This window comes from Pelodiscus sinensis, chromosome 5 (assembly GCF_052426305.1).
Source record: "Pelodiscus sinensis isolate ZL-2025 chromosome 5, ASM5242630v1, whole genome shotgun sequence".
NCBI lineage: Eukaryota > Metazoa > Chordata > Testudines > Trionychidae > Pelodiscus > Pelodiscus sinensis.
This window is the reverse complement of record NC_143056.1, coordinates 112,977,617-113,265,974: the sequence shown is the minus strand read 5'-3', so window position 1 is coordinate 113,265,974 and position 288,358 is coordinate 112,977,617. Positions and strand designations below refer to the sequence as shown.

The 288,358-nt window shown below is 43.1% G+C and overlaps 1 protein-coding gene across 1 annotated transcript; it reads right to left on the bottom strand.

The window, feature by feature from the left end:
- Positions 1–97,389: 97,389 nt before the first annotated feature.
- OTOG (otogelin) lies at positions 97,390–275,206 on the bottom strand. The gene is made up of 56 exons (XM_075928087.2): positions 274,975–275,206; positions 274,686–274,746; positions 273,916–273,970; positions 266,207–266,297; positions 251,673–251,765; positions 251,157–251,311; positions 246,421–246,539; positions 245,776–245,981; positions 244,227–244,357; positions 242,398–242,504; positions 241,340–241,449; positions 240,671–240,796; positions 239,072–239,180; positions 237,786–237,832; positions 236,212–236,357; positions 225,371–225,503; positions 224,254–224,431; positions 216,991–217,115; positions 214,733–214,945; positions 208,676–208,841; positions 205,140–205,214; positions 201,131–201,171; positions 199,273–199,426; positions 178,530–178,637; positions 177,848–177,986; positions 175,929–176,063; positions 173,352–173,498; positions 172,992–173,111; positions 171,979–172,095; positions 169,714–169,870; positions 169,153–169,179; positions 165,598–165,765; positions 162,164–162,442; positions 148,377–148,494; positions 147,627–147,706; positions 143,431–147,137; positions 142,580–142,748; positions 141,694–141,839; positions 139,744–139,833; positions 136,571–136,754; positions 131,833–132,053; positions 130,074–130,212; positions 127,215–127,409; positions 126,454–126,666; positions 125,977–126,081; positions 123,434–123,544; positions 119,033–119,134; positions 118,436–118,534; positions 117,918–117,958; positions 116,611–116,686; positions 114,343–114,521; positions 112,955–113,059; positions 112,511–112,630; positions 110,274–110,319; positions 100,194–100,273; positions 97,390–98,999 (listed from the first exon to the last, which is right to left on the bottom strand). The coding sequence occupies exons 1-56, from the start codon at positions 275,039–275,041 to the stop codon at positions 98,799–98,801; spliced, it is 10,632 nt and encodes a 3,543-aa protein (XP_075784202.2). The 5' UTR covers positions 275,042–275,206; the 3' UTR covers positions 97,390–98,798.
- Between the last annotated feature and the right edge of the window lie 13,152 nt (positions 275,207–288,358).

Sequence of the window (288,358 nt, the reverse complement as noted above, 5' to 3'; positions counted from 1 at the left end):
GTAATTTTGAATTGTTGAACGCCTGCAGAACTGGAGTGCTGAAGAATTCCAGTGGACTTGTACCAGCACAAGATTCCAAATGACTCGTAACAAGGATTTTTACTGTCATTTTCATTTTGAAAAGCCTTCCTTTTATGGACTAAACATCAGCCATGTCAAGTTGAGATAAGTGAAGGACACAAACAAAGCTTCATGTATCTTTAAAATACATTTGTGCATGTGTTCAATTGTAATGACCTCAGTTTGTGGTCTGTATTTCATAAATTGTATAGGCACCATGGTTCAGTGGCTACGTGACTAGTAGAAAGCAAGACAGTTTCACAAATTAGATCTTTCTTCATAGTGTTCTTTCCCTGATATTATAACCCAGAGATGCCTGACACAGTCAAGACCAGTGCGGGTCAACTTCAAAGGGGCTCGCTATTGACACACAAATTCCATATCACCTCAGAGATTCTATGTGCCAATTTCTTCAATAATTAGGTTCTACAAGCAGAGATGTGAAATTATTATTTTAATATTAGGCTTCCTTTTATCTTTGAATGAGACCATTTGTTTTGGCACTGGCAAGGCAAACCTTAATAAACTGATTGGCAAACAGTATGTTTAGCAATGAAAATGATACCCGGGCAGGGATTATAACATAAGCAATAAAAGGGAATCGAGAGATTTAGGAAAGGATATGATTTATAATGACTTTAAGGAGGATAAGCTTCTACATCTGTGATTGTCTGATTGTATAATATTTTTAATTGATTATCAGAGCTAATAGGTTTATTGTTTCATGTGAATAAAAGCTTTTATTTTGATTTTCATTTGCTTTTATTTTACAGTCTGTATTGGCATGGATACTTTTTGTAAGTTTTGGCTTTATCATGTTGTATTCATTCCATGATCTGGGACACCTAAATTAGGTTAGGAGGCAGGCAGGGAAAGAAGGAGAATCTGAAGATACACCTGTTATTCTCCACTCTAGTGTTGTTTCTTTCCCTCTTCTTTCCCCCCTTGAGTTTTAGGAGGAAAACAGTATAATTGTTAAGAGTGAATTTCCTTAATGTTTGCTGACCAAGTCCCCCTGTAATTGGCCACCCCTTAATTCCGCTGTCTTCCCTTTCCTATCCTTTTTCCAGCTGGGCTTTGCTACAGCTTCTCTTCAAAATTAATGTATGGTCCTCCTCTTCTGAGCTTTCAACCCAGGAATCAGTTATTTGAGGATGATGAAAGCAGAGCCCAAGGTAACATCAAGGGGTACATGGGAAAAGTATCCTTTGACCCACCAAAAGACAAGCATGTACCTCTGTGGCAGGCCTGAACTTTTAGCAGAATTGGCCAAATACATTGCAGAGAATATCCGTTGCAAAGTTAGGCTGCATTTCAGGAAAATACTTAAGTATGAGGTTAAATCTCATGTATATTGTGAAAGTCTCCTAAAAGTCAGTGAGTCTTAAGTGAATATGAATGGATTTAAGCAAATACTAAAGGGCTTTGGTGAAGCCCCTTTGAACTTTTTTCCATATATTAATCATTTACAAACCAACCCTAATTTCAGTTTATGTATTCATTATCTGTAGGGCTGGTCAAAAAATGAAATCTCAATTCTGGAGGAAATTTTGACATTTTAGGAAGATGATCAACTTAAAGAAAGGACAAAATGTCCCACAAAACAAACATTTTGAAAAATTTGATTCGGGATCAAGAAAACATCTTAGTTAAATAAGGTAAAAATGTGCTGTTTTATTAATTTTATCTGGATGTTTATATTTCATTAAATATTAAATATGTATTAGATGCATATTACATTTCTTTTAATATAATTATATTTATATACTTTAAAAGTTTAATATTTTAATTCAGTATAAATCCAAATGAAATTAGTCAAAATGATTAAAATTTAAATTAAACTTTCTTACCAAATGTCTATTTCAATATGATTTATGTTTCCACAAACTATTTCAATTTTGACAAAATGACATTGTTCAATAGAACATTTTTTCCACTGAAAGTTTCCCAACCAGCTCTAATTACTCATCATTTGTTAGAAATACTTACATTTTCATTAGATCAGAGAGAGAGAGAGAGTGAAAAAGAGGTTAGGGCATTTCCCGAGGTTGAAGTGCCTGCTCTAAATCAGCCAGAATGGGGATGTGAAGCTGAGTTTCTCATACCTGCTGTGAGTACTCCAACCACTGGGCCGTATGAGGAGGCTTTTAGGATGTGGGGGGAGGGGGGTGAAAGGCTGATCTAGCTAAGCCACCCAGTTCAGGGCTGTGAATCCTGAGTGAAGGGAAGTACCCCCCTTGGGCTCAGTTAGGCACCTAACTCCCTTTGAAAGGAAGGGCTTAAGTCATACCCCAAGCTGAAAGTAAGCCAGTGCACCCTGGTGTGGCACACCTGTAAGAGACTGGCCACCAAGGACAAGGGCCCTGGGTGCTGCTGCTCAGCCCTGGTGCTTGCGTTCATGGGCAGCATGGTTCTTGCTGCCCCAGACACACCCAGGGATCCGGCAGCCGGGCAGCGTGGTAGCCATACGCCCTCTGAGCTACACACACACACAATCCTCTCCCCTCAGCCTCTCCCCCCCCCCGCAAATCCCCTGACTTGAGGCCCCTCCCACACCCCACAACCCTCTGCTCTGACTCCTGCACCCCTATATCTGCCAAACCCTCCATGCTCATGCCCTAACACCTCCCCCCAACCTCCTACACTGACTCCTGCACCCTGCCGCATCCCTCCCCTGAGTCCCAAGCACTCCATCCCATACTTACATTTCTTACAGGTACTGTCCTATCAAAATACACTGCCCACCCCATCCACTGCCCCGACTCCCTCCAAGAGGCGGGGAGGTTGCAATGCAACAATACCTGAAAGAAATGTAAGTTACATTCACCCCAGCATACTCCTCTCCTATTGGCTAGTTTAGGCAGCTCCCCCTGCTCTGCTGTCTGATTTTTGTGAATCCCATTCTCTCTCTGGTGCCTAACTCCCCTTCACACACTGTTTTGGGAGCTTGGGCACTTAACTTGGGGACGAAGACTCAATTAGACAGTAAGGCACCTAAACGTTAGGCCTTGCAATGCTCTGTCTACATACAAGTGTTACAGCAGTACAGGCGATAGGACTGCAGCTACACTGCTATAGCATAGCCCAGTGGTCCCCAACCATTAGAGGCTGTCGGGCACCAGGGGGCGTGGCCGTTCGCCTGCCAGGCACCAGAGGGCAGGGACACTTGCGCGCCTGGGGGCGGGGGCAGGGCCCCCCTATAGCTGAGGGGCGGGGGGCGTCCCCCCCCCCCATGTGCCGCGCGCCCAGAGCGTGGGCAGCCAATCTGCGGCACTCCCGGGGCCAGCACTCACCGTGCGCCACGCGCCCAGGGCCGGCTCCGGCACCATGCATGTGCCACGTGCCCGGGGCCAGGCCAGCCCCGAGCACTTGGCGGGCGCACACAAATGACCCCACGGGCGCCATGGCACCGTGTTGGGGACCACTGGCATAGCCCTGGACACTAAAGCCATACAGGCCAATGTGGGAGGGGCAAAGGGGGAGGGCAAACGCACAAGGGCCCAGAAGCTCAGACCCCATCCTTTTAAATAGCACTGTTGTAGCAACATGGCAGCAGCTGCCCAGAGCCCCAGAGCTGGGCTCCACAGAACAGCAGGATGGGAGGGACCCCCTGAGCTCAGATAGCAGAGCAGGGAATGGGGGGGACTGGCAGAGGTGCAGCTGGGGGAAGAAGCTCCCTGCCCCTTGATGTGTTGTCCTGGGGCTGGAATTCCTGTTGGTAGGCCTGACTACAGTAAAAGAAGGGGTTTCTCCATCACTTTAGTAAATTCCACCCCTCCCCCCCCGCTTTCCCTTTGAGATGAAGTCCATCACGCAAGCTGCATCTACAGCGCAGTGGGGGAGGGGGGAGATCAACCTATGTCCAGGGAGCTGACATCCTCCATGGATCCCGGGACAGAGCCCTGAGCAGAAGGGGCAAGGCCTGGGCAGCCAGCCCTCAGCACTGTCAGAGCACATTGAACTGTGCTCCGATAGTGTTTTTAAAAAGCCCAGGGCTCCTGCACTAGCAGCCAGAGCACCAGGTTCTGGGGCAACTGCCCCTTTTGCCACCTCCTCTCCTACCCACTCACCACCCCCAGTCAGCAGGCCTGCCTATATCTCATAGCGTGTGAAATGTTTTGCAGGAGTGGGTGCAGGCTCTGGGGGAGTCTGGGTTCAGGAGAGGGTTCTGACCTAGCACAGCAGTGCAAGAGGGGGAGATTGGGTGTGGGGGGGGAGTATGGTTGTGACCTGGGACAGGGGTGCAGAGGGGTAAGATGAAGGAGTGGGTAGTGACATGGGGCACAGGGTTGGGAGGAGTGCCAGGTGCAGGCTCTCGCCAAGTGAGACTCACTGTAGGTAGCTCCCAGATGGCAGCCCAGTGGGAGTCTCAGGCAGGCTCCCTGGCTGCACACGCATCTCAAAGCAGCTGGATGCTGGGGCCAGCACATGTGCCTGTGTGTTGCGCACCCTTTTGGGCAAAGGCAGTGTTCGTGGGTGTGCACTGTACAGAGACACACATGCTGGTCCCAGCAACCAGTTGTTTTGAGCAGCGTGTGTGGCCATGGCAGTCAGGGAGCCTGCCTGAGGGGGTGCCTACACCGCACCTCTGGCTCGAAATACGCTACACAATTTGAGCTAAGCAAATTGCGTAGCTTATTTTGAGTCAATTTTGAAATAGCTTATTTTGAAATTTGGCCCTGTCTACACAGCAGTTATTTCAAAATAAATAACTATTCCGAAACGTCCCTTACTCCCCGTGGAATGAGGTTTACAGGGACGTCGGAATAGCGAGCCTGTTATATTTCAAAATAACGGGCATGCTAAAAAGATGTAAACTAGCTCTTTTGGGACACCTCCGGTATCCTGAAATAGCACTGCAGTGTAGGTGTAGCCTGAAAGTCCCACTGGGCGGTGGCGGGCCACATCCAAATGTTTGGTGGGCTGGATTCAGCCTGCAGGACGTATTCCCCCCCCCCCCCCCGCGCGTTCTAGGGGATTTAAGCACATGCCTAAAGAGGAATGTTTGTGTGTTTTCCAGAACAGTAGCTTTACTTTGGTTTAGTAGCATCATACTCTATGAGAAATTCCACTGACTGCAGTAGTATTGCACATGAAGTGAAGTACCAATGAATTTGAATGAGGATATAAGAAACTGGACCCTAATAACTTGCCTGGTTTTACCCAGGAAAGCTCTGCCAGCAGCAAGAGCAGAACTGACATCACCTGTTATTTTAGCATGAGCAACTGCAGATTAATAATTTAAGAACTGGAAAAGAGGCTCTGTACTGCTTAATCTGATTTCAATTCAGCTCAGCATGTAAACACACACTTACGTTCCATTGACTTCAACAGGACAAAGGTCTTTGCTGAATTGGAGCTATACATGTGTTATTATAATAATCCATGGATTAACCTATGCTCTACTAGTTGAAAATCTAAAGTTAGATCAAGCATCTGTATATTTTATAAGCAGCATCACTGATGCTCAGCCAGTCAGACTCATAATTAGAGCACCTGACTGGCAAAGTCATCAATTTTAGTATCAGTAATACACAGCCAGCTAAAATAGCACAAGTCAAAAAGTTCACTGTGTACTCCCCATGGACTGACAGAGGCCTTATGTTATACAATTCGGCTCTGACCCAAGTCGATGACTTAACGGAAATTTTTCCACAGAATCTGATGGACTTTGGATCAGGCCCTGAGTGAGCATACACCAGGGCTTCTCCATATGCGGCCCACGGTGCAGTTTGGGTTTACACAAGGCTCAACATGCGGCCCGGAGGTGGAAGCCAAAACAAAAAAGTAGTCAATAGAATGGTCTTCTGTTGATACATGTTTTAGTGGTCAAATTCCTGGAGTTTCGCTGCTCATTAAAAGTGCTGTCATATGTGTAGAAATTGGGTGAATATTATATTTCATTAATACCAGCAGAACTGACTGAAACAGGGCCTTTGTGTTGTGTAGTCTTGCCTTAATCTCTGACAATGGTCAGCATGAAAAGCTATTTGCATATATTTGTATATATATTTGAATGTATATGCAACCACACTTAAGTTGCAGCTCTCAGCATGTGCTGTGAGTATCATTGTGGCCCAAAGTGGAGTACCCCTGGCATATACTTTGTCTCTCTGGAGCTATCATGGGAAGACTGCAAATACTAAAGTAATGTTATCTGAGACAACTGAAAAGTTTAAGGGCAACCACAGTTTCCCTTTTTAAACAAAAATGGCCTAAACTGTTCTTGATGCTAAGGATCACTTTATTTATTTATTGTTGCTATTCAGTTTAAGGTTCCCTTATTTAAGCCCCAAGAGGAAGTGGTGATTTTGATCTGACTGTATAAGTTCAGAGAACTATTCTGTTCCAGCCACTAAATGGTGGCAGATATGCAGCTCCAAGAGTAGGCACTTGTCAGAAAGGCTTAACAGAAAATTTAGCATTTCCCACTTTTCAACAGACTTTAGTATTGGGGAGGAAAAGGCAGAAACTTCAATACTGCCTCAGTTCTACTAATGAAATAAAGAGCTACATGAAATTAGAACCCAGGTTGGCTCTTGTGAAGTTGCTGTACATAAAGACAAAAACTGTTTGATGGCTTCTGCTTGTAATTTGCAATCAAACATTGTTTATCTAAGGGTTAAAGATTCAGGATTTTATTCAAAGCTCACTGACATCAATGGGAATCAGCTGAGGAACTTCAGTCAACAATGGATCATGACACATTGTGCTTATTCAGTAGAAATGAAGAATTCACTTTCCTTTCCCATTTTTCTCACCCTATTTCCCTTCCAACCCAACACACTCCTTCATAGAAATGTGCTTGTTATTATTTCTACAAAATGTCTAACCCGAAGAGATCCTTCAGGGAAGAAAGTATTTGATCTGAGGAAGTGGGTCTGGCCCACGAAAGCTCATCATCTAATAAACCATCTTGTTAGTCTTTAAAGTGCTACATTGTCCTGCATTTTGGAAGAAAGTATATCCAGGTAAAATGGAAAAAGTTCTCCACCTCAAATCTTGAAATGCTTAGCTAGAGAAACACAGTAGAGGATCTGCTCCTGCTCCCATTGACTTCAGAGAGAGCACAGAAGTAAGCAGACTGAAGTAACAGCTGGCATAAAAAATATTTTGATTGATATTCATAAATCTCACAGATAAACCTAGTTGTCAAGAAGCAGTTCACCTGTTTTCCTTTATATCAGTTTAACAGATATTCAAACCTATACAGTTACTATTGTCATCCTTTAGGTATGTGATACTGTGTTGATCTTTTTTAACTTTGTTAGTATTGGTAAAATACTCCCAAGCCAAACTCATCCTGGAATTCTTGTACAGAGTCTCCAGCCATGGTGATGAAAATGGAGGTCATCACAGAATGGAAAAGACTCTGTATAGCACCTCCATACAGTCCCTCATCTCAGATATGCGCAGGATTTGGTGGTGATGGGGACTTCAACTGTCCAGATATACAGGGCTCAACAAATCATGTAATCTACTCGCCTATGGCGAGTAGATTACAAGCCAGCACAGCTGGCGCTGCGCGATCTGCGCATGCGCAGCTCACAGAACCACACAGCTGGCGATCAAGGATCACCGCTGCTTGGCAAGCCCTGCATATATATGTTGGGAAACTAACACAGCAGGGCACAGACTATCCAACAAGTTCTTGGACTGCATTGAAGACAAATTTTTATTTCAGAAAGTTATAAAAGCTACTGGGAGGAAGCTGTTCTAGATTTGATTTTAACAAATAGGGAGGAACTGGTTGAGAATTTGAAAGTGGAAGGCAGCTTGGGTGAAAGTGATCATGAAATCATAGAGTTCATGATTCTAAGGAATGGTAGAAGGGAGAACAGCAAAATAGAGACAATGGATTTCAAGAAGGCAGATTTTGGTAAGCTCAGAGAGCTGGTAGGTAAGGTCCCATGGGAAGCAAGACTAAGGGGAAAAACAACTGAAGAGAGTTGGCAGTTTTTCAAAGGGACATTGTTAAGGGGCCAAAAGCAAGCTACTCCACTGCATAGGAAAGCTAGAAAGTATTGCAAAAGACTGCCTTGGCTTAACCAGGAGATCTTGCATGATCTAAAAATAAAAAAGGAGTCATATAAAATGTGGAAACTAGGACAAATTACAAAGGATGAATATAAGCAAATAATACAGATATGCAGGGGCAAGATTAGAAAGGCAAAGGCACAAAATGAGCTCAAACTAGCTACAGACATAAAAGGAAACAAAAAGACATTCTATAAATATATTAGAAGGAAGAGGAAGACCAAGGTCAGGGTAGGCCCACTGCTTAGTGAAGAGGGAGAAACAGAACCAGGAAACTTGGAAATGGCAGAAATGCTAACTGACTTCTTTGTTTCGGTCTTCACCAATAAGTCTGATGAAGGAATGCCTAACATAGTGAATGCTAGTGGGAAGGGAGTAGGTTTAGAAGATAAAATAAAAAAAGAACAAATTAAAAATCACTTAGAAAGGTTTGATGTCTGCAAGCCACCAGGGCCTGATGAAATGCATCATAGAATACTCAAGGAGCTGATAGAGGAGGTAACTGAGCCTTTAGCTATCAACTTTGAAAAATCATGGAAGATGGGAGAGATTCCAGAAGATTGGAAAAGGGCAAATATAGTGACCATCTATAAAAAGGGAAATAAGAACAACCCAGGAAACTACAGTCAGTTTAACTTCTGTGCCAGGAAAGATAATGGAGCAAATAATTAAGGAATTCATCTGCAAACAGCTGGAAATAATAACGTGATAGGTAACAGCCAGCATGCATTTGTAAAGAACAAATCATGTCAAACCAATCTGATAGCTTTCTTTTATAGGATAATGAGTCTTGTGGATAAGGGAGAAGCGGTGGACGTGGTATACCTAGACTTTAGTAAGGCATTTGATATGGTCTTGCATGATATTCTTATCAATAAACTAGGCAAATACAACTTAGATGGGACTACTACAAGGTGGGTGCATAACTGGCTGGATAACCATTCTCAGAGAGTAGTTATTAATGGTTTACAATCCTGCTGGAAAGGCATAACAAGTGAGGTTCCACAGGGGTCTGTTTTGGCATCGGTTCTGTTCAATGTCTTCATCAACAATTTAGATATTGGCATAGAGAATAAGATTATTAGGTTTGCAGATGATACAAAGCTGGGAGGGGTTGCAACTGCTTTGAAGGGTAGGGTCATAATTCAAAATGATCTGGACAAACTGGAGAAATGGTCTGAGGTAAATAGGGTGACGTTTAATAAGGACAAATGAATGCAAAGTGCTCCACTTAGGAAGGAACAATCAGTCTCACACATACAAAATGGGAAGTGACTATCTAGGGAGGAGTACCACAGAAAGGGATCTAGGGGTCATAGTGGACCACAAGCTAAATAACCTAAACTCATAAGCTAATTTCCCCCTCTCTTGAATAATTAAGGTGATTACTGAGCAATATGAAAATTATACAGACAGATCAATGATACTCATTCTTTATTTTTATATTACATTCAGTTTAATATGTTCTGTCCCCAAATGGTCATTTTCATTGTACCACAGATATTTGTCCAGCCTCTACGTAGTTAGAGTGTAGAAGACAATTCTTCAAGAAGATGGAAGTTTTGGTACGGGCAGGCAGCTAATGACCATGAACTACATAAGCTCTGATTCAGGAAAGTAGCCCTATTCAGGATAGTGTTTGAGCAGTTGCTTAACATTAAACATGTGTTTAACTGAAACAGGACATACATTTCAAAGTTAATATCCCATCAGGAGGAATGGAATAGCTTGCACCACTCAGAACAGTTGTTTTGGGTGGTTTTCAAACTCAGGCACAAATCACTACATGCTATATACTCAGAACTGTCCACGGCTGAACTATCTGCAGCTATAAAAAGGTAGACATTTTTAACAAATGTTTAGATTCTGGAGGACAATTTCAGGGCAAGATGACTATTCTGTATCATATTCTGAAGCCTAGGAGCCATTAATCTATAGAATAAAATTAAATGGCAAGTCAGCCTTTAAAGATTATTTTTAAAACAGCAAATATATTCTGAAGAAATTATGTGGGTTTTAAGAGTTCAAAAAAAAAAAGATGCTACAGGGATGTTTTGCAAAAATGTGGTTACTGGTGGCATGGTATTTTGATAACTTGTCTCATGTTTAGCTGTAGGTTCCCTTTTAGCAGAATGAGTGACTTCACAGGCCAGATTTTCAAAAGTGCTAATTTGCTATTTAGGTAACTTTTCCTACTGGAAATTGAGCACTACTGAAATCCAGAATCAAATTTTGGATGCTGCACACTTCTGAAACTTGAGTTATACAAAAAAATACTAAATAAAAAGGGATGGAAATGATCTGAGAGCAGAATGGTTCTCAACTCTGTTTCAGATTTCATTGTGGCAAAGAAGCCAGTTTAGGACTTCCCTACACTGAAAGTTTTCCCACTTTAAATATACCAATACATTTTTATTTTACTAGTATAAAGTTAAATGTTGACAAGCCCTTTGATTTCTCAGGATTTTTAAAAGATGCTAATTAAAACCATTGTTGTTAAAATGGTGTTAAGAGTTTGAGTGTGTTAAGTCTAATGAAAGCATACTTTCTCCCCCTGCCCCTTCACAAATCCTTTGAAATCTTTCGTGTTTTTTTTAAAAAGCAAATAAATCTTTGCATCCTCTGGTTGAGGAAGACATTTGTAGGCAAAATCTTCTGAATGCTTGCTGCTCTCACTAAAACTGGCTAAGAAGGGAGATTTTGATTTGACATCTTCATGATGATGAATTCTCTAGAGAAGACTGAGATTTCACAGTGCTCACCTTACACACACTAGTGCTGATCCACTGCTTTGTGACACTATTTCAGTCACAGATGTCACACAGGGAGTCCGTGCCATCAGAAACCCAGTCTGATCAAACATCTGACCTTTTTGTGGTGCATGGAAATGCAATACCTGCCTAAGTGAAGTCTTTGGCCTCCCTATGATACCCGGTATAAAACCATTATCATAAACAAACCCAAAACAAACTTCATAAGCTGCATCTTGCTCAACCTCAAAATGGCACTTCAGCAACATATACAGAAAAATAAAAATGTTGGTAATAAAGAATGTGAAAAGCATGCACCAAATATATATGCAGGGGGAAAAAGTGATACAAAGGGGCAAACTGACTTTCAATGTGCACATGTACTGCTCATTGGCCCCCAAGAGCAGACAACATGCAGAAGCTTCAAAGTGGACTGTATTATTACTACTGATGGTCAACTCTTTTTATTCTAACTTAGAAACTTTTCATTAAAAAGATATCTAAAGAAATGGCACAGTTTCACTGCTTTATAGATCATTCCTAATTATTATTAATATGAGCCAGTCTCGACAGTATGACCAGAAAGAACACAGTTCCTGCCTCAGAAATCCTATAGTCCAAAGTAAAGAGCCAAATTCTGGACTAATTTATACCTTGTACAATGTTATTTACTGCTGTGGGACATTGTGGCTACATCTACACTGCAGAGCTATTTTGGGATACCGGAAGTCAAAACAAGCTTTCTTTGATAGAATAACGAGTCTTGTGGATAAGGGAGAAGTGGTGGATGTGGTATACCTAGACTTTAGTAAGGCATTTGATACAGTCGCACATGATCTTCTTATCAATAAATTAGGCAAATACAAATTACATGGGGCTATTATAAGGTGGGTGCATAAATGGCTGGATAACCATTCTCACAGAGTAGTTATTAACGGTTCACAATCTTGCTGGAAGGGCATAACAAGTGGAATTCCACAGGGGTCTGTTTTAGGACCGGTTCTGTTCAGTATCTTCATCAACAATTTAGATATTGGCATAGAGAGTACGCTTATTAAGTTTGCAGATGATACCAAGCTGGGAGGGGTTGCAACTGCTTTGGAAGATAGGGTCATAATTCAAAATGATCTGGACAAACTGGAGAAATGGTCTGAGGTAAATAGGATGAAGTTTAATGAGGACAAATGCAAAATACTACACTTAGGAAGGAACAATCCATTTCACACATACAGAGAGAGAGAAGTGACTGTGTAGGAAGTAGTAGTGCAGAAAGGGATCTAGAGGTCATAGTGGACCACAAGCTAAATCAGAGTCAACAATGTGATGCTGCTGCAAAAAAAGCAAACATGATTCTGGGATGCATTAACAGGAGTGGTATGAGCAAGACACAAAAATTCATTCTTCCACTCTACTCTGCACTGATCAGGTCTCAGCTGGAGTACTGTGTCCACTTCTGGGCACCACATTTCAAGACAGATGTGGAGAAATTGGAGAAGGTCCAGAGAAGAGCAACAAGAATGATTAAAGATCTAGAGAACATGGCCTATGAATGAAGACTGAATGAATTGGGCTTGTTTACTTTGGAAAAGAGAAGAGCGAGAGGGGACATGATAGCAGTTTTCAGGAATTTAAAAGGGTGTCACAAGGAAGAGGGAGAAAAATTGTTCTCCTTAGCCTCTGAGAACAAGATAAGAAGCAATGGGCTGATACTGCAGCAAGGGAGGGTTAGGTTGGACATTAGGAAAAACTTCCTAATTGTCAGGGTGGTTAAACACTGGAATAAATTGCCTAGGGAGGCTGTGGAATCTTCATCTCTAGAGATATTTAAGAGCAGGTTAGATAGACATCTATCAGAGATGGTCTAGACAGTACTAGGTCCTGCTGTGAGGGCAGAGGACTGGACTCAATGACCTCTCGAGGTCCCTTCCAGTTCTAGAGTTCTATGATTCTATGAAGTATCCCAAAATAGCTATTCCACATCTTTTGAGCAGCCCGTTATTTTGAAATATAATGGGTTTGCTATTTCGACATCCCCGTATACCTTGGTCCACGAGGATTAAGGGATGTTTCAGAATAGTGCTTTATTTCAAAATTTGGTGCTGTGTAGACTATAAGCTATTTTGAAATTACCTTGAAATAAACTACGCAAATTACGTAGCTTTATTTGAGGTAAGGGTGCAGTGTGAATGCACTCTGCATGGACACACATTTACATTGCAGGTTGGTGGCCCAAGGAACCTAATTTGAATATAATACTTCTTGACAAATGCTTTACAAATAGCATCCAATTAATCAGTCAATTTCTCTAACTGATAATTGTTTTCTAACCTAAATGGATGAAACATACAACTAGTCCAACACACACTTTTTGTCTTCTTAAATGACTACATCTCCTCATGCATGGACTCTGCTTTTCTCCATTTCTACACTGGAGACTAGTCAGTATAAACCCTGAGCATTACATATATAAAACCATGAGGAACTGGGCATACTAAACAGTACTGGGAGTTTTTAGAGAGTTTAAATGACAACTGGAGTTACAGCAGAGCAGATATAGAAGAATGAGCTGTGTGGCTTGATAGTATTTCAATACATGGAGTAATTACCTACTTTTGATGGTTCCTTTGGACTGCCTCATAAGTCATTAGAGCTGGCAGATTCCCTCCAGCAATTTTCTGAATCTATGGCATTTGGGCCCCAATCTAGCAAAACAGTTAAGCGCATGTGCTTAAAACGATTTAATCGCAGAGCTGAAGGGACTTTGAGAGATCATCAAGTCCAGTCCCCTGTCCTCACAGCAGGACCAAGCACTTTCTAGATCATCCCTGACAGGTGTCTGTCCAACTTGTTCTTAAATATCTCCAGTGATGGAAATTCCACAACCCCCCTAGGCAACTTATTCCAGTGTTTAATCACCCTGACAGGCAGGAAGTTTTTCCTGACATCAAACCTAAACCTCACTTGCTGCAATTTAAGCCCATTAAAAGTCCTGTTGAAGTCTATGAGCTTAAGTGCTGGATCAGGACAGTATACTATAAGGCTATGTCTAGACTGCAAGCCTCTTTCGAAAAAGAGCGTCTAGACTGCAAGCGGAACTTTCGAAAAAGCAAGCCGCTTTTTCAAAAGAAAGCAGCGAGTGAGTCTGGATGCTCTCTTTCTAAAAAGCCCTGTTGGCATTCAAGAACGCCTTTTTTCGAAAGAGCACTTTTGAAAAAAGGCTTTCTTCCTCGTGAAATGAGGTTTACCGCCGTTGAAAGAAAAGCCGCGTTCTTTCGATTTAATTTCGAAAGAACACGGCTGTAGTCTAGACGCAGGTGAAGTTTTTTAAAAAAAGGCTACTTTTTTTGAAAAAAACCCTGAGTCTGGACACAGCCTAAATGTAAATAGCATCAAAGGAAGTTTAGAATGATCCTGAATTACTTTTGATGTTTAAGATTACTTTATCATTCAAAACATCTCCTGCAGTATCAGTTTCATGACTTTGCAACTTTTGGGTAAAAACGTTTTTAAGTGTAAATGGAGATTAAGTATAGAGCTAGAATGAATGAAGGACATACTTTATAAATGATGGATTGTACAGTGGGAAAATATCAGTTCCACTAACGCTAGTGGGAGTTTTGCTATTTACTTCAGTAGGACCATAATTTACCCAAAATGTATAAGAGCATCTAATCTCAAGCACTTTGGGCTAGGATCACTGCAGAGCTGGAACTTAATTTTGCAGTGCAAGTCTTACTTTTCAACACTGGATGGAGCAATTCCCCTGGACTTTTTTGAATATACCACATGAGAATATATAGTTATGATGCAGAAAGCTGGAGAAAGCTACAATTTATCACTTTGCTCTTTGATGCATTACAAAACGAAAACATCCACTTTGGAAAAAAAAATCAGGCAATTTCTATACAAGGATTTAGAAGCCTAAGGCTAGCATCCTATTTTTGAAAATCTTGGCCCTAAATACTAAAAATGGATTAAACTTAGAGGTGTCACTGGACTTTTGCTGTCCTTATGAAAGCATTGGATTTAAAGAGTGATGGGGTCTAATTCTTCTCTCACACAAATTCTACCCTGAGGCATCTCCATCTCCTGCTGCATCCCAGGAGAAGTGATAAACAGAACCAGGTTTGGGTTTCTTTACTTGCAGTAACATTTAGAATATTTTTCACTTTGGCATGTTTGAGAAAATCATGAACACTGGGGGGGAGGAGGGTGCAAATTTACATAGGAGTGTTTCAAAAATGGAGTGGTCTAATGGACCAGCAATGGGATATATAACACATTTCACGTGAAATATTGCCTCCAATCTTATTTAAGTTACAGGTTACCAGAGAAATGTTAGAGCCACTGTTTCAAAGGCTTTTAAAAAGATTCCACTGTAATCAGTATACTGGCAAGTTACAACTATGGCAGCAGCAGTTGGGTAGCTGGCTTACTTTTCAATCCTTTAATCTTAGCTTGGTTATATCAGACAATGCTGTCAACAAATGCCATCCCATAAAAGGTGGGCATTCTCACTTTCCATGATTAGAGCTTAAGCCTACTCATCATGGACTTCCTGAGCGATAATCAGAGTTGGGCAAACAGTCAAGTTTTCATGGTGACATTTTGTAAACTGCAGTCAAAGCTTCAGCAATACAGTGTACCCAATAGGTAGGAGAGACTGAGAATTTATTATGATCTAGCAAATATCAGCCTGGATCCTGCAGGTAAGGCCCTTTTGCTAAGAGAAAAAAGTATTTTTTCTCGTGAAACAGTGCTGGGGAAATAAATCTTTCTTTTGGTAAAGTGGAAGAATCCCCTTTCATAACAGAAAGGTTTGGTTTGGTTCTAATGATGAGCACATAGATGACACAGTATTTCTGGCCAAACATCCAAAGAACCTGTAGGCATTCCCTGGGGGTGGAGGCACAGCGTGTTTAAATATCTGCACCAGTTTTACTGAGAATGCCAAAAGCTTTGCAGTTAGGACAGTACTGGGAAAGGGGGAACAGTCTGTCAAGTTAAAGGAGCTATTTCAAAGAAAACCCTCCTAAAAAGGGGGATATATTCTGCTTGCATCTCATCAGTTGAAACAAAAGGCTCCCGTTCAGTGAAACTTTTCAGTAACATTCACTCAACTGATTTAGGGATAAATTCTATTCATTTAATCTGATGGAACTCCACACACTACATATACCTTTTAGTGGCAGATAGATTTAAAAAAAGTTAAGCCTTTTTTTTTTAAAGCTGTTGAATTTGGGATCTGTGTAAATAAAATCAGAAGAGCCTTCCTGTAAATTCATTATCCCCTTCCAAACTCTAACACAATGGGTCATATCCGCAGCTGGTGTAAATCAAAGTTGCTTTATTGAAGCCAGCTGAGTGCCTAGACAATGTTGCCTCTAATCTTTTCCATCCGTGTATGGATTTTTTCCACCCATGTGGAAAATTAAATTTATTATGTGCACTGGGGCATGTTGTGGATGTGCACTACCAGTAGCAATACATGCCACCAGCTGTGGGCACTCTGCTCATCAGTTGGATGGCATTGGAATTGCTCCTGAGCAGCTACACAAGCACTGAGCTTACAGGAACCACTGGGCCTAGCCATAGAAACCAATGAAGTTGGTGAGCACATGCAGTTGCAACTGAGTTAACAGTATGTAGGATGTGTACCTGAGGTAAATTGGCCGTTCAGTGGATGCAGATCAAATTATTTAAGCCATTCCAGACAGAACACTTAGGATACGTCTAAACTACATGGCTCCGTCGACGAAGCCATGTAGATTTGTTGTTTTGGCAAAGGCAAATGAAGCCGCGATTTAAATGATCGCGGCTTCATTTAAATTTCCATGGCTGCCGCACTGAGCCGACAAACAGCTGATCAGCTGTTTGTCCGCCCAGCGCGCTAGTCTGGACACTCCCCTCCCGACATCAAAGCCCTTTGTCGGCAGTCCCGGTAAACCTCATCCCACGAGGAATAACGGGGCTGCCGACAAAGGGCTTTGATGTCGGCAGGGGAGCGTCCAGACTAGCGCGCTGAGCGGACAAACAGCTGATCAGCTGTTTGTCAGCTCAGCGCGGCAGCTATGTAAATTTAAATGAAGCCGCGATCATTTGAATCGCGGCTTCATTTGCCTTTGCCTATGTGTCTAACGACAGAGGCATGTAGTCTAGACACAGCCCTAGTGTCCATGAAGGATACAATTCATGCCTGCCTGTGAATGGAAGAGGTTTATCCATCTTATGCAATATCTTTTTCAACGTCCATCTTTCCTCACTCCGATTTTGCTGTGCACTGCAAATATCCTGTCTCAAGTTTCTTAACTCTGGAAATATTCCCCACCAACGTTTTTCTTCTAAAGTCCTTACACATTTAAAGGGAACCTTCATTCATCTGGAAACAAATTTGAAACAAATTCTGTCACTATTTGAAGCAAACACTCCTTTACTATTGGTCTTAAATGTTTCAATCGCCCTCTGCTTGGGAAAATGCTCAATAAAACATATACCTAACAAGTTTTTTTATTGTTCATATGTCTCATGAGGTCACTGTTGGGGGGTGTAATAATCAATAGGTTTGGAATGGCCTTTTTGCATTGGTGGTTAAGGATTCAGCCACAGCAGACATTGCCCTTGGACATGTTTTTTCCTTTTGTTTTGTAGTTTGGGATGACAGGGTCTGGTTGAGACCAGTATTATGTTTTGACATATATAACCTTGCTCTCTCTCTGTTCTGTAGCCTAGGAAACCAGATAAGTATAGGGCTGCTCTACCTTGTTGTGACTCTTGCTTATCCTCATTGGATCTGCATAACATCTTTAGGGTCAACTTCCTTGTAATCTCTGATTTGTTAGCTTGTAATATAAAAGTGTTGATTTAATTAGAAAGTCTGTAAATAGTAATTAGGGGTGGGTATAATTGTATTCATTATTTGCTTATTAATATTCATAGTATGGGAGTTAACATTACTAAATAAGGCTTTAGGAAAAGTAGTGATAGACATGTGAATTAACGTACTAAAATAGATAAAAGATTTTGACTACTGCCAGGTTGTTGCCACTCAGACATTGTGTTGAATGTCCGAGGTAAATATGCATAGGAAATAAAGCTGTCCCTTTTACCCCATCCGCTCCTGGGTCGCCTGTTTCTTCTCCAACAGTCAGTACTGAACTCATATCCCTAGAGAATATCAAGCTGCACCCATAGTCTTTTGGACAAGAAATATATCTGAGGTCCTGACCTGCAGAAGGCCCATGAGAAGATTTAACCCCAATGCCCTGGTTTAAACACAGTTGCCATAACATCCCGCCATCCTAACATTTCTCAGTCGTGAGAATTCAAATTAATTACACTTCACTTTCCATCCTAAATTGTTAGGTAGCATTGCTGGGTGCTCCTAATTAGCTTCTGCCTTTGGCCCCGGAAACCAAACACTTCAGTGGTGATGAAATGGTCCTTGGGTGTAAAAGGCCAGATTCCTGCGGGAGGATCGCCTGATATGGGGAAATGGTGTAAGGGGAATGAAACTTACATTTGATTTGGAAATTAGAAGCTTTGCACTGGATGAGCTGAAACAAATTGCTGTTATGGGAAACAGGCTATTCTTGTCTGGCTGCCGCCCTGGCACATTCTCTTTTCCAGAAACCAAGCTCCATGTTACTGTGTAACAAAAGTAAATAATGACTCATTAAGTGTTCCTATGAAGAAAAGCTGAAGGCTTGCTCCACTGAAAAGAATCTGCACTAGGAAACTTGATAATGTCACCAACTCCAGCGGCAAACATTACTTGCAGAATTTATGGAACTCCTCTCTACATCAAATAGCCCGCAGTGTGCTGGAAGCATGGCCCCATATGGTTATGTGGTGTGTTCTTACTATTAAGCAAAACTTAGATTTTGATAGGCAGATTTCTCTGAAGAAAAGGGAATCTCCACATTATCTGTCTGCAAAGATAGCTTGAAAGGATCGCCCAAAGGTATAAACAGAACAGATCCTCTTGCAGTAGGGGATATATTTTAAAGACAGGTTCAGTTTCAGAAAGTTCCATTTTAATGCTGCCTGAATTTGACTGACTGTTTTGAGTCAAAATCTGTTCTTGTTAACACTGCGGTAGATCAGGTGTATCTATCTTATCTGAGCCTCATTACCATAGAATCTAAGCATCTCTCACTATGTATCTGTAGTCAACACTCCTGTGAGTTAGGGACATGTTCTTGTCCCCATTTAACAGGCGGGAAACGGAGGCAGAGAGTGGCTAAGTGACTGGCCCAGGGTCACAGAAGAAGTCTGGTATGGAGGAAGGAGTTAGGGTTACTTCTGCTAAACTTGGTAAGTCTCAACTCGGTGTTTGCTTAACCCAGGCCAACCCTATCTCGTCTTCCACTTTGTCCACCACTTGCATCCTGTCGGATATGTACATGGAAAACTCTCTGGGGGTAGGGATGGTCTTCTTTGTTATTTGCTTGCACATGGTCTAACATAATGAGGCCCTGCTTTTTGACTGAAATTCCCCAGTGCCAGCCTAATAGAAAATGGTAAGTAATAGAAACTAGTGGGAACCAGCATGAGAACAGAATCAGGCCTTTTTATGCATTGCTACCACTGACTAAATGTTTGAATACATATCCACACTATTGTAAATGGTGGGGTGTCCAGCTCTGGAATGCGGGTTCAATCAGTTATCAGAGATGAGGCCCGATTCAAAGTTCAGCTCTGTTTTTTGACTCTGGATAACTTTTGCTAAACTCAACATATTCAGATTTGCAGTTTTGCTCTGTGATCAGCTCTGCTTTCTACCTCTTCTGTAAAATATATTTGATTTTCATATAATAGATATTTAAAATAGATGTTCAAAGTATTGCTTTTTACTGTAGATTTATAACCAAATTGAATCTTCAGAAACCCTCCCTCCTCCACACTTTTTCTTATTTGCTTTAAGATCATTCTCAGACAGCCTCACAAATACCTCTTCTAGGTTCCCAAGGTGTTCTTCATCTCTGTCTCCTATGATTAGTATGCCATCCAAACACCACCCATGCAAGAATACCCTGTAATACCTGGTCTGTAGCACTCTGCCAAACAGCAGGTGCAGATGCTATTCCAAACACTAGTTTATCATCTTGAAATGCGCCTTTGTATGTTATGTGAAGTATTTTCACAATTATCATAATATTTAATCTCCATTTATAGACAGGCTTGGGCTAGATGTGTCCTGGAGAAACTCCTGTCACCATCTAATGAAGCAATCGCTCACAAGTGCCCCTTTATGGTCAAGTGTGGGTGCCTGCACACTCTCAGTTGATGTGCCTCTTCTGCATCTCTGTCCTGTGGCTGAGTCACACACCAAGGCTGCGTCTAGACTGGCATGATTTTGCGTAAATACTTTTAACTGAAAAGTTTTTCTGTTAAAAGTATTTGCGCAAGAGAGCATCTATACTGGCATGTGCCTTTGCGCAAAAGATTTGTTTTTGCACAAAAGCATCCGTACCAGTGTAGACGCTCTCTTGCGCAAGAAATTAACGTGGCTGTCTACACTGACCCTCTTGCGCAAGAGGGCTTATCCCTGAGCGGGAGCATCAGAGTATTTATGCAAGAACCACTGATTTTGTACATTACAAAGTCAGTGTTCTTGCGCAAATACTCGCGGCCAGTGTAGACGGGCGGCAAGATTTTGCGTAAAAACAGCCGCTTTTGTACAAAATCATGCTGGTCTAGATGCAGCCCATGTGTGAACAACCACCGCCTTACAGGATTTACCTTTAACAGGGGTCCATCTCCAAGCCCATTTGCTTAGCCTGTTCGCCACTCAGATGGAGAACAGTGTCCCTAGGGCTTCCCCTCCTGGAAACAGCTTCCTCGTCCTTGTCAGGGCTTTATCTCAGAGGCCCAGTATAGTCCATCAGCCTCACTAAGCTCACCGCACAGAGTTGCCCACAGTGCTGCTGCTCCTTTATAAGCCAGTCTCCACACCTTGAGGTCTTCAGCGGTACTGACTACTGTGTGGTCCTGCAGCTCCTTTTCTAGGGCCTTCCTGGCCCCTGTGTGGCTTCAGAGAAAGTGGCCACACTAGCCTGCTTGGAAGACTACTCTATTGTCTTTTTGGGGCAGGACCACAAGGCCTCTGATGGGGAGGGGGACGACTCAGGTCTTGTCTACCATGTTGCAGGCAAATGCACAATTTGTTTTAGGTAAAGAATATTGAGTCACTTGCAGTCCTGACAGTCCTATTCTTTGGAACAACTGGCACTTTGGGTGCTCCATTAAGTCCATCTAACCTCAGATACAAATTCCAGAATCCTGTAAGTGCTGAAATTCTGCCTTTAGGATTATATTGTAAAAGGTCCTGGAAACATTTTGCTAAATTGTGCAATTGCTCTCTCTTCAAGCATAATTTTTACTTTCATATGTTTTAAGGCTCTGATGTAATCCTGAGACACATCAGCTGCCTTGTCCACAAAAATTCAGCTAATTTTAGTTTTGCAGTTGAGTTCCTAATTTCTTTTTAAACTTACAGACATTTTACCCTGTGTCAGTACAGCTGAATCTGTGTCAGCTGTTCTCTATAAAACAGTGCATGATAGTTTGCTAGAGATTTAGCTGCTGCTTACAGTTCTGGTGAGTGCAGATTTCCCCTGTATGTTTTAGAAGCACTGAGGTTCTATGCAGTTTCATCTCTCTAAGCAGTCTTTGATACCTCTGCTGTAAGAATACAGAAACAGTAGACCCTGTATCAAACCCCTCCCCCATTTAAATTTTACTCCAACTTGGAAAAAAAATCCACATTCATTTGTTGTTTAAATTAAACTCAAGAGCTACAAAGAAGCTATAGAAATCCCAGTAGACTATGTGATCAGCTACATACTGATACATCTGCAATCCCATGGCAGTATGTGCTCTAATTTCTTGCCTTTCTTTCCTTTTCTACAGGGTTTTTTTCTGGAACCAACTATCATCTGCACTGTGTGACTGTTTCCCACAATGAAAGCACACACTTGGGTGTTGGCCATGCTGTGCCTCTGGCTTGACCCTCAGTTTATTTGTTGCCAAGATCACATCATGCTGTTGCAGATTCCTGGTATCTTAAGCAGCTGTCTCCATTGATGCAGCAGTTTCTAGTGAATATTTTAAGGTTAAATCAGCCTCAGTCACCAGCTAGTTTTGGATTGCTTCATTTTGCATAGTGCACACTCACTGGTCCCTTAAGTTAGCCCAGAAGCTCTGCAGAATGGCAATGATCTGTTAGGGTATGTCTACACTGCAAGCTTCTTTCGGAATACGTTTTTCCAGAAGCTATCTTCCAGAAAAGATATCTGATATCCCTGTTCTCAGGGCAATAAGGCCTAGTGGTCACTGTCACCAAATGAGCAGGTTACTCAGTGCTATTGGCCGAGTTTCCTTTTCAGTTTCACTAGGTCTTTGCAGTCACTTGGCTTTCTGTCATGAGGATTCTATTTTGTTGCCCGTGCTGTGTCTTTTGCACTTTACACAGTATGTAAAATACGAAGGAACAAGATGGGCATGGGAGGATATGTTCCAAGTAATCATATTTATGAGGTATTGTCACAGGGTGGGTACACCCAGCCCACTCAGAGGCAGGGGGGTAGGCCGTTAAGGCCCCTCAAAGAGTGCTCCACCTCATGTGCATCTCAGTCCTTTCGGCTCAGGCCCAATCACTGCACCCTGTCTCCCACAATGTAGTCCTGCCTAGTGGCCACAGACAGTAAAACTCCCCTTCTCAACAGGTAGCGGGGCCCAGTGGCCACAGTCCCTTCCCTCAGGGCCATAAGGCCTAGTGGCCTGTATCAATAATTAGTCCGTTCCCTTAGGGCAGTGAGGCCTCGCGGCCTAAGTCCATAGTAACATTGCCTGTTCTCAGGGCAATAAGGCCTAGTGGTCACTGTCACTAATCACTGTTGTGGCGCGCCCCCCCTCCCCCGGGATTAATGGGGTGGGGTAGGGAGACTGGGCCCTCCTTCTCCACTGGGTCCCTGCCCAGGTCCCTGCTAGTGGTGGGCTTGTCCCACCACTAGCTCAGTGGGGAATCCCCAAAACATCTTGGGGATTTATCTCCCTGCCCTAGGCTACTTCCTACCAACCAGACTCACAGCAGTTGGCATCTTCAGCACTTTTGTCTAAACTGGTGGCTTCTCGGGCCATTCCCCACTGACTGGCCTCCGCGGTTCGGTCTGTCCACAGCTCTTCCTCCAGAGCTCTGGCAGCAGCCCCTGCTCCCGAAGAGACCTACTAACTTCAAGTCTAAGGATTCATAGTAACTGGCAAAATCTGTCAGATGAGTTAAGGAGTTGATTATGAGTGGGGAATGAAGTACAGGTTGGACCTCACTGGTCCAGCACCCTCAGGGCCTGAGCAGTCCCGGATGAGGGAATTTGCTGGACCAGGTCCTGCCTCCAGCCCCCTCAGACTGCGGCCCCTCCCTGCCATCAGCTCCTTCAGCCCTGCTGCCGGCCAGGTGACACAGCTGCCCAGGCCCCTCTACCATAGCTGCTGTCACAGCACCACTGCCACCATGACAGCCGTGGCCCTCGCCTTGCCACCACAGCACCGTTCCTGCTGTCGGATGGCACGCCACCCCGACTGAGCTGCCACCCTGCCACGGCCCCAAATGGGATTTCCCTTCTGGGCTGCCACAGCCTGGCCTTCCTGCCAGTGTGCTTTGTCCCCACTGCTAGGCTGGCACTCATGGGCTTCCTCTGCCATGCTACCAGGGCCCCACTACTGCTGCCAGTCTGAGTGCCTGGCCCTGCTACCACCAGCCTTGCCTTTCCCGGGCTCTCAGCTGCTGGTCCTCCCACCCTGGGGCTCTCTCATTCAGCAGTACTGCCAGACAAGAGAGTCCCGGATCAAGGAGGTGCAACCTGTCGTGAATATTTGAAACTCTTTTAGATAAGGGACTTTCAGGGGGAGGGGAAATGATCTTTGCTGTGTGGAAAGAAAATTCATCAATAACACTGAGTGATAATTTAGGGTGTTCAAGACCAAGAGACATCTATACATTAACACCGTGGAATAAAAACCATGCTTGGGGGTGGTGCGTGGTTAAACTGGAAGACTGCTGTGTAAACATTCCAACAGGCCCCTCTTAATGGACACTGCCAGACAGAAATGATTGATAGGTGATTGCTATTATTGGTTTGTTTTCAAAGACAACCTTTTAAGACACCATCAGACTATAACCCAATTCATTCCAGTGTAATAAGGCTTTATGACATGCAAAGGAGAGGAGAAAGAGAGCACATCCATCTGAAATACAGTGTATTCCAAGACATTCCCCAGTCCATGCTAGTACCCATGTTCCCTGTAAGCTGTGTGCTTGGGCAACCAATCAGGAGAGATTCGAATGCTGCCCAGCTGGTTATAGCCCGCAGCCAGCAGCACATGTTTCTATTGGTGGTGCACATCTGCATATGCTTTGGTAAGCATAGTAAAATTTATTCTGCACATGGATAGAAAAAAGTAGAGGGAACATTGGCCAGCGTAGTTAGCCAATGAAAAAAATCATGCTTTGACGACCAAGTCCTGAAATAACAGAGCCCAACCAAGGGCTCAATCTTATAACCCTTATTCTGATACAGAGTGCTCACCCTTGTTGATAAGCCTGTTGATTTCTACCCATGAGGACTACTTGCATGAGAAAAACGTGCATGATTCAGGCTTTCCGGATCAGGCCCAATTTAGTCTTCTCCAATTTAGTTTGCTTCCACGTATCAAGTCTTAGACATGGCTGAGAGCATTTCTGTGGCAAAAAAAAAAAAAGCCTGGCTAATAGAAGTTGCGGGACACAATGTATGCCCATGTTGCGTAATTCTTGTCAGCGCTACCTCTGCACCATGTGGGAGAGTGCCTTTGTCACTGCTTTCATTCAGTTTCACTCAATTACAGAGTATTCTTTCCCTCAGCACACAGGCAGATGGAAACTGATGCCTAGAATCTGAAGCTCATTCTTTTTTATTGAGATCATATCAAGCCTGTTTCCCAAAACAATCCAGCTTTGTTGGAATATATACAGAATAAAGACACTTGTTGTTTGTGTCCTGTTTTCACTGTCATACATCCTACCACAGAAGTAAAAGGCAGGTACCTAAGAACTAAATGCCCTCCTACGTTACACTTCCATTTAAGTGAATGAAGTTATGACAGTTCACTCCCGCTAAGGCTTTGCTTCTTAGCATATTCTGCTGGTATGCATTGGTTGTTTCAAAGGAGTTGTGCCAATTTATCCTAGTAGAGAAGTTGACCCAGTGTGGCTCTGTCAATTCGAGGAAATAAAGAATGGCATTTAAACATAGTTGATAAGGACAGCTAAGAACATCAAACTTCGCAACATTAAAAAAACCAACCAGCATGCAAATATCTCTATTAAGGGTCCCCTCAAAGATTGTTGCAAAGATTGACCAGTCAGACAGGAAATCCCTAACTTTCATCTGTAGGTTGCTATTTAGGTTAAGCTAAATCCTTCTGGAAGAATGCAGTATATACTTTAGGTATGTATCTATATACTTAGATGCAGAAAGAACTTCCAACCCCCAGGAATCCTGCATTCCTCTTCTTTCAGTAAGCTATCACTCACGTAAAGTGTAAGAGAAACCAGCTAAGCCCACGGGGGGGATAGAACTATTTTAAGTAATAGCGTCTGACACCAGAGGAGCATGAAATTCAGTCCTGCCATAACTGAAATGCCTAACCCCCTCAAAAAAAAAGTTTATAATCTGAACTTTTCCAATGGCTTTACAGATTGTGAAGTGGAGAACCTGGCTTGCTACTTTAGATATCAATAAATTAGCCACAGAGACAAGTCAATTTGTTTAAATTGTATTTTGCCTAAGGATATGGCGGTGACATGAGTTATTTCATATCTTGGCAGGTTGATTGTAGTCGGCATGAAGGTACCTGATTTACCACTGCATGGTTGGTGGAGACTACTGCTGAATGTTTCATATGAAGCTACAGGAGCACCAGGAGAAGTGTTCTGATATTTGCAGAGATTAGAGCTGCCAGTATCACAGTTGTGTGTGCACATGTATCTCACACAGACCTGGGTCCGATATTTAAATGAAATATTTAGAAAGGGAAAATTACAATAATTCTTGGCACTCAAACAGACATTGGACCAAGCTGAAATTCTACTAAGGCTACTTTGCATCACTCTGGTGGCATAAAGCTCCCTTAAAGCATCTGTACGGGAATTGGTCTACAAGATCTAGACCATTATTTTAGCTTTTTCTGTTTTTCCCTCACCACCATCCCACGCTCTTACGAAAGATTGGAACAACACTCGATACAAATTAAGACCAGTATCACACTTGACAGACTACCAAGAGAAAACAAGCCAGCCATTTAATAAGAATAGCCCACCAAGAAAGACCAGCATCACACTTGACGGACTACCAAGAGAAAACAAGCCAGCCATTTAATAAGAATAGCCCACCAAAAGACCCTCCTGATCAAGCCACCTTCTGCCCTAGTGCACAAACATTTGGCAGACCACTGGTTTGTAACCTATCATTTAAATCAGCATCTGTACCCAACGACTGGAAGATAGCTAACGTAACGCCAATATTTAAAAAGGGCTTTAGAGGCGATCCTGGCAATTACAGACCCGTAAGTCTAATGTCAGTACCAGGCAAATTAGTTGAAACAATAGTAAAGAATAAAATTGTCAGACACATAGAAGAACATAATTTGTTGGGCAAAAGTCAACATGGTTTCTGTAAAGGGAAATCATGTCTTACTAATCTATTAGTAAGGGGGATCCAGTAGATAAAGTATACTTAGATTTCCAGAAAGCCTTTGACAAGGTCCCTCACCAAAGGCTCTTATGTAAATTAAGTTGTCATGGGATAAGAGGGAAGATCCTTTCATGGACTGAGAACTGGTTAAAAGACAGGAAACAAATGGTAGGAATAAATGATAAATTTTCAGAATGGAGAGGGGTAACTAGTGGTGTTCCCCAAGGGTCAGTCCTAGGACCAATCCTATTCAACATATTCATAAATGATCTGAAAAAAGGGGTAAGCAGTGAGGTGGCAAAGTTTGTAGATGATACTAAACTGCTCAAAGGTAGTTAAGACCAAAGCAGACTGTGAAGAACTTCAAAAAGATCTCACCAAACTAAGTGACAGGGCAACAAAATGGCAAATGAAATTTAATGTGGATAAATGTAAAGTAATTCACATTGGGAAAAATAACCCCAACTATACATATAATATGATAGGGGCTAATTTAGCTACAACTAATCAGGAAAGAGATCTTGGAGTCATCGTGGATACTTCTCTGAAGACGTCCACGCAGTGTGCAGCGGCAGTCAAAAAAGCAAACAGGATGTTAGGAATCATTTAAAAAGGGATAGAAAATAAGATGGAGACTATCTTATTGCCCTTATATAAATCCATGGTACGCTCACATCTGGAATATTGAGTACTGATGTGGTCTCCTCATCTCAAAAAAGATATACTGGCATTAGAAAAGATTCAGAGAAGGGCAACTAAAATGACTAGGGGTTTGGAATGGGTCCCATATGAAGAGAGATTAAAGGGACTGGGACTTTTCAGCTTGGAAAAGAGGAGACTAAGGGGGGATATGAAAGAGGTATATAAAAGCATGAGTGGTGTGGAGAAAGTGAATAAGGAAAACTTATTTACTTGTTCCCATAATATAAGAACTAGGGGCCAACAAATGAAATTAATGGGCAGCAGGTTTAAAACAAATAAAAGGACGTTTTTCTTCACACAGCGCATAGTCATTCTGTGGAACTCCTTGCCTGAGGAGGCTGTGAAGGCTAGGACTATAACAGGGTTTAAAAGAGAACTACAGTAAACTTCCAATAATACAGCACCTTTAGGACCCAGGGGGTGCCGGATTATCAAATATGCCGGAGTACCAGAAGGGGTCTATGAGGGGTCGGGGGGGGGTTGGGGGTCGGTGGGGAACTGCAGAGTGCGGCGCTGCAGGACCAACCTGGCAGCACCCCAGCTGCTCTGCCCCTGGCTTTCCCAAGTTAGCCGCTGCTGAACCTGACCAGCGGCTGACTTGGGGAAGCCAGGGGCAGAGCAGCTGGGGTGCTGTCAGGTTGGTCCCACAGCGCCACCCCTCACCTGAGTGGCGCTGCGGGACCAACTCGGCAGCACTCCAGCTGCTCTGTCCCCGGCTTCCCCAAGTCAGCAGCTGGTCAGTTTCAGCAGCAGCGGACTTGGGGAAGCTGGGGCAGAGTAGCTGGGGTGCTCTGCCCCAGGGCTTCCCCAAGTCCACCACTGCTGAAACTGTGACAACGGGGGCAGAGCAGCTCCAGTTGTCTGGCTGGCTGGAGCACTTCCGGGTTCCAGTTGGTGGCGGATTATCAGGAGTGCCAGACCACTGGATGCTGGACAAATTTGGAGGTTAAGTGCATAAATAGCTATTAGCCTGTATGGGTAAGGAATGGTGTCCCCAGCCTCTGTTTGTCAGAGGGTGGAGATGGATGGCAGGAGAGAAATCTCTTCATCATTACCTGTTCGATTCACTCCCTCTGGGGCACCTGGCATTGGCCACTGTCGGCAGACAGAGTACTGGACTGGATGGACCTTTGGTCTGAGTGACCCAGTATGGCCATTCTTATGTTCTTAAGTCAACAGATGTTTTGCTGTTGGACTTCAAGGAAGCAGGATCAGGCCCAAGGTTACAGGGCAAGCTTGTGTCAAGCCAAAAAGGGAAACCAAACTTCCTTTCACCTAGGCCTGTCCTTTAACCCCTTGTGTTATTCCCCACCATTTAACACATAATATTCACTCAATACATGGGGGAATATATTCAGATTGGTGCACAGGGCTCTGTTACAGGCAGTCCCCGGGTTACGTACAAGATAGGGACTGTAGGTTTGTTCTTAAGTTGAATCTGTATGTAAGTCGGAACTGGCGTCCAGATTCAGCCGCTGCTGAAACTGACCGCCAGTTCTGACTTACATACAGATTCAACTTAAGAACCCCAAGCGTCCCCAAGTCAGCTGCTGCTGAAACTGATCAGTGGCTGATTCCAGGAAGCCTGGGGCAGAGCAACTCTGCCTTGGGCTTCCTGTAGTCAGCGCTGGTCAGTTTCAGCAGCGGCTGACTTGGGGACGCCTGGGGCAGAGCAGCTGGGGTGCTGCTGGGTTGCTCCAGTAGTACTGCTCCTCACTCCTTGGTGCTACTGGACCAACCCAGCAGCACCCCAGCTGCTCTGCCCCAGGCGTCCTGATTCAGCCACTGCTGAAACTGACCAGCAGCGGCTGAATCAGGACCTGGGGCAGAGCAGCTGGGGTGCTGCCGGGTTGGTCCAGTAGTGCCCAGAGCGACGCTGCAGGACCAATCGGCAGCGCCCCAGCTGCTCTGCCCCAGGGTCCACAACAAAAGCCTGGTCTGCTGGGGGGGGGCACACTAGCTGCGCCCCCCCCCCCCAGCAGACCAGGGACACGGGGAGCAGAGCCGCAGCGGCAACGGGGTGCCGCGCCTCTGAGGCTTTGCTCCGGCAAAGTCTCAGAGGCGCGGGACCCCGCCGCGGCTGCGGCTTCAGTCCCGGTGCCTGTGGTCTGCTGGGGACCGTCTCCAGCAGACCAGGGGCACCGGGACTGAAGCCGCAGCAGCGGCGGGTTCCCGCGCTTCTGAGACTTTCAGAGCAAAGCCTCAGAAGCGCGGGAACCCGCCGCTGCTGCGGCTTCAGTCCCGGTGCCCCTGGTCTGCTGGAGACTGTCTCCAGCAGACCAGGGGCACCGGGAGCAGCTTATGAACGGGGCTTTCTCGCCCCGGAGCTCGCAGGCAGCAATCCACCACCTCGACCTCCGGGGCGAGAAAGCCCTGTTCGTAAGTGCGGATCCGACATAAGTCGGATCTGCGTAAGTCGGGGACTGCCTGTATTCACAAATTCAACACACTGTTTAACAATGGACGTGATCTTTATACTCCATACTAGGAATATCAAAGATACATCATGCTAAAAATGTTCCCCATTATAAATAATACTTATTAGACATGCAGCTAGAATAAAACTGTAGTTTACTTCAGAGCTATATTCAGCTGATGTATAGATCATGAGTCACTGAGCTTGCTTTTATAAAATGAATGTGCAGTTACTGGAAGACAGAGGGACGGGCCCTCAGATGGCATATATAGTCAAATCTATTGAGGTAAAGGGCACTGTGACAAAGGATACAATTGGTCCTTATCCTTTGGGATGCTATTCATAAAATCATGTAAAATCATTGTACTGAATTTTTCTTTTATATGTAATTGTTCTCAAACTACAGCTATTCAGCTAGAGAAAGAATAAGCTCAGTGCGAAAATAGAGTTAAGCATATTTAAAAAAATGTTTCCTCCAAAATGAATGAGGGTCAGAATTAATTTGCTATCCGGAACAAATCTATAGACAATAGAATTTGGAGAGTAGGGATGATCAATTCTTTCAGTCAATCAACATACAAGAAATGTACGCATTGGGTCACAGAAACAGTCTGTTGTTCTAATACCCAACATCCAGCCTTCCCCACCATATTCACATGTCAGTCAAATGACTAATAGGGTTAATGCTGCCAATAAAAAGCAGCATACTGCTGAAGACAGATGATTAGCACAACAGGAAATGTTCATTTTACTGTCTCTGTGCTGTGTGTAATTCATTGAGATTTCTACCAGTGCCATTCAAATGAGACTTTAAAAACTTCATGTCTGACAGGTGAAAGGATAGGGAAGGTAAAGAAAGATTCTCCTGTTTGTTAGGGACAAAAAAGGCCTTCTTGCATTCATATTGACATTCAGATGTCTTTCAAAGTATGCTGTAAATTCAAGTGAACATTAGCTGAATATCGATATTGATATTCGTTCCTTTGAAAGTTGAGACATAAGAAAGACGAGAAGTGTAACACAAACTGCAGATATGTAGAGATTATAAGTGATGAAACAACCCAGAAGTCTACACCACAGTTCAACGGCCCCTTAGTCTAAGCCCCATGAAGCCAAGTCAGCTGACATAGGCCAGCCGTGGTTTTTAGCTGCACTGTGGACATACCGTGACCAATTCACCCTCTTTTTTAAATTTCCACAAATGCAAAGGGGAGAAATAAAACAGGGGGTTTATTTCCCAAGAGCTGTTTTTAATCATCCCCTTTTCTTTCCAAAGCTCCGCCCTTTTTATATCTGTGTTTTGTTCCCTTGTTCCTCTATGTGCAAGTTGAGAGTTTAACATCAGATGGAAGGTGGTGTAATGGGAAATTCTCTTATGGATGTAACTAGTGTGGGTTAAAAAAAACAAAACTAAAAACCAAAAACCTACCAAATGGAAAGAAACCAAACCCTCAACCCCTTTTCTCCAAAAGGCAATCAGAAGAATTCTCTACTCCTGATCACACTTGTAGAAAGAATTTTTAATTGTTTACTTTTTTAGCCTCTTCTGTTAAATAACTGTAGTGAGAAATCATATGTTAAAATGAATCATGATGGTTTTCTATTTGTGTAGAGAATTTAACAGTACTTTTGCTGGGAAGAGCAATATGATCTTTGATTCTGAGAAATTATTTTAAGTGGAGGCTCTTAGGCCCTGGACACTGGAATGGTACCTCTGCTCTGGAACACAGAAGCCATTATGAAAATGCAAAGCAGTTGGTCAGCATCATATGCATAAAACAGCACCTACATTGCAAACCTCTAAAATGACATACAACACTAAGGGTATGTCTACACTACAAAGTTCATTCGAAGTAATGGGCGTTAGTTCGAATTAACTTTGATAGGCGCCTCACTAGTGCTCCGCTAGTTCGAACTTAATTCAAACTAGCGGAGCGCTTAGTTCGAACTAGGTAAACCTCATTCCACGAGGACTAAGCCTAGTTCGAACTTACTAGTTGGAATTAAGGGGTGTGTAGCCCCTTAATTCGAACTAGTGGGAGGCTAGCCCTCCCCAGGTTTCCCTGGTGGCAACTCTGGCCAACACCAGGGAAACTCTACTGCCCCCCTCCCGGCCCCGGACCCCTTAAAGGGGCACGGGCTGGCTACGGTGCCCGTGCCAGGTGCAAGCCTGCCAGCACCCAGCCAGCAGACCCTGCACCTGGCATGCCTCGAGCCAGCCACCCGATGCCCCAAGCCCTCCCCCTCTTCCCGGGACCAGGCTGGCGGCTCCCGGGAGCTTGCCCGGGACCGTAAGAGGCGGGCACTCGCCTGATCTAATGCGGACATCGTGGACCTTGTCCACGACCTCCGCACTAAGCACAGGAAAGTGTCCATCTAGGGCAGGAGAGCTGCCAGCCTGGCCACCCAGGAGCAGGTGTGCATGAAAATCAAGGTGGTCCACTGAGACCCCCGACCGTGAGCCCTGAGCTTAGAATGGCCGTACTGGGTCAGACCAAAGGTCCATCTAGCCCAGTAGCCTGTCTGCCGACAGCGGCCAACCCTGGGGACCCTGGAGGGGATGGACCGAAGACAGTGTCCAAGCCATTTGTCTCGTGCCATCCCTCTCCAGCCTTCCACAAACTTTGGGCAGGGACACCACTCCTACCCCATGGCTAATAGCACTCCATGGACCCAACCTCCATGAATTGATCTAACGTCTCTTTAAACTCTGTTCTAGTTCTAGCCTTCACAGCTTCCTGCAGCAAGGAGTTCCACAGGTTGACTCTTTGCTTTGTGAAGAACAACTTTCTGTTACTAGTTTGAAGCCTGCTACTCATTCCTTTCCTTTGGTGTCCTCTAGTATTTCTATTATGGGAACTAATGAAGAACTTTTCTTGATGCACCCTCTCCACCCCACTCATGCTTTTATAGACCTCTATCCTATCCCCCCTCAGTCTCCTCTCTTCTAAACTGAAAAGTCCCAGTCTCTTTAGCCTCTCTTCATATGGGACCTGTTCCAAACCTCTGATCATTTTAGTTGCCCTCCCCTCTCCCACCCTCTCTCTTCTCCTCTCCCACCTCCTTTTCCCAGTCTCCCTGAGTTTTGTTCAATAAAGAGAGATTCTATTTTTTACCACACGTTTTCTTTATTTTGTACATCAGGAAGGGGGGCTAGGGAAGGGTAAGTGGAAGGAGGTGAGGGGGGAATGGGGTACGAGCCCCTGATGGGGAGGACTGGGCTGGCTCTGCGGGCTTCTGGGGGTGGAAGCTCTCCTGCAGCCCCCCAATTGCTCTCTCTCCCCAGATGACAGCCTGCGGCAAGTGCAGCCAGTCTGATGGCCGAGTGCTGTGATGTGCCCAGTGTGGGCACTCAGGGCACTACAAGCCAGGACTGCTTTGCAAGCGGGGCACCCCTGAGAACTGTCTGTCCAGGTTGGGGGTCGGGTCCCTTTAAGCACAGCCCTCGGCTAGCCTGAGACAGCAGCTCCATGCTCTAAGTCCTCATCTGATGCCCTGCCGGCACTGCTTCCGGCCATTCTTAAGCATGGTTCAGGGTCCACTTAATGTGGACATGCTAGTTCGAATTAACAAAACGCTAATTCGAACTAGTTTTTTAGTCTGGATGCGTTAGTTCAAATTAGCTTAGTTCGAATTAACTAATTCGAACTAAGTTAGTTCGAATTAGCGCTGTAGTATAGACATACCCTAACATAAAGTGAAGGTCATTCATGGTCGGCACTGAATACACACACACACACACTCCATTACTGTCAAATCTCTCCTCCTCGCGCCCGTCTATGAGCAGATGTCCCTGCTAACCAGAATTGTGTCTGTCTCACTGCAAGACCCCAAAACAATTTGGACTTTTAATTTGCTTCTCCAAATCAAGTTTTGCCCTGTTTGTATTTGCTCCAAGCAGTTTTGTGATAGGAATGCATGTATCACTCCATGGCAGGAATAGATTGACCTACTTCCATAGGAGCAAATTCTGTCTGCAATTACATCTATCTTCATGGTCCTCTGGAATGATGCAGCCTTTTGATGGAATTTATTAACCTAACCTACAAAATTCCATTGCAATGTTTTAACTCCTTATTAACTGCTGCAAGGTGGTTTGACAGTTCTAGAGAAGAAACATTCTAAAAGATTTTTGGAGTAATTTTTATAGAATCCTATTGGCCTTACACCAGTTTAGTAATAGAATATTTCCCATGCATCTCATTGCTGTCAAGCTGGCACCAGTAGGGTTGCTTTGGTGGAAATAAGACCAGTTTGTGGCCTGTATTGTGCTAATCAGTCCTCCTCTGGGGTTGCATAACACAAAATAACTATTTACAAGAAGATAGCAAAGACAATGAACAAACATGACTAAGGCTTCTCCATCTAAAGTCTGCGATACTTTCTAATGAAACCCGTTTCCCTGGCTCAGAACTCAAAGAATAAACATCCCTTGCCTTTTGGACACCCTTCCTTGTGAGGGAAATTTCCATTAGTAGGACATTAGTAGAGTATGTTCCTTGGCTGCCTCCCATTTTCAGATAAGTGTTACTTGCTGGTTAGCTAGAGTCTCAGAGGCGGGACTAAGCAACAGTACCACTAGCTCTTACAGTTTTCTTCCTTCACTACCTATTCAAAGCTTGAGAATGCAGGGGGGTTATCAGGAAGGTGAAAGCGCAATTGGAATTGCAATTTGCAAGGGATGTGAAGGATAACAAGAAAGGTTTCTATAGGCATGTTAGCAAGAAGAAGGTGATCAGAGAGGGTGTGGGACACCTACTGGATGAGGGCAATGACAGATGATGTGGGGAAAGCTGAAGTACTTAATGCATTCCTTGCCTCTGTCTTCACGGACAAGGTCAGCTCCCAGACGAATGCGCTAAGTGACACAATAATGGGACGAAGGTGGACAGCCTTTGGTGGGAAAAGAACAGGTTAGGAACTACTTACAAAAGCTAAACGTACATAAATCCATGGGTCCAGACTTAATACATACGAGGATACTGAGGGAGTTGGAAAATGTCATTGTGGAGCCTTTGGCCATTATCTTTGAACAGTCGTGGAGATCAGGAGAGATCTCGGATGATTGGAAAATGGCAAATGTAGTGCCCATCTTTAAGAAAGGGAAGGACGACGACCCAGGGAACTATAGGCCAGTCAGTCTTACCTCAGTCCCTGGAAAAATCATGGAGGGGATCCTCAAGGAATCCATTTTGAAGCACTTGGAAGATGGGAAGGTGATCAAGAATAGTCAGCATGGATTCATGAAGGGCAAGTCGTGCCTGACCAATCTGATTAGCTTCTATGATGAGGTAACTGGCTTTGTGGATATGGGGAAGTCAATGGATGTGATATACCTTGACTTTAGCAAGGCTTTTGATACGGTCTCCCACCATATTCTTGCCAGCAAGTTAAGGGAAAGTGGATTGGATAAATGGACGATAAGATGGATAGAAAGCTGGCTGGAAGGTCGGGCCCAGCGGGTAGTGATCAACGGCTCGATGTCAGGATGGCACTCAGTTTCTAGCGGAGTGCCCCAAGGTTCGGTTCTGGGACCGGTTTTGTTCAACATCTTTATTAATGACCTGGATGAGGAGATGGATTGCACCCTCGGTAAGTTTGTGGATGACACTAAGCTAGGTAGACATGCTGGAGGGCAGGGATAGAGTCCAGAGTGACTTAGACAAATTGGAGGATTGGGCCACAAGAAATCTGATGAGGTTCAACAAGGACATGTGCAGAGTTCTGCACTTGGGATGGAAGAATCCCAAACATTGTTATAGGCGGGAGACCAATTGGCTAAGTAGCAGTTCTACAGAAAAGGACCTGGGGATTACAGTGGATGAGAAGCTGGACATGAGTCAACAGTGTGCCTTTGTAGCCAAGAAGGCTAATGGCATATTAGGTTGCATTAAGAGGAGCATTGCCAGTCGATCTAGAGATGTGATTATTCCTCTTTACTTGGCTCTGGTGAGGCCACATCTGGAGAATTGTGTCCAGTTCTGGGCCTCCATTTACATGAAGGATGTGGATGCATTGAAGAGGGTCCAGCAGAGAGGCAACCAAAATGATTAGGGGGCTGGAACATATGACCTACGAGGAGAGGCTGAGGGAGTTGGGTCTATTTAGTCTGCAGAAGAGAAGAGTGAGGGGGGATTTGATAGCAGCCTTCAACTTCCTGAAGGGAGGTTCCAAAGAGGCTGGAGAAAGGCTGTTCACAGTAGTGATGGATGGCAGAACAAGGAACAATGGTCTCAAGTTGTGGTGGGAGAGGTCCAGGATGGATATTAGGAAAAACTATTTCACTAGGAGGGTGGTAAAGCACTGGAATGGGTTACCTAGGGAAGTAGTAGAGTCTCCATTCCTAGAGGTGTTTAAGTCTTGGCTTGACAAAGTCCTGGCTGGGTTGATTTAATTGGGATTGGTCCTGTCTTGGGCAGGGGGCTGGACTTGATGACCTTCTAATGTCTCTTCCAGCTCTATGGATCTATGAAAGCAGTAGTTCTGTCCATGAATAATGAATCATGAAAGCAGTCAATGGGACTAGAAAACAGAGTCAATACTTATCTTGACTTGTCAAATGTCCCTGCCCTAATGTTATCTTAGCACAACTGCACAGTTTATGAGCATGGAAATCAAGATAAGCTCTAATTTTACTGAAGCTAGAATTTACAGTGTTAGGGCCTGATCCTGCTCACGTGGAGGTCAAAGGCAAAACTCCCACTCATTTCTATAGAAGCAGGCTGAGAGCCCTACCTTCCCAAGTTAAATCTCGAAATTAACTGACTTAGTCACTATCCTTCCTAGGATTTAACCCAAAGTTAGTGCTATGAAACTGCTTGTTTCAAATAAATTAATTGGTATTTCAGTTTGTAACCCCCCAAGGAGATTACCTAGATTCCTGGGGTTCTGTCTGCTGGCAGCTCAGGGAGAGGCACGCTGTTCCTGGCAGGGAGGGGGAGCCAAGGCAAACTCAGAGTCTGCCCAGCAACAAATAGGGAGTGAGATGCCCCTCCCAGAGGTACCTCCAACGTAGCACCCCTATCCACCCGATTACCTTCTTAAATGCCACTCTGCCTACAGGTTTCGGTGGACAGGCTGAGTTCTTCTGGGTCCTGCCACCCACTCAGCAGGCTGTATCTTCTTTCTTTTTTCCTATGAATTTATTTGGTGGTGCCTTCACCCCCCTCACTCCTTCCTGGCAGGGTCACCAGGGCAGTTTGGTAGGAAAATTCTACCACAGGGTAATCCCCACTTAGTTACCCCACTTACTCCAGACTTCAAAAAATAACACAAACACATACAATATATTCAACACAATACAGGCAGTCCCCCGGGTTACGTACAAGATAGGAACTGTAGGTTTGTTCTTAAGTTGAATTTGTATGTAAGTCGGAACTGGTACATATTTGGGGGGGGGGGACAGGGATCTGGAGTTAGGTGGAAAAGACCCTGATTCTCATACAACTTCCTTATTCTAAGAAAAACATATACTGTTTTGATATGAAGGTTTTTTTGGTTGATATTTTAATTAAAAATTGATCATAAGTTTCAGTGTTTCATGCTATATCCAAATCTTCCTTTTGGGGTACCTGAAAGATCCCAGTTATTCATTTAATAGTCAGAATCTTTGTTTTTTATAACTAAAAAAAGTTTATTCAATGCATATTACTGTTCCAAATAGAATTTGCTACAGATGGTTCAGTGAAATGGGTATTAAGTGTAATCAATAGTCATTGGAGAGCACAGTGAAATATTGATACAATCAAAGCTGTTGTTGTATTCTGCTAAGCAGAAAATGGAAATCCCTTCCTGTGAAGTGTGTGTGTGAATTTATCCACAGGATTAATTTTAAAGAAAAATTCTGTGTTGGGAACAGGAGTTTAGCCACAGGTGGGTCCTCATTGTCCACTCACCCACTTTGCAACTAGACCCATCCCCTCGGGGCTTACCCTGCTCCGCTCCAGCCAGGGTGTGGGGTTGGGACTTATCCCCTCTTCCCTTCTGTCCTGCTCCTCCCCATTCTTGCCCACCCAAACCACTGGGTAATTTTTCAGCTTCACCTCTGCCAGGCTGGAAGGGACTTGTTAATTTCACGTGACGCTAACAAGATACTTGCAGCTCTAGTGCTGAAGAGGGAAAGAGCTGTTGCTCCCAAGGTGGGGGCTGTGTTGGGCCTTTCCTCCATCAGGGACAGGGAAGGAGATGGAAGTTGACATCAGGTCCTGGCTGGCCTTGGGATAGGGACCCTCAAATCCCACACACCCAGGGGGGGAAAGGGGCTCATTGGCACAGCCTGGGCACTGGTCTATTGACTCTGCCCCACCTCTCGCCTCTGCAGCGCATCAGCTCTTGCATCACGTCCAGGGTATTCTAAGGGAGAGCCAAGGCCCCAGGAGCAGCAGAGCCTGGTTGTAACTCCCCGCTTCCTGCATTGGAGGTGAGTGACCTCTGAGCTGGCCCCTGACCAGCTGCACAGGCTGCAGGGCCCGCAGCGGCAGGGCTGGGGGCTGGCAGTGACCCCTGGGTAGGGCAGAGTCAGAGCCGGGCCTGAGCAGGGTGGCCAGGTGTCCGGTTTGGAACCAGACAGGCCAGAATTTGAGCTCTCGGGATGTCTACACTACAGCACTAATTCGAACTAAATTTGAATTAGTTTATTTGAACTAAGCTAATTCGAATTAGTGCATCTAGACCTAAAAACTAATTCAAATTAGCGTTTTGCTAATTCAAAATAGCATGTTCACATTGAGTGGACCCTGAACCGAAGTTAAGGCTGGCAGTGCCGGCAGGGCATCAGGTTAGGACTTAGAGTGTGGAGCTGTGCTTAAAGGGACTCGACCACCACTCCGGACAGACAGTTCTCAGGGTTCCCCGCTTGCTTGTCTACCTCGATGAGGGACAGCAAAGCGGTCCTGTCTTGGAGTGCCCTGAGTGCCCACACTCAGCACATCACAGCACTCGGCCATCAGCCCGGCTGCACTTGCCGCAGGCTGCCATACGGGGGGGTTAATCGGGGGGCTGTCAGGATCCAGGAGGCCCTGCAGAAGGGCTTCCACCCCGAGGAGCCTGCAGAGCCACCCAGTCTTCCCCATCGGGTGCTCATGCCCCATTCCTCCCTCATCTCCTTCCACTTACCCTTCCCTAGCCCCCCTTCCTGATGTAAAATATAAAAGACACGTGTGTTCAAAAATAGAAACTCTCTTTATTTAACAAACTGGGGGGGGGGGGGAATTAATCTCTGGGGAGACTGGGAAAAGGAGGTGGGAGAGGGGAAGAGAGAGGGTGGGAGAGGGGAGGTGGAAATCTGGGAAGAGGGAGCTGGAAGGGGGAAGCCAGGGAAAGAAGGAGGAAGGGAAGTATAGAACTATGGTACGCCATATCTTCAGTACTGTGTACAGATGTGGTCTCCTCGCCTCAAAAAAGATATTTTGGCCTTGGAAAGGGTTCAGAAAGGGCAACTACAATGATTAGGGGTTTGGAACAGGTCCCATATGAAGAGAGGCTAAAGAGACTGGGACTTTTGAGCTTAGAAAAGAGGAGACTGAGGGGGGATATGATAGAGGTCTATAAAATCATGAGTGGTGTGCAGAGGGTGCATACAGAAAAGTCCTTCATTAGTTCCCACAATAGAAGGACTAGAGGACACCAAATGAAATGAATGGACAGCAGGTTTAAAACTAATAAAAGGAAGTTCTTCTTCATACAGCACATAGTCAATCTGTGGAACTCCTTGCCACAGGAGGCTGTGATGGCTAGAACTATAATAGAGTTTAAAGAGAAGTTAGATAAATTCATGGAGGTTGGGTCCATGGAGTGCTATTAGCCAGGGGGTATGAATGGTGTCCCTAGCCTCTGTGAAAGGCTGGAGATGGATGGCCAATCTAGAAATGTTTATTTTCAGTGTTCCAGTTTGGCCCAGGGTCAAATAGAGATACATAACTCCTTACTTCTAGCTTAGGGTAGCTAGGTTTTCCAATCTGTTGCTAAGTCCATCTTTACTTCATACCATGTATCTTCTGAGTATGTAGCTCCAGCAAGACACAACTAAATGTGGGTATGTCTACACAGCAAAGTTAATTTGAAATAACAGCTGTTATTTCGAATTAACTTTAATAGCATCTATACATGCAAATCGCTATTTCGAAATTAATTCGAAATAGTAGAGCACTTATTTCTAATTTGGTAAACCTCATTCTACGAGGAATAACACCAAACCCGAAATAGCTATTTTGAATTAAGTGCTGTGTAGACACTTAATTTGAAATTGGGGGCCTCCAGCCCTTCCCAGGGAGCCCTGGCGGCCACTCTTGGCACAACCAGGAAAACTCCTCTCCTATCCCCCAGCCCAGGGGCCCTTAAAGGCGTAGAGCCTGGCTACTGTGCATATGCGAGCCAAAGGCCTGCCTGAAGAGAGCCAGCACTGTCAGCCCCGCATCCAGTGGCCCCATCATGAGCCGGGTAACCAGTGCCAGCCCGGTGTCCCCTGCCAGTTCCCCAGCTACCAGTGGCCAGCCAGGGGTCGTAGACGGCACGCGCACGCCTGGACTGGTGCGGAGATCATGGACCTCATTGAGGTTTGGGGGGAGGCTCCCAATATCCATGATCTCCACACCAGGCGGAAGAACGTAACCGTCTATGGCCAAATAGTGGCCACCATGGCCAGAAAGTACCACAGGCGCACCCAGGAGCAGGTGTGCTTCAATATAAAGGAGCGGCAGCAGGCATACGCCAGGGCCACCAGGGGTGACGTCGCAGCAGGGGCTGACACCTATCCCTACTTTCCCGCCCTCGACCACATCCTGGGGGGCGGAACAGTCTGCACCACCCTGGGGGGCAGCAAGCCGGGACCAGAGGGCCCTGACCCGGGTGCGGCAGAGGGGCCAGCACGGAGGGTGCCATGCCAGCAGGACCCCTGAGCTGTCCCAGCACCGGAGTCAGCAGGGTTGTCAGGGGAGGCCACACCAGGTAAATGCCATCACTGTCCCCTACCCGGGGGAAGGGCGGGGAGGGAGACCAGGGACCGTGCACATTGGCCATGCCTCCCACGGATCACGCAGCCACCTGTACACGTGTGGGCACATGCCATGCCACCCTTGGGCAGGTGGCTCCAGCTGTGTGCCACACAGGGGCCATGGCCCAATAGTCACACAGGTGTGTGAAGAGACCTGACATGCTCCCGACCCTGGAGCGGGACCCAGCAGGATGCCCTCCCTTCACACGCCCCCTCTACACAGAGGGAGGGGACATCTCCCCTGCCACCTCGGCTGCACTATACACGGCACAGAGGCATGGGTGCGGTCTTGGGGCAGCTCCCACTCCCGGGGAGAGCCAGACATCCTGACCATGGCCTCTCTGCAAGCACGTCGGCTCTGACGGTGCAGGGCATGGTCGTCCTCACCTCGCAGGGGGTGCTGGGCATCATCCACTGTGTCCCCAGGGAGAACGGACCACTCCCCTTCTTTCTCCACAGCCGCACCAGCTGCATGTGCAGGGCGCACCACCCCACCCGGGACAGCTTCCCGTACCCAAGGGCTCCTCCGGACCACCAGCACGCAACAGGGGTACCGGGACCAGCACCTGGGGGCCCCGTGAGCCCTGCACCGCACCATCCAGGGCTGGGTGCTAGAGGACCTGCAGCTCCACCAGGAGCAGCTTGCCCAGGGCCGTGCCATGTGCTCACACCTGCAGGCCCTGGTGCAGAGCGTGCTGCCCCATGTTGCCCCAGTGCCTGCGGCCCCTCCCCCCAGCTATTGTTCCTCCTCCCACTCCTGTCCCCTCTCCTACCTCTCCCTCCTCAACCTCCACACCCTCCTCCTCAATCTCCCTACCCCCCACCTCAACCTCCGTACCCTTCTCCCCATCCCCCCTGGGGACGCTGAGGACCCCTTCTCTGAGGTGCTGGGAGGCAGTTGGCCCAGTGAGACCCCCACCCCTGAGAGCTGAGCTTTCCCTCCTCCTTCTTCCCCTCGCTTCCCCCTTCCAGCTCCCTCCTCCAAGAGTTCCCCTCCCCTCTCCCGCCACCCTTCCCCAGTCTCCCCAGAGTTTTGTACGATAAACCCAGTTCATATTTTTGAACATATGTGTCTTTTATTTGACATCAGGAAGGGGGGGCTAGAGAGGGGTCAGTGGGAGGACATGAGGGAGGAATGGGGCACGAGCCCCCAGGGAGGAGGACTGGGGAAGCTCTTAGTGCTCCTCGGGGTGGACGCTCTACCGCAAGGCCTCCTGGATCCTGACAGCCCCCGCTGGACCCCCTAGATGGCAGCCTGCAGAGAGTGCAGCCAGGCTGATGGCAACGACCCCACGGGACGCACCGGCATGCCCAGGGGCAGCTCTGGCTCCATGTGACCGAGTGCTTTGCTGTCCCTCCTCACCAAGGTAGACAAGGCAGCAGGGTACCCTGATAACTGTCTGTCTGGGGTGGGGCTAGGGTCCCTTTAAGCAGGGAGCTCAGTTAGCCTCAGGCAGCAGTCTCACACATTAAGTCCTAACCTGATGCCCTGCCAGCACTGGTTCCAGCCAGCCTTAGCTTCAGTTCAGGGTCCACTCAGTGTGGACGGGCTATTTCGAAATAGCAAAATGCTATTTCAAAATAGTTTTTGTGTATAGATGTGTTATTTCAAATTATCTTATTTCGAATTAACTATTTTGAAATAAGATAATTCGAAATAGCACTGTAGTGTAGACATACCCCGTGAGAAGTGAGAGAAAATTTTCTCTATGCTCTCGACCAGTGTTTCTCAACCAGTGGTACGAGTACCCTTAGGGGTATTCAAGAGAAGTTTAGGGGGTACGTCAACACAACTGAAATTTTGAAAAAATTGAATTTTTGTTTTAAGTTTTACAGCGGTCTATTATTTTTTTACTTTTTACACCCAAAAATTGAATCACCTGCCTGGCTAAGATTAAGTTGTTTAAACAAATGTGTTGCAATGGTAGAAAAAGAAATTGTGTCTGAAAACTGTAGGTACTGGGGGTACTTATATTTTTTAAAGGGGGTACTTTATAAAAAAAGGTTGAGAAACACTGCTCTAGATACGAAGTCTTGCCCTTAATCTGTTGAGTAAGTGGCATGGGATGTGTTATGCAGATGTTCTGCCCCTAGGGAGCCTGAAAACCAAGAAATGTTATACTTGCACTCAAAACCAGACTGGACTGGTGCTCTATCCAGACTGGACTGGTGCCTTAGTGTATGTCTAAATTGCACTGTTATTTTGAGATAACTAGCGTTATTTCGAAATAACAATGTGAGTGTCTACACAGCCATTCTGTTATTTAAAAATAATTTTGAAATAACAGACAGTGTATGCCGAAATCTGTAAGCCTCATTCTACGAGGCATAACGCCTATTCCAAAATAGCTATTTGGAAATAAGGCATGTGTAGACGTTTTACTGCTGCTATTTTGAAATAGCCCCTCATCAGGGCCATTCTAAGTTATTTCTCCTGGGGCTCTAAATCGAGATAGCACTTCTACACTAGGGAAGCCTGCCTTGGACTTATTTTGAGGCTTCCTTGCAGTGTAGGAGTGCTATTTCGGAATAACTATTCCAGAATAGCTATTTCAAAATAAGCGTGCAGTGTAAACGTACCCTTAGAAAGGTACTCAATGCCATGTTTATGCATGGTGCCCGGTATGATCAAGATCAAAGGAAGCCTCCAGGTACTTTCATTAAAAGCTGTGTAAAACATGGCTGAAGAGAGAAACGGGATAAGGAAAAACCCCAGACTGACATCTTGCTGTGTGCCGTTGCATAAGCCACAGGGCAGCAGTCAGGACACTTGTAGGAGGGAACTCCTTGATAGACAAGGTGTCACCTTGGGAAACCCTCAGTGCCAACTGGCAGAGGACCCAGTGCGTTGTAACTTGTATCAGGCCTGACAACATCTGTTTACATTATGTATGATATCTAAATGTCATGTAACAACTAGCAGCATGCTGGGCCTGAAAATCTTTGCATGAGGTACGTACGAATCATGTACAAAGTTACATATGTGTGGGCCTGCTGACAGAAGGCAGGGGAGAGGGGCAATTGCCCTGGGACCTGGCCATTCAAAAGAGTTTCTACTGCATCAGTGGCAGCAGATGGAGCCCTGGGCCCTTGAAATCGCCACCAAAGTCCCTGCATGGCAAACTCCAGACAATGCTAAGCACTGGCGGGTGGAGTGCAGTGCAGTCCAGGCATTTTGTTTTTGTCTTTTGTTGTAAACTGTTAATGCTGATTTTTTTATAAAAACACTCAGCAAATTTCACCAATACAATGATACCAGGGGGCTGTGCCCCCTGCTCGCTATGCTACCCCCTCTCTCAAGAGGTGGGTGTCTGTATGGGGGGAGGGTGTCTGGCCAGAGGGTAGGGACAGGTTGGGGATAGGAGTCTGGCCATGGGAGGATGCAGGAGCAGGCTAGGGGCAGGTGTCTGGCCAGGGAGCAGGAGCAGGCTGGGGGTGCAGGGTCTTGGTGGAGCGGGTATGTGAGGGGGCTGGGGTGTGAAGTCTTGGCAGGGTGGTGAGTGAGTGGGTGGGCTGGGGGCATGGGGTCTTGGCGGAGGTGATGTGTGAGAGGGCTGTGAATGTGGGGTCTCAGCAGGGCAGTGAGTGAGTGGGCTGGGGCTGTGCTGGGAGCCCATGATGGGGCTCCAGCCTGCTCCTCCCTCCGCCCCGCCCCCCCCCCCCCAAGATTGAAGCGCCAGCTTCCTGCCATGGCAGGGAGGGAGAAAAATCTCAAGATTCTCCGCATGCTGCTGCTTTCCCTCAACTGGGGGAGAGCGAAGGGAAGCGGCAGTATGCAGGGAGCCTTGGGATTTTCTCCCCTGTCCACCCTCTCTCAGGAAGCCGGTGCTGGCTCTTCAACCTCACAGAGGGCAAGGCTGTAGAAATTCTACAGCCTTGCCCTAGAATTATGGTGTAAGAGGGACCTGGGGGTGCGCAGTCTCGGCTAGCAGCTGAGTGAGGGGGCTGAGGGTGCAGCAGGGCAGGGATTGAGCAGACTGGGGATGTGGGGTCTCAGCTAGGGGGGTGTCAGCCGACAGTCAGGGCAGTGTGTGTGTGTGTGTGTGACCAAGAAAAGGTTTAACACATGTGTCTTTACCACTAGGACCAGGGTCCCATCGCGGAGGGCAGCCAACATACGCCCCAGAGTTTATAGGAAGAGCTTATTACATCTCAGATTTCAACTGCTAGGATACAGGACCCCTTCGCAGCGGGCAGTCTAGGGAAGACAGAGATGCCCCAACGGATCTGTCTTCTGGAAGCAACACGATCCAAATGCCCAGCTCTTCCTATATCTGTCCCTTATGACCGGCTGAAGTTCTTTTAAATTGTGCTTGGTTCTGTTACAGCAACTGAAGGAGTCAGGTTAAAGCTTAAACAGTTACAGGTTTATTAAACAAGCTTATAAATCATATAGTTACAATGGCTATTGCTCTATTTCTTAACTGCTAGCAAATATAGATCTTAAAAATGGTTACAAAGAAAATAAAGATAGAAAATAGAAATAATGGTACCAAGTGACAGCTTAATCTTTAAAGAGCTCTAAGTCTATGTGTACACTTAAGACAAAGGACCACATGCAGGTACAATTTTTACCCCCTTCTGTGCCTCTCGACTCCAGTGGGTCAAGCCAGGGCCAGTCCCTCAATTCCTAGGAAAGATGAATATGAGGTGGGCGTCCCCGTGGAACCTCGGGAGGTCAAACACCTAACCCGATCAGCAGATACATGGTAGATTGACACTCAGAGTAAATGTGCTGCTGGACCCATCTTTATACCCATAGGGGCCCGTATCCTATGAGGAGTAACGGTAGTTCGGACTAGAAAGCCTAGTCCGAACTACCTAGTCCGTGTAGCCGCACGGCACGGCGTCCGCACTAGCGGACATTTAAAAATGGCAGCGCCCGGCTTTATGCAAATAAAGCCCGGGAAATTCAAATCCCAGGCTTCATTTGCAACTCTGGTTGCCTACATTACCACCCTAGCTCAAACTAGGGTGGTAGTGTAGACATACCCTAAGATGCTAAATTATACTGGTCCATCTTTGTGACGCCAGTTCTTACAAGGAAGTTTCAATTTAATTTACACTTGCAAGAGAGATAGCTAAATTGTGAGCACTGGCCTTTTTTTTTTTTTTACTTGGCGGGAGATTCCTCCCCCCCCGCAGACGGCTGTGTGTTCATATCGATATGGGTTTCAGTCAAGGGCACTCCTCGGAAGCCTCTTGGTCAGCAATTGGCGTATCTCTGTTTACAGCCATTCAGGGTCACAGCAGACTGCATATCCGGGCCTTCTGTTCAAGGCTTTCTGCTCTGTGTGCCCTGTATGCTCCATGCAAGCAAAAATGGATGTTACAGGGGGGTTCCTGTCTGGCTACAGGGGGCAAGTGAGGGAGTTGAGGGTGGCATGAGGAGGGCCTGCAGCAAGTAGGGCTCCTGAGGAAGGTGACAGTCAGTGTGAAAGGCAGGGATGGGTATTCTGGGCTTGGTCCGCCCAGCAGCAATGGTAGTGTGGCACGAGGTGGGTCTTCAGGCTGCAGGGGAAGAGGCCAGTCAATGTGGAAGGTGGTTGGTGCCAGGGGGTGGGGGCAGGAGCTGGTAGTGGCCTAAGATTGATCCCCCTGTGGGGAAGGAATGTAAGGGCCAGAGGAGCTGAGGTCATGGAGATGTGATGACATCACTGTTGTCCCACCAGAAATTTTATATATGTGAGAGAGAGAGAGAGAGAGATTCTGAAAAGCTGCTATGAAACAGGATTGATCAAAAACTCATTTGAGTGATAGATAATTACATTCATCAAATTGATATGTCCATGTGTGTGTGAAGGCAAGGGGCAAAGGACAAAAACACTTTCTCTATTGCACATTTACACCAATAATGAATTTGACTGAGAGTACCACTTATAGTATTTCTGATGCTTCAGGAGAATCAAAGGGTTACATTAAACTTTGATCATCATATTTCTATATTTTACTGCAGTCAGTTTCTCCCAGTCCAGTATGTTAATTAAGATGCATTTAAATAAATGTGATTTTAATTGAATTTTGGAAGAAACTCTGGCAACAGTTTTGCAGGACAGGTACACCCCTCAGGTCTTCAGTCAGTTTCATTCATGAAGGATGTTCATCATTTTATCTACTATCACTTAAAAAAAAAGAATAAAACATAACTATTCTCTTCTCACAAGCAAGAGAAAGTGAATTATGTAAGCATATTTAAAAGTGACCTGGGTGGAAGTGCATCCTACTTGAGCAGAGTTTAGGTTTCTGCATTGAACTGGAACATTTTTCTGTCTTCAGTGTTTGAGTATCAGTCTGGAAACTTGAGAAGGTTTTTGAAAGATGAATTTACTGTGAAATTAACTCATCAGAAAAATAAACCTAAAGAGTGCTTATCATAATGTATTTTCCTCTTGATAAAGGCATGTAGCTTCTTATTGTCTAATTTAAGAGTTTTTAAAATGAAATTATCTTAATAAAAAGTTGATGAAATAATTTAATAGAAATATTGCTTTAAAAACCCTACAATTTTTGAAACCCTGGTTCTGGAAAGGTATAAAAATGAGACAGGACATTTCATGCACCAGAGTATGGAAGGACATAATAGCCAGATAAAGCTTTCAAATAAAGCAATATAAATTTAGAGCAAATCTATTGACATATATTGACATGATCCAACAAACTAAATTTGGATCATTGATAAATATCTTGTATGGTGTCAGGGGGTTCACACCCCAGTGTGCCTCAGTGCCCCCTGACTGTCTTCATATAGCCCCTCTCAGGGCAGAATACAGTCTGTATGGGTTGCTCATCATAGGCATTTGGGCTTATCTCCGCAGCCCCGCTTACCTAAGCCAGGCTGTAACCTGCCTCCAAGCCTGGGCCTTGTCTCCAGCCCCTCATCAGGGTAGCCTTAGCTGGCCTTCTTCCAGCTCTTGCTGGCTATCCCCAGCAGGTCTCCCTCCTGGGAGCTCCTGCTTCCTCCACAGTCAGCCCTTCACCGATCTCTCTCTCCTTCCCCCTTGAGCAACCTGGGCTTCTCTATATATACGTGCCAGCTGTGCTCCTACTCACCCTAATGGGTTCAGCTGGCTTCTACCAGCCACTCGTGCAGTCCTGGATCTTTGCCAGCTGGGCTCTCTCTAGTCTTAACTAGCTCCCGCTGGTCTCCTTTCTGTTAGCCCCAGCTCCGGGCCGGAGTCCTGGTGTTAAAGGGCCAGTGCAGGGCAGGCGCCCTGTCACATATGGGTAATTGAAATTCATGTTCTACACACATGTTCATCCACCAAGCCTTTCACTGTCATACCCCCTCCTGCAGCCCAGTCCCCTACCCTAAACTCCATTCTGCACCCAACCTCCGTCCCAGACCCTGGCACCCCCTTCCATAGAAGGGTCTGGCCCTTGACCACTTACCAAAATTTTGGAGTGCCCCCCAAAAAAATTGCTGCCCACCCCTTTTCTACACAGAAGTAAATTTATGGATTTTGGGGTTTACTAGCAATTCTGAAAAAACAAATGAAAAAAGTTTTGGGTTGAATAAAAAAAAAGAGTTACATTTTTATTGAATAAAAAAGTTGAATTTTGGGTCAAATAAAAGGTTGTGCCAAAACTGAAACCGTTGCTTTTCATTTGACAATTTACAATATTATTCATTTTATTTAAATAAAAACAAAGTAAATTTTGAAACAAAAAGATTCACCCACCTCTAGTTCTACACTCCTATATATTCCATGCTTCATTGAAAGAATTCCTACTATTCATTACAAAGACAGAAACCTTTAAAAAAAGTATTTCCTCCATCAACTTATGGATAAATCAGCCCCCTCATTAATGACCCAAAAGCTTCCATTGGCAATGGTGCTGTTTTGCTGCTTCAGGTTATGTTGGGAGTCCACAAAGGGGGTGTAAGTCTCATGCAAGGCAGGTCCTATGTGGCACTGCAGAGGGGGGAAAGGAAATGGATAACCCAGAAGGTGGGGGTGGGGCATGGCCAAAGAATGCACTGCTCTATAAATCATTCTGTACATTGTAGTCGAAACTACTTCAACATCCCACTTTCCAAACATATCGCTGCCTACCACCTACGTTGGCTACTTAACCTAAGTAGGTGGGCTAGTGGTCCTGGGCTAATGGTTTGGTCTATAGTGTCTTACAGTGATCAAATTCACTAAACAAACAAACAAACAAACAAAAAGCCTCTCTCTTACAATAAGCAGATGAAATATTATCCATCAACAAACGGAGGCATTCTCATTTAACAATTTGCAAGCTCCTGCACTTGCTCCCAGGGTCTGCTTCTGAGCAACCCACTATCACTCTGGATGGGGAAAAGTTGTAGCCTTATTTACACACTACAAGGTTACAAGACATCTTGTTAGGGAAACTTCTAATTGCCATGAACTCTCTAGTCATTCACAAATCATTTCCACCGTATTGTGCTACCAGTAAATCCATAGCTATAAGACATTGCCACACATGAAGTGGCATGGGTATTAATTAGTTCTACCTCATACTCCAGTCACCAACAGCACAGCCTGGCTTCCTAGAATGGAACAGCCAGATGTTTTATTTGACACACATTAGAATTCCATGGATCAATACTATATGTTCTCCACATCCATCCTGTCTGGCTTGTAGTCACCAAACCATAGTGACTTTGTCATGACCTAGTCATTGTACTGCTCTGCAAGTGGTCTGAGATGATCCTTGAATCTATCAGAGTGCCATCTGCCAATTACACTAATGCCACACTTTGGAAAGCCAACTGTACATCTAGACTGCAAAGTTTTTCTGGGATACCAGAGGTATCCTGAAAAAGCTCTGCCACATCCAAGGAACGCGTCTACTTTAAAAAAAAAAAATCAGAAAAGCAGACACGTTTTTTCGGCATCCCTGCAAACCTCGTTCTACGAGGAAGAAGGGATGTTCCAAAAGAGTGATGAGGAGTCCTGTGGCACCTTATAGACTAACAGATTTATTGGAGCATAAGCTTTCGTGGGCAAAGATCCACTTCATCAGATGAGCAGTGTAGTCGGGCCAAATGTCGGAAAAGCCTCTTTTGGAAGAAAAGCAGAAAAAGATACATATCTTTTTCCAACTTTTCTTTGTAGTCTAGACACAGCCTTAGCTGAGATGGCTGCTGCTACTACTGGAATGTGTGACAGTCTGTCCAAATCTTGCTTGCTACAGACATCTCTGTGATAGTTGAACCAAAATGATTTTGCTGATGTGGAATCTGTATGTGTTTCTTCCACTTCGTATACTGGGATATCATTTATATTTCAGCAAAGTGAGTGCCAAAGGGCTACAAAGTATTTCTCACTGTCAAGGGTGGAGAATTCTGATTTGGTAGCACTTGACATCTACTTTATATAATGTGTAAATGATTACATCAGATGGATGATACTTCAGGACCAAATCCACTTTGCTCTCATGGAAAAATTTTGGTTTCATTCCTATTGAATTATACATAGAGATTATGTTAAATGTTATTCAATTTAACAGAGAATTTTAATGTTCCTATAGTTTTTTTAATCCTTGTATATAATAAAGTAGTAAATTTCTGTCAAATTATATAGAAAAGTTGAAAAAAGTATAGAAATATTATTTTTTATTCAGTTATATTTGAGTTTTATAGAAAAGAAAACTTAATCGAAAACTTTCCCTACCAGGCCTCTTTTTCTGTTGTGATCCTTACATATCTACAACAACACGTGGTTTTAAAACACACACACGCACGCGCACACATACAGAGTCCTTGCTTAGGTACATCCCACACTAAAATCAGTAGGAGTTTGCTTGATTAAGGTCTAACTCAAAATAGCAGGATTTGGCCTTTCGTTGCTATAGATGGAAGTTGCCATTAAAACTGACAATAAAAGTCAACATTTACAAGAGATTCTACAAGTTATCAACACTACTTCCTATTCTAAATAAGGAAGGGGCAGATGATGTTTCAAGTATTGTGCAGAAACTTCTCAGATGATGGCTTTTTTAGAGTAATAACTTACTTGCTTCCTTTTATATTAAAAAGTATTGTACTAATAACTTTCATTTTACTAGAAGAACTCATCCACCTTGATTATGACCCTATATTTCTTCAATAATGGGCATTTGTGCACTCAAATTGGGTTTGTGGGCTTGAAAATGCCTGCCTGTTTGTGCAGTTACCCAAATCTGGAGTCTTGTGCAATACCTGTGCATTTGTAGAGACCAACCGAAAATCAATCAATCAATGCTTCAGGCATCAGGAGATGGGATTTAAATTTCTGTGTGTCACAGACTTCCTATGTGCCCATAGGCAAGTCACTTAATATCCTTGTGTCAATTTCTCATTTGTAAAATGTTGATAACACTTCTTTTCTCTTACCTTCGGTCTATTTAGCGTGCAAGTGCCTCAGGGCATAGAATGACTCTTTACATGCTTGTTAGTGCATACTAGGCTGGATTCTCTATAAAAGGTACAGCATTAACTGAGGTAGATGTTCATATAGACATTGCTGCCACCATTTCATTGCTACCTTGTTAATAAGCTCAATTAACAAATTTCATATTTCCCCCCTCACTAGTGTTGTATCAGTTGTGACTTTGAATGCAGATGAAACAACATAATTAGATTAAACAGACATCAACATGTCAGTTGCCATGGGTACAAGCTCCAAGGCCTGTCAGATGAATAGCCATTTTTAAAGCTACAGAGAAGGAATTCCACTTAATTGCTACTATGAAAGCATCTCATCTGATGAATTTGTTAGTCTCTAAAGTGCCACAGAACTATTCCTTGTTATAGAATTAAGTTATTACTGTCTTTAGAGCTTGATGTATAAACACCAGTTTAAGTCTTTACTTAAAAAAGTTCAGGTAAAGTTAAAAATAACTTTTTATACCTTTGGATCCATCTAGACTGTAGGGTTGTTGGGTTTTTTTTTTTTGAAAAATGGCCATTTTTCTGAAAAAACATCACGTCCACATGGCTATTGCATTCTTTTGAAAGAAAATCAAAAGAAAGCAGGGGTTTTTCCGACATTGGTAAATCTCATTCTACGAGGAAGAATGCCTTTTCTGAAAGAGCTCTTTCAGAAAAAGGTGTGTGTAGATGCAGAAGAGGAAGTTTTTTTTCCGAAAGAAGAGGCCTCCAGCAAAAACCCCAGGTACCCTGGTGGCCATTCCGCCCATACCAATCACAGCTTATATGCGAGAGAGTGTCCAATGAGTGTGGACGTTCTCTTTTGAAAAAGCAGATTGCTTTTTCGATGCACTTTTGAAGTGCGGATGCTCTCTTTTGGAAGAAGTTTTTTTGGAAGATCTCTTCCGAAAAAGCTTTTTTTGAAAGAAGCCTGCAGTCTAGATGTACCCTAGTAAGTAAATGGAAATGAATGTTGTTTGTGTACCCATTCCCTTGAGGGCACAAATTAATATTATTTCCACAGAGGTCATCATGATAACATTTCCCACCTATTAAAATGAATAATTTTTATGTAAAAAGAGATCAGTTTAAGTGTAATTAAACTGGCCTGAGAATACTACCCTGTCCTAGATTTGCTGTAAATATTTATGGGGAAGATTTTCAAAGATACAAATTGTTAGGCACCCAGCTCCCACTGATGCCTTTTGTCGTTGAAAATCTTCCCATCACTAGTAAAAGAATCCTAAATACACCCTATTGTAGATTGTAGGCCACATTCTGCACTCATATGCATGTGTGACTCTTACTATATTCAAAGTCAAAATTTGATCTCTTTTATTAATATAGTTGTTAGAGTAAAACACTAATACCAAATTCCTGCTCTATTTATTTGGCAGAATACATGGTACTAAAACTCAAAAATTAGCCTTACTCCAGAACAGGCACAACACATTCATTCTGGAGAGAAGGCCAAATTACATTTTTAATTCTGATCTGTGCACTAGATCTTACAGCATTAAGGCTACATATGCCCTCATTAAATGGTGGAGCTCCCATTGATAACAATGGTTGTTTGCGAGAATATGAATTACAGAACATGGACTCTATGTAGTTATCAACTTACAGAGCAATTGTTTTCAGACAGTGGTCTGCACATCCCTGAGGGTCTACAGACAATGTCTAAAGGGTCTGTGAAAGGTGCTTATGAAAATAAAGCTTCAGATCTTAGGAAGGGCATTATGTTATTCTTATCAGAAATATTGGACTACCTCCACCTACAGGTCAAAACCCAGAAGTGGTGTCTTTACTACAGAAGCCCACAGTTTGGCACAACACAAGTGGGTGTGGGTGCCGAACATGCACAACATTTGTAGTTTAATTCTTTTCCATCAGTTTTCAGTCTAAGACAGGTGTCTGCAGACCAGAAAGTGAATTTCCAAGGAATGCACAACTCCATTGGAAATTGTTTAGGAGTCCACAAAGGTTGAAAATCATTGTTATAGAAGGTGAAATGGGGGAAAAAAATATGCTGGCCACTATTAGGTCCACTGCTATTTCTGGCCTTTGTTTGCCTATCTGCACAAGCATTTACCAATTTTGTATATGATTGCACTGGCTGTGTACAAAATATGGTATATATGCATCAGATGCAAGTGTGAACTTCTGAGACCTGTTTAAAAAAAACTGTCCGCAGGCTCAGGAGGACAACATTGCATTAGTTACACTTGGAAGGTTGTTGTCATAATAAGCATAAGGACTAGAAACGTATATTTCTTTTTGACAGCATTTGAATCTGTCATGGAGCAGGGAATGAATCTACCTCCGATGGGATACACCTGACTCCTGGGCAAGGCGACTGAAATAACTGTTCTAATTAGAGCTATTTTAGCTTGGGAGGTATCCAAAACTGATCTGGGAGCATACATCCATTAAGCCCCTTTGAGAATCCCAAACCTTATAACTGGGAGTCCAACTCTGCAAACCTGCCAGATGGTGAGAAGTGATATACAGACTCTGTGAAGTAGTCTCATTAGGGATGGCTCACATTGTAAGGTATTCTTAGTGTGAGTAATGCTGGCAGAATTTGGCACCAAATATAATTACATGTATTGGGTTTCAAAAACCCATCTGCCCTCTTATTAAATTAACCCAATGCCTTAGTATTAATTTTGTTAAAAATCAGCCTTAATTTCTATCACTACATCAGTTATCCAAATTCCAGTATAGATGATTATCAATATACAAAGGGATATGAATCAGATCTACCTACAATGAAAGAATCATACTAGGTAGTTCAACATCAATGTTAAAACTAGGGCTGTCAAGCAATTAAAATTAATCTTGATTTATCAACCTATTAATAGAATTCCATTTATTTACATATTCTGGGATGTTTTCTACATATTTCAAATATATTTATTTCAATTACAACACAAAACAGTGTACGATGCTCACTTTATTTTTTTTTATTTCAAATACTTGCACGTAAAAAGACAGGTGACATTGTGAAAAAGAAGACGGCAGCATTATCTCCTGCAAACTGTAATCAAACTTGTATTCTGCATGATTAACTGAACAAGAATAGGACTGAGTGGACTTGTAGGATCTAATGTTTTAGATTTTTATTTTTGAATGCATTTTTGTACTTAATTCTACATTTATAAGTTACAATGTAGTGAGAAAATGTAATACTTATGAGGTGAATTGAAAAATGCTATTTCTTTTGTTTATCATTTACAGTGCACATATTTGCATTCAAAAATATAAAATGAGCACTGTAAACTTTGTATTGTGTTGTTATAGAAATCAATATATTTAAAATTTAGAAAAACATCCAAACACATTTAATGAAATTCACTTGGTATACTATTGAATACCAGTTGACAGCCCTAGTTAAAACCACACTTTCTAGCAGAATGTTAATATATCCTCTGTAGCTGTCATAAACAATGGTGTACTTCATTTTTTCTGTGGTAAAGGTTTTTTCAGCTACAGTTTGACCCTCATGGAGTTTAAACAGCAGCAAATGGTTCAAGGCATGACTGTATTTATGCTAATAGTTCCATTGAAAATGGAGCCATTGAAAATAATCAGGCATTTACCTAGAAATTGATTGAGTGTGTGCAAGGTCATGAAATGCAGTGAACCTGGGGGTGACAATGCCCTGGTGTATCTTGAACTGTGCTCACACCTTCAAAATGGAACTCACATGCCAATGTCTGCAAAGTCATGCATTGGAAATAATTAGGTCATTAAGGGATATACTCTAAAACCCATTGAAGTCTTCCTGTCAGGATGAGTTGCTTCTACATTTGAATGGAGATGTCCAGAAACTCTGTTTCATAACAAGTTAATTCTGTCAGCTTCAAGGTACTGTTAGTTTTCTTCTGTCATATTACTTGAGAGCTTCATTTAATCCAGATCCTTCAAGAAACAGGGTAGTTGTGGGATTTACTAATTTAGGGGCAAAAACATCCTGCTTTAAACTCTGCTAGCCCTGGTCTATACGAAGACCTTATTCCAAAATAACACCCCCCCCCCCCCCCAGTTCAAATTTGTAAGTGGTCATCCAGAGTACCAGGCCCATTATTTCAAAATAATGGGCTGCAGAATTCAAATGCTGTATCCTGCTTTTTATGAGGAGTAATGCTAGTTCTGAAATAACATTAGTGTGGATGTTCCGGTGCCACTAATTCAAATTTATTGTTCTCTGGGTGGCCTCCTGCAGCTCCCCAGACTGCTTCCTAGGGCTCTAAGTCAAGGTAGTGCATTCACGTTCACTGCTCCTGCCTCAGACTAATTTCGATGTTTCCCATAGTGAAGATATGCTAGTTCGAATTTGCTAAAATCAGGAGTTCTTAAATCAAATTTAATAATTTTGAAATTGTTTCCAAGTGTAGACACTGTGTTAATGTAAATGAGCTGATCTCAGTAGAGTTAAGCCAGAGGTGAATTTGGCCCATTGTCTTTTAAACTCCCACTCAGCAACACCTTTTACAATTGTGGTGCTTAAAAATTCAGTAGGAAAGAAAATTCCTCAGGAAGGTTACCCTATTGAAAAGTATCTTTGCTTCTGAATCCAATCCAAACTGACTATTAAAATGCAAGCAAAATTAACAATCCTGAAGTTTGGGAGCCTGCAAAAAACTCACAGCAAGATGTTTCCCCCTAACTAACTTTCCCCAGCCACATTTCTTGCTACTGTCATGGTCCTTGCATTACAGCAGTGGCCCAAAGATGCATTCATACAACAAAGCAATTAGCTGTGAGGCCCTGTATCACTAATGAACAGTGAACTGCATGGGAGGTTCGGTATATGCATTCCCCTTCCCACTTGATTTGTTCAATTGTACCTAGGTATTATTATTGCTATTTAATTTTTCTCCTAGGAGTTGATTATATATTCTTCTGCTTGGAGTCCCTTGGGATCTTTCTTCAGCTATGTTCCCTTCCCAGGCTACATGCGAGCAGTGTAGGTAGGCATGCAAAGATAGCACTGTCCAGTCCCCATGATAGGTCAGAGAAGCTGCACAGCTGCTCTAATTTATATTAGACGGTATATGGCTTAAGAGGTTGCTTAGCATTTAGGGATCCCCTAAGAAATCATCCATTCTCTGCTGAAACTGGTATTTCAGTTCAAAGTAGCATGGGCTGCACAAAGCAGCTCTAGATGACCAACACATCTGAATCACTAAAAATTTCTTCTGCTGATTGAAGTAACTGAAGAGCAGGTGTGCTCAATTAGCATGGAATTAATCACAGCAACTTGTGAGTTGCCATGAAATAATGTGAGGTTTTATAGAGTGAATCGAATCTCAGGGGATTACTACTTCTGCATGAGCCAGGAATAGCCATTGCCTGGTTTAAACCTCTGCACAAAACAATAGCTATAACAGGGTTGGTATAAACTAGTTCTGCTATCTAAATCCATAGCTAGGCTGGATAGCAATTAGCTGCCTAATAATCAGGAAGAACTTTACCATTTCTCAGAAGCCAGTGAATATAACTCAATTGCCAACTAGGAAAGAGCAGAAGCAGAGAATTGGTTTAGTGGATACTGTTACCTCCCAGCATTGGCTACTGCAGAGAATAGATAGGACAGTTCTCCTCTAATCATTGTATAGAAAGAAAAACAAGGCATCTTTGGCAGGGAATGCTGAATTTTAATGGTGCCCATTTTACCTAAGTATTTGCCATGTACAGCATCAACTTTGATTTAGTTCCTGTTCCAATTCTTTGAGAATTTACTTGCCAAAGTGTCAAAGGGAAATGCATACACACATGCACAGAAATTTGGAGAAAAATCAGATCCAGACCATCACATCAGTATAGCTCACCCCGACTACAAGGCTAACAGCAAAGGGTATCAAGTGCAGATAGCTGGGAGCAGTCAATATTGCTTGTACAGTGCACTATTAGTTACTTTCAACTTCTGTGTTCTAAAGAGTTTGATTAGTTCTCCAACTGACATCAAACCTTAGGATATGCACTGTCATGGATTAAATATTAAGGCGGGATAGTAAAGAATTAAAAGATCTGAAGTAGTATTTTTTTCTTAAATAAAATCTGTATTAGCCTTAATTTAATTTATCAAGATAATAAAAGCCAACAAGATTTATTTTGGCAGCATGGAAGAGTTTGGAATAATTTAACTAATCTGATTTCAATAAAACACAGAATTGAAAGTACAGCTGTTGAACCTTTATGGTTTGTAAATCTCTGGAATTATATAAAAAATTTCCTGACTACCATTAGCATAATTTGGGAAAGAATATTCTTTAAAACCTAATCAATTATAGTTGCCAAAAATCTCATAGTATTTTAAAGCACAGATAATTTGTGCTGAAATTCACACCTCAACTTTCACAAGCAGTCTCTAATTTGTCCCTTTGCTATTTAAAAATAATCTAGATCACAAGTTGTGTGAGGGGAGGGTTCAAAAGAAAAAGTGTTGCTAAGGTGATGTTTTATTCAGCCCATTCATAGAATTTTCTGAATAAATACATTCAGAAACTATTGTTTTGCTTTTTGTGGAGAGCCCAAAATATACAGTGACAAATACTGAATATAAGAAAAGCTAAAATACATACATCTAATTACACACTTCTGCTTTCCATGCCTTCACTTCTTTCTGCACAATCCCCATCTTACAACTGCATGCAGAAATGCATTTCCTTTATAGCAGCTTTGAAACAGTCTTCACAGTTTATCTTTACACTTAATTCTTTGCAGCTGTTGCTGACTGCAGACTGTACATGCAAGTAACAGTATGAGGGACTCCGACTGTACAACCAGAATACTATAGAATCATTTTGTCATTTCTACCTCTCCCCACTTAATCCCCTCTGCTGGCCATGATCCAATGAGTGCCTCGTGAAAAACAGATGGCAGTAACCGATATCTTTCGTAACTGTGGCCAGTTAATAGCTCAGGATAACAGTGAGATAAGGAGTAGGCAAGCTAGAGTTCTTGAGGCCAGCTGCTGCTGTTTTAACCCTTCGTAGGGCTAAACAGGGTGGGGTTCAGGAGTTGCATGAATCAAATTGTTTGCAAGACTTGTGATAAATGTGAATTTCAGTTCTGGTGTCTTACTATCTTCTTTATTCCAGGGCATTCTTAACTCGAATGATTAACACTTAACTCTTAGCACATTCCATCCAAGGATCTTAAAGTCTATAAAACCCCCCATGAGATAGATAATTGTTGTTCAATTTACCCATCTGTAAACCAGGAACAAAGTTAAATGACTTGGCCCATGTCATACAGAGGTTTAGGACCAGATTCTGATATCAGTTATTGGTACAAATCCAGAGTGACCTGAATTAAGTCAATGGATTTACCTCTGCAACAAAGGAATGGGTGAGTCACCAATGCCCCTCAGCTCCACTGTCAAATAGCTAACCACCCAGTGGTTAGATGCACCTGGGATACAAGAGACCCAGGTTCTCACACTTTGAGAAGGAATTCCATCTTGGATCTGAGAAGACTTTCCAACAAGGAATGGTTAGTTGACGTGAGCAAATACCAGCCCACAGGCCAGATCTGGTCTGCTAGAGTTAGCTTTTGGTGGGTTCCTACCACTATATTTAGCTGCACCACCGCAGATACAGGGGACCACAGTTCCTGTTGGCCATGGATCGCGGTTCCTAGCCCATGGTAGCTGCGGGAAGTGGTGTTCCGGTCCACTCCACTTCTTGCCGCTCCCATTGGTTGGGAATGGTGATTCATGGCAAATGGAAGCTGCGATTGCCAATACCTGTGGCTGTGCAGGTAAATATAGCGGCAGCAGCCTGCCAGGGGCTAATCCTGGTGAACCACCACCATGTTATCTAGAGTTTAAGAAAAAACCTCTGTCTGACCCCTTTCCAATCAGAAAGGGAATTTCATGGCAATATCATTATTTAAAAAAATGAAAAGCTCTATCAAAGTTAAAACATCATCCACAAAGCTCCACTACCGTCCTGTCTAATGTGCAGGGAAAGCAGTGACCGAGTCCAAGTGAAACCCCCTCTCCAAGCAAAGATCACCATGAGCATAAACATTCATTACTAGCTAACCCATTCAAAGTTTATTCTGATCATATATATAGTAGCCCAGTGTCAGAGTCTGTAACACCAAAATGCTGGCTGTTCCCTCTGGGAGGCCCGTGCTGCATGAGGAGTGCAGGGCCCAAACGGCTGCTTGTGCCACTTACTCCCCCGCGGCGGCCCGGCTGAGCAGCGCAGAAGTCAGCCATGCACCACGGTGGGAGGTGAAGGGGGACGGGGTGGTGACGTGCGGTATGACAACGGCTCCGTGCCCTGCCTCCTGGCCGTGAATGTCATCGCCCCCCCCCCCCCTTCGCCTCTCGCTATGGCACTCGGCTGACTTCTGCACTGCTCAGCCAGGCCGCCGCGTGGGAGCAAGCGGCACAAGCGACCGTTTGGGCTCCGCACCCCCTATGCAGCATGGGGAGTGCAGAGCCCAAACGGCCATTTGGGCTCCGCAGTCCCCTGAGAGAGAGGCAGGAGGGGGAGGAGAAGTGAAAGAGAGAGAGAGATGGAATGAGAGACCAAAGGCTCAGGAGAGAAGACCGACGTGGAGGAGAGACCTGAAAATCCTGTCTTATGACAGGCTAATTGGCTAGTTAGGGATAAAAAGACATTTTGTTAAGACAAAAAAGATGAAGGAATAAATATGTAAGAATCAGCCAATTTAGTCCAAAGGTGGTCTCTTGCCAGGTTATTCTACCTATTTTAGTGGTTTGGGTTTAATCATCATGTTCTCACTCACAAGTGGCCTTAGTGAAATCACAGGATAGGATAGATTATTCTCATTACAAGTATACATTTAATATATGTGTAAATTCCTCTTTCATCCAGCAGCTATCTTCTCACATGCAGTCTCACTTACCATTGTTTTCCTGAGCTTCTGCTCAGAGATGGTATGACTTCACAACTGTAGAATCTGCTGTACAGGAGAAGGTCTGATAGAAATATTATAGGAGAAACACAGACATTTCCAGGAAATCTTGCCAAAGCTGTTGAACAATGCTAAGAATTTTTGTTTTCAATTAGTGTAGCTAGCCAGTGTAGTTTAGGATGTATTGTCTGTGGTTGTCTAACAGTTACTATAGCCGTCATGTATCCAAGGTTTTCTTGATGATAAAAGATGACAGATGTAAAGGTTTCAGAGGAGTAGACGAGTTAGTCTGTAACAGGAAAAACTTAAAACACAACAAATTGTCTAGTAGCACCTTAAAGACTAACAAAACATGTAGAGGGTATCGTTAGCTTTCATGGGCACAACCCACTTCTTCAGATGACCGAACACTCTGGTCATCTGAAGAAGTGGGTTGTGCCCACAAAAGCTCATGATACCATTTACATGTCCATTCTCTGGACTACGTACAGTTTAGACCAATGTTTTGGGTAAAACCTCTTGGTACATGGATGTCTGTTGGCCCTGCTAATAGTAAGACACATTCAGTTCCAGTTCCTTTCTCCCAAGGAAGACTAAACTCAGCTGACACATTTACCACAAATAGTCCACTTGTAGCATATCAGATATATTATTTCTGTTCTTTCCTTCCTATCTACCTTGCTTGTCACCTTTCCTTGTCCACTTCTTCCCTTCAGCCAGAGTGACGAGTAAATTGAACAGTGGCTGCAAAAATTCAGGATGTAAAATTTCTCTCAGCTAACTGATCTGCAGAAGGAGAGCTGCCTTTTACAAAATGAGTGTGCATGTTAGTAAATTCAGTGCTTTTTGTGTAGCAGCATCAGTTAAACTAGAGGAGAATGCTTACTTTTCTAGGCTCAGATGTCAAAAGAGGGCTTCCTAAATTGTGTCTGAACACACTAACATGCGAATCCTGGTGCTCTGGCAAATCACCACAATTAGGCTATGTCTACACTGTGCATTGTTGCGCAAGAAGATATGCAAGTAAGGCATGGCGATGAATATCGTCGTGCCTCATCTGCATAATTAATGGGCCACCATTTTTGTGGAAGGGGCTTTTGTGTAAGAAGGAGCTGTCTACACTGCTCCTTCTTGTGCAAAAAACCCCTCTTGTGCAGGAGCTGTTCTGTTGCTTATTGCGCAGGAGCCATTCTTCCTGAAAAGAGGGGGTTTTTGCGCAAGGAGCAGTGTAGACAGCTCCTTCTTGCACAAAAGCCCCTTCTGCAAAAATGGTGGCTCATTAGGTATGCAAATTAGGCACAGCAGTATTCATTGCCACACCTCATTTGCATATCTTGTGCAACAATGCACAGTGTAGACATAGTGTTAGGGTGTGTCTAGACTACAGGTTTTTTTTAAAGGTCTTTTTTCGAAAAAATTTCCTCTGCATCTAGACTTCAGCCAAGTTCTTTCGAAAGTAAATCGAAAGAATGCAGCAGTTTTTTTTATTGTGGTAAACCTCATTTTACGAGGAATGCTGCCTTTTTTCAAAAGTACTTTCAAAAAAGGCGCTATTGAATGCAAACTGCTTTTTCAAAAGACAGCATCTAGACTTTTTTTTTTTTTGAAAAAGTGGCTCTTTTTTCAAAAATCTGCTTGTAGTCTAGATGCTCTTTTTCGAAAGAGGCTTGTAGTCTAGACGTAGCCTTATTGTGGTACATTCTGGAATATTTTTCCCCTCTTCGGATACATCTGGGATAGATTACTACAAACAGGATTCTGGATTAGATGTGTTATTCTTTCTTGGCAGTTCCCTCTACTTCTATAACTAGCAATATATTTTTAAATATATTAATACATGTAAATGTTGCAAAATCATCCATAATAAAATTTCTATGCTTGGCTGCATCTAGACTAGCAAGTTTTTCCGCAAAAGTGGCTACTTTTGCAGAAAAACCTGCCAGCTGTCTACACTGGCCACTTGAATTTGTGCAAGAACACTGACGATCTAATGTATGATCGTCAGTGTTTTTGCCAAATACAATGACTCTCCCACTCGGGAAAAAGCCCTCTTGCACAAATGCTTTTGCACAAGAGGGCCAGTGTAGACAACTGAGAACCGTTTTGTGCAAAAAAGACCTGATGGCAAAAATGGTGATCGGAGCTTTCTTGTGCAAAACCGCGTCTAGATTGGCACGAACGCTTTTCCGCAAAAAGTGCTTTTGCGCAAAAGTGTCCGTGCCAATATAGACGCTCTTTTCCACAAATACTTTTAACGGAAAAACTTTTCCATTAAAAGCATTTGCGGAAAATCATGCCAGTCTAGACGCAGCCATTGTGTTGTCTAAGAATGAAATTAGGTGTCTGGCAACAGTGAATACAGTACAGTCCACTCAGTGTGGAAAGCCACTTTCTTGAAATGTTTTCCTGGGAACCAGTTTACCGTGGGGAAAATAGCTGCTCCCTTACTCAGACAATATTGGCAGAATTTCTAGGCAATGAAGACACATTTGGCAATTCCAAAGGAATAAATGGCAGTAGACACATGTACAGGTCAATTCTTTTAATACGGATGTTGCCATGTAAAGATTGAAAGTAAAATGAAATCCAGTGATAACATTTTAATTTGAAGGCCAGAAAGGATCATTGTGGTCATTTAGTCCGACCTCCTGCATAACACAATGCAAAAACCTGCACTGAAAAGGTTACATTTGTATGTGGTAACTAAGTCTTTTCAGACTGTTTTTTTCAAAATGACTTCTCCCAATCTCCAAAAACAAACGTTATTGCTACGTAAGGCCATTTTACTATACATTCATATTGAGTTTTGTTACATAAACTCACAGTAGTAAACTAGCAGAAGACAGAAAAAAAACCCCACCCCCACCCATCAAATCCAGAAGACAAAATGCTTTAATTTATTTTGAAAGTTGCCACGTGACAAAAAAAATCCAGTTTCCTCATGTAGAAAAGTTAAGCACTAAGAAGCAAGGAAACTAAGTTTAGATAAATACTGCAAGTTCACATGATGACAAACTGTCCAACCCTACTTTTTTCTTGAGAACAGGCAGCTGTACATCCACGCCCCCCCCCCCCCCCCCCAGAAAGCCCCACCTAGTATTGTTCTGATGGCCTCCTGTGCCTCTATTGCTTTGTGAGACTGGATAGCACCTGCACCTCCTTGCCACCCACATGTAGATAACCTCTCTCTCTCTCTCTCGCTCTGACTGGCTACCTCTCATCCATCCACCTCATCTAAACTGGAGGCCCCACACAAGCCCATCCCTCTGAAGATATTACCTCCTACACGGGCCCCATATATTCTCTGTCTTACCATCAAGGCCTTTCATCCAACCAGCTTCAAACACTGCACCCTCCCACCACTCCCTCCTCGTCGGCCATTCCCACCAACACTTTTCAAACATATCCCTTCTAGATCCCCACCCCCAAGCAGCTTCTCTCCCCCATAGCTGGACTTGATGTTCACCCGCACAGCGTGCTGTACCCTTCCTGAACTAGGTGTGACAATGAACAAGAGCTTCTTTGCCACAGACAACTGCAGCACTGAGCAGATTCCATTTCCTGCAGCGGCAGCAAGACCCATTGCACCCACAGCAGACATAGGAAGCAGCTAGACCTTCTCTAGAATCCTCTTGCCCCCCCACCCCAAAGTTGCAGTGTCAGTTACATGGCTCAGGAACACGTGGAGGGAGAGGATTGCCAGGTCTCCCTCAAGCCCATGGAAGGAGAAAAGTGTTGAGTCTGTGGAGGCAGGTAGGAAGGGCTGCAGAACATTTAAGGTCCGGGCACAGCCAGGAAGAGAGGATGAGTTGTAGGAAGAGGTTGGAGAAATTAGCTATGAGCATGGTGGTCTCAATATCTGAAGCCACCACCCCTGCCAGGCAATGTTAGTTCACAGCTAGCCCCCAAGCTAGAGGAAATAGTAGAGTTCCAAGTCATGAGTCTGATCCCAAAATCACCACAAATAAGATGCATGTTTAATATCAGACTTCTTTTTTGAAATGTAAAATGTATCAATATATTATGATTTTTCACTCCACCTTATGCTCCTGAGATAGACTTCAGTCGTTTCTCTCTTACTATATTAGATTTGTCATGTGAGTAGTATGGTAAGACTATAATATGGATGGTGATGGATGGGTAAGACTAAAATACGGATGGCTAGATAGAGTGGTCCCTTGGGACATAGAAGACCAAGAGTCAATTTCACCTTCTTCCCTATGGCAAGCCACTTAGCCTCTTTGTGCCTCAGTTCCCCCTTCGCAAAATGCCCTCTTTCACTTGGGTATTTTGAGAATAAAAACACTAATAATGGAGTTATTAACTCAGACACTACAGTAATGAGGTCTGAATAAGGAACATAAATACTAGATCATAGGAGGAAAATGCAAGGTATGCAAATGCATGATAATGTAAAGAGGGGGAGATTTCAAGGAGTATGAATAATGTAGAATCATAGGACTGGAAGGGACCTCAAGAGGCCAGTTAGTCTAGTACCCTGCACTCCTGGCAAACCTAAGTACAGGCAGTCCCCGGGTTATGTACAAGATAGGGACTATAGGTTTGTTCTTAAGTTGAATTTGTATGTAAGTCAGAACTGGCTCCAGATTCAGCCGCTGCTGCTGAAACTGACCAGGGGCTGACTACAGGAAGCTGGAGGCACAATTGCTCTGCCCCCAGCTTCCTGGAATCAGCCACTGATCAGTTTCAACAGCAGCTTAATCTCGAGACTGGGACAGAACAGCTGGGCTGCCAGGTAGGTCCCTGCAGGACCAACCCGGCAGCACCCCAGCTGCTCTACCCCAGGGTCCACAACAAAAGCCTGGTCTGCTGGGGGGGGGGGGTGCACACTAGCTGTGCCCCCCTCCCAGCAGACCAGGGACATGGGGAGCAAAACCGCAGCGGCGGCAGGGTGCCGCGCCTCTGAGACTTTGCTTTGGCAAAGCCTCAGAGGCATGGGACCCCGCCGCCACTGCGGCTTTGCTCCCGTTGCCTCTGGTCTGCTGGAGATGGTCCCCAGCAGACATGGGGCACCCGGAGCAGCTTTTCTCGCCATGGAGGTCGAGGTGGCGGGACCCTGCGCTCTGGGCGGTCCCGCTGCCTGCGAGGTCCGGGGCGAGAAAGCCCCGTTCATAAGTGCGGATCTGACGTAAGTCGGATCCGCGTAACTCGGGGACTGCCTGTATTATCTAGACCACCCTGATAGATGTTTGTCTCACCAGCTTCTAAATATCCTCATCACTGGGTATTCCAAAACCTCCCTAGGCAATTTATTCCTGTGTTTAACCAACTTGACATTTAGGAAGTTTTTCCCAATGTGCATCCTAAACCACCTTTGCTGCAATTTAAGCCCATTGTTTCTGTCCTATCTTCATAGTTCAAGGAGAACAATGTCTCCTTCTGGTAACAACCTTTTAGGACTCCTTAGACTTCTTTTCCAGACTAAACAAATCCATTTTTTCCAATCTTCCCTCATAGGACTTTTTTTTATTTTTCCACTTTTTCCCTTGAACTGTGGCACCCAGAACTGAACACGATGCTCCAGCTGAGGCCTTAGCACAGACTAGAGCAGGAGAATTGCTTCTTGTATCTTGCTTACAACACTCCCGCCAATGCATCCCACACTGATGGTTGCTTTTTTGGAAACAGTGTTACACCATTGACTCATTTTATTGATGATCCACTATGACTCCTCCCTCCCTTTCTGCAGTACTCCTTCCTTGGCAGTCATTTTCCAAACATCTCATATCAACATTTTCAGTGATGTTGAAAAGGCATTAAAACTGTTAAAGAATTCACCACCTCCCCATCTCTCTTGTGCTGTCATTTACAATGAAAAAGCGATGAGGAGTCCTTTGGCACCTTATAGACTAAGGCTATGTCTACACTAACCCCCTAGTTCAAACTAGGGAGGCTAATATAGGCATTCAAAGTTGCAAATCAAGCCCAGGATTTAAATATCCCGCGCTTGATTTGCATCTTCCCAGCCGGTCGCCATTTTTGAAATTTACAAGTCTGGACTAACTGCCTGCATCTACACGCAGCAAGGAACCAGTATTTTGAATTAAAGCCCTAAATCGAACTACCTGTTATTCCACCTGCAAGGACTTTTTTGATTTTGTCCACTCCTGTAAGGAGGTTAAACAGGTAGTTTGATTTAGGGGCTTTAATTCAAAATACCGGGTCTTTGCCATGTGTAGACGTGGGCAGTTAGTCCAGACTTGTAAATTTCAAAAAACGGCGACCAGCCGGGAAGATGCAAATCAAGTGCAGGATATTTAAATCCCAGGCTTGATTTGCAACTTTGAATGCCTACATTAGCCTCCCTAGTTCAAACTAGGGGGCTAGTGTAGACATACCCTAACAGATTTATTGGAGCATAAGCTTTTGTGGACAAAGACCCACTTCATCAGATGACATGCATCTGCCCACGAAAGCTTATGCTCCAATAAGTCTGTTAGTCTAGCCACAGGACTCCTCGTCGCTTTTGCAGATTCAGACTAACACAGCTACCCCTCTGATATTTGACAACTAAGAAACTCAGAGGCATTCCACTGCTTGAAGTTCTTTTCAGGTGATGGAATTCTGTGTTTTGCTGTTCCAATGCACTAGGTACAGACCTGGGACATTAAAATTTCTCCTGCCTGGCATTTAAAAAAAAAAAGGGCTTGGTTTTGTTTCACAGGAACTCAGTGTTATTCAGTGGAAGCCATCCTGTAGGAGTAGTGGAATGTTAGAGTTCTAGGACTCCAAAGACATATAAAAGTGTCTTTGCCAAGAGATGCAAAAATATCCAGTTGCCAGAGTTAGCTAGTTGTCAGACACCCACCACCAGCCCATGCCAGGCTCGCAGAACTTGGCCTGTGGGGTTATTTAATTGCAGTGTAGATTTCTTGACTCCAGTTGCAGCCCAATCCCTGGGACCCCACCTTCCAGGATCTATAGCCCAAGCCCAGAGGTCTTTGTAGCCATGAAATGCCCCTCCCCCCAGCTCAAGCCACACACACGGGAGTCAGCAGGTATGGGCTAGTGACAGTTGTCTAATTACACTGTAGACAAACCTGCAGGGGGAGTCACATTTCCATGAGATCTTTTTCTTGCAACAGAATTCAAGGTGTGCAACCATATTCCAGCATGGTGTAAGAGAGCATCTCCACAGCAATTCAGCTGGATCAGGACTGAATTTGGTCTCTGATTTCTGATGAAATTCCCACTTGTCTTATTCTTCATGTTCAGGGCATAAAATACAATGGTTCTCAGAAGGCTGAATTCTGCTCCTGCTCAAGTACATCAGAATGCCTCCTTTAACTTTAAAATGGGAGCAAGATTAGACCGTTAGCCAATAATTCTTTATAAAAAAAAATCTGTAAAGAACACGGCAGAGATTGAAGCATGAGACCTTAAAAGTCTGAGATGTACTGTAGTTTTCTCCTCTCATATCCAGTTTTAGGTTATACATTTACACTGCAGGGAAGTTCAGCCCAGGGATGTAACAACTTGTCATTAAAATTATGGAGCTAAATTCCCCAGTCCTTACTCAGGTACAAGATCCACTCATTACAGTTTCAGTCAGATAAAGCCAATAGGAGTTTTGCCTGGGTGCCGACTGCAGAACCAGGTCCATTAGACCTACATCAGCAATGGGAGAGCAATTGGGATCTGATGCTTTATCGTGCAAGGATTGTAATGATTATACATTTTCTAATCCTCCTTCCTTCTGGCGAAACAATAGGTTTACTATGACTTTATAGCCACTGTATGTCAATCAGTTGGGTTTCTATCACCAACATTCTTTCCTTACCACTGACACGTTGCTTCCACTTGGCCATAAGCCGTGCAGTAAACCCTTTCGTGCTGTGTAGTTTGATTCAGACCATACAAACACCCTGCTCACGTGCCCTTCTTGCCTGAGCAGAAGGCTGCGGTTGAACATCTTGTTTTTTCATTTGCTATAGACATTTGTTCTTGCAGCTGACCATATGCAGGAGAATTTGCTTGTGTTCCAGAAAAGGACAGCTGCACCACAAATTACCTTAAACCTCCTTGCTTCAGGGATTAGCTGGGTACAGTGAAGTGTGTGTATCTGAGGGCAGGGGTATTTTCTAACCATAAACACAGTTTTTAACCTTTTATTTACCAGAGAGAGTTAAACTCAGAAGTGTAGACAGTTTTGTTATCAATCACTTCTGGCTGGTACTATATATGGATTTAAGATGGCCACCCTTAGGCCAAGCATTAGATCCCTTCTCTGGTCTATTTCTTTAGCCTCTTTCTTGCTTCCAGGTGGATTAACCCTTTCTCAGAAGAGCCTTTCACAAGCTTCCCACATTTGGAAAGAACACACAAGTCTTTGGGACTCTGGCTATGGAAGATTGGGATCTTTTAACCTCCCTCCTTAACCACCAAGCCTTCATGAGAAGGTACCAGCAGGGATGCCGACAGACTTGCAGGGCCCCTAGCCAAGATGGAGGAGGGCTGGCTGGTTCCACTGTTCCCCAAAAGAGGTGGGGTCTCCAGCAGAAGGGGCAAGGGCAGGGGCAATCAGCCCTTAGAGCTGCCTGGAACATGCCATGTGGCGCTCCAGTAGCCATTTAAAGGGCCAGGAGTCCCTGGCCCTGAATCAATCAGCTCTGGAGCAAAATCCCCCTTTGCCTCCCCCTCTTGGCAGGCTTGGGTACCAGTTTCTTCTTTTTAGGGTCTTACTAAACCATCATTGGGAGTCTTTCCCCTAGCATCCTTGACCACTGTGCATAGGTCTGCCAATTAGCTCTCTTGCCTGTCAGAGGACACTTCCAATGCAGACACCTCAGGCCCCACTATGTGTATAGCCTCCTGCCTCTACTCACAGCTCTCAATGCATGAAGGATGACCAAAAAAATCTTCCTTTAGTTTCAAATGCAAATAGGAAGGAATATTGGTAGAGCAGACACACCCTTTTCCTCTCCTGAAGCGTATCCCTTCAGTAGCATTCCAGAAGCAAAGAATTAACCTCAAGCACTCACTCTTGGTAGGCAAATTATCATCCCTTTTAAAACAGAATAAACCTGCCTGTGATACAGCCAAGAATCAAACTCAGAACACTGGAGGCCTACACCAGCACCTTGAGCATCAAACACACCTTTTCAGAAGTACTTGAGCAATTTGAAGAGAGCCACATTCTTGCCTCACTCTAACATACTCTCCCATGAAAATCCCTATGCTAGTATCCCATCTTCTCCTGGCTTTAGTACGATTTACTTGGCTTTGGGTAGTACTGTCACTAGGTTGGTACAGCCATCCTCCTCTAGAGGCAGGCCACATGCTGCAAGGTCCTGTGAGTGGGGCTTAACTCCATGTCACTTGCTAATCTAGGTCCTCATCATCCCCACTACCTAACCAAACTGGCCAGGAAGCCAGAGTCCACACAGGGTCACACAGCCTAGTGGCCAGAGTCAATAACTGAGGTGGTGGTGGTATAGGGTGACCCAGCCCCACCCTCTCCACTGGGTCCCAACCCAGGACCCTTCTAGTAGCCACCAGGTCGATGGGACTCCCACTGAAACATGCCAAGCTGCTCCGGTAAGGCAACATTGCCCCCACAAAATCTCCTGAGTCACTTCCTACCTGACTCTGTGTCTTTCTAGTTCTGGGTTCTTCATTTCCCCCCTCTTGGTGGCACCCCAGCCAACACATTTGCATAAGTTTTCCCTTGGCTGGTGTTGGCATCCTGATGTACAAGCAGTTTTTCCTCAGGCACTCATATGGTATTCCCTTCTCCATCCAGTCATCCCAGACTGATTTCTCTGCAGGCCTTTATACCTAGCCTCCATTTGGCGCATGCCCAGGGGAACTGAGGGGACAGGGTCTCCTCAGCCAGGTGAGCAGGGTTAACTCCTGCTGTCTCAGTGTGGGATCGGTACCCCTCCCCTCCCATCACAATTACCCTGCACACCTTCTCATCTCCTCTGTTACAAAATTAACGTCACAGATAAACACCAGAAGGAATGGCTTCAGTGGCTTTCCATCTAGCAGTCGTGTTGCCCATTTTCCCGGCCACTCAAAAGTTCTAGATAGCCTGTTGTATTTTAAGCAAAATGCAGGACAATGTAGCACTTTAAAGACTAACAAGATGGTTTATTAGATGATGAGCTTTCGTGGGCCAGACCCACTTCCTCAGATCAAATAGTGGAAGAAAATAGTCAAAACCATATATACCAAAGGATACAATTAAAAAAATGAACACATATAGTGAGGGCTTCACAGCAAATAACATTTTGAAACATGCTACCTCATTTTGAGAGATATCTAGCTGCAAATCAACCATGCAAAAGCAAAAAGGAACTTGGAAAATGATATGGAATTATTCCCTGAGTGTAGAGTTCTTTCTTCTAATAGCAAGTTTTAAAGTATTTTGCAGATTGAACTAAATATTTATACCTCATTTCATCCAGGATTAACCAGCCATTGGCGGAGTTTTCATTTACGACTGGATAATTGCTTAACAGTTTGGAAACACCTGCCAGCTAATTAGAATGCAAAGATACACTTGTATGATAAGAAATAAAAAAAGTCAGTTCAGCTAATTGTGATTTTCTCCAGTTCGCTCTGATGAGTTAGTACTTTGGTAAGCACAAGTCTAATTGGCTCATTGTCATGGTGCATGAAATAGCACCCCAGCCAGATGTGCAAAGTGGCAGAAAGGGCTGACAGCTGAACACCCTCCTGCCCAGCAATTAAAGGCTAGCTTGTGAGTTTAAGCCAGTTTTGGCCTGGAGAAGGTGCGGTACCATTTGTCTCCTGGCCTCCCAAGGAAACAGGTTGCGCATGAGTATGCAGCCAGATTGCATCTCTTCCCTGACTCCTTTGGGGGCACTTTGTTCCCTCAGTGCATCCCACTGGTGCAGTTTTTGCTCCCTTAAATTCTGTGTCTGGCTCTTATGAGTCCTCTGCAACAGGCCAGGAATAGAAACCAGACACCAGCCAGGGCTACAGCTCAGCAGTTCCAGACAGTTTCTCATTTTCAGAGGTTTTCAGTCTGTCTTTCTACCATGCCAATCACCACTGCAGCTAGGCTAGCTGGGAGTGTTTCACTGAGCCCATTCGATTGTGTTGTCTTGAGTCAATTCAATTTGTGATAAAATGATTCTTCCTTTTTCCAATGCAGCATTTAAGGGAAACACCTTTATTTTTTTCTTCTCCCTATTCTACCCTCCTGACCAATGACAAGCCCCAGAAAGATGGCTCAGTCTATTCATGCCTTTGTTGTACTGTTAATAAGGGAGCCAAATAAAGTGAGTCTGAGTCAGGTGGCACAGAGAATTCTAGATGATTTTAAACATAATGATGGACTGAAAATCCTGACTCATCCAGGCACTACTGAGTGCTGCCAAATGATCCATCATGTACATGGAAGTATGTGCCTGGGACCAGTTTCCCATCAAGCAGCAAAAGCAACTGGAGACCCCTGGCACCAAAGGGTCAGCCCAGAGAACCTATGGCATCCATTACAGCTGGGGCCCAGAACAGCTAGCACACCCCATTTAAGAGTAGGCTTTGAAATAGAGGGTGTTGAGCTAACACACAGGAATGAAGTTCAAGACAAGAGCAAATTTCAGATTTTTCACCTATGCCTTAAGATGAATGAATAGCCAGGTTTTTTGGATGCAGACCTTGCCAGAGTTACTCAGAAGTCTCTGTAGCAGAGAGGAGGTATAGATCCTGACAGAAAACATGGCATGCACACATTTGCAGTCAAATGTATTATTCTGTGCTTGTTCTTGTGGATCATTTCAGCAGAGAAACTGGGACTGTATTTTTAAGAGTGATATTTTTCTAATCTGGAGGGGTTGCCTTTGAATAGGATGTTTAAAGGAACTATAGGAATTACATTTGTGACCTCTCAACTTTGCTAGCATCCCTTTAAAATGTAGTTTTGTTGCAATAAAGTACTTTATAAAAAACCCATGTAGATGGTATCATGAGCTTTTGTGGGCAAAACCCACTTCTTCAAATGTTTCCTGAGTTTTCCCCATGAAAGCTCATGATCCCATCTACATGTTTTGTTAGTCTTTAAAGTGCTACCAGACTATTTGTTGTTTTTTAAGTTTTTCCTGTTACAGACTAACTCATCTACCCCTCTGAAGCATTTGCTTTCTGTGTGTGTAATAAGAGCCAAATTAGGGGCATGGGCGGGGGGAGGACAGTTACTACTTTTTACTTGAATTAGCATGGCAAAACTCACACTGCTATGAGAGAGGGGGTTGAATCCAGTTCTGGCTCTCGCATCACTAACAACATAGTTGACAAAGTTCTATGGCAGAGTTAAATTTTGTCTTTAAATCACCTGTACAATCCCTGACAGAAAAACTAGGAGACAATGGGGTTTAGATCAATGTAACTGAGGAAAATATTTTTTTTCTACATAGTTTTCATTACTAGTGATGCACAAGCCGCCCTTGAGAAAAGCAAAACAAACCTCTATAAACCTGACTTTAGATTATATTTGCAAGGCTGTCAATTAGAAACAAGAATTCCTTTTTACTGTATAATGGATACACTTGAACTGGAATCAGTTAGCCCCTATAAACTATGCTATTTTTACAGTCACATTTCAGATTATCACTGTGTGAAAATATCAATCTAAACAAAGACCAGGCTTTTTCATAAGAAATCACTCGACAGAAATCCATAATTTGTATCAGTCTAATTTCTTCCCATGTCTGGTATTTAAAGTAAAAGAGAGTTTCAGGCAATAGGAAGCAGTCATTTTTACAATAGAAAAACAGAGTTATGAACACCTCAGGATTGGAGGTTGATTATAACTTTGAAATATTCATAACTCTTAATCAAACCGTTCTTTCAAAAGTTTACAACTGAACATTGACTTGGTACAGCTTTGAAATTTAATGATGCAGAAGAAAAATGCTGCTTTTAAACATCTAAATTGAAATGAAGCAAGCACAGAAAGTTTCCTTATCCTGTCAAATTTTTTAAACTTTCCCTTTATTTTTTTAGTTTACATTTAACACAGTACTGTACTGTACAGTAGTTGCTTTTTTTTTTTGCCTCTGTTGCTGCCTGTTTGCATATTTCCAGTTTGAAATAGTGTGGATTTGTCCAGTCAATTCATAACTCTGGTATTGGTAACTCTGTTGTTTTGCTGTAAGTATAAAGAGAAAAGTAATACACAAACATGTCTCTGACCTTCATGAGACAGGGCTCCCCCTACTGGTTTGCTCTAGAAATTCCTTTGTGGATTTGCAGATTTGCTTTGAGTGCTTCAGAAAGCTGGAGAGGACAGGAAGTTTGTAATGTCCCTGTAACATAATAAAATAATACTGTGGCTTTACACTTCAGCAAGGAGCACTCCATGAAAAGGCAGGTTTAAGCAGCTGGGCGGTTATGGACATACCAACGTTGATTCCAAAGGAACCTGTGGGAAGCAAAGGACAGGTTTTTTTTAATATATAATATTTGTAATACACCCAGCAGTTTGGTTTTGCTTTTTCTTTTGTTAAAAATTGGGGAGGAAAATGGGAAACAGTTTTCAACTATCTTGGGGTTTGGATCTCACTGGACACTGGAAAAGCCTTTGCGGGATGATATTTCAGATGTCTATTTCATTAATAAGCCACATAATGGAAGCAGGACTTGGGGATATATCGATCTCTATATTCTATAGGCATATAGGCATGGAAACCGAATGATCTTCTCCATAGTTAAGCTTCCCTTATAAATCTCTATTTTAGCCTTTTCCCCATAGGTTTGGCTTGGAAAATTGATTTAGCTTGAAAATTTCCTTTTCTAAAGGAAAAGAAATTGTTTCTGCCAAGTTTAAAGAAAGTTCAGAAAACTGCTTGAGCAATGGGTTACTAAAAAAAAATTAAAAATCACATCTTGAGTGTGAGATGCAGACTTTGGCCAATTACTACCTCTGCTGGCAGACAGCAGGAAAGGTCCACTCCCTAGGAGAGGGAAGACTCTTTTTCTCTTTCTTTTCCCTGCTCTACCCTACTGCTGGCACAGAAAGAAACACTCACTACTAAGGCCCAGGACAGTCTCTCCCCATCCCTTGCCCCCGAATATATAGCCCTTCCTTTACCACTGGCTCTGAAGCATTGGGCTTCACTCTGGCCATCCACAGCATTGTCTCAATGGGGTCCCCTCAAAGGCAACAGAGTGTAGATACTGCTTTACATCTCCACTGCTGCAATCTGCGATAACCAGCAAGGGGCACAGAGTAACATTTTCAGCTCCTTGTAGCACTATCTTCCCTTCATGGTTACCCTTGACACTGAGGAGAGGAAGGATCTGGGGGCAGTACAATTGTTCACGACCTTCGATGCATGGGGAAGGAACAATCAGGATTTTCACATCTGTCAGAGCTTCATTTGGCATCATCCTCTACCACAGCAAGAGCACTCATGAGATCCCAGGGTGGGGAAGGGTGACATCATTAGGAATAAGAAAAAAGGATGGAGAATCCCTATGCTCATTATTTGCTTTCAAATGGTACTTGTAGAAGACACAAGTGCCAGAATTCTCCATCCGTAGGATCAACCACCCACCCACAAAACATTTATGATATTATCTTCTCTCTCTCCATTTCTAAATCCAAACAGCTCACCTCAAACATGTTTACAGCACACGCATTATTTATGTATTAAACAGCTTTGCCAGCAAGTGATCTGGCTGCTGGAGGGGGAGGGCGGAAGATTAGTGTTGAAAGAGTTAAAGAGTTTATTGTGCTTCTACACATTTTAAGAGATCATCTTTCAACAATGGCAGTAAAATCAGCATGTAGCCTTAATTTTCTATGGTTGAACCTTGAACGTGAATCATTATATTACAATGTAGTTATTGATTTCAACAGGAAGAGGATTAAGTCCAGAAAATCAGGTTAGGAACCCGAAACTGGACTGAAGAAAATGGAATTTTTCTGGTGCTAAAAACCTCTTAGGTTATGCAAAATACATTAAAATTTTAGACATGACATTGGACCATTTAGAAAATATTCTTAGTATCTCAGAAAATAGCAGTTGAGACAAGATAGAGGAACTGAAGAATCTGACTAGTTCTTTGTGTCAAAAATTGAATAAAATAATATCTATACACATATATTGGCTGCCATTTAAAAGTCCTTATTTGTCAACTGTTATCTCTTAGAGTTCTTACAAGTACCACATTTTTCCATGTTCTTACAACAGGAAACAGTGATCAGTAGGCAAATGTTGAGTTTTTCATGGCAAGCACTGTAGATAGTAATTACATGTAAAACATTACCAATTGAAAACAGAGTCTTCTAATGGAAATGCCAGGCAAACTTAACTACACATGTTAGAACTTACTCTGTCTTGTGAGGACATCATATGGCAATGAGTTGAGTGTACAGTACACATTTTAGTCCTATATTCATCTATTGTATCAGTTATAATTAATTTTCCATCATTATTACAGAGGGAGCTGGTAGAACCACCTATAGTTAAGTTTGCCTGACACTTCTAATATCTGTAGAGCTGAGTGAATAATTTTTGTTTGCTGATATAACAGAAAAATATTAAAATATTCATAACTTTTTTTACTAAACCAAGAGTAAAAACAAAATATTTTTTTGCCTTGACCAAAATGTGTTGTTCAACCTTAATTAATCATTTTGTTTAGCTTCTAGGTTTTTAAAAACTACTTTAAAATTAAATTGAAGTAAAATTCAAAATGAAAAGTCATTTCCAGTTGAAGTGTTTGAATTTTTTCCTGAATTTGTTGCCCACTCCAGCTGAAACAATTTGACAAGTTCAGCACAAAACCGCATTTTTATGTGTGTGAATAAGTTTCAGATAAAATTTCATCCAGGTTTAATTCAGTGACTTATAACTGTGGCCAGATATAAACCTTTTGGGCTGAAGTTGTTCAGGCTGGGTGTCTGCCTCATTCCGTCAGTCTAAATATTTCTACTTGAAAGTTTCAACTAACACAGATCATCCATTTCTGATAATATGATTAAGAAAAATACATTATTTTGTGCATATTACAAAAAATTCTCACAGCCATTTCATTGAGAAGATGTAGTGTCCCACTGCTTTGGAACAGGGATACGCCTTTTGCTGTTTTATGTTTTAAAAAAAATCACCCAAATTTGGCAACGTTATAGATCTCTGGAAAAAATATCAGCTCTCTCCCTCTCAGCTCCTATACACCAACAGGACTGCACATGATCTACCCTTACAGTACAGCTGAGCATATGCCAGGCCAGAGCCCCAAGGACTGGACTGGATTTTTCTTGCAATTGCTTGCCCTAGCTTTTAGGAGCCCTTGTGCCAGGCACCTGAACAAAGAGACTAAAGGCAGTTTTTCCTGTATTCTCAATGCTCCTCTTGCTGGCACTCCAGCAGCTTGAAGGAGAAGGAACCAAGTGATTGGAATGCAGAAGAAGTGAGAAATAGTGGGGAGAGTGGGTGTGGACTGCAGGAACTGTGGGGTGGGGGAGATTAGATAAGGCAGGGAGAAAGGCAAGTGCTCTGCAGTAGAGAATTAGGTAGGATAACAGAGGGAGAGGAGTGGGAGCCAAGGCTTGGGGGGATACATGATGATGCGCAAAGTGGGGGGTGACAGGAGGCCAGAGAATGTGTCCAAAGTGAGAAGGACAAGCAAGGGTGGAGAACTGAGATCAGAAGCAAAGGAAAGAGGGTTGAAATTAACCAGAAGAGAAGTTTAGCAGGAGATGGGATGAGGGGTGGAGAGGAGTAGAAAAGTCAGGAGCCAGTGAGGGCAGCTAGGAGCAGAGACACAGGTTGGGTTAATAGGGGAAGGACAGTCTATTACCTATTAGAACAGGGGACTGCAGCTTATGGATCTCAAGCCAAATATGGCTCAATGTGGAACCAAATGTGGCTCTTTTGTCATTCCCAAAATGCATGCAACTTTTAAAATTAAAATGAAAAATTCAAAAATTTTAAAACGTGTAATTATTCATGTAGCATGAATGAACCTCAAATTGACTAATTATGATGTAAACATCAAAGAAATGTGCAAAAAGATGCAGCAGCAGAAGTCCCATTAAATAAAGTCTGAGTACAATGTTTCATTTATGTTGTTATTAATCATCATGTCAATTATCAATAATATTACATTGTATATTTTCAGTCATACAAATGGGCATTCTTATCTGACTCTTTGTTGACCACTTGTTCTGAAGTTTGATGTAGTTTGGCGCTTTGGATTGAAAATGTTGCTGAGCCCTGTACTAGAGCAAACCCACTTCAAAAACCTGGTATTGGCCCAAGGAGCCCTGACTCTACATTCATCCAAGATATCAGTGGATCCAGTGCAAAGAGCTGGGGCAAAATTGTCGAGGGGAAAAAAAAAAGGACTGTCCCTTTTGCCCCTTTAAAAGGAGCGCCTGGTCGTGTTTGGTCGAGGGAAAAAAAACTCTACCCCTTTAAGAAAAAGCATTTAAATGTGTTTAGAGGCTTTTTGGCCTCATCAAGCTCCCCCCAGCCAACTCCAACTTTAATTCTATACCTTTAATTCTTTAATGACTGCACTGGACAGCTCCCCTGCCCAAGTCAGCACAGGGAGCTGGGATGAGACGGCCGTTTTTGGGGGTGCAGGGACGGCTTACAGGACACAGGGGAGGCTTTGCAAGCTGCACCCGGGAGGAGGGAGGGGAGGAGAAGAGCCACATGCGGCTCTCGAGCTTCGGGCTGACCACGGCTGAGCAAGAGGAACAAGGAGGGACGAAGAAGAAAGGTGACAGTAAAAAGAGTACAATTACAAAAGCTAACCATCTGCATAAAAACAACTTAAAAATAATGAATAGTCTAGCAGCACCTTAAAGACTAACAAAACATGTAGATGGTATCATGAGTTTTCATGGGCACAACCCACTTCTTCAGATGAATGGAGTATAAGAAGTCCAGCTCCAAGAATAAATAGGGGATACAGGGGGAGCAAGGAAAAAAATAGTGAATTAGAGTGTTCAAGTTACAGGAAGCTGATGGAGAAGATGCAAATTGTTCTTAAGTATCCACTGTTAGTTGGTTAAATCATCAGGATGTGGAAGGTAGTGTGCTAGCCAGGTAATGTCTTTATTCATACCTTTTTGATGGCTCAGTTGATTATTCCAAAACATGTAAACAAACACACACATACACATGTGTATTTCAATAACCAGTGTGTGTGAGTGTGAGTGTGAGTGTGAGAGAGAGAGAGAGAGAGAGAGACGAACGAACCACTGCCTGCTTCTGGTTTTGTTTTATATTTTAAATCTCTGTGCTGTGTGTGCCTACATAATTTAAAAAAAAAAATTTTTTAAAGAATCTCTGTTGGCTGGCTATCTATTTGATTCTGTTGGACCTGGTTACATGAACCTGGGACTTAAAACAAAGATTTGTAAGTTGGCTCTGGTGCCGGATATGCACCTGGCATCACTTCCCAATCTGTCCCCAGGCACCTCTCACTCAAGTAATTAAGGCAGGATTTTGACTTAATTCCACATATGAGACGCACATCTTAAATGTTCTTGATGAGGATTTTCTTAAAAGGGAGAACAGCCGTATCTTATTTTAAATAATATGTGGTAAACATCTTAAATTATTTTGAACTTCAAATGACATTAGTAAAAATAGACTGGGTGAGCGATGAGTGAGTCATGTACTTGGTAAACACGTAACTCATCTAGGTTTCTACTGCAGCCATCTAGATCGTAAGTTAACTGTATCAGAGAAGAGCAGAGGAAATTCACAAAACTGTAACAAGACAAGGTCCTCTCTGACAAACCTCTGGCTTTGATTTGAAGAAGATTTTAGATTAATGGAGGGGGTTGATTTCATAGCTGAACACACCACCACATGAAGAAATACGCACTTTATCCCTTTAATTGTTCGCTTTCATTTTGGGTGCTTCCATTTTACTGACAAATCTAACATTCAAAATTATAGGATTTGCCAGAAAAAGTTTATGGCGTGTGCTATGGTATCCCTTCCAAATCTCAGCTAATATCAGGATCCCACAGTGGCAGATACTGTGCACATAGAATTAGGGTTGGAAGAGACCTCAGGAGATCATCAAGTCCAACCCCCTGCTAAAAGCAGGGCCAATCCCAACTAAATCATCCCACCCAGGGTTTTGTCAAGATGGGACTTAAAAACCTCTAAGGATGGAGATTCCACCACCTCCCTAGGTAACCCATCCCAGTGTTTCACCCCTGCTCTATAGCTTGATCCGTGAACTTTCTTCTCCCTCTGCTGATTGCCTTCCCCCAACTTCTTTCTCCCCCCTCAACCTCATTCTCTCTGCTTTCTATGCACCCCACCTTCGAAGTCCTCCTTTCTCTGCCTGCACATCTCTCTGCCCTTTCTTCCCTGCTATCTTTTATCCTACGCTCCTGCAAACTCATCCTTTTTTATCATTACCTCAAGTGTTCCTATTACCACTGCTGGGACTTTGCCTTTTTAACATGAGCCTTTCACACACCTGACCCTTCACCTGGTGTTGGTGAGCTCTTCTGGGCTGAGTAGCTTCCTAAATGTCTGTACCTCACTTCTCAGCATTACCATTCAAAATAAATAGTGATAAATGCATCCCGCTAAGAGGCATATTTCACTCTCCTGTCTCACTTTGTGCAGGTCCTGGTTCAATAAACAGCCTCTCCATCAATGGGTCTATTAATCAGCAGCATTCTGTGGCAATGCTCTGGCCTTGCCCCGATGGCCCTTGGCTGGTAGGTGGAGATCATATGCTTCTGAGGATCACTGAGACCCTCCAGACATCCTCTTGCAACTTACTACGGGGGAGGTATAGTTCAGTGGTTTGAGAATTAGCCTGCTAAACCCAGGGTTGTGAGCTCAATCCTTGAAGGGGCCATGAAGGGTTCTGGGGCAAATCTGTCAGGGATGGTACTTGGTCTTACAATGAGGGCAAGGAATGGGACTCAATGACCTCTCAAGGTCCATCTCCATTTATTATTACTAGAGCTAAGGGTCAAGGCTTATTGAGCCATCAGACCAAAGGATTGGGGTGAAGCTCTTCCATAGTCCTGGTCTTCCCACTCTAGGGCACACTCTGTAAGGGTGTGAGGAATGTTTGGGGGGGGGGGAACCAGGCCCATCCACTCCTCCAGGTTCCATGCCAGAGACCCTAAGCATTTCAGTCTTGCAGCCTTTCCCTGGACCACTTCCCCAAACTCTCCCCACCCCACCCACGAGTACTTTCACCCTGGGAGCTGCGTCTGTCCTGCTGCTGCACAACACACTTCCCTCCTTGCAAGCCTCGGCTCTCTGACCGCACACCTCTCACTCTCAACCCTTAGCTTTTCTCCTCCTGTCTCCCTTTCCTGAAGGGAAGCGTTTTAAACTAGCCCCAGCAGGCCTTAATGGGCAGCAGGTGCAGTATATACCTGCTGCTTCAGGCATGCTCTTAATTGGCCCCAATTGCCTGCCTGCTTTGATTACATGGCCAGTTCACTCAGGCTGTCTCTACACTGCACCTCTTTTCCGGAAAAGGGATGCAGATTAGACACTTCGGAATTGCAAATCCACGGGGGATTTAAATATCCCCCGCGGCATTTGCATTTACATGGCTGCCGCTTTTTTCCGGCTTGGGGATAAGCCGGAGAAAAGCGCCAGTCTAGACGCGATTCTCCAGAAAATAATCCCTTTTCCAGAGGATTACTTATTCCTTGGGCTTATTTTCCGGAGAATCGCTTCTAGACTGGCGCTTTTCTCCGGCTTATCCCCAAGCCGGAAAAAAGCGGCAGCCATGTAAATGCAAATGCCGCAGGGGATATTTAAATCCCCCGCGGATTTGCAATTCCGACTCGTCTCATTAGCATCCCTTTTCCAGAATGTAGACATAGCCTCAGGCAATGGGAAAGTATTTACCCAGTTCCCTCTACATTTGCCCTCCACTAAACTATGGTAGCCAGCTGCTCTGAATCTGTCACATCACAGAACAAGCTGGAACTCCTCTTGGGAAAGGATAGCAGAATTTGTCCCATGACAAGGAATTATTATAGAGTTACTGGCTTTCTTTCAACTTCTGATTCCGAAGTGATCAGTAGGATTTTGGATTGAAAATTTCAGGCAGCTTTCATTTTGTGCGTGTGTGAAATATTTCTATGCTATGTCTAGCTTTAACCAGTGCCTGTAGCCCCCAGCAAATTCATGACCTGCTAATGCAATTTAGAAAGAAAAAGGGCGAGATAAAGAATACTTCCTGATGAGATTTCAAATAGTCAAAAAACTATCTGGGTAGGTCTACACTTGCTCCCTAGTTCGAACTAGGGATGCAAATGTAGGCGACTGAAATTGCTAATGAAGCGGGGATTTAAATATCCCATGCTTCATTAGCATGATCTCACTCCACTCAACAGCTGTTTCAAAAGTGAAAGTGTGCACCGGGACGCGTTAGTTTGAACCAAACCCTTTGGTTCGAACTAACGTTACTCCTCAATAAATGAGTAACATTACTCCAAAAAATGAGGAGTAATGTTAGTTTGAACCAAGGGGTTTGGTTCAAACTAACGTGTCCCGGCACGCACTTTCACTTTCAAAACAGCTGTTAAGTGGAGTAACACGCCGACGAGATCATGCTAATGAAGCGGGGATTTAAAAGTAATTTCAGTCACATACATTTACATGCCTAGTTCGAACTAGGGAGCAAGTGTAGATGTACCCAAAGTTAATATGCAATTTCCTCCCAGAAATAATAATGATTGATCTCGTCATATAATGCAAATAGCTAAGGTTATTTCAGTCAGTTACTAAAATAAATGTACCAATAGGGGAAAACTTTCTTCCCAGAGAAAACTATGTTTATATCCAGCAGCAGATTTGATTTTAAAAATAGCAATAATAATTCCATTGTTTTTAAATCAAGAAATTGTTGATACTTGACAAAGTCAGAGACAAACATCTCAGTTGAATATTTATTGTGTATTAAAAATATAATGGGAGATATTGCAAAGCCAGAGAAAACATCTTGATTAGACATTGCAGACTGGCAGATTTCATAACCTCAGTAGAATTGTTTAACAGTGGACGTGGTCCTGCATTGGACAAAATGGCATTTTTTACTTTACGTGTTCATAGCAAACACCATCCCAAGAGTGACAATTTCAGAAAAATCAATATTATATCAAAGAGTCCAGCAGAAATGCTACCCTAATTTCAATTTGGAGAAACGTCTAATTCTTGAGGCTTATGAGATTTCACTCACTAACTCCACAGTTCAATGGATTAACTCAAGTGAGTTGATTAAAACCTTATTTCCATTACCTAGCCAATATTTCCAATAACTGTTTCCCATAGACTACTATCAGAGATCACTGATGGTCCTTTGTTAAACAACATTACTACAAGCCATCTAGGTTACGAATGCTCAGCCCTATCAAATTGCATAGACACGTGGGGCATGTCTACACTAGGAAATAATTTCAAAATAAGTGAAATAGAAATAATAACTCCTGAAATAACAAAATCGAAATAGCGTGTCCTCACTATGGGGGAGCATCGAAATTACTCAGAATCATTTTGAAATAGCACATCCACACTGACTGGAGCCTGCATCAGACTTAGAACCCCCAGAAGCACTTCCTGTGGCTCTTTGGTCAGGCAAACTCCGATGCGCTCTTTCAGGGGCTCCTCTCTATGGCTGCATCTCACAAGCCACTCCTCCACTGCCTCCCCCTTTGTGGGACACCCAATGGAAGCAGTGCGCTCTGCTTGCCATTGCAGACACCACAGCACTCACAACATGAAGCCAGAGCTGCTGCGAAGCAGTGTCAGGTTCTTGGGCCTCGTGATGCGTCTCATGGTGCAGTTCATCCAGACTGCCCACATGCTGCTCCAGTAGGAGGGCAACCAGCCTGGACCAGAGGCCCTCATCACCCAGGTCCTGGTGCCCTGCTGATGCAAATGCCCCTCAGTCCCCTGGACACAGTCAAATGCCGCTTCTGGCAGAAGGAGACCAGTTCGGACTGGCCATCCCCGTGCAGAAGCATGCCGGACAGCTACTGCTCCATCAGGAACCAGTTCGGCATGGGGAAATCCACAGTCGGGGCCATGCTTCTGCGAGTAGTCAAGGCCATCAACCACATGCTGCTACAGAGGGTCGTCTCTCTGAGGAACGTTGACAGCATCGTTGATGGCTTTGCTGCCATGGGCTTCCCCAACTTCGGGTGGCCATAGATGGTATCCCTATCCTGACTCCCGACCACTGTGCCTCAGACTACATCAACAGGAAGAGGTGCTTCTCCATGGCGCTGCATGCCCTCATGTATCACAAGGGGTGCTTCACTGACATCAACACTGGCCACTTGGGAAAGGCACACGAAACCCGCATCTTCCGGAAATCCTGCCTGTTCTAAAAGATACATGCCAGCACTTTTCCCCAGACCACACAATCAGGTCAGGGACATGGACATGCCCGTCTGCATTCTGGGTGACACAGCCTACCCCTTGCTTCCCTGGCTTAAGAAGCTCTATATGGGCAGCTCGGACCCCACCAAGGAGTACTTCAACACCAGGCTGAGCAGGTGCTGCGTGATTGTGGAGTGTGCGTTCAGCCGCTTAAAGGGGAGGTTCAGGATTCCCCCCATCCCCCGGGACCTCAGTAAGTGCCACATCCCCTTCTCGTGTCATGTGCTCCACAACCTCTGTGAGAGCAAGGAGGAGACTTTCTTTCCAGGGAGGGGAACAGAGGCTGAGTGGTTGGTCAGGGCTTATTATCAGCCAGACACTAGTGCCATCTAACAAGCACATCGAGGGGCTATGCTCACCAGGGAGGGTTTAAGGGAGAGTTTCAGCCTGTAGCAGGGCAGCTGCCCTGTACTGGCCCTTTAAGAGCCCAACCCCAGCCTGAAGCAGGCCCGGGAAGTTCAGCCCAGCTGGGCGGCGTTGGCCAATTAAGGCCCAGCTGGGAGCTATAAAAGGGAAGGGCTGCTTCAGCCAAGGCAGTGTGAGCCTGGCTGCCGAGGGAGCAGGACGCTCTCTGGAGCTAGGGCAGGGCTAGAGAGTCAGGCTGGGCCAGGACGCTTGGACAGCCAACCGGCCAGCCTGCTAGGCCTGCGGCAAGGCGGGGAGCCTGGCTGCCGAGGGAGCAGGACGCTCTCTGGAGCTAGGGCAGGGCTAGAGAGTTAGGCTGGGCTAGGGCGCTCGGACAGCCAGCCGGCCAGCCTGCTAGGCCTGCAGACAGGCCCGCTGGAGAGACACCAATCCCCCGGAAGGGGGGCTCAGAGCGAGTGACTTGGGCACTGCCGGAGGGCAGTGTGGCGAAGAGAGCAACGCGACTAGAAGATGCGAGAGGGGAAACGCCCCGTGAGCGGAGGCCTGTGCGGGCGGAATGGACTGATTCCGGGGACAGATGACGGACCCCCGCTACGGTGGTGAGTGACCCCCTCACAGATGGTGGAGAATGTGGGTACTTGAAAATACGCGACCCCGGCCCTGACGTAAGGGCTCCGCGTGTGCCTCAGTGGACCCTAGTACAAAAAAAAAAAAAAAAAAAAACCCACGCAAAGAGAGAGAAGTTTGCGGGGTTCCCTCCTCCCCTCTCGGCGAGCTCGGGCGGGAGGGCCATGGAGGGAGAAGCAATGCCCGAAGGACTGACTAAGGGGCGACAGCCACCCGTGAAGCTTCGAGCCCAACGATTGGCAGCGCAGCTCCTACAACAGCAGAGGCTGGTACAGCAGCTGGACGCCCAGTACCGCCAGGCTCTTCAGGAGGTGGCGGAGCAGGATCCGGCCGGTATGGGGGCCACCCTGACTCCCCCGGCTAGCTCCCCCTCCCTGACTACGGGGGGACCCGCGGGGGACCCCGCGTTGTTTGCCCTCCTCGACTCGGGATGCAGCCAGACACTTATCCGCCCCGATGTACTGCCTGACACCGCGACGCCCGAGGGGGAGCTGCAGCTGCGGTGCGTCCATGGGGATGTGAAGACCTATCCTCAGGTCCGGCTCCCCTTGATGGTGCGGGGAGTCACCCGAATGATGCGAGTGGGCGTGGTGCCGCACCTGCCATACCCTATGGTGCTGGGTCGCGACTGGCCAGGTCTTACAGCTCTCATTAAAGACTCACCGGCGCCGACCGAGGCCCGCGTGGAACTCCTGGGGGAGGAACTCCAGGCAGTCCGACCGCAGGGGTCGCTCGACAGGGAAGGCCCCGCCGAGCGCGACGCATCTGACCTGGCCGACCCAGGGCGCTCAGACACGGAGGACGTGCCGGTCGTGCTGGACTCGGCGGATTTTCCCCGTGACCAGCGGGAGGATCCCACCCTGCGGGAGGCCTACGTCCAGCTCGCTGCTGTTGATGGGACGGTGGTGGATCCACAGAGGGCGGCACACTGGCCCCGGTTTGAGCTACGAGCCGACCGGCTCTACCGGGTTGGGCGGAACCCGCAGACGCAGGAAGAAGAGGCCCAGTTGTTGGTACCCCGGGCCCATCGACGAGCCGTGCTGAGGTTGGCGCACGACCTTCCCGCCGCCGGGCACCTTGGGCATGAGAAGACCCTGGCCCGAGTCTTGGCCCGCTTCTTCTGGCCTGGGGTGTACCAAGAGGTCAAAGACTACTGCCAGTCATGTCCAGCCTGCCAGCTCGCCGCCGCTCCCGGGGTGCCGAAGGCTCCCCTCGTCCCTTTGCCCGTGGTAGGGACCCCCTTCGAAAGGATTGCCTTGGACATAGTGGGGCCCTTTCCACGGAGCGCGGCTGGATTTCGATATATTTTAACGATCATGGACTATGCAACCCGGTTCCCTGAGGCCGTTCCCCTTCGAAACACCCGTGCCCGCACGATCGCGAATGAGTTGGTGAGGATTTTTGCCTGGGTGGGGCTACCTCGGGAACTACTGACAGACCAAGGAACGAACTTTACATCCCGGTTGCTGCGTCAGGTCTGCGACCTCCTGGGTATTCACAAGCTACAGACCTCCGTCTACCACCCCCAAACCGACGGGCTGGTAGAGCGGTTCAACCGCACCCTGAAGGGGATGCTGAGAAGATTCCCTCCACCGGACATGAAGCACTGGGACCAGCTCATCCCCTTGCTCTTGATGGCGGTGCGAGAGGTGCCACAGGCCTCCACTCGATTTTCCCCCTTCGAGCTCCTGTACGGCAGACGACCTCGTGGCGTCCTCGATCTGGTTAGAGAGACCTGGGAACGGACCCCCTCCTCCGCCGTCGGGCTGCTGCAGTACGTACTCCGACTTCAGGAGAGACTCACGCAGGTGGGGGCCTTGGCTCAAGAGAACCTACAGGCGGCCCAGCGAGCGCAGGAGCGAGGGTATAACCAGGGAGCCCAGGAAAGAGTGTTTGAACCCGGGGATCGGGTGCTGCTGTTACTCCCCTCAGAGGAGTCAAAGTTGCTGGCCCGCTGGCAGGGGCCGTATGAGGTCTCCCGACGAGTGGGCCCAGTCACATATGAGGTTCATCAGCCGGACCGGCAAAGGAAAAAACAAATATACCATGTGAACCTCCTCAAACCTTGGCGAGAGCGAGAAGGCATGTTGGTCGCGCCCTACCCGTCGGAGCCCGTGTTAGGTCCTAGGGTCCCTGACGCCAAGGAGGAGGAGGAGACACCCCAGCTCGCGGACACCCTGTCACAGAACCAACGGCGCGCAGCCCAGGTGCTTGTCGAAACCTTCGCCAGGACCTTTACCTCGCGGCCGGGCCGAACCTCGGCGATAACACACACCATCCGAACTCCACCCGGGCAGGTCGTGCGGGAGGGAAACAGACCTCTTCCCCGACGGATGCGTGACGTCGTGGAACAAGAGGTCCGCACCATGTTGGAGTTGGGGGTGATCGAGCGATCCCGAAGTGAGTGGAGGAGCCCGATCGTGTTGGTCCCTAAACCAGATGGAAGCATTAGGTTTTGCATCGACTTTCGAAAGGTAAACGCAATATCGAAGTTTGACGCCTATCCGATGCCACGGACGGATGAGCTGCTGGAGCGCCTGGGAAAAGCCAAGTTCATAACAACCCTCGACCTGACTAAGGGCTATTGGCAAATCCCGCTGGATCGGGAGTCCCGGGAGAAGACAGCTTTCACCACCCCGTCCGGGCTTTTCCACTTCGTGCGCATGCCGTTCGGCCTCCATGGGGCACCCGCCACCTTCCAGCGGATGATGGATCGCCTGCTCGCCCCGCATCTGGAATATGCCGCAGCTTACCTGGATGACGTGGTCATCTACGGGCGCGACTGGGAGGACCACATAAACCAAGTGGCGGCAGTACTACGAACGCTCCGCGATGCGGGTCTCACGGCCAACCCCAAAAAGTGTAAAATCGGCGCGCAAGAGACCACCTATTTAGGTTATCATTTGGGGCGCGGCTTAGTCCGGCCCCTGGTGGGGAAGGTAGAGGCCATCCGAAATTACCCCATACCAACCACGAAAAGGAAGGTCCGACAATTCCTGGGCCTGGCGGGGTATTACCGCCGATTTGTCCCCCAATTTGCTAGCATAGCAGCGCCGCTCACCACTCTGCTCACGAAGGACAAACCCCAGAGAGTGAGGTGGAACACAGAGTGTGACGCGGCTTTTCAACAACTGAAAGACGCCCTGTGTAGCGAGCCCGTTTTGCTTAGCCCAGACTTCGATAAACCATTTTGTCTTCAGACAGATGCCTCCGCCACGGGACTGGGCGCCGTACTCTCCCAGGAGGTCGATGGAGAAGAGCACCCGGTGGTCTTTATTAGCCGTAAGCTCTTTCCCCGAGAACGCCAGTACTCAGTAATAGAAAGAGAGGCCCTGGCTATCAAATGGGCGGTTGAAGCCCTAAGGTACTACCTGCTCGGGGGTGAGTTTACGCTATGGACAGACCATGCCCCGTTAAAGTGGCTACAGACTATGCGGGACACCAATAGCCGCCTCATGAGGTGGTATTTAGCCCTTCAACCCTATGTATTCTCCATACGCCACAGGGCGGGCAAGGCCAACGCCAATGCGGACGCCTTGTCCCGCCTGGCCGAGGAGTCGGGATCCAATCCCGAGGTGGGGGACCTGGACTTGGGGGGGAGGGCAAGTAGCAGGGCGGACTGGCCGCCCACTGAACCAGAGGAGGAGGAACCCCTCAGGACACCCGGGTGGGTGGAGGCGGACCCCACCCCGTCACCTGACCGGAACCCCGAGGGCGGGGCGGGGAGGATAAGAAGACGGCGGGAGAGGGCAGTCAGGGCCCGACCGCTGGGGGAGCGGGAGGCAGACCCCGAACTCCTGCCTGCGGAGGCCCGGGCGGGGCTGCCCCCGGCTGGGTTCCTGGAGGCCGACCGAAACTTCCCAGAGTGGGGTACGGGGGCCTGGCCCCAACCAGCGGCAGAAGCACCCCTGGACCCCGAGGACGAGCCCGACGGGCTGGACCAGCTCGATCCCCGATGGGTGCTGGAGCGCTGTGGCCGAATCACCGGCGGGACCTCGCAGGACCCAACCCTAGACCCCTGGAGTGGGCCGCCCGGACCCTACTAGGATGACTGGCACAGCTCGACAGCCCGACAGGCCCGCAGAGGCTACAGGTACCCGGAAAGGGAGGGGGGAAGAAGGGGCCCAGGGATCGCTCAGGCGGAGAACCTCCACGGCCAACAAGTCCGGACTGAGCCAATTGCAGCGACACGGCTGCACTCAGGGTCCCTGGGCCGGGGCGCAGAGAGATGGGTGGGCCTGCGCCCCCACCCCCTCCCCTCCCCGCCTTCCCCCCGGCGGGGCCATCCCGGGTCCACTCCGGAGGAGGACTTGATAGGGACGCATGGAACTGCGGCCCTGCCTCGTAGCGGGACGGGGCTGGGACTTCTGAAACAGGGCGGGCAGCAGGGAACCACCCCCCCCCCCCCCCGGGAGATAGTTAAGGGGGAGGGTGTGTAGCAGGGCAGCTGCCCTGTACTGGCCCTTTAAGAGCCCAACCCCAGCCTGAAGCAGGCCCGGGAAGTTCAGCCCAGCTGGGCGGCGTTGGCCAATTAAGGCCCAGCTGGGAGCTATAAAAGGGAAGGGCTGCTTCAGCCAAGGCAGTGTGAGCCTGGCTGCCGAGGGAGCAGGACGCTCTCTGGAGCTAGGGCAGGGCTAGAGAGTCAGGCTGGGCCAGGACGCTTGGACAGCCAACCGGCCAGCCTGCTAGGCCTGCGGCAAGGCGGGGAGCCTGGCTGCCGAGGGAGCAGGACGCTCTCTGGAGCTAGGGCAGGGCTAGAGAGTTAGGCTGGGCTAGGGCGCTCGGACAGCCAGCCGGCCAGCCTGCTAGGCCTGCAGACAGGCCCGCTGGAGAGACACCAATCCCCCGGAAGGGGGGCTCAGAGCGAGTGACTTGGGCACTGCCGGAGGGCAGTGTGGCGAAGAGAGCAACGCGACTAGAAGATGCGAGAGGGGAAACGCCCCGTGAGCGGAGGCCTGTGCGGGCGGAATGGACTGATTCCGGGGACAGATGACGGACCCCCGCTATGGTGGTGAGTGACCCCCTCACACAGCCAAAGCCAGCTGTGGGTCTCTCCCCTGTGCCTCTCTACAAGGGGCCTCTGCATTCCCTCTGTGTCCCTTTCCATCCTCACCCCTCTCCCTTCCCCTGCCCTCCCGTCCCACCTCCCCCCAAGCAAATAAAAAAGCCTTTTAAAAAACTGTTTATTTGGGGATATACAACAGGGGAGGGACTGGGGAAAGAACCTGAAATGGGGGAGGAGTGTGAAGGGGGAGCTCAGGGCTGGGACTGGCACTTGCCTCAGTCAGCTTGGGAGGCTTCAGCTGCCTTAGAGGTCCCACTGCTTTGTGTTCTGGGGCCCTGGGGACCCTGGGGGGCTAGGTGGGGAAGTCATGTGGGGAGGGAGGTGGCTGGTGCCCCATCCCATGCACAAGGCCATGCACTCCATCATCAATGTGAGGGTTTGTCTACACTTGCAGCCTATTTCGGAATAGGGCTGCAAATATAGGCATTTGGAATTGCAAATCAAGCCCGGGATTTAAATATCCCGCGCTTGATTTGCATCTTCCTGGCCGGGTGCCATTTTTGAAATTTACAAGCCCGGAATAACTGCCTACGTCTACTTGTGGCAGTGAAATGGGCGTTTGAAATAAAGCCCTATTTCAAACTATCTGTTAAACCTCATTGAAGGAGGAATAACAGGTAGTTCGAACTAGGGCTTTATTTCGAACGCCCATTTCACAGCCACATGTAGACGTGGGAAGTTATTCCTGGCTTGTAAATTTAAAAAAATGGTGCCCGGCTGGGAAGACGCAAATCAAGCGTGGGATATTTAAATCCCGGGCTTGATTTGCAATTCTGAATGCCTATATTTGCAGCCCTATTCCGAAATAGGTTGGGAAGGTGCCAGCTGGTCCCAGGTGTCCTTCCCCTGCTCCTAGTCAGCCTGGGCTCCTCCCGGTCAGCTTTGCACTCCTCCCATAGCTCCTCATCAAGCTCCCAGTCAAGGGACTGGAGGCAGGCCATTGGCTGCCTCATGAGGGCTTCCCAGGTGCATTTCCTCCTGCAGATCCCATGGAGACAGGAAGATGGTGTGGGAGGTGGTGGATGCACCAAGCTTGCAACTGGCTCAGCTGTGAAGAAAAGTGACAAGGGCAGTTATCCCAGGAGACACTGTGTATGAAGCCTGGCTCTAATCTCTGAGCCAACACTGAAGGCCTCAATTCAGACGATGGTGATGTGCTTCAAGCAAGGCCACCTGTTGCCTTGACAGCAGGCACTTTCCTGCAGGGGCATGGATATCTCAGGGGAACATCCCCACACACCAGGGACAAGCAGGCATGGGAAGGTGCTGGCCAGGCTAGGAGCCTGCAGACGGGAGGAGGGGACAGGGTGGCTCAGCTTCCTTCTGTGTCCTGCACATGCCAGGTCCAGTACTGGTGGCATCCCGCAAAGAGAGAACTTCTATCCCTGACTGCTGGAGTGGGGAGTGTTGGGGGTGGTATGTGTGAGAGGCAGATGCCACTTGCCAGAGAGAGTGCCACTGGTGTCCCCTCTTCCTCCCTCTGGCAGGTTCCCATGCAAGGGATTGGTCTCCATGCATTGCTATGCATGACCAGTAGTGGATGCTGAACGAGTGCAGGCCTGTGTGGCACTGCTGTGTGGTTCCATGACCCCAGACTCCTTAGTGGTGGCTTGTCGTGGAAAGGTGTCCCAGCATAGAGGCCGGAATAATGCAAACCTCTCCGGGAACATTGTGAGAAGGAGCGAGGGGTTCCTATGTGAGAGAGTCATGGGGCTAAGTGCTCTGGACTGGCACTCAATGTGCATACACATGCACAAGCTGCTGTGCTGCCACCAATAGGCCGAGTGAGGGGTGTGCAGCCCACCACCTGCTCCTGCGTGTAGGTAGGGAAAGTTATAGAACTCACCTGAAGTGCCTTCCCTAGGCTTGTCCGATGCCTGGGAGACATCCGGTGGGAGGAAGGGCAGAGGGGGGGAGAAGGACTGACTCCAGGGTGAGGAGCAGGTCCTAGCTTGTGGGCATGCCTCCCTTGTGGAGGCATGTCCTGACTGGACTTAAAGATGGCTGGAGGGAGGTGACTGGCCCGCCTCCCAGGATGGCATCAAGGTGCTGATAGAAGTGGCACAAATGTGGTGCCCCCAGAGGATCTGCTCTGCTCCTAGGCCCTGTTGCAGGCCTGCTGGAGCTCTTTTATTTTCATCCAGATCTACCTGAGGGTCTGGGAATGGCCTTTGTCAGCCAGGCTACATGTCGGTATTGCACTTTCTGGTGCAAAGATCCTGGAGGTTGGTCTCCTTGCCCCAGACCTTAATGCAGTCCATGCTCTCCACACCAGTCCAGACCAGTGCTCTCCTGCATCCCTGGCCAGTGGCAGCCGAGGGTGCTGCAGTAGTGTTGGCAGCTGTCGGGGGCTCAGAGGGAGTGCTGAGGTCGCTCATGGCTCTGTCAGCTCCTGATGAATAGCACGGGGCTTGCCAAGCTGGCCACATTCCACAAGCCCTTCTCTAGCAGCCTGCTGCTTTAAGCTCCGCAGGAGAAGGGGAGCAGCGGAGCTGGCAGGTGTGGCCAGAGCAGCCACAAGTGCAGCTGTGAGAGGCCTCTGGAGGCCAATTATTTTGAATTAGCTGCACAGGATGGTCCACACTGACACTATTTTGAAACAACAGTTTTGAAATAAGCATTATTCCCCGAGGAGAACAGGAGCACAGATTTAGAAATAACCAGCCCATTATTTCGAAATAACAGGCTTGGTAGTGTGGATGCTCCACTTGTTATTTTGAAATAAGGGGGCATGGGGAGAAATCCTGCCCCACTGAAGCCAGTGGTAAAACCCCCTTGCAAAGATTAACAGCAGCTCCTGCTAGGCAAAGTGTTAAGGTCTTTCCAAAGATAAATTAACAATAAAGTTAATTAAAATCTTATTGTCTTTGGATTATCATAGTATGACATGGTGTTATTCATCTAGATTAGAAGGCTGCCAAAAATCCACCTACCCCTCTTAAGTGGTGTATCTCTTGATGGATAAGAACACTTCTGGGCCAGGTCCAAATAATGAGGCAAAGGAATTGTGGATGTAGGACAGCTTCCAGGCAAGTGAATTCCACTCTCTCCCATCAGTGCAGCTCCACTCACAGAGCCCAGACATCTGGGGATTTATGAAAGGGGGGGTGACTTCTGTCCAGAGAGTGTATTGCTAAACATGTGTAACGGTGCACTGTCCTTAAATTATATGGCTCCAATTAAATAGTAGGGCTAAAGGAGGCAACTGTGGAGTTTGAATAACTATTGGCAATCAAGTGTGAAGTGGAGCATCTGAAAAACATTGCCACATTTTGGAAACACATTGCCCTTATTTGATAGCACAGTATAAGCACCAAACTATTTGGTTTTAAAAGCCATGGTAAATTTGTGAATGAAACTGTGCAAGAAGGATTTAATAAGAGATCCACAGCAAGTGTTCAGTGCTCTAGATGTTGCCTGCCACCAGGGTAGCATGAAATCATTTGATAATTACACCATGGCCAAGCAGGATTAGTGTACCATAAAAATATAGGGCTGCATTATTTTTATTTATATAACAGATGGATCTAAAAGAGAGGCTTTTAAATGAATGCAACGTCATGACAGTGTTGACAGATGATTTCAAAGTGCTACAAGATGGTCAAGCCAAAAACCTAAGAATGTTTCCATTTCCCTTTTTCTTCTCTCCAGGAGAAAAAAGCAGAGAAACAAATATTGAATAATGGCATGGATTCCATCCGGGGGATTGGTGAGGTACTGTATTTCTGGGGCTCTGTGTATGTTGATCTTTATGTTTTCTTCCACTTGTCATCTGTCTTATATATTACCTAAGATAGCTCCTATTATCATTGCATCTGATTTCCTCATTACATTTAGTATATTTATCTTCACCACACACCAGTGAGATAAGGATATAAAAGTACGGAATGCTACTAGAACTGCAGCAAGGGCTACACGTCAATTCTGGAAGTAGAATGGTAATATTTGAAGAAATCTGTGTAAAAACATAGAGGCTTGAGATGTGTGTTAAAGCAAGGAGAGCTTGTGCTTAATAATTCCATTATTTTATTCCTAATGTGTGTAACTGGTGTATTACACTGGTCCCGGAGCTGCCTCCTTTCAAGACAGCAGTGAATCTTTCTGACCTATGCAGCCATACTCTACAACAGCTCCTCCAGACTCAAGCTCCAAATTTCATATCTGAAGCTGTGTATCTGAACTTTCTTAATGTTTAGATGCATTCAATCAGATCTATCAATATGTTGAGCAGCAGGTCTTCATAAACAGGCATTTATCAGGGAAAACTGCACTGCCGTCTGTCTGCCATTTTAGTTTATCCCTAAAAACTCACCCTTTTCTACAATTACCTATAGATCACAGCAACATCTACTGGTTGAACTTCATAACTGCATGAAAATGTTACACAGTCTCTATCCTCTCTGTTAAGTTGTTTGAATCTACACCTGAAGTAATTTTGCTGAGTCCATGCAGATCAGAAGTAGTGAGCGGCTGCTTTTGCACAAAAACTTGCCAGCTGTCTACACTGGCCACTTGATTTTGCGCAAAAGCACTGATGTTCTAACTGTCCGAAATCAGTGCTTCTTGCGCAAATGCTTTGACGTTTCCGTTTGGGCAAAAGCCCTTTTCCGGAAATGTTTTTGCGCAAGACGGCCAGTGTAGACAGCTAAAAACTGTTTTGTGCAAAAAAGCCCCGAGGGTGAAAATAGCGATCGGGGCTTTCTTGCGCAAAACTGCGTCTAGATTGGCATGGACGCTTTTCCGCAAAAAGTGCTTTTGCGGAAAAGCGTCCGTGCCAATCTAGACGCTCTTTTCCGCAAATGCTTTTAACAGAAAAACTTTTCTGTTAAAACCATTTGCGGAAAATCATGCCAGTCTAGACGTAGCCAATGAGTGTTACTGGTTTTATTTAGCTATGATTCCTGTTCGAGTCAGCACATTGGTAACAACCCCACCAAGAAAGCAGGGGCAATGCATAGTTATCATGGCACTCCCCCTTAAGGAATTTCAGCTATTCAGTCAGATAGTTAGTTAATGGCCATCTCTTTTAAAGGGAGAACAGACTGCAGATGTCCTATCTAGTTACCCCTCAGAAAAAACTTGTGAAAATGCAAATCCCTAAGGACATCACCCTGCACACATCCAGACTAGAGATCAAGCCTTATTAGACTTCTTCATGCCATCATTTCAAAAGGTACTTGTCTGCCTTTCCCTCTTTAGGAAGCAAGAAGTCAACAATACAGCTGTCAGTAGGGAATATGGTTCAGAAAACACAGCTGTGGGATTAAATAGGAGAGACCACAAGCAAGCGTGCTTTTTTTTAAAAGTATTATTATTCAAAATGCTCTTCACTCCACATTTTGCATTATACGATCAGATTTGTGTATTGGTCAGCAAATATAATTTTATTTAAATGTCTCTGCCACATAATAATGGAACTAGCACGTGAGCAATTTACTGGACAAATCTCACATTGCCAGGTGTCTGGGCTAAAGTCAGACTTCAGAAATACACTGAATTCAAAAATTCTCATGTCCCATGGATGAAGTTGATGTTCACTAATGTTGAAGTTCTGCGGACAGAATTTGATTTTGGTCATGACATGAAAAATGACCAGAAAAGGGCCAACATGTAGAGAAATTTCTATGCTTCTGCATGCTTCATGTGAGATACCTTTAAAAGGGTTTGATTTTGAAAGGATAGATGGCCAGCTTTTTCTGAAAATACAACCCCTTTAAAGATCGGGTATCCAAAAACTAAAGCATCCCAAATCACTAATTACCTCTCGAGATTTAGGCCAATGTCTGTATAATATAAAGCACATGAAGAACTTTGGAATCCACACACCTTCTAAACATCAACAGGCTTATATGCCAAAGTCCTTTTATACTAAATTGTCTGTAGTGACCTCAGATTTTTCTGTTCGCAGGAGGATGCAAAGATTATTAAAAAATAATGTTGTCATTTTCCTTCAGATTCATTGTTTATGAATAACTATACAGGAAGTCCCCCGGTTACGTACAAGATAGGGACTGTAGGTTTGTTCTTAAGTTGAATCTGTATGTAAGTCGGAACTGGCGTCAGCCGCTGCTGAAACTGATCAGTTTCAACCGCGGCTGAATCTGGACGCCAGTTCTGACTTACATACAGATTCAACTTAAGAAACCCAGGCGTCCCCAAGTCAGCTGCTGCTGAAACTGATCAGCGGCTGATTCCAGGAAGCCTGGGGCAGAGCAACTCTGCCTCGGGCTTCCTGTAGTCAGCCGCTGGTCAGTTTCAGCAGTGGCTGACTTGGGGACGCCTGGGGCAGAGCAGCTGGGGTGCTGCTGGGTTGCTCCAAAAGCACATCTCTTGCGCGAAAGCACATGCCAGTGTAGATGCTCTCTTCTGGAAGAGTTTTTGCAGAAGAAAACTTCCACAAAAGAGTATTTGCGTGAGAACACACCAGTGTAGATGTAGTTTAGAGAAGAGGTAAGGCTACAACAGTGAAAGACCACAAAGTGTTGAAAATTGGTGCTTATTCATCCTTTTTGGCTCCTTTTTGCTTTTATTTCTTATGCTAATTTCATATTTTCAAATTTGGGGCAGAATTGGCCATTTTTTCTCTTATTATATGGTACAAATATAGAGCATGGTACATGCAGCACTGAGGCCCGCACTGCTTTGAGCTAACAAGAAAAGAGAAAGGAAAAGCATCTGTGGGGGGATTTACTGTTGATAATAGGATAAAGGTGGCTTCCGATGTCAAGCCACAGCTACCATGGATCTTTCCGTTTGCTTTTCTCGGCGTAAGCCGCATGTTTACAAAATCGGACACAGGAACTTAGCACGACATTTATTACTTTGCTTTGTCTAAACAAGGGGAAGAGATGACAGAAAGTTCGATTCCTGTTTACAGATGTGCTCAGATTTTGAGCTTTTACTGTAGCTGTAGCATCTCTCAGATTTTAATTCCCTTTCTCAGTTCCTTTAACTGCAGATCTTTAGACAGCCAGTGCTGTTCCAGTTCCTTTTATGACTTCGTCCTGCACTACTGAAGGCAATGGGCATTTTGGCATTGAATTCAATTGGATCAGAATTGGGCCTTCAGTCACCCCACTTTTTTAACACTGAAGGCTTAGTGATCACCATTTCATAGCTAGTAGATGTGTCCCTTGATGGAGAAAGGCAATTTTCCTTTGTCTATCAATGTTTCTTCTTTGCCACTAGATGTTAAGTGAGGGTGTATGATCTTGAGGTGGAAGCACTTGCTGTGCAAAGGTTTTTCTAGGAAAGTCACTTTTCTTACCTGTGATTCAATTCCCACTCTTCTGTTTCTCTGTTGTATTGACTGCTTGCAATCTGTATCTGTCTTACATATTTGGAAAGTAGATATGTAGGGCAGGGAATGTTCCACTACAATGGAAGTTAAAAAGAATTGCTCCATCCTTAATAAGTGAAGCATTAAAGGAATTGATTGTACTACTGTACTGTTGTATTGAAAGAATGTTTCTCTGTTTGTTTCGGGTAGCATTTACTCATTATAATAATTCAATATTGTTTCACAGTTTGGGAATAATTTATTTTTGAAGGAACTATTCAAAGATAGGTCCATCACAGACAGCTTTGTCTCTCTAGAATACGGGACCATCTATTGCTGAGGATCAGGGGACAAGTCATCTTATGATATGAGTGAGAAGCAAGGATTTATTTTTATTTTGAATAAAATGTGAAATTTTTGAAATCTGAATTTTTTGGGATGAAAATATGTTTGAACAATTTAGAACAGGAAGAAAGCATTTTCATGAAAGTGTTGTTTAAAAACAGAATTTAAACTCTTCTCTTCTACAGCTTGGTATCAGACCATCAGACGCTTGGACTATTAATATTAGCTTCAGTAAAAAAATAAATAAATTGTGAGTACTTTTGAAACAAAAATGTAAGTACATATGCTATAAAGTTAAGCAGTTGTTGATATTAATAAGAAAAGAAGTAGTAACAAAATAAGCCTTCCTGTTGTTTATTAGATTTTATAGGAATGACATGTACAGCATATAAAAAGTATAAAATAGCAAAATAACAAAAATGTTCATGTGATGAATGTTTTGTTAAAACCATTCATTGGATTAACAGCAAAAACCAGCTTTTTACAATTTATTATGCAACAATACACTTCTAGTTTTTAGTTCCTAAGCTTAAAATCTTAGCAGCTCTTGTAGCTTTACTTCTTAAAATTAAAGCAATTGGAATTTTACTGTGTTCAGATGGCATGGTGAGGGTTGGTGAACAAAATATTTGGTTTTGTTATATCAAAAATATCAATTACTGCAAGTTTTAAAAGCAATTTTGTGAACATTGTACTTGGTAATTTGAACATTTTGCAACACAAAAAATATCATTGGACATAGGAAGTCAATTTTTATTGACTTATAATTTCTCTTTGTTAAAATATACATGGGACCAATTATAATTTTGATTTTCTTTTGTCTTTATGAAAATGGCATATTCTTAAAAAGGTCACAGCTCAGTGTAAAGTTGATTCTCCTAAATAAACAGTATAAGACACATTTAACTTGTGGTATGCTTTAGAAGACAAGGGTTTGTTTAGATAAAGTGCATCTATATAACTGTAATGGGAAATTTATTTTTTCATTGATAAACTTGTATGTTTTCAGTTTACATCATACAGTGGATATGTTGGATAAATCTAATACCTATATCTAAACTGGATAACCTAAAAAAATCTGTATTTCTTCTACATTACACATCTAACATAATGGCTTAATACTACAATGTAAAATACATTAGAAAAATCAAAACTTATTACCAGGGAATATTATATATACAATTACCAGTTTTGAAAATCTTCTCTGGTAAAAATTTCTATAATTTAATTACTCATGCATGCCCTATTTGCAATATCAATTTGATTTAAACTGAATATTTTTTAATATCGTCCATATAATGTTCTTCCATAGTCATCAAGCACTATTGTGACACGCTTAAGATCTTATACCACTGCCAAGACAGCTTATATATTAGGTATTTAAAACAGTTTTGGGTGGCTTTCAAAGAATGGATCAAACCTCCAGAAATAAAATATAAAGCATTATTCCTCTGATTGTCTCTTTTCAAGGAAATCTCTTTCCTTTTTATGTTGGCACATATCACAAGAACTCTTGAGATGATTCCCAGAAGTGAACATTATAATAATTTTAGAAAGGGATGATGCAAATCCATTATTTCGAAATGCAGAAGAGTCCAAAACAGCTATGCTTCTTAATATTAAACAATGATACTATTCAGTGGATGGATAACTTACTTTCTAAGGAAAAGATGTAAAAGATATCTTTATCATACTGAGAATAATTGTATATCTTCCAAAGAGTGACTCACTGGGTGCTCTTTTTGTAATGCTGTCTCAAGACCATTGGCAAGAACAGTCTGTAGGTTCTTGGATTGAATAGTTGACCCATGTTGAGTTGCCACTGCAGTACAATTGCACAGTTCGTCTTTGTAACCCAAGTTCCCTGCAGCATTTGCAGAATCTTGCATATGTGTTGATGTTGTAGTTATAAATGCTAGCAGAAGGGCATTTTCCATCACATGAAACAATGTTTACCTGTTAAATGAACATTTTAAAAGGATCATTGCTTTTAAATGACTAAAACACCCTAATTTGGGATTTTCAGACGCCAAAGGAAATTTAATGGAAGCTCAACGGCAAACTACCTTATACTCCTTTTAAAACCTCATCCAATGTGAATAATAATATGATTCAGCGAGGCCCACATTTTATTCTCACGGACATCAATAGGAATTTTTCCATTGATTTCCAAAAGACTGATTGGGTCAGCAAGCAACATACTCAGCTCCAACAACATGATTTCTGAGGTTTCATTTCGAAGACTTCACAATATTAATTTGGCCGATGCACAACAATGGCTATTTCTTTGCTACATTAGGGAGCAATGTTCTGGAAAAGAAATACTCCCTAGGAAAACTGAAGAACTTTACTCCAATACTGGAGCAGGCACTTACTATAACATTCCCTGCGTGATTCCTTTGTGTCCATGGGCCATCCCTTCTATTCTGAACTGGAAGGGACCTTGAGAGGCCATCAAGTCCAGTTCCCTGCCCTCATAGCATCAACCAGATGATCCCTGACAGGTGTCTGTCTGACCTGCTCTTGAATATCTCCAGTAATGGAGATTCCACAATTTTGCTAGGAAATTTATTCCAGTGTTAAACCACTGACAGTTAGGAAGTTTTTCCTAATGTCCAAACTAAACCTCCAATGTTGGATTTTAAGTCCATTGCTTCTTGTCCTATCATCAGAGGTTAAAGAGAATATTTTTTCTCCCTCCTTCTTGGAGCAACCTTTAAGATATCATGTCCCTACCCAGTCTTCTCTTTTCCAAACTAAATAAACCCAATTCTTTCAGTCTTTCCTCATAGGTTGTGGTGTTTTATCTCCTATAAAGTGCTATACACCTTCAATTCCTATTAACTTCAGTAGTAGACAAATGCTCAATGCTTTGCAGATTTGAATCTGTATTTCCCATTCTAAAGATACAGCATAAGTGGTATTTGAGATACTACTGCATTGTAACGAATAGTAAATATTGACTTTTTAAACTGATGACCACTGCACGTGAGCCACTGCAGATCTGTCTGTGATACAGGCCAATTTCAGCCCTTATGCTGAGTCAGAAAGAGAATGCATACAATGACAGAGTTAAATTCCCATCATGTCTTTTCTCATTTCCACCTTTCCTTATTTTTTCCATTGAAACAAATTATGATAGTTACTTACGGGTGTGTTACTTCTGCAGTCATTCTTGCGGATAGTCATTCTAACAGTCACTTTTTTACAAAATTTCCCATCTTCTTTACCTGCAAAATGTACATTGATTGTAAAATAATAGCTAATAATTCTAAATATTTCAGAAATAGCAACATTCCTATAAGTGTGATGGGCTAAAAGGATACCAAAAAAAAAAAAAAAAAGATATAAAGAGTATACCACAACATATACCAAAATCTCTTTGACAAAGCTATATAAACTGTAATTTGTATTTAAATTTTGGTTTTAAAATCTATAATTACAATATTTGATGTAATTTCCACTGTATCTTATGCATTCAACTATATTTCCAATGCATTTATTCCATATATATACATTTTTAAGGACAAAATCCATAAACCACTTAAGCAGTATTATAGCCTCTGTCATTCTGAAAATGCATTACTTCTAGTACATTGTTTTCTGAACATGAAATGAAGTAACCATTCCTTTGAGAAGACTATTGATGGTACTTTTAAATACATTTTCTGCCTTATAATTGTTTGATAGTTTTATTTCATCAAGGTTGCAACTTTTGGTAATAAACACCTTACAACACAGGAATTTGCCAACTACGAAGGGCTTAGGAGAAGCTCTGTGTTTTCATACTTTCTGTGTAAAGAAACAGAAAAGCATCCCTTAATAACAAGATAAAATACTCAATTCCAATTTGATCCGTATTTTAATTTTTACTAAAAAGATACAAAACATGTAGATATATTTTAAAATATCTATTTATACACACACACACACGCACGCACACACTGAACAAAGTGTTAAACATAATTAAAGGGGGGAATATTGAATAGTTGAAGAAGAGCTAGATCACGCAGCAAGCTGAGTCATTTCAGGAATGAACTAATAGCATCTGAATGCAAAAAAAAAAAAAAAAAAAAGATCTTCCTGCTGGAGAACCCACATCACAAAGAAGATCTATAAGAGAAATCACACGTCCCTTCTATTTGTTGGACTATTGTAGTTTTATGGCACCTATACTGTGTTATTTACAGAGTCATATTATAGAATGCTTAGGTCTAAATACATAAACAGATTTTGACACCTAACTGCCACTTTAGGTGCCTAAACCCAAAATTTACCTCCGAGCCCCAGCCCAGCAGTCATATAACTATTAGAACATAAATTTCCACAGTAGTGAAATTTCCAATGAAAGGTCCCCATGGCACCTAAAAATCTACCGGCAAGCATACACACAGCCACCTAAATCCTGACTCCTGGCTCCTATTTCATAACTAAGACCTGGAAATTAGGTAATCACTAAACCTAATCCAGGAGGCATTCTCAGAGAGTCGGACCTACACAAAATACAACAGCTGGAGGGGTGCTTGGTGTACCTCTTGTAACAGGGGTGGCAATAACCAGCCCATGGGCAAGACATGGTTTGCCATGATTAAACACTGGTGGGCTGCCAGACACTTTGTTTACCTGAGCGTCCATCGGTATGGCTGCTCCCAGCGGCTGCGATTCACTATTCCCTGACAATGGGAGTTGCAGGAAATGGCATGGGCCAGCCACTATAACCATGAAAAGACCCAAGCCCTGTTACAATGACTATTTTGGTTATACAAAATAAATAGCTTCAACAAGAGAGACTGAGACAGGGCCACCTCAGAATATCCCATAGCTCAGTGGTTAAGGCAGGGATCTCAAACTCTTGACCCACGGGCCAATCCCTGCCACAGCAAGTGACCAATCTGGCCCAGGACTCTTTGTGAGTAGGGGGGGCAGGGCTGTCGATTATTGGCCCTCCAAACCCCATCCCTTCCTGCCATCGTCCCGCCCTCTCCCTCCCATGGCAACCCGCCCTCCAAGAATCACTGGGGCAACCTCTCGCAGTGCGGTGGCAGCGGTCAAGCCCCTGCACACTCCCCTTGATGGCAGGAGCCATGAGGGAAATGGAGCACATTGAGCAGACTCACTTGCTCCATTTCCTCACAGCTCTTGCCATCACCAGGTGTCGTTATCCATGCTGTTTCCTGGAGCTCCCATTGGTTGGCAACTGCGATCCATGGCTAATGGGAGCTTCAATTGCCCATACCTGCGGAAGCACAGGTAAATATAACAGTAGAGGCACACCAGAGGTTAATCCTGGTGAACTGCCACTGTTTTATTGCCCAACCATGAACTAGCCCTTAGGCCTCATAATACTCTCATCTTATACATCAATGCTGCCTTTCATCTCAAAACTCAGGATAAAACTCTTAATATTATTATTCACAGGAAAAGAAAGACAAATTTGGTTTGCCCAAAATCATGGTTTATGTCATGGCAAAGACGGGGTTAGAATATGAATCCTAGTGCTCAGTTATGTGCTCTCACCACTAGGAAATACTTCTTCTTTAAGAAATGCAAATTTAAGTTTTGAAAGACAATTGACACCAAGTACAGCAGGGTTTTTTAGAATGTGGATTTTTTTCTAAGAGGATTATTTCCTCCTCTTCATTTTCCAGTAGAAAATAGCTATTGACTACTGTAAAAGAATCAATACATTGTATCGTGGGTAGGATAAAAACACATTGAATAGGCATGCAATTAGCCCACTAGGACTGTCAAACAGAGAAGAGATAAAACAACATTTTAAAAAGAAACAACTCACCGTTATTTATTTTGTCTGCAAGGAAGTGGTCACTGACCAAATGAATAATATCCCAAAATCGCCAGTTATATTCTTGCCCTTTGTTTCTCTTAGCACACAGTAGTTGATGCTCAGGATGGGAAATTCTTGAGATATAATTATGGCTATGAGTTAATCTTGGCTGCTCTGCAAGTGTGACACTTCTTGGGAACAAGTACAGAATGCAGTGTATTTGCATGCATGTGTTGATGGTTCTTAGTAACACTTATTGACAGACATACATAGTTTTCCTTCAAACAACTTTCATATATATAGCATATGACATTGTAGGTAACTATATGTACTGTAATGAGATTGCTTTGTATATTTTGTTTGGTTGAAACACGATGTTTGAGTGCCTCCAATAGATTCATGGGTCCTCTGTAACTATATATACTATAATATGTACTGTAACATTACTGAGGGCCACATTCTGCTCATTTATCTGGGTATGACTACAGATGAATGACACAGACATCAGTAGAATTTTTCCAGACTGACATCAGTGTAATTTGGTGCAGAATCTGGCCTTCAGTGAAGTTACAGCACATATCATCATGTATATAGTTACAGTCAATCCTTTGTTAGGTAGCAAAGTGTACTTGTGTTTTCACAAGATGCAAGTAGTGAAGATTGGCATTAATTCCATGTGTTGTAAGGCAGATTTTTACCATTGTTACTGTCTGTCTCCAATTATTATGGTATATATTTCCCATAGACTGTCCTGATTACAATATACTAGAAAATATGAGCTGCTTCTTGAACATATGCCACTAAATGCCATATAATCTTCTAAAGAGTTATTTGAATAGCAAGCTTTAATGGGCAAAGCAATTAGTCTTTATGTTCTACAGCAGTGGTGCGCAACCCATGGGTCGCAACCCCCAAGGGGGTCACAGATGTCTTCCTGGGGGATTGCCATAGCGGTGGGCATAAGCCCCAGCCGCCTGGATCTAAGTGCCGTGGGGCCACCAATGGCTGGGCCAGCCCCTGGCTGGCCAGATTTAAGCGCCGTGCCGCCACACTGCTCAAATTACCTTGGGGGTCACAACAGAGTACAATAAAATATGGGGGTCGTGGTTGAAAAAAGGTTGTGCACCACTGTTCTACAGCACTATAAACAATAGGATTAGTCAACTTTTTAAATGTAGCAAAACACATGCAGCAAACTAAACACTATGCAAATGCTTACTACCAACAGTACATTGTTGGCTAACAACAATGCACTGCCCATACAGTGCATAAAGAAAAAACAAAAACAAAACACAGGTGAGCCATTCTGAACAATAAGAAGTTAATACTATGGTGCAGCTTTTAAACATGATTTGATGACATGAGGCCTGATGCTCCTATCAGGGAGTACATCGTTGGAAATCAACAATGGTGCTGGTTGACTTGTTGCTACTGATTTCCAATAAAAAGTACCTGCATTACAGGTAGCCCTAGCTGTAGGAGGGCCTGGGCTAACAGGAAATGGGAACAACAATGACATTCTGGAACCTGGTAAAAATATTACATTTTGAACAAGTTACACATAAAAGAAATGGGGTCCCTCTATCCTTAGTCAACATTTTATGGTCAGACCCACTCATGTTTGAAAAGGGTACTTAGAAAAAGGAAAATAACTGAAAATGTAATTATGTTGTCTATGATACAGTAGTTATTAAATATAAAACATCTTGAAAATAAAAGTAAGGGTAGGAGGAACTGAATATTGCTTAGATACTTGTGATTTGTTTTTAGTTAGTATTCACCCCTCATTTACCTTAATTGTAACTCCGATGACCTCAGTGAAACATTCGATTTTATTAAAGGACAATGTTTAAACTACAGTTTTACTACAAAAATTAAAGAGCAAAATCACAGTGACTCATCAGGACACGGTATTTCAAATGAAGACAAGATGCTAGTGACCTTATTCATTAAATGTCTTCTGATGTTATGACTGATCATGAAATTCTTATTACTACAAGTTTTTACATTCAATCTGGGCCATATGATTTTACAGTAAATGCTGGATCAACAAGCTTATACAGATATAAAAATCGGTTGCATTAAAATACTAATTATGAATTTATTTTTATCCACTGAAAAATATGAACAAATATTACACATTGTACATGCAAATGTCAAAAGATGTGGCATTATTTGCTGGCTAGATTTTGTTTCAAAAAATTAAGCCCTGAAGGAATGGTTCTGTTTTGCCTAAGTCTACAACATTTTAGCCTTTCTGGAAATATAATATCAAGTGATTTTACCAGTCATCAAGAAACAACATGGCTTTTTTTTAAAGGCTTGTGAAAAGACTGCTTGTCCATTAGCTGACTTAAATGACAGCAAGTGACCTGAGATATAAGGTCAGGGGAGAGAAGGGCAGTTGGAAAGATTGATTAGAGTACAGAGCTGGGGGGGGGGGAGGGGGGAACGTATTTCAGAACCAGGGACAAGTGTCTGTAACAGATTTCTGACATGCAAAGGATAGAGCCCATCAAGACAAAAGACACCAAGAGCCTTTTTCCTCTTCCCCTAGTTAACAATAATGTTGGCAGAAGAATCTGATCTTCCCTACAGTGCTTTCCAGCCACCACTACCCCAGAACTGTAATAGTTAGAAACACAAGGAACCTTATCCAGCTATCCAACTCCTGCTGTAGCAGCTCTTCAGCTGGTAACTCCTGTGCGGGAAGAGAAAAGGATTGAAATCCAAGGAGGGCAGTACAGGGAGGCAACGAAGTAACCTTCTGCCACTACCAAAGATTTCTGTGTTTCTCTTCCATGGAGCAGGTTTGTGGCTCCTTCATTCTCCCCCATCAGCACCCCGAGCCCCGGCACACTTAATCCCGGCTATCATCAGAATTGATTATGCTGATGTGTGGGACTCTCATTTCTCTTCTTCTATGTAGGTCTGGTAGTACCATTTGCTATTGTGGTTGCCTGACATCCCATAACACCACCTTATTCTCAGTTGCCTATAACTTTGCCAAACATTAATGATTTGTACTGCATTTGCCTTGCCAGGTGTCTGTGTCAGCCTGAAGGTTTTTTTGAAATATTGAGACAAAAAGTTCAATGATTTCTGAGAATGGAGCTAAAGAAAAATACCTGGTTTTGCCCATGTTAAAAGGTCTACTGACATTTTTTTAAAAGGCTCTAAAAATCCTCAGGCTTTGGGTGAGAAGGTCAAAATTTGGCAGGGCAGTGGCCTTTGGCTATCCTGATGAAAATCTGCTTGCATCTGGTTGTTTTAAGCCTTTGAAAAACTGCAGTTCCCACATAGCAAAGCTTGCTTAGATTTTTGTGGCTGAATTCCCTCAGGATTCCAGCCACATGAGGCAGGACTTCCTTTGCAATTGCAGCTCTGTGCTGCTACAGGCCGTGCTGAGTCTGGGTACAGTCACCAAACTGAGAGCAGGGGGACAATCTCTCCTATGCTCTCAATGACCTTCCCCTGCTGGGCTCAGGCAATGTCGAGGAAGAATCTGCCTGATTTTAATATGGCAGGGACAAGAGCCCAATCTGCATGAGAGGCAGGAAAAGTGGATTGGGACAAGGATCCTCGAGAGGATGCGGGTGGAAACTGATGCTAGCAGAGAAGGGGAGAGGAAAAGTGGTACTGGGACAGAAAGGGAGATAAGGACTGGGATTTGGAGCCTGCTGAGACGACTGGGTTTAGGAGGGTAGAATGGAACGGAAATCCAGGGAGGTGAGATGGGGACTGTTTGGACAGGGGAACCAGTAGGAGTGAGAATGAGATCAGATGAGTAGCCAGGGAGGGTGACTGGAATTGAGAGCTAGTGGAGTGAGAGTGATGGAGGTGAGGGGGGAGTGGAGACAGACCTGACAAAGACACAAAGTGTGTGAGGAGAACTGGGTTTGTCTGGGCAGAGAGACTGGGACAAGAGGATGGGGGAATGAACACAGAGTGAATAAAGAACGAGGGAGGGAATGAGTCAGTGGTGATTGGAAACAGCTGCTAAAGGTCAGGATGGTGGGGGGGCGGGAGAGAAAGAGAGAGATCACACCAGGGGTCAGGATAGGGGTGGAGCAGGGAGATGGACTGGCTGGGCAAAGATCCTGGGGACTAGAGCTGGAATTTAGAAGTGGCTGGGTAAGGCGCCTGAGATTGGAGGCCAGAGACTGTATGGGGAGTCCATATGGATGAGACTAGGACTTGCCGGGCAAGGAGACCGAGACTGGACTGAGGAGCCTGAGGAGCGGAGGCAGAGACTGCCAAGGTTTGGAGAACATGACTGGGAGGAGCAGTGTGATGCAGGGAAGACAAGACAGGGACAGGTTGGAGGGGAGGTGGCTGAAGGGATCAAGCTTGGGGGAATGGTCAAAAGAGTCTGTGCCCTCTGGAGTACACTCCCCTCCAGAGCCTATAATGGAATCCACAATTCCTGGGGCTCACCATTTCTGAGAATGGAGCTAGGGTCTGAGCCCCAGTGGCAAAGCATCCCACCCCCTCTAGTGATGGTCCACACACAGAAGATGACAATCTACTGTGTAGTTCAAGAGCAGAGATCTAGGTGGTAGCTCCAAAGGTTTCAAGCCTGCTGTGTCGATATGATGCCATACAATGGAATTGCTAATAACCTTCCATTCCGGCTCTGGAGAGGCGTGTGCTCCAGGGGGCACAGACTCTTCGGCTCAGTTGCTGGGGGTACCTTTCCCAGATCTGAAGAAGAGCTCTGTGTGGCTCTGAAGCTTGCCTCATCCTCAGAAACTGGTTCAGTAAAACACACTTCCTCTCATACCCTGTGAAGACACTATGGTGTTCTTCAGAATGTATTCTGGACAATTTAGCTAAGTATGCAGCTTCGTTAAAAGTCAATTACTTCAAAATTCTGTGAATTTACAATTTCCATTGCATCCTTAAAACCTGTTCCTAACAAACTGAATGAGATGCTTTGCAATAAATGTGTGGTACTGTTAAATTATAACATGTAATTGTGCTCTAGAGAAAGAAGACTTGAGAATTCTCGGATACTGTGCTGATCTATGAGATCATGTAAGCATGAATGAGCTGAGTGTTGTTAAATGGAATTCATGTAGTCATGGGAAAATCTCTTTTTATTGCCTTATCTCAGGGCTAGAATTAATTGTATTTAACTGCTATCCTGTAAAATATAAATACCACCAGATTTCCCTCTCCTCTTTTTTAATCAATAATTTTCCTTCTCAGAAAAACAGATAATTAGTTTCTAATTTAAAAAAAAGCAAAGTAAGGATAGAGAAAAAGAGATCAAATGTTTATGTTTATATAGTAAAATCTAAAATAACCCTACATAATATAAATCAACACCATGTTTGGAGGGAAACATTACTGTTTATTGTAATATTTCTTATGTCCCTGTAAGCAATTACATGTGATACAGACAGTTAGCTAATGTTTGTGCAGTACCTTTCATATGTGTAGTCCCCTTACTAAAGGGGCCTCTGTTTTATTCTGAAAAGACCCTGTGTGCTACAATCCAGACTACAATTCCCATGAGCCCTTGGAACAAAAGAGGTAGGAGGGACTCTTGTGAGAGAGAGGAGGCTCTCTCCATGTGCTTGAAGAAGAGGCCTAGCAGTCTGGGACTCTGCCTTGCAGTTTGGAACCAAAGGGGGAGCCAGGCTGCTGCCAAGGACATTGACCCAGTGCAGGGGCTGTTGGAGTGCAGCTTTTACATGCCTGTTGGAACTGGGAGTTAGCAGGCTGCTTCCTATAGGCACAGCATGAGGCAGTAAGTTTGGGCCTTGCTGGAAGGGTGCTGCCTGGGACAGAGCTGCTGTTTAGCCTGGACCAAATCCTCACTACAGCTGCAACATCAGCGCGCCAATGCAAGCAAGTGTCTGGGACTGAGTCTAAGGGTGTGCACGCTCTGGGGTGGAGTAACTGTTGTCTAGTTATATAAGCTTCAGTTATTGTTATGTGTTTTGTTAATGCTATTCCTTGCTAATCTGTTAATCCCTGTTTAGTTAAGTAAAGATGGTTTATTTTAAAGTATTCTATTAGATGTATATGATTTGTAGTTGTTCTGGAGTTAGATCCAGCTTTATGTTGGAATGAGTATATTCCTGGAGGCTCTCAAGGCACCAGTGTGTGTACAAGGCCAGCCAGGTGGAGGCACCACCACTTTACATTCATTGCCAGCAAGGGACTGCAGCAAGGGGGTGGATAGGGCTTTCCCCAGCTAAACACCATCACCACTGGGGTACTCAGGATCTCTTTTGGGTTAAAACACCAGGTGCCCAGGCACACCTGTGAGTGTGACCTGCTCCCCAGTAACCCGGGGAGGAAAAAGGGGGTTACATATGTAACGTACCATTGAAGTGAAAGAGATGCTTTACACACCTTAGAAGTCACTGCCTTAAGTTTCATGATTGTATTCTACCTTCCAAGCAGTTGGGGAACTTTACTGAAGCAGAAAGAAAAAATATTTATTCTTCAAAATAAAGATTAAAGCTTCTAAGATATAGAACATTTCTTTCACTTCTGTTGTACTTTACATGTGCAAGGTGCTGCATAAACGTTAGCCAACTGAGTCTCTCGATGTTCTGGGGTGTTTGCTTGCTTAAACACTACTGTGAGGGTGATCCTCTTCATTTTAAAGATGAAAAAGCAGAGATAGAAAAGGCAATGGCCATATTATGCCAACCTGGCTCACGTGGATTATTAGTTCAACACCTTAGTCCACAAGTAGTTGAATTCATTTCTGTGGAGCTACTAGATGTGTGTGGCACTGTGCAGTGTCAGTAAAGTGGAGAGCTCAGGGTAGATTTTAGGATTTGCTATCTTCTAACCTGTTAATCAGCCTCCCAAGATATACAGTCTCTCATAACGGTAATCTACATAGCACATGACTCCTCAAACTCCATTTTAGTCTAGTCATTTGCATATGAATTGTAAAATAAGTTTAAATAATATTTGCTATAAACATCCATTTATTTTACCCATATTCAAATTTATATTCATTTAATTTTTTTCTGGAATGAAGAGAGGATTTAAAAATTATGTTAAAGGAAACACAGAGAGTTTTATTAAATGGTTGTGACTTACAAGTTCAGGCAAGAATACCTGAACAGATAAGAAACTGATCTGGAAGGATTAAAACAGAATTAAACATGCATTTGCAGATTAATTTAGAGAAGACTGATGCACTTCAAAACCATTAGGCCAAGTCCTAACGTCATTAGAGTCCATGGCAAACTATGGCATTGGATTTCATAAGTAAAATATTAGACAATACAATAGAGCTTGGGTCTGATCTCACTCCATTAGTTCCAGTCAATATAATCCTGAAAAGTACTAGAAAAGTCATCTTTCTTCTAGGATCAATGAGGTCAGAATCAAGCCATCATTCAACAGTAAGCCAGACTTGCTCCTACTACAATCACATTAAAATGGACTTTTTTGATTCCTGATTCACTCACATGTTTTGCAGCATCCGTCTAGAAAGGGCACGACATAACCTCCAACCTAAACAAAAACCAAAAACATCAGAATAATTTCTTTATCATAGCACCTACATATCAGTGTTATTGGACATGGCTTCCTTTGTTCTATACAGATCTACAATTCCATGCAGCCTCACTACTTTCAACGGGTGTGGATTAGAGAAGAAATTGACCTTAGATGATCTAACTTGAGTCTGTTAACACATGTGAATATATTCAGTGGCTGTCATTAAATATCATCATTCACCAATAGTTACCTCAGTGGTACCCGAACAGAATTCAGAACAGAAAACAACAGTGGGATCTCAGATTTTACCATGTGATTCTTGAACTTCACACATTCTTTATAGACCACAATTATAGTCACAGAAAATTAATCTTGAGTTAGTTCTCATAAAAAAGAATTCTCTGTTCAACAAAAGGCCCACTCTAGCCATAGCTCACTGACTATGACATCATAAAACGAAGCACCAATTGAAACAATGTAGCCCAGAAGCCACAGGTACCTCTCCAAATGTGGGTCTCCATCAGGTCTCTCACAAGGTGATCACTGACAAAACATTGAAACTTTCTGGCTGTCAAAAATTCCAAAAGATGAAAGAAGGAAGAAGACTTTTCTACTAAATTTATTTTGCTCTTAACCCTCTTTGCTCTTCCAATATTGCCATTTTAGGAGCTATAACAGAAAGTATCTTCTACCTATTGTGCCCCTTCCTATCAGCTAGGAAGAGGTATTACAGGTGCACAGTTCCTTTAAGACCCTTCCATTCACACCTCACCACACAATTGGGAGAAAACTATACAAGATCATTCCCTACAGTACATTTCCTTGGGTATGTCTACACTACCCCGCTAATCCGAACTAGCGGGGTAATGTATGCATACCGCACTTGCTAATGAAGCCCGGGATTTGAATTTCCCGGGCTTCATTAGCATAAGCGGGGAGCCGCCATTTTTAAATCCGCGCTGCTTCGAACCCCGTGTAGCGCGGCTACACGGGGCTCGAACTAGGTAGTTCGGACTAGGGTGCCTATTCCGAACTACCGGTACACCTCGTTTCACGAGGAGTAACGGTAGTTCGGAATAGGACCCTAGTCCGAACTACCTAGTTCGAGCCCCGTGTAGCCGCGCTACACGGGGTTCGAAGCAGTGGGGATTTAAAAATGGCGGCTCCCCGCTTATGCTAATGAAGCCCGGGAAATTCAAATCCCGGGCTTCATTAGCAAGTGCGGTATGCATACATTACCCCGCTAGTTCGAACTAGCGGGGTAGTGTAGACATACCCCTAGTTACTTTGTCCAGCCTAGTTTTATACATTCATGGTCTCCCCTCCTTTGTAAAACTATAAATCACAGCCTCATACATCTTGCTATAGGATGATTTTCCTGATATGCAACCTAAATTTTCCATCATTTTTATGCTAAATTGCCATATACGGTACAGCAGTTAGAAAAGAGAAGTCTATGACTCAGTGCCCCAAGCAGCCAGTACTCCAATTCTCCATCTGGGAGCCGACTAACAATAGCTTACCTGGGACCCATGAAATCCAGCTCCACCGTGAGGCTTCAGCCCTGGGGACTGATTGACAGAGTCCCAGAGTGACTGAATGACCCACTGGCCCCACTTAAGCCAACAGCAGGAACAGGAAGCTGTCTGAGCACCTGGGTTCCACTGTGCTCTAGACTGCGTGTTTCCTGCTCCTGTCTTGATTTCCTGGCTCCTGAGCTGGCTTAACAAATGGCAAATTATTTGTGGTTCCTCATCTCCAGTTTGTCTTCTGCCTCTGAACCTCTGCTTTGATGACCAGAGTAACTCTTGGCTCCTGTCTTCTGGCTATTGACTCTAGCTCTGACTAGGTCTAGTTGCCCATGACCTAACCATGACAATGATTAACCAAGAAGTGCCTGCAGGTTTGGACAGCTGTGTCAGGCTAAGCTTATTGTTACAAACTTGCTTGAAAGGGGGATACATCCTCTCAGAATATGCAGTGTCCATTACAGTTTTGTAGCCCAGATGGCTTGCTGACCCAGAAAATATGTAAAGTTTTTGTATAGTTAGAGCACTTAGTGCAGTCACAATTTTGTTTTGAAGGATCTAAGTTGAAACTATAATGTTTCCCCTTCTTGAGAGGATTAGAGGATTTAGAGCAGGCAAAAATAAAACTTCAAATGCAAATGAAAACCATGATGACAAAATAAACTCTAAACACTGACCTTCACACATTCAGTTTCGTTAAATGGTGGGCAGCTGATGGAAGATGTAATTAAAACAGGTCCTACTGCTGTGGTTGTGCAGTCATACTTGACACAGTTTGAAATCCAAGAGGTACCAGGCTGTATAAAAATTGTAAAATGTCACCATTACCAGAGCTTGGAACAAGACGTGATATTTTTATTTTTGAAAACAATTGCAATTAAACACAATCACAGCTGAATTAATGCAAACATACTTCCTGCAAAAATACAACTTAAATAGAACTTTAAAGCACAAAATTGTAGTGAAGATCACTCAAAAGTGTATTGTGATCTATTTCTGTGATACAGAAAAGAGCCTATTTTCTGTTTGGTTATACTTTTTTTTAAGAATCATCAATTCATTCTCTATTGTTAAAACATAAATAAAGCCAAATATGTCCCTCAATACACCTGGAAACTTACTTTAAAATTGGAGACTGTTCCATTGCTGAAAGTATGGACACAAGATACATTCTTACAGTGACCACAGCATGTTGTTAAATCTTTTGGAGGCTCATACACTTGATTCTGCAAAAATCAAACATGTTAGTCCTGCTATATAATAAGAGAGAGAGAGAGAGTAGATATTATAACTGTTTTTAACATCTAGATACCATGCCATGGGTTAGATTTTTCAGGATGGTATGACATTTTCAGAATTATTATTTTAAATTTCAGTATACAGCTTATATGCTCAGTTTTAAAAGATGTTGAGGGAGCTTGATCCAGCTTTCATAGCCATCAATGAGAAGAGACTGACTTTGAGAGATGAATTGGGCCCTTTGCAATTTTTAAATAGTGCATGTAACTGCTCATCCAATATTCAATGTGCATTGTAATCAATAGGTATTCAGGAAAATTCATATACTAAAGACATGGAGAAAGTTTTTTGCTGTGAATTAATTCACAGTATTTTGTACAAAGACAAGATGACACTTCGAATGTGTGTGGAGGACAGGAGGATACACAGTCCATTTTTACAGGATTTCCAGTCAAGTTTTTCTTAATTTTTATAAATATTCAGTGAGAGCCAATTTCTCGTTGGCATTTATGCACCAAAGAAGCAAAGGAGAAAGGAGAGGAGAAAGCTGGGTAGACATGTTCTATTTCTTCTCTATGAATTTATATCTCTCATCATTAGTGTTACACACAAGTATTGGCTCTTCTGAAACCAGAGATGTGCCCCAATTCTGATCACCCTTGCATTCTGTGGAAACTCAGATCCTTGTCTGAACTTTCAAGCTTGCTCCTACTTCAATACTATTACTACTACGACTACTACTACTAAAAACCTATATAAGCATCTCTGAGGAAGTTCAGCTCCAAATGTGGATCTGAACATTGTGGCAAAGGCTAATCCCAACTCATAGCATGGCTGTTCCACGTGTGCTCTATGAGTACAACTGAAAGGAGTTGTTCTGGGGAGAAGTCTAGGGTTGAAAAGTTAAATCTGCTTAATTCACCATGCATATGCTGTGATCCATCTAGTCTATATATCCCCAACTCATGTAGGTTACTTTTGCAAAAAATAGTGTACACAGGAAAGCGCTGCAGAGGCCTAGGACAGCCATCATAAAAGCACTGAGTTTGCAGTGTTAATTGGAGCCAGATTTTGACTTTGAGTTTGCATTATTATTAATAGTACATGGTTTTAAACAGAAGAGGTGCCCTAGACCGTTAAGGAAGGAGCTCATCATTGGTTAATCTCATTACCCCGTTCCTATTAATATTATCTGTTAACCAAAGAAAACTCATAGTTTATCCAACATTACCGAACACAATATGAATGTCTAAATTTCTGAATTTCTTACAGCTTCACACTTGATGACACAGTTTATCCAGGAGATATTTATCCGATAGTATTTGGTGGCAGGATCAATCATGTTTGTACAATAAGAAGTGTGGCAAATGCCATCCGGTGTGCGTTCCACAACTGTCTGTCCAGGATGCAGTACTCCTCTCTCGTTATTCAGACACACCTTGTCTCTCACTGCAACAGTATATACAATGATACAACACACTCACACCAATCACTTTGGTTTTACAGCTAAGCAAAACGGAATGTTTATTACAGAGTAACCTGCGTGACAAAGGCTAATGTGGTGTTTGATATCTCTTTTTTTAAAAAATGGGGAGTCAGATCCTCAACTGAAGGAAATTGGCATGGCTCCATTGACTTCAATACAGCAATACCAATTTACATTAGCTGAGAACTTAGCCCTATAGCTTTAATAAGAATCTTTAACTGCATTCATGACAGTCCCAAAACTGTACCTACAAAAGTCATGCCTGAGATGTAGAAATGGATAGAATATTCCATTAATAGGAGCCTTAAAATGACTATAGGCAAAAGGTGATACATTCAGTGCTTAATTTATCCCAGGGATAACTAAGAGCGAGACCCAGGACTTCTAGGATCAGCTGTTCATAGCCCCGGCACCACTGGTTATGAAAGCAAAAACAATGCTTGAACGCCAGTACCTAATTGGTTAAACCCCTGCACATCTTTCATTACACATTATGCACTACATAAGCTCCTCTGGCTGTGTACATCTGGGTGAAAGAGAAACACCTTGAAATGTATACCGTGGAGAAGAAATGCTGACATACAATCTTATTAAAGGCCATATCCAATGTGCTTCACACATATTGCAGACTGGAGATCTGCAGGAACTGAAAGCAGAGACTGTGACGGCACGTCAGGGACCCCCCCCCCCCCCGATCCTGCACCCCCGTAGTAGCCAGAACAGACTCCGCCATCCAGTAGAATAGAGAGGGTTTATTGCTTCTCCAGGATACAGCACAACATAGACGTGATGCCAGGGTGCCTCAGACCCCTTAGGGTAGGGGGTCCACGAGGAGTAACGGTAGTTCAAATTAAGATCTTTAATTCGAACTACCTACTCCGTGCCATGTGTAGCAGTGGGCACAGACTTCGGACTAAGGGGGATATAAAAATGGCGGTGCCTGGGAACATGCAAATGAAGCCCGGGATATTTAAATCCTGGGCTTCATTTGCAACTCCGCTTGCCCTAATTATCCTACCTAGCTCAAACTAACGAGCTAGTGTAGACATACCCTAACAGATTGTGTTTCGTGGGCAGTAGTGTGCTTTGCATCTGCCCTGTTTCTCTTTGAAACCGGACTGGATCAAAGTGAATTAACAAACAGTTAATGCATGTCAGCTGGGCGAATGCAGGCAGTAGTGCATGGCAGGCTAGCACAGGGTAGAATCACTCCTCAGCTTGCCAAGAACAAAATGTTTGTGTAGACACATACCTAGACTAGTAAGAACAACATGTCTTTGCCACAGGACAAATTGACTCTGTCCAGACAGGCACACACACCTGCAACCCCTTTGTAGTGGCTCACTGAATTCCTGCTCCTCAGAGCAGCATTACTTTGAGACCCTTCTGGCCCCATTTCTGAGATTGATTCTGCACAGCATTGAGCACTGCACATGTTTAGCTTGCAGTGCCTGGGCAGTGATCTCATACGGGATCAAGGAAACTACTCCAGGGCTTATGAATCTACTTTACATGTTTTGCTAGGCTGAGGCTAGTGCTCAGTGCTGCAGAACTGAATCCTGTGAGGGGAATCATGTTGCTAAATCAGCTGTTCATCCACATCTCATACTGCCTCCAGGCAATGCCCCCGAATGCCCTAGCTGGCTTGCCTGCTGTAAGAATTCCAGATACCCAACTATCCAGTTAGTGAGAGACCCTAACATATTCCCTCCGCATCTTCTACCTCATCCCACAACCGTAGGGGTACGTCTAGACTACATGCCAATGTCCCCAGAAGCATATAGATTAGGCTACCAGGCATAGGAAAACGAAGCGGCGATTTAAATAATCGCTGCTTCATTTAAATGTACATGGCTGCTGCGCTGAGCCGACAAACTGCTGATCAGCTGTTTGTCGGCTCAGCGCAGTAATCTGGACGCGCGGGTGTTGACATCAAAGGCATTTGTCGACCACCCAGGTATGCCTCAGAAGTGAATGGATGGTCCCTAATAGGTGGTCCCCCCCTTAGCACTGTTGGGATACATCTTTGATGCAAACTCTTTTCCTACTTACCACACTTGTACTTAGTACAGCCACAAACATTCTCTTTGCTGTTCTGAAACTGTTCATCTATCTGCAGCTTCTCCCCCTATCCATACAAAAGAAAAAGAGATTAAGTGATGTCACAAATAAGTGTTTGTCTGATTTTTCTCCTTTAAATTTTCACTTCAGGGCTAAGTAGCACAGTTAACACACTAACCTGGAATCTTTGTATCCGCAAGTCATCTAGAAACTGTGACTTACTACACATTTGTTTACTTTTCCAAATTGAGAATGATTATAACTGTCAGTATAAGAAGAGTTTGAAACTGAAGTGGAAAGGCTATGGCAGATCAAGACTGAAATGCAGTGTCACACCTCTTAAGGGAAGTCTGCCTACTGTATGAGCCATGTCTTTAGCTGAGAGAACTCCATTGATGTGAATGGAATTACACCAACAGGGAATATGGTCCTACATTTTACTTTGGCCAATTTTCTTTCCTATATACTAAGATTAGTTAATTCACCCCTTCCTTTCCTCATTCCAGATGTCTAAAAATAGCTTTATTGTTAGCTTTTTCTAAATAGTTTCAGCTTTAGCTTTTTCTAAATAGTTTCAGAGGAGTAGCCATGTTAGTCTGTATCTGCAATAACAACAACGAGTCTTGTGGTACCTCTAAATAGTTAACTATATTTCATGGAGAGAAAAATACTATTTCTACCATTATGATGCCAAATTACATTTATCGTTGATTATTCCAAGGATAATATATTTTTCTGGATAAAATATTCATTCTGAATTCAAAATGTATTCATCCAGCAAAGTAATTAAGCATATGCCGAATCCTACGCACAAGAGCAGAATTCACACAAACAGTTCTAATGAAACATGATTAAGTGGTTTGCTGAATCAGAGCCTGATGTTTAAATATACTGACATATTCATCATGACAGGAAAGTGTTAAAATAATTAATGATAAGTTAAGTGTTTAATTTCTGATAGAATAAAGACCACTGATGTGTGCATGCAATTTCTGGGTAGGTACATTTCAAAGCAGGATTTGATCCTAAAAGAAAAAAAGCAAACTGATATGTGCTAGTCATTTTAGTTTGCTTATTTTTTCTCTCAGATTTTAAACCGGTGTGTCCAATTGCAATTGAAATGTTCATGACTAACATTTCAGCTATATTATGCCATAATTATTTAATATAATCTATCTATCGACTAACATTTAAAATGGGGAGAAAGTTACAGAAGTTCATCATAATTTACTGATGCTTTAAATATTTTTGCTAAGAAAATTCTAAAATAATTCATTTTAACAACAGAGATTCCATACCAGTTTGCACTGAGGTTTAGTGATTGTGTCACATGCACACTCTAAAATAAAACAGAAAAACAGACATTATTATTCAGAAAAGTATCTTTCCATTTGCATCAAAACAAAACAGTGTCAGAGACCAGAAACTCTAGAGGTCCTGCAGACTTTTGAAACATATCTCCTGCTGAATCCAATACTCTGGAGACAAAACTGCACACGGCATCTGTTCTAGCCTGATTCCCAATCCTAAATAAATGGATCCCACAAACCATTTTATCACTTATTTTATGATCTCCCTGAAATAACAGCAACACCAACAAAAAAGGTAGATCAAGAAATTCCTTGCTTTGCTCTGGCTACTCCCCATTTCATCTGCACACCAACCCCTCTCTATGGGAGACGTATCCAAAAGAGCCTGTACCCTCAGCCAGTTACCAGCTGAATAAGTGATTATTTTATAGCCTCCAAGCTAAAAGGCCACAGATCTTGCCAGATCAATAGGATCTAAGAGTTAAAATGAAAACAGATCATTTTACCACATGTCCGATATGGACAGCACTTTTCTGGGCTCCAAACTTCCACCAACGACATCCCCAGTGCACACTGAAATTCATGGCAACGGTAGGTTTCACAAACTAAAAAGAAAGAAAAAAATACCTTCAACATGCAATTCTAAATTTTTTGTAAATGAACAGAAACAGGAATCACAGGAAATGAACTGCTCACTCATGACAAGCTCCGGAGAATATCTAGCTTGTAAAAATTGTTGACCAAGATGAAATGCTAGATAGCAGTTGATAGATATATAAAAGGTAACCACTCAGGGACGAGAGTATTGCGTTTATATTTGTTTTATAATGTTCTGAGTTAATCAATTTAATCTCTATTGTTTAGTGCCAGGAAAGACCAGTACCCATCCATGACATAGATGCGTAGATGCAGCTTTATGAATACAGTAGTTTAATCATTGAAAGAGTACAGGTTTAGCATTAGAGAGAACAGATCATATGCCAAACAGGAAAGATATATCTAATCCACCACTTATGGCACTGAATATTTATTACTCAGAAGTTTGGTGCAGTGACTCTAATACATTCATTTCAGAATCATGAAAAAAAGTCAAATTAACTTACCACACTGATATGCAGGGCAACATCTATCTGTAGTGTTGCCATCCACAGTAAGCACTTCTCCTTCCTGACATTTTGGTATCTGATCAGAGCAAACCCCGCATGCTGAGGAAGACAAAGATTTAAATGCAAGAAAGGAAGAGAACTGAAAATGTCAATGAAATACAGCACACAAGAACTAACTGTATTTTTTCTGCAGTCATTCAGCTGTCTTACAGCATCTTCAATCTGCCTGAACTTAGGTACCGCATACCCTCGCTATAACAAACCCCTAGAAATGCAATCCATTTATTCATTTCTAAACAGCAGCAATTTGTTTGTTATAGTGAAAAAGACCTGCCCTAGGGGGAGGGGCAAGTTTACATCCTCCAGGCCTGTAGTGGGAGCTGACCGTAGAGCTACAGCCGGGGCAGACAGTTCTTAGCCCCCTATCGTGGCCCCAGGGCCAGAGACGCTCTCAGTGGAGCTCCAGGTGGGATCTAGAGACCAGGTTCACTATGGCTCAAGGTTCATACTTATGAAAGGCTTTGTATCAAGTGTGTCCTGTATCTCTGGTTCCCAACAAAAAGCCTGTTTCATCTGCTTACTTGAACTTGCAGCAAAATCACAATTTTTGATTCCACAAGCATTTCTAGTTGAGAAATTGATTACTTCAATCACAGATAGGACAATGGATGGTGAAGGAAGGAGTGCCATACTGAATACACAGCTTCCATGCTCACAGAGCAAGCACAGAAAGCTGTCAACAATGAAAATGACTTTGATCCAAATCTATGGAAGGTAGTACCCAGGTGGTAGTCCTTACTGAAACCCCAGCTATTTACAAGGCTTTCTTTAGTTCATTAAAGGTTGCATGCAGACTGCCAGGCCAGGAGATTCACCCCCTGTGCTCCACTGAAATTAGGAGAGTGCAAAATGAGAGAATATGCTTGAGGGACACATATAGGACAGTTTGCAGGCTATACAGCAAAGATCTTTACCACTGCAAGTGGAAACCTTGCAGGATCTCAAGAGTGCTATTTTATTATTGATCTACACCACTGGTTTTCAAACATATTTGATCGGTCCCCCCTTCTTTGTGTCTCTAGTGATTTTTGTACCCCACTTCCCCCTTCCACAAGTACATATACTTAGGCCCACCGACTTGTGGGGCAAAGAGGGCAGCTGCACTGTGACCTGGCAATTCAAAAGAGCCTGGGGCTTCTGGCCACCACTGCCACAGGGGCAACAGTGTCCAGAGCCCCAGGACCTTCAATTGCTGCTGGAGCACCATGCGGCATGCTTCAAGCAGCTCTCAGGGCCGGCTAGCGGGTATGGAGCCCTGTGCTGTGTGCTCCATGTGGGGCTGAAGGCTGGCTCCCCCAGCCCTACCCCTCCAGCCCGAGGCTCCACCCCTTCTGGGAGCACAGAGCCAGGCCTACCCACCTTGCCCAGGGGCCTAGTAAGTCTGTCAGCCCTCCTGTGTGTACCACCACCCAGTTCTGAAGAAGCACTGAAATCCAGGTGGCAAGGTGAACAGTGATACCCACCAATACCTCTTTTCAGAACACACTCAGTGCCCTATTGCCACCCTTACTTCTATGCTGTCATTGCCGCCGCAGCAGGGCTGACAGGTGGAGCCCTGCCACCTCCAGGTGAGGGAATGGGGAGGAGAGTCCAAGTCCAGATAGCAGAGCTCAAGCTGTTCTCTTTATAGGTACCTCCCAAGTGTGCACAGCCTTTCCGCATGAGCCCACCCACCCAGGGCTGGCAGCAAGAGCTCTTTACAAAAAAGCACACAGTTCATGCCTCCCTTGACACATTCCTGCCCCTCCCTTGGGAAGCCCACTCTAGGCCAGCCTTCAGTCCCCCTTCCATGGAATCCCCAGTCCTGCTAGAACAGGGTATGTCTACACTACCCCGCTAGTTCGAACTAGCGGGTAATGTATGCATACCGAACGTGCTAATGAAGCCCGGGATTTGAATTTCCCGGGCTTCATTAGCATAAAGCCGGCTCCGCCATTTTTAAAAGCCGGCTTGTTCGAACCTCGTGCCGCGCGGCTACACGCGGCACGGGCTAGATAGTTCGAACTACGTAGTTGTTCCGAACTATCTGTACACCTCATTCCACGAGGCGTACAGATAGTTCGGAACAACTACGTAGTTCGAACTATCTAGCCCGTGCCGCGTGTAGCCGCGCGGCCCGGGGTTCGAACAAGCCGGCTTTTAAAAATGGCGGAGCCGGCTTTATGCTAATGAAGCCCGGGAAATTCAAATCCCGGGCTTCATTAGCACGTTCGGTATGCATACATTACCCCTCTAGTTCGAACTAGCGGGGTAGTGTAGACATACCCACAGTGTTTCCCAAACTGTGGGCCGCGGCCTGGTACTGGGCCGCGGCCTGGTACCGGGCCGCTGGAAAAAATAGCGGGCCTCAGCATGGCTGGTGGCTGCCGGCAGGGCCGGCCTTAGGCCAATTCGGGTCCCACTCCCCTGAACCCGGAAGTGCTGTCGAGTTACAGAGCTAGGGGCCCTGCTCCACCGATATGTGGAGCTGAGTCTCTTTCCCACTCTGCCTGGAGCGGGCCCGGGCCCAGGCCCCGGCCTCAGCCCCCGTGTGCGTCCTCCCACCCCACCCCCAGAGCGTCCCCGCTGTGCGCGGCTCCTCCTCACCGCCTGCTGCTGCCCATGTGTGGTGTTGCACGTGGGCGGGGAAGACGCCCGGGGGGGGTTACATGATGTCACGGCCTGGGATTTTAAAACTCTTCGGAGGCACGTGGCGGGGCCACGCTGCCTCCAGGGCCAGCCTCCGGGGCCTGAGCGTAGCCTCCGGCCCCACAATGTGGAAGGCAGAAGGTAGGGAACGGGCTTGGGCGGCGAGGTGGTGGCAGCGGCAGCAGCGGGGGCAGAGGGGAAGGCACCAAGGGAAAGGGTGCAGGAGAGAGAGACAAATGCCAGGGGGCCAAGTGCAGACAATGCGGGAAAGGGCAGGAGGGGAGGTGTCATTGGGAGAGGGGACAGGGTGATGCTGGGAGAGGAGAAGAGAGGGGAAGGGCATTGGGGGCTGGAGGAGGAGGTGCTGGGAGAAGGCTTGATAGAAGGGGTGGGCATGAGGAAGGCCAGGATGGAGCAAGTCATGTGTGAGGGCACAGAGGGGCATGAGAGGAATGGGGCAGAGCGTGGTGAGGGGGTGGGTATTAGGGAAAAAGGGGGAAGGGGCAGTAAGGACAGGGGGAGGCACCAGGAGGGTGCAGGACTAAGGGAAGGTGCAGGTGCCAGGAGATTCTGGGGTGAGGAGGAGGGGAGAGCTGGCCACTGGAAGCAGCACTGGACGGGAGAATCGGGGCAGGCTGGGGAGTCTGGGAGGCTGGTGGAAGCAGGGCTGCCGGGGGCTGCGAGGTTGGGGGCAGGAGAGAAGTGGCTGCTGGAAGGAGGGCTGTACGCGGGCAGCGGGGCTGGCCAAGGGAGATTGGGAGGAGAAGCGGGGGAGAACTGGCTGCCTGGGAAGGGGTTGGGGGGAGTGGGGCTGGCCAGAGGCGCAGTGGGGAGAGCCGGAGGGAGGAATGAATCGGCTTGTGGGGAGTGGGACTAACCCGGCCATATGTAGATCTTGGGGCGCTGCCCCCGTTCTCCCCTCCCCCCCCCCGCAAAGCATGAGTTAGTCCGGCCCGGGGATTCTATTGTCCCCCCGCACGCACACCTCTCGAGTAGTTGCGAACTGTCTGGCTGGTAGACACACTCATGCAGCCTGAGCACATTTACCAGCCAGGCAGTTCGAAACTACAAACTGATACATCTAATAATAATACAACTTACCTAATGAGAAAATACCAGACATTTTATATGTCTGGTATTTTCTCAGTTTGTTTTTTATGTGTTTATATTTTTGGGCTGCAAAAAAGGGTTCCAACTAAAGTAAAAAGTTTGGGAAACCCTGGTCTAACCAGTTTTCTGTCTGTCTTACAGCCCATTTATCCAATCCATATTCCTTAACTTGCTGGCAAGAATATTGTGGATGACTGTATCAAAAGCTTTGCTAAAGCTGGCACTAGGGGTTTTGGGAGGACCAGAAACAACTTATTTGAATATTCATCATTTGATTAATGAATATGCAAATATGCAAATGAACATTACCGGTCCTCCAAAAGTTTGTGAATGGATTTACTGGTCCCCGTGTCAAAAAGTTTGGGAACCCCTGTGCTAGAACATCATGCAGGGCTGCTGTGCAGCTCCCCACAAAATCCACATGGGATGGCATCTGTCATTTCACTTCTCCTATACACGCAACAAACAGCTTTTAGCTTGCTTCTGGGCTTTATACAGTTGTGTTGGGTGACCTGCTGTGGCCTTAAATCATAAATTATTATCTGGTTACCCATGGCTCCATGCTAACATGTACAGCGGCATTAAGTGAAGTTATCATACCACATATATAAGATATGCAGCAGGTGCTCTCCACACGAGCAGCAATCAGTGTTTGGTCTTCTCGGCAGGTCTGGCTCTGCTCCACCGGTTCACACTTGGATGGGTCACATTCTAAAATAAGCACAAAACTATTTTTGTTCAATGTGAAGTGTTGAGCAAAATTATAGCACTCCCCTTCCCCTGTGAGAACAAAGGGGGAAAGCATCATCAAGGCCATGCTAATCTCAGCACTATCCATCTATGAGTTTAGATTCACAAAATAATAAACCAAAAGGCTCCCTTTGGGTAAATACAGCACAGAGGAAGGTAAGTAGGCAACCAAGTCAGGCAAACTGAGTGCAGAAAAGAGAGTGCATGCCTAGGAACAATTTTGGCCTCTTCTTCCCTATGACTGGGAGGAGGAGAGCAGCTGAGTGAGGGTCCCTGAGCCATCTGGCCTCTGGAGGAACATCACAGAGTGTATGTCTACACTACAGCGTTAATTCAAGTTAACTTAATTCAAATTAACTATTTTGAATTCAGCTAATTCAAAATAACGCATCTATACACAAAAACTATTTCTAAATAGCGTTTTGCTATTTCGAAAAAGCACGTCCACACTGAGTGGACCCTGAACCGAAGTTAAGGCTGGCTGGAACCAGTGCCAGTAGAGCATCAGGTTAGGACTCAGTGTGTGGGGCTGCTGCTTGAGGCTATCTGAGCTCCACGCTTAAAGGGACCCTACCCTCATCCCGGACAGACAGTTCTCAGGGTTCACCGCTTGCTTGTCTACCTCAATGAGGGACAGCAAAGCAGTCCTGTTTTGGAGTGCCCTGAGTGCACTTGGGACACCACAGCACTCGGCCACATGAAGCCAGAGCTGCCCCTGGGCATGCCGGTGCGTCTTGTGGGCTCATTGCCATCAACCCGGCTGCACTTGCTGCAGGCTGCCATCCGGAGGTCCATCGGGGGGCTGTCAGGATCTCGAAGGCCCTGCGGGAGAGCATCCATCCTAAGGAGCCCTCAGAGCTACCCCGGTCCTCCCCACGGGGGGCTCATGCCCCATTCCTCCCTCACGTCCTTCCACTTACCCCTCCCTAGCCCCGCTTCCTGATGTCAAACAAAAGACACGTATGTTCAAAAAGAGAAACTGGGTTTATTGAACAAAACTTGGGGGAGGGGGAAATGAACCTCTGGGGAGACTGGGAAAAGGAGATGGGAGAGGGGAAGAGAGAGGGTGGGAGAGGGGAGGGGGAAACCTGGGAGGAGGGAGCTGGAAGAGGGAAGCAAGGGGAAGAAGGGGGAGGGGAAGCTCAGGGCTCAGAGTTGGGCGGGGGGGGTCTCGCCAGACCAACTTGATTTTCATGCAAACCTGCTCCTGGGTTCGCATGTGGCCTTTGGTGGCCAGGCTGGCAGCTATCCTGCCATAGATGGCCGTGTTCCTCCTTCTAGTGAGGAGATCACGGAAGTTGGGGGCATCCCCCCAAACCTGAATAAGGTTCATGATCTCCACCCTGGACCATGAAGTTGCCTGCCTTCTCCAACCCCTGTCAGGCTCCTGGGAGCTGGCAGACTGCTCCTAGGGAGCGGTGGAGGGCTGGCTGCCAGTGGCTTGCTGGCTCATGTTTTGGGGCCACTGGGTCAGGGGCCCAGGTGGCCACTGCCGGCTCTTGGCTGGCAGGCTTGGAGCTGGCACAGTAACTATGGCCAGGGTCTACCCATTTAATGGATCTGGGGCTGGGGAAGAGGAGAGTAAGTTTTCCTGGTTGTGCCCAGAGTGGCCACCACGGCTCCCTGGGAAGGGCTGGAGGCCCCCTGTTTCGAATTAAGTGTCTACACAGCACTTAATTCAAAATAGCTATTTCGAATTTGGCATTACGCCTTGTAGAGTGAGGTTTACCAAATTTGAATTAAGGGCTCCGCTATTTCGAATTAATTTCAAAATAGTGGTTTGCATATATAGACGCTATTAAAGTTAATTCGAAATAACAGCTGTTATTTCGAATTAACTTTGCAGTATAGACATACCCAGACAGAATAGCTCAAGAGGCAGCACATTTACCAGCACTTCTTACACTAGAACTAAGGAAGGAGCTGTGTGTGTTAACATCAATGCCTGCTTCCAGGCACCAGCAGGCAGAGAGGCGACCATAGTCTTGCAACCCCAAATCCTGGGGACATACCCATTAAGATCAGAGGGCATGTTACTTATGGCCTTGCCCAGCACTCCACAGAGTGTTTGGTTACATTTCTGCCCGAACCTTTCACAGAAGGTTACTCTGCCAGTTCACCTGCTCAAGGTGAACTAGTACCCTGGGTTTTTGAGTGAAAGCGAGCACTGCACACAAGTCATAATGATGATGTCTGCTCTGACATATTTTTCCAGTGAAATTCAATCCATTTTTGCAAATGATTTTGTTTCACCCCAACATTTTCACACAGTGAAATCCTGCAGGACCCTCTGTAGCACATAAGATTGAATATTACAAAATACTGTTATGAAACAGACATTTTTGCCAAAAATAGTCCTGCTGTATGCTTTTATTTCATCATAAGATACCTACCACAAGTGTAATTGGGACAACAGGAATCTTCACGATAGTAGGTGACTATCTTTTCCAAGCCCTTACATTCAGGGATAAAGGAGTCACAAAAGCTCTGATTACAAACTATTTAAAAAAGCATAGAAAAAAGAAATTAGGATATTCTATGATATTCAGCAGAGGTCTCTTATGTTAAGTCGAAAACATCAAGTTGTTCATTGATAAAAATCCAAAATAATAATAAAGCGTGCACAAAAAGGCTGAGTGGGATTTTCAAGAAGTGCTGAGCATTAGCCGAACTCTCATGGAAAATCGACTGAGCACTTGTGAACATCCAACCAGCCACTATAAGAATTGTACCGCATGACAAACCAGCTCTCACCATTCTGCCCTCCAAAATAGTATTATGTAGTATATGAATAAACCACAGCACAAAGGAAGTGGGATATGCCAGAAAGGAAACCTCATACATTTATATACTTTGTTAAGGATACTTACTGCAAATCTTTTGAGGACAACAGGTTTGATCATCAGGAACAATCAGGGCCATTTCCCCAAAGCGCTGACAGTCTACATCATGAATATCTGAGCAGTTGTATTCCACAGGAATAATGGTCTCATTGTCAACACATTTGTGCATGCAGCATCCACTAAGGGAGGTTTTCCAAATCTCCCCGACTGCATGGGGTGCTCCCAAACTGTCTGTGCAGGCTAAATTATTGCAATAGAAGACAGAAATTGTTAATGTTTCAGAGCTGAGTACTCCTGAGCCAGGCAGATATCCTCTGGTGGTTCTACCTGCAGCAAGACTGCCTCCAACATCACCTCACTCCCACTAAGACCAGTGGTTATATTCTGCTATCTAGTGAATAACTACTGTGTTATGGATATGGTATACATTCTGAAAGTACTTTAGCGTTGCAAAATAGACTCCTTTAGCAGTGTACTAGGCTGAAAAGGGGACTGAGAAAAGCCTAACATGCTTAGACTACTGGAAGTTTGTTTTACACACTACATTTCAGGTACATGTAAATTACTTATATGAATTAAATTCCTTATATGGTCAGAAGGAGGCTATTTTTTGGTTCACTTGGTAGAGCCTGGACCACAAGAGCACTCATTTGAGCATCGGCTTCCATCGTGTGCAAGACCTCACATTGCCTCTGCCCAGCATCCAGATAGGGAATACCACTAATTAGTGAGGCCTGTGGTCATCACTTGAGAGGCGGCAGGAATAAAAAAGGGCGATTAATACCCACCACATTTCTCTTCTGTAATGCAGAGGGCAGAGTGAGCCCGGTGAAGAAGGGTCCCTTCAGAACAGACGCAGCCTTCTGTCAGCACTGAGCAGGGCTCCAAATCCAGAGGAGAGGGCTCACCATTCTGACACGTACTTGGAACGTCACAGGCAGCTATACAGGCCTGGTAGGTGGTGCCTTCAGAGCAGGGGAAGGCTAACAGAGCAATAAAACACTTAAAACAGACCCCATTTTGAAGCTCTATAACACATAAGGCTCTTGTCTGGTACAGAAGGGTACAAACAGGACTGTGTGAAATTCCTATCTGTTACATTGCTATGCATTGCTCAGCTCCTATATGCAGTCTGAAGTGATCAACAAATCTGCACTGCATTGTCAAGAGCAAACTTTGAAAACAATGTAATTCATTTTCTCTCCCACATAACATTCTTTTCCAAAGTCAATAGCTAGCCTTTTGGGGGGAAGTAGGGGAGAGCCAGAGAAACAACCCCAACACACAATTTCTTCCCCTTCATAAACCAGTTCACATCTGTAAAATGTGTAAACATGCAGGTTATCTTTACATATATTTATATAGAAATGTTTGAATATTTTCCAGAGGCAATGAAATGGCAAATATATTGATTACTGTAGCATCTGGCAAACCTTTATCAATTACAGCAAGTTGCATATGCAGGCAACCAAACTTAACACCTTTACACCCAAATTATTGTGAATGGGACAACTGCTGTGCTCCCATACTTAGTAGCTACTAACATTAATGATTATGTTTGTGGTATTAGTACTGTCTTTTGTATCCACTTCTTTGCTTTTGCGAGTTCTTCTCTTTTAACAGCAGTAAATATGGTTACATGGGGCATAGGCCTGGGCAGGTGGTTTAATGACACAACATAGTCTCTATATTATGCCTTCTCACTTTGATGAAGTTCTGTCTGCAGAACACCTAAAATGAGATCCTCAGCTGGTGAAATTGGTGCTTCAGTTTCCACAAATTTACAGCAGCCGGGGATCTGAATTATTTTTTTTTTTTTAAAAAAAAGCTCAAATCTTCTATTTTCTCTCACAGTAAAAAACAACGTGCTTGCTTTAGTCATACCTCTTGAAAGCCTTAGGAGAATGTTACTCTTCTTTCACGTAAAATGGCTATTTAGAGGTTTATCTGTGCTAATTTATAAAGTGAGATATTTTATTAAATGAGTGTTGTGGAAGGCCTTTGTCCTGCAGCCAATAGCACATGGCATTGAAGGGAGAGGTTTTTCATAATGGTCAGTTTCATAGCCCTAATGATTTTATGATTATTGTGGGTATATATTTCCTAAACAATCTATAATGGCAGGGGTACTAATGTCATACATGAAGGGGCTTCTAGAAATGTGTTGCTATCTTCTTGGTCTGAGAGCTGTGGGGAAAAGGCACAGTTTTGAAAAGCTGCGTTATGGCCCTGCAGTGTGGTTAGCACAGAGTGCAGTGTGCTCAGTAACTCCCGTGTGTGATTGTGATGACAAGTAATTCGCACAAAGTTGCTAACTGGAATGATGGCTATGATGGGAGATCAGAATCCAGTTCCCAGAGGGAGTGTTTGGTCAGGAATGGGGAAGTTTCCAATTAAAACAAATAATCCTAAGGGTTAGTAGTAGTAGAAGAGGGAGTTTATCTTACTCAGTTCAACACCACCAAAAATCCTCATGATACCCCACAGGAAATATCTCTCATGCCCCCTATGATCACAGAAATCCGAACTCTTAAAAACCAGATCACAACACATCTCTGTCTAGCAATTAGAAAATATGAAGAAAACTTCACTATTTTTGCATATGCACACCCAGCAGAGGTCACTATGATATAATAATAAAAGAGTGATGTCTCTTCATAAAGTATCAAATACTTGAGTATATTTCCAGACTTATTCTGTGAACTCTATTGTAAAGTAATGTTTTGCTTGCAAGAGCAAAACCAGTGAAGCAAGTTACCGGAAGTACAATTTGCCCTCTCGTTGATTTTCTAAACACAGACTATTTTATCATATGTGCCTGTATGAAAGATTTTTATTTGATTTCCAAATATTGTGTATATTGTTCTTCCTATATAAAAATATCACATATGGTATGGTGTGAGAGGCACTGTTTTCTTGTCTACTGGGATCATGTTCCATCCACAGAATCACTCCTGTTCAAATAACCACTCTAAACATTGACACCCCAGTAAATATTCCATATTACCCTTCTTCTATCTAATCAGACCCCAGTTCCCTGTCTGGTTTATCATTCTCCTGGGCCATGCATTCCCTCATCGACAGCACCTTTACATGGTAACTGTAATCCAAACCAGTATAGTCATACTGGTACATACCAACCAAATTTCTCTGTGAGGCATTCTTTAATACTATTTATGAAATATTTATCTAGGATCCCCTTCATTCTCTGGTTAGCGCTCTTTACTTTCCAAATGCCCTCTTATTGCTGCAGTCCTTTCTGTAGCCAAAGAAGGCTGGGTGCAGCTATCTTCAAAGCTCTTTAGTGTGAATCTGAACACAGACCAGACAGGAGCACTCCAGAGCAGCACAATAAGAATCCCTTCCATTGTTCCCTTTCTCCTGCAGCTAGCTAAGCATGTTGCTACCTGTCTTTGGTCTAGCTTCTGTTCCAATTCCAGATGATAGATCATTCACTAGTGCGGCACCTGAGCACTTAAGCTAGAACTCCGATCCTAAATGTATTTGTGATTCTGCAAAACAGGCAGATCAGCTGATGCACACCATACTAAAACGCATTGCATCATCTTAGACTTGCAGTAACTCATGTTCTGAGGCATGCTTTCTCTCTCCTGCACATGCAATCCCCCATAGGACAAAGTACTTACCGCAGTATTCTGAACTTCTCCACTCTATGCAGATATTAAATTTGTTACACATAGCCACATAGGAAGCAAGTGCCACACATGGATTCTGAGTGTATTCCACATCTCGGACCCACAGGTCACAGAACAGCTCAGGTGGAACCTGATAAATAATAAATATATGTGTTACTATTGCACTGTGAATGTACCTTCGTACAGTACTGCAATAGGGGGAATGTGTCCACCACTTCGGGGAACCGATCAAACCTATGACCTACTGACAGGGAAATCACAAGGTCTGCCCATCTGGACTGATGGTACAGAAGAGGCATTGGGCTTGCCTGCCTTCCTGAGTAAATGAAGAGGATTTATTTTCCAAGGGCATCTTAAAATGAAGGCTCCTGATTGCAAAGAGACTGCAGGGAACTCTTAGTTTCCCTGACCGAAGTCATTCAGGATGCTTAGGGCAAAAGCTAATACTATTCTTCTCAATGGAAGGCATAATCACTCTAGACATAATCTTGTGTACTCCGTTCTCTGTTTCTCTTCCTACATATTTATTTACACGTTAGCCTCTCATCTAGCATCACCCTCCTATTTCATATGTGAGAATGCAGGGATCTAGGTTTAATCTCCTTTACAGAAAGACACCTAAAATAAGGTGACCAGAATTTGAAAATGCGCAAGGAGGACATGGAGTTGACAAAAAAAACATACTTGTATATTAGGGTTGCCAGATGGACAGCCGGTATTTTTTGGTTGAGCAAAAAAAAAAAGACAATTTTTTCAAACGAGGACAAAAGGAGGACATAATTATTGGGGGAGGACAAGCCCCTCAAAAGGAGGACGTCTGGTCACCTTACCTAAAAGCAATGGTAAGTTTCCAGTGCCTGCTCCTGGCTGACTAGGGGAGAATCCAAAGTAATCAGTAACCGGAAGAGAGCTGGGAAGAATGGCAGATGGAGGCACAAATCGGCATGTTACCTACAGCTGTCAGTGGTTTTTCAGTATCTTTCTACCTTGTCAATGATCTCCCTCCATCTTTGGCAAAACTATGTTTTTATCTAGGTGCTCTGTGTGTTTCTTATTTGCTTTAAATTGGTGGCAAGTGGGCCTATTATGGAACAGATGGATTGGAAGGGCAGAGGGAGTTCAGCTACCAGCCTTGAGCATACACAATTATTGTTCTTATCAATAATATTAGCTATTATGAACAATATTAATGGCGTTATTTTATAATATTGCATATTATGTTATTTAATATTTATATTATTAATATTACTCCAAATTAACATTAAACCTGTATGCAGGCCTGCCAATGAGGAAGAAAGTGCAAAGCACGCAGCTGCCCTCGGATCCAGCGATATAAAAAGGACCAGATCTCCTGGTTGCTGCCACTATGGCAGCTGCCAGAGTCACGGGTGGCACTAAAGGGCTTGCTGGGGAGGCTAGCCCTTAGCCCCACCCCTTCTACCTGAGACCCTGAGTCAGCCTTCCCCCTCCCCCCCGACCTGGCCCAGGGCCCAGCAAAGTCTGGCTGCCCTGCCCATATGACAATTGCTGATTTAGAATGTCAGCTGTATAATGCACATCTCGTATTGAAGAGCTCCATTCTTAATTCTAACCTGAAACAAATTGAGAGGCATAATCCAATGCACATACACCACTCATGAAATCTACAATGCATTATTGCATTTAGCTACATTAAAAACATTGTATCAAATACATATAAATCTATCAAAATTAAATCTAATACAGCAAGCCTCTGAATTAGGTAACTTACATAAGGATGGCAGCTACTGAAGGTCTGATTCAACACCAAGCTGAAACACTTTGAACAGTCCAAAATAGAACAATTAGTTTCCTGGTGCCTGTCTTCTCCAACATACTTTAATGTGTCTGGCACCTGCCAGGTGTCTATAAAATTCGATGGTGCATCAGTTTTGCTTAAAATTGTTCTGTTGGGTAGCATCAAGTCATTGGCTGAGCGTCCGTCACAGAAACCTGCGTATGATCATAGTAAAATATATATTAGGACTGCTGTGGGCTGGGCATCCATTACCTTGATGCATGACTGAAGTACAAATAAATTATCTACTTTTCTGATTAAAATCAATACCGGTAAATGCAGGGTTTGTCTACAGTCAATAAAAGAGCTGTGGGCATAGCTATACCTGGCCCAGGCCGACACTTCAGTTTTACAGCTGAGGCTTTTGGGCTATAAAATTTCAGAATACATATTTGGGTTCAGCCTGGAACCCCAACTGAGACTGTTCCTCCATGCTGGGAGGGTCTCAGAGCTCTGAGCCCAAATAACTACATGGCAATTTCATGGCCTTGCAGTGTAAGCCAAGACCTGAGCTGTGAGACTTGTTGCTGTGGATCTTTTATCACAGTGTAGATATACCCCCAGCATTTAATTATTTACACAGCATATCAGTATCAGAGTTCCACAAAATGTGACAGGGTATTTAGTGGGACCAAAAGGCACAACTATTCATCCTCATGCAAGTGAAGAAAAGTGAAAGTAAGGAAGAGAAATGTTATCTCAGAAATGTTTGATTCAAAGGACTGAATCAAAAAGGGATTCTTAGTAAGACAAAGTTGCTCAGTGTACCAGAAGTGGGTGAAAGTAGATTTACTGCATCGAGAGCTTTCCGAAGGAATTCTATGCCTAAAAGTCCTTGGGTAATAAGGAGCATAACAACTTCTCACAATCGTTTGATGTTTATAGTCTCACAAACCCCTGCGAAGTAAGGAAGTATTGTAAGCATTCCTCATGATCCTCTTGGCAAAGACATCAGAGGAGGAATTCTCTCACCCATACAGAGGGTGCAACATGTGCCCTGCTCTGCCGCTAGTGAACTCTACTACTATTTGCTGGCAGTTAATACTACTGCCACTCACATGAGACCTAAGAGCTACACAAGGATGTTAGTAGACAACTGGGACTAAAGTCTTGTCCACCTCTGTGGAAAGGTGGAAGAGGAAGAGCCCTCTACAGTCTGGCCAGTTTACCATAATGTATTGTAGCTCGAAGTGGGCTTCTGCCTCTATCACATAGACCATCCATCCTCAATATAACTGACAAGCTCTGTGCAGGAGAGAATCACGCCTGGAATGGCACAAAAGTTGAACGGGAGGGATGCATTGATCCATAGGAAGAGCTATTTAGGGCAGTTCATAGAATGAGTGCCCATGGTCCAAGCTCTCAATTTCATATAAACTGAGCAAAAATTCAATTAGGACACAAAGCAGCTCTCTGTTTACCCAACAACGCAAAAAGTGTTAGTGTCATTGTCGTAGGAGAAGGAGTACCCATCAAATGCCTAGACATACTTATCTGACATTGTATCAACTTTTACACACACCCTTCCAAAACAAGCTGCTACTTCTGGGCTGAAATGAACATTAAGAAATAGCACATCAAAGTGTAACTTTTACCCCCCCTCAAGACATTAATATCACTCATCAGCTGAAAAGAATCTGTCTTTTCTACAATGTTCAGAAGGCAACATCACATTTCATTTCTGTTTAAAGCGAATATAGTTGGTAACTTTGAAAAAGGGCAATATTGTGGCAAGAGGGAAAAATTAGGGCAATGTAGTCTGGTAAATATAGAATGGCTGGGTGCGCCATCGATCACCTCTGAAGCCTATTTTCAAGCCCATCAACTATAATAACAAAAAGATGGACAAATCCACCATCCCTTTTTTCTAGGAAGCACTGTGTATTGCAAATGGCTTTTAGAAAGTTCCATTTTCTCAGTTTCTGCACTCATATGATGAATTAGTTTCAAAGAGATTTGTCCAGTAATTCACGAGGAATCCAATCCTCTCTCAGTGAAAGGAAAATTGGCTCAATTGTATCATTTTTTCACCAATTCGTGGGCCAGATTCTTCTCCCACTGAAATCACTGGCAAAACACCTATTGATATCATTGGTAAGAACAGAAAGCTTTTATAAGTTACAAATAGTTCATGGTGGACACTTATTTCTGACTGAAGCTTTTGTCAGCTTAAGGAGGCCTTGTGAGGAGACAGAGCTTATGAAACAAAATGGGATGAATATGATGAGATTGATGCGAGTTACTTTCAATAGGATTGTTGCCCCATCTGGCAAGTCACTCCCACCATCACACCTTGCACAGAGGGGGGTACATCTAGATTACATCCCTCTTTCAAAAGAGGAATGTAAATTAGGCGCTTCGAAATTGCAAATGAAGCTGGGATTTGAATTTCCTGTGCTTCATTTGCATAATCATGTAATGGCACTCTTTTGAAAAAGCACTGTTTCGAAAGTAAAACCACCGTCTAGACATGGTTCTTTCGAAAAGAAAAGGCTTTTTTGAAAGATCCTATAAACCTAATTTAAGGTGAAGCCTTCCCTTTTCAAAAGAATTGTGTCTAGACTGCGGTTTTACTTTTGAAACAGCGCTTTTTCAAAAGAGCGCCATTACATGATTATGCAAATGAAGCACAGGAAACTCAAATCCCAGCTTCATTTGCAATTTCGAAGTGCCTAATTTACATCTCTCTGTCGAAAGAGGAATGTAATCTAGACACAGCCATGGGGAGTAACTCCCACTGTAAAGGACATTTTTCAAACGAAAGGTTGAAGCCTCACTGAGGTGCTGAGTGGGCACTCTGTCTCATCTCGGTTCTGCCAGGCTGTGTGGCTATGAAACACTGATGTAATTCAGACTCGGCCTTGTCCCTCATCCCATAACCAGCAGTCCATGTCAGGGAGGCTTGGGTATGAAAGTGGGTCCTCTGTATCCTGTGTTGCAGTGTCGTTTCCCTGCTCCCACAGGAGAACTGGAAATGCAGCTTTCTGCAGCAGACTGAAAGATCTAACCAGAGTATAGAGGCAGCTCATTCCATGGTGACCCCTCTAAAATCTGAAACAGTTGCAGGCACCCGTATTCCTCTCTCCTTCAGGCAACAGTACTGCATACACCCTCATGATCTTCCCCAAACCCATGATGTCTCACTACATACAATTTGTTTGGGAGGGGAATCAGAGAATTTATTATCTAAACTCCCTATTGACCAATTTCCTACTGTCTATTACAGAACTTATTCCAAGATGGATAATTTCTGCCATCAAGCAGGAGCACCAAATAGCTCCTCTGTGTGGGTTAAGCGGTCATTTCAGAAGCCATACAGGCAAATCTGCCAGGAAAATATGGAGCAACCCTGCGCAGAAGTAAGGCTTGACGCACCAGTTTAGAAAGAACACCTAAATATCTTGCAATGCTGTTCACAAGCAGGGTGCATTGGAAATGTATTGCTCAGCTCCAGGATTCTCTGAGATAGCAATCAGGCAAGTTAGACAAAGAAATCCTTCAGGCTAAATCTAATCCTAGGCTTAATGGATCATTTTATCTTTATCTTCTTGATTCTTTTTATTCTAAGTAAGATGGACATTAAAAAAGGATTAGGACTAAGTCAGAAAAAAAAGGAAGAAAAAAGCTCACAACAAAGTGAACATAATAATCAAATTTATATAGATATTAAATTCAAGCTCTCCTACTCTGCATGGGGCATGCTACTGTCGGTAGGACATGGAACTTGACTGAGCTATCATTAGTATTTGATACTATGCTACACATATTTGCCCTTTCTGAAATTGGCAAGACAAAGCAGTGATGAACTTTATATTCCTGGTTTCAAGCTCTGCTTTACAGCAGAAGATAATTCAAGAGTCAGAGTGGAGGTTTATATCAATGAATATAATGCTATAGACCTAACATATCCATGCTACTTCCAGAAAGAATGAAACCCTGTATACGTATTGTAGAGATGTAATAGTGATCATAATTTAAATGATCATAAGTTATTAGCCTCTGTGTGTGTGTGTTACATATTGATAAATACAACTCTAAAATAATTGAGCAACAAGGTCAATCTAGAGTTGATCTATGAATTTAATAGCTATCTCTCCCATGAAATAAATGTAATCCTTTGGAAAATGAAAATAGCAGTATTTTTTATCAGATGGACAGCAAACACTAAATCTATAAATGACCTCATTTGACACCAAGGGTGGCTTACTGTAAGACACATTTCATGCTTATGACTGGGCTATTTACTTGGACATTACTTCAGTGTTTGTGCCTGTGATTCAAATAAACCTAAATCCAAAGGCATAATTGCAAAAAAAGAAAATGATAGCACTTCATAGCTGGGCATCAACCAGCATTGCACCAATGAACACAGTTAGCAGTTTTATATTTACACGATATTAATATTTTAATTATATATATATATTCTGTTTTAAAAAAATTAAGCTGCCTCGAATATTTTAAATAGCAAGCCGGGGTAAAAATATTTTAAATAAATAAATAAATAAATATATTAATATTCACAACTAGCTAAACTGCTCTAGCTGAACTGCTCTCCATACTGATACCTGTAAGTCTGAACCTACTAAGGATACTATTTGTAGCCAGAAAAAAGCTTCTCCCCTCTTCAGCAGAGCATATGAACATATGAATGCTTACAATACCCTTTACTTACCACATAGTCCCAAGGCTTTTGGCTCACTGGTTGTATTTGACTTTATGATCAACACACCGGTACTGTGAAACCACTGAATCCTGATATTGGTTGGTGTCTCAATTAGGTACATGAAGCCAGTATCCTCAATTTTAAATCCATATTTTCTAACCGTAGGCCAGGCATATCTTGAATTTACAGTTATCTAAAAAGATGGTATAAACAAAGGCACAGCAGTAATTTGAATGCCTCCTTCTACAGGAAGCTATTCTTTCACTTTTACTATTCAAAACTTGGCAGTTGACATAACAAACTTTGACCATTTGAACACAAAGGCAGGCCACGAGGGGACTGAAATGAAAATGTTTGATCCTTTTCAAACAGTTTTTGAGTCCCTAAGTTCCTTTCCTATAATGCCGGCAACATATCTGATATAGTGTGGTGTGAGCAGGCCTGCGGAGCGGGGGAGGGGAGAGGGAAAGAGGGCAGTTGCCCATGACACAACACTTCTAACAGGCCCAGGGCTTCCAGCGCAGTGAAGTGCTGTGCCCGGTACCCCAGGCCCTTTAAATCACCACTGGAATACCATGCGGCATACTTTGGGTAGCTCTAAGAGTTGGGGGACAGGGCAGCGTGGTGAGTTCCGGCCAGCCCTGCCCCTTCTACACGAGGCCCGCACCTTCCAGGAGCACCGAGCCATGCCCTGCCCCTGTACCATGTTGGCTCCCCTGGGTATGAGTCCCAGTTTCAAAACTAACTTTTCATATCTGGGTTTCTTCTTTTAAAAAATATATTTTGAAAGTCTATACACAAGAAAAAAACCTCCTTGTTAGTTAATGATGAAATGACCATCCTATCACCCATCTAACCAACAGAATGGAATATTTCAGATGATAAAATACTACAGTTTTATATAGAAATGTTTTCAGTAATAAGAATAAAACAGAGAAAATTACATGACAGATAAAATTGTTTCTAAATGAAATAAGATGTTCAAAATTTCACACACACTTATCTTCAAGGGAGATAACTGGATACCACCAGGGCAGTGAAATGTGTCCATCATGATTGTTAAAGGGGAGTATTATACAGGACACAAGCATAAATTACAAATGATTAATGGCTCTCTTGCTCTGTGCTCCTGTTCATAAATAGACCCACATATTTTAATCTGTTCAATTTTACAAGTTACTTTCACAATTTCAAACCGTTAATATATAGAAACTCCATTGTGCTGGCAGAGAAGAAGACCAATGAGCTAGTGTATAATCCCCATTCGGAGGTACCAGACATTTTCTGACAATTGTCAATAATTAAAATCAGAAATAACCAGCACCTTATTTCGCACCTTATGCAACTATCTATAATGTCCAAAAGTTTCAGAGGGGTAGCCGAGTTAGTCTGTAACAGGAAAAACTTAAAAGACAACAAATAGTCTGGTAGCACTTTAAAGAATAACAAAACATGTAGATGGTATCATGAGCTTTCATGGGCACAGCCCACTTCTTCAGATGATGGGTCATCTGAAGACGAAGGCTGTGCCCATAAAAGCTCATGATACCATCTACATGCTTTGTTACTCTTTAAAGCGCTACAAGATTATATGTTGTCTTTTAAGTTTTATCTGTAATGTGTAGGAGAAATAATTGTGCCATCATGTTGAACAACATATAGTGGAGGTATCATCTTGCCAGTATCAAAACATTCTTGGGATTTCTAAACACTATAGTTGACAATTTCCTAACTCCAAAAGAGTTATAGCCAATATGGGGGAACTAAAAGTTAATGGTAGTTTAGGTGCAAATGTTCATACTAAAATAAAATGATACAAAATTAACAGGTCACACATTAAATGGATTAATAACTGGCTAACTCATAGGTCTCCAGTGGGGTCCTGTGGGGGTTAATTCTTAGCAATACAGTATTTATCATTATTATCAATGAGCTGAAGGAGAACATCAAATCATCACTAATAAAGTTTTCAGGTGACACAAAAACTGGGAAACAGGTCACTGAATCAGAACAATTTAAAATGGCTTGGTAGACTGGATGGGAGCAAACAATATGAATTTTAATGTAGCTAAATGTAAATATGTAAATCTGACAACAAAGAAATTAAGCCATACTTACCAGATGGGGGATTCTAACATGGGAAGCAATGGCACTTTAAAATTGGGTGAACAAGAGCTCCCACAATGGGCAAAAGAGCTAATGTGATCTTGGGATGCATAAACAGGGGACTCTTCAGTAGGAGTAGAGAGGTTATTTTACCTCTGTATTTGACAAGGATGTGGCCATTGCTGGAATACTATGTTCAGGTCTGGTGCCCACAATTCAAGAAGCATGTTGATAAGTTGGAGAGGGTTCAATGGGGAGTCATGAGAATGATTAAAACATTAGAAAACATGCCCTATAGTAACAGTCATGGAGTTCATTGTATTTAACTTAAAGAGAAAGTCAAAGGGTGAGTTATGACAGTCCCTAAGTAGCTACTTGGGGAGTAACTGTCCATGACAATGTCAATCTGGCAGAGAAAGGCGTAACACTATTCAATGGCTAGAAGTTAAAACTAGACACATTCAGGCTGGAAATAAGACACACATTTTTAACTATATGTGTCATTAACCTCTGAACAGTTTACCAAGGATAGTGGTGGATTCTGCATCACTGACAATTTTTAAATCAAGATTGCATTATTTTTTTAAAAAACCCATGAATTATTTTGGAGATATTTTATGGCAGAGGTGAGGAAACATTTTTGGGTCAGGGACCACTGACTCACAGAGAAATCTGGTAGGGGCCGCACACACATGAGAAGCAAATGAAAAACCAAACAAAAACACTCCTCTCTGATTGAGAAGGAGAAAGAGACTCCCCACATTCCTCTTGCACACCAGAGCTTATGGCAGGCCCAGGCTAATAGATTCTGTGTGCTCTAGCCCCACAGTGGAGGGCTGGAGTGCTGGGGGGAGCCCTAAGCCTCAGGGGTCAGCAACAGACAATCGGGGGGCCACATCCAGCCCCCAGGCCTGAGATTCCCCACCCTTGTTCTATGGTCTGTAGTGTGCAGCCGATCAGATTAGCTCAAAATGACCTTTGAATATCTGGCTCTATTAAGAGGGAAGTAAAATAGTATATAAATAGCAAGAACCAACCAAATAAATCAACAAACAAAAAAACCCCTTAAAACTTACTTTTCTGTTTATACGATCAACAGTGATTTGGTTTGACAAATAGGTTAAATTCAGCATTGCCAGGCACAGCGAAGTCAAGTTTAGGTGATCCTGCAGAGAAAGCAAAATTTGTGAATCTCAGTTAAGATGGGAATAATTTATATGCTAATTATGTACTATTTTTTGGTAATGGGACAGTAGGGGCATTTTTGTATTTCAGTTTTTGAAAGAGGAACACATCTGCTGAATGAAGTTTATACAAATTAACTAAGAACTCTTTCTTTAAATGAGCTATGTTTGTGGGGTAATACTCATTTGAATAACATTGATTTAAAATGTCTACATTAAATGTGTCAATTCATTATGTTCTGGAAATCTGTATTAAGCCATCACATTTTTAAAAAGCTGAAATACAAAAGGTTAAAACATAGCAACAACACAAATTAGGGGCAAGGAGAAGAATCACATGAAGAGGAATTGAAAAGATTCAAACTGTTTACCTTTGGGTAGACACAAATATGAGAGGGAAAGATCAATATACAGAAAATTGCAAGTTTTCCACAAAAGTCATATCAGGAATGTATGCATAATTCTATTCACTCTCTTGTAACATAAGAATTACAGATATTCGATGCAATAAATAAGTAGCAAATTCAAACACATTAAAATACTTTTTCACACAATACATAATTAGCCAGTGGAACTCATTGGTACAAGCTATCATTGAGTGTGAAGGATAGTTTGAAGGATTTACAAATGAGCCAGACATTTATATGGATAATGAGAATATCCAATTATACTAGTAAAGACTGGGAAGGAAACACAAAGAATTTGGGAAGATGTACAAATTCTCATGTTTCACGCCATAAACCAATGTCTAGACTATTGGGGATTGGGAGAGAACTATTCTGGTGAGCAGGGCGGGGAGAAAGTTATCCTGTAACTGCTTACTTCAGGGTTTCTTCTCTGAAACAGCTGGCACAGCCTCTTTAAGAGATTAAATACTGGAATAGATGGACTGCTGGTCTGATCTAGTCTGGCAATTCTTATGAACCATCATCTTTGAAGTTTGAGTCTGGCAATTTAGTAATGCAGAAGTTTCTGAATTAAGCTGTTGAGATTCCTATATCGTAGTAAGTTGGTAGGCTGTGCTAGTCTGCAAATATATGATAGGGTGAAAGCCCAAAGGGAGTTCAGGTGTTAATTATCACCCTGCAAGACTTTATATAACAGAACACAGAGGGGATCACTATAGTCTGTTAAATTCTAAGGACAGGAGTTTCCCAACCAAAAAAAGTCATATAAAGAAAGATACATAACGTTGGTGTTTACTAAGGTTATGTCTACAAAGCAGGACTAAAGCCAAAATAAGCGACGCAACTTGAGCAACGTCAATTGTGTAGAGTAAGTCGAAATAGCTTATTTTGGCTACACAGCCTGAAGTCCGAGAAAGAGCACTCTACCTCCAACTTCCCTTACTCCTTGTAAAATAAGGGTTACAGGAGTCAGAGTAGGAAATCCCCCAGCTCGACATTATTTTGACATTTTGTTGAAATAACTGCTTGTTGTGTGTAGATGCGGACAATGTTATTGACGTTATTCTGAAATAACACTGCTGTATAGACGTACCTTTCGTGAGACATTATAGACCTGGTTATTTGCGTGTTTGAGACATATGTGTAATCATTTAACCTCTCCATGTTTCAGTTTTGCCATCTACAGTATGAAGTTAATACTGATGAATCAGTAATCTTGCAATAAGGTCATACATTAATACAATAAGGTGAAAAAGCACTATACTCTTTTAATTAGAGATATTTAAAATTACACATTTTGATCATTTGTAATGAAAAATTCCATATTATTTTATATATAAGTATACAAAACTAAAACTTATATACTTGTATTCATGCTACTATTTAACCTTGTCTAGCAATCAACGTCGTAAAGAATAAAAATAGAGTTAGTTACCATATTGGTATTTCTGCAGTCAAGGATATGGATAGTTATAGTTTCATCTTGTGTTTGGCTAACAATGTAGGATGCCTCTTTAAATAAAGCCAGATGATTCCCATCAAAGGTTACAAAGCTCAGATCAGAGAAAAAAGTACAGCGACCTAATTTAAAAAAAAAGGCATTTCCTAACTTATTTCATTGTTTCGGTAAGCAACATAATGCATGCAAATAAAATATCATAAATGTTTATATTATTTACCCTGCTCTAAGGTTTTACTAACTCAGCAAAACATTTTTGGCCATTTTTGTCCCCACTTAGCTGTCACTTAACTACAAATGGACAATAATGACCTACATTCTGCAGGTTTCAGGGGGAGCCTCTTGCAAGCATCAAGAATAGAATCTGATTCATGTGACCAGACGCAATCTTGTAGATTTTCATGACTCACAAGATACTAAAAGTTATGGAAGGTAAGAGTTATTTTGGACCTTGAGTTGCTTCTCTTTCTACTCATGCTCCTGAATGGAGAGTTGTGATGGAAACCAGTCCTACTGCTAAAGTATTTCTGCTTCAAAAAGCAAAGAGTTCTAATTTCAGTAACTACAAATAAAAAAACCCTGAGTAGTCATTTGCATAGCTTGTCCTTGTATCAATTCTTTGCCATTATGTACCTAACTCTGTTCCCATTAAAGCCAATGGAAGTTTTGCCTTTGACTTCAGTAGAAGTAGAATTAGGCTTCTATGCTCTATTAAGCAATGAGCAAGCATGAGAAGGTATATATAAACTCCATCTTCTATTCTTACTCCAGAAAAACAGAAAATTTAATTCTCAATCTGCTTATAAATTTAATAATTTGTTCCATTCATTCAGTTTTACAAGTACTGCTGGATAAAACTTACATGCACATTCCCATTTGGGGCAGCATTTGTCACCATTGATCTGAACAGCAAGCCCGAGAACCCCACAGCTGGGCTGAGTTGCATTGTAAGGGCAGTTCTGTGACTTGTTAACTTGGATTAGTTGTCCATCCAGGCAAATGTGTTTTATGCACTCACTCTCTGTGGTTGGCTAAGGCATATTTAAAAGACACAGGTTACCATTCTTACCAACCTAAAGACACAACATTACAGCATGCTAACTGAAAAGACAAGTAGGACTGATTTTCAGATACACTGGACACTCAGAAACCCCAGGGTAGCCAAAGGAAGCTAGTTTAGCACCTCAGAAAAGCAGGCCATGTGCAAAAATGATACAAAACCATGGTTCTGCTCTAAATTCCAGAACAGTATTATTAAATTTAGACAATACATCAGGCAGAAATAGAGAATAAAATAGAGAAATAGAGAACAGAGCTTAAGAAAGAAGATTACAAGGATCCTAGAGATGGCAAAGGTAGCTAAGTGAGTTTAAGGAACAGTCATTACAGAAAGCAATGGACCAAAAGTATACCGAGTAATGTATAATGCTACAGGGTGCCAAAGGTATCCAATGAAAAAAATCACCTCTTTTGGATTGCAGTAAGTATGAAATCCATTAACTGCAAAGGGATTCCTCTAGATTTACCCACATGTAACTGAGATAAGAATCTAACCCCATAGTTTGATAGATATTTTTAATACTGAATACAAAACCATATGGCCCATCAATAACTATTTCAGCACTAGTTATAAGGGAACATATCCATACATAAATCTACATTCCTGTCTATTTACAGATGGGCAGAGAGATAACCATGAACAATGTTACTCACTACACAAGTTTGGAGTGTTGCTGTCTCTCTAGATGGCATGAAAACTGATGCTGTGACTCCTGAGATAGCTTCAGCTGTTGTTAGCCCACCAGAATACTCTGTGGCAGACTCATAAAGTGGTTTGGTAGCATTTGGGTGTGTTGGCATCATTAACAATGAAATCATTGAGGGTGTGTGGACCTCAGTCACAGATGTTGTCCCAGGTTTCGGAGTTAGAATAGTGGTGCCTGATGGTGTGGCACTAGAAAAGGCAGTTTTTTGCTCAGAGGATGAATATATGGTAGACAAAACTGATACACCTAGTTTATGAGGCATAACCGTTGTATTTGTGAAATATGGAGAATGAAGTGTCTGTGTTATTTTTAAGGTCGGGGTGACAAAATCAGTGATGCTTGAAGTATGAACCGTCTGTGGTCTTGTAACCAGCTCTGGCCCTGCAGGTTCAGCTGTTTCTGAGGCAACGGCTTTGTCTGTTTCTGAAGGAACAGAAAAATATGTTGGCTTCCCTGAAAACAAAGAGGTGGTGAGGGCTTCTCTTATCGCTGCTGAAGTAGCTGATGCTGTAGTGATGTTTAAACTACTTACTGATGATGGTGCTAAAACAGTGGTTGTTCTCACAGAGCGTGCTGTAGCTGGTAACACTGTTCCTACTTGGAACATGGAACTGTAGGAAGTGGTTGAAAGTGGCACATGCTTAGACAACACCACAGTCTTCTCTGTAGCACTTTTGCCCACTGATGTAGACGTTGTTGAAATCACTGGAGTTAAAAGAGTGCCTGCTAATGACTCCTCCTCCATTGTGGTGGGAGTGCTTGATGTTTCTGACAGAAAACGTGATGTAGATGTTATCTTTGATAAAGGAAATATGGATATAGAGGCTGTAGATAGCTGTCTAGGAACTAGGGGTTCAGTCACTGCTGACTGCTTTGTGGATTCAAAACTGAAATCTGGCTTTTGGGCTGGAAATGACAGAAATTCCTTTTTCATTGTAGCTAATGGTCTTGTACTGACAGTCAAGTCCATTTCTTTTCTGGTTAAGGTTGGGAATTTTGTCTGCAAAGATGAGGCCGTTCCTGGTACATAAGTCAGTGAAAGTGTATCAGATAAGGGTGACACTTTTTCAGTAGTCAAAAGAACTTTTTCTGGAACTACTGAGGTAGGAGAGAATGTTGAAATAGCTACCTCAGGTAGTGAAGCAGTTAGGAATGGGTACAGGGTAGCAAATTCTCCTAGAGATTGTGTTGTGCTAAAGAGATCTTTTGGATGAGTAGTGGTGGTCAAAATTTCCACTGGAGGCTGGTATGTTGTGGCACTTTCTTTGCTTGCCAAGTAAAGTTTGGAAGTTGAAGGAACATGTTCTATTGCCAGTTTGGTAGCGAAATGTGGTTTAGATGACTCCTCTCTGGTCTGTATAGAAACCATTTCTGCTGATGAAGTTTGAGCTGAGAAAGTACCTCCTGAAGTTGTAGCAGAAGAGTAATCTTTGACTAATGATACTGGAGTTGTAGATGCTATTTGTTTTACTGTTTCTGTGATGTTTTTAGTTGGAGGCGCTAAGATGGTGGATACTGTTTTAGTATCTACTGGGGGCTTTGTAGTTGCTGGCTCCTTAGGTATCTTTTGTGTTAAAGTGTGTGGAGAAACTGATGTCTCTGCCAGATATTGAGTGGCAGAGAACATGTGAGGTGACTTTGTTAATGGAAGTATAACAGAAGTGGACAAAGTTGACCTTTCTTTGGCTGCTGTCACTTTTTTACTAGTTATTAGTCTACTGCTGAATTCAGAATATGGGGATAATGTGGCATCAGTAATATTTAAAGTGACTTTTGCTGGCAATTCATCAGGAGATAGTGCTTTTAATGAACTTGGTTGGTCTGCTATAGTGGATAAAGTTGAGGTAGTCAAATGTGGAGTCTTTCCTTCTGCTGGAAAAGTAGATTTTAGTATTGTTGTTTTGGGATATAAAATACTGGTTGTTATAATAGCAGCTTCAGATGATGTACGCACAGAACTACTAGCTATCGTTGATACCTGAGTTCTAAATGTGGACAGTGGAATTTGGGAACTTGCTGGTGAGGAAGCAAATGTTGTTGGCTTTCTGGCATGTACACTAGTAATTGTTTCTGTTTGTGATTCATCGGGAGGGACAATCATCCTTGTTGTTTTAGTCTCATTAAGAAGAGTATGTGGAGATTCAGTGATGAATGTTGTTTGTATTGATTCCAATTTTTTAGTAGCCAGTGGAATTGTAGGGACCAAATCCATGATTTCTTTTGCAAAAGCCGATGTTTTTGTTGCTGATGTGGTCGTTCTAATGGTGTCGGATGCAATGCTCATTGTTGTTGTATTTAGAAACAGAGGTGATTTGTATTCAGTAGATGTTCTTTGAGAGGATGTGGTTGGCTTTGTGGGCAAAGGAGGAGCTCTGGCACTCTGAGATGAAACAGGGTATGTAGTGAGTAAAGTAGTCAGCGTTTCTGTCATATTTAGAACTATGAATGGATATTTAGTCGTTGATGCTGTCTGCAAAGTTTCTTTGGATGCTGTTAAAGCTGGAGAAGCAGCACTTATATCTGATAGTGAAGGCCTTTTTGTAGGAAGAGTGCTGAGTTTTACAGTTGAAGCTGAACTAGAAAAATATGAACTTGATAGATGCTCCCCACTCGTTGTTTGTATTATTTCTTTCTTATCAGTTGTAAATAGGAAGCCAGTTATTCCTGATGATGATGACATCTCTTTAATTTGCAGAGCTGTTGTCCTTGCATCATGAGTGGCGGCAAGGAATACCCCTGTACTACCTGTCAAGTACTGAACCATATCTGTAGGAATTTCAGTAATCGACAGTGTTACAGGTAACAGTGGAATAGGGTGTGTAGGTGGTGGAAAAAATGTGGTCTTTATTCTTTCTTTGGTAAAAACTACTGTTCCTTTTGTTGTTTCTGAAGTGGTTGGTGGCAAAAATGATGTTTCAGTGACATTAGCTAATGTGAAAAAAGTTTGCTCTGTACTCAGTTTTGTTTCCTCTGAAGTTCTTGTCTGATTTGCTGTTGGTGCGTAAGTAGAGAATTCCAAAGATGGTGACACAGTAGATTTGGTGAAATATGTAGTTGTTTTTTCTGTGTCTGATACAAAGGAAGGGGCTGTAGTTTCTTCTGGTTTTAGTTTGGTTTCCACTGTGGGACGTATCCTAGTGCCTATTTCTGAGATTTCTGTTATTGCTGAAGTTGTGACTGGTGATTCTGTTACTCTTACTATTGATGATGTTCCAGTAAAAATAAAAGTAGAAATTGGTTTTCCTACTGTTTTAGTGATTTCAGTCACTGCATGTGTTGCAGTTGCAGACTGAGGCTCCGTACCATGAAATACCTTAGCAGTAGTACTACTGATTGCTTGTATACCTGCAGAGATTTCTGTAGTGGCCGAAATTGTTGATGGAAAAACATCAAGTACTGAAGGCAAGCTTGCATTAGATTTTGGTGATACAGACATTGCAATAGTGCTTCTGCCAGATAATGTAGTTTCAGTTGAATATGTCGAAACATTTAGTGATATTTTTGTGTCTTTTGTTTCAGGTATAGGAGATGAGGTTATTATTTTACTCAAAACAGCTGCATCCGAGACACTGAAAGCACTAGAAGTTACATGTGAAAGAGTGGGTGTTTTCATTGTGGATAGTGAAGGTTGAACATCAACTGCAGGCTCAATGCCTAAAACCAGACAAAAATAAATGTTAGTTCATGAATATTTATTATTAGAATTATTAGTGGTGGCAGGGATCCAATTAAGTAATCTATTTCCTATCTTTTTATGTTTTTGTAGGGAAAGTTTATACTGAAAGATTTGTTTTCTTTATAACTTGCCTTAGATTTTAGAAAAAATAAATGTTTTCACTGAAAAGCATGTTAAATGATAATTCACAATTTACAAATGGGGGCATCTAAAGTTGCATATGTAAAAACTGCCTTTGGTCACATAAGTAAGTATTCTAATTTTCACTGATATTAACTCAGTATATTGCAGGGGTTCGCATCTCTGAAAAAAATCAAGCCATTTATGTGGGTTGCTAAATATGGACTGAAATGTCTAACTGTAGGCACCCATGTTTGAAAGTTCTGGCTACACCACTTTAGGTAGCTAGTAATGCCATAAATTAAATATCAAATTAAATGTAATAAAATGAAAATGTTTGAACATACAATCTTCAAAATAAACACATCTCTGAGTGACTTCATCCAACACCATATGGGGAGGACACATGGGGACACATCCTTCCACTCTAAAAGAGAAGCACAGTTACATACTAAGTATTTCATTTTAGAAAAGCAGTCTACATTCCTGAATAACCTGAGGCATAGAATCCTGAGAATGGACCTTTCTAATGCTCATCAGCTCAGGAAATTTCTTCGGGGATGTGAATGACACCATTTCCATTCCTGCAGATCTGAGCTAAGATGTGAACTATGTGTCTCTCTAACTTTGGAATGAAGGTTGGTCCTTCCAATGATAAAGACTTTCATTTAGAAGTGTCAGAGAGCCAATGCCCTCTGGAACAAAATGGTGTTCAATAGCTTTGTTAGGGACAGATGCAGTTACTGCAATGCTGTCATGAGAGGAGCAGAACCAGCGCTATTTGACATCAACTGACTATCACATCATTTCAATTATACTCTTAATTTAGAATACTCACTATCTTGAAAGAGGCAGCAAATCTGATAAATTCTAGTTTCTGGCTATGGGCACCTGTTTACTGCCATTCAAGGACATCACATTAATGTAGCTGCTGCAATAGTTACAATTCCACTCTATGACTTCCTCCTCCACTGAACTTTGATAAGTTAATACAATACCACAGCACTGAACTATATCCAGTGCCGTATATACTTACCATACTATATAAATATTACTAAAATTATGTACTTTTATTCTAGAGAAATATAGGTACTTACTTTGGTACATCCTGACAGTTTTGTCCCAAAGGGTCTCTGCATGTTTTGAAACAAGGGCTTCTACACGCATCATAACGCCACTCACATGTAGAATGGGCTGGGAACTTAAATTTGGCATCTGGAAGAACACATAATTTATTATACAGAGACATATGTATATACCAATATACATATGTACACATATATATTTAATTATACATACACATATACACACTCTAGGGTGAAACAAAAAACAGGACTATGTAGCACTTTAAAGACTAACAAGATGGTTTATTAGGTGATGAGCTTTCGTGGGCCAGACCCACTTCCTCAGATCAAATTGTGGAAGAAAATAGGCATGACCATATATACCAAAGGGATACAATCAAAAAAAGTGAACACATATAAAAAGGACAAATCAAATTTCAGAACAGAGCGGGGATGAGGGGAGGAGAGGTAAATGTCTGTGAGCTAATTATATCATTACAAAGATAGCTTCCCCAATTATCACCTCTAATATCATTAGCTCACAGACATTTACCTCTCTCCCCCATCCCCCTTCTGTTCTGAAATCTGATTTGTCCTTTTTATATGTGTTCACTTTTTTTGATTGTATCCCCTTTGGTATATATGGTCATGCCTATTTTCTTCCACAATTTGATCTGAGGAAGTGGGTCTGGCCCACGAAAGCTCATCACCTAATAAATCATCTTGTTAGTCTTTGAAGTGCTACTTAGTCCTGTTTTTTGTTTCAGCGAGACTAGACTAACACAGCTACGTCTCTATTACTACTCTAGGGTGGGCACACTTAAAAGGTTCATTTTGGTTCTACACATCTATTTCTGGAAAAATCTCTGACAATTTTTATGCCATGCAGTAGAAACTGTGACAACATTCTAATTAACATACTGGCATCTGTTTTCTAGTGCATACTAAAACAATGAAGATTCACAGTGCAACAAGTATTGACAAACAGTTCAGAAGAATTTTTAAAACAATCCTCACAAACGAATAAACTATTTAACTTTTCTACTAACTCTTAGAATTTAATTGAGATTACCTATCTCTGAGAACTGGAAAGGACCTGTCCAGTCTCCTGCTTTCACAGCAGGACAAAGTACCATCCCTGACAGATTTTTGCCCTAAATAGCCTCCTCAAGGATTGAACTCAGATCCCTAGGTTTAGAAGGCCAATACTCAAATCACTGAGCTATCCCTCCCCCTTTTGCTGAACTGCTGTAGATTTTCAGTGGAGAAACAACATGGCACCAATGTGAGTAATGTTGTTCACTGGTCTCATTACTATGAAGGACTTATAAGAACATGCCATTTTATTTAATGTGCTACTTTTATGATATTTTGAAAATAGATTGCATCAGAAAGAGACATTTATTTGGCATGCAAAATTAGCCAATATAAGATTTCCAGAAGGTTTGTACAATGCAACTGCTTTTATTTTTGAGAGAAAAAAATAAACTCCATTTCACACAAGCAAATAATCAGAAATCATTAAATTTAAAAAAAAATACAAGACTAATGGTTGACCTTTTCAGAAACAGTAAAAAGTCAACATTTTAAAAGAGGACTATAACTGAATCAGAGAATACTTTTCGGGCTCGAATGATAGGTGACCCTTAGCGTGAGAAGCCATTAAGATATATGCAGGAGTATGGTCTACATTTCTCCTATTTAAAATGACCAAGAATCACTCCGGATCTTGCAAAACTACAATCAGAGTTCCCATATCACCTAAAATGGGGTGTCCTGATAAATTAAATCAATAGTATGGTGAATTTTAAAAAATCACCTGTATCACCATAGTAATGTCTTTGTGGGACAGCGTTTATTAAAAGGTATTAAAATCACAAAATTGAAATATAATTAGTGAATGCAGGTAGAGAAAGTATGAAACTTTTGCACAGGAGCAAGAGAAGGAATTTGGGAAACTTTCATCAATAAGTTGTGCTGCCACAATTTTAATTAAATAATGCTGTCAATTCATAGAAGGAAATCTTAAGAAAACAAATAAAGGGGGAAGTATAAACCAGCCACCTCAGCTCAGTGTGTGCGTGCATGTGTGTGCATATATACACACAAAGATTATTTAAAGCCAATGCTTAATTTGTGTGGGGGCTTGCCAGGCTGAGCCCTTTAACCTCTGTTCTTGGCAGCTCATAGCCCCAGCAATTCTGAGTTTGCTCCATTCAAGGGCAGACTGGCCCAGTGGGATACTGGGAATTTCCCGGTGGGCCGTCATCCAGTGGGCCATCGTGTCCGCACGTCATTGCCCTCACTCCGAGTAGCTTCGCATCTGCGCTGAATGCGGCACACAGAGCCCAACGCTCCGCCTGCACCGCGTGCCGGACATGATGCAGGGAAAGGGGGCGGGGCTTGAGGGGCACGCAGGGGTGATGTCATGGGGAGGGCTGTTCTCAACCCATTTCCCGGGCCTATTTTGATTGCCAGTATGCTCTTGGCTGCATTAGATAGGAAACTTTTAAAAAAATAATTGCTTGAGCCCTGGCACCTCCTTCATTCCAAACTGAGCATTTTTTCCAGTTCTCCTTTCTGTTTGCCTGATTCTGCTGTATCCATTTGTGTGCTAATCCCAAGGACAATGTTAGATTAGCATCCAGGCTTCTCAAAGCTCCGGCAAACTCCAACAACTACAGGGAATCAAAAATGTATCCAGGAATCTGCATATCACTGCAGTGTCCTAGCCCAAGGCTCTGTTCTCTGGTTGCACTGGCAGTGGGAGTAGGGTAAGTGCATTATATGAGCCTCTCTGTTGTCTCTATGCCATCAGCCAGTGGTTTTCAAATGAGGGATCACAACCCAGTACTGGGTTGTGGAATGTCAGGCACTGGGTGTCGTTGCTGCAGAGTGAGCAGTAGGGTTGCTAAGGCAGGCTACCTGCCCCTACCCTGGCACCGCAAGTTTGGCTCCTAGGCGGGGGGGGGGGGGGGGGAGAGTACATTTGGCTCTACATACTGCCCCTGCCCTGAGCATTACCTCACACCCCCATTGGCTGAGAACCTGCGGTTGGCTGCTTCTGTGGCGCAGCATTGTTTGCGATGCCAGAAGAGGCAGGAAGCTGCCTTAACCCCTGTGCTGCTCCACTGACTGAGAGCCGTTCACGGTAAACCCCTCCTGCCCCAGCTCTAGCCCCCCACCCAAGCCAGAGTCCCCTCCTATACTCCAAAGCTCTCATCCTCAGACCCACCTCAGAGCTCACACTTTCATCGAATTATGTTGGGCCGCAGGCATCAACCATTTTCTTCCACTGGGTCACGAGAAAACCTTGGCCAAAAGCGGGTCACCCTTCCATTAGTGCAATCCTTCCTTAGCACATTAAACTGGACACCAGGCCCGATAATGCCCCCGGCGCAACCTGGCGTAGAGTAGCTCTACTGCACAGGCTGTTTTAGTGATGAGGAGGCAACGTTTGTTACTTGAAAATATATTTTGCTACAGCATATAGTTGTATTTTATAGATACAACCATACGCAGGGACTCCTGCCCCCCCAAAAAGTACTGATCTTTGCTTGAGTGAAGATTGAAGTTTCAGGGTCTTTAATGTACTGCTATTTTACACCTGTTCAGAGGCATACAATCATTTTCCAAAGTACTTCAGATTTTTTTTCTCTCTTCAGCCTAGACATATCTTCACTGATGGGTAGGGAATATATTATTACAAGCAATACAACCCCCTTCTAGCTAGATACAAGTAATAATTCTCACAGCACAGAAGAAAATAAGTAAACCCAAGTTTTTGAATCTTCCGCATTTTCTACACTAAAAATATATCTGTTGCCATCTAGTGTTATCCTCTAGCATTACCAGTCCGTACAATATCCCTGAATTCTTATTTCTATGAAAAACACTGGTTTTGTTGTTACTAAGTTACATATTCTATATATTATTACATATTCTATACGTTATGTGTGTCCTGTTCCAGTGGAAGAAGCTGCCATGGCTTAAATCTGATAGTGATGGGAGAAGAGGGAATTCTTTACATACAATTCTCAATAACAAGTAGATTTTTTTATATTTTATGTAAACAGAGTTGATATGCAGGCAGGAGCCCGGAGGTGGAAGGATATATGGCATAGGGACATACCATATATGGATAATATGAGGAGATTATAAAGGATTATTTGCACATGGAAAAAAAGGTCTCTCTCACACTGGCTTCATACATTAATTTCTTGCTTTATGGAAATGTCCTGCACTTGGAATATCCTGTCCTTCAAACCATTTCCCCTGCTAACAGTTTTACATGTCCACAGTTAGAATTAATAAAATACAATAGATATTCCTAACCCTGCAAAGAGTGTCCTTGTGGACTCAATAACCTGCCATTGTTAGTCTTTATGCAACATATGGGCCACAATAACTTCCTTCATCCAAACACAAGAGAAGTAGACAGACAAGGTATGTGCTTGAAATATTCCATGAAAACAGTAACCACAATTGGAGAAAATACCTTTAAAATGCTGTTATTTCCTTTTCCCCAGAATATGTATCTATTTTCGCCTGTGTTTGTGCAATTTCTAATTCCGAAATGGGACAGCCATTGGCACTCTTATGAAATTATTAGGAGGTCTAGATGACTGAGTAGTTATTTCTGCATATTTCACAGTACTTTTTTCTCAAACCACTCACAACATTTTATAACACCACAGAGACCAGTAGGGGGAATAGTAACACGCATGCTTTTCTCCCAAATAGCCTTACGTTAAGCATTTAGTTGAGACACCTATACAAACATATATTAATATCATGCATCTCACCCTTCAATTCAACCTACCATCAAAATATTGGATTCCTTTTTAAAATACAACATAGGAATGACACTGAATGTTGGGCCCTCATGAAGGACTCCAGAGGAGTAAGTCAATCAACAGAATCATGGGGTGGGGAAAATTCAATGAGGCAGGTGCACCAAATCAAAGCAGGTGACTAGCACACAGCACCATATTCCAGTAGCATTCTTGCTAGTCAGACTACCTACCCCCCACTTAACAACATAAATTCCAAGCTTTATACATGATCTATTACAGTGAAACCAAACAGTTTATTTCTCCAGACCAAGTCATCTGGGACTAACAGGCTGATGTTAGACTCTTGCCCCAAGCAAAATAAAGGGATAATTATTAAATTTTCAAAGTATTGCATGCTTTCCCTATCTGTAAAATCTGGAGAACTGAGAACTTGAGGGCAGGTGGCAAGTGCTCCATAGTCACAATGTTTTCAAACAGGATCTAGTAACACAGGGGTGCAGGTCTATGAGTTTTGTTCTCCATTTTTTCCAAAATCACGGGTAGGTAATGAGTGGTTATGAATGTTGCTGAGTAAACAATTAGCAAAGAAAACTTGTGTGGCCACTAGAGAGTTTCCATTCTAGTCAGGGAATTTCAGACAAATGAGAATGTCAAACTTAGTAAAGTTAGATTTTTGTGTATAAATTACAAAAGGAGTGCATCTAATCACTTATGTGAGCTACTAAAATGCCTCCAGAGGGATAGATGAGACAAAGGATATACCTTCCAATGATCAGAAAGTAATACTATACTTATCCCTTGGGAGAAAACGAGATTAATGCAAAAAGCTGCAGGGGAGTAGAGTACCAGAAGGAGATTTTGTACCAAAATCTGTAGTGTAAAATGCTAATTGTGGTGTAAAAGGCAAACACACACTTAGTTAATCATATTGTGAGTAGCACTAGTGCAGAAGTGTTGAGGGGAATCCTAGGACTGGAAGGGACCTTGCAAATCATCTAGTCCCATCCCTTGCACTCATGGCGGGACTAAGAATTATTTAGACCATCCCTGACAGGTCCATGTATCTATGTTCTTGTACGAGGTCCCACCAGTGTAATATGTGAGCATTCCTCCTTCATTGTGCACACCGGACAAAAGACAGTGCAGTCCTGTGCACATATTCAAAGGGGACAAGTCATTTCCCACCTGAAACACAACTCATACAATGGGACAATCACACAAGGGGAAAAGCAGGATACATGATCCTAATGGATGATGTAGCCTGTGCAACCCTTGTCTCCTGCATAGCCTGAGGCTCAGAGAAGGATTAGGACTCCTTGAGGCTTAGCTTTCTAGTGCTCCAACTAGGATGGTGCAAATTCACCACTCCCTTTATTCATCGTAATGCCACTGGATGGGATTCCTACTAGACTAGTGTGTTAACTTGCACATTCAGATCAGATGGCTTCTAAATATAACATCACTTCAGCCAATTTGTATCATAAGCTACAAATCATATTTTGGGAGTTCTTGTGCCTTAAGATTTATTAGTGTCATTTCCAAATGAGCACCATAAATTCTCTATCAGGTCTTTTCCCTGAGCAGCTCATGTTGCAACTTGAGGAGCTTCATGATTCCTTGCCAGGCACATCACAACTTTCTGATGAAGTCCATCCTAATTTGCTTTCTATCCAGTGAAATGATAGATCCTTTACAGAATAATGAGTTATTATCTGGATGACAATTCTTCCAGTTTACGAATTAAGCAAGCCCGTGTTTCTACTACCTGAAGAACAGCTGAGCATGTCAGTAAATCAATCGCATGTTAGGATAGAAATTTCTAATGTGAATCTGGGCATACATATACTTTGCAAAAAAGAAATGATATTTTTTCAAACCCCCTATTTAGCATGGTCAGCTGTTTGGGTACTGGAAAAATACTATGTCCTTTATATACTAGGCCATGGGTGGACAGATCGCTGCCACTATATTGATCTGCGCCTCTGCAGGTATCGGCAGTTGCAGCTCCTGTGGGCAGCAGATCACTTTTCCCGGCTAATGGGAGTGGTGGGACGCAGCATAGATTGAGACACTGCTTCCCGAAGCTCCTATTGGCTGGGAATGGTTACCAGTGGCCAATGGGAGATGCGATCGCCCATACCTGTGGAGGAGCAGGTAAATATAGTGGTGAGAGCTCACTAGAGGCTTACCCTGGAAGACCAGATCTGGCCTGTGGGCGGGTATTTGCCCACCCTGCATTAGGCCCTAGGTTTTCACATATTAATGCCTTCCTGACTTTTGATACAATCTGCTAGTGTTGGTTTTCACTTTCTTCTTAGAATCCAGACAGTGATAGTCATTACTATCAACTTAAAAAAGCAATTCAACACTGATCCACCACTTAGATTGGCTAGCTCTACAGATACATGCTTAGGAGCATGAAACTATCTACTCACATGTAAGTTCCAACCACCTGCACTCATGTATTTTAAATTCTTGCACTGCAGCACGAAGGCACATGCCACTGGCAGAATGAATTGCTTGCCCACTCAAAATATAATCAACCGCAAAACATAGTTATCTAGATCCCAGGTATCATTGCCTTAAGTACCTCACAGTTGATAATGGGATGTTTGAGGCATATACTGTTGCTATCCCCACAGATTAATCTCTTCATGATTATTCAGACAAATTCAGGATGTGAAATGCCCATTTGTGATATTAGTAGCAGAAGGTTATGACACCAATATGAAGACACCAATATGAAGACAGCTTGCTGCTGTCAGATGCTGAGAACCTGCAGTTCTCATTAACTTACTTGGGATTTGCAGGTACATAGTAGCTCCCTCAGCATCAGACCCCAGAATAATGATCACTTGGACTTAAACAAAACAGAAAAGCTCAGTGTAAACTCAAGGACACCTCAATATGACTTATAAAAAGGACATTTAAAAGAATGCCTTTTACAGAGGGATATCTTCCATTGTTTTATTCAGTGGTCTGTGATACTGAGTTTGTTTCCCAGACCTGAAGAAAAGCTCTGTGTAGACACAAAATCTAGCCTCTTTCCCCAACAGAAGTTTGTCTAATAAAAGATAATACTTTACCCATCTTGTCATACAGAAGGAAACAAAGATAAATGAAGTGCACACTGATTATCAAAATGTACATACAATCTAAGTATGAAAGACGCTTTCATCAAAAAGAAAGAAATTCTGTATCTTAAAAATCAATTTAATTTTCAGTTATACAACATCCTTTCTTGGTGTACAAGATACACAATCATTAAAATAAACTAAGGAAATCCAATACTTGTCTCAAATATAAATCTTCACTGACTGTATCGCATGCCTATGTCTTAGAAGTTATTAAAATTATGATTGGCAAAAGTAACAAATGTTTATCAAAGTAAAATTCTATGCATTCAGCAAAAGTCTAGCACTCTGTTCTTCTGAATGCTATACTGGGCTTTGCTGCAGAATTTCCATATGAGCTTAGACAAACCACTTAAATTCTCCATCCCTCACTTCGCTTATCAGTAAAATGAGGATATTACCACTTTGAGCACATGGATATTAGGTAGTTACACACATAAGTTAGTAAAATGCTTTTAGATGCTCAGATGAAAAACTATTTGTCAGAAATTGCAGTGCCTTATCAAGAACAAACGTTTGAAGGACACAATAAATATATCTGTAAAAAGATCATGATTTCCTCATATTTATTTGTTATTCAAAAGATTCACATGTATTGTTCTATGGATTGATTGTTATCATTTGATATTTGATCTGTGCACTTACATATGATTGGTTAGGAAATCTTACTGTTACTCAATTGGATGTGCATACATGCACCGCTAGTCCAAACTGTAGCACGTGCAAATTTAAAGTTTGTTTCCCCATGAACATTTTTGCACAGGATATTAAAATTCAATGAACAACATGATCACTCAGACATTTGCAGGAATAGGAGCGGCTGACGAGCACGACTGAAGCAACTTGATTTACAAATTCACTTGGTCGGTTGTGAAAAATGTATTGCAGTACTTCATCACATGTGTTATTTATATCCAATGCATTTCAGTACTTCAGTATTTATTGCTATGCAACTAGAAGGAGTGACTCTTTGGCAGACTTCAGACAAATATGTATGTATCTATTGCAGTGGCAATTGGGTCATTAAAAATTCTTCCTTCTGAATGTGCGTCATAAAACATGAAGAGGATTCATGAAGAGTTTTCTGGCCAAGAGATTTAGAAGGCCTATTATTCTGCTCCCAGTATTTACCCTCTGGTTCCTCAGGAATAGCAGTTCTCAGTTGGAAAGTTTCTGATCTAATATGCAAAGCATTTACAATAGTCAGCAGGAAACTCAATCTGCCTTTGCCTCTGCTCTCTGGAGCCGGTGTAACTTTTCCATTAACTTAAACAAATGCTGCTATATTTTTAGACCATGTAATTACCCTACATCAGCAGACTGAGCCCTGTGAAAGTACACTGGAGAAAGATTCGAGCCCTATGTTTCTCTACTTATAAAACTCTGAAACCCAAACCTTCGGATGTGGTGATTAATGAAATGCCTCTTGATCATTTGATCTGATCCCACTTGCTGAGGTAAATTGTTTCAGTTTTCCATTGACATAGATAGGATTTTTTGGCATAATGACTGGAGGGCAAAAACTTCACACTTGAAAAGACATACAACTCGGCGTTAGTGCATGACCACTGAGAATTGTAGCACTTTTTAAACTTTCTTCATTCCCCCCTCAAAGATCAAGGAAACATTTTTGTTATGTCCAAAAAGAGGCCTTTGCTTGAGATGTTTTACGAACATTGTGGTAATAGCATTAGCTGCATATACTCTGCCATTCAAAACTTCAGCAGCTCTGTGATTAAAGGCATTTGTCAGGAGGCAACAGGCATTTGGCAATGACAAAATCTGTCATTTTTCATGAAGTTGGAGTGTGCCAGTCAACAGCTGCATTAGGCTGTCATCATAATGTACCGCAAAGACATGGGCAGATTCACAATGCCACCATTAACACTTTAATTCAATGTTTTGATAACAGGGTGCTCCATAAGGCATACAGTTGGTCTCTTCTGTCATATAAGTCAGTGCCTGTTTCAGATCTGTCTGTGCTTAACAGTAGGGATTTATAATGGTAACTGTACAACAGACAAATGATGCCTCACTTGCTGCAATATTTCATTTTCCTCCTTTGCTTGAAAAGGCTATTTCAGAGACAGAATATGAAGGACTGGTATCACATATTTGCACTGGAGGGGTATCTATGAACATACTCCTACCGCAGCAGTAAGCACGTTACTGATCCATTTAAAATGATAGCACAAAAATCTTTACTGTATGAAAAATAATGTACATTTTTAATGACTTTTGAATACCACACAAGCCTTCATGTTGAGGAAGCAATAATTGCCACTGAGGGCCATAAAGAATGTCTAGATTAAAAATATTCAATATAACTGATTTGGATCAAGGCAAGGCGATGCTGAACGAAATGTTAGCTTATGAACACACTGGTATATTTTATTTTGCAGGTAATATGGCTTTTTATCTCTTGGTAAGTTTTTATAAGGCCCCGCCTCACTATAGTATATAACAGGAGCTCCCAAGTATTTAAAAACAAACAGATAACAAAAATCATCAGGAAAAATAGGTTGATTTTTATGGGCTTTATTGTTTGTTTCCTATCAGTTTTTGTGGGAGTAATTTCCATAGTCTAGATCCAGCTCTGAAGGTCTCATAACCCCTGTGTTCATGGTCCCTGCTCTTTAAGAGTTCCATTTTTCCATTACAATATAGATGTAATGGGAGGTCAATGTCACAGAGAACAAGGTGATCTCTTGGGTAATTAGGCCCAGTTCCATGGAAAGCTTTGAATATCAAGATGGAGACCATGAACTGAATTCCACTCAGTGTGGAACTAGTGCAGAGAGCACAGCACAAGATGGATGTGTTCATAAAAACCTGCATTGCTGAGAACTCAGGAAACTGCATTTTGTACCTTCTGAAGATATTTTCGGGGTATGGAGCTGAAAGGGCTTGTGACTTTGACTAAGCAGTTTGCACATTAAGTCATATTAAGGAAGTTACTAATGTAAAGTGACCGTATTTTCAAAATAAAAATGGGGACAGTGATAGCTCCAACCACAGAGGGAAAATAGAAGGGTAGCAACTACAAGGAGCAGAATTATACCTCACATTAAAAAAAAAGGTAGAATCAAGAGAAAAACATCATAACCAGCCAGGGCTGAACTTAAGTGAATTCTGTCCCATCCATTAAAAAATTGCAGTTCTCATTATTTGTTACATCACATTGCATCTATATTTATACTAAGTACAAATGTTTAAAAATACTTTGTCTGCCTTGAATTGTTCTTTTGTCTTTCCCGTCACTCTATTATTTTCTTCTACTATGTTTTTACCATGTTTTCTTGTGTCTTTTCCACTCATCATAATTTTTTACAGTATGTAATCTTTGTTTTTCATTCTCTTTTTTCCCCTGTATTGGGTTCTCTTCCTCCTCCTGAGTATCCAGGCTCTTACCCCTCTCCTTTCAACACTCCTTCCCTCTCAGCTCCCCTTCCCAGTCACTGTACTATCTCTGTCATCTTCTCTCATCTTCCTTCTTTCTGTTTTTCCCACCAAAAACTCTCTCATACATTTTTGCGCCCTCAGAAATCTCAACAATCTTAAAAATCTGTTCCTGACATTTTGGTTATCAAATCCAGGCCCTTCACATGTATACAGCACAGAGACTGCAACAGTTTCACTGTATTACTGGATCTTTATCTTCTTAATAATCACCTATAGATATATGGGCCCCAATGGGAAATCTGTCTCTGTCCCTCCCACTCCCTGTGCCAAATTCCACAATATGGTGGCTGAAGCACTAAAAAAGGGATGACATCATAAAAGCCAGCACCTCTGTGAGATTCCCCACTGGGTATGGAAGGGGATAGAGGAACAGGTTTTCCTTTATTGGTTTTCGTCATAGCTGGCTATAACGAATGGGTTACTTGGCTGATACTTCCAGAATAGAATGACTGTCAGGGACTGTAGGATGGGATCAACTGGACGGAAGGTTCGCCATTCCCTATGGCAATCACAAGGCAGAAAAAAGGGTAAGACCTCCAAACGCTGTTCTCCCAGTGACATCTCCAAACAGTCTTTCCACTCTCTAACTCCCCTGAAGCAGCGCCATTTTTATGTACTGTTATTTGGGGCAGCCTTTGTGTCCATTTGCTTGAGCTCCCTACTCCCCTGCACACCATGAAAGGAGCACATTGCTTCCACATTTCTTTCTGCACTGGACTGAGCAGCCTCAGAACCAAATGAGTTGGCATATAGCTAGGTCATGCAAGGGATTACTGCCACATAACACAGAGCCTTTCATGCACAGCTCTGTGAAAAAGCAATTGGGTCAATGGGCATTAAGGGCTCTTAGCATCTATCAGATAATCAGACCCATTAAGCTTTAAGTGAATTTTTTCCTCTTTGGTTTTATCCACATCCTTAGAGCTTAAGTGATCAATAAATAACTCCTGCAAAGAAAATCATGGTGGTGGGGAAAATAAAACATTTACATTTCTTTGTAAGGACCATTTAGCTTTTTCACAGGAATTCCCTCTACATTACAAGTGATGCTTCATTCTTTATGCTTACCTTTCCACGGGAATAAAATCATTGTAGGTACATTTGATATGGACATGAATCCAGGCTCTAGATCCAAATGCCCTCCATGTTTTTGGGAAGTGTGGGGGAAGAAGAAGGAGTTTGAATTCAGGATCTCAATTTTACATTTGAGGCCCATATATAATTTACAAAATGGCAGTACAAAATAAAAGAAACAACTACAGAGTGATTATCTTCTTCCTCTTCTGAAATACTGTGTTCTTTAAAGTGCCATTGTTATGTACTTGAGTCTTGGCCAGCAGCTCTGAACAGAAGCCTTTTTAGTCCCTGGAATAGGAGCAATGCTGTAGAGATCTATTGTCAGAGACTCATACACAAAAAGGACACTAATCACTACCATGGTAAGACCTAGACTTTCATTGAAAACTTGTCAAAAAATTTCCAATGAAACTTTTTTCCAACCAAAATTGGGGTTTCAACAAATGAAACATTTTCCTCCATTTTTTTAAATTTTTAATTGAAAAAAAATCAATAAATCCTCTAAATTTCTACAGAAAAAAGTTTTCTACAGAAAAAAAATCTGAACAGCACTACTCTACATTATCATTCAGATTGTACTGATTTAGGCTTCATGAACCAGGTTGTATTTCAGTGTATTTACTGTGATATTAGAGTCATATCAGCACAAACAACTCTCTGCAAAAATCAATTCAGGAACCTTTATGCAAAAAATTAAATAAGAAGATTCCTTAACCTCGAATTATTGGGAAAAGAAAAATATTTCTTCCAGGGAACCTCATCATGGTGTCTCTTTACTGCATCCTTCTAGATTCACCATCACTATAATCATTACCACAATCTGGTTCTCATTCCTTCAGCTGCTTTATTTTCACTTTTTTTTAAAATCTGATGTCTATATGTGTTTTATTATATCCCACTCTGCAAATAGATCTCTTTATTCCACTTTTCTCTATTGCAAGTTTGACTCTATGAAATCATGGGTATTTTACAAGCTGTTGAACATAAGTGAAATAAACTTCCCCTCTGCTACCATTACTATATCACATGCTCCCTTAAATTTCATTTTATGTTTCCCCATTGTTTATAATGTCAAATGACCCTTATTCTTCTTATTATTTACACTAGTTTTGTGCTAGTGTAACTCCATAAATTTCAATAGAGTTATTCCTTACTTGCAGAATAGAAGTGAGGAAGAAGAATCAGACCAAAAATTAGCAGTTATACCAGTGTAAATCTGAGTAATTCCATTCTAAAGATTTACGGCTGGATGTTTCAGAGGAGGGCAGAACATGACCCACAAAGCTCTCCCTTTCAAAATGTGGTTAAAGTAGTTAATTATGGTTTGTAAAATACAAATTTTAGTACCTACCTACAAGTTTAAAAAGAGCAGACTGTCTGAATGCCTCTGAATGCTGGTATTTCAAAAGAGTAATTGAGGAAGCTGAAATGTGGATGAAGGATCCTGGCTTTGCAAATGATTCAAAGGAACTGTATCCTGGGAGCCATGTGTTCTTGTGGATGGCAAAGGTTGATCTGTTATGGAACTCTTCACTTTCTTCCCATTTGGAAAGAAGCAGGGTACCATTGGAAGCCAAATGAAGAAAATAATTTGGCCTATCAGCTGTTTCAAATGAAACCAAGTTGGGATCTGAAAAAAAACCACAACACAATCACTGAACTAAGCAGAACAAGCCAGATTTACCTTTGGTGTAACATCACTGAAGTCAATACCATTGGAATCCACAGTAAGGATGAATTTGGCCCAGTTGTTTTAAGGAAAAATATTTAATATTCACACAGGTTGCTGCCTTACCTCACACTGAATACCTTGCTGTCCCAATAATTTGGCATGACTGTTATGCATGGTAAGGTGCTTGTCACAAGGAGGGTATAGTAATCTAGCCCACAGTGAGCATATAACTTCAGTTTACTCCCTCTGTTAGCCTTACATGTATCCAAAGTTAAAGCTCAAAAGCTTAATTATTCATTTAAAATGAAGTAACTCAAATGCATTTTACATTCAGCTTATAGGATCATGTTTTTCAGTTTCAAAGCAGCCAGCTCTCCAGTCATCCTCAGGACAAATAACATTAAAAACAGATCTGGAATATTCCTGTCTTTAGTAGCAGCTCTACTGTCACAACCTTATACAGGCTGACCAGTGTTTTACCCCTAAAACAGTCTCCTTGATTTCAAGCTAATTTCCTTTGGACCACTTGCAGAATAAGGTACTGCTCAATGAAAGAGCTGAGTCTATTATGAGCACCTGTTGTTAACAGTATTGCTTCATTTTATTTTTCTGTAAACTGTGGTATTCTGTTTAAAATAACCATAGAACTACTGTAAAATCAACTATCCCCTGAGGACTGGATAATATTTCTTTTAAAATAAGGCACAGAGAACAAATAATCTCTATTAAACAGATGTTTTATTATGCTTTGTACCATGGTTCTGGAGCACCACTTATCTTCCAACGATGACAACATTTATTTATTTGAAAAATAGAATTGCATGGAAGAAAGTATCTTTTCTAATACTGGCAACAGCAGATATACTGGCAATGAGATTAATATCACCTATTGCAAGGTAGAGAAGCTTTTTTGGGTCAGAAGCCGCAAAGAAAACTCAGTCAGGGGCTGCACACAAGTGAGAAGTCAAAAAAACAAAAAACAAAACAAAAACCAAACTCTCGCTGATGTGGCCCCTGACTGAGAAGGAGAAAGACACTCCCCTTACACACTAGAGCACAGTGGGATCTAGGCTAGTAGATTTTGTGTGCCCAGTCCCTTAGTAGGTCTGGATTCCCCAGTGCTAGGAGGGAAGCCCTGAGTGTCGGGGGCTGGATCCAGGCAAGCCAGGGGCCGCATCTGGCCCCTGGGCCTGCAGTTCCCCACCCCGACCTATTGTGTATACAAGTGTTACTTTGTTACCAAAAACTCCCAGTCTTCTTTTGTCACTTGTCTGAAGCTAACAAAATTAAAATTATTTTTCCTGAGATACAATTTATTTATAAAAACAACAAAGAATCCTGTAGCACCTTAAAGGACTAACAGATTTATTTGGGAACAAGCTTTCGTGGGTGAAAACTACTTCAAAAGAGGCACTAAAAGCTTATGCCCAAATAAATCTGTTAGAGTATGTCTACACTGCATTCCTCGTTCAAGCGAGTAATGCAAATGCAGCTGAGCAAAATTGCAAATGAAGCACGGATTTGAATTTCCTGCACTTCATTTGCATAATCGCATCCAGGCACTATTTCAAATATCTTATTTTGAAAAAAGAAATGCTGTCTAGACCTGGTTATTTTGAAAGAAAACCCTTCTTTCGAAATTACCCTTTCACCTTATAAAATGAAGTTTAAGGGTAATTTCGAAAGAAGGGTTTTCTTTCGAAATAACCGTGTCTAGACAGCATTTCTTTTTTCGAAATAGGGTATTTCGAAATAGTGCCTGGACACGATTATGCAAATGAAGCATGGGAAATTCAAATCTGTGCATCATTTGCGATTTCGCTCAGCTACATTTGCATTCCTCTCTCAAAAGAGGAATGCAGTGTAGACATACCGTTAGTCTTTAAGGTGCCTCAGGACTCCTTGTTGTCTTTGTAGATACAGACTAATACAGCTATCCCTTTGAGACTTATCTAATTTATAAAATTACATCTATGTGGCTGCTCTGGATAATCACAAAGGAAATGGCAAAATAAATGGGCTGATGATGCAAAGAAAGAGTTATATCAATTTTGTAGGCTTCTCCAAGGCCAGATGACTAAATGACATCCTATTAGTGTTATAATGGAGTCTGCACATCCTGGTAGGCATGGCAAAACCCAAGTAGAAGAAATTTGTACATAGCTGGAAAAGGAGACAGACCCTTTCTCCCAAATCAAAGACAGCATACGAGGCCCTAGTACATCAAAACTGAGATTCCTGCTACAGGCTAAGAACACATGTAACAGCTCTGGCCCTCTGCATTCTCCAATATGTAACATTGGGACAGTTCTACACTGGGACCAAACTCACTAGTTAGAACCTCAGTCAACCCATAATGCCCCTTTCTATGGTCTCACATGAAAAGCTACCAAAGAACATTGATTCACGGCTAGCAAGAGGTGCAGAGTCTGTGCCAAGCTTTCTAGGAACCTGATCAGCCATTTCTGGTGCATCTTAAGTTAAGGAGCATTAAAATATTTATTATAACCAACTTTCCTGACAGGAAATGGGATGCACAAATAACTGCAGTATTTCACCAACATCCTAAAATACTGAAAATATTTTTTAAAAATCCTGCATGCTCCTCTGAAGGGGTAGAGGGCCTCTTTGTCAGCCAAACTGGTGAAATTCTGGTATGAAAAGGCAAGCAAGATTTGAGGAGGTCACTCAGGAGATGTGCTATTCCTGTGCAAGGAGAGGCTCTGCTTCCAGATGGCTCCCTCCAGGACAGAGGAAATGAGAGGTGGCTGAGCAAGGAGTGAGCTGAAGCATCTGTTGTTACATCAATCCTTCCAATCATCTCCATCCCTCTCTCCTGCCATCGAGCACATTGGTCATATGGAGTTTACAATGTTGTTTTGAAAAATAAAAGTATCTATTTATAACCCTGGAATCATCCAATTAAAACACACTGACTGCCGCAGTTGGCTGACATGGTTACAATTTAGAATCAGCAGATAGCTACAGAGCAAACATCTGTGGGCAATTTTGCCCTCAGGTGCAGGACTATATTCAAGGGCAGAATTTGTTATGTGTGTTCGCTACCCCCTCAGTCTTTATCTGTATTTATTTTAAGGTTACAGCGACTTTACCATGTGCTTTAGGCTTATACCATCCTGAAGTCAGCATAAAGTTCACAGCTACTCCTGGAACTAAATCTTCTGCTCTTGCTGGGAAAACATAACCACCCAACAGTTTGGCTGCCATCGTGACTTCTCCATCCAAGTAGCTGACCAGTTTGTAGGGACCCTTTCCTAGAACTGTGGAGAGAGAAGCCAAAATTTACTTTCATGATGAGTGTCACAAATGCTTGAACTCTCATATATTACCTTAGGCAATGATGTAGTGGCAAATTAAACAAGAACAACTCCAGCCTGACAACTACTCCAGATTCCATGTGCTAAACTGAAATGGTAGTGCCTCACAAAGCAATCCTACCCTTCCAAAAACAGAAACAAAATCCAAACAATACTTCCACCTAGTAGCAGTAATTAGCACAAAATTTACAACTTCATTTCTTAAATGTTTGTGAAAACTTTCCCTTTTCCTCCATGCCACCATATTACTCTAGGTTTCATTTTTAATTCAGTTCAACTAACGTAAAATGTAGCTGACTCCTGCGGACAATAATCTTGCAAGAAGTAGAACTAGATAATTAGCATGATCCTTGCAGGCTTTAGACTATATAGATAGACATGTATAATAAGACTGAACATATTTAGGCTTTGTAGATTTCTGTCAGTAAATGATAAACATCGATTTCACTGCACCCCTAATTTTACTTTGCTACAGCCAGGGATCATTAGACTCATTTTCATAGATTATAAAGTCTGAAGGAACAGTTGTGATAATCGAGTCTTGCCTCTTGCATAAATCAGACGGCCTTCTCCCAAAAAATTCTTGTTTGAACAAAAGCATGTCTGTTGGAAAGACATCCAATCTTGATTTTAAAAATTTCCAGTGATGGAGACTACCAGAATCCTTGGTAAATTTTTCCAATGGTTAAATTACATAGAGCTGAGAAAATACGAGATATTTCATTTTCCTGGCAATTCCAAAAAATTAGAGAGAAAAATCAGGTCCGATTTGAGAGTTTAAAAAAATTGAGAGTTAAAAAAAAAATAATGTGGGGGAACAAAACTTTAAATTTCATTAAAAGCTAAATAGTTTGTTTCAATTTGGCTAATTTTCAAACATATGTGTTTGCTTTTCATAAAATTAAAGGAAATTTTGAAACAAAGTCATTTCAAAACAAACATTTGAAGCATCTTCCCTTGAAAATACAACATGACAAATATTTGGAATTTTTGGTTTAGGGTTTTTTCATCTGAAACAATTCAATGAAACTGACAGGTATTTACAGATTGCTTTGGAGTGACTGAATCTGCATTTTCAACTGAAAAAAGTTTCAGACTAAAAGTTCCCCCATCCCTAGTAATTTTCTCTGGCCTTTTCATATGATGAGTAAGGGCAGTAGAGAGTCATGAGGGGGAAGGAAAAGGAAATAAGGAAATTTGTGTGCAGCCATCTTGGTCTTGTTAACAAGAGAGCAAGAGTCAGGCTAAGTCTGTGGCCTGACAACGAGAGATCTGTAATTAGATGCTGCCTTTGCCTCTCACCTCCATACGGAGATAAGGATAGAAAGCTGACTCTGGCAGGGACCTTGAGATAAGGAGCATCTGGGTGGAACTAAAATAACTGTTAGCCATTGGTGTTTGTAATGGGAAGGAGACTAATTGTTATTATATCTAATGGACAGTATATAAACTGCTTCATAATTGCTTGTATTTGAAGATCTGCCTCGGAGGGGGAGGGAGGCTTCCCCCTCCCCGTCTGAACCAGTTTTTCTCTTGCTGCAGCTCGTAATAAAACTGCCTCTGGCTACTTGTTGCTTACAAACGCAGAGTGAGGACAATGTTTTCTTCCACTGTCAGAAGTAACCTCGCCTACTGAAGGCCCCATCCAACCTCTCTCTGAAGAGCTGGCTCCATTTCAAGTCCAATGCAATGTCCAAATACTACAGTACAAACTATCTCTAGAGAAACAAACTTCTTCACAGATACAACAGCCAGATGTGGAAGGTACTCTGAACCATGAATATTGTTCGGATCAGATTGTTTTAGTTAGTTCAGTTGCTTGTTCGTGGCTATCTCTTGAAAGTAACTCCCTCTTGAGGCTACCCAGGGAAATGCCAATGGGAGACTAGATCATTTTAATGACTGCAAACATTTCACATATCATTTTAAGAGAATACTGTTGTCCTTAGAGCTAAATACCAGTCATTTTTACGAATCTTTAGAGGTAACTAGTTATTTCAGTAAATTTATTCCAGATTATTCTGTGCCTTTCATAAAATAATGGATTTTTTAGGCTCAGGTATATGCAAGTCCGTTGTTTTTAGCGTATGAAACAGTACTGAGGAACCTCTTATTATATGGAATGGTTAACTTGTATAACAGAAGGAAACAAGTCTGTTTCAAAACTGGGGATTCCATTGAACAAAATTAGCTGTCGCTTGTGTATTTTCCATATATTTTTCTCTCTCTCTTCTTCCCTCGATCTCTTGTTCACATTTTCTTTTATCAATAATACCTTTCAGTGTTTTATAAGAGATATTGCTATTAAACCTATTATCACTTAATAATGTAGTAAACTAGTCCTTTTCTAGCTGTTTTTATGAATAAGCTATAGATGGACCTAAACCAAAATGATGAACATCCCTAAACTTTGGAGTTGAATTCATTTCCACAACACAATAGTTTTCACTGGTTACATTCTTTTAAACCACATAATCAGCTATGATAATATCGTGATTGGCTGGCAAAATTCAATTGGATAAAATATGTCATTAGTTATTTAATGAACACTTACTTATTTATGATCTCCAAAGATTTCCATAGACAGACAGACAGACAGACAGACAGATATATAGATAGATTAGAGTGTGATAGTTTGTGTGTCTATCTGCGAGTCCATCTGTTTAAGAACTCCTCCTAAATGGTAAGAACAAGGGCCACCAAATTTGGTGTGCAGCTTCCTCTTCTTCCAACTTACAGAAAAGCCCTTGGTGACTGGGGAGGAGGCTGGAGGGGAAGGAAGGCTCGTGGTGGCTGACGGAGGGGGTTGGAGGGAGAATGGAGGGGTTGGGGTGAGAGAAAATGTACCTGGTGGCTAGGGAAGGACTGGAGGGAAAAAAGGCTTCTGGCGGCCAAGGGAGTTGTGAGGAGAGAACAGGCACATTTCAGATGGGACACACACACCAGGATCCCACCATCACCCCAACCCTTTCTCTCATACACTCCCCGCCCCCAGCCTCCTGCACCCTCACATCCCCAAGGCCAAACCCTGAGTCCTGCACACACACACACACACACACACCCCACTGCCAGCCCTGTCCTAAAGGACCTGGGCAAAAAAAAATTATATATTGATGAAGTAGGTCTATGTTCAATATGAAGTAGATTCCATGATTACTAGTTCTTGGAAACAATACAGAAAACCTGCAATACAGTAACCTGAACAGTAAAACAATATAGTTTTTGCAACTTCCATTTCTTTTCATGAACCAGGATCCAAATTTCCATTTATACACCACATTAAAATGCTTTCTTGCTTTCTCATCAACTCTTCATTACTGTAGGACTTACCTTTATTGAAATATTCACAGTCATAAGCTAAAAAAATAGAAAGGAAAGAAATGCTTAGCTACGGAAATTTTGCAGATTTGAAATTTAGATTAAAAACAAGTTTTCCTTTAACACACTAATGAAGGAACAAATGAAAGCTGTTCAAACTCAACGCCGGCTAAATTAGATTTTACACAAAATGTTACTCTTTAGCAAAGCATTTATTATAACATTTGAGGGGGAAAGCACTTCACTCTGAGCAGTCATTGCAAACACTTACAGTTATCTGTTTGTGACCTCTAGTGGTCAAGACTCAGATTTACGATTTTTCCTTGACACTGAAATGTGTGTGTACAATCTACAATGTCAAAAACTATCATGTAGCATCCCCATTCTACGAGGCTCCCTATGCAACCTTAGGCTAGCTCACATAACCGCTCTGTGCCTCCATTCTCAGTCAAAATGTGCAAATGTTTCCTTTTTGCCACCCTTTGTGTGATCCTTCGGTTGTTTGTCAGAATAAGATCCAACGTATAGACTGGTAATATGCTGGGCCCACTACTTCATTAAGAAAAAACTTACGACACACTCTGGGGGATCTCCAGTCTACTATGACTCCATGCTGGCAGCATTGATGTGCATACACCGATACACTTGTACAGAAACATTCACAATCACCTCCTTGGTTGCAACCACATGTGTCTGTCAAGCAATTTGAATAAAACCAGGTGACATCAACCTGAAGAATATAAATGTTATTGTAATAATAGTGAATAAGTCACAGACTTTGACAAGTGATCTCAATGCAGACCTATCAGACTTCGACAATTTTCACAAATAATTCTTAAAAATATGACAGGTGTTACACTAAGTGTCTGCCTAAAACATAAAGCATCCTCATATCATGAGAAACTTGTACACCGTTTAGAGGTACAACTGAATTAATCAGTGATGCACAGGAATCAGTTCAGCAATAAGTTGTCTTGAACTATGGGGTGGAGTAACTGTTTCTGCTGTCTTGAACTATGGGATGGGGTAACTGTTTACTTGTAATTTAAACTTTAATTAGCTAAAAAACTAAAAACATTAATTTCTGCAAATTAACCATAAATAAATAAACTTAGCAAGCTTGTTAAGAACCACTGGACACATCATTTAATAAGTAATCAAATGTGGTGCAATTATTTCTCTGTTCTTCGGACAATTTCATAAAAATAATTTTGTGATTTTTCCTCTCTCATAGTAATGAAGTCGTATTGTGTGTGATCAAATGTACAAGAAAAGTCAGTTATTTCCAGTGCTAAGTTTGCCCATTGAAAAATTTTAATGTGCTCTCTGCATAGGTCTACACTTCTGGAATATTTAGAACCCAGTGCAAAACAAAGTTTAATGGACCTAACCGCATGGAGAATGTTACTTTTGCATCATTATATTTGCACTAGCTAAAATTATATTATCACCCCAACCTGGGTCTTAGCTCTTGTCTATGAAAAAAATCATCTTTCTCCCTATGTACCATTAAAACAACTGAGACAAGCAGAAGGCCTCTAAGCATAGGCCAGGGTCATTAATTGTCCCTAGATTTGAATATCTTGGGGCAGGGTGTACTTTTCCACCAGAGCCCAGGCTGTGGACTGTCAGGACAATTTGTAAGGTTCATTTTATTTCTTTTGGCTTTTGCTTGAGGAGATTTATTTAATTGATTCTAGGGTGTAAGTCTTCAGGGTTCACGTCGCTCTGCAACGTGCTGTACTTATTTAAATAGACTCAGAAAACGTGTCTGATAGGTGGCTGTTATTAAATATGTATGTAAATAAAATAATCCAGCAGGTAGCTATACGAGTGCACATGTAATGGGTAGATGGAAGAGAGGATTAGACTCTATGAGCCCCATGTGGCTCCCTTTACTCTTCAGTTTTAAAGGGACTAAAATGAGGTACAGGTTGGACCTTGCTGGTCCGGCACCCTCGGGACCTAACTGGTCCCAAACAAGGGGATTTGCAGGACCAGGGAAGGTCCCTCCCCTCGTGGCCGTGCTGCCACCGGGCTAGGGCTCCAGTCTGCCCCCACTGCTACCTCAGTCCCCCGGGGTTCTCTCTAGCCCCGATACTGCCGGGGCATGGAGCACCATGACCAGAGCTGCGCAACCAGGGCAGAGCTCTGAAGCTGCCTGGCTCTGCAGCTGCGGTGGAGGGATGGAGCTGGACCTCCATGGCCCAGGCCAGAGCCCATGGCTGCCGCTGGAGCTGGGGCTGGAGTTCCCCAGCCGCTGGAGCCATAACACGGCTGGAGCTTAGTGGTTAGATATGAGGCTAGAGCTCTCTGGCCAGAACCAGAAGTCCATGGATGCAGCCAGGCTAGAGCTCCCCGGCTGCTGCGACCAGGAGCTTTGCTGGGGCCAGAACTCCCTATCATGCCGTCCGTTCTTCCCCCACACACGCTGGGCTCCCGGCTGAGTCACTTTACAGCACTCCTGCCTTGCCACCAGGCCACCCTCCTCCTGGGCTCTGTGGTTCAGAAACATCCGTGGACCATGTTGGACCAAGGATGTCTCTGGACTAGGGAGTCCCGGTGAAGGGAGGTACAACCTGTACTAGTGAATGAAAGATGCACACTCAAGCCCTCAAGTATAGCTGGTTAGTTGAATGTGTCCAGGTGAACTGGAGATCAGCTGAGAGCATGTGATCATTATGAATGATGTAACTAAGCAAGTACTGATGCATCAGGATCAGAACAGATATGGGTCACATTTTCTCTGTCTCATTAGAAAGGACCAGAATTTAAAGTGGTTTCTTTTTAGTCATAAAACCAGAACTTCACATAATTTTATTTGTCATCACTACTCACCACTGGATGGCAAGCTTCGAACATTTCACTTAATAGTATCCCACATTCCTTCTTGGCAAAGGGCTCTCTAAGAGGGTTCAAGCTGCATGGATTTCGAATGTCAGAGCTGTCAACACACTACACCAGAAAGCAAAATTGTCATCCCCCAGACATGTTTCGCAACCACTGTGTTATCTGAACTTTCAAAACTTAACTTTTTCTTTAAAAAAGACATGTGAGCACAAATCAAATGCACCATTTCTAAAGCACTCACTGTAGGAGTAAAGACGCTTTCAGACTTATTAATAGAGGAAGGTAAATTTGAGAAGAAGAAACAGCCCAGTGTGTAGAAATATTTCACTGGTTCTGAGAGAGAAAAGGGGGGAGCCACAGTTGTACACATTGACTTTGTTGCGGTTGAAGCCTTACTCACATAAGCAGTCCTGTTTGCATGAAAGATTACTCATATAACCAGGCATTGGGTTTTTCCATTATTTAAAAGTTTAATTGTACTTTTGAATAGCAAACTCAGAATTGCATATGTATTTAGTAATGTGTGGTTTCTTTCTGGTAAGCTAAATACTCAACATTAATTAATTTAAAATAAATACGTATATAGATACTGCATATGAAATAGTTAAAATACACAATTTATAATTACAGCTTTGCTATAGTACAAAAGATGGGAATATTTTAGAGTGATGTTCCTCTACATGTTTCTATTACTCTTCGAGCAATACACTGAATTGAAGGAAAAACTGCATTGCATTTAGAATAAATATAAAACAGAATATTACACATCAATCCTCCATGTATTGGTGCATTAGGAAGAAAAAAAATCCCTGTCCTTTTTTTCCTTGTTTCACTTTAATTAATTATTACAACAAGGTCAGTAGACATTGTAAACAAAATAATCCAACAGATAGCATCTGAGCTGGGATTTCAGGAATGGAATTTTTGGTTCCAAAGCTGATGAGCCATGAAGTGTTACACAACAAGTATTTACTAACAAAGCCATTCTTGTTATTAGTTACCTCTACAGCTGACCAGCTACTTCCAAACTCTTGAGGGTTTGTTAACTCAAAATTTTCTGGCGTTCTCATTTCATTTATTGTTTTCAAGTCAAAATTTCCACATAATCCTGTCAGTTCACCCTAAAAAAAGTATATGTATTAGTTAGTGCTATTAACCTTACCCATTATTAAGTTTGCCTGTCATTTCCTATTATAAGCACCTATTTTCAGGTACTTATAATTTTGCCAAACTTCAGTTATTTAATTCTGGCAGCTGTGTTTGATAGATCTTCTAGTCTACTCTCTGAACCATGGTCAGATAGTTATGTTAGTCTTGCAATATTCTACAAATGACTTTAGGTGAGATGATCCTCTACTTACCTGCCACTGAGGTCCAGTCTGTATGTGAATAGTTGTTCTCTGGTCCCACAGAATGGTGATGTGTTCATTAGGAAAATGGACAAGTGTGAAAAATCCAGCTTTCCATAAATGTATTTTTTGTAGTTTGTCTATATAACTAGATGGACTCTGTTCAAAATAAAATAAGTCATTTTGTAAGTAAAGTCTTTAAAGGGCATCTGCTTGCCAGGATGCAAACTACATCAATAACATGAATGATGGGGATGATTTAAAAAATTAGTCCCAATACTGAGTGCTTATCCCAGAGGACTACATGTACAGAGGATTTTTACCATGATTAATGCTGGATTTGTTGTGGATTACCTGCTTTATATGTTTTTAAGTGTTTGGGGTTTTTTTCTGTACAAACATTTATGACTTTTCACATTTTCAAGTTCAACGTAGTGAGACAAGGGTTTGACTGAACAGAATAAAATGCTGACCAAATGCCATAGAACTGTGATTGTCTGACGCTGGTAGTCTTTTCATCTTCCTCATATTACCACAAGGACAGAAATAGGATTTGGAAATTTAACACTGAAAATTGCACAGACATTTAGTGCATCATAAATTGCAGTCAGTATTTAGTGTGGTCAAAAAGAGCCAGTGCCCAGAAATAAGAGATCTGGGAGTTTGTTGATGGGTCTCAGGCCTATGGGAAAATGGGAGACCTGAAGTCTCCATAGGAGAGTCAAGGAACATTTTGTCCCCTTTGGTGGGGGAGGGTTAGAAGATTCAGCAGAACAAGATGAATCATAGGGGTAGATAATTACAGGCTTTATGACAGGAGCCCTTTAAATCCCACCGTGAATCCACTTAAATGCCCGTCATAGGAAGCTGAGGTAGCTTGCACCAAAAAGGGGCAATAAGTTAGGGTATATCTACACTACCACCCTAGTTCGAACTAGGGTGGATAATGTAGGCAACCGAAGTTGCAAATGAAGCCCGGGATTTGAATTTCCCGGGCTTCATTTGCATCTTGCCGGCGCCGCCATTTTTAAATGTCCGCTAGTTTGGACTCCGTGCCCGCGGCTACACGCGGCACGGACTAGGTAGTTCAGATTAGGCTTCCTATTCCGAACTACCGTTACTCCTCGTTCCACATTCCTCGTTCCACAAGAAGTAACAGTAGTTCGGACTACCTAGTTCGAACTAGGATGGTAGTGTAGACATACCCTTAAATAAGGTTGCAACCTGCCACTTAAAGTCCATCCCTTTTTTAGTTCTCATGCATTTGCATCTCCCAATCAACAGTGTTAATGGCAAAACTTCTACTGATCTAAATGGGGCCAGGATTTCACCCATATATTTTAATGTCAGAAACTAGCATTATAATCTTCAGTCTGACATTCTGCATAACACAGGCCCTAGATTTCACCCAATGATTACAATGAACTAGCATTTTAAAATGATTTACTGTACAGGCAGTCCCCGGGTTACATACAAGATAGGGACTGTAGGTTTGTTCTTAAGTTGAATCTGTATGTAAGTCGGAACTGGCGTCCAGATTCAGCCACTGCTGAAACTGATCAGTTTCAACAGCGGCTGAATCTGGACGCCACTTCTGACTTACATACAGATTCAACTTAAGAACCCCAGGCATCCCCAAGACAGCTGCTGCTGAAACTGATCAGCGGCTGATTCCAGGAAGCTCGGGGCAGGGGTTTCCTGTAGTCAGCCACTGGTCAGTTTCAGCAGCGGCTGACTTGGGGATGCCTGGGGCAGAGCAGCTGGGGTGCTGCTGGGTTGGTCCAGTAGCGCCGCCGCTCCTCGGCGCTACTGGACCAACCCAGCAGCACCCAAGCTGCTCTGCCCCAGGCGTCCTGATTCAGCCGCTGCTGAAACTGACCAGCAGTGGCTGAATCAGGACGCCTGGGGCAGAGCAGCTGGGGTGCTGCCGGGTTGGTCCAGTAGCGCCCAGAGCGGCGCTACGGGACCAACCGGCAGCACCCCAGCTGCTGTACCACAGGCGTCCGGAGCAAAGCCGCGGAGCACGGGGGCAGCGGGACAGCCCAGACGCGCCGTGGCTGTCCTGCTGCCCTCGGGCTCCGCGGCTTTCCTCTGCTTTGCTCCCCGTCTCCCTGGTCTGCAGACCAGGGAGACAGGGAGCAAAGCAGAGGAAAGCTGCAGAGCACGCTGGCAGCGGACAGCCCAGACACGTCTGGGCTGTCCGCTGCCCGTGTGTTCCGCGGCTTTGCTCCTCGTCCCCCTGGTCTGCAGACCAGGGGGACAGGGAGCAAAGCAAAGCAAAGCCAAGGAGCACGCGGGCAGCGGACAGCCCAGACGTGTCTGGGCTGTCTGCTGCCCGCGTGCTCCGCTGCTTTGCTTCCTCTCCCTGGTCTGCTGGAGACCAGGGAGACGGCCCCGTTCGTAACTGCGGATCCGACATAAGTCGGATCCGCGTAACTCGGGGACTGCCTGTATAAGAACATTTGCTGTATAAAAGTTTCAAGCATTTGCAGGTTAATTAGTATAGCTGTTTTAAGTGTATATAAACAAGATGATCCAGTCCAAAATATACATTTTCCCCTTTTTGCAGAGCTAAAAAGTGAAACTTACTGGATTTCCAGTGTCATCATCAAATATTATAAAAGATTTTCCAACGTTAATGGAAAGATACTTTCTGCAAATTATTCCAGTATTAAAGCAGTTTACGTTTTCTGTAATGACTGAAAAACTAGTAACTGAAGTGCTCTGTAGGAAAAAAAAACAAAAACCATATATAAACTGAATCAATAATGTTATAGTTCTGCATGATTTTTTTCTTTAGCAATACCTCAATGTGCTACAAGTCTATATGACCCTAGTCACTCCCGTGTTCACTCCCTACATATGACATCAATAATTGTACAAAATATGCCTTTTACAAAACATATGTCATGCTAATAATATGCTGGTTATTAATATAACTGTAAAATGCACGTGTTAACCTTATATGATTAATTATTAATTCTCTGTATCATGTTACAAAAACATGAAAGTAGCCTACCCTAGATAAACAGGCCTGTCATCCATAAAGGAATATGTTTACCTCAATTTAAATACTATTAGTAAACGAAGCCATGGAGTTAAACCAACAAGGGTTATCTAGAACCTGAACTCAAGATACAGAGAATTAACATAGTTCCTGCACTCTAGAGAGACACAGGAGACTGAATCCCAAGGAGGCTTTCCTGACTTGTAAGGCAAAGGCAATTCCTTTCGTAATATAAGAGAAAGAGAGAGACTCCATATTTGTCCTTCACTCTAAGGAAACCAAGGAACCAAGCAATTTGATCTCTTTGATGGGTCCTGGCTAGCTCAGCCAGTGAAGAACTGGAAGGGAGGCTGTGGGTAAAAGAAACAATCTTGAACAAAGACTGGATTAGGGATGTAAAATTCTGTTTAATTGGGTAACTGGTTGTACATTATGTTTAATCGGTTAACTGATTAAAGGGGAGGTGAGTAAGGGAGTGATGGAGTGCCCCACCACCCCACTGTGGACAAGGGCTGTGGCGGGGGAGCCTGGCCAGGCCCACCACGGACAGGAGCTCCTCCAGCTGTCTGGTCAGAGCAGCCCCTGCATGAGGAAGAGGTGGGCAGGTGGGCCAAGCCTGCCACAGACAGAGGCGGATCTGGCAAGCTTGAGCAGCCCCTGTCTGTGGTGGGCCCCATGGTACCTTTATCTCTTTTTCGTGGTATTACTTAAGCCATGCTCCTTTGTTAATAATCTCATATGATTTAATTATAAGTTAACGGAGCCGCATACGTTCAGTTAAACGAGTGCTTATAATAAGCTGACAAGTTGAAATGTTACACTAATACTTTTTCTGTGAGTTTCTGTGGAGAGATAGTCTGGTCCCTGCAATAGGATTATTTGGGGGCCAATTCAGGGCTGGAAGGGTATTAAGGTCAGCCTGCACAAAGTAACCAATTTGGGCAAAGTCAGGTGGAGGCTTATGAGCTGTTGGTAAGTTGCTGGGGTCAGAGCCCTGGATCAAAGCTGCACAGCCACCCAGGATTACAAATCAGATGTGGACTGAACCCCTTACTGGCCCAAGTGAACCTCAAAACATTCTAACTCTCAAAACATTCTAACTAACAAATAGTACAAGGTTTTAGCATCAACAAAGTTCATACAGTGACAGGTGAAACATCAATATAAGATACAGGTAAGCAAGAAGTAGAATGGAAGAGGAATTATACTCTGATGTCGTAGAAGCCTGGAAAGCCTCAGGCCTTGTCTACTTTCATTTGTTTCCCTAAATATGACTGTAAATTTTGTCTTTTTTTCCTGACTATATATTTTGTTCAACGTTGGAAATAATTTTCATTATAATGTTAATCATGCAAATGAAATAACAATGTGATATTACATAAAGTGAAGATTTTTTTTAAAGTAGCAAAAAAAAATCTTTCCAAGGTTTGCAAATTGCAGACATTCCCCCTATTTATATTTTTATCCAAATTTGGGGAGACTTTAAAGAAAAGATTCTCACCTTAACTAGATGAACCTTACAACCTCCAATGAAGTCAAATGTGAGTCCATCAAATGTCCTGTAATGCCGATCCCCATAGACTGTACACATTGAAGGACAGGGATGAAAGGTGCATTGAAATGACCCATGCTGGCAAATACTGAAAATGTATGATCAATAATGTAGTACCACATGTAGAAACTGACAAATAAATCATAGTTATTTTACTGATCATTTTTCAAAGTTAGAAATATTAATAAAAAGAAAAATCAGTAAAAAAAACATTTCTACAAAGTGTTAGGAGTGGAGTTAGATTGTGTACTGAAATGTTATATAGAAATGGTATCAATAAAAACCACCCTGAAAAATATTCTGCATGTTGATTTGATACAGTTTGCATTTACATACATTCAACAGTATGTTGAATCTGTAGGATCCATAGTGTATCAGACACTGGCATTTCTTATATTGAACCAGTAGAAAAATATTATCTCTGCTATCAATTTAATACGTTACATAGTATTAAAAATATTTTTGTTAATTTATTTGAACCCAAATGTTAAAATAAAATTACTGAACATGACATACCAGAATATGGGGTGAAAATATACTCCAGAACAGCAAAGCAAAACAGGAAAATAACTAAACATTTATAAGGGAGATTCTAACATGAGATTAAACAGCCAGATAGATTTCTGCTTACCAGGTATAACAGGAAGAAATGACTTTGTCACCTGGGAAGTATTCCTTTCCTTTCCATGAACACGGGCATTCTCCTGGCTCAAAGCATGTATCACCATGTTTAACAAGGCTGTCAAAAACATCAAGTATACATCCAATGCAAATATATTTTTTCAGATCACCTATACGTTTATAAATCTTTTCATTGCCCTTTAAATAATTTGTAATTAATTACACAACATTTTTCTTTTTTAAAAGCAGCAGCAATATTTTAAATCCATTTGAGAACTGAAAATACATTTTATTTTGTTCCTAATACAGGTTGAACCTCTCGAGTCTAGCACTTTCTAATTTCATTTAGCCGGATGTCCACTTATCATGGGTCAAGTTTCCTATAGTCCCATAAAGTTTGTTTACAGCTACCAGTCCTGACTCTCAGTGTTCTGTGCTGTTATTTAGCACTAATTTACCCTAAATGTCTTCTAAGAGCCCAGTAAACAGTGGAAGTGTTGGTAATGCTGCTAGGCAATATTGACCTTCCGTGTTTCGGCAAATTCTCTGGTTCAGCACTAGTCAGGTCCCAAGAGTGCTGGACTAGAAAGTTTCCACCTGAACAAGTTTTTTGCCAGTACTTCACATTTACATTCATAGTTATCTGACTATTTCAGCCTTAATTAAAATTAAACAGTGGAATGGGATATTAAACTCTAACTCTGCAAAGAATTATTATAGAGGCATAGATTTTAAAGTCAGGAGGGACCATTAGACCAATGATCTAGAATGACCTACTGTATAACACCAGCCATAAAATTCCATCCAGTTACCTTTGTATTAAGCCCAAATAACTTGTGCTTGACTAAAGCGTATTTTCCAAAAAAGCACCAAATCTTTTTTTGAAGACATCAAGAAATGAAGATTTCACTATATCTTTTGGCAGTTTGTTCCAGTGGTTAAACCACTCACTGTTAAAAAAAATTGCCCCTTACTTCTAATTTGAATTTGTCTGATTTTAACTTTGATCCACTGGTTCTTATGTTTTTTCTGGCAGATTAAAAAGCTTGTGGATACCCAGAATTTTCTCCTCACACATGCTTATGCACTGCAAGTAGCCCCATTTCCTCCAAATAAAAGATAAATGATAAATGAAAAGTTAGAACAGAATAACAATTCTTCAACAACATAATATGAGTGGACATTTTTTCTTGTGCAATTTAATGCACCATTTGATGATGGAAATTTTAAAAAGTCACAATGGCACATTAATGAAATTTCAGAAATTTCAGTTGCCACTGGCGAGAAACAGATTTACAGAATGAGAAAGTTTTTTAAATGTGAACCCTTCCTACAATTGTAGGAAGTAGACTCTCAGTTGTAAACTTTATGACTCCAGCTTGCATTGATTTCTACTTTTGCACACCCTTATCTCTGTGCAGTCTCTTCTGACCATAAATAAAAAATAGTGGAGAAAAACATGACAATTAAGTAGAAAAGGTGAGATGGATCCCTTGAAAGCCCCATAACATCTAAACTTATCTTTTTTTATTAAAAAAGCACCAAGTTTTGCCATTGACTGCCTTTGGGCAAGAAATAACAGTATTGCTGCCGGGCGGTTGTTGGCTTCTTTAAAAAGCTTATGTAAGTAGTTTTTAAGAATACAAGTTCTCTGCTACAATGTATGCAGAGAATTTCCCTGAGAAAACTCACTAGACTAGTCCAAATTACTCAGAAATGTCATATCTGTTGGTCATTGCAATGTGTGTATGCCAGAGGATCTGAGACAGGGGAGCAGCTCATCACTGACAGTCAGATCCTGGACAAACTGGTTGGTGCCACTATTTTATCTCTGCAGGAACCCAAAGGAAAAATTAATTTATTGCATCAATTGCGTTCATCCCAGCGTTTGTATTAGGATTTTGTAAACTAAGTTCTGTGACTATAACCTAGAGCTCAATGCAATATAATTTAAAATAAAAAACAATAACAATAACTTTACCACTCTGGAGCTCTTTTGCTGGGAACATAAGTAACAGCATCAGGAAAACAAGAAAACAATAAACTAAAAGATTTTATTTTGCTTGAAAGCATTTGAAATGTCCTTTGTAAGTTATACCCATTGCAAGTTTTCTGTCACTTCTTGTACAGTTTAACTACAAGACCACAATTCCCACTGATTTACGGTACAAACTGAATAGGCCACATTCAGAGAGAAAGAACATCACATTGACAAGCTAAGACCAAATGCAAGGTTCATCTCTGTAATACTACACTGGATAAAATAAGTGATAACAGCTCGCTCTCTTGCAAAGCCAGAGAACTAGATTGATTTCAACGATCTAAGAATTCATAACAATATGCAATTTAGATACCTAGAACTTTTCTTTTTCTTTTGAAGTATCAGATGTTATTTTTAACACCTATGTTTAATGTGCAACCCAAAGACCAGTGTGAAGGGTACACTTATTTCTAACTTCAAACTCAACCTGTACTGAATCAAATTCATTGCCACCTTATTAGGTTCCTATGGTTTTGATCAATTTCAATCACATACCTTGCAGATATTTAAATAACATTCATGAGGTGGAGGGGAGAATTATTAGAAGCAAAAATGACATTTTTGAGCGAGTAAAAGGATTAACGGATAAAAGCTTCTTTACTCTCACCAAGCTCAAGTACCTGGGCTTGAGAAGTATAGAATCATCTCCATGGGCTGCACTGGCAAGAGAGTCACATCAAGGTCATTACCACAGTGTTGGGTCTTCTGTAACCTCAGTGCCTAGTGCACTCACTTCTTCTTGCTATGCAAAGCCATATGGCCAGTGATATTCCCTGACCCAACTCATGAACCTGTGAGTGGGGCTTCTCTCACCCCTCTGCAAACTCCTCAGATTTTGTCCTCAGTGCAGAGGCAGTGTCAAGAGGGAAGAAAACTGCAAACACCAATTATTATGAGCATACTCCAAAGACATAAATAAGCTCCTGACTAGCTGACAAGAAAAAGAGATGTACAACTAAACTGATGTGTCCTGTGCTTATTATTGGTATTACTGCAGCATCTAGTGGACCCACTGTAGAGGATACAGTGGCTGGCCTAGTAGAGTTAATTTGTTCCTAGAGCATGTTTATGCAGGCAGAATTATGCTATTGAAACATTAAGTGTCATGGCACTTTAGTCAACTTTTATTTATTCACTGACAGCATTGCCAAATGTCAGGCATCTTGCACAACACATTCCATTTGAAATCTGTAATAGGGGGAGACTCAGTTCTTGTCTGCCTCTTAGCCATTGGGTGTAGTACCAGAGTCCTTTTTTGCTTGTGGCACTCCCTGAGGGTTGGAAGCTAACCGTGGTAGGTTTTCAGTGGCTTGGCCCTCTGATCAAGTCATGAAGTCCAAATGAACCCCTGCCAGGGTATCAAAGAATCCAAAAACTAACAGTATGTTTGCCTGCACTAAGGTCTTCAGCCCTGCACTAAGGTCTTCAGTCTATGCCTCTTGACCTTACATATTCAATTATTTTTCTAGCTCCCAAAGAAAGCTTGTCCCCTTCTTGATTTTTCTCCATTTTACCTATCGCCAGTAGGGGAACCTTGGCCTGCCAACAACTTCGCCTTGCATATTTACTGTGGTCTCTATCGTCAGAGCTATGGAAGGGCAGTTCTGAATTTCAACAGCCTGTGGCTCAATCCATCTTTCTGTTGCAGTGGTTGCACTCTGCATGACTCCAAGCCTCTTTTCCGGATGGCTGCTTCAGCCTTCAAGCTTTTCAGATCTTTTACTTTAGCCATGCTAGACTTTAGCCCCAGTTAGACCTCAAGCAGCACTCTCGTCAACCTTTTTCTATTCCACTGGGAGTTGGATTTGTTGGGTAGCCATAAAAGCTACTACAATTACTATAGCCTCCTCAATAGGAAACGCAGGCACCGTAATGGTGGATGTCAATGCTAAAGCTCCGGGGGGTAGCCAAATTAGTCTGCAGAGGATAAACTTAAAAAACAACAAATAGTCTATAAAGAGCTACCAGACCAACAAAACATGTAGATAGTGTTATGAGCTTTCGTGGGCACAGCCCACTTCTTCAGATGACTGGAGTTTTGAGTTTAGGTTGTGCGGACCCAAAATTTAAAAAAAAATGAAAAATGGGTCTGCACATCCTAAACTCAAAACTCCGGTCATCTGAAGTAGTAGGCTGTGCCCACAAAAGCTCATGATACCATCTACATGTTTTGTTGGTCTGGTAGCACTTTATAGACTATTTGTTGTTTTTAAAGCTTGTCAATACTAAGTCTTTTACTGGATCATCACTCTTACGCCATGTTCCTGGGTACCTGAATGCTTACTCCATTCTTCTGTGGGGAGTCAAGCTTCCTGGTCAACTTTCATGATACTTTATTCCTCAGTGCTCATGCTTTGGAGCTTATCACACTTCTCTGCCCTTTCCTGGACCATCAGCCTCAGTCCTCTCAGTTCCTTCATTTGATCCAGGAGGTGGTAGTTGGCTCAGATAATTCCTGCTGTCTTATGAGCATCTCCCCACTTAGCTAGTGTGCTCCAAATTTACACCTCAACTTGTTGTGCACTAACTGTTCATCCAAATAAGCTCTCAGAAAGTTAGCAACTGCTCAGGAGTGTTTCTTGTGTGGAAATTGTGTTGATTAAACACACTGAGCTGAATTTTGTCTTTACAAACAAGCCACACTTGCCTTTGTGAAAATGGCCTGTGTGTAAACTGAGGGTAGAATTCAGCCCAGAGTTTAGTCAGTCAGGATTTCAGTGAGGGGAAGGTGTCCGAGAGAGAATAACATTAGATTCTCCTGACCAGTGAATGTCTTTCCATTATCATATAATTAATCCAAAAATGAATCATCCTTTTCTTTTGTGAATGTGTGTAAATGTAGATATGCCAGATGGAATATTCTTGGTTTGTGTCGTTTTCACCTGTTGCACAGCAGAATAACAAATTGTCTGCTAAATGACCGACTTCATTTCATGGTTGAAGTAGTTTCCAACAAGGGGGACAATTCAACAAAAGTGAGCGGATCAGTAGACTCACTCATCTTTGCCAGTTAATAAATAGCAGCTGCTTTTTGGATAGAGATCAAAAAGCTGCCTGCTTTGTACTTTGCACAATGTTAGCATGAGAACCATCTGAACAGTAATATGCATATCAAAAGACATATAACCATGTATTGGCTTGTCTGGCTCATGGTTCTCAACTGTACTTGGAGAGGGGAAAAAAGTAAAACAGCTGTAGCTATAAGAACTGTAATATAATATATAAATTGTACTTCCTTTGTCCAGCACCCTTGGGACCTGACTCATCCCAAACCAGGGAATCTGCCGCACAGGAGGAGGTCAATGCCAGCCCCTCTATTGCTGCCGGTTGTGAGGTTCCACTCCAGTGACAGCAAAGGGACCAGCACTGACTGAGTGGGAACTGGGTGTGTGTAGGGGGGTGCACTCAGGGAAAGGGTGACTGTGGAGCCCTGTGGTCGGAGGCCAAGAGCATCGTCCCACAGGAGCACACTGAGCCCCGCAGCAGCAGAGCTGCGCTCCCAAGCCCCCAACTCCAGCCATGGGGCTGCTCCTGGCTCCCGGCCACCAGGCTCCATGGCCTCCCTGCCTCTTCCCCAAATGTTCCTCCCTTCATCCCCCCCGGTTAATGCCAGCCTCTCTGCTGCCACCGGCCTCCAAGCGGAGACTGGGGGTGCTTGGGGAAACAGGCAGGATGGCTGCAGAGACCGGCAGGGCTGCACCCCTGGCCTGCAGCTGTAGAGCTCCACAGCCACTCTGCCTCTTCCCCTGAGAGCCCCCCCCCCCCATCCCCTGCTCCTCATCTTCCGCTCCCTGTATTTGAGTGGAATCTCTGGAAGGGAAGAGGAATAGTTATTGAGCATGAGGCCCATTTTTCCCTGTGAGTGGTCTAGCCCAGAAGCACCCTCAAGGATGATGGTCCACAGATGTTGCCAGACTATGGCAGTTTAGACTATAGAAAATGTACATATCTCTCTGTCTCTGTCTCTCAAAAATAGGCATCTGAAACGCATGCTACATGTACGGCCACTCAGAAATCAAATGGTATGGGTGGAAGGGTTTCACTTCATGTTGAATCTAAATCCTGAGGTAGGGGGTTGATTTGATTGCCGTTGGATGTCTGTGTATGAAAGAGAAAAGGTGCAGCTGCACCACAGAAGCACACACAGAGAAGACAGGAGAAAGCTAAGGAGAAACAAAGAACAGCATAATTCTGAGAAAAAAAGCTAAGAGAACTTTTGTCTAAATTGCTGGCTGGAAAGATATTTGGAACTCTGCAGAGAAACTGCCTCCTCCTGTTTGATACAGGGCATCCCCATTATAAGTCGCCCTGGTATACATCCGTTCCGCACGGAAGTCATTGAGACTTGTAGGAACTGATACATTATGGCTATGTCTAGACTGCAAGCCTCTTTCGAAAAAGAGTGTCTAGAGTACAACCAGTACTTTCGAAAAAGCAAGTCACTTTTTCAAAAGAGAGCACCCAGGCAGTCAGTTTGAATTGCATAGCACCTTTTTTCAAAAGAGCACTTTTAAAAAAATGTGTTCTGCCTTGTAAAACAAGGTTTTCCGTGGTCGAAAAAATTGCCGTGTTCTTTCAATTTACTTTCAAAAGAACGCAGCAGCAGTCTAGATGCAGGGCAAGTTTTTTTTAAAAAAAACCTGTAGTTTAGACACACCTTTTAAGTCCTCCCATTCTCTGCTTGAGCTGAAAAAAAAATATTTTTTGCACAAATGGAAGTCATCTGCAGGGGAAAAAATTCCCTGCTTTAAGTTGTTTCTTTATAAGACCATGTTTTTTGGTACATATCTTGGACTTATAGCAACAACGGTCTCTAGTGCTGAGTTCAGGAAACAGGACCATTTCTTTATACATAAAAAAGGACTGAACCAAAGAAATAACTTTATTCTGTTACCAATTTCTCCATCTTATGGAAACAACATGCTAGACTTTCCACTTTGGCTAAATGCTGCAGTCAAAAGGGATATCGCTATCAGGAATTATAACAATATTATAAAGTACTGTGGCGGTAGAAATTAAAAATTCAACATTTACAGTTCTCTCTCAGTAACACAGATATAGTATGTTTCTACACTCACAATGGGAAAGAAATATGGCTTCTCAAATTTCAATGTGTTAAGTTTTGGTAAACATTAATTTAAATGGTGATCACGGTAATAAGTTTTTAAAAAGTGTAACCTGAAAATGAAAACAATGCATTTCAAAGTCTCAAAATGTCATGAGTAGGGAATACAGTGTAATGGCAAGTCTTTTCTCTGATATATTGTATGTACTTTCTAGAGTCATTAGCACCACTTTAGCACTTCCAGTGGGAAAGAGGTTGCTTAGATACACCTGACATTTTGGGGAGATCCAGAAGCACAGTACCATGTCAGAGCAGCAAATATATACAGCAAACTGTATGAGAAACAATTTACTTTTGCTTCTTTAAATATAACACTAGAGGCACCATTCAGTCTCAAGGAAACAAAACGAATTATCCTTTATGTGCCCTTCCTTGTCTCAATAGTGTACTATGTTTTCATTCTCCTATGACAATACCCTTGAAAAACTGAAGTCAATGCCAGTAAACAGCACTTCACCAGTATAAATAGCAGATCTAGAAGCACCTAAGTGGATGTGGTACTTCCACAGATGTTGATTCAGCCTATGTAATAGCATAATGCTTTCATGGGTAGGTCATGGAATGCAGAGCCAAACACACCTCCAACACTTAGGCAGACAATTATACACTTCTCCTGAGGAATTCAAGTATTTATTAGAGATCATCCCATGTCTCTGTTAAACCTAAACAAACAACGAGGGGAGAAAGATTAATAAGGATGAATCACCTGCTAGTTTTCAGGGTACCCATTAACAAGAAAGAATATTGTGTATTGTTTTTAGTTTTTTCACATTAAGAATATAAAACAATGCTCTTTTCTTAAATCCTGTGTAAATAAAACACATGAGTAATTTAGAAAAGAAGATACTTTAACATGTATCTATAGGACAAAAGAGCTAAGAAGATGTATGGCTTAAGTGACACATATATGATCACCTATATTTGTCATAAAAGGTGACTTTATAAAATGCTGAAGATCAAATTACACTCCTCCAACATGGTTAAATTTATCTGGCCATAGATCGAGTCATTTTTAAAATTACATTAAATGCATTGTTTACTTTGTGCAAATTAAAAAGTGATGAGTTCTCTTTTTTAAAAAAACCTTTCAGGAATTAATTTAAGCTTCTTACACGTTATTTGATCTAATATGCCACCTGTTTATTACAAAAATACAATAAGAAGCAATTTCTCATTTTGGGGGGTGGGAGGGAAGCAGGCTCAATATTTCTGGATGAATTTCAGCATCTCATTATGGTTGGAATGCTGCAATTTACAGTTTACTTAATATCTTTTCCAGGACTCCAATTTATAAGAGCAAGCCTCTAAGAAAAAATGTTCTCAATTGGACAACTTTGCCCAATGTTAACCATCTATTCTAAAAATTTTCAGAGGGGTAGCCGAGTGAGTCTGTAACAGGAAAAACTTAAACAACGAATAGTCTCGTAGCACCTTAAAGAGTAACAAAACATGTAGATGGTATCATTAGCTATAGTGGGCACAACCCACCTCTTCAGATGACTGGGGTATTAGAAGTCCAGATTCAAGAATAAATAAGACAAGGGAGCAGGGAAGGGGGGTGGGGGCGAAGAGAGAGACAGTGAGTAGATGGTTCAAGTAGTTAGAAGGAGTTGATAAGAACAATTGGCACCACCATTGTTTGTTTGGTTGGTCTAGTTATTAGGATGTGGAAGATAGTGTACAAGCCAGCTGAAGTCCCTGTTCATACCATTTGCATAAGAATTAAACTTGTAAATTAAGTTAAATTCCAATCCTCCCTGTGTATTTGACTTGTGGAACTGGCCTGAAACACAGTAACTTGGAGATCCATCTATATACTAAGAAAAAGATTTCTCCAGAACCATTTTAAACACATCTCCAGTTGGCTTTGCCATAGTAGAAAGCATTGCATGAACTGCATTCCAATCTTGACTGGGAAAAAAAAAAAGCAACCCCCTTACTATTGTTTAACAGATAAAAAAAGTGTGATTGGAAAACACTAAGGTCAAAGCATAGTACCATGAAACCATATAACATCTTACTGATTTTATGTCTAGGTGCAAGACAAGTCAGGAAAATAATGGTTTAGGGATTTATACTACCAAGAAAAAATATTCCAAGTTGGCTTCTTGTTCTGTGCAAGTGCCATCTATTGTCAGCTGCATTAAGGCTGGCTTTAACCAACATTTGACTAAATCATTTTGTGGATTATTCCCTGAGGACATGATTGAATGGTCAAAGGTTATTGGACCTGGTTTTTATCTTTTTTACACTGGTGTGAAGCTGGTGGATATAACATCTACTTTCCATTTAGCTTTAATGTGGGAACACTAACTACCCTTCATTTAGAGAGAGATCTGGAAAAAAAATGGACACACAAAACACAAGCTACTTTTTAAAGGGGGAAATCTCAAGGATACAGTTTCACCTTGTCCATCTCTGTGGGTGAGGCCCCTTAAAATAGACACCAAGCTAGAAAGCTGCAGGCATGATTCATTTAGAGTACAAATGTAAATATTTAACAGTCTTATCTCTTGCATATTTAAAAATATGATTTACTTCAGTTTTACAGATAATTATTGCCTGTTTCCAAACATAAAAAGACAGTCTGTTCTATGTTTCTAGAAATACTATTAGTGTCTCTCTCCCTTAAATAAAGTCAGCTATAGCAGTGCTGGGATCACACAATGAAAGGTCCTTCTTTACCCCAACATACTCTGTAAAAACTAAGATTTGTCCAACCACTGGGTCCTTTGCAGTTAGTCTAGGCTTACTATGGAGAGACAGAGTTTAGTACTGACATGATGTCCTATAACACTACATACCTATTGCAATAATGACACCTTCCTCACATATAGTGATTTACACTGGTAGGTCTCAAAGTGTTTTACAAAAGAGGTCAATATCATTATCTACATTTTCTAAATGGTGCAACAGAAATATAGAGAGATGAAATAACATGCCTACAAAAGACACAACAACAGGCCAGTCAAAGAGTTGGGAATAGAAACCAGTTCTCCTGAGTCCTAGCCCAGTAGTCTATCTACTAGGCAACACTAATTCCTCTTTGTGTAGATTAGATATCAATATACATCGGTGTAGATTTCTAGGCTTAATTCTGCACAAAAGCTATGCCTCTTAATGAAAGAGGATCACAACAACAAGGCCATTCTTGAAGGACTGGTACAGAAAGAAAAGCAAAAGAATCACAGGCAGACTGAGATTCTTAACTGCAAATAATGGTACACTTTATCCAGAATATTCAGGAGTTCTATCAAGTAATAGCATGATCAGGACAAAAAAATGACACAGATTCTAGAATCAGATGTTTCACTTTCCTTTTTTGATAGAGAATCCCAACCATTTGCAGGATCTCATTCAGAGAAGTCATTCCCATTAATCCTTCCAGCATCATTTTAGTAACATAGTAGACCTCTAGCTGGTCAGCAAATAGCACAGAACTAAGAAAGAATCAGTTCAATACCATATGATTAGAACCAAAGTCATAGTATGGGAAAGGAAGGGGTAGCAGGTAGTTGCAATAAAACAATATTACAATGATGCACAGCTTTGCATGAACATAAATCACAATTTGCCACCAGCTTCCAAGATATGGGGCTGAGGTTTTCCACTTGTGTTGCTTAATTGTGAGATGGTATATTATGGTCCTATCAGGAACCATGATAATATAATTATTATTAGCAGGAGTTGAGACACAGCTCATTTTTGGGGAAAAAAAAGATTGATCCCAAGATCAGTGGCATGGAGAAATAACGTATGGACTATCATTACAATGGGGGGAAAATGACAGGTAACTTTATTCAAGAATCAAGCATATTTCAGGATGTCTGGTTAGCAGTTTTGGAGCTTGAACAAAATAAAATACAGATAATGATGAGACTGATCAAGCACAGAGGGATGCTGTAAAGGTGACTATTCAGCAAAAGCTGTGCAGGGCAGATGATTCCCATTATGAGGGGACACAAACAGCAGCTGATTGACTTAAATGATGCATAAAGGGAATAGGCTTCTGGAAGATCTAATAAATAGGTGTAATAGAAGAAAAGAAGATGGGGTGATATTATGGACAATGTATTCGGCAAACTATTGACTACACCTTCTACACTGTGTTTATATTATTGCCATCAGAAGGCCTGAAGTCCTCTTGATTATTTGCAGGTTAAATAAAATGAAATTAGTATGCAAGGTACATGGACATTGTTTTATGACTATGGATAAGATTAATTGTACTACATAGACATGTAAATTTATTAGGTTAAAGTTATGAAGAGTAAACAGTTATATAGCTCACCAGTGTAATTAATGATAAAAGTTATAAATAACTTATGCTCCTTGCTGATCTTGCCAATATGAAATAGTAGAAAATGGACAGTCAAAAAGCAATCTAGGGTGGGACTATCCTTAGAGTCAGTTCTCTGTCCTGGAAGACATGTGCATGTGCTCTCTCTTATGAGTACATGCTTATTTTAAATACTGAATTACCTATAAAGTGTTTCACAAAGCTCACCTGTAAGGAAGAGTGAAAACATTCTTTATAAAGCAATGCCTTTCTTTTTTGTCTTATTTTCACAGTGTCAGTAGGGAACAGAAAACAAAGACCAGAGAGTATCTTCTCTATTTAAAGCCTTCATCTTATTCAGTTTATAACAGTGGAGGTGTGCTTGTTCTCTATTTAAATCCTTAAGTGCTGACAGCCTCTGATATATTTAATCGAGAAAAAAAATGAGTTGAAATATTTAATTGACACAGGTATCTGAAATACCTGAGTCAAATGATTGGGGGTATGCATCTTATCCATAATAATCTACTCAATTATACATGCTCCAGGCAGTAAGTCCTACTGACTATATTGCACAGCTATTTGGTTAATAGAGAGGTTAGAAATTTCTTGAAATACAGTAATTATGATCATGCCTCTGAATGAGCTTGGATCTACAGTCCTAAGTAAAATAACAGTAACTCCTCTGACATGTTTGCATATTAAAAACAAAACAAAATAACGTCCGTCCTCACCACACACACACACACATTACAATTTCTCTTTGCTTCATCTGAAGGCCCCTCTATTAAAAAGATGTGTAAGTAGCTTCTTAGGCAATGTGGATATTTCTCTTCACCTGAAGCTGTTTTCATATCTGCCCTTTATAGTACAAGTTATACACCAGGGGTAGGCAGTAAGCCACATGCAGCTCGCCAGTGTCCTAATCCAGGCTGCTCCCGCAGTTCCCATTGGCCGGGAACAGTGAACCGGCTGAATGGGAGCTTCACGCAGCCATACCTGTGGAAGTGCAGGTAAATAAAGTGCTAGCAACCCACCAGGGGCTAACCACGGTGAACCCCTGCCAGCCCATGGTCCAGTTATTGCCCACCACTGTTATACACCAAGGTGCATAAGACTGATCATGACACCATAAGGTAGTAGTGTTCATCCCCTTTGACCTAAGGGCCAAACATACTATTTCAAAAAGATCAAGGAGTTACAATCAAAAGTCTATTAACAGGAATTCCCCTAGCACAGGGGAAGCTGTAATAGGTGCAAAGGCAGAGTAGCCAGTTCCTCCATTGCCCCATAGCTCTCAGTGCAATGGGGCATAGTGAGGAGGAAGCATGGGGCATGTCAGGAACCAGAAGATGGCAGAAGTTAGAGGACCTCCCTCATTCTAATCTGTGATGTGTCAGGAAAACAGGTAGCCATTGTATCTTTGATTCTCGCCTTCTCCTCTATGCTCCGACTGCCTTGGATAGCTGTGGGATGGAGGGAAATCATCCTTTGTTAGAGGCTTCCTTATGAGTATCTATCCTGGCCCCACTGGCGCATCAACAGCCCAGCAGGCAATAGACAAGCCAGCGCTATTCATGAATTAAAAAGGAGGAGTGCTTATATAAAAAAAATATGTGCAACATGTTCAGAGAGAAACTGGAGAAACAGAGTACATCAACAAGCACAAAGAGCGAGGGGAAGCTTCCTTTGTTCCACAGACCTCTTATCAGTGATCAGGAATTCACTTAACATATTCGGTACATGGAGATTGTATCTGCATGAGTGGAAATTCTGCCTGAGAAATGACTAAATGATATACCCAGTGTAGGTTGGAAAGAAGAATTCTGCTCTTCTGAAGTCATAAAGCAGCTGTCCATAGGGGAACTTCCTATTCACAGGAAATGAGAATACTGAATGAATGGACATCTCTAAATGAGAGAGGAGCAAAAATTACTGCAAAAGTAAATACACAATTTACCTTTATTTAAGTCTGCTGTGTGCCATATTGGAAAATGAATTGGAAGATTAAACTCTGGCTATGTACAAAAAGCTGTTTTAGGAGAAAATGAAGGACTAAACTAGGTCAAGTTTCTTTGCAATACAAAGGCTGTCTGTCTAAGAAAGAAGAAATGATTGTATGCAAAGCATGATGATGGCCTCTTTGTTACATTAATATCATTAGCCAATTCCTGGGCATGCACAAACACAAAAGTTGCCCTCTCATATAAATAGGCACTGAAATTCCAGTTAATTGTCAAGTTGCATTCTGAGAAAATCCACTTATAAATAATTATTCATGCTTTAAGGCCCATACTTCCTGAGGCTAAAGCACCTGATGCCAGAGGAAAATATGAGAAGTTTTTTCAATAAACCAGTTGATCACTTATCTCATAGACAAGAGGAGGAATCCATTTAAAGTTAAAGCTTTCTTTTTTCAGTGATGATTATGAATCTGACCCATCCAATGCCTGTTCAAGTCAATGGAAAGTTTGCAATGGATGAGGGTCAAAAGTGTATTATGTTAAACTGGTACATTTGGCAGCAGAGTACAAAAACATACAATTGCTTTCTGCCTTTATGTTCTGATTAAAGCCCATATAAAATTGCTAGGTTATGCTAGGTGATATTTTCTCTTTAGCAAACAAACAGTATTTTAAGTTTGAAGCATCACAGTAAATTGTGTTATGAACAGGACACTATTTTCCATCATGTGACAGAGCATGGATGTTCAAAAATATACAAATAACCCGAGAGAAAATCCTGATGTTCTGAGACTGTATTAGGTAGTTTGGATGAAATAATTCTTATAAAAGGAAGAGGACTTAAGTTTTCCAATGAAACACAAGGTATGGCAACATTACATAGGTTATATTCCTGGTGCAATTTTCCTCCCCCATCATACTTTTAAAAAGTGGGAAGTGGGGGGGAGTTGTTTCATATTGTGCTAACAGTACAAAAATTCATTCTGCGCTAACAGTAACTGATGGGGATACTGAAAATACAGCTACTTTATACTAAACTACTCTCATTTTATACAATTTTGTATAAAATCTATAAAATTTTAAATAGTACAATCTTAGATTGTACTATTTGATCAAGAGCTCTAACAAAATATATTCTGAGCACAACAGAGAAGGACTCCAAGCAGGGGTGGCCTGAGGCGGGCTGCGGCAGCTGGCGCCCCAGGTGGAATGCGCAATCGGCGCCCCCGCCTACACAGCCCTCAATGGTGTGACGTCATCATTGGGCATCCCGGGCGCCCTACTCACGGGCCGCCCCTGACTCCTAGAACTAGTGATGTGACATTCTTGCCTGCCTACTAGGTTATAAAATTATTTTTATATAATATTAACGTTGGAAATATATATAATGTTTGGGAAAATGGTCTTAAAACTCAACCAAATGTGTATTGTATTTGAATCTTCAGGGACTTTCAAGTAGTCATTACGCTTAGGGGTTCTCTATTAATGGTGGTATTTATTACAGCTAGTGCTTAGTATTTTCTTTTCTTCGGGTGTGTGAAAGAATGAGGGAAACCAGTGAGGCTGAATCTGACCTGTGCCATCATACCATAATCAAAGAATAATAGACATATAGGGATGTAATGTAATGGGGCTCAACATGTTATCTAGTCCATTTCCCTGAGCTGAAGTAGGACCATAATAATTTGGATTAGAATTCTCATCAGACACACTTCTACATCATCTTTACCTACCAGATTTCAGTAACACAATTCAGTCATAATCACTGAAATGTTAAGGTTCACAGGCTTGGACAAAATAACAGAAATAGCAATTTTAGTAAAAAAAGGAAAGTATCTAATCTTTCATGCTTGTAAATGTATGTCTTGGATTGCAACACAGCCTTAAGAACAACCCCATTCCTTCCAAAAGTGACTTCAACTACAAATATCATATGTATGTAATATATGATCACTTCAGAAGAATATATAAAGAAACCTCAGATATGATGGGCATGCATAATTGTAGGCATGCCAACAGCACTCTATAATATGCACACATTACTAAAGATATATCTCTAATAATTTAATTTTTTCCTGGGAATAACTGATACTGGGATTACTGTTTACAATCCCAAACCATGATACTTGAAGATCACATTATGTATTTAATCTTTAAATTTCAGATATTTCATTAATTTTGTAAAACAACAGCCACATAAACACACACTGCAACCATAACAGATAATGAATAAATGCCAGTGGGTAGATGAATAATGGTTTTGTGAAAAAAGATGCAAGGCATTTAAAATAAGTAAATAAATATATCTGGTGTCATGTAAAATTCTATATCTGTATTGTGAGAACCATAACAAAACTCAGCATTCATACCAGAAGAAATGAATGATACTGACAGTTTCAAATTACCTCCTTAATGGAAGGTATTTAATACATCTCTATTATTTTTTCAAACTTAATGAAATCTCCTTTCTTTTTGCATAGTGACTTTTCAATATTTAACGACAAAACAACTACATTCAGACAAAGTACAGAGAAGCCTTGGGAGAAATCCTACCTATTATTTAGCATTAACTTGGTTTATCAATAAAGACTGAAAAGCCCTCACATATTTACTGTTGTCAGACTGAGTTGGTAACATGTATGGATTTATTTAATTCCTGGACTATGACACATTATCATGCCATAAGACATTAAAGTAGTTGTAAATTAAAAAGACACTGATACCGTCAAAAGACAAAAGATAGTGATTCCTCCTTGCTGTCAGAGCTCATACTTAATTTTTGTGTTCAATAATCTCCTTGTTTGAAGGCTTTGTCTTATGTGGGTTTTTTTTTTTTCTTTTGTCCAGGTCAAAGGTATACAGTTCCCATCTATTTGCCCCTTCAGAGAGTTAGCTGCTTAATAAGACTAAAGGTCTGTGTCACATATTTAACATTCATCCACTCCCTCTACAAGGTCAGAAGAGGATCACTGCCTTTTTACTGATATTTAGATTAATTTACCTTCATGAGATCTTGTCTCCTAACCTCTGTTTGCTGCACTAGAGCAGGGGTTTCAAACTCCTAGGCCCAGTCTCAGCCAGAGTGACTGCACAATCTGACCTAGGACTCAAAGCAGGCTTAGTGGAAGAAGTATATCCATTACCGACTTCCAAACCCCGTGCCCTCCCACCATTGCCCTGTCTTCTCCTCCCCGAGGAGCTGCAAGGAAGCAGTGCTGTCGTGGGGAGTGCAAAGGGGGTGAGGGCGTTACTTCAGCTACCATGCAGCGTAAGGCCCCCCAACGATCTCCAAAGCCATGTGTTTGGGAGATGAGATGCTATGAAGTGGAGCGGGTAGGGCAATGGTAGGAAGGGATTGGGTTTGGGGGCCGGTAACAGACAGTTCCTCTCCCCCCCCACCACCACCACAATCGCTCCGTCCAGGATTTTGAGACACATGCATTAGAGGAAACTCAATGTTCAGTGAATAGTTATGTGTTCCAAAAGGTCCCTTCCAGTATAAAGAAAAATGATTCTGACCCCAAAAGTAGTCTCAGTCTATATACTGTTCCTCGGCTATTACAGGGAAAGAAAATTCCAAAAATTGATATTTGTGTCTTTATCTTTAATTTTCAGGTGTGTGCATTTGTTCACCATATATTTTTAGGTAAACTAGATTGTCTCAAAATTCTATAAAATTAAGCTCATCTGTTTGCCATTTTAACTAAGACTGAATGGCTTAATATGGTCAGTAGGTGTTATTTTAAGGATAATTATAACTATCATGTCTACAAATCTTATTTTTTTTCTTTTTTTATTGATGACCAATAACTGCTTCAGTTTTTGGACTTTAGGAAACAATCGTTATTCAAAAGCTAATCAGGGTTACTAAATCAGCACTCTTATTTAAATACGGAAGTATCAGAAGGAATTATAACAAAATAATTTTGGGGACCGTTTTTCAAAGAGAGCAGGGTGCTTTATTCAGATCAACATTCAATTTCATCATTCAGGTCAAATGTTCTGGCTCAGTTTATATAAAGTGTAATACAGTTGAACCTCTCTAGACTGGCACACACTGGTCCAGCAACATCTGTGGTCTGGCATGATTTCAGTTAGCCAGATGTCCACTTATAATGGGTGTGGTCGAGTCTCCTGTAGTCCTATAAAGTTTATTTACAGTCACCAATCCCGGCTTTCAGTGTGCTGTTCTGTTATTTAGCTCTAATTTCCCCTAAATGTCTTCTAAGAACCCCATAAACTGTGGAAGTGTTGGTAATGCTGTTAGACAATATTGACCTTCCATGGTTCGACAAATTCTCTGGTTCGGCACCAGTCAGAGTGCTGAACTTGTACAAATTTAAGAACGTTACATTGATACATCTGCCAAAAAATAAGCATATTACAAACACTACTTTATCTAATTCACATAACAATGTTCACTCTCCAGCTATCCTGGTAAGCTCAGCTGAGCAGCAGTAGAGATACTGGGCCAATAATTTTGGGAGCCCAACTTTACACAGATGAAATGGGTTTTATCCACAAAAAAGCTCATGATTCTATATATTTTTGTTAGTCTCTAAAGTGCTACAGGACTACTTTTTTTTCCACGTCACACACTACATCTTAGTATTCGGATCTGGTGATCACCCAAGGCTCTAAATGACTTCATCTGGAGATATTTCTACATCTAAGAGGATACACCCAGGTGCAGAACAGAACCGTATCAATCAGTAACTTTTAAAGCAAGTGTAAAGATTTTCCTGAACTCCACAGAATATTCCAGCTATAGCTCATGCCAACTGCAATCTGATATACGGATCTAGTTTTAATAACTGATTCACTGAGGCAAGACAGTAGAATTAATGTCCTGTCAGCTTTCATCTGCATTTACTGTATGCTCCACTAAATCAAAGAAGTTTCTCTGGCCCAAAATTGAAGGTAAACTCTCTCCATAGCTTTTCTCTACAAGAAAAGGGGGCCTCGATATGTTTAAGTGTTGATGAGTCAAAGTTATTCTCTTATTCATCAGAATAGAAAAGAAAAAAATATATTACTAACATATTAAGTACTAACGTGGTTCAGACGGTTCCATTTCCTGTCACAGAAATAACTGCAGAAAACTTTTCTGTCCATAAATAATTTGACAACATAGATGGACTTCACGTCTACCTGCTGCAGTATTGTGTCTTGCTGACATCCAGAATTGCCAATGAACTCTAAGTCTTCCTATCTGCCCAAGTATTCATTTTTGGCACCTAAGACTCATTACATATGATCTACTGTAAAGTAGGATTTTGTGCCCATATTTCAGCTCAACTGACTTATTGCAGAAAGATAGCACCTTCCTTTGCCAACTTCCCAACTCAACCCATTTTCCTCCCCCAGCAAATACTACACCGTACGCCTGTAGGCAGGCACCATAAAAAGCTTCTTTTCTAACAGACCTGGAGGAATGCAAATGGAGACCATGCACACACATCAACTATGAATGCAATGTAGTGAAAGAAGTGTTGAAATCGCAGTGTGTCTTGACTTTGCACACGTAATTTGGAGAACATGCCTCTGCTTACCAAGATTAAAGATAGATTAATTTTCAAAAACCCAGCTTCCAAGGCAGCATCAACGGAGATTTCTGGTGCCACACTGAGTCAGCTAAAGTGACACAAGCCACTGAGAGCATTACAAATGAGGTGCCCATTTCCTTTTGACTATTTATATGAATGTCTCCAGTGTAAGAGGCCAAAACACAAGCCGTTGCAGCCAGGTTGAATTTCATAAGAAAAAATTAGTAGGGTGCAGAAACTGGTTTTGCTGTCCCACAAGGGGTTCACAGAAATTATATGTAACCTCAGGGACTGTAACAGGTTGGAAGTATTTCCCTGAGACACCTGCTAATCAGGATCCAGCAGTACATTTTTGATAGAAAAAATTTGACATATTTCTGTCAATTCTACTTTATCAATACAGTCTTATATTTTTCAGTGCAACTCCTACTCCAAGTGACATCATTTTATAACTCTGTCCCATTGTGAACCCATCCTGTGCACTGAATGAGGCAGGGATCCTGTGGAAAAAATACTGTGTGATATGCATTTTCATTTTCCCACTCCACTCTACTGTGGGGAAGGTTTAAAAAAAAAAACACTTCACCTTCGCTAATCTGCTGGTGAGGAAAAAATTCCTTCCCAACCCCCCTGAAAAGGAGCAGCCAGCTCAGCATCCAGATCAGATCTGGACAAAAGCTACCATTCCACCAGTTCCATAGGTAGAAGGGGGACTACTGCTCTTCCTGGTCCACATGAAACAGGGCTTTTCCTGAACAACACAAACTTATATAATTCCCCATCTCTTCCAGTCACCAGAGGTGAGGGCAGAGGGGAGTGAGGTGGACCAGCATTTCCCATACTGATCTGGTCTGCAGCTGCAGCAGAAAGTCACTTCCTGGCCCTTAAAGGGACATGCACCTTTCCCAACAAGCCAGACAATGATTCCCCCCGCTTAATGTGCAGAGAAACCATTTCAAATGTAGACAAGCCTTGTTTCCCATTGGAATCTAATGGAATTTGGGTACTAAGTGCTAATCATGCCCTTCAGAATCTCCACCTTTGTCTCTATAACAGCTTTCCCTCACAAACCAATGCAGCATATCTGATGCCAAAAATATATAACACGTTTGCTAGCACAGGATCAGCATAAGCCCTGGCTATGTTTGCAAACCCATCTGGCCTCATCTTTATTATGCGGTATTAGATATTTGACATCACTCATCCATCTGGGCTCTCCAGAGGAACATGCCTTTTGGCTGGCGAGTCCTTAAAAACAGAATTTTTTCCCCTTGACATCAGAAGTTCTCTGAGTAGTAAGTGCTGTGTTTTTCACCACTATAAAAGCAACACAAAGCAATTCACTATTTGACTTTTCCTACCAAGAGGACAGCAATGATGGGCAACCGTAGGCTAGTGAGGGAGCCGTGTGAGTGGCTCTCCTTCATTTCAGTGGCGTAATCGAGACAGTCTCCTGAGAGAGGATAGTTTAGCAATTGTGTTTGTGTACTTAGAATCTGCAGGGTGTGCCAATCAAACCTTAGCAGCACTTCGATTGGATGCAGAGGGAAAGCCCAGCTCCCACAGTCAATGTGCTCTGTAATCAGCACACACATCACTTCACATGCCCTTCCTTTACATGCGTGTCACTTTAGTAAAAACTGCCTGGAAACCAGCAGAATCTGGTATTTCTACATGAGCAACAGGTAAACAAAATATCTCCTGGGCTACACACACAACCCTCTTGGGTTCCTCTGCCCACTCTGGAGTATAGCCATCGTTGCTGGTGCAATGAAAGGCATGGGTGCTTTGGACTTACCCTTGTGGACAAACACATCCTGAAAGACAAGGAAGATGTGCGGAGAAGGTGAGATTTAGCAGCTGATTCTCACAGGTTCTCTCTCTGCTAAGCTCCATATTAGCTCGTGGATTACTACAGTTAACATAGATCTGGCCCTCTGGGCAGCCTTGTACTGGAAAACAAAATAGCACAGACATTCATCATTCCTGAAGCTTCAAATTTAGTAGAAAGCTTTGAAAATTAATAAGTGCTGATTTAAAGCAGAAATTAATTTGACCAGTCATGGGGATGGTTTCATCTATAATTCCTGGTCAGATAGTTAACGCCATATAGTCACTGTGAGTCTGATTCAATTGGAAAAGAAAGGGACAAAGATTAATGTATTCTAATGAACCTCAGCACTGCTCCCTCCAAGTTCAGCAGCTAGGCCGGAGAACGTTCCATAATCCCTCAAGCACAGCAACGGGCAATACTACATGCAGCACAAGAGGTTCTGGCTCAGAACGGAGCCAAAGGGCTACATGTGAGCAGGAGCTGGGAGCTAGCTGTGGTGGGAATGGTGGTTGACAGGTAGCCTGAGAGCTGGGAATGAAGATTGGGCTGAGATTCCCCTATTGCTGGCAGGGATTCAATGACAGGCAGAGCAAGAACACAGGGTTGAATTATGCCTGGGTTATTTTTATTGTTTATTTCTGGCAGCCCTAACAAAGGAATCCTCTGTTACTAGAGCTGTGCAAGTGTTTGGGGGAAATCAAGGGATAAATCCTGGAGAATCCAGCACTTAGAGCATCTACAGTGCTTGCCTTCAGACTCTGAGTGTGGCAGCAGACAGCTAGGAGACTGCTGTATCCCGCACTGTTTGCAGTGACAACCTGCACTATGATTCCTTAGACTAGAGAGTCAAGAATCAGCAGTTTCAAAACCAACTGAAACATCCTGCACCTCACAGCAAGTTAGTCTTTTAGGGTTCATCTACACAGCACCCTTAGCTCAAAATAAGCTATGCAACTTGCACTACACAAATTGCATAGCTTATTTTGAGTGTATATTTATACAGCTTATTTTGTAATTTGGCGCTGTCTATACAGCACCAATTTCAAAATAACTTGCTATTCCGAAATGCCCCTTAACCCTCGTGGAAGGAGGGTTACCAGGACATTGGAATAAGCCACCCGTTATTTCTAAATCTGTTTTGAAATAACAGGCTGCTTCAATAGATATGGAATAGCTATTTCGGGATACTTCTGGTATCCCGAAATAGCTCTGCAGTGGAGATGTACCCTATGATGTGAAATGAAATGGAAAATTTTCACAAAGCCCAGCCCCTAACAATCTCAGGATCTACTTGTCAGAGTAAAGACACTATAGCACAAGAAGTTATTGTTATTAATCCTACACATCATTATAATTCTTGTGATATCTATGCTACTCTGAGAAGAAAGTAAAATGGATGGTACAGAAATAGTACTTAACTAGAACTGTGAGGGGAACAAAATGTCAGTTAGTAAAAACATTGGAAATGTCCAGTTTTTCCAACATTTTGAGAGACAAAACTGGGACTATGTTTGCTCCATGTGAGGAACTGTTGTTTACATTACATAATGAATTTAGGTTGAATTATCAACTGGAAAACAATCTGCTATATTAAAATATTGATAAAACGCAAATCTTCACAGGTAGCTTCTATTGTTTTATTCTAACCCTAATTTTAGCTATACCATAGGATACATTTCTAATGTAAGGCTCCAGTCCTGCCAACTGATGATTTGCATGGGCCTTTATGCCCTCACGGTGTCCCTCTATAATGAATGAGACAAACAGGAGGATCTGTTTAAGTCATCTCTTTTCCATGTCTTAGTGAGTCTTTTTCACTTACCAATGTTGTTCTTGCAACTCATCATCCCATTTTTGCAATGGCTGCAACAAAAACATATTAAGCTGCAATTATATTAAGCTGTAATTAAAATCAATAAAGTGTGAAATATTACCATTAATCTAGAATTGAAAAAATGTTCAAAATATTACTCAAAATAAAATAATTATATAAATATGTGCACATAAATATAACCAATAAGGGACTTTGTGTTGTCTTATTCAGAAGGTTCCTAATGTATGTGCACTAACAAAGTTTCAGTCTATATATGTGCTTACATATGTATTAAAAGAATAGAACAGTCCTTGTAACAAACAAACATTATTTAGTACAAATGCTAAGTTTAAAGAATAGAGCCCATGGAGGACTAACACAAAAATATTACTATATTACTAGGTCCAGTCCCATGGATAGAGCCCGGTGTGGACACACAGTTTGTATTCACATCCGTAGCCACAAAAACGAGCCACAGATTTCCACATCCATATCCATGAATGAGGATACCAATCGATATGTGCAGATTTGCAGGGCTCTACCCATGGATATAAATGGGAATTTTATCACTGACTACTATGACAGTAAAAACAAACCTTCTATATGAAACAGTGTATCATACACATCTTACATTAAAATATGTTACTACAATATAAAAACAAACACACACACATAGATCTGTAGCAAGCTATTCATTAGACTTCAATTATGGTAAGAGAAAGCCCCTCCTAAATAGAGTGAATAGTTACTCTTTACAAAACAACTACTGTAAATATTAATTCAATTGATTTTTCTCACTAGAAGCCCAAAAAACTGCTGAAGAGTAGACTAATGAATGAAATGAAATCCCAAAAGTCTCCAAAGATAGCTCAGAGCCCTGCCAGTCCAATAAGATAAAATGGTGTCCTATACAAAATAAAATCATTAGACTTCATCTCCCCAGCCCTACCATCACACGCTACTACACAAAATTCATTCAAGGCTGAAACACAATGAAAAAGGAAAATAAATCCCAGAAAAAGTTAGTAACTACAACTATTAATTTTTCCAGACTCTCAGCCTATGTATATTCCTCTTTTTTTCCAACGCAAGCAAAGCTCATAGGCAGCATTACCATGCTGCTGCTACTTCTTAACTGTTCCTAACCTAGCTCATTAAATAAATGTCCAGTACAGAATATTTCACTGGATTTTCAATTCACACCTGACTTTTATTAAGACTTTTATGAATAAAGGTTTCAATTACAATGTGTCAGAAGAGTGGGGGGAGGGGCTCATATGCCAAGCTTTCAGCATCAGAGGGACTGAAGAAAAACACAACCACTTACAGTATTCCCTTACTACTAAGAAAATAATAATAATTGAAGTCAGTATTTCCCACTGTTTTGTATGTGCATACCCCAAAGAGGCAACATGCGACTAACTGGGGTGATACAGAATAGTCACAGTGAAAGCTTCCTCTCACATTACAGCATTAGCAATAATTGCAGCAAACATTATGCAAAGCAGCATTACAGACTGTGGCACTATCTGTACCTGTCTAACTCCAGCCAAAACAGTCTACTACTTGATGAAACAGTAGCAAATTTGATAGTGACTCAGTATTGGTCCTAATTCAGATACTGTGCTTTATTGATGGAGAATTTCAGCCAATGAATTTCATTACTATTCACATATTCTTCTGAGAGAGTTGTGGTCTCTTCATTTCACCTCTGCTAAGCAGCCAATAAACAAAATATCAAAAATGCCTCTGCCTGTACTACTGCCAATTTAATATTATAGCTGGAGCTACATATGTTTTGCACAATTATCCAAATGCATTAAAAGTACGGGCTCTGTCTTAAGGAACTTGCAATCTAACTCAGAGAGAAAAATATGGAAAAACGGTACAAGATGGAAGGGGAGGGTGTTTTTGTGGATGTGGGAGAGTATCACACTGAGTGGGGTTTTAAAGAAGGAGTTAGAAAAAAAAGACAGGAAGAGCACTTAGCAGAAAGTTAATGATAAGAGCCTGTTTCAAGCATAAAAGGAACACAAATCTAAAAGTGGGAGAAGACCAAGGGAACAATTAGAACAAAGAGAATTGGATGAGCCTGTTAAAGACCCTGATTTTTAGCAAGTACATAGCAGTAGTAAACATATTCAGTTCTGTTTTGCAGTTTTCTTAGTGATCAACCACGTAAATAGACACTATTACTCTAGAATGTCTCTTGGATCTGACCAGTTCTTCTAGACCCTCTGTCCATATAGTAACTCATACACAAGAAAGTCTCTGCATTCAATTGACATGCATAAATCCATGTTAAAATGTTGCTAGAAGAAACCATGACAAACCAGGAGACAAGCAAGAGAATCTTACAACTCTCTAAGGGTATGTCTACACTACCCTCCTAGTTCGAAGGCATACCACACTTGCAAATGAAGCCCGGGATTTGAATTTCCCGGGCTTCATTTGCATAAGCGGGGAGCCGCCATTTTTAAATCCCCGCTGGTTCGAACCCCGTGTAGCGCGGCTACACGGGGCTCGAACTAGGTAGTTCGGACTAGGATTCCTATTCCGAACTACCTAGTTCGAGCCCCGTGTAGCCGCGCTACACGGGGTTCGAACCAGCGGGGATTTAAAAATGGCGGCTCCCCGCTTATGCAAATGAAGCCCGGGAAATTCAAATCCCGGGCTTCATTTGCAAGTGCGGTATGCCTACATTACCCCGCTAGTTCGAACTAGCGGGGTAGTGTAGACATATCCTAAGAAGTCTACTCATAATGTGTTGTAAAATCCACTACTCATAGTCCAATATGCTACATTTAACAAGATGCTTCTAGTTAAAATACAAGGGTCCACATCACTGATGCAACGTCACTGAAGTCAACAGAGAGATGAATTTGAACTTAGAACTTAAAAATTTCAGTCAGCGGAACTCAGCTGTCTGATAATTCCAGTATGTGCACAGAGTGGCAAATCCTGAGTAGGAAATATTCATGTCCAGAAGGCTCCCTCAGGTAGTGCACCTCACCACTACATTCTGCACCCTCCTGTCTTTTGCATGCATAGCAGAAATGGCCCAGCTCTGTGCCAGGATACACTCCTCATTGGCATGAAGTCAGAGGCAGTATTGGCCCCCAAAATGAAGACAGACTTAGTCAAAGAACAGTTTAAATATTTATCTGGGTCAGTGTGTTTGCTGGTGTGCAAGCGTGCATGAGAAGGCTTGGCAAGCATTCACACTACGCTATGGAGTTTCTGCCAGTATCGATGCCTCATCAGGTAAATGGGAAATCAGACTTCAAAAATTAACTCGTGTTTTATTAACCAGCCAGGCTTTTTCAGAGACAAAGCAATCTGTTCTGCCTGTAAATAAATGACATGAAAATAAAACAGGATGTTTGAGGTTGCTGAAATTTGGCCATGCCCTAATTTACCTTTTCTAGGTAAAATTAATGGGTGAAAAGGACACATCTGGTAGCATTCAGAATAATTCAAAAAGTTTTCATATTCAAGGTTATGAATATATTGGGAATCAAAGGGCAACTGTGGGAAGGAAAATAACATACACCTTGATGGGGAGAGGCATTCACTGCTCTTGAGTTATAGTTTACAGTTAACCAACTTCAGCGGCTCAGGAATACAGGCCCCCTGCTCACTAGCCTTCATCTGTGGCAGGATGGGAACTCTGCCTCCACATTACTTCCCTGATCCCAAGTGAGTTCAGCAAGGATCCAGTCCAGCAAGACTGAAAGAGGAAAGCCAGGATGGGGTGGAGCTCAATCAAGGTTCTCTGCACCATTAATGTGCACACTTTTCTACTCTGTTGTGGAGCCCACTTACAGGAGATGAAGGATAAGCACAGCAGGGAGAAACATGGATTCCACAGGAAGAGTGCTGTCCAAAGATAGGCAGAAAGTCATGGACATTTCAAAGTTAGTTTATACATTTCACACTGAGAGACAAAATAGGATAGGGTGAATGACTTGATAGAGACATAAGGAGAAAAAAAAACTAAACAAGGTGCATGCCCTACCATTTGCCCAAAGATGTGATGATATTTTCTCCAGGTGGATATTCAATTCCTTGAAAATAACAAGGGCACTCATTCCTACGGAGGAGAAAAACAAATAATTGTGATCATATGGAAACATGTACATAACAAATTAGAAGACAGATATGAAGGAGAAAAAAATTTCACACTGACCATTAATTACTGCCATTCTAAAAGCTGGTGATCTTATTCTGAATGGCATATTGGACAAAATCCTTAACATGTTATTGTTATTAAAGGGCATTGAGATGTGGCACCCTGAAAGTAAGGTCAGCAACTTTCTGACCTTATCTTCTATGCAAAGGTCATATAATCGGTAGCAATGTGAAAAAAATCTGAAGTAGCTACTTAAGATAAAAAGAGAAGTGATAATAATCCATGATGACTTTATTATTCTAGGATCTTTTTAAAAATCATAAATTACCATTTTTTTAAAAGGAAGCAAATCTCGACAGCCCACTGCATGGAAAAGCTGGAACACAGTCACAGAGAATGCCACGAGAGAGATACATGAGGCCACCACTTTTCCTTACATATAAAATGTGTACAGCTGTATGGAAAGAGATACAGCTGGAGCAGAGGGGAGAGCCATTCTGCCCTACATATTCTCTCTCCTAACCCCATGTTCATCAGGAATTAGTTAATACTTTATTAAGTGAAATTAAGTATCCCTTTTGTTTTCTGTGACTCTGATCAGAAGACAGATTCTGGGGTTCCCAGGTGGCCATTGTTTGTTGGTGAACGATAGACCCCATGGAAGGTAAGATTCTTTATGCATCCAATTAGAAATCCATGAAAACCTAGGACTGCAATCATGTACATTCCTGACTTCCATTTGTTTTTTATGGCCCTAATTCCCCAAACTGTGACTTTTCTATATTTCAGCATGTAACAGGGCAGCTGCCCTGTACTGGCCCCTTAAGAGCCAAACCCCAGCCTGGAGCAGCCCCGGGGAGTTCAGCCCAGCTGGGCGGCGATGGCCAATTAAGGCCCAGCTGGGGGCTATAAAAGGGCAGGGCTGCTTCAGCCAAGGCAGTGTGAGCCTGGCTGCCGAGGGAGCAGGACGCTCTCTGGGGCTAGGGCAGGGCTAGAGAGTCAGGCTGGGCCAGGATGCTTGGACAGCCAACCGGCCAGCCTGCTAGGCCTGCGGCAAGGGTGTGAGCCTGGCTGCCGAGGGAGCAGGACGCTCTCTGGGGCTAGGGCAGGGCTAGAGAGTCAGGCTGGGCCAGGACGCTTGGACAGCCAACCGGCCAGCCTGCTAGGCCTGCGGCAAGGGTGTGAGCCTGGCTGCCGAGGGAGCAGGACGCTCTCTGGAGCTAGGGCAGGGCTAGAGAGTTAGGCTGGGCCAGGGTGCTCGGACAGCCAACCGGCCAGCCTGCTAGGCCTGCGGACAGGCCTGCTGGAGAGACACCAAACCCCCGGAAGGGGGGCTCAGAGCGAGTGACTTGGGCACTGCCAGAGGGCAGTGTAGTGAAGAGAGCAACGCGACCAGAAGATTCCGGAGGGGAAACGCCACGTGAGCGGAGGCCTGTGCGGGCGGAATGGACTGATTCTGGGGACAGACGACGGACCCCCGCTACGGTGGTGAGTGACCCCCTCACACAGCAATAGAGAGGCTTAAATACTGCACGTGTTCTCAGCAGCCACCTGTATTATTGTTTTACACTCCATTGGTGAAATCCTGGCTCCACTGACATCAGCTGGAGTCAGTGGGAGCCATGAGGCTCTATGGCTACAGACTCTTTAGGTAAACAAAGCACCATGGGCCCATTAGCTTTCTCAAAGAAGGCCCACATTGAGAAACACTGGACTAGGATTTTACTAGGGCTGACAATTAGCACACATTAATCGCAGGTGTTTTGCATGGAGCCCAAAATCAGCACAATGCTGCCCCTCTGAAATGCCGCCACCATGGCGCTTCAAAGGGGCAGAGCAACACAGAGCCCAGGGTCAGCTGGGGCCCCAGATGACCCCCAGCTCCATGCAGCACCGCCCCTTTGAAACGCTGCCATGGCATTTCAAAGGGGCAGCACAGTGCAGAACCCGGGATCCACTGTGCGGCACTGCCTCTTTGAAATGCCACCACATTGTTTCAAAAGGGTAGCACAACACAAAGCCCGGGATTAGTACTATACACTTTGTATTCTGTGTTGTAACTGAAGTAAATATATTTGAAGATGTAGAAAACATCCAAAAAATGTTTAAATAGATAGTATTCTTATTATTGTTTAACAGCACGATTAATCGGGATGAATTGTTTTAATCGCTTGACAGTCTTAGATTATACTCGAAGGCTATGTCTACCCTGGCATGATCTTGTGCCGGAGATATGCAAATGCGGCTAAGCGTGGACTATCGCCCCGCCTCATTTGCATATCTAATGAGCAGCCATTTTTGCAGAAGAGGCACTTGCACCAGAAGGAGCTGTCTACACTGTCCTTTCTTGTGCAAGAAAAACCCTCTTGTGCAATGCCGCTATGCTGATTATTTTCAGGAATAACGGCATTGCGCAAGAGGGCTTTTCTTGTGCAAGAAGGGGCAGTGTAGGCTCCTTCTGGCACAAGAGCCTTTTCTGCAAAAATGGCGGCTCATGAGATATGCAAATGAGGCTGGGCGATATTCCACACTTAGCCTCATTTGCATATCTCTGGCGCAAGATCACACCAGTGTAGATGTAGCCTATATGCTTTTTTATGCTCAAAAAATATATGGCAGTATGATCCCAGCTGCATCAGTGTAAATAATGAGTAACACATTTGAAGTCAAATCTGGTCAAGAGTCACCAAATATTGTCAGCAGTCATTTATTTAGATGAATAAAAGAACTGAAAACGCACAATTTTGTTATAGCTGATAAATAAAACAGGATACAGCACAGCATTGCCTGTCTGTATGTCTGTCTATCTAGGTACTGCTGCTCTTCACGATAGTATTTGACTGCTTTCCACATCAAATCACCAAAGCTAGCAAAGTCTGTACCCTTATCTTGCTGATGTTCAAAAACACCCAGCATGTGAAGAGTGATCATCATCGATACCATGTTAAAAGACCTGGCGCTTTAAAATTTCAGCTTTGCATGGGGGTGGTCTGCTCTGCAGGGTAAATTTTATTGAACAACAAAAAGATCCCATAAATAAGGCACTCCCATCCTGAAGGGCAGATGAAGTATGAAGGCACCAGAACTATATGTGGAATTACTTGAAATTCAGTGGAGAGAAAAAATATAAAAACTGTCTTAGGAAAGAATATTTTTTTCCTTGCTTTCCCCATTGCTAAGAACTGGCCTTTCAAACTAGCACATCAAACTGGATAGGCTGAGTTTAAGAGTCAAAGGATTGTAAACCTCCTCATTAACACGATTCTATGTGATGCTGAAAGTCTGCTAGATCTAGGGGAGATGTATATTGTTCTACAGAATACAAAAAAGCCACTCGTAGTTTCTAACCTCTCTTTGATTTGACAATATAAAAGTTCACATTTAAAGTGGTACTTACTGTCAGTGATGCAAGCTATACCTACCTCTGTACACATCTTTCAGTCTTGCTGTTCAAATACATTCCAACAGGACAAGCACAACCTTCAACACAATCACTGCTGCATGTCTCTGGCATTGAAAATGTTTGGCAGGTTTGACCACAGGTAGATATGCAGGTACTGTACTCCTTTGTGTCTTCACATGAAAGAGCTATCCAAATGAAATAGATCTCTCTAATTACAGTGCAAGAGATTCAAATACACTCCAATCTCATAAGTCTTTTTAGGGCAACACATTTTCTGATAAAACTTCATTATTTCTTGGCTCCCTGTTGCATTAAAATTGCTATTATAACACCACAGGATATAAATTACACAGTTGTATAGCCAATGTCAATCCAATTAAGCCAGTACATTTAATCCAGATTTATCCTGGTGTAACTGAACAGACTCTGGGCTTTTGTGTCTTTATAACTCTCAGCATGTTTGGCTCTCAAATGAGTGAGCAGTGCACATCTTAAACAAAAACATAATGAGGTATCCGAGGAAAATGTTGGTGTTTTACAACTGTAGAGTCACACAATCTGAAATTTTGTTTACATGCCCCACAAGACAATAGTCAGGGACACATGCAGTCTAGGGTAGTTCCACTAACTGAGGGATTGAGTACCATTACCAGAGACTCAGGTTCTTAAAGAATTGTTGGAGGATTTCACATCTTTCAAATGTGGATTTCTGCTGCCATGCACAGCTATGATATCAACACATTAATTCATAAATGAACTGGGTGTTAAAATTACATGGAATTCTGACAACTGCTGTTTCCTAATATCCAAAAGAGAAAATCTAATGTATTTTGAACTGGCACCAATCCCACCTTCTCACACAGTATACCTAGAATCGGAGAGAATTGATTCGGAATGCCATTCACAGTGAATGGACAACATATGGACAGAATCCTCAAATTCAGTGCATAGTGGCTGAAAGCAAACCAGCCTCTTGAGTATACACAAAATTTCAATATAAACTAACTCCAAAGGGATCATCCTCCACATTCTCATAAGCCATGAGTCTGAAGACACTTAAAGGAAGCTGGCTGTTGAGATTGGTGGGAAAGAGGAGTTAATGAAGCCTATGAAAACATTCCCCACCAATGTTTGTGGAGCCTATCCAAACTCCATCTTAGGAGAAGTTCAAGTGGTTTTGAGTCATTTCATATGTAAAGGCAGCGGGTCCACTATCAGCAACTCTCTGTACCACTAGATCAAGGGTCTCAAACACCCAGCCCGCGAGCCAAACCCAAACAGAGCAATTGCACAATCCGGACTGGAGTCTCCGCAGGACAGGAGGGGGAGCCTGTCTGTTACTGTTCCCCAAGCACCACTTCTTGCTGCTGCTGCCCCACTTCTCCCCCTCACCCCCACTGCCAGCCTGGACGCAGCTTTGGTGATCTCCTGGGGGGCCTGGCACCGCATCGCAGCAGTGGCTGGGACCTCCGCACTCTCTGCAGTGGCAAGAGCCTCAGGGAAGCGGCGCATTCAGTGGGAGCATTCACTCTGCAGCACTCCACTTCCCTGTGGCTCGTGCTACCTCAGGGAATGTAGGGAAGCCTGACCTCCAGGATCACCCTCTCCAGCTCCCCACCCCCAGTGATCCCCAAAGCCACATCTCTGGGGACTGGGTGCACGGGGGGAGAAGAGGACAGGGCGGTGGTGGGAAGGGGTGGGGCTTGAAGGACAGTAATGAACAGGCTGCCCACCCCTGCACAGCAGCACTCCCAGGCCAGATTGCACAATTCCTCCAGCTGGGGATGGCCCATAGGCTGGGAGTTTAAGTTCTCTGCACTAGACATTCAAATCTAAATAGAAAATTCACTAATTTGGGGACATCTGCACACGCTTACCCTTCTTCGTGGATTTAAATCCCAACACCACCACTGCACAGGATATCCGCACTGCCTGTACTCTAACGTCACCTAAGAGAAGGTTCCAGTGATTGCTGAGGAGGTGGATGCAGAGAGGGCTGGGAACTATCTAAACAGGAACTGCTAAGCTACCCCGTAGGAATAGGTTCACTTTCAACTCCAATCAGAGAGTCATATTGTGAACCTTATAAAAAAATCCAGAGCCCCACTCTGAGTACAGAGAACCAGAAGCCATTTACCCATCCCATGAACTGCACCAATACAGACCTTTGGGATGAGATATTCAAAGCAGTTTAGGAGATTGAGATACACAGAAATAATGGAAGATGTGTCTAGATTCCCTAGCCTGCTTTGAAAACATCTCAGCCTTGGACTCTCAGAAAAAATAGTTACCTTCTCACAACTGTTCTTTTTCAAGATGTGCTGTTGGTGTCCATTCCAATCAGGTGTGTGCGTGCACACACTCATGCTTGCCAGAAGTTTATTTTCTGCAGCAGCTACCTGTAAGGTCAGCCTAGACATCCCCTGGAGTTGCACCCTCATAGCACCTGAAATAAAGCTTTGCTGACCCATCCCCTTTTCAGTTCCTTCTTTCCAGCTGCTCCGACAGAAGGGAAGAGGAATGGGTGTTGGAATGAACATGAACAACACATATTAAAGAACAACAGTTGTGAGTAGGTAAGTAACTATTCTTCTCTTTTTCGAGTGCTTGATCATGTGCATTCCAATCCAGTGACTCTCAGACCCACGTTCAGGTGTCAAAGTCTTGCACCAATTGGAACACGGCTCACGCAAATGCTGCATCTCCTCTGGCCTGATGGGTGATTGCATAATCCTTCGCAAAAGTGTGGATGGAGGATGAGGTCCCCGCTCTGCAGATTTAATGAGCAGGGATCTGTGCCAGGAATTTTGTGGAGCAGGCCTGTGTCCTGGTGGACAGCGCAGTGCGTGGAGCTGCAGGCATTTCTGCAGGATTGTAGCATTCACAAACATAGGACGCTGTCCAAGATGAAATGCACTGATGATACAGGGCTGGCCTTTCATTCCATCTGCCACAGCTATGAATAACTAGACCGACTTTCTGAACAGTTTCGTTTTCTCTATGTAAAAGGCCAGTGCCCTGTGGACATCCAGAGAATGGAGCTTTTGTTCTTGGCTGCTAGAATGCAACCTGGGGTGGAATATCAGCAGAAAGTTGTCCTGGGTCACGTGGAGCTGCGACTACAATGTTAAGATCCTGAATTCAGATATCCTTCCGTCCAAAGTTATTGCTACCAGGAATGCCCGCTTGTTAGAAAGGTAGAACAGGGAGCATGTCACGAATGGTTTAAATGGCAGTCCCCTCAACCTAGAAAGGACTACGTTGAGGTCCCAGGCAGGGAAGGGGCTGGCAGATTTGAAGGTAAAGTCTGTTGAGTTCTTTTAGGAACCAATCTACCATAGGATTTGCACACACTGAGCAGTCCTGCACAGCTGGGTAAAAGGCTGATATGGCCCCTAAGTGCACCCATATTGATGAAGATGAAAGTCCTTGGTGCTTCAGATGGAGGAGGTATCCAGAAGGAGCAGCACTGAGGCCAGCATCAGGGACAAACCATGTTGCACTGATCAGACTGAAAATCTCTTCCACTTCGTGAGGTAAGTGGCCCTCCTAGAGGGTTTCCTGTTGCCAAGGAGGATTTATCTGACCTGGTCTCAGCAGGAACACTCCATTGGGTTCAGCCATTGACCATCCATGCTATGCGGGGCAACAACTCGAAGTTCGGATGTTGGAGGTGACCATGGTCTTGTGTCTGAAGGGGTACGTCTAGACTACCGCGTTTTGTCGACGGAAGTTTTGTCGACAGATACTGTCGACAAAACTTCCGTCGACAATTTGCGTCCAGACATATGGAGTTCTGTCAACAAAGCAAGCCGCTTTGTCGACAGAACTCCGTAGTCTGGACACAACGTTACAGGCAATAACACCTTCTGTCGACAGAGTTCTGTCGACAGAAAGTGTTATGCCTCGTAAAATGAGGTATACCAGCGTCGACAAAACCGCGGAGTTCTGTCGACGTTATGTCGACAGAACTCCACGGTAGTGTAGACGCTGGTATTGTTTTGTCGACAAAAGTCCACTTTTGTCGACAAAACTAGGTAGTCTAGACACACCCTAAGTCTAGCAAGAGAGGTTGGGTCACCATGGCTTCCACGGACATGTCTAAGAGGGAAGTGTACCAGTGCTGATGGGGACAAGCTAGTGCTATCACTATAACTTGAGCTATTCCCTCTGGATCTGGAGGAGTAACTTGCGGACAAGTGGTATGGGAGGAAAGGCATAAAGGAGATGACCTTACCATAGAAGGAGAAATGTATCTATGCTGGAGCTTGGGCAGTAGTTCTGAAAAGAGTGAAACTGCTGACAATGCCTTTGGTGTTGAAGGGGGAATAGGTCGATTTGGGGAAACCCCGATTTCTGGAAGACTGAATTTGCGACGTCTAAGTGAAGGGACCATTTGCACCCAGGAAATGACCTGCTGAGCTGGTCCACTAGCTTGTTCTGTATCCCAGAGAGGTCCCATGCTTGCAAGTGTAGTGTACATTTTACACAGAAGTCCCAGAGCGCGAACAGGGGAGAGGAGTGTGTTTGTTGATCTAGAACATTTCTGTTGGATTGTTCATCTGTGTTCCCTCTAAGCTGCGGGGCAGCACAGCTTCACAGGTGATTAATCAGCCCCACTCAGTCAGTCAGCTCCCTGCACAGAGCCCTGAGCCTCTGAATGGGCAGGGGTGATTAATCACCCGTGAAGCTGTGCTGCCCTTCAGCTTAGAGGGAACACTGCTCTCCATCATAACTGCTATGCAGTGCCCTGTTTGGTGTGCCTGGAAGGTCTGCCTTGCAAGGCACACCACTCTCAGCTCTCTGACAGTGTGTCCTGAGGTCTCTCAGAGGGGCTCCCCATCCTAAGTCTGACAAGCCATCATGGCAGGCTCCTCTCCAAAAGGAGGAGACAGGAGGATGGGACTCATGCCAGTGACATCTGTCTGGGTGGGGAGAATGGTACCATTAAATGCAGCAGCTCTTGCAATGCGCTGAAAGCCTCCAGCATCAAGGGAAAGTGCAGCTCCTAGCGTTGCATCAGTGGCCGAGAGTCCAGACATAACCGCCCATCCCCACTGGGGATGACCTGCAGCGGCGGTGAGGCTGCACTAGCATGGCATGACTCAGATCTCACAGGGGCTGATTCCTTAGGCCTCGCAGTGGAATATCATTCTCTGTCTGGCCTCTTCTTTTTCAGTGGCACCAGTGCCTGGGAGCGGTTCTTGCTTGCTTGCTTGCGGCACATGTACTCAAACAGTGCCACGAGGCCCTGTCCTTTCCTGGTACCAGCCAGGCTGACATGCCAGGGCGCTCCATGCTGAGGGAGAGGTACTCGACACAGAGTCCCATCAACCCTGGCTCAGACTCCATTAGCAAAACCTTCAGGCATTGATTTCTATCCTTTCATATTCAGGGCTGGAGTTTTACAGATGGCACAACAATCTTGCTGGTGACCCCCTCCTAAGTACAACACGAACAGTGGAGATCTCTTCTGGGCATATACATGATGCAGGTTTCACAGGGTTTGAAGCCCAGAGACCCAGATATGCTACAGAGTTGAGACATGTGGGAGACAACAACTCTCCCCAAAAGGTAGTCTAACTCCAAACTATGCACTAACCACAATTCATGCTAGCAAGAAAGAACTCTAGAAAAGGATGATTGCTATGCTTGTAGAGTGTTGGGAAATTCCAGCTACCATCCCTGACAGAAAGATGGAATCGAGGAGGGGTGTGGGTTAGCAGGGCTTTATACTGAGTGCCCTCCAAAGGGTGCTCAGGATAGCTGTTAGGGGAAAAATCTTCTGGCTACTGTGCACACACACACTCCTTATTGGAATGCACATGAACAAGCAATCAAAAAATATATATGATGATGTGTGAGTGGGAGAACAGAGTTATGAGTGACTTGATAAATGACAGCATTTATTCTGATTTGGTGAGAAAAGGACTTTTGTCCTAGTACCATGTATAACAAGAATGGAGTATAATTCATGGGCCCCATATATGAAATAGGCAACATTCCATTTAGCTTGCTCACTGCCATGCATAAAACCTGACATTAAAACATTAGTCCGAAATGAAAGCCAACTTACCACAGTCTGGGATGCTAGATCTAAAATCTATTATTACTCCATGTCTTCGGCATTGATGAGCATAATTGGCTAAAGCAGAGCACAAACAAATCTGCCCACATTTGCAGGTGTCCCTTCTACATTGCTCAAAATAGGAAACAGGACTCAGATAGGTGTGACACGCAGCAAAGAGTTCTTTTGTAATGATGCTACAAGCTTCTGCTGCATAAGAGGCTGTTAAGGCAACATATTAAAAAAAATTTTAGTTCCAAAACTATTAACGCTTGTTAGCGTTTTTACGGGAGGAAGTAGTGTTGTTTATTAAAACAGAGTATAGCAGGAAATTTATGAACATATTTTACTCTATAGTAGATGTATATGTGCAACTTCCATTGCTGTCAATAGGAGCTGCACTGATTGCTGAAGAAGCAGTTAGGTCTGAATCAGGGGTAGGCAATAATTTTTTGCTGGAGGCCACTTAAAAAATGTCTGAAGTGGCCGCGAGCCCCACCCCGGGGACTCAGGTGAAAGGGGAGGGGCGGGGCAGGGCTGGGATACTTCCAGGTTCTCCACCCCCAGACCATGATTGGTCTGGGGGTAGAGGGGCACCTTTGCCAGCCTGCCCCCTCGCCCTTCCCTTTAGGTGTCTGAGCACATGCCCCAGGCTGGGAGGAGACTTCCCACTCTCCCCTGCCCCCAGGCCAATCAAGGCCTGGGGACAAGGGAGCGTGCAAAACTTCCTACGTTCTGTCCCCACCCTGCACGGTGTTTAAAAGCGCCACGCACTCCTGGCAGGGTGGGAGGAGGCTTCACGTGCTCCCCTGCCCCCAAGCCAATCAGGGCCCAGGGGTAGGGGAGTGCATGAAATCTTCTCCTGCCTTGCCAGGAGTGCATGGTGCTTTTAAGTGTTGCGCGCTGCTCGCAGGGCGGGGATAGAGTGGAGGAAACTTCACATGCTCCCCCACCCCCAGGCTCTGATTGGTCTGGGGGTAGAGGAGCACGCAAAGCCTCCTCCAACCATATCAGAGCGCCTGGCAATTCCAAGCACCACGTGCTCCTGGCTTTGCACACTCCCCCCACCCCCAGACCGAAATTGGCCTGGAGCGGGAGAGTGGTAGGGCCTCTGTGGGCCGGATGTACCTGCTTGGTGAGCTGGATCCAGCCTGCGGAGGCCCTTTAGCCCATCCCTGGTCTGAATCCATAAAGGCACTTAGGCACTGTGATGCTGAGCTTGGAAAAAACACAGGATAACACTGATATCCACAAAGCCTACACTAGCCAATGGAAGGTGCTAATGAGAAGGATGTGTCCTAAACCTGTCCGACCCTGTCACAGAAATAAGCACCAAGTCTAGGCTACAGGGAGATGCCTATTTATGCTAGTCATCCACCAAAAGAAACCCTCCCCACTCCCAGAGTCAAGCAGCTTGCACGCCCAAGTCATTTCTTGTGAGCATGAGCTAGGCAACCTGCCTCACTCCACATAAAATCATAGGGGGAGGAGAAGGTAGTGGTAGCTGCTTAACACTGCACAAAGTGGATGGTGCTTATGGTACCCAGTTTATAACATAAATCCCAGTGGTTAGAGCACTCACCTGATCTGTGGGAGGCCCAGCCCTCCCTGCTGCCTAAACCATGAAAAGGATTTGAACAGCCATTTCCTGCTACTTAGGGGAGGGCTGTAACCACAGAGCTAGAGGATATTCTGGTGTGTTGCTCCCAGAATCTTTCCCGTTGAAGCTACATAGTTGTTGGAGCAGTGGAACTGGACCCTGGCTTTGCTGCACCCCAGATGAGAGCTCTAACCACTGTGCTAAAAGTTATAGGGTTGGCATCAGCAGCACATCCATTTCAAATGCGACCAAATCCAGCAGGCAGCTTCCGAGTACACCTATAGGATCAAAGCCTGCACGTGAGTTAGACAGACAAACGCCTCTTCCCCTGCAGTCTGTAACTTGCTCTGGAGCTTAGGGGTCAGAGAGGTACCTGGCAGCCTAGGGTAAGGCAGTAGTGCACGTGTCCAGAGACAGAAGCATAGGTGCCTACAGAATTAGGCAATAGCCAAGCAGTTATGTGGTTCACAGTGAAGCTAAAACTGGGACTTAGATACCTAAGAACTTTGTGGATCTGGGCCTTGGTGGATTTATCTATCAGCATCTGGAATCAAGTGTACTAATGCACTAAAAATAGCTGTTTAGCTTTTGTGACTTGGGCTCAGAGGTCCAAGCAGAATGAAACATGTTGGTGTCAGACAAATAATGACGGATCCTCATTGCTCACCTGCCTGTAAGTGGATATCACAAGGGTCCACAGGTGAATGATCATACCCAGAGGCACATGCCGATGAAGTTTTCCAAGAGTTCCCAAACAGCTGAGGAGTGCTTTCAGGGACTCCTACTGGAGATCTTTTGAAAGGCAAAGGTCAGTCACTGAAAAGGTCACAAATTCACAACATAACCCCTCACCGGCACCACAGTCCACAAAGATATTGTTCAGCATCCCTCTCTCACTGCATAGCTCTCTCAGGCCCAACCCAGCAGGATAGGAGCTGCAGCCTGCATCTCTGCACGCACGCACGCACACACAGACACACACACCGTGACCCAACCCCTCCCCACCCTGACCCCAAACAGCAGACAGAAGGCTAGAAAGGAAAGAGGGGAGCTGACCAGGAGCCTGTAGATTTCAGGAAGGGAAAGGGCAGGAAGGGGGCACGTGAGACCCAGTATCATTTTCCCTAGATGGGAAGTGAGAGCAGAACTGGCCTTGAAAATCTGTGGCTATGTTTGCCCAGCTGTCAAACATGCACAGCTGGCCCATGCAAGCAGGCGTAGGCTCAAGGGGCTCATACTGAGGGGCTGTAAAACTGAGGATATGCACTTTATATCCATGGGTCTCCTCATCCGCAGATGTGGATGCAGGTATCTATTGCTCAGTTTTGCGGATATAGATGCAGATGCGGATAAAACTGTGTATCTGTGCAGGGTCCTAGCCATAACCACACACATCCACCCTCACTTGAGTCTCTCCCCTATATGATCTCTGCATGCTCACCATTGGGCATCACGCAATAATTCACAAATCAGAATTTTAATGAAAACTAAATGAAGCAAATCAACTAGGTTCGCAACCTGCTACTGGTTAATTAGGGATGCACAGGGGGTTGTGGGTAAACCACGGTACCAAGTCTAAAAATTGCACTGTAGACACTGGAGATTGGGCCAGAGCCCAGGCTCTGAGACCTGCCCCCTTGACTGGGTTTGAGAGCCCAGGATCCAGCCTGAGCACCTACACAGCAACTGTTAGTCCCATAGATAGAGCCCCACAAGCCCAACTCAGCTGACCCGGACAAGCCATGGCTGCACCACAGGTGTTTTACTGCCAAGCAGATGTACACTAAGAGACTGCATAACCAGACCATTTGCTTCACACACTGAGCAAGCCCCTTAAACACATTATGATTTGTCAATTATGGTTTTATACTTAAACGTTGTAATCTGCCCAGTATGGTGCAGCTGTCACATTTCAACCATTTGTCACCCAGGGTATGTCTACACTACAGCGATAATTCGAACTAAATTAGTTCGAATTAGTTAATTCGAACTAAGCTAATTCGAACTAACGCATCCAGACTAAAAAACTAGTTCGAATCAGCGTTTTGCTAATTCGAACTAGCATATCCACATTAAGTGGACCCTGAACCGGGGTTAAGGATGGCCGGAAGCAGTGCCGGCAGGGCATCAGGCTACTGGGCTAGATGGACCTTTGGTCTGACCCAGTACGGCCATTCTAAGTTCAGGGCTCAGGGTCGGGGGTCTCAGTGGACCATCTTGATTTTCATGCAAACCTACTCCTGGGTGGCCAGGCTGGCAGCTCTCCTGCCCTAGATGGCCGCTTTCCTGTGCCTAGTGCGGAGGTCATGGATGAGGTCCACAATGTCCGCACTGGACCAGGCAGGTGCCCGCCTCTTGCGATCCTGGGCAAGCTCCCGGGAGCCACCAGCCTGGTCCTGGAAAGAGGGGGAGGGCTGGGGGGCATCGGGTGGCTGGCTCGAGCCGTGCCAGGTGCAGGGTCTGCTAGCTGGGTGCTGGCAGGCTTGCACCTGGCACGGGCATCGTAGCCAGCCCATGCTCCTTTAAGGGCTCCGGGGCCGAGAGGGGGGCATAGAGTTTCCCTGGTGTTGGCCAGAGTGGCCACCAGGGAAAGCTGGGGAGGGGTAGCCTCCCACTAGTTCAAATTAAGGGGCTACACACCCCTTAATTCCAACTAGTAAGTTCGAACTAGGCTTAGTCCTTGTAGAATGAGGTTTACCTAGTTCGAACTAAGCGCTCTGCTAGTTCGAATTAAGTTCGAACTAGCAGAGCGCTAGTGTAGCGCCTATCAAAGTTAATTCGAACTAACGTCTGTTAGTTCGAATTAACTTTGTAATGTAGACATACCCCTATACGGATGGTGTGTGAGAGGGTACGTCTACACTACAGCGCTAGTTCGAACTAACTTAGTTCGAATTAGTTAATTCGAACTAAGCTAGTTCGAACTAGCGCATCTAGAACTAAAAACTAGTTCGAACTAGCGTTTTGCTAGTTCGAACTAGCGCGTCCACACTGATTGGACGCAGGGGGGCATTTAAGGGCAGCTGAAACCGGTTCTGGCAGGGCATCAGGTCAGCAGTTGCTTTGTGTGGCTGCTGTCTGAGGCTATCTGAGGCTCGTGCTTAAAGGGACCCCCCCTGGACAGCCGGTTCTCAGCTTTTCCTGCTTGCTTGCCAACCTCGCCGAGGGACAGCAAAGCGTCGGTCTCTGTGCCCGTCTGTGTCGGTGCTTCCCTTCGGGGGGGCCGCCGCAGGTGGCAACATGGAGCCACGGCTCGCCCTGCACCTTCTGGTGCACGTTCTGGACTTGCTGCTGCAAGCCTGCCAGCAATGGCTCGAAGCTGCCTGGCACCACCTGGGGAACGTCAGCCCCCTGCCTCTCCGCCTGGCCGCCCTGGGGGCCGTGGAGGAGCCGCGGCGGCGCCCCGGCACCGGCGTGCCCCGCCGCATCTGGCGTCTGGACACCAGCAGCGACTGGTGGGACCGCATCGTCCTGGAGCACTGGGACGACCGACAGTGGACCCAGAACTTTAGGATGAGGAGGGACACCTTCCTGGAGCTCTGCGAGTGGCTCGCCCCTGCCCTGCAAAGAAGGGACACTCGCATGAGGCCCGCCATCCCCCTCCAGAAGCGGGTGGCCATCGCCCTCTGGAAGCTCTCCACGCCGGACAGCTACCGATCCGTCGGGAACCAGTTCGGCGTGGGGAGATCCACTGTCGGAGCAGTGCTCATGCAGGTACGGCGCTCGTCGGCCACCGAGCCGGGGGGGAGGGGGGCTGCGAGGAGGGGATGGGCCGCCCCAGGGACAAAGGGGGGGGCGGGAGGAGGCGAAAGCGCCCCGCACCGGAGGGGTCGGGCTGTCCCGGCCGTACTACACGCCGCCAGGGGGGTTGCTTCCGGGAGTGGGGCGCGGGGCACTGCCAGGGCACGCACGCTCCCAGCCACCCGGGCGCCCCACTGATTGACGCTTTGCTGTGTCTCTCTCCGCAGGTGGTCAAGGCCATCAACCGGGTGCTGCTCCGCAGGGTGGTCCGCCTCGCCGACCCGGATGCCGTCATCCGGGGATTCGGCGCCCTCGGCTTCCCCAACTGCGGGGGGGCCATCGACGGGACGCACATCCCCATCCGTGCCCCGGAACACCAGGCGTCCCGGTACGTGAACCGCAAGGGGTACTTCTCCGTCATCCTGCAGGCCGTATGTGACCACCGGGGACAGTTGACGGACATAAATGTGGGCTGGTCCGGCAAAGCACACGACGCCCGGGTGTACCGGAACTCCTCCGTGTGCCAGCGGCTGCAGGACGGGACCTTCTTCCCCGACCGCCACATCAGGGTCGGGGACGTGGACATGCCCGTCTGCCTGGTGGGGGATGCCGCCTACCCACTGCAGCCCTGGCTCATGAAGCCCTACACGGGACACCTCAATCCCTCCCGCCAGGCCTTCAATAACAGGCTGAGCAGGGCCCGCATCGTGGTGGAGGGGGCCTTCGGGCGACTGAAAGCCCGCTTTCGATGCCTCCTCACCCGTCTGGACCTGGCCGAGCACAACATCCCTCCCGTGGTGGCGGCATGTTGTGTGCTCCACAATTTGTGTGAGCGGAAGGGGGAGGCTTTCTTGCCAGCCTGGATGGCTGAGGCTGACCGCATGGCTGGACACTACGGTCAGCCCCGCACCGCCGCCGTCCGGGAAGCCCAGCGGGGGGCCATCCGGATCCGGGAAGCCCTGCGGGAGAGCTTCCAGGTGGAGGAGGAGGAGGACTGACCTCTCCCTGCATGCCCCACCGGGGCCTTCTTCCACCCTACCCCCCCCTTCCCCTTTCCCCTCCCTACCTACTGTCAAATAAAGACACCTGTTTTTCAAACAAAAACGTATGTTTATTTCAGAGAACTGGGGTGGGGGAGGGAGGAATGAAGGTGGGAGAAGGGAGGGGGAAACCTGGGACGAGGGAGCTGGAAGGGGAGGGGAGGGAAGGGAGGAAGGGAAAGGAAAGCTCAGGGGTGGGAGTCTGGGTGCCTCTCCCGTCTCGCCACACTGCGGGTCCGGGGGCGTCGGTGGGGAATGGTTGTGGAGGGGGGGGCAGAGAGGACAGGGGGTGTGGAGGAAGCAGGAGCGGAAGCAGGAGGAGCAGGAGGAGCAGGGGGAGCAAGAGGGGGAGCAAGAGGGGGAGCAAGAGGGGGAGCAAGAGGGGGAGCAGGGGGAGCAAGAGGGGGAGCAAGAGGGGGAGCAGGGGGAGGAGGAAATGGAAAGCGGTCGAGCAGGCTCTGGAGGTGGCCTCGCAGGGCACGGCCCTGCTCCTCCAGGGCCTCCAGACTCCTCTGGCGCAGCCTGAGGTCCTCCTGGACCCAGTGGTCCTGGAGACGGAGCTGTCGGTCCAGGAACCGGAGATGCCGCCTCTGGTAGTCCTCCTGGTTCCTGGCTGTCCTGCTTGCCCGGGCGCGGGCGGCTGCTGCAGGCGGGGTGGTGCGCCCTGCAGGCCCCGGTGCTGCAGCTGTGGTGCAAGAAGACCAGCGGTCAATTACCCCAGGGGCCCAGGTGTGTGAAACCCAGCTCCCCTCTGCAAGGCCAGGGCCCCTGCAGGATCCCCAGCTGCTGCTCCGTAGTGGGCAAGGCCCAGGCGCACGGTCCCGGGGCTCCCTCTCGCCCCAGCCCCCCGTACACATAAGGGGAACACGAGGGTACTCACAGGTGGATGCCTCCCCGGCCTCTGATGATGCAGGCGAGCGGCTCTGTGGGGTGCCTCGGGGGTCCCGGGTCCTGGGAAGGCTGGCAGCAGGCTCCTGGCTCTCAGAGCCCTCTTGCTCCTCCTCGGTGTCCAGGAGCGGTCCCTCTGCCCCGGGGTCAATCACGTCCCGGGGGGCAGGGACGGCATGAGGCCCCAGGATGCGGTCCAGGGCATGGAAGTGGGGGCAGGCCTCCGGGTCAGCCCCTGGCAGGCAGGCCCGGGAGTAGGACTGCCGCAAGTCTTTAATCTTGCAGCGCACCTGCTCCCGGCTGCGCTGGTGGCCCCTGGCGGCCAGGCTGGCAGCCATGCGTCCATAGACGGCCGCGTTCCGGTGGCTAGTGCGGAGATCGTGGACATTTGAGGCTTCCCCCCAAACCTCGATGAGGTCCACGATCTCCGCACTTGACCAGGCGGGCGCCCGCCTTTTGCGCCCCCGGGCAGGCTCCCGGGAGCCGCCAGGCTGGTCGTGGGGAGCAGTGGAGGGCTGGGAGCCCTCGGATGGCTGGCTCATTGTGTGGCAGGTGCAGGCTGTGCAGGCACGGGTGCTGGCAGCCTTGCAACTGGCACAAAGTGAGTAGCCAGCCCGTGGCCCTTTAAGGGCTCCGGGGCCGGGAGGGGGGCAATAGAGTTTCCCTGGTGTTGGCCAGAGTGGCCACCAGGGAAACCTGGGAAGCCTTAGCCTCCCACTAGTTCGAACTAAAGGGCTACACAGCCCTTAGTTCGAACTAGCTAGTTCGAACTAGGCGTTAGTCCTCGTAAAATGAGGTTTACCTAGTTCGAACTAAGCGCTCCGTTAGTTCGAATTAAGTTCGAACTAACGGAGCGCTAGTGTAGCGCATAGGAAAGTTAGTTCGAACTAACGTCCGTTAGTTCGAACTAACTTTCTAGTGTAGACATACCCTTACAGATCAGATGGTTTGGAAAATGAAAGGTGTGTTGCAAACATCTGGTGTTTGTCAATTAAACTTTTAAGAATGTAAGAATATCTTGGCATCTTGTAAATGCAGTTGGCAAATGTATAGTACATCCCAGTGTGATCTAGGCCTTGTTACCTGATGATTCCTTGTATCTTTAAAATAAAGCGTAGAGCTAGTTGGGAAAAATAATTCTAAAAGTTTTCAATGAAATTAGGGACATTTATGTGTGAAAAAAGGTTTGCATTTTTCTACCAGCTTTAATAGAAAGTATTCTTTTTTTTTTCTTTCTGATAGATCAGAAGAATGTCCCTATCATCTACTTTTTGCTACCCCTTTCTGTTCAGTTGACCCTCTCCTTATTCTTTTCCCTTCATTTTCTCCCTGCTCAGTAGACTGTTTCTTCATCCTGAAGACACTTCACTGTGCTGGGTCTGCAAAACTACACACTGACTTCAGAGCAAAACTGACCAGATTTTACTATGTTTCACTGGGAGGCTCATGCAACTCTAAGGCATTCACAGCAGAGGGAAGATCAAACAACAGGCAAATTCATTTTGAAATCTACTGCTGGGCTGCAAAACTCAGCACAATGGGGACTCTGTTGGAGAAAGGAGATTAGAATGGTAGTGGGAGAAGGATCTGAAAAGAGATAAGAAAAGGCTCACAAGGAAGCAGAAGAAAGTCCTTCAGGAGAGAGACATTTTCAGGCACAAGATTCCAAATAAAGTACGCCTAGGAACTACCGGTTGGACCTCCCCGGTCCGGTACCCTTGGGACCTGACTGGTCCTGAATCATGGATTTTGCCAGACCAGGGGAGGTCATTTCTGGCCCACCTCCTGCCAACCCCAGTCCCTGCCTTGCCCCCTCTCATGGTTCCCCCACAACCCAGCTGAGCCATGTGCCAGCTCACAGTCCCCACAGCCCTGCTGAGCTGCACACAGGCTCCCACTCCCCCACCCCACACATCACACCAGCCCCCCCATCTCCCACAGCATGTGGGGTCTCTTTGATCCTGGAACCAGACCAGAGAGTTCTGGTTTATAAAGGTGCAATCCGTACTAGGATTTGTTTATATTCTAATGAATTTTATATGATTATTTTCATTACAAAAGACATGAACATCAATGTGGTTTATAGTGTCTTAAAGGTTTCCCCTTCTAGAAAACCAAAACCAACTTCTCAGTTCCAGAATTCTGAGGGAGAAGAAGGGGAAATATGAAGTCAAATTATTGGTATCTGTCCAAGAAACTTCAGCATGTATATTTTCTATACCACTCTACACATATGAAAAAAATAATGTAATCGGCCATACAAAAAGTCATCCTGCATGTTCTCATTGAAGGTTCCACAAAGGCCCACAGTATCATCCTTCCATCGGTCATCAACTTGAAGATAGAGCCTTAGCCCCTGCCTGTCATACAGTATCTGTAGTCCAATGCGAGACTTTATTTGCAAAAACACAGAGGAGAGCTTCCTTATTTCAAAATAATCTGGTGGGGAAGGTAAGAGGGGGAAAAAAGGTAAGTTGAAAGAAAATGAAAATTTGTTAAGAACCTAGTCCTACTTTCAATAATGAATTTTATTTTATGTCACTTATATTTTCCATATTCTGAATCTAAAAGAGCAACAGTGATTTATCATATGAGGATAGGATGGCTTTTACTGTCTCATGAGCTTGATACAGTCTCTCAAGTTTTGTAAAAACACATCAAAGGATCACTGGCAACTTCATAAAGAGTAAGTAGCATCAAATAGTTTTAAAAATACATTTTTTTCAGATAATCAGCTGTATGCAGGTGACATCATCATAACAGCGGCAGTCTACTGCATGAAGCATAGACATTTTGGACAATTCCCATGAACCCTGATCCTGCAAGATGCTGAGTGCCCTTAGGCTCTCACTGAAGTCACAGAGATTCTTACAGGATGGGGCTTTGATTTAATATGCAATATATTAAAAATGCACTGGATTGAGGCAAGAAAATACAAAACCCAAACTTAAGACAAAACTCCTCTGCTGGGTTTCAGCAGCCATATGCTATGTAAAGGAGAGCTAGAATTCCCACTAATATTGCTATGTGTTCTGTGTAAGTAAGGAGACAAGTCAGAATTAAGACACATAATGAAGACTGGGGAGAATTTTGCTTATAGGACACAATTAAAGACCCTTGTAGTCTGAATGATAGACTTTGGGCCTGCCACTGGTACAGTATACTTTATCTTCATGTGAAAGGCTTCTGGCATAGTACTAAAAATTAATCAAGGCATGAAATACCATGACAATTAGTTAGTGAAACACCAATGGATGCCATCCTATGGGGAATTAGCAATGTGCCAAAAGGCAAAAACATAATTCATACACATGGTTTTTAAAGTACTGCTTTGGTGCTTGCTATGCATTATTTACTTAGGTATTTATTATTCCTTACCATCCGAATAGGGCAGGCTAATTTTGTACTGATCATATATCAAAACATCTCCTGAATGAGTCAGAGTCACTTGCCTCTTGGGATCCTGATTAAGAATAAGACTGACTGATTGGATACATGATCCATCTTGGTTCTGCAAATAGGAGTAAGAGAAACATTTTGAGTTGGGTTAAATGTTAAGACAGAAGTATGTAGAAAGGAAAATTGTAAATAATTTTCAATTGTATTTTCTATAGAGAAATGTATGTGTCAAATACTGTACATAATTTCAAAGTTCAATTCAAAACAAAATTAGTAATGAGATATTTAAGTATAGATGTTTAAACACACTTCTAACATGCTAGACAAATAAAACTCAAAAGTATGAGACAGAAAAACAACTATAGGAAAATCTTTTTATAGGGCCTGATACAGAGTCCTTTGCAATCAATGGGACATTATAGTAACTTCAGTAGACTTTAGATCAGACTCATTTATTTTCAGAAAAATGTAACTGAAAGTTGATGCTTGTAAATAAAATTACATTATCATATTATAATGCAAAGAAACAATTTGAGTCAATCGTTCCATTTAAATTTAAATGCTTTTTTTCATATTAAAATGTTTAAAAACAACTTTGAACCTAGAATGCTTTTGAAAGTAACAATAATAGAGGATACATATAAAAAGATGGTCCATGGTGTACGTGATTTTAAAGTATATTTGCACTCACTCTTGCCCAGGCAAGAGATCTGAAATCCATTGGCCTACCCTATTTGCCATGTTATACAAGCAATCCTCTTATCTAACAGGTTAAAATTAATCTCAGAACCACTCTGCAGATTCACAGGCAACAGCACTTGGCTGACACATGCCAACTGTGCCACTATATCCAACCACATGCTTACTGAACTAAGGCAGTGATAAGAATGACATAGCCAGGACTTCAGATAGGAGAATACCTGGGAATTGTATTAGTTCCTTATGAACACTTGTTAAGGGCACATCTTCACTTGCCATGCCAGAGCTCATTCTTCTAGAATTCAATTTAGCGGGTCTAGGTAAGACCCATAAATCAAACACTGAGGGTAGCTCCAGCCAATGCCAGTACTCCTGGCATTGGTGAGGAGTAAGGGAAGCTGAAAGAAACATTTGCTCCCATCAGCTTCCCTCTGTGAAGATGGTGCCAACCTCAGCTTAAGGTAAGATGACTTCAGCTACGTATTTTACATAACTGATGTTGCGTTCCCTAACCAGACCTTCCAGGTGTAGTGTAGACCTCGCCTAAATCTTACATCAAAGGAAGGAACCAAAAAAATTATTCTAAAACAATCTAATCAACTCCTGGTAACTCCAGGAGAGTTGAACAGGTAATCATCAAGCAATCCCACTCTGTCACCCATTCCTAGACTCTGATAAACAGAGGGTAGGGACATCATTCCTAGCCATCCTGGCTAATAGCCATTGATTGAGCTATCCTCCATGAATATATCTAGTTCTTTTTGAGCCATGTAAAGACCTGGTCTTCACAACATCCTTTGGCAAGGAGTTCCACATTTTGATTCTGCATAGAGTGAAGAAATACTTCCTTTTGTTTATTTTAAACCTGCTACATATTAATTTCATTTGGTGACTCCTAGTGTTATGGGAACAAATAAATAACTTTTCCCTATTCACTTTCTCCACACCAGTCATGATTTTATAGACCTATATCATATCCTCCCTTAATCTACTCTTTTCTAAGATGAAAAGTCCCAGTCTTTTTATCTTTCTTCATATGGCAGCCATTCCAAACTCCTAATCATTTTTGTTTATCTTTTCTGAACTTTTTCCAGTACTAAGACATCTTTTTTTGAGATGAGACAACCACATCTGTATGCAGTATTCAAGATGTGGGTGTACCATAGATTTATACAGAGACAATAAGTCTCTATCTTATTCTCTATCCCTTTTTAAATGATTCTTAACATTCTGTTTGCTTTTCTGATTGCTGCTACATATTGAATGGATGTTTTCAGAGAACTATCCATAATCACTCTAAGATCTCTCTCTTGAATGGTAATAGCTAATTTAGTCCCCATCACTTTGTATGTATAATTGGATTATGTTTTCCAATGTGTATTACTTTGCATTTATCAGCATTAAAATTCTTTAGTCATTTTGTTGCACAGTCACCTAGTTTTATGAGATTAATGATATAAAAAGGCACCAATAGATCTAAATAATTAGCCTTTGCATTGTAAGTAACCGATAGGGGTCTGCAGCAGAATCTTGATTCAGAGAATTGTGTTAAATCTAAGCAAGGAATAGAAACATGCCATGTGCCGTAAAGGAGAAAATGAACCAACACTGTTCAAAGTTCATACTTAAGCTGCAGTAAAATAAGTGCTCTGAAATTGAAAGACCAATAATTATTCCATGAAAAAAATTACACAAAATTTTAAAATAACTAATAAAGATGACTACATTGTAAGCAGCTCATGAATTCTTTGTGAAGAGAAAAAATAGGCAAAATTCATCAAGTAAATTATTTACTGAACATTGTTCTCAAAATTCTATTGTGCAATTTTGTAACTGGTCAGGATTTATTAAAAATAATTTTTTTATTTGGTCACAGGGTTTTCAGGGTTTCTGATAAGCTGTTTTGGAGCTGTAGTATGGATGGATAGTCAGAAAACCTTTCCCAGACGTGCAGCCTTTCATTTTGGACTTCAAAATATGTGCTTTTGGCATAAATACGGTCGAAAGGAGGTAGTTCTATGCTCATGCAGTGTACACCTGTGGCTTGTTAGCAATGGCCTTTGCAGTGTGAAAGATTCCCATGATTCAAACTAGACATGCAAAACCTACCTGGCCCGCATTTTATAAAGTTCGTACAAAGAAACATAGCCAGATGAAGAAACTAGATGGTGTAAGAAAAACCCTAAAGCAAGTAGTGAAACCACTTGTTACCTCAATCAAGTATTGAGGCACTTCATATTCCAGCATGTTTTATATTACAGGAGGGTAAACTACAACTAGATACTACACCAAACAGGTGGAAGGCAATATGAGTTCAAGATTCACTGAACACTGAATTTTTCCAGTGTATCACAGTTACAGACACATGTGCTAAATAACTTGGCAACAATCCACACAGATGATTCAATAGCTATTAGAGCTTCCAGACAAGTACCTCTGTCTTTGTGAATAGCTGAACCCAGTTAGCCTCCTATTCAAAGACACAACATTGGGAAAGGAGAAAGAAATGCTTGATAAGTCAAACAGAACTAACAGACTTGTTGGAATAAAATTCGGCAACTGGTACTTTTGTAACCAGATAAAACCCTAGAAAATGTACTGTAGGGGCCAATGTTGCATTGGAAAAGGGAACGGAAGGGAATGGAAAAGATCTCAGTTTGGTTCTGCTGCTTGTCAGTAATTTATATCACCCCTTTTGTGAGCACAGATTATTTCACTCTCTGCACTGACTCAGTGAACTGCATGGGGTGTACTGGGATCAGCAGAACTGAGATTTTGTGCCTTCCCCACCCATTTAAACAGGAAGGGAAGTTGCACCCCACAGATGCCACTGTCCCCCAGTGTAAACTCTGACATGTTTGTTAATTTTTTTCTTAATGTATCATCATGCATGAATTTTCATAGAAATGTCTTCTGCAACAGAACACAACACCAAAGAGAGATGTTTGAAACCCCAGCCCTCCCACATCCCCAAGCCCCTGCCCTGACTCCTGCACCCCCCACACTAAGGATATGTATAATCCCATTTAATTAATGGGTTAATTGGTTAAACATTATGTTTAAGTGGTTAACTGATTAAACGGGGGCAGATGGGGACTGAACCAGCCTCATCTGAGTAGCACCCAACCGTGGCAGGCCCAGCCCAGGAGCACTAAGGATGGGGTCTGCTCTAGCAGGGTTGGAGCACCCTCCATCTGCCGCAGGTCCCACAGGGCTGGAGCAGCCTCCTGGAGCAGGGTGATGCTTACTAGTAAACAGTGAACCATTCACATCCCTACCCCACAGCCACAGCTCTGAAGCACCTGAACAATGCCAAGTAAATCTTGTAGTAGAGACTTATGCTGGACATACATCTGCACACCCAAAACCATGCCTCTGAAAAAGCAAACTAGATGCCGGTGCATGTAAAGGCTGGCTTTCCACGCACACTTCAGTATTTTTACATGTTATGTAAAAGCCTGACAGGCTTCTTCACAGGCTTCTTCCCTCTTGTTTATAAGAGTAACTATCATCCAATCAAGAAACTGACACAATGCCATGTTGCTTATGTGACAATTAAACTAACCAATAGGACTAGAACCCTCAATATCAAGTATTGAATTATCATCATTAATTCTTTGTGACATATCCAGAATTCACAAATAGCAGCAAAAGCTTTATCAAATTATTTCAAATTAAAAAATCTGGCATAATGATACAGTCTCAACGAGCAGAAAAAGAGGCTTAATTCATAAAAGGGCTTGTCTAGACTACATCCCTCTGTCGAAAGAGGGATGTAAATGAGCCCCATTGAAAGTGCAAATGAAGCAGGGATTTGAATTTCCCACGCTTCATTTGCATAACCGTGTCACAGAGGTCTTTCGAAAAAGGGTATTTTGAAAGTGAAACTGCAGTCTAGACATGGTTCTTTTGAAAAAAAACCCTTTTTCAAAAGAACTAGACTGCAGTTTTATTTTCGAAATACCCTTTTTCGAAAGACCGGTGTGACATGATTATGCAAATGAAGTGCACGATATTTAAATCCCCACTTCATTTGCACTTTCGATCTTCCTCATTTACATCCCTCGTTCGAAAGGGATGTAGTCTAGACGTAGCTCAAGTTATGATTTGCCATTTACTGTTTGTTCAGCTGTAAATGTGTAACTCAACACACATATCACCTTCTTACAATCCAACTTGCAACTAGATCAGTGATGGGCAATAAGCAGCCAGCGGGCCGGATACGGTTCATCAGGGTTACCCTCTTGGGGGCTACCAGACGCTTTATTTATCTGCACATCTGCAGGCAGAGTCACCCACAGCTTCCATTGGCTGTGGTTTGCCATTCTGTCCAATGGGAGCTGCAGGTGAGGGCCAGAATACTGCTTCCCCGCAGCTCCCATTGGCTGGGAACAGCGAACTGTGGTCAATGGATGCAGTGAGCGGCCATGCTTGTGGATGCAGAGATAAAACAACTGGTGGCCTGCCAGGGGCTAACCCTGGCAAACCATGTCTGGCCCCTGGGCCACTTTTTGCCCACCCTGACTTAGATCCTCGCACTTCAATGGAATTCTGCTGGTTACTAAGCCCACCCATACAGAGCTCACTGCAGGGGCCATGATTGTAAACAGAGCAAAGAAGCAATTTGAAAACAATGTGTGTTAAACATTCTGCCTTGAAAGAATAGAGCTTTGCAGTGCAGAAAACTACCGGTGGAAAGAAATGAATGGAATATTCCTGCTAGTGTAGTACTGGTACCGGGTAAGTGTGTTTCAGTGATAGTTAAAGTTGATGCAGTAAAAGCAAGCAGTCTCTCCCTTTAAAATTATACTGTTTTGATCTTTGAGAATTCTCTCTTCCTACTTTTAAACTTTTTTTTATTAAGACAAGTTAATGCATTGCATGACCAAGTAGCTTACTCCCCTTACATAACACAAGAACCTAGGGCTACCTAATGAAATTAATAGGTATCAGATTTAAAACAAACAAAAGGAAGTACTTCTTTACACAATGCACATCCAACCAACAGAACTCATTGCCAGGGGGATATTGTGAAGGCCAAATATATAACTGGGTTTTAAAAAGAATTGGGTAAGTGCATGGAGGATAGGTCCATTAATAACTATTACCCAAGATGCTCAGGAATGCATCAACATGTTCTGGGTGTTCATCGCCTCTGATTGCCGGAGGCTGGAAATAGATGACAGGGGATGGATTTCTTAATGATTCCCTTTTCTATTAATCCCTCTGGGTATGTCTACACTACAGCGCTAATTCGAACTAAGCTAATTCGAATTAGCGCAGCTAGACTTAAAAACTAGTTCGAATTAGCGTTTTGCTAATTCGAACTAGCATGTCCACACAGAGTGGACCCTGAACAGAGGTTAAGGATGGCCGGAAGCAGTGCCGGCAGGTCATCAGATGAGGATTTAGAGCATGGAGCTGCTGTCTCAGGCTAGCCGAGGGCTGTGCTTAAAGGGACCCGACCCCCACCCCGGACAGACAGTTCTCAGGGTTCCCCGCTTGCAAAGCAGTCCTGGCTTGGAGTGCCCTGAGTGCCCACACATGGAACATCACAGCACTCGGCCATCACCCCGGCTGCACTTGCCACAGGCTGCCATCCAGGAGGAGGGAGCAATCGGGGGGCTGCAGGAGAACTTCCACCCCGAGAAGCCCGCAGAGCCAGCCCAGTCCTCCCCATCGGGGGCGCGTACCCCATTCCTCCCTCACCTCCTTCCACTTACCCTTCTCTAGCCCCACTTCCTGATGTACAAAATAAAGAAAACGTGTGTTCAAAAATATAATCTCTCTTTATTGAACAAAACTGGGGGAGACTGGGAAAAGGAGGTGGGAGAGGGGAAGAGAGAGGCTGGGAGAGGGCAGGGCAACTAAAATGATCAGGGGTTTGGAACAGGTCTCATATGAAGAGAGGCTAAAGAGACTGGGACTTTTCAGCTTAGAGAAGAGGAGACGGAGGGGGGACAGGATAGAGGTCTATAAAAGCATGAGTGGTGTGGAGAGGGTGCATAAAGAAAAGTTCTCCATTAGTTTCCATAATAGAAGGACTAGAGGACACCAAAGGAAAGGAATGGGTAGCAGGCTTCAAACTAGTAACAGAAAGTTCTTCTTCACAAAGCAAAGAGTCAACCTGTGGAACTCCTTGCTGGAGGAGGCTGTGAAAGCTAGAACTAGAACAGAGGTTAAAGAGAAGTTAGATCAAGTCATGGAGGTTGGGTCCATGGAGTGGTATTAGCCAGGGGGTAGAAATGGTGTCCCTGCCCAAAGTTTGTGGAAGGCTGGAGATAGATGGCACGAAACAAATGGCTTGGTCACTGTCTTTGGTCCATCCCCTCCAGGGTATCTAGGGTTGGCTGCTATCGGCAGACAGGCTACTGGACTAGATGGACCTTTGGTCTGACCCAGTACGGCCATTCTAAGCTCAGGGCTCAGGGTCGGGGGTCTCAGTGGACCATCTTGATTTTCATGCAAACCTGCTCCTGGGTGGCCAGGCTGGCAGCTCTCCTGCCCTAGACGGCCACTTTCCTGTGCCTAGTGCGGAGTTCGTGGAGGAGGTCCACGATGTCTGCACTAGACCAGGCGGGTGCCCGCCTCTTGCGGTCCTGGCCAGGCTCCCGAGAGCCGCCAGCCTGGTCCCAGGAAGAGGCGGAGGGCTGGGGGGCATCGGGTGACTGGCTCATGGTGTGCCAGGTGCAGGGTCTGCTGGCTGGGTGCTGGCAGGCTTGCACCCGGCATGGGCACCGTAGCCAGCCCGTGCCCCTTTAAGGGCTCCGGGGCCGGGAGGGAGGCATACAAGTTTTCCTGGTGGTGCCCAGAGTGGCCACCAGGGAAAGCTGGGGAGGGCTAGCCTCCCACTAGTTCGAATTAAGGGGCTACACACCCCTTAATTCCAACTAGTAAGTTCGAACTAGGCTTAGTCCTCGTGCAATGAGGTTTACCTAGTTCGAACTAAGCGCTCCGCTAGTTCGAATTAAGTTCGAACTAGCGGAGCCCTAGTGTAGCGCCTATGAAAGTTCATTCGAACTAACATCCGTTAGTTCGAATTAACTTTGTAGTGTAGACTTACCCTCTGAGACACCTGGCATTGGCCATTCTCAGAAAACTGGATCCTGAGCTAGTTGGTCCATTGATCTGACCCAGGATGGCTCTTCTTATTGGTGAAAATAAATTCATAATGTTTCACATGAAAATGGCTGTACCACAAAATCATTGGGTATATTATCAGAGACTGGCTGAGCAGTTGGCCCTAAGCTTGCAAATAATACCTACCAGCTTCTATGTATAACAAACGATAGCCATGTAATGAGTTAATATTTATTAACTATCGAACATTGTTCTGCAGAAACTTTGCAATCTCCACCAAAGATTCTATAGAAGAAATTTTACCTGACAATAATTCTCTGTCTCAGTGAATTGTTTCTTTCATAACTTTCCCTCAGCCAACTATCAGCAGGAGTTTTCACATGAACTGCTTTCTTTCCCACTAGACACTTAACAAAAATTCTTATATTCAGAATCCCTCATCATACAAACTACAAAGCCGGTGATGTTGTCACTTGAAACTCAGATAAGGTTAAGCTGTGCTGATCAGTTTCCTGATTCTTTTTCCAAAAAGTGCTTAAACAAAATTTCACATCATTCTGAAACCACTTGTTGCCTGATGACTATTTATGTCACCAGCTCTATGGCGCTAGATGACTGGTGTCTTTGTGATTCAAAGGGCTGGAATCTCTACAGGTATTTTCTTTCTTCATTTTTTAATCTGTTTGAATGTGATGGGACTGATCAGTAAAAAAAAATGTAACATTAAAAAAAAGAACCGAAAGTCTCAGCCACTGAGAAATAAGAGCATCTATAACATACATATTTTGGATTCCCTATTCAGATTTATTTCTTATGAGAGAAATAGATGATGGATGTTCTCTAGGTATAAAACAGTTTATCTGTCAAGCAGTGGTCACATATTTAACCAGCTTAATAGATCCTTCACATCTTTACTCTGATGGTGTCTGGATTAACTTCAGTGAAAAGTTACTCTTGATTTATACCACATATGCCCTGATTTTCCACTGGCCTATAATTTCAGAACCTCTCTGCTCACTTATACCTGCAATAGATTAATGCCCATTTTGGACTCATGGAGACATATCCTTTGATCTGGATTCAGCACAAGACTTCATGAACTACGTGACAGTGATCCTGATCTTGTTTGTGGTTGTGGATCCCAACATATCCCAGAATGGCCTGATGGATGCTCCAGGTTATACCTGGATGCTTACTGCCCCAAAATGTTATTCTGGGACCTTGAAAACATCAGAGCACAGAGATAAATTAGATGCCGCCACCCCAGTGCCTGAGATCAAGAAGAGGGTGATGGTAGAATGACTGTATGCAATCTGAGGATTACCCCAGAGGACTAGACACATCAACATTATGATCACATTACAATGCAGAAGAAGCAGAAAGCCACCAAAGCAAGAAAGGCCCAAGTTCTTCTTTATGTTGCACAGAAGCAAACTAGGGAAGAATAAGGTCCATAATAAGCATCTTGCATGTTTTCATAACAGAAACATGAACCAAGACCTTCATTGTGTATTGGCAGCATATTTAAAAAGCATCTCCCTCTAGCCAAAATAGCATAAACTGGCCTAAATTGCCTCAGCTTTTGTACCTTGCTGGGGAGCATGTGTTATAAGTTTCTTTTTATGTCCCAATACACTCCCCACTCTCAATATAGAGCTTAAGTTGTAGTAACTTACATAAGAACACAAGAATGGCCATACTGGGTCAGACCAAAGGTCCATCTAGCCCAGTAGCCCGTCTGCCGACAGTGACCAGCACCAGGTGCCCCGGAGGGAGTGGACCGAAGACAATGATAAAGCAAACAGAGGCCATTCCTACCCCTTGGCTAATAGCCTTTTATGGACCTAACCTCCATGAATTTATCTAGCTTCTCTTTAAACTCTGTTATAGTTCTAGCCTTCACAGCCTCCTGTGGCAAGGAGTTCCACAGGTTGACTACATGTTGTGTGAAGAAGAACTTCTGCTTATTAGTTTTAAACCTGCTACCCATTAATTTCATTTGGTGTCCTCTAGTCCTTATATTATGGGAATTAATGAATAACTTTTCTTTATTCACCCTCTCCACACCACTCATGATCAGTTTCAAATAGAAAGTGAAGAAGAATACTATAAATAAATAGAGTTATGGAGGGAAACAGAGCACAGAGGATCTGATTTTGATCTCATTCAAAGTTACTTAGGGGAAAATCCAGAGGACTGTAAGTTTTGAGGTTAAATGACTGTCGTTGGACAGCGCCAGCACATTAGGGGAACTATCAGAATACAAATAGCAAATAATAATAAAGTCTGCAATTTACATAAATTTCAGAGGAATCAGCAGAGTTGCCACTCATTTAAACTAGTTATGTGTGATCATAATCGGACTCAGAATGTAATTACCCAAGTTGGAATTTGGCCAGGACACAAAGTTTAACCTGTTTTACTCTCAGAGCAGGTAGCCAGCACTTCAGTTTCTAATCTCAGAAATTTTGTACCTGTTACTGTCGGCAAGTACACCCTAAACTTTATGCAGCTTTTCCAAACACCACAGGAAGAACACAAAATAAGAAGCCCTTACCAAAAGCACTGAAATTGGTTACCAAACACTATTACCAATATGTTATGTATGCTATGTCCTTATAGCAAACACAGAGAGAGAAGAGCCCACCACACCCAGAAGCATCCAAGAAAATCAGATACCAACATCTAGTTTCCAGAGTAAGCTTATCTTTTCTATTTTTCCCCCTCATCCAGGGCCGGATCCAATATCCATTAAAATCAGTAGGAGGCTTTTGACTAACATTAATGGTTCCTGGATCAAGGTCTAGTTCTTCCTTTCTCTAGACCAGAAATATGAGTCTTTCTTGCTAATCCACCTAAAAAAATCTATTTTAATGCCTTTAAAATTAAAAAAAAAAGAAAATCATTGCTACAGTCTAATTTTTTAAATTTTACACTGCAGTTGGTTTTGGATTTTTTTTTCCATACCGAATACATTTTTCTGACTCCAGTAACAGAAAATAGAAAGATATAAGATGTAATTAGAAAGCACGAAGCCTTACCTGTCCACAAGGAGCATTTTGTAGAGACACTGTAAACTTGCCAGATCTGTGGCTTTTTGCCAGAATATATTGGCATGGAGCTTGGAAAGTGTATTTGCGTCCATCAAATGTCATGAAGTTAATGTCTCCTGAGACAGAGCATTCAGCTGATATTTAGAAAAAAAAATAAAAAGATAAAGTCCTTTATTACATAGCAAAAGTGTATCTTGTAAATACTCTACAACTTTTGTTATTGCTGTAAGATTCAAATGCTCTGGTATGGATCGAACAACTTTAATGACTGATTAACAATGTAATTTATGTACTGTACTCAAGTATTAGTAAGCTTCAGAGGGGTAGCCGAGCTAGTCTATAATCAGAAAAACTTAAAAAACAATTAATAGTCTTGCAGCACCATAAAGACTAAGGGTATGTCTACACTACCCCCCTAGTTCGAACTAGGGGGGGTAATGTAGTCATACGGAGTTGCAAATGAAGCCCGGGATTTGAATTTCCCGGGCTTCATTTGCATAAAGTTGGCCGGCACCATTTTTAAATGCCGGCTAGTGGAACGAGGTGTACAGCTAGTTCGGATTAGGAAGCCTAATCCGAACTAGCTAGTTCGTGCCGCGTGTAGCCGCGCGGCACGCAGTCCGAACTAGCCGGCATTTAAAAATGGCACCGGCTGGCTTTATGCAAATGAAGCCCGGGAAATTCAAATCCCGGGCTTCATTTGCAACTCCGTATGACTACATTACCCCCCCTAGTTCGAACTAGGGGGGTAGTGTAGACATACCCTAACAAAACATGTAGATGGTATCATGAGCTTTTTTGGGCACAACCCACTTCTTCAGATCAAGTGTTAGTGACGAGGAATGCATTAACCATCCCCCTTGTAAAAAAGCAGGTAGAATATGAACATTTGATCTTAGAAATTCTCATGGGATCTACCGCAAACTAAGACTGTGAATATTGAATGACTGCTCTACGAATTTGTCAGGCTGTTAACTGTAAGTTCAATACCAGAGTGGCGAGCATTGCAGAAAACTGTAAGACAAGTGAATAACTGGATGTGTAAAACTTGGTTTCTTGATTATTTTTATTACTTTATATATTATTCTACACAAAAAATTGTGTTAAAGGCCCCCTGAGGTTGTAAAGTCAAGCATTCAAACATTAAACACCAGCATTAAGATAAGATTATCTGTTTCACAAATTTGGGGTTTTTTTTCTTTCATTAAAGAAAAATTAAAATCTCTGACACCAGGACAATCCCTACTGCCTTATTTCAAATTTTTGCTCCAAAGCAAGAGATTAACAATGAAACAAATATAATAATGTGCTTTATGTGGTCAAAACTATGACTTTTTATAATGGAAAGTGTTGATCAACATAAATTAAAGATGGTGGGACCAGCCCTGCCTATAATGATGCTAAACTAATGTACTGCGAAGACCATTATTTAGCTAAACTAGAGGACTGCGCCCTGTGCTCGCTATGCTCTGGACAGAATTTGGCCTTAAGTAACTGTTGGCTATTATAAAATAACATTTTTGAAGTTATGAGATATCTGACCTCAGATCCTTTACACATACCTGGACAGGTAAGATTTGTGCAAGTCCACTTTCCTTCAATACAAGTACTGAAAGAAAAATCAAAAGTTGCATATTAAAAAAAAAATTCAAAGGTTGTCTATCAGTTCCACTTCCTGGTTTTCTGCTCCATGGAAACAACACCAAAGGAGGAAGTGGAGAAGAGGGTACTGCAATAGCAGCAGGTGGCCAGACTTAGATATTGTGGGCAATGGTTGGACTTGCTCATAAGTGGAGAGAGTGCTGAAAGAAGTTCCAGCTGTTTCCTTGCCCATGAAATCTAAGATTAGTTTTACTTTTCTCTCATTAGTGGTCATTATAAAAAACTAGTGATGAATGAACCTCAAAAGGTTAAGGAGCTTTAATTTGGATCAAATCACTTGAAAAATGTGGCTGTTTATCCAGACTTTACTTGAACTTTTTGGATGTGCTTGATACAGAAGTTCAGGTCAATTCCTTTTGTTTTAATCTGAACTTGATCCCCTCTCCTTATTACTTAGGTAAAAAACATGGAACAATCCTGTTAATAAAAGGACTGTAGTTTAATTGAAACCTTTGAGTCAGTTTTGTGACCACAAGGCACAGCTAGGGGACACTCATCTACTGCACTCCAGAAGCAGCTCCATTATTATGAGCCAGATATTAACGAGCAGATATTCTGCTCCCTGTTGAAGCAGTTTAGCAGCTCCCCCACTTGCTGCCTAATAGATTGCAGAAGGAGGGGAGTAGCTCTGGCTGTGCCAGGGGTGAGTAGTGGGCAGCAGACCTATTGGTCAGAGACAGAGTCCACAGTCATAAGACAAGAGGTCAAGCATCAGCTCTAGGAAATTTCTAGATTCAAAGCCATGTTGACAACACTACAAAAATTAAACAAGGACATCTGCGACTATCTTAAAGTATAAAACAAGATGTCTGACAATTACCTTGAGTTTCTACAGTTTATCTAAACTTGGGTTTGAGCTAATTTTTTTCTCATAGTATTAAATTGACAAACCTCCACTGAAGCCCACAGAACTGTGCCAAGTTACATCAACAGAAAATCATACTCGATTATGTACCAAATTTCTCAGTTTATTTCATTTGTTAACATTTATCTGCTCAATTTTTCTGATCTGCCTTTTTATAAGTGGAAAGAAAAGTGCATTCACTGTCCCTTCTTAATCACACAAAATACATTATATACAAATTGACTATTTTTAGAAAGATAAGGGATTTAAGAAAGGGTTTGTTTTTGTCTCATGATCAAATTATTAAATCAAGTATGGAGTATAAAAAGGGAAGTAACTAACCAGTTATTGCACTCCTCATAAACCACTGATCCTGCTTTATAGAAACTTCCATGATAATCACAAGGGCATTCTGTAGGCTTGACACATAATTTGTTTTCATAAATTAGACCTAGAAAGAATAATTCAACATGAAATAAATGTGAATGAGCTTCATTAATGGTGACTGGCACTTTGTCTGTCTAACTATAAAACAGACATCCCTGTAGAGAAAATATTTTAGTATAATTTGAAGTTTCTTTCATCTTGAAAAACAAAATTATTAAAAATATTAGCTTCAATCCCTTGATTGTTGGTGATACACTGAAGTCACTGAGGGGTGCTGGTTAAAATTTAGTATCTTTGAAAGTCACACTGCTTATGGATCTGAGAACATAATGTCAAGCACCCACTGACATCTTGGCTTTTAGTCAGACATTTTATTCATTGGTTGCTGAATATTTTGTTCATTTAATAACTAACTTAAATTATAACTATTCTAGTACCAGAACCCATAGCACTATAGCCCACTGGAAACTAAGCAGCTAACAGAGATGATTGCACTTACATGCCATTACTGAGAATTACTGAGAAGCATCTCTTTTAAGATTCATGGAGTATCACTGTTACGTTTGATCTGTCCCCTTCCAGACAGCATTACATACTCAATAACGGGCAGTGGCAAATGGACAATAGGGACAAAATTTTGCCGTTAGATATGTGTTCAAGGCTGACTTAAGAAACAGATTCTATACCAATAGGGACACATCTTGGATCCCAGCTCTCAGCACAAGCAGAATCTCAGCTTTCATTAAAAAAGCCAATAATATGTATGGGTATGTCTACACTACCCTCCTAATTCGAACTAGGAGGGTAATGTAGGCATACCACACTTGCAAATGAAGCCCGGGATTTGAATTTCCCGGGCTTCATTTGCATAAGCCGGGCGCCGCCATTTTTAAATCCCGGCTGGTTCGAACCCCGTACCGCGCGGCTACACGCGGCATGAACTAGGTAGTTCGGACTAGGCCCTAGGACGGGGTTCGAACCAGCCGGGATTTAAAAATGGCGGCGCCCGGCTTATACAAATGAAGCCCGGGAAATTCAAATCCCGGGCTTCATTTGCAAGTGCGGTATGCCTACATTACCCCGCTAGTTCAAACTAGCGGGGTAGTGTAGACATACCCTATATTTCTAGCCTTTATGGTTGCAAAAGAGAGCTTGAAATTGTGACTTGAGTGTAACCAATGCCATGATGTCTGCCTAAGTGCACAGACAGCATCTAGCAGAGAGATGACCAGCAGCCACTAGAACCAGGGAGGAAGATGCCTAGCTCCAAAACCAATACAGAAGCAAACCAGTGCCTCTCATGCAGGGGTGGATCTCTGTTGCTCCTGTTGTAGAGTGGTTCCATCTGATTACTTGTTGCATTCAGTACCGGGGAGAAGAGCTCCTCCTGTTGAGGTAGCAGCCATGGTGAGTCCCCCATGCAAGTATGTGCCCAGATCCCCAGATTGCCTCCTCAGTCTGGTTCCCATTTAGTTTTTCCAAGGCTTACACACATATTGGAAGGCAAATTTTGGCCATAGGATAAAACAAGTTTGAGAAATAAGGCTGTGTTACCATCTGGACAGTAGCATCCATCGACACAGGGAAGTTCACTGTCAATACACTGTGTTTTTTGCTGACATGAAACTGGGCAACAGTCGATACATTCATTGTAGATTAAATGTTCTTCACAGGTAATAACTGAAAAATGAAACAAGCTGAGAAATGAAAAGGCATTATGCTACCACCTCAGTGGAAGATAATATGATTCATACTTTTTCATATATTTTACTTTTTAAACTATCAAATCTGATGTTCTGAATTGTGAAGGTTTATCCAAGTGCTACCTGAATAAGCAATTTTTACATTTCAAAAATCAAACAAGTATTAAACGACATCGGAGACAGCAAGTTTACAATAGATAAGATGCACAATCTTCTGAAAAATACCGGCAATATTTCTAGCAGGATGATACATTTTAAATATTTAAGGTTATTAAAGAACATATGCTTCATAATTTATGACAGTCTTTTATATGGAATCTGGCATAATGAACATTCCTTAAATGCAGATTAAATGTGCAAAAATTAGAAGTAGTGAAGTTCATATAGCACTGAAGTGCAGCCAGTTCTATGTTGCCTGTGAAAGACACATTGAACCATAATAGGAAGAAAGACATGCAGATCTATCTCATCAAAGTTCAGCTATAGGGAAATATTCAGAGTATGTGAACAACATACATACCACATTGCTGAAAGTGTGTCCGCCACATATGAAGGGGTTTTCCTGCATGAGCACAGGCCCTGGCATATTCAGTTAATGCTCGACACCAAGTTGAATTATCAGCTGCTGACCTTATACAAATAAAAAATGGGCATGACCTTAATTTCTCCCTATCATCATATAAATATGCATCCATAACTTCATAAATATTTCATTCTCTTGCATTGTTTCAACAATATATATGCTCAGGTATTTGAATTTATATTAATAAGTAATAACATTTCAAAATACTCTGTTAGTTAAACAACCTAAAGGTCTTAAATGAATAAAACATGTTACCCCACTTGGGAGAGTACTTGCCTCATTCTGATTTTAATTATACTCATATAAATCAAGAACAACGCCAGTATAATCAATAGCAATGCAAAAGTAATGAAAGTGAGAGGAGAATCAGTTCTTGATTTTTAACAAAGAGAAGAAATTCTCTCAGAAAAATTAAGATGAAGGGAACAAGAGGAAAACATTATGAGGGCCATCATGGTATAGGATGCAAATGACTGCCTTTGCCCAGCAATCTTGCATTTTAAATTATAGTCAGAACAATTCAGACAAACAATGCATCAGGTTGCCAGATGACAGACTAATCTTCAGAGAATGTAGAGGGTGTTTTTTTTTAATCATTGATTTTTTTGTTATTGGACTAACATGTTTATGGAAGTTTTTTTGTATATGCTTATTCATTCAGCAATCCTGTGCTATTAGAATACAACATACTGAATACAGCATATAATGTGCAGTAAAGTACAGACACACTTGAAGACAGATAAATTGGGTAATTTAAAACTACGTGAAAGTTATTGGATCTGAGGCATTTCTCATTTAAACCAGAGTAACAGACTAATTCCACTGACGTCTGCGATAGTACATGGGTATAAAAGCAGGCCCATTTTATTTCATCACAAAAACTGTTAAATACAAAGAGTTATGCAGAAAGAGGCATTCACTGAAGCGTCAGAAACGTGTTCTGGAGAAGAAAATGTCATTACCAGCTTTTCAATTATCAAAAAATGCTTACTTACATGCAGAGGTCATTGGTGCAGCTGGCCATGTAAGGAAAAGGACTCACATAATCATGACACTGTTCAAATGGGGGCCACCGTAGTGTGTTACACAGAGCATATGCCTTCTAAAAAGAAAGATTGCTGAAGTGAAAGGAATATTCTTAAAAACATAATCAGCATAGCACCCAGTGCAAAAGCAAAACATGTGGAGCATTCAGGCTAGGAAACAGTTTCTTCTCAGCAACTGAAAATGGTTTGTAGCACATTGCTCCCCATCAGGGCTAGCAAGAGAGGGAGAAAAAGGGAGGGGGATTGTACCAGGGCCTTAGCTCAGATCTCCTCCTCACACCACCCAAAGAACCCCACCTTAAACTCAGGATGAAGAAAGGGGGAAGCCAACATGATGTACCAGGGCCCCAAATTTCTCTCTATAAGGCTGCTCTCCAGCCTAAGTTTATCACAATATTGACTCCTCAGTGCTATCTGTTATTGTCTGTATAATCACAGGACATGAACCATGACGAGAACCTTTGACTCTGTGTTAGAGCTGATTCTGAATGCATTCAAACTCCGGTCATATGAAGAAGTGGGCTGTGCCCACAAAAACTCATGCTACCGTCTAAATGTTTTGTTAGTCTATAAAGTGCTACCAGACTTTTTTTTTTCTGTACAAACTAACTCAGCTACCCCCTGAAACTTCAAAGTTTAAGTCAGTGAGTTTAAAAGGGCCAGCAAACCTCTCTCAAATATTCCTTCAGGCTTTACAGTACACAGTACTCTTTGGTCAATACAGCCTGGTTCTGTCAGACTAGTGAGCAAGTTCCGGCATATCCTTGCTGAAGACACCCAGCCTACAGGTTAATTCAAATACACAATACAATGCATCACAATAAAAATGTAACCTCTCAAGTCATGTCACTGGCTTCTGGTGCAAAATATTTCATCTTGGAGGGCTTCCCCATAACACATCATTTAGAGGGGGAAATACTGGAATTTGGGTAGGTAAAGAGATGACAGCTAAGCCCTTATTGTTGCCATCTATGATGCACTTTCATTTCTGTTTTCTTAAGGGTTATTTCTTGCAGTTCTTTTTCAGAAAAAAATAATTTTACTAAAGGAGTCCAGGATTGGCCCTTTGGTGTGCTGCGGTTCACTTGTATAACTGAAAAAATATTGCTCAAGAATGTCACAGAGCTTTTCTTCCTTGGTTACAGAGATGAAATTTTGGTCCCCTGTGGTGAGAGAAATGCTGAAATCTCTTTAAGTAATTGTTTTGGCACCAGATCTAGAAGAATCTGCTGGCCTTCTTGCCAGGGTGCAGGTTCTGTTATGAGAAGACAGCAGAAAGTGCCAGAAGATTAAGGACTACCGGTAAATTAGAAACATAAAGAGAAGGCAGATGATAAAAGCACATTAAAGATCCACTCCATTTAGCAGCCGAACCCCTTTCAAATTATGCAGAGTCAGTGTCTTTGGGGCAATGTCCAGTCAAAAATATGCACCTTGGAACTAGATGACACCAACTAAAGAACATCAACATAAAGTTCATCCCTGGTACTAAAGCTTATTGACTAAATCCTGCACTCTCAGTACTAAGGGAAAAGAGATGGTAGAACAAGCCATGCTCCCCCAACCCAGCACTGTTACCGCCTTGCACAGAAGTAAGAAGGTAGAATCAGGTAGCAAAGTAGGCTGCAGTGAACAGTGAGTAGGGAGAGCGAGGAGTCCTGTTCCACACCACAACATTCCTTCAGCAAAGGGCACATGAGGCAGCAGCTCTACTCTCCCTTAGTGGTCAAGACTGTACAGGAATGACGGACATTCTCCTCATTAATTTTGATTCAAACCTGTAAAGAGTCTTGGCTTTGGGTCAAGCAGGGCGGCTCATAGTTAAGAGAATTATCCCAGTCAGGAGAGCCCAGTGGACGATTTTCCCTCCAGCTCTCTACAAACTCTGCAATGTCTTCAGTCAATTTTCCTAAGAAATATACACAAATATTAAAGCATCAGTTTGATACAGAACAATAATTGGTACATTTGCATAGCCTGTTCCGCCCCAACCTCAGATCTTAACAACCATGTCAACAGTGTGACTCTCTTTAAGAGCTGGGTCAGCCCCTCTTGTGACTATCTAGTGGCCTCCCACCTAAGGCTGCAAGGTAAGATGATAGCCTGAAGGTCCTTCTAATGACCAGCAAGACCTCAGCTAGTTAGGAGGTCTTTTTGTAGGTCCTGGAGCTCAGGAAATAGCCCCTCTAGCTGGTGTCTCTCAGGCAAATGACCTGAAAAGTGAGCTGCAGGAATCAGGAAGCCTTAATCCTACCATGGATTAAGAGAAAGAACCAAGTGGCATGGAACATATAGAACTCCCAGGAAGGTGATCTGGAGACTGAGAATAACAAGGAGTCCCTGGGTCCAGGTAAGGAGTTAGAATGTCAAAGGCAGGCGAGTGGGAAAGCCTGCAGGAACTACTTCCCATGTTCAGCAGAGGAAATATTTTATATGGGTATTTTGCCTATACTTTTGCTTTAACCAATAAATTGTGTCACGAGGCAAGGGCTGAAACTGATTCTGACTCAGCATTCATTCTTCCTCTAGCTGGGTGATGGTAATTTAAAGAGCCAGCTGGGAGAAGGCAGCTGCAGGCTACACTCTGCAATAAGGCACTAAACTTGAAAGCCCACTTTACAGGCATGGAAATAGTATCTTCGTTTTTATTTTTGGAGATAATGGGACACAAAGAGCTTAAGGGCAATAATTTCAAAAATGACTAATGATTTAAACTTGACACACTTCAAACTGACTTGATTTTCCAAAAGTAATATACACCCACGTCAGAGAATGTAGACCTTAGAGGGTGTCTCATATCGGGTACTGAGGGTCTGAAATCACTAGTGAAAAATCTTGGTTTAAATTAAATGCCATACTATTTGAATTGGTGGTGTTTTCCTTTCATTATGTGTGGAAGTTTAATTATATATTGACTTACACCCCTCCTCATAAATAGTAGTAGTGCTTCAGGCTGCCAGAGACTCCTGTGTAAACTTACACAGAAGCGTACACAGGAGGAAAAACTATCAAAACTAAAAACCTACCTACTTTTTAGATTCCTACACCCCCAAGTATGAATAGAGCTCTAGCTGGGTGCTCCATCTAAATGTTTGGTTTATTTTGAAAAGGCCCCTAATCCTGGAGACCATATTCAACCCAAATCTCTTTACAGATAACACATGACAGAAGTACTACAATATCTTATTTTTATTTCAAACACAGGTCTACTTTTAAAGACAATTAAGATTACCATCACAACTACATTGAAAGAAATTACTTTTTGAAAAGTAAGGTGAACTGTAGCAAACTTATATTACACCACAACACATAAATATAAATACTCACCATAACTCGTCTCAAGATCATCCTGCAGTACAGCATTGTTGTTTCCGCATAACCCACGTGTTTTGTCCAAATAGTCTGGCGTCAATTTAATATAGACTGCAGATGTACCATCCCAAGCCAGAGTGAAGGCATACTGGTGTCTAACTAGGATGTACTCAGCTAGTTTTTGGATATGTACATTCCCTATAGCACGGGGTAATTGTATTCTGTGTGGCAAGTATAGTAAAAGACAAAAGAGCAAAGAATTTTTATATTTAAAATGAAAAAAAAATCTCCATGTAAAGGAATTATTACTCAGTGATTTAATGTCTTCCTTATATATTTGAGAGAAACTGTGCTTTGAGTAACTCTGATGTAAATCTGGAGTAATTCAACAGAAAGCAGGGAAGTAATATCAGATTTGCATCCAGCTCCAATCATGAATACGGAAATGTTAGCCTCTAATACCTCACGACAGTTTAAATGTCATTCTCCTAGTGCACGATTTTGTAAAATGCAAAAATGTTGCCATCAATATGCATGATATATTTGCCTTTTAGCTGCCAATAAATGGTGCTGTGTATATCCACACAGATGTAAACAATGTCATGAGAACTGATTCACTATAAAAACAAAACATTCTACAATAAACATGAATATAATTACCCAAGTCCTTTGTAGGTGACCTCACTGCTCAACTTTATTTCTTCATCTCCAGAAAAGAATAGGCTAATCGACCTTTCACAAGAATAGGATGAAGATTTGCATTCTGGATCATTGTTAACCTGCCAAATAATATTATTGAGAAGTTATACTTTTAATAACATTATCCACATTCCCTATGCTACCCAACTAATATGTTATGCTCCAATCATAAGTTTTAGCAATGATCTCAAAGGATAGTTTGGTCTCCATGTCTTCAGTCCTGAGTTTCCCCAAGACTGCCACAAAACATGATAGACAGCACTGCAGTTACACTACTGTAGCATTGTATAGCCTATGAAAAGAGTTTTTCCCCATTACTGTAGTAAATCCACACCCTCAAGAGATATTAGATAGGTTGATGGAAGAATTCTTCCATCAACCTAGCTCTGTGGTTCTCAACTGGTGGTCCATGGTGACTTTTTCAGTGGTCCACAGGAACACTGTCCAAAGTCACATGGCATGAGCAGGTGCTGCCATTAGATTGTTTTATGCCGTGTTCACAAGCACACGGTGCGTCATCCATAGCATCACCTAGGACGCAACTGCTTTGTGTTGCCAGTAACTTCTGTCTGAGGCTCTGAGCGTCAGTGTAGTTGCCGCCGTCGTGCTGAGTGGTTGCTGTGTCGTTCGTCCTGTGCTACATGTGCTGTTTTACAGGTTTGGTGTAGTTTTTTTATAATGGCAACGACAGAAAGAAATGTCAAACGCACGTATTCAGAGAACTACATCAAATTCGGCTTCACTTGTCAAGAAAAAGAAGGCGTGGATTTGCCTCAATGTGTTATTTGTTTCAAAGTCTTGGGGAATGACTCAATGAAGTCGGCTAAGCTGAAACTCTATCTCGAAAAGTGTCACCCCAAATTGTTGCAAAAGGATGAAGATTATTGTGAGTGGCAGTTATCAGGTCTGAAACAGCAGTGCCTCAACTCAATAAGTGCATTCTACAATAAGACAAGCAATGCAGTGCATGCTTCCTACATTATTGCATACAAAGTTGTACAGGCCAAGAATCCTCATACCATTGCATACCCTGTGCAAATGAGATGGTGCGGCTTGTTCTTGGCGAGGAAGCAGCAAGGAAGCTGAATGATAAATCTGTCTCTAACGACAAGGTATCGAGATGGATAAATGAGATATCACAGAACATCAGTGAACAAGTTGTGGATCAAATAAAGAAGTCTCCATTGTTTGCCATACAATTGGATGAATTGACCAATGTCATATTGTGCTCTCAGCACGATATGTGGTTGAGGGAGACTTCAAAGACAAGTTTCTTTTTTGTAAGACTTTTGATACCACCAAAAAAGGCTCAGGATGTGATGGAAATTGTTAACAATTTCTTTGAAGTACATGGTCTGGATTGGGTAAATCTTGTGTCTGTCACCATGTTGGGCTCAAGATCGGGCTTCCAAACGCTGGTGAAACTGCACGCTTCAATGGTAACCGGAGTTCATTGCTTCATTCATAGGGAAGCTTTGACATCAAAAACATTGTCTAATCAACTGAATACTGTTTTCAAAGGGTCAGTGAAAGTGGTGAATCACATCAAATCATTGGCTCTGAACACCAGGCTCTTTCAAAAGATTTTGCCTAGACATGGGTTCCGACTTTGATGTGTTGCTGTTCTACACTTCTGCATGGTGGTTGTCAGCAGGGAACGTACTCAGAGTTTTTCAGTTGAGAGAGGAGTTGGGTTTATTTCTCCAGGATCAAGGGAAAGAGGAATTCCAAAATGTGATGACGCAGTCAAATTTAGAACTTGCGTATCTTGTCAATATTTTTGGAATCTTGAACAAACTGAATCTTCAGCTGCATTGAAAGGTGCAAATCTGTTCTCTAACCAAAGCATCATCAAGGCTTTTCTTGATAAATTGGAACTCTGGATCATAAGAGTTGAAGGTAATAATTTGGTTCAATTTCCATATGTGGATGCCATGCTCGGGGAAAAGGAAGCCATTCGGACACAAATTCATTTATGGAAGCTACAAGATGAATTCCAACGATACTTTCCGGAGGTGGGCAGGACTAGGGATGGATTATCTTTCATCAGGAATCCGTTTACGACTGATGTTAATAGTGTTCCAAAGGATCTGCAGGAGGAACTCTTGGATCTGAAAAATGATTTTGTGGTTCAAGACATATACCAGCAGTCTGCCATAGAGAAATTTTGGGCCAGCGTGACCAGGAGTTACCCAAATCTGTCAGCAGATGCAGTCAGATTTCTTTTGCCATTTGCATCAACTTATATGAGAGAGACTGGATTTTCGTGTTTGTTGCACGTTAAGTCCAAACAGAGGAATCGACTTGCAGTGGAAAACGATATTCATTGTGCATTATCAAGTACCACTCCAAACACTGAGAAGCTTGTCAGTGAGAAGAGAATCCAAAAATCTGTTAGTAAGAAATAAATTTCAAACCAAAATGTTCGTTGTCTGCTCTTTTTTATCATGTCAAAAAGGAGGTAGTCCACGAAAATGTTTTGATTGGCCTGGTGGTCCGTGCACTGAAACGAGTTGAGAACTACTGATCTAACTGCATCTACAGTAGGAGTTAAACCAACTTAATTACATTCCAAAGGGTGCAAAATGTTTCATGACCCTGAGCACCCTAGTCTAAGTTTCAGAGGTAGACCAGGCCTAATTTGACTATCAACTTCTCTCCAGACTCTGAGACTATACATATGCAAAGAATGTCTATGTGCAAAGCCATTTTTACTTCTGATGTAATGCTAATAATAGGAACTGGTGATTACAGAAGTTGCAGCTGACAAAATGACTTGGTAAAATTACTATTTTCTCTAGTGTGTAGCCATTGGAAACAACAGCAATGCACTAACACAGGACAAAAATATAGCAGTGACATACCTATGGGGAAAGGAGACCAAGGGCTGGAAAAATTGGTAAAGCATATATGAAGAGAGATCAAATCAAAGATACAGGAAAAACAGAATAAATTAGTAACAGAAATGTAGCCATGTTAGTCTGGTGTAGCTGAAGCAAAATGCAGGACTATGTAGCACTTTAAAGACTAACAGGATGGTTTATTAGATGATGAGCTTTCGTGGGCCAGACCCACTTCCTCAGATCAAATAGTGGAAGAAAATAGCCACAACCATATATACCAAAGGATACAATTAAAAAAATGAACACATATGAAAAGGACAAATCACATTTCAGAACAGAAGGGAGATGCGGGGGGGGGGGCAGAAGGAAGGTGAATGCCAGTGAGTTAATGATATTAGGGGTGGGGAAAGGTAGATGTGTGTGAGCTAATGGTATTAGAGGTGATAATTGGGGAAGCTATCTTTGTAATGGGTAAAGTAGTTGGGGTCTTTGTTCAATCCCCCCCGGAGAGTGTCAAATTTTAGCACGAATGACAGTTCAGAGAATTCCCTTTCAAGTGCAGATGTATGTCATTCATGCTAAAATTCGACACTCTCCAGGGGGATTGAACAAAGACCCCAACTACCTTACCCATTACAAAGATAGCTTCCCCAATTATCACCTCTAATCACCTCTAATTATCACCTGCCCCATTACTAGGGCCATCCTGCTGCCGCCGGGAATTCCAGTCACCTGCCTTCACCAGCCCTGCTTCAGCCAGGGGTTGCCCAGTGGAGGCTAACAGTCACCCCAGATTCGCTGTCACTGGAGGTTTCCTGGGGTTCCTGGCCAAGGCTACCCAGCGGCGGGGAGGAATTCCCTGGCTAAGGCTGAGACTCCCCAGCCACGTGGCCCCACTACTGACAGGGGTTCCCTGGCATGGGCGGGAGATCTCAGGCTGCCACCTGGCCCCATTGATGCTGGGGGTTCCCTGGCTGGGGCTCCCTGGCCACCACCTGGCCCCGTTGATGCTGGGGGTTCCCTGGCTGGGGATGGGGCTCCCTGGCTGGGGGTATCAGGCCAGGGCAGAGGCTCCCCAGACACCACTTGGCCCATCTGGGGCTCCCCTAGCCCATGCGTTGCTCCAGGGCTCTTTAGTCCAGAAAAATCCCTGGCCCTGCCAGACCACAGCTGTTGCTGGACCAGAGAGTCATGGATTTGGGAGATTCAACCTGTGCAGTTATATTGTAGGACTTAAAATAAGTTTGATTATTTGGTGTTATGTAACCTTATACCATGGTGAGTACTACAACTGGAAATTGTGGAACTCACTGAGCTGGGCCATATATGAGTGCGTGGGATTGTAACCTGGCAGATTGTGCTGTTGTTCTTCCATTCAATTGCACCCACAGAAATCATGACTCTAACAACCCCAAATCTGAGTGGTATTTGTGACCCCATGCACCAGGTCACATCACGCAGAGTGGGGAGCCAGACTCAGATCCCGCTCCCAAGACAAAAGCTGCCACTGTGGGATGAGTGCAGGGCGAGCTCACTTTCCAGACACCGCAACCCCCATCCCAGAACCTACACACACATATACAGACACACACGGCGATGCTAAGGAAGAGAGTGCTGCTGTGCTGGTCAGTGCCCTTCTTGACTATGTCCAAGAAGACTTTAGTATCCTGCTCCCTATTGAACTGGGTGCCTCATCCACCTGTGGTGTTCACCACCTCACCTGATTATGCCTGAATAAGCCAATGCCATTGACAACCTTGTAACATGTCTACAGATCATTTTCCCACTTTAAACGCATAAGTTATTTGTATGCCAATAACAGTATGAAACTGAATTTAAAAAGCAGTATCCCACCTGTATAGAGAAACTCTGTTCATCTATTTCATTCTGTCTCACAAGAACATAGGTTGATTTCCCAGAGAAATAGTAGTAGAGTCCATCAAAGGTTTCAAAATGGTATTGACCCCACGTACGGCATATGTTATCCCTTTCAGCACCTGTGTTGTACACTAGGCAGACAAAATGAGAAAAATTTGAATAGCATTAACTTTTTTTTTTTGACCAAACAGTAATGTTTAAAAAACACTGTTGCAGGACACCTGCAACACTCAGAGTGGAAGAGATATGAGCTAACATTTTCAACTCTTTAGTTATGTGTTAGCAAACCCCAAGGCGAGCAGGAAAGCAGGCAGTGGCCAGGAGTTGTGCAACTCCAGCTCTGCTAGTGTACTGGCTGTCCACAGAACAGGGAGTAATGGTGAGCTTTGATGTATTTTGGCAAAGGTCTCCATGTGGCTGTGGAGCCTGTGTATTCTTAACCTCGCCCTGAACAGACTGTACTGCTATACAGATTTTTTTTTCCCTACGCACCTGTCTGGCATCTTGATCCAGTGGCATTAAATCGACTGCAGTCACAGAGCCCTCTGTGCACACATTCACCTCCATTAAAGCACATGAATCCACCTAAGTAAAGACACAAAGCATATTCAAAACTAAGTGTGATAAGAATTTACATTTACAAGGCCCAATTCTACCACTGGATGTAACTTGCATGTGGCCAGCGGGTACTGGCTATGCACCTGAAGGCTGGATGGGCTAACATATTTCAACCTGAAGGGTCCCAAAGAGCTGCACAAACAATATTCATACAGGAATAATATGACTATTTGAATGCATACACCTGTGACGATTTCAGCCAAATGAACACACTAAAATTAGAACATGCCAAAATCACCAGGAATGCATATATTCTGATAACAAAGGCACCCTGAGGTGCTTATACCCATCTATCATTGTAGTATCGGGGAGTCAACACAAGGATGGCAGCATACCTTAGTATCTAAGGGTACGTCTACACTACAGCACTAATTCGAACTAACTTAGTTCGAATTAGTTAATTCGAACTAAGCTAATTCGAACTAACACATCTAGAACTAAAAACTAGTTCGAATTAGCGTTTTGCTAATTCGAACTAGCGCGTCCACACTGATTGGACACAGGGGCGCATTTAAGGGCGGCTGAAACTGGTTCTGGCAGGGCATCAGGTCAGTAATTGCGTTGTGTGGCTGCTGTCTGAGGCTATCTGAGGCTCATGCTTAAAGGGACCCCCCTGGACAGCCGGTTCTCAGCTTTTCCTGCTTGCTTGCCAACCTCGCCGAGGGACAGCAAAGCATTGGTCTCTGTGCCCATCTGTGTCGGTGCTTCCCTTCGGGGATGCAGCCACAGGTGGCAACATGGAGCCAGAGCTCGCCCTGCACCTTCTGGTGCACTTTCTGGACTTGCTGCTGCAAGCCTGCCAGCAATGGCTCGAGGCTGCCTGGCACCACCTGGTGCACGTCAGCCCCCTGCCTCTCCACCTGGCTGCCCTGGGGGCCGTGGAGGAGCCGCGGCGGCGCCTTGGCACCGGCGTGCCCCGCCGCATCTGGCGTCTGGACACCAGCAGCGATTGGTGGGACCGCATCATCCTGGAGTGCTGGGAAGACCGACAGTGGACCCAGAACTTCAGGATGAGGAGGGACACCTTCCTGGGGCTCTGCGTGTGGCTCGCCCCTGCTCTGCGCAGAAGGGACACTTGCATGAGGCCCGCCATCCCCCTCCAGAAGCGGGTGGCCATCGCCCTCTGGAAGCTCTCCACGCCGGACAGCTACCGATCCGTTGGGAGAGGGGAGGGGGAAACCTGGGAGGAGGGAGCTGGAAGGGGAGGGAAGGGAGGAAGGGAAAGGAAAGCTCAGGGGTGGGGGTCCGGCTGCCTCTCCTGTCTCACAACACTGCGGGTCCGGGGGCGTCGGTGGGGAATGGTTGTGAAGGGTGGGGCAGGAGGGACGGGGGGTGTGGAGGAAGCAGGAGCGGGAGCAGGAGGGGGAACAGGAGGGGGAGCAGGGGGTGCAGGAGGGAGAGCCGGAGCAGGAGGAATTGGGAAGCGGTCAAGCAGGCTCTGGAAGAGGCCTCGCAGGGCACGGCCCTGCTCCTCCAGTGCCTCCAAGCTCCTCCGGCGCAGCCTCAGGTCCTCCTGGACCCAGTGCTCCTGGATACGGAGCTGTTTCTCCATGAACCGGAGGTGCCGCCTCTGGTACTCCTCCTGGTTCCTGGCTCTCCTGCTGGCCCGGGTGCGGACGGCTGCTGCAGGCAGGGTGGTGCGCCCTGCAGTCCCAGGTGCTGCGGCTGTGGTGAAACAAGAACAGCGGTCAATTACCCCAGGGGCCCAGGTGTGTGAAACCCAGCTCCCCTCTGCAAGGCCTGGGCCCCTGCAGGATCCCCAGCTGCTGCTCCGTGGTGGGCAAGGCCCAGGCGCACGGTCCCTGGGCTCCCTCTCGCCCCAGCCCCCCGAACACATAAGGGGAGCACGATGGTACTCACATGTGGACGCCTCCCCGGCCTCGGACGACACAGGCGAGCGGCTCTGTGGGGTGCCTCGGGGGTCCCGGGTCGTGGGCAGGCTGCCGGCAGGCTCCTGGCTCTCGGACTCCTCCTTCTCCTCCTCCTCTTCCTCCGTGTCTGGGAGCGGTCCCTCTGCCCCGGGGTCTATCCCGTCCCGGGGGGCAGGGACGGCATGAGCCCCCAGGAGGCGGTCCAGAGCCAGAAAGTGGGGGCACGCCTCCGGGTTGGCCCCTGGCAGGCAGGCCCGGGAGTAGGACTGCCGCAGGTCCTTGATCTTGCAGCGCACCTGCTCCCGGCTGCGCTGATGGCCCCTGGCAGCCAGGCTGGCAGCCATGTGGCCGTAGACAGCCGCGTTCCTGTGGCTAGTGCGGAGATCGTGGACATTGGAGGCTTCCCCCCAAACCTCGATGAGGTCCACGATCTCTGCACTAGACCACGCGGGCGCCCGCCTCTTGCGGCCCCGTGCAGAGTCCTGGGAGCCGCCAGGCTGGTCCCGGGAAGAGGGGGAGGGCTGGGTGTCATCGGGTGGCTGGCTCATGGGTGTCAGCTGCTGGGTGTGCTGGCACTGGTGCTGGCAGCCTTGCAACTGGCACAAACTGTGTAGCCAGCCCGTGGCCCTTTAAGGGCTCCGGGGCCGGGCAGTAGAGTTTGCCTGGTGTTGGCCAGAGTGGCCACCAGGGCAAGCTGGGAAGGGCTAGCCTCCCACTAGTTCGAATTAAGGGTCTACACAGCCCTTAATTCGAACTAGTAAATTCGAACTAGGCTTAATCCTCGTGGAATGAGGATTACCTAGTTCGAACTAAGCGCTCCGTTAGTTCGAATTAAATTCGAACTACCGGAGCGTTAGTATAGCGCCTATGAAAGTTAGTTCGAACTAACTTTGTAGTGTAAACATACCCTAAAAGACCCCTGAATGCTAAAATGAATGAAGAGCTAAGTCAGCCCTGCCAAAATTCAAACTTGTTACTCCATCAAGTCCTGCTGTTTCTAACTTCCAGGCCATTCCTTCTGATAACTTGCAAGGGTACCAGTCACAAATCAATCTTACAAATATAGAACTGAATCAGATGCTTTCATTTCATAGTGATACTCTCCAGCTTTCCAGTGTGAAATATTTCTATCCACAAAGTGCAATGAACCTACAGTATAGAAAGCAGAAACATTTTTATTTGTAATGACGATTTTGTTTTACCCAAAGGAGATCTCTATTGGAATCTTTTGGGACAAATGTCCAATTATTAAGTAATGGAAACACAAGAAACATGCATTTAACTACCTAATTAGCATTTTGAAATGCAAGTTAGGGTGTGGGGGAGGGAGGATAGTTGCATGGGCATTTTGATGGGTTTGTCTGTTTAGTCTGTCTTTATCCTTTAAAGTTTGAGCCTGCTTGAAGGATCACTCTGATTTTTAGTAACTATACGTAACTCCAATTACAAATCTGTCAGTTTTATCTGCACAAGTATACAAAGTAGAAATACAGACTATAGTATCTGGAGAAAAAAAGCTTTACACATAAAAATATATCTATTATTGTCATTTAAAGTCTGGCGTGAAGCAGGCAAGTTGAACTTTGAATAAAGTAACTTCATGTAGGTACAGCATTTGGATTTGGACGTTTTTATTTTATTTTTTTCCTCTAAAATATTTTTTCATAGAAGCTTTTTTGTGCTCACACACAGAGAGAGAGAACTTGTGCAAGTTAGATGTATGGTTTGTTTTTCAAGAATTTTGCTCACACACAATTCTTGAAAAACAAGCTATACATATAGCTCACTTAAGTTCCATACTGAAACACAGTACAAAGTCAAGATTTCACTGGAAATAGATACTCTTTTCTTCTGCATCTAGGGACTATTAATGTTTGAAATTTCAAATCACAATCAATAGCATAGAGTGAAACCATGGGTGGCAATTCATTTCAGGCTTTTGAAAGAGACAGCTGTTATTTAAAGTCTGAACTTTTGCTACACTTAGAAAGATACTAATATGAAGCCCAACCCTGCAAACCCATGTGAAAATAGTGTGATTGGTTTCAATGGGCTTGGGCTTGTGAGTGGGGCTTCAAATATTTGCACTCATGTTTTATGATGCCACGTCATCTTCCATGCATTATGTTTCGTTCCAAATACTGGCATTCACTGCACACAGTTATAAAAAACACAATGACAACCATAAGCACATTCTAAACTATTTTACTAGAATGACTGAATTCAATTTCCTTGAAATTAATTTTAAGGTCACAAATCAGAGTGCTTTGACAAGCTAAGAGAGGAAAATTCACTGGATATATTTGTATTGCTTTATTAAGGCTATCTTTAGCAAGACAGCAAGCTACAGACTTCAGCAAGAGTAATTTACTAGTAAATTTAATTTCAAATGCTGTTTTCCTGCCTAATTTCCTGTCCTCAACTAGAAGTTCCTTGTATTGATATTTTTCAATACCGATTTTATACAAACACCTGCTTTAGCAGGTGCCTAGTTTGTTCAGCCAGCCCTGGAGATCTTCAGTACAAATATCATTATAGAGACGTTGAGCCATATAGTTTTTTCTGCTAAAACTTTAATTGCACCAAGAAAAAATAATCTGAAGTAAAGCATCCTGTGAGAGTGATCCTGTCAAAAGTATCTATAGATTCAACAGTGAACAGAAATTAAGCAATCATGAGATTCTATCATTTACATGTTTTGTTAGTCTTTAAGTTCTACCAGACCATTTGTTGTTTGCTAATTAATGGTCTTTATCTGCCTCTTTTGACTATAGTGTAGGGTATGTCTACACTATAAAGTTAATTTGAAATAACAGCAGTTATTTCGAATTAACTTTAATAGTGTCTACATAGCCAAACCGCTATTTCAAAATAAATTTGAAATAGCAGAGCGCTTATTTCAGATTTGGTAAACCTCATTCTACGAGGAGTAACGCCAAATTTGAAATAGCTATTTTGAATTAAGTGCTGTGTAGACACTTAATTCGAAATAGGGGGCCTCCAGCCCTTCCCAGGGAGCTATGGTGGCCACTCTGGGCACAACCAGGAAAACTTACTCTCCTCTCCCCCAGCCCTGGAGCCATTAAGAGGGTAGACCCTGGCCACAGAGCCTGTGCCAGCTCCAAGCCTGCCAGCCCAGAGCCAGCAGTGGCCCCAAAACATGAGCCAGCAAGCACTGGTAGCCAGCCCTCCACCGCTCCCCAGGAGCAGTCTGCCAGCTCCCAGGAGACTGACAGGGGCTGGAGAAGGCGGGCGCCTTCCTGGTCCAGGGTGGAGATCATGGACCTTATTCAGGTTTGGGGAGGATGCCCCAACTTCCATGATCTCAGCCCTAGACGGAGGAACACAGCCATCTATGGTAGGATAGCTGCCAACCTGGCCACCAAAGGCCACATGCGAACCCAGGAGCAGATTTGCATGAAAGTCAGGTTGGTCCAGAGAGACCCCCAACTCTGAGCTCTGAGCTTCCCCTCCCCCTTCTTCCCCTTGTTTCCCCCTTCCAGCTCCCTCCTCCCAGGTTTCCCCCACCCCTCTCCCACCCTCTCTCTTCCCCTCTCCCACCTCCTTTTCCCAGTCATCCCAGAGGCTCATCCCCCTTCCCCCCCCACCCCATTTTGTTCAATAAACCCAGTTTCTATTTTTGAACATACATGTCTTTTATTTGACATCAGGAACGGGGGCTCGGGAGAGGTAAGTGGAAGCACATGAGGGAGGAATGGGGCACGAGCCCCAGGTGGGGAGGACCGGGGTAGCTCTGAGGGCTCCTGGGGGTGGACGCTCTTCCTCAGGGCATCCTGGATCCTGACAGTCCCCCAATGGACCCCCCGGATGGCAGCCTGCAGCAAGTGCAGCCGGGATGATGGCAATGACCCCACAAGATTCACCGGCATGCCCAGAGGCAGCTCTGGCTTCATGTGGCCGAGTGCTGTGGTGTCCAGAGTGTGGGCACTCAGGGCACTCCAAGACAGGACTGCTTTGCTGTCCCTCATCGAGGTACACCAGCAAGCAGAGAACCTTGAGAACTGTCTGTCCGGGGTGGGAGTAGGATCCCTTTAAACACGGAGCTCAGGTAGCCTCAGGCAGCAGCCCCACACACTAAGTCCTAACCTGATGCCCTGCCGGCACTGGTTCCTGCCAGCCTTAACTTCGGTTCAGGGTCCACTCAGTGTGCACGCGCTATTTCGAAATAGCATTTTGCTATTTCGAAATAATTTTTGTGTATAGATGTGTTATTTTGAATTAGCTTAATTCGAATTAACTATTTCGAATTAAGTTAATTCGAAATAGCACTGTAGTGTAGACATACCCTTAGGTACCTATAGACTACTTGTTTTTCCTATTACATTCCAGCTGGACTTTCCTCTTGATATTTTTTACCCACTGCCTCTTCTTGTTCCCACTTCTCCCATTTTTTTCTCTTCCACCTCCCTCCCTTTACTCCTATTTATTTTCTCTCCCATTTTTTTCTCTTCCACCTCCCTCCCTTTACTCCTATTTATTTTGGTCCTGAATATCTAACACTCTGGTCATCTGAAGAAGTGAGCTGTGCCCACAAAAGCTCATGATACCATCTACATATTTTATTAGTCTTTAGAGTGGCACCAGACTATTTGTTGTTTTTTAAGTTTATCCTGTACAGACTAACTTGGCTACCCCCTGAATTTTCTACACTTTTATAGACATTTTCACGAACTTGTTTGAAGGTTTTTGCTTTATTAAGGTGAGTAAATAATCGTTTTCACAATTATTTAAGTCTGTGTTGATTGTAACAAGCTTTTCCAAGCTGTAAAACCATTTAGAAAGGCCACCTGGAAAACAAAACTAAAAAAAACCCAATTGCTAGTAGGCACCCTATTAAACCACCACTTCTCTCTCAGTCCATAAGAAATCACACTTTTGATACCAAATCAGTGCCACAGCACTGGTTTACTATAATGTTATGTAGAACTGAACTATATTTTCGATCTATTTTGAGATGTTGGCCACTCAAACTGATCAACAGAAGTGGAGAATTTGCATCAATTATATATTGACTCATGGTAGTTCAAACAAACATTTTGCCTAAGTTCACTTTTTTATCTAAAATAGTAAATCACTTCTTTAGAAAATGTGTTCCTGCATACATCATTTAAAGCATTAGTCACTCAACTGTATTGTATACTTCTGTTTTTAGTAAAAGGTTGCTCACTTGGTACTGAGGAATAATCGTGACTCTATAATGAAAAACCTACACCACACAATGCTGCATAATCATATCTAATTATTCTTGATTTTCTGATGTGAGTGCACAATTGGATATTGGAAAGTTCTGACATTTTAATTTTCAGCTTAATAAGGAAGCAGAACTTTTCTGGTCACCTCAGCTCTTATTAGCCTGCATTACTACCAAATTCTGAGATGAAGGGGACAATGCAGAATTAAGAAATTCCCAACAATACTGTATACATTTTGCATTTCTGTAGCCCACTGAAATCCCTTAAACCTTGAGCTTTTCAAACTGTTGCAATTGTACACAGCTGTTAAGACAATGACATGATGAATAATGGACAGTATTTAAAAAGCCATTATTTTAGCACTGGTATTTAATTCTACTCTGTCCTGAGAAGATCTGTACTTTGTGACACTCTTGTGAAAGAAGTTTATTAAATTCATTACTTGATAAAACCTTATTCTATATAAAATTTATTGATTTAACTTTATTATTTGTCGCAACAATCTTGCTTTATTTTATTTTCCATAATTCTGTAATGTAGTTTAAAGTGTCTGACTTCAGAATTAGCCTACATTTTCATTGGCTAAACTAGGAATCCAATAAACTGCAAAAATCTGGATATGGTTAGCCTTATTCTTTACTTTCATTTTATGGCCTTTGGATGTAACTGTCCAGTAATGGTGCAAGTTCTCATTTCTCTCTTGTTCTTTGCATTTTAGCAAATGAAGATGAAAAAGTCTGTCACTCAGGTGCATCTAGTTTTTCTTCTTCAGCTTCTAAGGGTATGTCTACACTACCCCGCTAGTTCGAACTAGCGGGGTAATGTAGGCATACCGCACTTGCAAATGAAGCCCGGGATTTTAATTTCCCGGGCTTCATTTGCATAAGCCAGCCGGCGCCATTTTTAAATGCCGGCTTGTTCGAACCCCGTGCCGCGCGGCTACACGCGGCACGGGCTAGATAGTTCGAACTAGCAAGCCATTCCGAACTATCTGTACGCCTCGTGGAACGAGGTGTACAGATAGTTCGGAATGGCTTGCTAGTTCGAACTATCTAGCCCGTGCCGCGTGTAGCCGCGCGGCACGGGGTTCGAACAAGCCGGCATTTAAAAATGGCGCCGGCCGGCTTATGCAAATGAAGCCCGGGAAATTCAAATCCCGGGCTTCATTTGCAAGTGCGGTATGCCTACATTACCACTCTAGTTCGAACTAGCGGGGTAGTGTAGACATACCCTAAGATGCACAAGAGTAGAATTTTATTTGTTCACACACACCCTCCTCACCTATTGCCCACAAGTCTCCAGTTAACTATAGTCTTTCCCACTCCTGTGGGATAACTAGAGTTCTGCAGGAGCACAGGACAGTTCCTGAACATGCTATATTGCAAGGCCTATATCTTCTATAGCAAAGTTGGCCTAAAATATACAAGTCCAGTGTTCCCTGTAAGCTGGGTGTTTATGTGATCACTCAGGAGAAATTCAAATGCCACCTAGCTGATTATCAGAGCGCCACCAAGGCATGTGCCCTACCAAAAGAAACAAATAAACAAAAACAACACTGGGGTTTTGTTGTTGTTCTTGTTTCTATTGGTAGAGCACATGCCTCAGGGCATATAAAAAAAATGATTCCACACACTGATGGAAAAAATCCACCCGTGTATAGAAAAGCTTAGAGGGAACACTGTTACAAGTCCTTCAGATTCAGCAGCATTTCATAGAGCAGGGAAGTTCTAGTAAATTAAATATAAAAAATGCACTAATCCCATGTTTATGTTCAAAAATTAATTTTATATTAGTGCTAGGCATTCAGAATGTCAGGTTTTTTAACTCAAAACAAAAAATTGCATTGGGTGGAGCAAGCTGATGTCAAACCTCTTTACTTTGTGGTCTCCCTCTATGTGGGACAGACTGTCATCTTGAATCTCAAAGCATAGGAACCTGCTTGGCAGAGTTTGACAGTCTCCCAATTCACCACAGCTTCTTGGGTACAGGCAGTCCCTGGGTTACATCAATCTGACTTACGTCGGATCCCTAGTTACAAATGGGGGGCGCAGCTAGTGCGAGGTGCCTCCCCCACTGTCGCCACCTCCGGCGGCGCGTGGGGCGCTTCCCCCCAGCAGACCAGGGAGATGCGGAGCTAGCGCCCCCCCCCCCCCCCAGCAGACCAGGGAGACGCGGAGCGGCTTTTCTCGTCGCGGAGGACGCGGGTCTGCTGGAGAGAACAAGACACCAGCCAAAAGGGGGCACCCCAGAGCGGAAAAATTAATTTCCTAGGGAACAGCAGGAACAGCAGGCAATGAGACCCATTGTGTTACAGTCCCCACCTTGGGAACAACAGCTCTTTCCCTCTTCAGCACTAGAGCTGCAAGTATCTTGTTAGCGTCACGTGAAATTAACAAGTCCTTTCCAGCCTGGCAGAGGTGAAACTGAAAAATTCCCAGTGGTGTGGGTGGGCAAGAATGGGGAGAAGCAGGACAGAAGGGAAGAGGGGATAAGCCCCAACCCCACACCCTGGCTAGAGCGGAGCAGGGTAAGCCCCGAGAGGATTGGTCTGGTTGCAAAGTGTGTGAGTGGACAATGAGGACCTACCTGTGGCTAAACTCCTGTTCCCAACACAGAATTTTTCTTTAAAATTAATCCTGTGGACAAATTCACACACACACTTCACAGGAAGGGATTTCCATTTTCTGCTCAGCAGAATACAACAACAGCTTTGATTGTATCAATATTTCATTGTGCTCTCCAATGACTATTGATTACACCTAATACCCATTTCACTGAACCATCTGTAGCAAATTCTATTTGGAACAGTAATATGCATTGAATAAACATTTTTTAGTTATAAAAAACAAAGATTCTGACTATTAAATGAATAACTGGGATCTTTTAGGTACCCCGAAAGGAAGATTTGGATATAACATGAAACACTGAAACTTATGATTAATTTTTAATTAAAATATCAACCAAAAAAACCTTCATATCAAAACTGTGTCTACACTGGGCCACTTATTCCGGAAAAGCAGTCGCTTTTCCGGAATAAGCTGCGAGCTGTCTACACTGGCCCCTTGAATTTCCGGAAAAGCAGTGATGATTTACTGTAAAATTGTCAGTGTTTTTCCAGAAAAACTATGCTGCTCCCGCTAGGGCAAAAGTACTTTTTCCGGAAAACTGTTCCGGAAAAGGGCCAGTGTAGACAGCCCAGTAGTCTTTTCCGGAAAAAAGCCCCGATCGCGAAAATGACGATCGGGGCTTTTTTGTGGAAAAGTGCGTCTACATTGGCCACGGACGCTTTTCCAGAAAAAGGGCTTTTCCGGAAAAGCATCCTGCCAATGTAGACACTCTTTTTCCGGAAATACTTATAATGGGAAAACTGTCCCGTTTTAAGCATTTCCGGAAAAAGGTGCCAGTGTAGACGTAGCCTATGTGTTTTTCTTAGAATAAGGAAGTTGTATGAGAATCAGGGTCTTTTCCACCTAACTCCAGCTCCCTGTCCCCCCGCCCCCCCCCAAAATATGTGCCAGTTCCAACTTACATACAAATTCAACTTAAGAACAAACCTACAGTCCCTATCTTATACATAACCCGGGGACTGCCTGTATATGCCTGGCTCAGCGCACCACCCCCTTCCACCTCCACAAAGTCAGAAAGTGAATCAGGATATCTGTTTCGAGTAATGGGGTGAGTTGATCCCCTGACTGGGAGAGAGCCTGGTGGGCCTCAGCTGGTATCGAGGATGGGGATATCCCTTTCCAGAATCAGCAACTTCTCCCACCTCCTTAAGGGTTGCCCCTCCAACCCGGCCAGAAGAAGGGGTCCTGGACCACTGGATGGAGGAGTCCCACTATGTCCACCAACAATGCCCCAAGAGAGTTCCAATTCCGGGGTAAGCCATGGTTGGAGGCAGACCAACCACCAGGGGCTCTTTGCATTTCCCTGCTGTTAAAGAAACTTCCTTGTGGAGGGTAGGCCTTCACATCCCCATGCATGAACAGTAACATGACAGTACCCTGAGTTGGGCCACAGTTAAACACCGCTGTACTTTGTACCAGTGTCTGGGCACAGCCTGAAACTACTACTCCCATCACTTCTCTTCCATTTATCCACAGCGGAAAGGTTAGCTTTGCTGGGCCCCAGGGTGTGCTCATACTTGCAAAGTCCCAAAGTTACATTCCATGTATGGACCAGTGCTCAGAATGGCCATACATGAAACACCAGCCCTGATCACAGTACCATTTGGGGTACCTGGACAGTCTGAGCATGATTGGTCTCCCCCAAGTTCTGGGCCAGGCAAGGGCCCTGGATGGCCTCGAAGGTGGCAGTGATCTCCCAAACTGCAGTGCAGGTAAACAGTTCGGGCCAGGCAAGGGCCCTGGATGGCCTCGAAGGTGGCAGTGATCTCCCAAACTGCAGTGCAGGTAAACAGTTCTAAGATTCCTGGTTTGGGAAACCCTGGGAACTTGGAATGCTCAAGCTCTCCAGAGCTCTGGTAAGATTGGAAAGATGCCAACATCTCTTATGAAACACGGATTCTTGGGCAGTTTCATCCATCAGAGACATGAGGATTTTGGTTCCAGCCAACCCTGAAAGGGGTATTATTTTGGCAGCTAGGTAGTTCTTGGCAGTCTTGGTAACTAGTCTTGGTAGCTAGGTAGGTCTCCAGGAGCTGTATGGCCTCTATCGTAATGTCAGGCTGATTCTGTAACACCCCCGGGAGGTACCGCTCCCTGCCAGAAGCACTGCCAGAATATTTCCTCTGACATATCTAGGGTGTCGAAGATCATTGCTCCTGGGCAGTGGTGGACTTCAAAGGGCAGTATGCAGTCTGTACTACTCCAGTTAAATGCGGGGCCAGAACTGCAGCTCAGTGGCCCTGAGACCAATTCAAGCATCTCTAAGGGTAGGTCTAGACTACAAGCCTCTTTCAAAAGACAGCGTCTAGCCTACAAACAGATTTAGAGAGTCTAGACACTCTTTTTCGAAAAAGCAGTTTGCATTCAATAACGTCTTTTTCGAAAGATTTACTTTAGAAAGAACGCGGTTGCAGTCTAGACGCAGGTGAAGTTTTTTCGAAAAAAGGTTACTTTTTTCGGAACCCCCCCTGTAGTCTGGACACACCCTTAAAGCCTAGGGATCATGAGGCCCCATTTTGGCAAGCTGGAGAGGGGCAGGGTTAGGCAGCTCTGCTGGAGCAGTGAGTCACAAAAGGGAGGCCACCTGCTGGACCAGATGTTGCTGGGCTGCAAATTTGCAAACTAGCTGCTACTGCTGCATGGCCATCTGCTGCAGAAGTTGCTGCTGTTGCTCTTGGTGGATATTTTGCTCAACCATCCATTTCAGCAGCTGTTCAATCTCCACTCAAAAGTTTGTCCTAGGGGTTTCTTCACCTTATCTCTCTCTTTGTTGTTGTTTTAATTCCCTTCAGCACGGACTAGGGTGATTCCTGCTTTCTCCACCACTGTGACACCTTCAGTGTCCATGCAGCCTAGTGGCTAGGTCGTTGGTTAGGGGCTGAAGGGGGACCTGCCCCTCCTTTTCTCCCAGCCCTGGCTCAGTGTCCTGAGTTGCTCACACCCCTAAACAGGGGAGATGGGTCTTGCCCCAGCCATGAGGATGGTCCTGAACCATTCCTTATATAAATACTTTAATTTGGGGGTGGCCTTGCTAGTTCACTTCCGCACAGTGGGGAAAATCTCTTTGCCTCCAGTAGCTGTGTAAGCAGGCAAGTTGCATTGGTGCCTTCAGGCAGGCACACAGAGAGTGCCTGCCCCTTTACCAGTCAGCCCCTAACTGAACAAGGCTCCCTTCTTTTCTCCCACTCTAGGCCTGGCACTGGCTGCAGGTTTAATGGGGCGGCGCTAGCTGAAAAGCTTTTATTTAACCATCGCTGTGCCTGGAAGACATCTCTCTGCTCCTTCACACTTGTGTTAAAAACTACAACCTGCCTATTCTTCATTGGAGCCTGCCTTGATAACGCTGTTTACCCAAATGACAGACACTGAAGTGGGTGTAGCTGGCATATGAGCAGCAACACTGTCGAGCCATACTTGAATTAATGAGTACACAGGGAGGTATATCTCATGAGATTTTACTTTGTATTGGTAAAGAACACATTTTTTTCCTAGTGAAGATGCACCTTCTATGTGTTTTAACTGCACAAGTATAATACAGGTGATCACCACCATCCTAAAGTCTGTCAAAATCTGCAGCCAAAAACTACCATCTTTTTTCACTTGGGGTTTTAGTTAAAATTCCCTAATCACATCAACAACTCATTTATCATTCCTGATCATTTGAGTAAATATTTTTCACCCACGTTTTGGGTTTTGGAATAGAAAAAAAATATCTGTTGTATTGACACCACAGTCACTCCCCTGTGTATGGATTATAGTTTTGGTTTCCCAGTTTCCTCCCCTAATTTATAGTCCCTGCATCTGTCTTATTTTTTTAGTCATGTTCTCGAGTAGCCTCAGTCTGTCATTCTTTATCAAGCTGCATAAGAGGGTTGGTCCAGTGTTTTTCTGAACGAAAAGGAATATTCAGGGTACAATTGCTACACCACTACGCTTCCAGGCAGTTCTGAGGCTGCTTACTTATATTTCCAGATAGCTGATGTCTTCTAATCCCAATCCTTCTTTCAATACCAACACCAAGACCCTTATAAGAAGAAATATTAGTGTTTATTTGATCATCTTCATGTTTAGTGTATTAGTGTACTATTCTCTGTTGTCTTATTATAGTTCAACTTTTAAAAACAAGGGTTTTCTTTAATACAAATCACTTTTGATTTCTAGCCTAGTTCTTATTTTTGTGACTACTCCATACAGGACCAGGGGCCATACCCCTAATTATTGGGATTGCCAGAACTTGATTTTTTTTATGGTTTTAAATATTTTGAACGTGTTATTCAGTTTTTAAATTTATTTAAATTTTCACAGTTGTATGAAATTATGGGGGATCAGATAATTAATTATGTAGATGTTGAGATTCAAAAAATTAAAGCTTTAGCTGTCAAAATGTAAATCACTTTTTAGTCTGAAATCAAACCATTTCTCAAACAGCATTTTTCTTACTATGCCAACCTGTACATTTTGATCAATGGAAATATTTTGTCAGATTGTGTGCAGACAGTGAAATTGATGCTTACTGATATTTACCAGTAAGAGTTACCTTGCACCTAGAAATCAGGTCAGAACCCATTACGGTAAGTGCTATAGAAACATTTGTTCCATTTTTTTGTTTTAATTCCCTGTCTAAGATTTAATACTCATATCAAACTATTTCATGAGTTATCCATTACTCTTCTTAGTCAAAAAGAAAAGTAGCTTACTGGGTGGTTCACATTTCATACTACGAAATCGTCTTTCCCAGGATGAGGATGTTGAAGTAGATGAAGAGATAGAAACTGAAGTTCCAGGCTCCTTTACAAAAAACAAGGAAAAAACTCATTTAAGCAATTATATTATTGTTTGGTCAAGCTATTTTTCATCGCTTAAAATCCATTAGTAAATTCTGGCCTTTTTTAATAGGATTCATATGTAGATAATGATGCTGAGTAATCAAATAGATTAGGGCCATTATGTCATCTACTTTTTAGCAGGGTTAAAGGATTTTAAATAGATTGGAACAAAGGTTTCTTATAAAAGAACCCAGAGCACATTATGTTCAGTTATTATTCTAGTTAAAAACAAAAATAAGAAGACATAGCTTACAGCTTCCAAAATACCAATGTGAGCTCCAGAAACTATATTCACACACTCCTCCTTTCCCCTTTTCCTAGCAGTTTACAGCCTCTGCATTCTAATGTTTTTATATAACAAAGGCATTTACTGCAAATGTTTTCCTTATTTGGAAATTCTGATCACCAAATGAGAAAGCACAAGAAAGGAAAACCTACAAATTTACTTGTGCAAAATCCTTAGCCACTGCATGTGTGCTGAACTCCTAAAATAAAATAATCCTTAATAACAGAATATAGTTATGCAAGGTCTTTTCTTAAGATAAACATGTATTCCAGTCTAAAGGTCATGGCCTGATCTAAAATCCACTGAAGTTAATGGGAGCCTTTCAATCAACTTCAGTAAACTCTGGGTCTAGCCCTAAAGGTATCTCATCGTCTCTGTCTCTCTCTGTAAATTTGTGGTCAGGTTCTCTTCTTGTGTTCTCTTTTTCCTGAATACTTCTGCAGTCATTTCTACTGGGCAGCTAATCTTTCTATATTATCTTGGTTTCCCCTCAGTCTATGTTTTCAGTGTTACTATGAGTTAGATACCTCTAGATTCTGTATCCTTCCTTTTCTCAATAAATTACCTTTCTGGCTCCCATTGATACTAGTCCATTTCACATGTATTCTTCTTTGATGGAATTCCCATTGCTCCACATTTTTCTTACTTTTAGATTTCTTGTAATATTTTTTGCATTATTTCAATATTAATCTCTTCAATTTCTTTCTTCCCCCAGATTGCATTCTGTCCTCTCATCAAGTAACTTAACCATTGATACCCCTGGCTCCCAACTTCCATAGTGGACATCTGTATCACATAACCTTGAATTTGAAATGGAGTTGGTCTAGTCCTAGTCTAACAATAGAAGCTTGTGCCAGCACTTTAAAAACAGTTTAGGATCACAGTCTAACCTTTCAGCCCTGGCCTTCTTTAATCTAACAGTCTCCAGAAAAGTTAAAGAGGCAACATTATTTAGGACCAAAGCAGTTGCAACTACAGTCATATATTATGCATTTAAATTTTCATAACTTCTTGCAAATGCAAAGTCTTGAAGATGTACAGGCAAATATAATCTGCATATATTGTGGTTTAGTATTTGCCCAATTTATAGGGAAAATCAAAACTAATATTTTTGTATATATAAATATGAAAAATGCAGATACAGTTTTATCTATTTGTATTTGAAGATGTGGCTTCTAGTGTCTAGATTCCAATGTAATATATGGTTAACAAAGGACTGTCTATATCAGGAGAACCGGGCCCAGGGGCCACGTACGGCCCCCAGCTTGACTTGGTTCTGGCCCCCAAGTCTCAGGGTCCTGTCCCCCACGCAGTATAGGGGAGCCAGTACTGGCACTCCAGCCTCCTCCCTCCCCCCACACACTGCCCCACTGCAGGGCTGATGAACACAAACATCTACTAGCATGGGCCCTCCTAAGCTCTGCTGTGCGAGAGGAATGTGGGGAGTGTCTTTCTCCTTCTCAGTCAGGGGCTACATCTCTGAGGGGTTTTTTTCCTCATTTGTGCGCATCTCCGTACTGATTTTTCTGTGGGTGAGTGGCTTTTGACCCAAAAAAGGTTCCCCGCCCCTGGTCTATATTAAATGGGACTGTCAGATAACATAATAACAGATGCAGTATCAGTGCCTGTAATACAATAAAACTAGATAGCCATCTTCAGAAATATTATTTAAAAACTAATTTTCTGTAGAACTTTGTAAAAGAAACAAGATTCAAAATGACCAATTTTTTTTCTATTTTCTACTGCAACCCAGTACAAATATGGACTGTTTTCATATCAGCTCTTGTAGAAAGTGTGCTTTAATGCACCCAGGGCCATTAGATTTTTTCAAAATTTTATGAAATACATAGAGCATCAATCCCTGTAAAATGTATCAAACACTACATTTCAAGGCAGATGTGAGCACCAAACAAAGGCATTCACCAAACAGAAAATTTTCTAAAATAGGAAGTCACTTCTGCCTTGACTGCAAGCAGTTAAGAGTAATACAGAAGGAAGGACAGTAACAGCATAGAACGATGATCAAGGATTTTTAAAGTCATTAAGAGTTTCATCACCCCCCCCTTGTTCAAAGTATCAAACTGCAACCACTAACAAAAGAGTAGAACTTCTTAGACAAATAAGAATTCAAGTGATTATTTTTATTTCATAATTCAAGTGATTATTTTTATTTCACAAAGTGCCAGTTATGTTTCAGAGTTATGTGCTCTTCTGTAATATAAAAATGTAGCTCATCATTCATTTGACATAAAGTTACCTGGTATGTCTTAACAATTTCCAGTTTCTTTGTTCCAGTACTAACAGGAAGTAACACTAGTTAACATTTTTCACATTGGTTCATCAAAACCAGAAATTAATTATATTTATAAGTGTCCTCTCCATCAGAGTCAGAGTCAGATCCAGCTACATTTATCTCTTGAAACTTTAATTTGGTCTTTGTCTTAAAAGATTATTTTGAAAAGGAATGTATTCTAAATACAGGCAGTCCCCAAGTTACATACAAGATAGGGACTGTAGGTTTGTTCTTAAGTTGAATCTGTATGTAAGTCAGAACTGGCATCAGCCGCTGCTGAAACTGATCAGTTTCAACCACGGCTGAATCTGGATGCCAGTTCTGACTTACATACAGATTCAACTTAAGAAACCCAGGCGTCCCCAAGTCAGTTGCTGCTGAAACTGATCAGTGACTGATTCCAGGAAGGCTGGGGCAGAGCAACTCTGCCTCGGGCTTCCTGTAGTCAGCCGCTGGTCAGTTTCAGCAGCGGCTGACTTGGGGACGCCTGGGGCAGAGCACCCCAGCTGCTCTGCCCCAGGCGTCCTGATTCAGCCGCTGCTGAAACTGACCAGCAGCGGCTGAATCAGGACGCCTGGGGCAGAGCAGCTGGGGTGCTGCCGGGTTGGTCCGGAGCGGCGCTGCGGGACCAACCTGGCAGCCCCCAGCTGCTCTACCCCAGGGGTAGGCAAGAAAAGCCTGGTCTGCTGGGGGGGGGCACTAGCTGCTCCCCCCCCCCAGCAGACCAGGGAGACAGGAGCAAAGCCACGGAGCACGCCCGCAGTGGGACAGCCCAAGCGCGCCTGGGCTGTCCTGCTGCGGGCATGCTCCAAGGCTTTGCTCCTGTCCCCCTGGTCTGCTGGGGGGGTCCAGCAAAGCCGCCTGGGCGCCTTTGCTCGGGTGTCCCTGGTCTGCTGGGGAGAGGGGGTCCAGCGGCTTTTCTGGACCACCCCCAGCAGACCAGGGGGACAGGAGCAAAGCCGCCCAGGCGGCGGGAGTCCCGCTGCCTGGGCGGCTTTGCTCCGGGGCAAACGAGCAAAGCCGCCCAGGCAGCGGGAATCCCGCCGCCTGGGCGGCTTTGCTCGGGTGTCCCTGGTCTGCTGGGGGGGTCCAGCGGCTTTGCTGGACCCCCCCCCCCAGCAGACCAGGGAGACCGGGAGAAGCTTTTCTCACCCCGGAGGACACGGGTGGCGACCCGCCGCCCGTGAGCTCCGGGGCGAGAAAAGCCCCGTTTGTAAGTGCGGATCTGACATAAGTCAGATCCTCGTAAGTCTGGGACTGCCTGTACACATTACCACCCTAAACACTTGTATTCTATTCACTCATTTATTCTAGATCAAAAGAACAATCTGAAATAGCAGTTCTTGCAGTTTTCTCATTTCCGTAATCTTTTTACATGTAAATATGGCACGATTTTAATAAGAGAAAACTACTATGCATATTACTCATGTTGTCAGCTTGTGTATAATCTGTCTGGAAGCTATATTTAATATGTGTTGTCAACTTTGGAAAAATTATATTATTCATTAATGTAATGAAAAATAGTGACTGGGCATCAAAATGGCATTCTGTGTTGATGAATGCAAAGTAAAGAACATTGTAAAACATAATCTTAATAATATATACTAAATTATGGGGTCTAAATTAGTTGTTAGCAGTCAAGAAAGAGATGTTGGCATCATGGTGGATAGTTCTCTGAAAACATCTGCTCAATGTGCAATAGCAGTAAAAAAAAAAAGTTAGTCACCTGTAGAAACCGTTTCATATTTAGCTAGAAGCCATTCTGTATAACAAAAGCCATTTCAGTTTCTTGTGTCTGCACGTATACTAGAGAGAGTGAACTGGCCTTCACCGAGGTGGGGAGAGGCCAGAAGGATGCGCTGTTGGAATGTGTTAATGAACTATTTTGAGCTGAAGCTCGAACTCCCTCTAAACCTGTTTCTTCCTCTGCTGATAATAGTTCCTCTTTGAAGTTTGCTTTGATTTCTTGCCCTGACGTCAGACTTGTTTGGTTAAGGGTATAAAATACTAGGATTGATTGTATTAGCCAGCCTCACTGGGCCCAGCTCTGCTGGGACCACATTTGGCTCACTTTGCTTTTATTGGCCAATAAAACTGTCTGTTTAGCTGCATAAACTGAGTGAGGCTTTTGCCTCGACAAACCTTAGGAACCACTAGGAAAGAGAGAGATAAGACAGAAAATATGAGAATGCAACTATAAAAATCCATGATATGGTCGAACAGGATATAGCTTGAACACTACATGCAGTTTTGGTCACCCCATCTCAAAAGGGATATCTCGGGATTGGAAACAAAGAAGGGAAACAGAAAGAATCATGGTTATAGAACAGAATCCATATGAGGAGAGATATAAAAGATGAGGAGTGCTCAACTCAGAAAAGAGACAACTTGGACAGGTTATGATAGAGATCTATAAAATCATGAATGGTGTGAAGAAAGTGGATATGAAGAGTTGTTATTCCTTCATATAACACAAGTACCGGGGATCTCCCAGTGAAATTAATAGGCAGCCAATGTAAAACAAATATAAATCAGTACTTCTTCACACAAGGCAAAGTCAATCTGTGGAGCTTGTTGCCAGAGGATGTACGAAGGCCCAAACATATATCTGGTTTCAAAAAAAGAACAAGAGAAGTTCATAGAGGATAGGTCCACTAATGGCTACTTGCCGAAATGGTCAGGGGTGCAAACCCCATGCTTTGGATATTCCTAGAGAGCTCACTGCCAGAAACTGGACTTGATGACAGACGATGGATCGCTCATTTAATTGCCCTGTTCTGTTCATTTCCTGTCCAAGCATCTGGTAACAGCCAGTGTTGGCAGGAAAGATACTGGGCTACACGGATCATTGGTCTGATCCAATATGGCCATTCTTATATTCTTAAATATATTTAATTAAATCAAAACAAATATGCCCACATAAAATGACATTAAAATTTGGTGAACTTTATTATTTACAATGTCTCATGCTTAAGAATTTTAAAGTTCAAATCCTTTTAACTGTTTTGTAACATAGTTTTAGAAGACTCAAAAGAAAATGACTACTGTTTTTATCACAAGTTAATCAGTGCTTCTATTTCAATAATTAAATGCTTACTGTAAATAACTTTTTAAAATATACCAAATATATACAGTATTTCCCACAAAAAGTTGAACTGGATGACTTAGGATCAGTAGTTGTCACAGAAGGCAACAAAGAGCCAGTTACTGTTTCCTTTCTTTGTAAAGAAAGCCTTTGACTTTATCTGTGTTTGACTTAATTACCTGTTTGTGGTTGTGTAGCATATTTCTCTCTCCACTGAACTTTTCCAGAAACAAACAGTGGAGAGAAAGAGGAAACAGAACCATATTCTCTTCTGGGAACCTGATTAAAGGGTGAAAAAGGGGAATTTTTCCCCCTAATCAAAGACAAAAGGATATGTAAAGTAATAAGGGAAATTGCACTTCAGCAGTAAGCTAACAGAATATTATTCTGTTGCCAGAGTAAAATACATACAAAAATCAGTATTGATTTATTAAAATCTAATTGTGTTAGCTCCTAGCTTGTATTTAATATTGCTATTAGCTAACATAACTGTTTTACATTAGTAACAAAGGGCCCAGATCCACCCATTCTGGGACACAGCTCAATTCCCACTGAACTGAGCACACTCTGCACCCTATAAGCTTATGTTCTAAAGGCTGAAGGAGCCCATTTTCCCCAGAAATTCTAAATGTGTCCAATAGTTATTAATAAAAGGTTTTAACTGCCGTTTATCTTTTTCTCTTGGTTCAATTATTAACATTCTGCTGTTATGGCTGCAACAGAGAAAGAGACTTTTCATGCTGCTAGAAATGTTTCAAGTACAAAAGGAAAGTCTATAGACTCCAGATTTGAGCTAAATTAACTTTAGTTTAATTGTGCTTATATTTTGTGTTTGATATCTATGTTTATCAGTCTTCTTAAAATTAATCAAATACGAGAAAACGTTTCAAGTGTACTGACTGATGGCACCTTAGCGAATAAAGTATTACACAGAATTCAAAGTATATATACGTTTTCTAAGGCTAGCCTCATTTGATATATGATAATACTCTTCCCTATGCAGTGCTCATTAATAGAATCCTGCAAATTTGCATATATTCGCTTTATATTTGTGAATATCTGGATCTGCAGATATGGATTTTTTTTTTTGTGGATGTGGATATAAATTTTGTAGCTAGAACCCTGCAAATTTTAAGATATCCACTTTATATTCACAGTTATCTGCAACCACAGATGTGCATACGGATATCCAAGGATTTTTGCAGATGCTGATGTGGATACCAAATTAGCATCCAAGCAGGGCTCTACTCATTAATCCTTGAAGCACTGACTTGTATGAAATATTGCGAAAGACCATCAATTAAATATGCTCAGTGGAAGAATCATAAAGTGTGATTTTTGAGCACACATTATTGATTCCGTTTTTAAAAACCAATATTCATCTACAGCTCCCATTAATTTCCACCTTATAAAATCTTTGTCTTTCTAGCTAGCTATGTCAAACTATGTGCTAAAGGACTACAGCAGAATTTCCCATCATTCCAGATTAGAAACACAACCAGAAATAGTGCTGTTAAACACCATTTTAAGGATTTCTTACATTTAAGCATTAGTCCATGTACCTGTTCTTTCTAATACTGTTTGTGCATTTCTTTCCCTTCTCCCCCATCAACCCATCTTTCAATAAACCACAAAAAGGACCAAAGAGTAATAAATATTGTTATAGACAATCAGAGCTTACTACAGGCCAACTTTTCCAGTATAGTTGGCTGTCACAGTCGGACCAGAAAACTGAGTGTGTATCCCACATCAGGACACTTTTATAAGAAGGCAGGATGGAAAAGAAGCACTGCCCAAGCTCACAGTGAGTGGACTCCTTCCTCTTACATCTCCATAGCTATTCTCGGCCTGAGCAGCACCTGTGCACCAGCATGCACAGAAGGTCTCCCCCAGGTGAGTGGCTGCGCCTCACCTACCTCCCTTGCTGGTGCAGTGGGATCTCCTTTCCGCAGTCCTGCACTGCTGCCGTTCCTGGGGAAGAGAAGAACAAGGCTGGGTCTGTTCGGCCCAGGTAATCTGCACCTTCACTACTCATGCATAACACAGCACTTCAAACCTACAGGGCAGCAGTAGCTGTTCTCAAGCTCCAAAAGCTACTCCGGGGGGATTACACCAACGTCACTCACACTGCGCCCACCGCCAGCTTCTACAGGTGCTGCAGCCACAGGCCTGGCCCACGTAAGCCACTGAGCCCACCATGTCACTCACAGGAATTTAGGCTGCTCAGCACTTCCCTTATTAAGAACAGCTGTACAGCGTGAGGAGTGCACAGGGCAAGGAACAAGAGTGCTGGGACAATCTGTCTAGTGGGAACTGCTGAGAGCCACTGAACCAAACTGTAAACCCTGAATATGATGGACACCACTTCAGTCTAGGGGTACTGCAGCCCACTCCCCTCCCCCACCTCTACGTTTGCTCCAGCTACGCTGTTCCCTGAACAAGGGTCTCCTTCTCTAGGAGCTTTTGTAACCCTACCCCCCCCCCCCCCCGCAGTGCAAGAAGGGGGTTTCCCATCTGCTCTTCAGAGCAGGCTCCCACTGTCCATGCAGGGGCGGGGGTCGAAGCCAGAGGCAGGAAGGGAGGTTGCAATAGGAGCCCCCTGAAGCTGCTCGGGTGGGCGCAAGGGAAAAGACACCCAGGTTGGGCGCCCAGCGCCCTGGGCGGGAGATGATAAGGAGTCTCTTACCTGGGACGCAGGGGGTCCCCGCCCGGCGCCAGCTGCGCCCCTGCGCTCCATGCGGACAAGGCTGTAAGACAGTAGCCGGGGTCAGCTAGAGCGCGGCATCCTCCCGCCCCACAGCAGACGCACCGGCTCCCCCCGAACTACCGCCCCCTTTGCACCTGTTGCGCCTTCCCGCAGGGCCGCGTGCGCCCGGGGCTGCCCTGCCGCGCCTCCCCCGCGGAAAGACAGCCCGCCGCGCGCTAAAGTCGGGGATACCCGCGGAGCGCCCCTCCCCGCCTGAGGCGCAGCTCACCTAGGCAGAGCCAGGCACAGGCGAGCGAAGCGCAGAGAAGCCACTTAGGCTGGCCGCGGGGCTCCATCCGGGCGGGCTGAGCGGGAGGCTGCGCTGCAAGGCAGGTCGGTCCGCCGGCTCCCTACCTGCACATCGCAGCGCGCCCGAGCGCACGGCCGGGCGGAGGAAAGCGCGGGGCTGACAGACTCCCGCCTTCGCTCTCCCCACCACTGCTCCCTTCTCCAAGGCTCAACCTCGCTCAGCTGCCCCCCAGGCCTGGGCCGCTGGGGCTCCTCCCCTCATCAGCATAATCCCGCCGCTATCAAAGACCCCCCAATTGGTCCCACCCCCTTCGTCGAATCACTTGATACCTCAAGGGCACGTCTAACCCGTACAGTGACTTGGGAGTCTAGCCTCATCCCTTGTCAGTGCACCCAAACTAAACTGGCCTTGTTTACCAGGAAAACCACCTGATTGTTTTTTCCTAACTACCAGCCAGACAAACACAACCAAGGGCTTGAAAATATTTGTTCTGTCTTGCGAAGTCCCAGAAATAAAGAGTCTGCCACTAACATTTGAGTATGGAGGAAGAGCTCGTTCTCACACAACAGCATTGGCTTTACAGTCCTACACCTGGACTAGAACATTTAGTTTTGCTACCAAGGTCAGCAGATAAGATTCCAAACTATTCTAGAAGGGTTGGAAGGGACTTCTAGAGGTCATCTAATGGTGATGAGGTTACATTGCAATATTAAGTACACATTGGGGTGGCTATAGTTTTGGCATCTTCTTCATAATTTAAATCAAATAGACATAAAACAACTCTGTTGAGAAAAAAAAATATTTTATGTATTTCTGTGACCATAACTGCACTGCAGGTAAAGATTCAAAGAAAGGCAACAAAGTTGATCTAGACTAGCATGTGGGATGGCTTCCATATGAAGGGAGACTAAAAACACTAAGGCTGTTTTGGCTTAGAGGAGGGACAGCAAAGGGGAAATATGGTAAGAGGTCTGTTAAATCAGGAATGGTGTGGAAAAAATGAATAGAGCAGTGTTAGACAAAATTGATAGCCAGCAATGTTTAACAAGAAAACGAGGAAGTGCTAAATCACATGGCTCAAATTAACCTGTGGAACTCATTGGCACAGGATGTTGATGGTCTAACATGTAATTGTGTTTAAAAAAAAAGAATTAACGTGCATGGAAGATAGGTTTCACGAGGCATAAGGGATCGGTCGGCAAAGGCTTTCCTTGTCGACCGATCTCCGTCTTGGCAGTCGGTTTGTGCCGACAAACAGCTGAGCCGGCACAACGCGACGGCCATTTTTATTCTAATGAAGCAGGGGATATTTAAATCCTTGCTTAATTGACTATGTCGGTATGTCTAATTTACACGCCTTTGTCAGCAGAGGCATGTAGTGTAGACATACCCATAATGGCTATTCGCCATAATGGTCAGAAATACAACACCACATTCAAGGCAACCTTAAACCAGTGGTTTCCAAATACCGGGCTGCGGACTGCTGACTGCCGGGCTTGGCACACTACCAGGCCATGCCTATGGGGCTGTTCACGGCTGCTCTGGGGCTGAAGCTGGCTGCTGTGTGGCATCTCAGGAGACTGGGGTGTACCGGGTGGCTGCTACAGCTGAAGCCAGCTGTTCGTGGCAGTTCTGGGGGCTAAGGCTCAGGTTAACCCCAGCCCTTTGAGCTGACACACAGCAGCTGGCTTCAACTCCAGCAACCGCTGGAAGCCAGCTGTTTGAGGCAGCTGTAGGGCTGAAGCCAGCTGCTGTGCACCTGGCAGGCAGCTGCTTCAGCTGAAGCCAACTGTTCACAGCAGCTTTAGAGACCTGGGCTGTAAATTTCAAAGACATATGCAAAAAGATGCAGCAGCAGCAGAAGTCCCATTAAATAAAGTGTGTGAGTACAATGTTTAATTTATGCTATTATTAATCAGCATGTCAATTATCAATAATATTATGTCGTATATTTTCAGTCATACAAATGGGCATTCTTATTTGGCTCTTTGTTGACCAATTGTTCTGAATTTTGATGTAGTTTGGCTCTTTGGTTTGAAAAGGTTGCAGACCCTGCTGAATGGGATGGTGCCAAAATTTCAGGTGGGTTAATAGCTTTTAGACTGCTTTTGAATACTGGAACAAAAAGCCCTAGCTCATGTCATCTGCTTGATTACAGTTCAAACAAAGTTTACGTAGGTGTTAATGGCTTAAGATAAGAAAGGAAAGGATTTTTTAATGGAATTTTTTTAGTGTTGAAGATATCTGCAAACTCTGATCTTAATAACTGTATGCAAATATGCAAATGCAATGTTACCAGTCCACCAAAAGTTTGTGAATGGGTTTGCCGGTCCGTGGTATAAAAAAGGTTGGGAACCGCTGCCTTAAACCACTGACTTCCAGAAGCTAGAAGGAGAAGAAAATGATAGATCATTCCAGTTGCCTTTTTCAGTACATTCCTTCTGCAGCTCTGATATTGCAGTATGATATTGCATATTGTCAGGAGACAAGATACTGGACTAGATGGAAAATTAGTCTGAAATATGACAGTTCTTATGTTCTGAAGAATGTTTCCATCTTCTATATATGTTATTTAAAAACATTATAGGGTGCTTTGATTCTAGCAGTACAGAGAGAGATTTCACGAAATCTTTTCTGAAACTTCTTTTGTATAAACAATATCAAAGTGTGAGTACAGTCTAGTGGTCAAAAAGGACTCAAAGTCCAGTTGTATGGATTCTTTTCTCATTCTGCTGTACAGTTACTCTAATGACATCGTGTAGGGCCTGATTTTGCACCTGATTTCATAGCAGGGGCCTGGCTACTAAAAGTTCATTGCAAGAATTGAGGCTTTTAGGGCTCATACTTACTCCTATTGAAATCAATGATATTTTTGCCACCGGTTTTAATAGGAACAAGAGCAGGCCCTTAGTTATTCCTTCCAGGATCCAAGGGACTATGAAGTTTAAATCAATGAATACCTGCATAGGTGCTGGATCTAGAAGTGGGGGAAGGGTGAGGGGAGGGAGCTGCAACACCCTCTGGCTTGAATGGTTTACATTATATACAAGGTTTAAAGTTTGATTCAATGGCTCTTGCCATGCTCCACCCCAAAGCAATACACACTAAATATCTATAGAACACATCAAGATTCTCCGATCTGGCACTAGAGATGCAAGGTACTAGAGAAGTGGAAAGTATTGTTAAAGACAAACACATAGAAATATTGAACACTTCCTTGTTTTGAGCTATCAAGCCCCTGATAATCATTTTAATTCCTTATGTGCACATTCAAGGGTTTCTATGGACTTTTGAAATTAGTAAAAACTTCCAATTAGCTATAGATATCCAACAGCAGGAACAAAAACAACTGAACAACCACCAAAATCCACTCCGATATACCATACATGTTTATAAATGTATACTCTACATATAATCATGAGCAATGATGGACCAAACCTACAGCCGGACTATATGCAAAATTTCTGGGACAAGAATTTTGCAGACAAATTGCAGGAGCCCTAATTAAACAAAAGGCCACAATTAAACAAAAGCCTTGCACTGTGCCCTAATACTAACCAAAATAAAAGGCAAAACAGAGTAAGTTACAAGAAGATAAAACCTTAAATCTTACTTGGAAGGATGCCAGCATTGTCCTCTGGCAAACAGTGGGAAATGCATTCCAGAATCATTAAGAATGGTGACTGAATGATGGCATTTCTGCTATCCATCCTTTCTGGTCAACAGTTCTGTTCCTACTGATGTCAGGTGCCATAGGTAAAGGCAAGTACCGTACAAATAGATGAACACGCAAAGAAGTCTTTCTACAAGAGAGTCCAATCACCAGAGCTTTCCTTCATTTCACAATAAGGGCCTGTTTGAAATCTTAACTGAAGCCAAACTCCCATTGAAGGCAGCAGCCACAACAGGACTACAAAATTAAATCTTGTCAGAGAGGAGATGGAAAAGTTACATGTAAAACCTGAACACCTGAATCTAACAAAAACCAAATAGGTGTTTCAAAAGAGCTGGATTCAAGCAAAAACAAGTCATATTTGTAGCATATTCCATATATGGATGGCTAAGTAGTCAGATAAATCCTCTATGAATAAAGAATTGTATATTTGTGTTCTGGAAGTTTTCTATAAAGCTCACACTAACTAAATGGATAACATATCAGCACATGATATACATACAAACACATCAGCTTCTCAGAAATATTTTTAAAAAGTAAAGAGAAAAAGATACAACAAGCATCTGCTACTAAATGACTATTTAAAGCTGGAGCTGTTTGGCTTTGCCAAATTTAAATTTAGGTCTATCCTCAGGAATGCATAATTGAGGAGGAAGAAGTCCCTATAAGAAAAAAAACCCATACTACAGAAAGAGAATAAAGAGAAGAAATAAATGAAGGTATGGTGGGTTTTGTGTTTTACTCATCCATCTCCATTTTCTCCCACACAGATATGTGGGTACATTCAGGAAAATGGTTCTGTTGATGAATTTTCTTACAGGTTATTCCTATTCATTGTCTGTTTCATACTGAGAAATTCCTAATATTTCAGAAATATTTGGCAGCATCATAACTCTGAAATAATTCTGAAAGTCTGATGCCTTTCCCCTCTACAGCCACACACAAAAATTCACAGAAGCTAGAGCTGGCCATGGCTAACTCAAACACTAGACACAGCGGCTGAGAACTGAGAAGGATCTATCACTATCAGCTTCAAGAAAGTGTTACCAGCTCCTAGCAAGTACTCCTAAGTGCTTACTAGATGGATTACTTATGCTAGTATCATATAAAAGTTTCATAGCTGCAAATGTATCTTTGACTGTCAAAGTGAGAAAGGGAGAAAGAATTGCTGAAAGAACAGATCATAGGCAGGACTAAACTGATATTACTGACTTCCACAGCCTTGTGTAACCCTACTCCTTTCTTACTGTAAACTCACACGTTTGAGCTTCATCCCTCTCATTGCTTCTGTGTGGAAATACTTTTCACACTCACTTCCCACTTTCTCCTACCTCTTACTTCCTTCTCACTTCTTTAGCCCATCTTTCCCTCCTTCCTATATCACTCTTTCTGATGCCTTCTCTCTCTGTTTACCTCCCTCTCTATTCTATCCCTCTTCCATCTGCTGTCTCCTCCCTCCCCTTCATTCTTCAGGTTTGCATATCTTATAACAGAAGCTTTGCAGGCTGCCAGTGCCAGGTGAGAACTGTCTCAAATGAAAAGAGTCCTTTTCTGACTGCTTTAGGAAGTCTGTTAACAGTAAGTCATTAAAAAGATTTTTTTTCTCCCTTTGTAATTTGTTCCTGTGGATTGTGTTTCTTGCTGTTGCAAGTGTTTCATTTCTTCTGAAATGATGGAAAGTAGATGGCATTCTTGATGAAAACATCATCAATCTGTGGACACTGGGGAGACAAAATGAGAAAGACAGGAAAATATTCCTCCTCTTTAATTTCTACATAATTATTTATGAATAATCCCAAATATGTATTTTAGGCTGTACTCTGTCTTCAGTCCAAAGCAAGACTGTATATTCAACATGGCCTCCCATTGGTCCACAAAGCATACTGCCTTTGATTCTACTGACATCAATGGGAATTATGAAAACAGATGAAAAGTAAAAGGATCCTGTTGACACGGACAAAATAGATAATGCAATCCTTTTTTGGAACAACTATAAAAGTATGCAAGGGTTTTTTTCACTGAAAGCTTGTTGCTGGTTGTGAGTAGAAGGGACAGCATTGTCTATTTTTTCTAAACGATCAACAGTCTCTGAATAGAAAGCCCATTTAAATGTCTAAATGTGTTATATTTGTTCTGAAATATGAATTTCTGCCCCAAAACTAGCAAGGGAAAATGATTGCATCACATTTTTAATATGGTCTATATTTGAAATAATGGAACCTTCAGAACCGTGGCATAACTTACCAGATCTCAAGCATGCTGTTACAGAAGGTGGGATGTGTTTGTGGACTTGTATATTGTATATGTATTTCATATGCTTATGCACAGAATAACATGACATCTGTGTACCAGAACAGACCAATAGTCCATCAAGTAAATTATCCTGTCTTCAGTGAGAGCTATACCAGATGCTCCAGAGATGGTGGACCTAATTCTGCACAGGGAGCTTTCTAACTTCATGTGAAACATGAAAGAAGTTATCAATTTTATCCTTCAAATTTATTTACATATTCTTCTTACAAGAAGATTCACCTCCATAATATCTTTCAGCTGTGAGTTCTGCAGATAAGTTATACATTATGTAAAAATAAAATAACCCAAACCTTTAAAAAGTATGACCTTTAAATTTCAAGTGCTTCGCCCTACCCCATTAAATGGCATGGTAAAGCCAGTGGGTGTTCCCATCTGGCCCTCTTAGTACCCTTCATTTTATCTTATGTATGTTAGAGACAAAGAAAAGGCAAGATTATGTATATTGTGCTTGGAGGGAGTAGACTTTAAGTACACCTTTGGTGCTGGCAGTTCCTACAGAAAGGAGATAGGGGGTTTGAATTATGGAAGCATCTCTGCTATAACAATGATTTCTGAAATGGTGCTAAATATGTTTTTGCCCTTGTCCACAGTTAAAATTAAAAAGTGTTCAGCTGCTCCCATTGCTGACACTCAGTGTCAGCACTGGGTAATTTTTTTTTCCGTCATCTTGACAAGGCTTTGAGGCCATTGGCACAGTCAGATAATATACAGAAAGAAGTAGATTCGGCTAGCTTTCATTTACCAATAGGCAATTTGGCATTATCAGCTGGAAGGACTTAAGAGTAATTTCTAAAAGAGATGGCTGAGTAAATGTGTTCCCCCATAAGATGAATTTGACTGGTTCTCATTCCTTCCAGCTTGCATAAAGTGTTTTTTGTTTGATCAAATTATATGTTTATGCAAAATGCTATTCTGTCTACAGGAGGAAGCAAGTAGATTATAAGTTCGGTTCTCTTTGTATTTACATGTGTCAATCAGGAATAGCTCTGTTAAAGTTATTGGAGTTACCCTGTTGTAGTCCCAGTGGAAGAGAGAGAAGAATAAATGATACTAACAAGGAAATTACCTAGAATTAGATCAGCCCGAGAGGACAGAAGCAGATTTGGGTTAGGTCACACTGGCCTGCTTCTGATCCCAACTGGGTAATGGAGCTATACTGACGGGGTGCGTGCGTGGGCGGGGAGGCATGAACGGCTGCAAGCAAGATTGAAATCAGGCCATCTGATTTCAGATACATAGTGTTTACAAATAATTTGCTAGCATAATTACTTCACTTTTCATTCACTATTACTATGTGGCAGGCGTCACATTTGAGTGAGATGGAACTAAAATATATCACACATCTATTTCTGCATTGAAAATACCTGGCATAAAAGTTTTTGTACTGAAATACCATGTTAATCACTTCTTAAGTTAGATGCTACTTGCCAGGGTGTTGCAGTACATGCTATCAGTTTACTTGGGAATAGATTTTCAAAATATGTAGGCCTCCCCAAGGAGGCAGAGAGCACCTAGTGATATGTACAACAGTGCCTAAGCTGGTTAAGCACTTAATTCCCACTAAAATCATTTATCTGGCACAATCCTACGTTAATACCTTGCTCCTGCATACATAAGTAGTCTAATTGAAGGCATTGGACCTACTTGTGTGCCTAAAGTTAAGTATGAGAGAGACAAGGTGGGGGAGTTAATACCTTTTATTGGACCAACTTCTGTGGCTGGAAGGTACACATTTTTTAGCTACATAAAGCCCTTCTTCATGTTTGGAAAAGGAAGTAGAATGCCTGAGCTAAATACAAGTTAGGATTGATTGTTAAGGACAAGAAGGAAGACATATTGGAGGCAATCACTTGAAATGAAGGAAGCAATTGCAATCTCTGTGTAGTTTGAAAACTTGTTTCCATCAGAGAAATTGATCTAATAAAGGATATTACTCACATACCTCATCTCTCTTATTTCCCAGTGCTAACAAAGCTACAATACTGCAATAAAGATAAGGATGTACATTTTTTGTTTCACTCGAGGTTTTGGCTAGTGATAATAGACCCATCATCTCCTATGCTCCTAAAGCCTAACTTTTTCTAGTCCTGTCCTGTCCCCTCCAGCCTGGTCCTGGCCCAGTCCTCTTCTCCTCTCCACATTCCTGTCTCAGAGTCTCTCTTCAGGCTCCAGGTCTGTCTGTTTCAGTCTTCCTCTCACTTTATATGCCAGACACCCTCTCCACCATCCTCATGCAATCTCAGTCTTACACCACTCTCTTCACCCAAGTCAGTCTCTTATGTTCCTTACCTGAGGCACCCCTTCTTGTCTGATTGCAGTCCTTCCTCTGGCTTCCAGTCCTAGTCTCTGCTGCCCAGCTCCTTGTCTAGACTCAGTTTCTCCCAATCTGGTCTCTGCTTACCCCCACCCCAGCTCCCAGTCTCTATGCCCAGACAGTTCCAGTCTGTCTTTTGCCCAACCCCACCCACTCATGAAAACTCCATACCAGTGCCTCCGCTCCAAGCTCTATGTCCCAGTCTACTCCCTTAACCAGGTCTGCTTCTTGTGTCTTCTGCATTCAGTTCAGGCAGCTTTCTTCTCTACACTGGGTGAGTATCAGCAGGGCACAAGATAGACTGCACTCAGTCCTATGCTCAGCACTACATCAGTTTTCATTAACTGAGAGAAGCAATAGCAGGGAAGTTCTTCTCTGCTCCTACTGCTATGAGATGGTGCATGTTCAGTTCAGGGAGAATCTTCACAGGATTAGCCACCAAACTCCCAAAGCCTCTAATGAGTATGTGTTCCAGGGCTTATAACTAGCCCTGATTTGGGTGACTTTTCATGGGAACACTACAAGGTGCAACTTTTCTTGCCAAATGTAAAGTCTTTACTCCAAAGCACAGAGATGCTAGGCTATGTCTACACTCACGACTTCTTGCGTAAGAAATATGCAAATGAGGATAAGCGTGGAATATCGCCGAGCATCATTTGCATACCTAATGAGCCACCATTTTTGCAGAAGAGGCCTCTTGTGCCAGAAGGAGCTGTCTACGCTGCCCCTTCTTCCGCAAGAAAAACCCTCTTGCACAATGCTGCTATGCTGATTATTTTCAGGAATAACAGTGAAAATGAAAGGCAACCTTGACTATAAGCAGTGTCACTAGTTCTATCTATAATATAAACTGCATCAAATATTTTGTCTACTACATGTTGAACCTCTCTAGTCTGGCACCCTCGGGACCTGACCGGTGCTGAACCAGAATATTTGCCGGACCACAGGAGGTCAATATTGTCTACTAGCATTACCAATACCTCCACTGCTTACTGGGATGTTAGAAAACATTTAAGAGTAAATTAAAGCTAAATAACAGCACAGAACACTGAGAGCTGGGATTGGTGGCTGTAAACAAACTTTATGGAACAGTGGGAAATGTGGCCACACCCATGATAAGTGGATATCCAGCTAACTAAAATCATGCCAGACCCAGATGTTGCTGGACCAGAGAGTGCTGGATTAGAGAGGTTGAAGCTGTATTTGTGTGCATTTGCTCTTAATTCAGCTCTGTGTTGTCTTTTCTTAGGGTCAGGCTCTTATTTATGTTCAGGAAAATGTGTCTCTACTAAAGATGTGTGGATAAACTGAATATAATTAGTAACAATCCTAGGCCCATATCCTCTGCCATGCTAGTGTTTTGCTGGTGTAATGAGGCAGAAGAAAGCATCAGGAAGCCAGTTCCAGGTTTTACCCCAGCCAGGTTTAAATTCAGCCAACTTTTAACATCACCGGTAAATTATCTGCCAGGTATACACTCTCTCTCTCTCTCTCTCTCCCTCTTTCTTTCAATGCTGAGGAAGTGATGCAGGAGCCAACTCTGTGCCTGTGGGAGATTTTCCCCAAACCAGGGGAAATCTCAGCTAGTGAGATGCAGTCTTCTTTCCTTCTCCTTTTCCTTCTAGAATAATGCAAAGTATCTGCCGTGAGGACCAGGATTTTGACCTAGTCTTCTCTTGGTCTGCAGTTTATTCCAGTTAGTACAGTATACGTTATATTTACACAATTTGTATGCATACAGCACATTTCAAAATATATAAGTACAACATTTGTTTTTAAGAAAAATAGATTTTGGAAACCATCTAATTGAGGTTTCGTTTATTTTCATTGTGTCATGCCCCATCACCACTCCGGCTGTCCTTATGGCTAATATATTTATAATCACATAACTTCCCTGTAACATTGTTTTATAGAAGTGCATTGTATTAGTCATATTTATTAAGGAAACAAATGTGTATTGCTGAAAAACCATGAAAACTTTAAGTGGGACTGGGTTGAACATAAAGGATGGAGAGGTGAGGCTATTATCATATCTACCTCAGTTTTTCCCACTGTAGCTAGGAATTGTATCTGGGGCCTGCTGAAGTCAACAGAAAACTTGCTATTATCTTAAATGAGCCTCTAATTGGGCTCCTGACTAGAGACCCAAACTTTCTTTCCAAAATCCCAGAGGCACACTTAAGCTGCTACATAATTTAATTCACATGAGTAATCATTGGAACTGCTCATGTGTACAGGGATCACTGTCATAATTAAGATTAAACCTATGGCTGCTGCAAAAACTTAGTCCTAAAGGAGGGACTAAAAGAATAGCAAACAAATATCTAAATTTCCTTGTTTTAGCAGGTGTATTTTTATAGTTTGTTATAACAGTGCATCTGATTTGTATTGAGAGGATACAAGAAAAGTCATTTCAATTATGCCACAGGGCTTATGACTTGCTCTTTTCAGATGAAAAGTTGTTTGACAGTCCAAAATATTATGCATCCATAAACATTATTATTGGGGTCACCAGTGCTTTACAAACTATCAACCAGATTGTGCAAGGTGCTGAGCCTCTTCGCTCTAGTGTGGTCAAGGAGAGTTGCACTCAATAATGTAGTCTAAAAGGCATACCAAGAATGCCATGATTTAAATTTCAAACTGTAAATTGTCGGTTTATTTGGTTTTTTTTAAGGCTGCATTGACTAATGATTTCTACAACAACAAATGGTCCTGCAGCACCTTAGAGACTAACAAAAATATAGATGGTATCATCAGCTTTCGTGGGTACAACCCACTTCTTCAGATGAATGGAGTTAAGAAGTGCAGGGTACAAATAAATAGCAGACAAAGAGAGGGGATGGGGAGGGAAAGAGAAGGTGCTGCAGGACTATTTGTTGTTTGCACAGGCTACCCCTCTGAAACTTTTAAAAACAACGAGTAGTTCTGTAACACCTTGGAGACTAACATATATATCAGTGTTTCTCAAAGTGGTCTGCAAAACCACACTGAGAAACCTGTTAACTGGCTGCAACAGTTTGTTTACTTACCTGTGCCACAGCCACAGAGCCTTGCAGCTTCTAGTGGCTCCATATTACCATTTGCAGCCAAGTGGAGTAGTGGAAAGTGGCACGGGCTGGGCCACTACTTCCCACGGCTCCCCTTGGCTGCAAACAGCAAAATGGAACGAATAGGAGCCATGAGACTCTATAGTTGCAGCACCAGTAAGTAAAAAAAAACTGGTGTGGCCAGTTAACAGGTTTCTCAGTGTGGTTTTGCAGACCACTTTGAGAAACACTGATATATAAAACTTAAAAAACAATGGCCCTACAGCATCACAGAGACTAACAAAGAATATAGATGCTATCGTGAGGTTTCGTGGGCACAACCCACTTCTTCAGAAGAATGGAGCAAGGAGTGCAACCAGTTCATGTCTTTGTTCAGATGTGTCTGAATGGACATGAACTGGATGGGCTGCTTTATTCAACACCCTAAAGACATGGAAACCAAAGTATAGTACTTAGAGCCCACTCAATTAGCCTCATTTAGCACAGACTCTCTAACTGACAAGATTTTTTTCCCTTCTTTTTCTCTCCCCATCCCCTCTTTTTCTGCAATTTATTTGTACCTCTGGACCCCTTGCTCCATCCTTCTGAAGAAGTGGGTTGTGCCCATGAAAGTTCATAATACCAGCTACATTTTTTGTTTGTCTTTAAGGTGCTGCAGGACTATTCAGTGCATGATTTTTTTTTCAGTTTCAGACTCGCACGGACTATATGAGGGTATGTCTACACTACCCCCCTAGTTCGAACTAGGGGGGGTAATGTAGTCATACGGAGTTGCAAATGAAGCCCGGGATTTGAATTTCCCGGGCTTCATTTGCATAAAGCCTGCCGGTGCCATTTTTAAATGCCGGCTAGTTCGGACCCCTAATCCGAACTAGCCGGAACTAGGGGGGTAGTGTAGACATACCCTATGAGATTATATATGGTATTTTTCTTTAAACCCAGGATAAATACTGAAGACACTTCAGCTTTCAATTAAAAAAAGTTTTTTCGCCTTTGTACTTAGAAAGAAAAGCTTGAATAAGAACATAAGAATGGCCGTACTGGGTCAGACCAAAGGTCCATCTAGCCCAGTAGCCTGTCTGCCGACAGTGGCCAGCACCAGGTGCCCCAGAGGGGGTGGACCAAAGACAATGATCAAGTGATTTATCTGCTGTCATCCTTCTCCAGCCTCTGACAAACAGAGGCCAGGGACACCATTTCTACCCCCTGGCTAATAAACTTTTATGGACCTAACCTCCATGAAATTATCTAGCTTCTCTTTAAACTCTGTTATAGTCCTAGCCTTCACAGCCTCCTCTGGCAAGGAGTTCCACAGGTTGACTACGCGCTGTGTGAAGAAGAACTTCCTTTTATTAGTTTTAAACCTGCTACCCATTAACATCATTTGCTGTCCTCTAGTTCTTCTATTATGGGAACTAATAAATAACTTTTCTTTATTCACCCTCTCCACACCACTCATGATTTTATAGACCTCTATCACATCCCCCCTTAGTCTCCTCTTTTCTAAACTGAAAAGTCCCAGTTGCTTTAGCCTCTCTTCATATGGGACCCGTTCCAAATCATTTTAGTTGTCCTTTTCCGAACCCTTTCTAAGGGGGCGGGGATGGGCAGTACTCAAGATGTGGGCATACCATAGTTTTATACAGGGGCAGTAAGGATACCTGAAGCTGCCTGTTGCCTGCCCTTTTGTCTCCACTCTGCTCATCTGAGGAAGAGGCCTTTGCCCAGGAAAGCTCATGATAACTGTGTGTGTGTGTGTGTATATGGATAGACATAGATATATACACCCTCTCTCTCTCTCTCTCTCTCTCTCTATATATATATATATATATGTAGTGCGTGTGTGTATTTTTATATCTATAGATATATACACACACACTATATAGAGAGATACAGATAGATAAATATATAGATATAGATAGTGTGTGTTTATAGATATATATATAGATATATGCATACACTAGAGATAGAGATAGTGTGTGTATATATATAATATAGTGTGCTGTGCATATA

Excerpts from the sequence above, each read along its gene's own strand:
- OTOG (XM_075928087.2), bottom strand. The coding sequence starts at position 275,041 with ATGGAGCCCCGCGGCCAGCCTAAGTGGCTTCTCTGCGCTTCGCTCGCC. Across the intron at positions 208,842-214,732 it reads ATCTAGCATCCCAGACTGTG|CTCTTTCATGTGAAGACACA; the intron begins GTAAGTTGGCTT and ends TCATTTGGATAG. Across the intron at positions 113,060-114,342 it reads GTGTCATCAAGTGTGAAGCT|AATCAAGTGTATGAGCCTCC; the intron begins GTAAGAAATTCA and ends TGATTTTTGCAG.